Source organism: Lepidochelys olivacea (genome assembly GCF_965140295.1).
Source record: "Lepidochelys olivacea isolate rLepOli2 genome assembly, chromosome: 1".
Taxonomy (NCBI): Eukaryota; Metazoa; Chordata; order Testudines; family Cheloniidae; genus Lepidochelys; species Lepidochelys olivacea.
Window position 1 is genome coordinate 114,898,449 of NC_140411.1, and position 221,964 is coordinate 115,120,412.

At 42.5% G+C, this 221,964-nt stretch overlaps 2 protein-coding genes across 6 annotated transcripts; both read right to left on the bottom strand.

Moving 5' to 3' along the window:
• Positions 1–3,478: 3,478 nt before the first annotated feature.
• RGPD4 (RANBP2 like and GRIP domain containing 4) lies at positions 3,479–68,327 on the bottom strand. Its single transcript, XM_084619031.1, has 29 exons — positions 68,172–68,327; positions 63,166–63,233; positions 62,508–62,619; positions 60,891–61,043; positions 58,218–58,448; positions 57,619–57,764; positions 54,610–54,802; positions 53,789–53,879; positions 52,633–52,842; positions 49,790–49,968; positions 49,532–49,707; positions 48,304–48,427; positions 47,715–47,876; positions 39,064–39,201; positions 38,843–38,989; positions 37,777–37,959; positions 37,612–37,695; positions 31,402–31,540; positions 31,092–31,189; positions 25,836–30,534; positions 16,792–16,956; positions 15,849–15,941; positions 11,146–11,348; positions 9,527–9,770; positions 8,869–8,964; positions 8,465–8,610; positions 6,046–6,319; positions 5,594–5,928; positions 3,479–4,008 (listed from the first exon to the last, which is right to left on the bottom strand). The coding sequence occupies exons 1-29, from the start codon at positions 68,241–68,243 to the stop codon at positions 3,706–3,708; spliced, it is 9,264 nt and encodes a 3,087-aa protein (XP_084475157.1). The 5' UTR covers positions 68,244–68,327; the 3' UTR covers positions 3,479–3,705.
• Positions 68,328–73,078: 4,751 nt separating this feature from the next.
• Positions 73,079–213,354, bottom strand: LIMS1 (LIM zinc finger domain containing 1). 5 transcript variants are annotated; one of them, XM_084617541.1, is made up of 10 exons: positions 139,362–139,520; positions 112,937–113,096; positions 103,022–103,088; positions 96,393–96,513; positions 94,152–94,301; positions 91,311–91,461; positions 88,703–88,795; positions 87,280–87,328; positions 83,384–83,459; positions 73,079–74,090 (listed from the first exon to the last, which is right to left on the bottom strand). In XM_084617541.1, exons 1-10 carry the CDS (start codon positions 139,466–139,468, stop codon positions 73,976–73,978), a joined length of 1,089 nt encoding a protein of 362 aa, XP_084473667.1. In that variant the 5' UTR covers positions 139,469–139,520; the 3' UTR covers positions 73,079–73,975. The 5 variants fall into 5 exon arrangements, with proteins under 5 accessions (XP_084473667.1, XP_084473670.1, XP_084473671.1 ...); XM_084617544.1 differs by lacking the exon at positions 139,362–139,520 and adding an exon at positions 203,865–203,886 and having other exon boundaries at positions 73,098–74,090; XM_084617545.1 differs by lacking the exon at positions 139,362–139,520 and adding an exon at positions 166,884–166,916 and having other exon boundaries at positions 73,098–74,090.
• Between the last annotated feature and the right edge of the window lie 8,610 nt (positions 213,355–221,964).

The following is a 221,964-nucleotide window of genomic DNA, read 5'->3' on the forward strand; positions in this document are numbered from 1 at the left end:
GTAATAACTTGTTTAAATAAAGAATGCTACTTATATCAAGCCAATGCTGACCTTGAAGATGTACATAATATACATAACCTTCTCATTGTCCTTGCATTACCAGGCTTAATGCTTCAAAGCTGGGCATAGTGGCCAGTTCAGCTTTGAGCCTGTTAATAAGGAATTCCTCAAAACATACAGAAGTCTTCAAATAGATGGCTTGTAGTAGATTCCTGAATTGCTTGTTACCATGCCCCACTTGTCATGCTTGACTGCAACCACTATGTAGAATGCAGGATCAGGCTAAAGCTTGCAGAAAACTAAACTTTAACTGAGTTTGAGAAAGACTAACTGAATAAATGCAAATTAGGACATTCTCCAGCCAAACTGAGCGCAAAAAGGTTTATGGATGGTTAGAGTGCCATTGATACGTTTTTCAGTTCCAGTCTGCTCCACTCTAACTAAACCAAAGATAAGCAAAAAAGGACAATACAAATCAGGGGTTGAAGGAACATAGCGTTAGCTAAAGTATTTTCAATTCTTTTACAGGGCTAGCCCTAGCCCCACTGAGATCAGAAATATGCTAGCAAAAATTGTGTTTAAAAGATGGTTGCTGGCAGTAGGGTTACAGCATAGTTTCCTTGACTAGTACAAACGGGATTTTTTTTTTTTTTGCCTGCAGAGACATACTATAACAGACCTTCAGCAGATTGGTTTGGTACTCTGCAAAGCTGAAGTGAGTGGCATACGTACAGCCAATTAGAGTATAGCTTTGTTTTTATTCCATTAACCAGAAAAAGCCACCACCTCCTGATCAGATTTTATTAATTTTTGTAAATTGAAATCCAAGGCAAGATGTGTAGTTTCAGCAGTTTCCTCATACTATTTTATATAAAACTAAATCTACTGATAAGTTATAACCCATGCTCATGACTCCTGTTGCTCATATAGTTATTTCATAAATGTGTATACTTTGAATGTTTGGCCAGACCACTTTATTTAAGCTCTCAAGTTTTAAGTGACAATACCATGGAAGCCATACCCTTCTTAGTTTACTTTTAACCATCACAAAGCAAGATTGAGACATCAAACATTTGTGCAACAGCCCCACAACTTGATTTGTATGGTAAAAGTGGTGATTTTACCAAACTGACATTTTAGAACTAAAAAGGCTTTGCAATAGTGACAAAATTTGCTTTTCAGATATTTATTATCTACTTAGTTCACAGCAAGTTTCATGATTAAAATATTAATTATATACAGAAGGAGCAATTGCATGGGGGTAAGACAAGGAATGAAAGGTTTAGGAAAATGGCCTTTAGTCAGCTAGGAGATGTCTACATAGAAATTAAAAACCTGCAGCTGGCCTGTAGCAACTGAGTCGGGCTCATTGGGCTGTTTTATTGCTGTGTAGACATTTGGGCTTGGGCTGCAGTCACAGCTGAGATCCTCCTACCTTGCAGGTCCTAGAGCTTGGCTCCAGCAGGAGTCAATGTCTACACTGCAATTAAACAGCCCCACAGCCTATGCACCATGAGCCCGAGTCAGTAAGCCTGGTCCATCTGCCAGTTTTTATTGCAGTTTATTGGCTGCATTCTGATGCCAGATGGTTGGTTGAGGAAGATTGGCTAGGGCTGATAACTAAACAAGTTTTGTTGGTTGCAGGGTACTTGTAATACTTCTCTTGGTGTAAGCGTATGTCCAGTAGTCGAGAGTGGGCAGAGTTTAATCAAACTGGGGCACTGTGTTCCAACTGAGCAGCAGAGAAGGAGCCCTGAACAACGCCCTGTTTGCACACTGGTTCTCGATGTGGACCCTACCAGTTTGTTCAGACGAGTGTTTCTGCTCTCCCTTTTGAGCTACTTTAGTGAAATGGTATTTGTATGGTATTTCTAGATCAGTAGTTCTCAACCTTTATGGGATCAGGACCCATTTGTAAATGTTTATGACCTCTCATGAACCAGTATAGGCTGGAGATACTGGGATAGTTTTGGTCAGGTCTGGCCTGGCCCTTACCCCGCAGTGCCAGGTCCTGTGCTGTGGGGCTGGCTGGGCTTAGCTGTCAGCTCTGGGCATTGCAACCTCCTATGTTCCAGCACTGCTCTGGTTTGGCCCCCCCGCAACTGGAACAAATTTGTGAGAGTGAAGTTGTGACCTGGTTCATGGGGTTGCAGTGCCACTTGCACAAATTTGGCCTACACAGACTCCTGTCATCGTGATGGCTGGGCCAAACCTGAGTGGTTCTGGGATCCTGGACCAGGGAGGCAAGCCCAGTCAGCCCTATGGGACAGAAGCAACAGGAGCTGCCATGTGATCCTTTGAAAAGTTCTGGCGACCCAATTTTCAGTCCCATTCCACATATTGAGAAACCCTGATCTAGGGTGACCCTTAGATATCCTGGCTTTGAATTGTGTGCCGACCACTGATCACGGAAAATGATATCTGCAGTGTTGTAATTATGCTGGTCCCAGGATATCAGAGAGAGAAGGTAGATGAGTTAATACCTTTTCTTAGACCAACTTCTGTTGGTGGGAGACAAGCTTTCAAGCTCGTCTCTCACCAACAGAAGTTGGTCCAGTGAAAGATTGCCTCTCTCACCTTACCATTCAAAATACTGTTAAGCTTAAGTTGGATCTGAACATAATATTGCTATTTATAAGACATGCTTTAAATTCACAGAATTCTATTTAATATAGTGAAAAATCTTTTCCTTGGTATACATGTAGTTACTCAGTTCTGAGTTCTGAATTTAGCAGACATTTACCACAGCTGAAAAAACAGGATATCATAAAAAGCAACGAAAAACTTTAAATAGTATTTGGACCAAAAAGGTCACTCAGTAACATCAGATGCAAAAATACAGTATAGTTATTTTTCCTTTAAGATCCAGAGTTTTTACCAGATTTTTCCCCCACCCGATAAGCTTTACAAGTTCTTTATTTACTCAAATTGCCCTTACAAGTATTTTTGCAATCAGTCTCCCATATACAAAGCAGTGATACAAGCAGCTGGTCTCAAAGCATATTAATTTATACCACAGGAAGATCACAAGTTCTCAGTCAGATTTTGACAGGAACTTAAGATAATGTACAGGCAATAGTTCAGTAACTTCAAGGTACAGGTACCCAAATGCTGTTTCACAGACAAACCACCAGGTAGAACACACACGTTTTCTTATCTTTCTTAGGAAAGATAACTTCCGCCTAGAGAAAGAGATGGTAACTTATATTTGAAGCTGGATGCTTTTAAGAAGGGTAAGGAGAATGAATTGCCACTCTGCTTTTTATTTTTCTGTGCATCAGTGGGAATAAGAAGAAATAGTTCTCACATAGAACTACTTTAGTTTGGAAGCATGATGGCTAATTCTGCATTCAAAATCCTAATACATCAGAGTAGCAAATCAAAATAACTGAAAATAGATTATGCATGTGGTATTCCTTGTACAAACCAAAGTGAAGAAAAGAATTGCTTTAACAAGACTAGAATTTAATTTTAAATTTTTCACATTTAAAACAAATATCAGGATAACATATGCCAGTGTTTGAACTTTTATTTCACAACATGCAAAGTCAATTAACTCATTAAAAAAAGTACTCTATAAGTTGTAATTTTACATTTATACATCAGAAATGTCAATATTAAAAAAGCTGAACATAATTAGTCTACAACAGCCCAACTTTGATTTATGCTGTTAGTGCACATATCTGTAGAATCACTACTTAGACATTATATTTGCCCACAGTCTGTGATAACAATTCTGTTCACCAACCCTTTGGGAGAAGCAAAAGATTCAATTTTTTTCACAACATCCATGCCATCCTTCACAAACCCAAATACCACATGTTTAAAGTCCAAGTGTTCTGCTTTTTTAAGTGTGATAAAAAACTGAGAATTATTGGTGTCCCGGCCACGATTTGCCATCGACAGTAATCCAGGACCAGTGTGTTTCACTTCAAAGTTCTCGTCTTCAAATGCATCTCCATAAATGGACCGGCCACCTGTTCCATCCTGCCTAGTGATATCTCCTCCCTGAAAATATTAATCATTTATAGAATTAACTCATTACTAGCCCACAAATATCTACCAAGTAGAAAACTTGCTTTATGTTTTCCTCTAAGAATAACTGAATTAGAAAAATATTAAGAGCTCAGATGTCTGGATATTGACAAAAGACGACAGAATGGTCTCTCATTTTTAGTTTTAGCCGTACATGTGATCATCATAACAAGCAAACAGAAAACTGATAATATTAAGCGCTCATGGCAAGGATAAAGATTTCATATGTGCTAATTTATGGCCTAACTGTGAAAGGTACAGAGTCCTCTACTCTGAGAATTACTGGTGTCCTTTTTGTTTTCTAGTTGAATCTACTCAAATTTGAGGTCACTGTACAAAATTGGGCAAGTAAGAAGTTCTTTGGGCTTGTCACAGGGACATCCAGGAAAATTAATCCCAATTAACTAGAGGTGTGAATTTGAAGTTAATTAACCCCATTAAATCCCTGTGTGGACATTGATTTTGAAATTCAAGAGGACTTAGTTTAAAGACAAATTAAAGGCTACTTCAATTCTGAATGAGGGTGTTCATGCTAGGGTTTAATACGATTTAACTAATCCACTTCAAATTCAAAACTTTAGTCAATTTGGATTAATTTTCCTGGATGTCTATGTAGACAAACCCTCTATATGTTGGTCATGTGTTCTTAACAAGCAAAGACAAATGAAAATATTAAAATATTAATAGTCCACAGCTATACTAGGGACAGCGTGCGGGTATTAACAAGCAAACGGGTCATTACTAACATTATGGAGCATACCAGTTGAGATCACCACATACAGAAGTAAATTCAAAGTGAAACAAATTCAAATAAAAATCAGTGTAAAGAATGGAATTAACAAGTACACATTAAAGCCAAGTATATGGAGACTTTCAAGTATGCTTATTAAATTGGGAAATGGGAGCGCCATACTCCAATGCATTAGGATCGGATGACAACTTGAATTCTTTGACTATGAGGTGCATACAAAGGTAGCCTCTTTCCCCACCAGTTTAGGTTCTCCGTCTGAGAACTGAAATAGCTGTACTAATACCAACCACCACATGGGCTGGGCACCCAGATAAAAAACAGTACTCATTAGTATACTGTCACTGTTTGCCAAAGATTGAGTCTGCAGAAGTTGGTGCATCTAGTCTGCACAGATGAGAAAAGTGTGCAAATCAGTCTGAGAAAAGTGAAATTATCCATGGCATGTGGCAACTGCCTTGATGCACCTGGCCTGGAGAATCTTTATTACTGGTGACACACGGAGTCAGAAAGAGCAGAGCCTGACTTTTAGATGCAGGTTATATTTGAAGACCTAGTATTTAGAAAAAAATTACTTGTAAATGAGCAAATTTGATATGGAAATCATTGAGCTACAGAAAGAGGAATCCTACAACTTTTTAAAATAAAACCACTTTTCAGACAAGTAGTACACTCAAACTAGGGAGTAAAAGCCTGTCCAGTGAATCAAAATCTTTGGTAAACTCCTCATTCCACATAACAAATGGTCTTAGCTCTAAGAAATGAAAATAGGTTTTATTCTAAGAAAAAAAATCTTCAACTTGTACTTACCTGACACACAAAGTCAGGAACTATTCTGTGAAATATAGAGTTCTTGAATCCAAATCCTCTTTCCCCTGTGCATAGGGCCCTGAAATTTTCAGCAGTTCGAGGAACAATATTTGAAAATAGTTCCATGGTTATGTGTCCTAAAGGTTCATCATCAGCAGAAACCTCAAAATACACTACAGGGTTGGTTTCCTTTGACAGTTCTGCTGCCAGGGATACATGTGCTCTCTGAAGTTCTGACAAATTTTGTTGGCATTCTTCAAATCTCCTCTTGAAGGAATCAGCCATTTCTTGGCTTTTAAATCGAACTGCAAGTTGTTCTACTTTTGCTTCGCCATCTGAAATTAAATTCCCAAACAGATTATCATAGCCTATTGAACATCAGTTACAGTTTTATTTGTCATATACATGAAGAAAAAAGTTTAGGCGTTTTCAAGCAATCTTCTCAAACTCACCAGCATAATCTGTGGCAGTCCATACTAGAGCATTGTTTGATGTATTCAGGGGCTTTAAATTCATTATTTTTGTGATTACATGATTTGCACACACTTTGAGAACTTGGTCCCTTCTCATTAAAATTCTGTAATATTTCTTCTGTGTATGGAATAGAATTTTTATCTCTCCAACTCCTCGCTCTTTCCACTGATTGACTTCTCTATCCCATCGATAGAGTTTTGCCCTCTCTTTGAAGAGAATTTCTTCATCCTCTTCTCCAGATTTCACCTCCACCTAGAAAGCAGCAAAAACAGCATATTCATGCAGTTCCTAGACAGTCACGGTCACCAGGAATCTACTCATGCATCAGAGAGAATGGGTGATAGCTTTTTATTATCCTGATTTTACACCCTTCTCCCCCCTTTTAAAAAACTTCCTCCAAAACATACTTTCTATTTGAAGTTCTGCATAGGCAGGTCTGTAGCCAGAAGAGATATATTCCGGACTTTCTGGTGAGATGAACAAGCTGTTTCAGATAGGGTGTTGAAAAGTTAGGTTTATTTCACAGGTTAGAGAGTTGACTTTTTATAAAGTCATCTCTCAAATACTGCTTGGCCTAGAAAATTTAAATTTGCTCTAAGAGTCCTTGACATGTTCTGGGGCATAGTTTCTGGCACAGAAGTTCTTTTCTACAGGTTTGTACACCTGAATCCTTTGGCAGAGGTCCCAGCCAAACGTATAAGCTTTGCTGGGATACAAGTGTGCTGGAGGAGTTTGCATTATTTTTTTACACAGCATTACATAGCGCTGTGTGTTACTTTTAGTAGTGTGCTATACTCTCTGCAGACAAGGGAATGTTCTCAAAGAACTTGCTTTCTATAACTAGACCACATAAACAAGTAGAAGGTGCAGGATTAGATATGTGCATGAAGGATATGTATTTGCTTTGTTTGGCTGTGCATTTTTCCAGTTTTTGGTCTCTTTACAAAAGTTAAAACTACAGTTGTTAGAGTTCTCTTTTGGAGCAAATGAAAGCTTGAGAAGATCAGGCATTACAAACAAGTGAGCCGGTGAATGGAGGAAAGGTTGTTTGTGGAAGGACATATTGAAAAAAAAAAAGGAAGGGGGAGTGGAAAGGGCAAGGGAGATTAAAAGGAGACAAGGGGAAAGATGAGTGAGCTGTGCAGGATCTTAGAGCAATGTTACCATTGACACTGTTACACCACATTTATAATTAAAGCAAAATCAAGTTTGTCTTTAGAAAAGATTTTAAATAGAACCCAAAAAGACACCTCATTAACATTTCTAATACGGTTTAAACATCACCAGTTACCAGACTGCATTCACTGTATATTAAGAAATTGGTGTTAGGATAATCTGAATAACTGAGTTACATAAAGCTTCCTCCACTGTTCTACCCACCTTCCGCTGTAGGCCTACCACCTCCTACCAGCTCTTGAACATCTTTCTTTTGCCTACTTTGCTGTTTATCTTCAGATTAATTTAGCTCTGATTGTGCTCTTAATTCCTTACCATAGAATATCAGGGTTGGAAGGGACCTCAGGAGGTATCTAGTCCAACCCCCTGCTCAAAGCAGGACCAATCCCCAATTTTTGCCCCAGATCCCTAAATGGCCCCCTCAAGGATTGAACTCATGACCCTAGGTTTAGCAGGCGAATGCTCAAACCACTGTGCTATCCCTCCCCACATTATTGCTCAGTGGTCCTGGCAAGTTTTCACCCAGGTTTGGAGGGGAGAGCCCAGAATATATGGTGTGGTATAACAGTTTTATTATTAGCAAGAGTTTGGGATGGCCACATCACTAATAAGTGGTAAAGCCGTGAGTGAGTTCTACAGGTCAAAGCAGCGCTCTAACAAGTGTATTCCAATCATTTATTTTGAATACACCACATATTTCACAGAATAATCTTTAACCACCTGAGCTCTTAGAAGTGTTACTGGTAGTATTGTGCATTTTTGCACACAAACTCAGGCTCCCTTGTATAAGTCAAGCTGTACAGGCTTCAAAGTAGTTAAAGTAATTTCAGAAGCTTTAAAAATATATGCCTAAGGTCGCTTTTCCATACAATGTTGCAATTTTAACAGGGTTATTAGAATCATGGTGTTCCATCCTGTTGGAAACCAGGGAGACTCCCTAAAAATGTTTAGTCCTGATAGTATCTAATACCGCATAGCTTATTTTTAACTCTGGTGGAGAACTGATTTTTTGTCCATCCGGGGCCTCAGGAAAGCAAAAATTATTATTTTTTTTTTAGAAACAGCAGATTTTGGCATCCAAGTTGAATGAAATGCAAAGCCTGCTAAAGTGGGGATAATTTAGAGTTATAGAATACTTTCAGTTTTACTAATCCAATGTGTTAGTTTCATGGACATGCTTGTTTAACAGAGTCTCTAAACTATGACCAAAAACCATCTTACCTCTGGTAAGGACACTATAGGTTCGAAGTGGATATCATCACTATGTACAACTTCTTCATCGCTACCATCTTCATCTTCATCTCCTTTACTGGCTGGCTGTACTCCAAATACAGCTGCTCCTGTATTTTCCCATTTGAAGTTTTTATCTAGTTATGAAAAGAGTTTAAAGTTTCAGACATCTTTCCAGATGCTCCAATATACACACATGTGTATTATACACAAAGTTTCTTAATTTTCATAAACTATACCATTTCTAGAAAAAGACATTTAGTTTACATGTATTCTGTCACTTACAATTTAGTACCTTATGAACTAGTAGAGATTCAATGCACATAAAAACTTGGCATAAAGTTACATCAAAAGTAATTCCAATGTGAGTTTATCAACAGAAGTTTGTATCTGACCTTTAGAACCAAAAGCAAAATCCCCAGAATTTGAAGCCAGATCTGCAAATGACAAGCCGGAAGTAGTGTCAAATCCAAATGCGATTGTTCTGCTTCCTATCACAATGAGAGAGAAAGGTGTAAGAGAAAGGAGCATGGCAAGGATGACTTTCCCCACTGCATACGCATAACTTTATAACTGTACATAACACCAAGATCCAGAAAGTGGCTAATACAGCTATAAATCCAGGGATTACAACAAATTTATATCGCCTCCTCTTTTTCACATGAATGCCAATGTATAGAGACACTCCAAAGTGATTAGTGGCTCCCTAAACATTTATCCAAATAAAAGAAAAATATATTGGTTCTTTTGGGCCCCCCATAGAACAATTTACTTGACAAATTACCACCCTTTCTTTGCAAAACTGCAGAGCCTCAATTACTACTAACTTTGCCACACCCCCTAATTTGTACACAATGGACAATGAATCAATATTTAATAGCAGCATGCAGTAGTGTGGTCTCATAATAGTAGAATCATCTTTGATGCACATGTTCAATTTTCATTTATTCCAATGATTACAAGTAGCTCAGCAGAATAGTACCACTCTAAATCAATCTTGGTTACACACACTTCTACAGAGAAATGTGACTTTAAGCCCGAAAAGTACATTACCTTGGTTTGTGGACTTTGTTAAATTTGGATCGTTTTCTTTTTTAGTTGACAAATCAACAGGTTTGTCATCGGTTCCTGACAAAGTCTGTGATGTGAGGGGGGATTGCGTGGTTGAGTCTGGTTCTTCACATTTAGTAGTTGATGGAACAGATACTTCAGCCTCACTGGTTAATGGAACAGATACTTCAGCCTCACTGGTACAGGCTAAATCAGTTGAACTGGTAACGTCATTTCCCAGAAACTCCTAAGAAGAAAATATCTGTTTCCAATAAATGCTTTAAAAGAGCCAAGTACTCAGAACATTTAGAAAACACCTGCTTAAATTCTTTCGAAAGCTGCCAGAGCAGCAGCATTAGATAATGAATTCTCCCCGCCCCCACCCTCGAACAGGAACACTGCAGAAAGGTGGGAGTGTTGGAAAACTATATAAAAGCTAGTACACTGATTTTCAAAGCTAAAGAACCTTTAGCTCCTACTGACTTCAATGGGGTTTGTGGGTAATCAACATCTTTGGAAAAAAAATAAGGCCATAAATGCTCATGGAATTAGAAGGAAGAGGGGCAAGGAACACAGATTGCAACCCAACATCTCTGTTGCTTACAAAATGTTTTTTTTTTTCCCCCAAGTGGAAGTTTTTGGGATCCAGGGCCCTTCCTTTGGCACTGTAACAAATATACCAAGTAACAATATTAATAAAAATTAACAGCCAAGGTGCTTGAACAAGCAGGCTAACAGGTTACAGACTTCTAAAGATTTCAGAAGGAATTTTTTGTTAATGTAATGAACTTAACACTTAAATCATTTAACACTACTGATTAACTTGGCAAAGTGTCCTTATGTTCACATTCTTCTTAAAATAATACTGTTAGATCATTTACTTTTTCTGAATCTTTGAAATTAGTTCTTGCACACTCAAAAGGTATGAAGTGCTTAGGATTTGACCTTATTGGGGACGGAGAATGGGGAAAAAAAGAATAGTCTGGACAGAAGACGGAACATAAGGCTAGGAGATACAAGGTCCAAGTTTTAGTTCCAGGTTTGCCAGAGACTTGCTTCATAGCCAGGGACAAATCAAACAGTTCTTCCTGTGAAATCCTCAGTTCTATAAAATGTCAACCACACTAAGTTTACAGGGAGTTTGAGGATTAGTGATTTTAAAGGACTTTGAAAATATGAAGTGCTAGAGTGCTTAGAAATCCCAGATATATATTAAACACATCTCATTGTTCACAAATAAATATTTTTATTCTGCAATTTAAGCTTTTAAAAAATGGTCTCTACAAACAGCTTCAAATAATTTGCTATTTGCTTAAAAAAAATATCTCAAGGGAAATCGGAGGATACTAACACACTGGGACTGAAATCAAAAGGAAATGTTTCATAAATGGTCAAGGTTTCAGATGGCTCTATGACAGATTCCATTGGCACCCTACTGATATTATTCCAATACAGGGGAAACTATTTTGCTCTTACTTCTTGGCATACACCAGACATTTGATTTAAAAAAAGCTAAAATTACTTCAATAAATGTACAGGGTATTCATGATGCTGTTTCAGTGTTAAGAGTTAGTGCCACCAAAATGAATTAGAAAAGTCATGCTTTGAGTTTTAGTTCCTACTTTGGCTTCTTGAACTTTTTTAAGTTCTGTCTGAAAGTCTTCCAGATTGTCATTGTCCTCATCAGTATCACTGCCAACACCACAGAAAAATGTAGAAGGAAGCTTTAGAGTCTCTGCTTTAGCCTTTTCTTCAGGAGTTGGTTTCTTTTCCCAAACAATAACACACTCACTCTCATTCTCTGGTTCAATTTCTCCCATGATATCTAGAGAGACAGCACATCAGAAGTTACTGAAATGTAGCAAACAGAGCAGAGTTCTGAAGCAAAGTTTCTAGGACACAGATTATGAGTAATCAGTCAATTCCTACTTTAGGTAACCCAAGAAGGAGGTTTGGATAAATAATTTAACTTCTATGCTAACTTTTACAAATTACACGTTAGATTTTCTTGCTTTATTTAACTCTACTAACTTGATCCAAATGGAAATAATACTCCACTGATTTTAGAGCCCTCCATTGGTGGTAAAAGCTTTTCATTTAATTGGAAACTAAAAGGTGGTAAATTTGCAATTACTTTGCCAGCGGCCAATTTGAGTAGTTTGGCTCAGGAAGAACCTTCACAAAAAGGCTTGTCTGATATACCTTCTCTTCCTAATGCCCAAACCCCTTCCACCTCCTACCGCAAGAAAAACCCATATACCTAGATGTTATAATGGGTTTTAAAAACAAGTTTCCAATTATACTGCCAGAACCAAGTAGTAGGCAGGGCAAAATAAATCCAAACAAGACGTGTGCCAATTGGATGCTAAAGTTTTCTAAAAAAAATGACATTTCCTGCCCTTACTTTTGGTACCACTAACTTTTAGATCATTAATTTACACACTTATTTGTGCCTACAGATGAAGTCTATTCATAACTTTGGAACCAAAGCTAATAACCTCAAGGCTATGATTTCTCTATTCTGACTGAATCCCTCAAAGTTCGGTTGTAAAAATTCAGTGGAGAGATGAAAACCTTGAGATGGGAAGGGACATGGTATGTCCTGTCAGCTTGTTCTGATGTAGCTGAGATGGATGCTAGTGTGTGCCTCAGGTCCTTTGTAAGATCCATTAGTCCATTATTTAGTGCATGGGGGACCTGCAGGGTGTGGAAGGGTGCAAGATGTCCAGGAGTTTGTGGTGTGGTTTCTCCTTTTACTGCTTTATGTGGTATGTCCTGGATCTTCTTTGCCATGGACCTAATGATATCTTAGAACACTTTGAAGTCATCTACCAAGACAGGCAAAGGGGATTCACTGCCTCATCAAGGGAGGATGAGATCATCACACCAGGGACCAGTTCTTCTGCAGATAGCTGATACTCTTCCTCACTTTTCTCCTTTTGCCTCTCCTGTAACTGAGTCTGCACTATCTGGCTTTGCTAAGATGCCCTACAGCAGTGGTTCTCAAACTTTTGTACTGGTGACCCCTTTCAAATAGCAAGCATTTTGAGTGCGACCCCTGCTTATAAATTAAAAACACTTTTTAATATATTTAACACCATTATAAATGCTGGATGCAAAGCAGAGTTTGGGGTGGAGGCTGACAGCTCCTGACCTCCCAGGTAATAACCTCGTGACCCGCTGAGGGGTCCTGATCCCCAGTTTGAGAACCCCTGCCCTACAGTCTCTCTTTGGGTAAGGGGATTTAGCCCTGAAGACAATGGAGGATGTAGGCCTTCTAAAGTATAGCTGCACAGCCCAGGGTGTCAAGTAGGGTCATGGCTAGAAGGGATAGGAGTATTGAGATGGGGGACACATGGCGATGAGGGGGAAAGTTCCAGGAGGGGTATTCCATGTGAGTCCCAAGTACCTTCCTGTTACCTCTCATGGTATTTTGTCTAGAATCCCTATCCAAGGAGAAGGTGGAAGTGTGTGTGATGAGTTGCTGTTGTGTCTACATCATGACAAAAAGGAATACACTTCCTCTAATGGAGGGCTCATTCTATCCAGAGTGCCCTGCCTTTGGGGGGGGGGGGAAGAGGTGGGTACTGGGGATACCTCTTTAATCTGATGTACCGGTAACTCTGGAGATGTGCTTGGATATCACCATCCTCAAGGAGAGGCAACTTGGTACCAGGCCCACAGATCAATCACTTGGTAGTACAGTGATTGCTTTGGGTATTAACTTAGCTGGTACTGAGGAAAATCGTTCTGAGGTGCCTATCAGAAGTGGTAGGAACAAGTCTTCAGGAACTGAGGCATTGGGTACTGAGATACCTGGTGCTGAGAGAAATGCAGTCCACAGACTTAGTGGATAAAAACGGCTCTCCTGGAAATTGTTATGGAGGCACATGAAGAGGGCTTGTCAGGTTTTTGGCCTGTAGGAAGTTGAGTTCAAAATGTCAAAAGTTTGGTGGCTCTTGTGTATTAGCTTACTAGGCATCAGAGAAGGTAACCTGTGCCTTGTTCCTCGCTGGAGCAGCACTCCTTTCTGCTCATCAGTGATGTCAATGCCGGAAGCCTCTTAGATGAGGCCAAAGAGCTAGGGGTGGAATCTTGGCTCACTGGAAATCGAGAGGGACAGACTAGACGGATAGTTCCCAACCTTTTAAGGCTCAGGACCCATCTGTAAACCTTGATGGCCTGTCAAGACCCACAGGGGTCAATCGGGGAGTGGGAGGACGTGCAGGATGCTTGGAGCTAAGATTCCAGATGCTCCAGCCAGATACGGACAGGTGGGGAACCCCTCCGCACCAGCAGCTGGGGGAGGGGAAGTGAGCTGAGACATCCTCCAAAAATACACAGCTATGCCATGAGACAGAAAGTAAAGTTTGGAGGGGATTGTGGGCCTGGAGACGAGGTGGGGAGATTAGGGAACCAGGGGGTTTAGTGAGGAAGGAGATGGGGATTTAGGGGGGAGGCTGGGGGAGAGATAGCAAACCAATAGATCCCAAAATACTACAACCCTTTGGGGGCAGAGGGTAAATGGGATTTGGAATCCCGGGGGCAAAATGAGGAGTCTGGGGTACAGAATGGCCTAGAGGTACAGTGGGAAAACATCTGGGGACCAGGATGAATGGTATGATGGGGAGTACCTGGTTGTAGGATTGATGTCAGGGAGCGGGATACTTAGAGAACATGACACCAACCCACTACATCCTCCTGGCTCCTGTCCTGCGGGGGAGGCTGGGCTTGCCTCCCACCGAGGGCGTAATACTTGGTGATGGTTGCAGCTCAGCAGACCAAATTTGTGAGGGTTGTTATTGCAACGTGATGCATTGGGTTACTGCGTCACTCACTTAAATTTTGCCCAGTCGGCCCTCCATTGTTATGGTGGAAGGGTGGCTGGGTCAAACTTGAGCAGCACTATGACTCAGTGCATTGTTGCAGCACCTAGAATGGTGAGCTGAGCCCAGCCAGCATCGTGGCCCTTCGACGTATTCTGGCAACCCAATTTTGGGTCATGACCCACAGGTTGAGAAACTCTGGACTAGATGACTGTGGGTCTAGTGCCCTCTGTTATATTGTCCTCGCTGTGTCCAAGAAAGCTTGCATTGAATTCTCAAGGAAGAAGAGCTTCAGATGGTCTTCTCTAGCTTTCTGAGTGCACCTGGAGAATGAGCGACCACTCAGGAATATGTCCTTCTCCTAGTCTGAGTAGACATCAGAAGTGGCCATCCTCAACAGGTGTCACACCTTCACAAGAAGAACGGGTCTTGAATTTCAAATTTAGCTTCTGCCATGGTGCTAGGCCCCTGTATAGGGGAGGAAGAGGTGTCTATTGTAACAAACTTAAGTGAAAATTATTTTGGGGGGCTTTTCTGCCAGTGGACAGATACTAATGAACCCAAAACCAACTAATTAGGTAACACTAGCACAGCGTGCAGAAAAGGTTGCCACTGCAGGGGTTCCATCCCACTGCCACAGATGTTAAAGAACGGACAGTGAGTTGGGCCTGCTTCAACCTTTATGTCCTCAGGTGGAGCTGGGATAGGGAAAGAAGACACCTAGGGCACAGGTGCAGCCCAAATACACACTGCTGGCCACACACACTAAGAATGGAATAAATGTGGACAGTCACTGGAAGACTAGGGAGAATTTACTTAGCTCACCTTCCTTACTTTATAACCCTAAGGATGAAAATACTAGTGCTGAGATTGCAAAGTTTAAAATCTATTCAGAGAAGTTACTGAGATTTACAGGAAGAAACTTCTGCTGGTTTCTGATAGTATGGTTAAGACAACCTGGATGAAAGAATGCTCCACCAGTTTTACAGTGTTTAGTTCTAAAGCCTCTAGGGCTTCATGTTCATTTTTATTACATTCCAGAGAAATCATTATGGAATTTGGAGTATGTCAGCATATTCCATCCTGCCATCAATTTAGTAAATACAACGTAGATCCTGACAAGGAGCTATTCCTGTGTACAAGTTTGCCTAAATATACATATACATATCAATTACATACCATAATGTGCATAAAAAGTTCAATACCAGGATAATTAAAGAAACTGCTAGAACTTGTCCCCAATTTTAGGTTGCTCTCCTAGACTTTGTATCTTAAATTATTTTTGGATGTGAAGTGCATGTTGTATATATATCTATCACCCTCCACAAAGGCGCAGCACTGATGGAATACAAGGTATGACAGATTTTAAGATTTGATTACTCTAAATATTTAGTCATGAAAAAGCAGTGTTAAGAAGTTTTAAGTTAAGCAGCAGTTTAGAGTTATACTTTCAAATCAGAGGGTGTAGCTGAAAATTCTGTTTTAAAGTTTTTATTTACCTTGCACAGGATCTTTTGATGTTTTATGCTCTTTGGGATCATCAGGATATAGCTTTCCATTAAGTTTCTTAACAGCCATTTCATAGTCTTCATCTTAAAGAAACAGAATTGAGAAGAGCCAGTGATTTCACAACACACCCCCTCTGGGAACCACCCATTCTAGTTACCCTATTCAGACTTGCAAGTCACTCAGGTTAGGGAATCATGAGCTGCGTATTCACATTAGCTTCTAATTTTTAAGAAAGGAACAGCCAAACAGGAAAAATTTAATCTAAATATTTCTTGTTGTGGTTGTGTATGTATTTGTTGATGTAGTTAAATGTTGAAACACTCCTTCAATATAGACAGTTCTGATTTTGGGGCAAATTCAGTCTTCTGTTTCATGCTGCCCAAAATAATATAATATTAAGTAGTTTCACAGCAGGATTAAGAGATAAACAAGGAAAAATTTACACATAAGCGGTAGTTAATTAGCAAACCCCTTCTGTTACTTTTCCATACCATTTTTAAAAGTTTTGGGATACAAAAGATGTGTTCATAATTTCATGTTTTCCCAGAATTGCGTCCCAAATAGGGAGGTAAGAAAGAAGAGCAGAACACATTTCATTTGTGGTTCCATTAGTCTACCCAACCAATTGAGCTTCAGCCAGATAGTGGCCATTCTTGGTGCTTCTGGAGTCAGACCCCTGAGATGCTGAACATACTCCACTGAATCCCCTTTTATCGTTCCAAGAACTAGCTTAATTGTTATAAGCCATATACGGCTGAGTTGAGCTACGCTACAGTAATATGAAGATCTCATTACACAATCTCTGGCCACAAGAGACTGGAACACTGTCTCTTCTGAATAGGGATAATGCTTCCTCAGAGCACAAGAGACCCCTACCACACTACTGTTGCTCCAGTTAACCCAGAGTGGATGAACAAATTTCCAGCTCCTTACCATCATCCTCTTCACTTAAGTAGCCAGGCTTATTCTTGTAGCAGAAGAATGTTGAAGGTAGTTTAAGAGAGTCAGCAAGAGCTCTTTGTCCAGGGGTAGGTGTTAGCTCATAAACAATGAGTACATCAGAGGGAAGTTCTGCATCAGTTTCCTTTTTCCTCTCAACTGTTACAAAAACCAAAAAGATTAACAGGACCAAAATGAAGATGCTTGAGAACAAATCTGAAAATAACCTCTACAGCTAAAGTCATTCTGAAGACAAAATTAGACAAAACATGTAAGCTGCAAATATATATAGACACAAGAAACTAAGCATCAAAATTATGACAGAACACTAAGAGAAAGGGATTTAGTATGAAGAAACGTGTCCTTCCAACATCAACACACAGTAGTACATACTTTAGGTGTCACACCATGCTTTTCACTAGGCATAAAGCTAGAGCTGTCAACTTTCTAACAGCAAAAAACCAAACATCTTTGCACCACCACCCGCCCATTCTGCAAGGCCCCACCCCCGCTCACTTTATCTCCCCTCCCTTGCTCTCCCCCACCAGCTCATTTTCACTGGGCTGGGGTGCAGGATGGGGTGAGGGGTTTGGTTGGGGGTGCAGGCTCTGGGATGCAGGAGGGGGCTCCAGACTGCAGGTGTGGGAGGAGGTATAGGCTCTGGGCTGCAGGTGTGAGCTTTGGGTCTGGATGTAGAGTTTGGAGTTCAGGATGGGGCTCCAGGCTGGGCCCGAAGGGTTTGGAGTGCATAAGGGGCTCAGGGCTGGGAGGGAGTAAAGGCTCTAGCTGGGGGTGCAGGCTCTGGGCTGGGTGGTTCGGAGTGCAGGAGGCGGCTCCGGACTGGGGTTGAGGTGTGGTAGGGGATGCAGGCTCCAGGAGAGAGTTTAGGTGTGGGAGAGGGCTCAGAGCTGAGGCAGACAGTTGGGGTGCGGGCTCCGGGAGGGAGTTTGGATGCGGGAGGGGGCTCAGGGCTGGGGTGCAGGAGGGAGCTCAGGGCACTTAACTTGGATGGCTCCCCAGAAGCTCCCACTGACTCCTAGATGGAGGCATGGCTAGGCCAATGGGAGCTGCGGGGACAGTGCGCGGAGCCCACCGTGGCTGCCCCATGCTTAGGTGCCCAACATGCCGGCAGCCGCACAGAGCTGGGTAGGGAGTCTGCCTGTGCTGCCAACCAGACTTAACAGCCCTGTCTGCAGTGCTGACCAGAGCCGCCAAGGTCCCTTTTCGAGCGGGCGTTCCAGCTGAAAATCAGACACCTGGCAACCCTACATAAAGCATGCTTCAGTCTTCATGGTCCTTACTTCTGTTTATTTTCATCACACAACTGAAGTTAGACCCAACTGCTGCATGCATTTTAATTTTTAAATTTAGAAAGCTATTTAAATAGTAAAGTGAAGGTACTTTTGGCATACTGAGTACTATGAATTTGAGCAATGGAGCATAATTTTATTAAAATCCACTTTTAAAGATGCAATGTAGAGAGAACTAAACTGCATGCCAAGTTTTATTATCTACTATTCTCTTACACTTTTGCAAGTGTAGCTTTAGCCCCCCCATTCCTTGTTCCGAGACCCCCCGGTCCCTACTCACCCCCAGGACCCCACGCCCTACTCAACCCCCCCCGCTCCCTGTCCCCCGACTACTCCAACCCCTATCCACACCCCCCGACCCGACAGGCACTCACCAGCAGCGGTGGGAAGCAGAGCAACACGGCCCCAGCCTGCTCCACTCCGCCAGCTGCCAGCCACATTGCTCCGCTTCTCGCTGCCAGTGAGTGTGGGGAGGTTGGGGAAAGGATGCCCCCCATACTCACCGGCAGCGGGAAGCAGAGCGCCATGGCTGGGAGCTGGCGGAGTGGAGTGGGCGGGGGCCAGGCTGCTCCGCTTCCTGCTGCCAGTGAGTGCGGGGAGGTTGGGGAAAGGACACCCTTTGCACTCACTGGCGGTGGGAAGTGGAGCGACGCAGCCTGAGCCATCTCCGCTTTCCTTGCCTCGGCCCCAGCCATGTCGCTGTGTGCGTGCGCGTGTGTTGGGGAAAGGTCCCGCACTCACCTGCGGCGGGACGTGGAGCGACACGGCCTGACTTGGCCCCAGCCATGTTGGGGTGAGAGAGAGTGTGAGAGAGAGAGAGAGAAAGGTCCTGCACTCACCTGTGGTGGGAAGTGGAGCACCGTGGCTGGGAGCTGGCGGAGTGGAGTGGGCTGAGGCTGGGCTGCTCCGCTTCCACCGCTGTGGGTGAGTGCGGGGGGATCCCTTCCTCTAAGCCCCCTCCCCTGAGCAACATAGCGGGGTCTGGGTCGAGGGAAGCGGAGCGGGCTGCTCCCAGCCCCCCGCTGATCCCATGGGCCACTCTGGGACTGCAGGGCTCCCTACAGCTCCTGCCTCCCAGAACCTGGGGGGTGGGAGCCCCGATCGCCCCCGAGACCCTCTGCCCCATATCCAACCCTTCGGGCCCGGCCCAGCACCCTTAACACACTGCTCAGAGCAGCGTGTCAGCTTTACAGTGTTGTATGCAAACCCGCGTTATATCGGGTCGGGTGGTGTATATTGGGATAGAGGTGTATATCCTTTCAGGCTTTTAGATGTTACAGAGATGACATCTCAATCCTTAACTGCAACAGTCACTGCTCATCACTGAAACTTGGGCACCCCCGGAATTACTCTGTCTGTCCAGATCTTACTCTACTTCCACTATAGTATTAGCACTAGTTTAACACAACTTCCAAAGAGCAGTGCAGATGAAACCTAAAGAGTAGCTGCTGCTAGACAAAGTTTCCATGTGCTTTATGTGTTCTAAAAAAGGAGAACAGCTTGCATAGCACATCTTTTGAAGATTCCCTCCCTCAAAAGAGTAACTAGTTCAAGAACTGATCAAGGCTGGGTTTAAAACCACAGCAGTTAAGAGATCCAAGTACCAGAAACATCCTACTTTTTAGTCCATGCTCCAACTACTCAAATAGAGATACACCAAGTTTCCTACTTGACATGAAAGTTTACTCTGAGCAAGCCCACCTCAGGATGCTTCAGCACAAGCGCTCATCAGTCATATCTGGTTAAAAACATGGTTTGTTGTAGGGTTATAGTGAGATTAACTCTCAAAAGAGAACGAAGAATTTGGTACATATAACCTTAGAGGTGTGTCGTCAAGAACAAAGCTGAGGAAGAGTAGGAAAGCTCATGCTGCTACTGGCCATGCAACACCCATTCTATGGCTAGCTATAGGATTTTAGTTCCAGTGTTGCCAATCCAGCATCTTTCATAAGCACCAAGCTTCCAGTAAACCTTCATTAAATCCAACATGCAGAAAACATACATTACTTCCATGCAATAAAGCAAGTAATGAAATAAGTTCAAGGTACACAGTAGTGTACTAAAAAGTACACTAAAAAGTCTATTCAGATTAAGCAAGATTGTGGCCAAAATCATCCAAGGAGTCCAATATTTGCTTGGCATCATTGCAACATCCTAGTATTCCAACTCCCACTTCACAAAATGCATAGTTCAGAAGACAAAGTTACAAAACACGTATTGCAGACAACTGACAAAATTTAGCCAGATGTGGTTGTTTAGAAGAGTCAGTTTGTCCTTGTTTCATGTTTTGCTATTAACATTCCAAAATCTGATTTTCCCATTATATGAATGGACATAGCTGAGCTATTTAAAACAGCTATGAGAAATTTTATATGCCACAGTTTAACTACCACAAAACCAAAATTAGATTCTGAAGCCTGAGCAGATACAAGGAAAATAATTATGATCCATCAATAGTGTTCATTTTATAACATTAGAAAAGAGGCATTCATCCAAAGCAGCTCTCTACTGCTGTCCTAGCATTTTGCTTTTCTTTTAACTTACTGATGTCAAGAATAGGTAGAACTAAATATTGGAGTCTGGACTGCTAGTGTTTGATAGCTATGAACTGATTTTTTTAATGATATTGAAGATTTTGTAGACCTAAAGATTAATTGAGTTCTCTGTAAATACTTTGATATCATAAATAGCTCAGTGGTTTGAGCATTGGCCTGCTAAACCCAGGGTTGTGAGTTCAATCCTTGAGGGGGCCGTTTAGGGATCTGGAGCAAAAATTGGGGATTGGTCCTGCTTCAAGCAGGGGGTTGGACTAGATGACCTCCTGAGGTCCCTTCCGACCCTAACCTTCTATGAATCTAGGACACATTACTGAAAGACTCAGAGGCTGGTTTCTGGATGGCTTATATTAACAAACATCTTTGCTTCGCTCTAAGGGTGATCATTTTGGCAGAGGGGTTAGAACTACTATGTTCTGTTAATAGTTAATTTTTTCTAGAGAGTTGCCTTTTTCCAAGGCTGGAAGGAAAGAGCTTGAGTTTCTACCTTGATTCTAAAAAGGAATATCACCATCAGTAATCCTTGACTACATTTTTAATGGGTTGAATTTGAAAGGCAGATTTCAGGCATGTCCTCTATTAATTCTCTCCCCCTCACATCAGATCAGTACATCTGAAGGCTCAGCTGTAGTCAAATGAGGATTTTGATATTTTTTCATATCAATTTTTTAAAAAGAATAAAATTCACACCATATTTCCAAGGTCTGTAATGCAGAAGAACCTATTGAACTAGATCTTGTAGAGTGTTATAGTCTCTACCTGTGGAAGTTAAGAACAGTTTGAAACTTTCAAAAAAAATATATGGATTCTTTGTGTTTTCCATGTAACAATTCACCTTAATGGAGCATCACAAAAGTAAATTTTGAGGTAGAAGCTTCATTTTAAGATCAGGGAATATTTTGTGCAACTTAATCCAGTGAATGTGAGATCAGAAAGTGTTTACTATTTTAGTTTTTCCTCTTTTACAAACTAATCATATCAAGTTATGGGTACTCACCATTTTAAAATATCAACTGCACTATATATTCATCACTTTTTCCTCTGTAAAGGAAGACGACTAAGGGCATAGCTACATTTGAAGATGTAGAGCGCTTTGAGTTAAACCAACCTTCGGAGAGTGCAATTGGGGAAGTGCTGCAGTCTGTCCACACTGATAGCTGCAAGTGCACTGGAGTGGCCACATTAGCAGCTCTTGCAATGCCACAGAGAGCAGTGCACTGTGGTAGCTATCCCAGCATGCAAGTGGCTATAATGTGCTTTTCAAATGGGGGCGGGGGGTGGAGTAGAGTGTGACAGGGAGTGTGTTGTGTGTATGGGGTGGGGGAGAGACGGTTTTTGGGGGGCTGAGAGCATGCCAGCATGCTATCTTTTAAGTTCAGACAGCAGCAGACCCCCCCCCACTCTCTCACACAGCATTCCACACTAATGGCTTACTTTGTCCAGGAGCAGACAAGCATGCCAGCTGTCAGAAACAGAGCTTTGAAAGGGCATATCTGCATTCCTAAAGCGACTTCAAAACAATGAAAAGAGTGGCCACCTGATTTAAGAGGATTATGGGACGTTTATGGAGGCCGATCAAAGTGCAGTAATGCAACACCTCGTTCACACTGACACTGCAGCGTTTCAGCTGAGACACACCAAGCGTTATGCTTCTGGTGGAGGTGGATTACCAGGAGCGCTCCAGCTACAGAATCCAGGCACTCTACGTGCCTTGCCAGCGTGGATGGGTCATGAGTTAGGGCGCCTGGGGCTGCTTTAATGCGCTCTAACTTGCAAGTGTCAAGCCCTAAGATAACAAAGAACAAATTTAGCCGGGGGAAAAGAATCAAGAATATTTACTTTACCTCACAAACAACAAATGAGACTAACTGAAGGTTTTAAATTTAGAATCTGATTAAATTTAGAAGTAGCAATATTGTTCTTTTAATAAATAAAGAGTTAGTATTGATGGAAGCATGTAATATACCTTTTCAGATTATAATGATGGAAAACACTTTTTGGATGCTATAGGAACTAATAGTGTTAGAACAGTGAGAAGCATTTGTTTTAAGGAGACAACATTTGACCAAGTTTTACTTAATCAAGGTAGAACTGCCAGTATTTAGGTTATACCATGCATCTGTTGTAAGATCTGGTTATACATATTTAGTACTGAGGACTGTTGCAGCACTCAAGTATAAGATATTCTCGGTGTATCTTTGTATTTTTTTAAAAAAACTTTGGACAATGTATACAGCTTATCTATAGTTATATTATTTTAAAGGAAAAAAATAAAGATTCCAAAAGTTCTCACCAACCTGGTTTATTCAGCAAGTAGTCAGCCACACAACAAAAGTCTATTTTTTAAAAGAAGTTAGGTGCAGAGCAACTCCTTACGCAGCCACACACTGGGTGAGTAGAGAGCACTGGACTCCCAGCCTCAGAATGTGACTTAACTATGAAAAGGGCCAGAAGTAAACAACTAGGCGACCAGTGAGTGAACTTTTGAACACTTCCAGTGGCAAACAGGTGGATTCAATTCAGACACTAGCTGGAAAAACTCAAGAGTTCAGGAGATCTGACTCTGCCTCCTATTTCACAGATGCTTATTTTTAAGGATATACAGTTCTTACTGGCTAGACACTGGGAATGGAACTGAGCCAGTTTGGAACCCTCTTCATGAGGAATTTCAACATCATCCTGAGCATACTCCGTGAAATTTCTCATACATCTTCTCATCTTCCTAGGGAAGATTTTAGCAAGCAGATCTGGAGTTCCTATGGTAAATTTGAAGCAATACAAAAGCCAAAAGTCTATGAAGTAGAGCACTCCAAGACCACCACTTGTGTGAATTAAAAAAAACCTAAACTAACAGAGGGTAGGGAGACATTCTTTTGCTATGACAGGTACAAAGTCAAAAACACACTAATTCTAACTACTGCTCTTCAGCATGCATATTAAATTTGTGTAAATTTTCATACCATTATATAGCCAACTGCTTTGCCACAACTGGGCAATTGTCAGTACCAGCTAAAGAGTGATTTCATCACACATTCAGTGCAGTGTGTAAATACCTTTACTATCGGGTTGGAAGGAAGGTGTGCTGGTCCAAAAGGCCATTGGATTAGATTTAAAAAGACTAAAATTAAATCCTAGAAAATAAATTATGTGGGTTTAAGTGTTTATTTGGATTTTTAGAGGGGCACAAACATATCTAAGTTCTTAAGTGTATATCTCCAGTATCTAGAGATCACAATCAGCTAATGAATATTTGCATTGCCTGCTGTACCTGTTTATCAATTACTCAATAGATGTAAACAAGCAGCAGCTATCAAGTTTTTCCTACCAGGATACTTTACTACATAGATCAGCATACTTGTCATAATTCTGAAATCCACTTTTAGTCCAAAATTCTGCATTGTCCATTTTTTACTGCAATTTAGTCAAAGTATTTCTATTTAACAAATTGATTTGACTGCTCTTCCCCTCCAGCCCCCAACTTTTAAATGCCAATACAATCATATGCTTCATATAATATTTTGGGCCCTACCAAATTCATGGCCATGAAAAATGAATCACGGACCATGAAATCTGGTCTTGTGTGCTTTTACTCCACGCTATACAGATTTCACAGGGGAGACCAGTTTTTCTCAAATTGGGGGTCCTGACCCAAAAGGGAGTTTCAGGGAGATCACAAGGTTATTTTAGGGGGGTCATGGTATTGCCACCCTTACTTCTGTGCTGCCTTCAGAACTGGGCAGCCAGCAGCGGCATAGAAGTAAGGGTGGCAATACCATACCATGCCTCCCTCACTTCTGTTCTACTGCTGACGACGGATCTGCCTTCAGAGCTGGGCTCCTGACCAGCAGCCACTGCTCTCCAGTTGCCCACCTCTGAAGGCAGCACTGTTGCCAGCAGTAGCTAGGGTAGCAGTACCGCAACCCCCCCCCCGCCAACAACAACCTTGCAACCACCCCACAACTCCTGTTTGGGTCAGGATCCCTACAATTAGAACATTGCAATTTCAGATTTAAATAGCTGAAATCATGAAATTTATTATTTTTAAAATCTGATGACTGTGAAATTGACCAAAATGGACCATGAATTTGATAGGGTCCTAATACATTAAACATTACTAGCTATATAATGCAATGAAATATTCAGTTTCTACTGTAAAGTTGTAGATGGCTATTTAAAGGTGAAGCCCAAGAGTTTGCCCAGCAGAAGATACAAATAAATCAAAGTTATATAATTTATTCTGTCTGCTAAGACAACAGAGCAATACCAGGATTTGTGCAGCCTCTTCAAACCAGACCTCTGAAGTGAGTGGCTGTGGGCTGCACTTTGATCACAAGAGACTGGAGTCAAATTTCATATACCATACAATTGTCTTCAAGCAGGATATTTCCCTGACAAATATTTCACTCTGCTGCTGAAAAATTTAGGAATCAGATAAGAAAAAACAGTAAGACGAAAAATCTAGTTTACACCATTCTACTAATACCACCTAATCAAAATACATCAGCAGCACTCAAGTTCTTATATTATGGCAGGTTTCAGCTAAACCACTGTGCCTCTCCATAAAGAAATGGAAGCCAAAGTTTTCAAACATCATTGTCTAAAGACAGGTCCCTGCATCTGTATTTAAGTACCAAAATAAATGCCATAATTTCAGAAGTGATGACAGAACAAGGAGTAATAGTCTCAAGTTGCAGTGGGGGAGGTTTAGGTTGGATCCTGATATTCTGTGATTCTAAGTGCTGACAAGACTACCTACTTAGGTACAAGTCCAACTTATGGATTCCGGTTCCAAACTTTAGGCAACTACATTTGAAAATTTTGGCCCGAGTGCATAGGTAATTACTAGCTCGTCTGAATTCCTAGATATGAGCAGAGTTATGCTGACCTAGCACAATAGTTCAGACATCCCCTGCCCCCTCACCATGCACAAAAAGAACAATTGTAAGTGAAGGACAAAACCATAAGATTAAGCTAAAGAGGTATTTGCAAGAAACATGAAGTTTGCATTCAACTACTGAAGAGAACACTTTACTCTTATTCCAGGGACACAATTTACAGTATTTTCATTGCAACAAAAAGCCACTAACTGCTTTCCATGACAAATTTTTCAATAATCTTCTCAAAGTAAAACTTCTTCTTAGTATAAATAGTTGCCAATTCGGGCAACGCTTACCTTTTTCTAGTGTTTTAAATGTGTAATTAGAGGATCCTGCTGCTGATGTAACCAAGTAATTTTCTCCCTGGCTGTCTGTAGGCTTCTGATTGGGAGTGTAGCTTTCCTGAGGCTCAGTTACTGTGAGCTGTAGTTCTCTTTGCATTATGTTTTGAGACACTGAACTATCCTCTTCACTTTTACTTTTTGAAGGAGAGTTAAAGCTGAAACCGAATAGAGATCCTGTAGCTGAAGTATTTCCAAATGTGAATGGCTTTGATTTTTCACTACTGAAAATGCTTTTGACAGATTCTGAACCGAATACAAACTTTGGAGGAGAAACCACTGTTTTTGTTGGTGTTTCAGAAGTGCTTGACATCTCTGAAACCTCTACAGTCACATCAGAGGTATCACCATCCTGGTTCAGATCAGTTCTCTCCCTGGTGGTCTCCTCCAGTACAGCTACAGCAATTCTGCCACATGGAGACTCTCTTGGTGTACTGGCACGTGAAGAGAGAGGTGTAATCAAGGTGTCTTTTTCTTGGGCATGTTTTGCTTCATCAAAAATTTGCTTAAATGACTCTGCAACATCTTGTAGTTTAAATCGCACAGCTAAGAGCTCTACTTTTCTTTCCCCATCTGCAAAGTCACATGCAGTCCATACCCAGGCTCTTTCAGTTCCTTTCATCTGTTGCATGTTCATGTCTGGTGTTATTCTATGATTGGCACAGAGTTTTAATACCTGGTCTCGTCTCATTACAATACGAACTTGTTTGTTGTCATAATTCTGCAAGATCTTTATATCCCCAATACCTCTTTCTTTCCATTGATTGGCATCTTTATCATATCTGTAGAGTTTAGCTCTATGACTGAAGACAACTTGCTCATTTTCTTCACCACTTGCCACTTCTACAAGGTCAGGTAAAGGTACCACAGGTTCAAAGTACTGTCCATCTCTTTCTTCTTCCTGAGTAAGATCAGACTCTTCATCTGTTCCTACAGACAACCTGCTCTGATTCTGTTTGGCAGGAGACTTGGACGGGCTCAAGGCAGATTTGAAACTAAAATTAAATCCTGTTGTAGATTCCCCAAATCTAAATAGGTTTTTTCTCACAGGGCTACTTGCCAGAGGTGAGGCATACACAGAGCTACTTACACTATCATCCAATGCTTCTTCACGTAAATCATAGTTATCCCACTCCAGAGTAGGCCCAGTGCTTTCAGCATGTGGCTTTATAATTAAATCAGAAGTACTACAGGCTGAAGCTGAGTTTTTATTCTCTTCTTCTGTCAATTTAGTTTTATCATCTGTCAAGAAGGTTTTGAGATCTTTCAACCCACTCTTCATTTCTTCTGCTTTCTGTATGAGTTGAGCTGTTCTACCAGTATCCACAAGTTTATGTGGGGTCTGCAGTGGAATATCCAACAGCAGCCTCTGACACTCTTCAAACTTCTGTTTGAATTCCTCAGCCTGCTCTGTCGTCTTGAATTTAGCTGCCAGCTGCTCCAATTTTGCATCTCCATCAGAAAAGTCACTGGCTAGCCACATCCATGCTTTGTCTGAACCAGACAGAGATTTCAAGTTCATGGTAGTTGTTATCCAGTGGTTTGCACATACTTTCAGTACCTGTTCACGTCGCATTAGCATTCTTAGTTTGCCATTAACTTCATTTTTAAGAATTTTCAAGTTGCCAACACCACGTTCTTTCCACTGACTTGTTTCTGGATCAAACCTAAATAGTTTTATTCTTTGTGAATAGAGCACGGTCTCATCCTCTTCCCCTGTCACTAATTCCACTTTTTCAGGCATCTGGACTACAGGTTCAAAATGGATATCATCATTGTCCTCTGTCTTATATGCATCATCCTCCTTCTCAAGATCAACAGAAGTATTAGCCTTGTGAGCCATTTTAGAACTCTGTGAGGAAAATAACTTTTCACCTGCACCTGAAAAACCCTTGAAGTTTGGATCTTTTACACCAAACTGACATTCTTCTCCAGAAGTAGTTTTTGCAAGGTCAGCAAAAGTGAAAGTGCTGCTATTCTGGCCAAATACTAAATCACTGTTCTGTTTGTTTGAGACATTATGAGACTGGATACCAGTTACACCCTTTGAGGGAGTCTCCTTTTTCTCTTTTTCATCACCACTGTTTAAGAAGCCATTGGTACTTTCTTTGGGTGGCTCATCCTTTCTTGTGATATTTTTACTAGGCTCTTGTATGCCAAATTTAAATCCACCTGTGGGCACAGGCATTGAAAAGCTAAATCCTTCTTTTCCAGATTTAACTTCAGTATCAGAAGGAATCTGAAAGTTGAAGGAAGAAGGTGCTTTTCCTTGTTCTGCATGGCCAAATTTAAAACCTTTTTCAGAAAGGTCACACTTAAAACCTGTTCCCAGTTGTCCTCCAGCAGGTTCAGAGAATTTGCTTTTAAGGGCAAATGTAAGAGTTGATGGGGCATCAGCAACAGGCTTATTACTTGGATTTGGTGCTTGACAAGCTGCGCAGGTTACTGAAGAGCCTTCATTTCGTACCAAGCAAACATTGCAATCCCATTGCCCTTCCTTTCTAGCGAAGAGTCCCTCAAATCCACTTTTCTGGGGTTTACTTGCATCAGCGGCAGGACCAACTCCAGGAGTAGGCGATGCTTGAATAGTAGATGTAGACACATCAGGCTGATTTGGTGAATTGGGATTCTGACAAGCAACACAATTTACAGCTCTTGCTTCATTTCTGACTAGGCACACACTGCAATCCCACTGACCTTCTTTTTTAGAGAATGCAGCTCCAAAATCATTGTGTGTAGTCTTTGGAACATCTCCTTGGCCACTTTTAAATGAAGCTTGCTGACCAAATACTGGCATGTTAGTTCTATTTGGATTCTGGCAGGCAACACATTTAGATGTAGTGGGCTCGTTTCTTACGAAGCAAACATTGCAATCCCAGTGACCTTTTTTAGCAAAAACTGACCCAAATTTATCGTGTGTGGTATCAGTGTTGGGTTTGAAAGCTGCAGAAGTTTCAGGTAATGGTACAACATGCATTTCCTTGTTTCTTGGATTCGGACTTTGGCACGCTGAGCAGTTCTTATCAGTAGCTTCATTTCGAACCAGATGCACATTACAAGCCCACTGATCTTCCTTCAACATAAACTGTTCCCCAAATCCACTAGTAGTACATGTGGATGGGATTTCCCTACCAAAAGAAAAGGATATTGGTGTAGATGTAGCTGATGTAACTGTAAAACTGCTTTTGCCATCAGGTCCCTTTACAGAACTGCTTGTATTTTGGATTGGAGCCTGGCAAGCACTACAATGGGAAGTAGTTAAACTGTTTTTCACTGAGCAGACATTACACTGCCATGTCTCCTCTTTCTTAAACTGAAATCCAAAATTCAGGGTTCCAGGAGTAGTTTTGCAAGGCTCCTTGCTATTCTGATTTGCTATTTCTCTTGTAATCCCAACACTCTGAATGGCTGGTGTACCAACATTTGATCCCGAGGTTCTCAAAATATTCTGCACCTCTTCAAACTTATGCTTGAAAAGCATTGCTTCCTCTGGTGTTTTGAATCTAATGGCAAGCTGCTCAGGTTTTGGAAACTCATCTGCATAATCTAAAGCATGCCATACAAATGATTTGTCTGAACCTGCGTTTAGTTGCAGTTTCATATCTGTATTTATATAGTGATTTGCACAGATTTTCAATATTTGCTCCCGCCTCATGAGCAGCCGAATCTTCCCAGATATTTTATGCCTTAGTATTTTCACATTTCCAATGCCCCTTTCTTTCCATTCTTTAGATTCTGTGTCAAAACGGAACAGCTTTGCTCTGTTGCAAAAGAATTCCTCTTCATCTTCCTCACCTGTCTTTACTTCAACCTTGTCAGGGAGTGGCACTACAGGCTCAAAGTGTGGACCATCATCATCATCAGCAGCACCATGGATGCTTCCTCCCTCAGTTTCATGACTTCTATTGGCCAGATCTGAACTTGGGGTTCCAAACACTGGTTTTCCAGGATCTTGGAAATTGAATATGTCACCCTTGCCAAAACCTGAAGTTTTAGGTTGGTTTTGTCCCATATTTTCTGTAAATGAAATGCCTGAAATATTTTTGTTACCAAAACTGAAGGCATTTCTTTGGCCAGTTGTATGATCATGAACTGTTCTTTGCCCCATGTATCGATCATCTTGTAAAGGTTTATCCGATGTCAGAAGACCCAAGAGGCTTTCACTGCTATTAAAAGCTGCACTGGGGGGCTGGCCTACAATCTGAGGTGATGAAAATGTAAAGTCTCCATCATTAGATTTGAAATTAGAGTTAAATTTAAAAGTGGTTGGTTGAGTTGATTGTGCAGGTGTTGTGAAAGAGGATTTTGTTCCTTCTGCTGGTACAGGCTGCCCAAAGGTTGATTTCCCAAATTCTATCACCTTTGATTCTGCAGACTTTGGAATCAGAGGACCAACTGAAGGTTTTGTGAAATAGCCTGGCTCAGGCAATGGTGGATTTGTGCTTGCTTGTGGAACACTGTAATTATAATACTCATCACCACCACGTGGAGACAGAAGTCCAGTAGCAGGAGAATCAAAACGCAAAGAAGCACCATACATTTCTTGGGAAAATATGCAGGCAGAGGTGTTCTGTAGTGGTGGTGTATGCATTGGCTGTTGATAAGCATATATATGTTGTTGAGGTGTAAGCCTGTTCATGCCATAGACTGGAGCCTAAAAAAAGAAAGATTATTATTTTCTATTTGTACTATGGTAGTGCCTGTACAAACCTAAGGCAATCCCTGCCCTGAAAAGTTTGTTGATGTTTTTGTTTTTATCTTTAAAATGTATAGACCTTAATATTAAGTGAAGCAGAACAGTTACAAAGATTTGCTTTTTATAGAAACACCTAGCTGCTTGAGAAGATACTGCTTGTTTATTCTCTATTCCTTCCTAGTACTCCCAAAACTTCTTCCCATCCTACAGAGAAATGGATCTTAGGTATTGTCAAAGATTTTCTCAGTAGAAGATATCATAGTGAGCATATATACTTCAAATACGAATGCAAGAGATTGCTCTTGACGGTTCACCCCCTCCCGCACCACGAGAATTTGAGAGGACTCACTCAGTAGGTCATCCACATTTGGGCATTGAGCATAACCCACATAAGTGTGAATATCACACAAAGTTATCCCTAAAAGTCTTCATTGGAAGAATCAGTTTCACATATAGAAATTGAAAATTGATAAAGACTGTAGTTCAAAGCAGTAAATTAACAGATCTCTCCTCACCTTTGTTGGTGTTACATTGGTAGCAGCTGTTCTGAGAAGATACTGAGAGTTATATGCAGGCGACTGACTGTAGTAGACTGATGGGCCAGTGGTAGCAACTAAAAGAGAAACACAAGAGTGTAATTCTATTTTGCCATTACCCAAAAGAGAACCATCTTCAAAAGGTAATACTTTTCAACAGAAAGGTATTTTTAAGCTCATTTGCAGTGTTTAAACCTTAAATGCCTAATTTATAGCAATTTTAGAGGCTGACCAAGGTCTTCTGAAAAACAAGATACAGTAACTAATTAAACTCTCAACACCAGTTTACCTGTTAGTGGAGCTCCATGAAAGTTTTGTGTTCCCTGATAGCCATCTGACATTGTATCTGTGCCATAGCCTTCAGCAGGCCACCGATGAGATGACAAGTTTGAGTTGGAATTATTGAGTTTCATTTCATGCATCTCATTCTATCAGGAGACAGTATTTATATAGTTTACATTCAAATTAAAAAGACAGGTATAGTTGAACATTAAAACAGATGTTTATTTTGAGGTTAATACTATCTATGCAAAGCCTTAAAAATTCTCAGTTTTACTTTGGTGTTTACCAAACGCTGACTTTTACCCTTGACACCCAAGCCTCAGTTTGGAAGGAAGAGATTACTATAGCTGTTTTTGTTTATCATATACAGCAATTTACACTGAAGAGGTTTCTTTGTATGAATTAACAGTCTACTACTAAGCCAGTACACAAAACCAAATACATAGGTAAAAAAAAAAGTCAAGTACTAGCAAAAAATGAATTGAATACACTCCAAGTGCCATATTCAACATTATATAAATATCTAAATCTTCCAGTCACAGGAAGAAACACATTAGTAGACTAAAAAGAACAGTTCTGAAACAAGAACAGCTAGAGACAAATCTTTTGTCTAAAGTCATCCTTAGAGAGGAGCCAAAGGATGAACTTTTACTTGGATATCTGCCCTTGCCCTTGATTTTTTTTTAGCAAATCTTGGTAGAGGATGCTCAGGTACACTGAAATATTTTTAAGTTATATACTAGCTGAGTTAATTATTTTTAATCTTGAAGTGATGCAAAGACAGGGAGCCAATAATATGCTCTCCAACACAGAAAATTTACTAATATTGCAGAATAACTTCTATTTGCCTTATAGTAACGATGTTGTCATCCATGTGGCTCCCACTTTAGCCAAACAATGACTAACACTGCCCTACCAAATCTGGCATCTGTTCTTGCAGTTAGGCCAAGGACAATGTTTAATGAAAGTAAAGAAAGTACTCTATATAGCTGCCTGGCAAGTTTCAGATTTGGGAATGTTCCAGAAGTGTGCAAAGGACTAGACCCTGTGCTTTAGTCCAGTGGAATGTATTTTAATATTTGGAGGAACAGGTTTATTATATACACACTACATAATCATTTGACATTCTCTGGGACCACTAGAAACACCAGAGATTGCAATAAAAAGAGTCTGAAAGACTCTCCTATTATAACAAAAGCCCTTTAAAAGGGAGCTTCTTTCTAGGAGGAGGAATGGTGTTTTGGTGAGAAAAACAGGTTAAATGACAGACTGATTCAAACCAAAGTCTAACACTACACAGGGAATAAGTTTGGTATAGGGTCTCAATACCACCTTACCCCCATGGAATGTTTTGTAAAGAGGGTCAGCCATGAGAGCATGTAGTTTGCTGGCCCCTCTGGCAGATTAAAAACAGCTTGAGCGAAAGGAAGTGTGAAGAGCATTCAGGAAAAGGCCAAAAGGAGAGCTCGCAAGGATCATAAGGACAATGTTGAGATCCCATGTCAGAGGTAATCCCTTTAGAAATCTGGATACCATGGGGTCAAAAAAAACCTGAATGGACAGATGCCCTGTGGAAGCTGCTTTAAGGTGGATTTTCATGGAATCAAGAGTCCAGACACAGAATATAGCTGAATATTTTCAATATGGGGGCTCACCGATGGTGTATGCTTGTTTGCAATTTGCATGGCTACAATAAAAGATGCATCTAAGGCTTTCTGAGGAATAATTTTTTTTACAAATGACTTTTCTGACACTAATTCTTGTTTCTGAAAGAAAAAAAATTGTTGCTCGTTTATGAATTCTCAGTCTTTGGTTTCTAAATGTCTGTAGTTTCCCTGGTCTCAGGCTTTAATCTATGAAGACCAGAAAACTAATAATATGCTATGGACTTTCCACACTAGCATCAAGACATAAAAATTCAAGCACTGTAAGTATTATATCTACTTTCCTCCTTTTACATTTAACTTTATTAAAATAATCTTCTTCAATCAAACGTTTTCTACATGTAAGGTTAACACATCGCAAAAATTGTTCCACTATAAAGGTAAGAGGCATCTGTCTCTCCCTCAGAGTCCCTTCCTTCCCCTACCTGCTGCTGCTGCCGCTGCCAGCACTGAGATCCTCTCTCTTTGCCCTTCACTCCAGCAGGGTGCTTTCAGCCAAGACTCTTCCTGCTGAATTCTTACCTCAGTAGGAAGTCTCTCTGCTGAAGGCCCCTTCCAAGAGCAGAGGGCATAAAGAAGCTCCCAACCCCAGCAGCAATAGCAGCTTAAGACAGACTCACAGATAAAGTGCAGGTGGTTTTTAAGCCTAGATTAAATACCCTCAGTTTAAAAAAAAACCACACCAAAAAAAAACCCCCACACAATTAAAGAACAGGCATATTGATTTTTCCCCAAAAACACTTGTGGCTCCCCCATGAACCCTTTGTGGCTCCCCAAAGGAGCCATGGCTCACTGTTTGGGAAGCATTGCTCTATGGCTGCTATGCAAAGTAGATAAACTAGCTCTTCCTTTGGCTGATTTTTATGAGAAGGGTCCCTGAAGAGAGACAGGGAAGGGGGACTGAAATTGGATGGAATAGCCCTGGGCAATCAACTTGCAGAACTTTTTTCTGTTTTCACAGTCCACGCCTGATGGAAGCAAGCAAGCCAACATCCAAAAGGTGGGACTTAGGCAAGGCTTTTGAGTGGTCTAAGAGTGTGGCTCTCGAATCTATCATCAAACCTGTTGCTTGGAAGTACGTGCAGACTGACCAACAGCCAAAGCAGTAGTCTCAGCTGTTTCCTCAGCAGGGACTCAAGACTACTACTGAAGGTAGACAGGTGTCTGCCTGGACTGCCCTTACATCTAAAGGGCTTACAATTTTGGGCTGATGTATAGATGCCCAGAAAACAAATTATGGCCCTAGAAGCTTTCGAGAGCATACAGTCAGTTGTCCATGCTAATGCAAAGTAATTCTGTGCCCTCAAATACTTTGCAATATTCTCAGCATGCCAGAGGCTTGCAGCCATGAAGCCCTGCGTGTGGTTACAGCAATAGGCATGGCTTTAGTCATCATGTCTGATACATCCATGGTGGTCTGTTGCAATGTTTTAGCTACTAGTTGACCTTCAACAATGATGCTTTTCAACTCTTCTCGGCAGTCTTGTGGAAGTTTAGCTATAAAGGGTGATAGCCTCTCCCAAGCAACACCATTATACTTTGCAAATAAAGCCTGATAATCAGCAATTCCAAGCTCCAGTGAGATCGATAAATAGCCCTTTCTTCCAAATAAGTCTAGTTTTTTTTAAGGGTTTTTATCTTTTGGGGTGCTCTTAGTGGACCACAGAAACCATGAAGAAACCTGGTGTCGGATGTGGGTGTGCATTAAAGAAAAACTGCTGGGGTACCCCTAAGGGAGGTTGATATTTCTTTCCCGCTCTCTTAGCCACAAAAGGCAGCATAACTGGCGTCAGCCACCGTGTCTTGGCTGGATTCAATATGCCTTCATTAACTGGCAGAGTTATCATAGCTGGAGCAGATAAGTGCAGAATATCAAAAAGCTTGTGAGTTTCTCCTTCTATCTCAAGAGTCTGAGCAATGCGGGAAAGTTGCTTCCAAAATGCTTTGAAGTCATCAGCAGCTGGTAGAGGAGCTGGATAGACGGTCTCCCCAGGAGGAGGATGACTAGTCCCTGGGAGACTAAGGGTGCTGCTGGCAATAGTGCCTGTTCCTCCTCTGCCAGCTGCTCTTGTTTTTTCCCCCTCTCTGCAGACCAGGGGGAAGGAAAAAATAATGATGGTCTGGCAATAGACGAAGAAGGGGTTCCAGACTCCTTATGCTTCCTTAAATGATAGGAGTAAGATTAGATCCTGAATGTGGTCCGCAGCATGCTCCGTAGCACCAAGGTGGAGCATTACATGAGGTAAGGCCAGTTCTGATAGGGCTGAACAGGCAACTGCCATGTTTGAAGTGGATATGCTGGAGTTCTAAAGTGAGTCTCTGGTCTATAAAGAGCGTCTTCTGACCTGTGTGAGAGAAAATGTGGCTCCCAACTGGATAGAGAACAGGTGTGTCCCAATGATGGGATAAACAGACCTTGAGAGGCAGAGCCAAACCTCAAGGTGCCCCTAGTACCAAGAGGTCAGAAATATATGCCAGTGACATGGTTACCTCCTTTAACATAAAATCAGCAGTTACTGGCAGGGCTTACAATGACAGTACTGGTACTGATGTTGATGCCGGCATCAATGTTTTTGCCAGTGTCTGATGATTACTGCTATTTTCAGTCAGTGAAACAGAATGTGGCTTGTACTACTTTGGTGCTGAGTCAGACTGAGCTGGCATCACTTGCCTCTGTTATGGGATTAGTGTTTTGTTCCCTGAAAAGTGAAGTGTTAGCCTCTCCTTATGGGAAGGAAGGGACCAGTGCTGGGAATCATGACCTGACCACCCTTACCATGGTGAGGAGGTATCAGTTTTTGGAGCAGAGGTGATAGTTGGTACTGAGGTGGTCTGATGCCAGATCTTTGTCTGATGGTGCCGAGAATTATTTGCTGGTACGGACTATAGGTGTTGCATAGTGGACGGCAAAGTTCTTTGGTGACACATAGCAGGGCATGGACCAGTTTTTAAAATCTCTTCTTGCTTCCCTCAGATTGTTCGAGGAAGCATAGATCCTGATAAGCATCCCTGGACTTCCTTGTTGTTGTTCAGAATTACTGACAGAGCAGCAATCTGGCGCAAGACTCTCACAGAGGCAAAAACAGACAGGTTGTGACCATCAGTGAGTGGAATTAAACTGTCATAGGATGACAGTTTAAAGCTCGAGGGCTTTCAATCATTTTTCTGTGGATAGAGGTGCTGTACACCACGGGAGAAGTTAAATGGGCGGGGGGGTGGGGGAGTAGTGGAGGGAAAAAACAGGGAGGAAATTGTTTTGATACAACCAAAATAAAAATAAATTACTGACTAATATTTTGAGTGGGATTAACCCTAACGTAGTACGAGTAGGTTCCACTAAGCGGTAGTGGGCGAACACTGCTAGTTTTGTCTCATTGCCATGGGCAGTAAGAGGTAACAGGATGGTTACAGCCACTCTGCCTGCCTTCGGGTGGTGGCCATGAGGACATCCCTGGGGCAGCCCAATGGACACCACTATTCAAAGGACTACAATATTGCATGTGTACTTAGACTCAAGTGAGATCACATGGATACACAGTCAAATATAGTATTTTACTTATTAAAAGATTCTAGCTCTTTCCAAATCATTACCAATAGATTCTACTCAAAGATGCAGACCTTAAAAATTTTTAAAAAATTAAATAAAAGGTTGTGCTTTCAAATTTAAACATATCAGCCTTGGCAAAGGGATAATGAAAGTTTAGCAACCTAGACCCAAAAGCTTCCTTATGATAATAATGAAAACTAAATATTTTACACACAAACAACTGCTTGCCTGGCAAGTATAATTTTACAAGGCTAACATAGGAAACGGAAAATTATTCTTATTCATTCCCTATCAGGCCAGCAGCAGTGCAGTTAGGAAAATTATTAAAATATGGAGAAAGGTCAGTGATAATTTAATCACCATTAACAACAAAAATGAATTTTTTCAGACAACAAAAATGAATTTCTTGTTTTACTTCTGGACTTTCATAACTTTACTGCTTAAGTGCAATATCAAATAAACTGATTAAAGAACCAATCTGACAGAGAATAGGTTGAACAATTTAAACCCATTTTTAGATGTCAGTACTAGTGACCCCATTCAATGTTAAGTACGTTTGAAACTAATACCTTACATAGTGCTTCTGTCCTGCCTCTACAACCATTCAGCAAAAGCCATCTTTTTCTTATAATTTTTGGCTTGAGAGGTGTGAAAAGAGAAGTCTTATTATAGAAACTACAAGAGTCTTCTCCTAATCAACAGAATTCACATGCTCAGTGTATGGTCCCACAGAAGGATACCCTTATCTGCTTATGCACTAATTTCATAGATTCTGAAATTAAATTTCTATACAGTGACACTTGCACCCATACTCTTCAAATTATGCAGAGATTTAATCACTTTAATTCCATTGATATAACTGGAAATCTCATCACACACTGGAAGTTTAACTTAAATTAACAGTTTGAGCTTTATAATCTAATGTTAACTTTAGTACCAATACAGTGTTAAAAATACTCATCACTACATATTTGTTGATACATTAACTCAATTAGTATTTACCTACCTTAATGGCTTCTACTTGCTGACAGATCATCTGAAGTAAAGATTTCTGATCCTCTGCCCAACGAGGGGGAGTTTTGGGAGAGAACTGAAAGAACAATAATTGAATCTTATCACATTAATTAAAAACAATACATTTCAGAAGAATTGTGTGTGTTATTTGATATACCTTGTAGCTTTTACTTGGTGATAAAGAAAATTTTGTTGGTGATGGAGTGGAATGTTTAAATTCTGAATCTACAGTTCGGGATAGGCCATTCTTGAAACCAGGACTTCCTTCTTCACCATAATCCCCAAGTTCTTGAATTACTGTTTCCAGCATCTCCTTAACAGATTCTATTGACACTGGTAACTGGGAGAGAATTGCAGTGCACAAAGAGGTTTAGGGATATATTCTCTTTTTGAGTTCAAGTGCAATTGGAGTAATAAAGCACTATTAGCAAATAGAATTTCATGTAAAAATACCACATTTCAAGATGACTATTCCTCTAGCTGAACAAATAGATTCCAAACAATATTTTTACTAATGCAAAACCTGAACTTTTTAGCTTTTAATATACTAATCTTTCTCGTCAGTTTCCCACGACTTTTGACATTGTCAACTACTACTGTTTACATGACATATTATGACTTATTGTCTCTTCCAAAACTCAATGCCCACTCTGCATGTACATCACTATACATAGGACAAAAATATGAAATGATATAATTCTGCATGAACTTCAGTAGTAAGACTCGTCTAACCAGAAGTAGTATATAAAATGTGTCTTCCTGATTCATCAGCCCCACTTGAGTATTTGTAAGCAATGACTGATTAGGATTAAGTCAAAGATATAGAGTTAAATGCAGTCAAATATTTAATCTCCATTCTAACCTTGGCCTAATATTTGTCCAAAAATAAAAGTTCCTTTTATTTTCGTTCAATTTCAGAATCTTGACTACAGTATTGATTCACAATTTTTTTTAAATAAAGCTTTTTAAAAAATGTGCATAACAAAATATTTCCAAAATAGAAAAGAACTGCTGCCACCTGCATTTTAGGAACAAACTACACAGAGTCCTTTTAAATGCATAGCTCATTCTTGAACACTGAATTTGATTTGTAAAGCAAAACACTTCACTGAAGAAAGTGTTAATGCCCTATCAAATTTTGAAAGGATAATTTAAAAGATGAGATTTCCTGCTGACGCAAAGGATTCCATCAGTAAAACTACAAAGCAAACCAAATTACATACCTTCTCAATTACTGAAGTGTCTGTAAAACTTTCATCAATGATCTTTAATAGATAGTCTCTGCTCTTTTGCAGGTGACTTTTGCACTCTTCTTGTTCTTGTGGTGAGAGTGCATCATTCTCAATCTCTTCAGCCTTTCTCTGGAAAATCTAGCCAACAAAGTAGTGATTTTTACCATGCAGTATTAAGAACATAAAAATTAAAATAAAAGAGTTACACTTACTAGTGCAAGATTCCAATATGAAACAACGTTTTTAATAGCTTCAAGTGCTAGCAAAGCATCCTCAGTTTTTCCGTCAACTGCATCCAACATAGCAAATGCTATATATGCCTCCTCTTCATATCCTGCAACCTGAGAAACCTACAAAGAGAAGTTTTGTCAAAAATTTAAAGTAAATATTACATCCTCTAGGCAACTGCTTGATACAAAAGTACATTTAACCTCACGCTCTTGGAAGTGCTTTAAAAAAAGCATTCCCATTGGAAGTTTATTTCCCCCTACTTTAAAAGCTCAGATGCCAATGTGTCCTTTTTGTATTTTTGAGAGCAATTTGATAATCACAGTAATATTTCTAAACACATTTATTGCTGCTCAGGGAATACAAGAACAAAAAACATTTGAGTCACATGAAATTAGCCTGAAAAAAAGTTCAGAATAGACATCCAATGGAATCGTCCCCACTGTGTAACATTTTGAAAAGATGTTATCAACTTTAAAAACACCTGAACTTTTAAGCTGTCTATTGGACTGTTAACATTTAAGATTACTGAAACTGAAAGAAAAATTGTTTACTTTGTGCAGCTGACAGCAATTTGAGTACTCAGTTTCTGTATGAATTTGGGGATAAAAATTATAGGGGGAGCTGTTAGCACCACCTATAACTGTGGGGAATGTCAGGAAACTATAAGATCCTGTTTTCAGTTGCTTATAAATTTTGCCAAACTAATTGTTGAGGCTGAAATTTTACATGCTGTGTGCCTGCCTGCCTCAGGTGGAATTTTTTGGAAAATTTTTCAACAAAAATGGTCTAGCCATTTCCAAGAACAAGGTTAGGAAACATACATTGTTTTGCCCATGATAAAGAATTCCTTACAACTTTTTCATCCAACAGTTTGAATATCCTGTATCAGTATAACAGTATCCTCCATACTTTTGAGCAGGAACTTGAAATTTGGCAGAGGGCTGGCCTGTGTATCAGAGATGTGCTTTTTTAAGATACCGGTGAAAAACTGCCCGAATTTGGCCAATTTACAAGCCATTAAAAACAGTAGTTTGAATGTGCTCAATGGAGACTTGCTGCAACTTTGCTGCAGCATTTCTTGACAATTCCACCTGTACTGAACAAGCTGAGGTCCAGTGCCACACGAGCTAAGCAGAATTTACCTTGCAGTTTGCCTTTTTAAAAGCTTGGAAATTACGCACACACCCCCCTCCACTACATTAAAAGAACATTAAGGTTGCAAATTTAGGCACTCAATTCAGGAAATGCCTTTGCAACCTCAGTTCAGCCCCCCCAAGCATATGAATTATGACACAGTCTTTATTTACATGACCACATAATATTTTTTTCCACACAACCCCTTCCTTGTTCTGTGCTCAGGATGAACACTTCACAATGAATGAGCAGCTATTCCATATTGGTTTTTCCGTATACTTCTTTACTAGACATTACTCAAACTCTGCACTTAATATGGAATTATTTCTTTATGGGCTTTTCCATACCTATCATAGTATGAGAGTGCTTTACAAACACTAAAGAATTTATTTTCACAACATCCCAGTGATGAAGGGGCTTTATCCCTATTTTACAGATGGGGAAATAAGAGAAATTGAAGTCAAGAGTCCATTAACTTTAGGTGTCTAACCTGAGATGCCTAGAGCATCTCTGGCATATCTTAACTTTTGAATTTTCAACTTTGCAATCTAAATAATGTACCTTAAACGTAGTTTGTATGTAATTTTTTATATACATAGAAAATTCACTAATGACAAGGGGACTAAGGGACGAGTAGTACCTGAAACCAACTTTAACTTTGAAAGACTAGATTTCAAGCTGATGTCCCTTTAAAATGAAGCCTAAAGTTCAGGCTTAAACAGCTTTACAGCACTCCCTTTCTGTCAGACTTCACATACCTTCATGTTTTCAGAGGTGGATATTGTATGTTGGTCAGACACCACTTAATATTTCTCAATTTTTGACTTTCACTATTATGTGGCTAACATGGCCCACAGCAGAGTAAACTTAAGTTTAGGTGCAGTATTGTTTGTTCATATGATGGAACTCAGTCATTACAGCATTTCAGATTCTGCATGTCTCTGCTTAACTATATATGAAGCATACAGAAATGAGAAGCATTGTGATCCAGAATTGGTACAGAGTTAAAAAGCAACTAGAGTAGTAGCCAAGAGATCTGTACTTTATTTCCAGCTCCGTAAGTGATGAGACTACATGCTTCAGTCTCCTTATCTGTAAAATAGGGAAAAAAGCGTTTATCTACCTTTAGCAAGGTGGTGTGGCTTCCCTCAGAGAATGACGGGGAGGGACTACAACATGCTCCCTGGTGGGCTGAACCAGAAGAGCCATGTCTGTTCCGCCGGAAGTGAAAGGGTGGGATAGGAAAGGGAAGTACCTGCAGCTTAGTTGTGGTGGAGCCACCACAAGAGACAGACGCATCCCGCCAGCTGCTGGAGCCTGCAGAGGAGCTGCCTCCTGAGGACTGGCTGGATCTCCCCGGGGCTGCCGGCAGACCGAGACGCTGGGGAGCTGCTGGGGTTGACGCCTGCAGACTGGCCAGAGCTCCCCAAGATGACAGATGCAAGTACATCCGAGGGGGAAAGTAGGAAGCAGCCCAGAGAAACCAGGCAACAGTCTGGTTGGGAGCTGGCCTGATACAGAGTCACTGTGTTGTGGGCAGATCCCCGCTGACCCAGTGGCAGACCACTCCGCCACTATCAGGGTCCTGGGCTGGGACGTGGTAGAGTTGGGCAGGCCTGCGTCCCCCCTGCCACCCCATCCCTGGGGTGGCAGTACTCTCCCTCCTCATGCCAGGAGGCCTGCGCATCTCACACAACCCCACCTGAGCCCCATAGCCTCTCTTGATGCTCACCCCCACCTGAGCCCCATAGCCTCTCTTGATGCTCACCACCCTGGGACTCAGACTGCTTAGCTGCTCTGCCCTGATTGCAGACCAGAGATTACCCATTGCTTTGCTCCCCAGCCCTGACTGGGCCTGCGGCTCAAAGACTGCTGTACTGTTCTGCCCAGCTGGAGGATTGGAGCACTAGGTGAATCTAATTCCCCTCTTTGAGCACCTTTACAGGTACGCGACAGTGAGGAGGCATGGCCTCCATCAGAGACTGACAGAGAGATGGCCACGCAGCATACACTACCTTTGTAAAACACTGAATTCTGTGGATGAAGCGCATTAAGTTGTATTACTACACATGCTACACGTTTTGAAAAAATTTCAAATAAAATGACAAATATCTTGTTCTAACACCAAGAGAAAAGCAACTTTTGCTATACCACACACCTGTGTGCGCCATTATACTGAGATCAAGTACAGAGTAGTTGTCTGGCCAGTTTACAAGACATATCCTTCTGCTCATTTTTCCCCGATGTGTTGAAATGCCACCTAACTTAATTATGAATATGAAGTTCTATAAGTAGTAAGTCACGAAAAACAACAAGTTTGTACATACTCAATTGAATTTTGTATCTTTGTGTTAGTCCTCTATTCTCATCTGCTTTTTTTTGGTAGGTGTTCTATGAAAATGTGCATTCACACAAAGCAGTTTAATTCTTACTCAGTCAAAACCCTTCCTCCAAAAGTGTTCTCAATTCCAGCGGTTTCCAACCAAGATGTCATCACATTCTATATCATTTGTTACTTCAATATCTAACTACTTACCCAGGGCCCTGAACTGTACTGCATGAGACCCTAAACAACTATATCACACAAAAAAGTCTTCAATTTAATATGCAAATACAAACATCTTCACTGTGTTAGTCCCTTCAACTTTACCAGTCTCTCCAGAAAAAGCTAAGCAAAATCCAGAATAGTGGCGAAAAAAAGTCTGAACAGTCTCATTTTCTACTCTACCAGATCTCAAACTAGCCGGGTAGTCAGAACAGATTTTTATGTTTAACATCAGCATTGGCAACTAAGATAGAGAAAAATAGGGCTGGAAGACACTCTGAGAGGTCTTGCTGAGGCAGGACCAAGTAAACTTTAACCAGTTCTTAAAAACCTCCAATGATGGTGATTCCACAATCTCCCTTGGAAGCCTACTAGAAAGTTTTCCCTAATATTTAACCTTAATCTTCCTTGCTGTAGATTAAACTCATTACGACTTGTCTTACCTTCAACAGACATGGAGAACAATTGATCAGTCCTCTTTTAACAGCCCTTAATATATGTGAAGACTTAGGTTCCCATTTGCTCCCTGGTCTTTTTTTCTTTATACTACACATACCCAGCTTGCTTTGTTTGTTTTAAACCTATCCTCACAGCTCAGATTTTCTAAATCTTTGTAATTTTTGTTGCTGTCCTCTGGACTCTCTCCAATTTGTCCATGACCCTTCCTAAAGCATGGCGCTCAGAACTGGACACAGTATTCCAGTTGAGGCCTCACTGGTGCCACACAGAGCAGGACAATTACCTCCCATATCTTATGTACACTACTGTTAATACATCCCAGAACAATATTAGCTTTTTATGCAACTATATCACATTGCTGGCCCATATTAAATTTGTGACCCACTATAACCTCCAGCTTCCTTCCAACAGTAATACTGCCCAGTTATTCTCAATTTTGTATTTGGGCATTTCATTTTTCCTTTTTAAGTGAAGTACTTTGCACTTATCTTTATTGAATTTCATCTTGTTGAATTCAGACCAATTCTCCACTTTGTCCAAGACCTTTCAAATTCTGATCCTGTCCTTCAATGTGCTAGCAACCTCTCCCAGCTTGGTGTCATTTGCAAGTTTTATAAGCGTACTCTTCCACTCCATTAACCAAATCATTAATGAAACTAGTGACTAGTGTCAGAACCAGGACAGACCCCTGAGATCCCACTAGACACACCCTCTTAGTTTGTCAGTGAATCATTGATACCATTCTGGAGTAGCCTTTCAACCAGTTGTGCACTCACCTTATACTAATTTAATCTAAACCACCTTTCCCTAGTTTGCTTATGAAAATGTCACATGGGATGGTGTCAGAAACCTTACAAAAAAAAATCAAGATATATCATATCTACTGCTTCCCTGCTATCCACTAGACCAGTAACGCTATCAAAGTAGTTATGTTGGTTTGGGAGGATTTGTTCTTGCCAAACCCATGCTGGGTATTTCTTATTGTCCTATCATCATCTAGGGGATTGCAAACTGATTGTTTAAGAATTTGTTCCAGAATCTTTCCAGGTACTGAAGTTTGGCTAATTGGTCTATAATTCCCTGGGTCCTCTTTATTCTCCCTTTTAAAGATAGGTACTAGATTTGCCCTTCTCCAGTCCTTAGGGACCTCACCTGTCCTCCATGAGTTCTCAACGATAATTACTACCTGTTCCAAGATTGCTTCAGCTTGTTTCTTAAGTACCCTACGATGAATTTCATTAGGCTCTTATGATTTGAATACACTTAACTTACCTAAATATTCTTTAACCTGTTTTTTCCTGTTCTGGAATATGTTCCTTCCCCCTTGTTAATATTAATTGTGTCAATTAACTGGTTACAATTAACATTTTTAGTGAAGACTGAAGCAAAGAACGCTTTAAACATTTCAGCTCTCTTGATGTCATCCCTTATTACCCCTGCATCACAGCTAAGTGGCAGACCTACACTTTCCTTCATCTTTCTTTCGCTCCTAATTCATTTATAGAACCTCTTATTGCCTTATGTCTCTTGCAAAGTGTAACTCACTTGTGCCTTGGCCTGATTTTTTCGCCTACATTTTTTTGAGCTCATCCTTTGATTTGTACATGTTCCCATGTTTCTGTAGGATTAGTTTTTGATTTTCAGGTCATTAAAAAGCTCCTGATGAGATCATGTTGGCCTATTACTATTCTTCTTATCTTTCTTTCCCAGAAAAAAAAAGTCAGATGCTTTCTAGTTCCTTCCCTAATCTCCATAAGGAAAAATTCTTATATACTTGGTGCGCACACACAAAAAAAAAAGATCCAAAAGTATGCTTCATGTGCCCCAAACAGACTCATCCATATTTTTATAAATATTTTGTATTTTTGTAAATACAATATACTTAACTAATCCTTGACACTCATGTAGACAATTTTGAATAAAAATAAGCCTTTATCCCAGAATCACTGTTGACTGCACAGATGTTGGGCACATCTTAAACTGAATCAAAAGGGTTTTCCTCCCACACCTAGGTTCTATTCAGGTTCTCATATCATGGCATCTACACCTGACTGTAAGAGAGTCAATGCCCTAAACTGTTTTAAGGCAATAGTTTAACCTCTGGCAAACTGACTTCACATCTCAGAGTTTTACTAGCAGAGAATTTGGCCCAAGTGTTGAATTGCTGACACTTGTAATTGATGCAACTAGGTTCACATGAAGTTACATGCTGTAGAAAGGGGAGAATCAAGACTATTCCTTGCAAAGAGTTGGCTGAACTCTGTATGCCACAAAATTCAAGCAACAATGTATCTAAGAGCCTTATCTCATCCAACACAATACAGTACAGAAATGGAAGACAAGAAAATAAGGAAGAAAGAAGGAAAAAGCCTACTAATACAGTTATATGGAACAAAATCTAGAGTAATGAGAAATAATAAACATGGGCAAACAGTGAGGATTCAGCACTCATATTACAATGATGGGCAGTACATTCTTAAAGTACATCTATCTACTACTTTTTCCTAAAGCTTAAAGGTCTCTAATAAGAACAGTGATGTAATCATTTCTTTTTACAAAGCCTTTGGAAGACTAAGTAGACTGCTGTAAGCTCTGGGCTTTTCAGTAGAAAAACAGATTTAAACTAGAATCCAAACAAAAACAAAAGAAGTCATGGATTATATAGATTATACCTTATGCATAGGGCCCTACCAAATTCATGGTCCATTTTGGTCTATTTCATGGTCATAGGATTTTCAAAATCATAAATTTCATGATTTCAGTTATTTAAGTCTTGACATTTCACAGTGTTGTAACTGTAGGGGTCCTGACCCAAAAAGAGGGTCGCCAGGTTATTGTAGGGAAGGCTACGGTACTGCTACTCTTATTTCTGCACTGCTGTTGGCGGAGGTGCCACCTTCACAGCTGGGAGCCCGATCAACAGCTGCCGATCTTTGGCCACCCAGCTCTGAAGGCAGGGAAGAAGTAAGGCTGGTAATACTACAACCCCCTAATATAACCTCGTGATGCCTCCCTCCCTGCAACTCCCTTTTGGGTCAGGACCCCCAATTTGAGAAATGCTGGTCTCCCTGATGAAATCTGTAGAGTATAGGGTAGAAACACACAAAAAAAATCAGATTTCGTGGTCCAGGATGAGTTTTTCATGGCCGTGAATTTGGTAGGGCCCTACTCATGCAACACATAGGATCAAATTATTTTACTTATCACAACAGAGGACAGAGTATAAAGGCACAAAAATCCAATTTTTCAAAAATAAAGAAAGGAAGGTACTACTCTAATAGCAGAGTTTATGTACGCAAGACAATGAGCAACAGCTTGACATCAGAAGTCCAAGCTTAAACCAAGCGTTAGGAAGAATTTCTGGCAAGGTTATTAAAGCTGCTAAGAAATTAGGGCAGTAACTGAGCCACTAAAATGTACAAAACCATACCAGAAATCAGAACTCTGCACTTATTTGAAGCACTAGAGTAAAGCTGGGTCAAGTTTTTCAATCAAAACTTTTTTTTAGCTGAAAAATGCAGATTCAAGTTGAGGGAAACATTTTATGAATGTGTGTCTATTTCAGCTAATTGTTTCAGTCAAAAAACAGTTTTGGAAGTGGGGGAGGTAATATCTTTTATTGGACCAAGTTCTGTTGCTGAGAGAGACAAGCTTTGGAGCTTACACAGTTCTTGAAGAACTCTGGGTGAACTCGAAAGCTTGTGTCTCTCACCAACAGAACTTGGTCCAATAAAAGACATTATCTCACCCACCCTCTCTAATATCCTGGGACCAAACTGGCTTCAGCTACACTGCATAGTTTTGGAAGTGTCAAGCTAGAGTCACAAAACCCCTTTTACTCAACAGCACAGGGGTTAGGGTACTCACCTGGGATGTGGGAGACCCAGATCCCTGTTGGAGCTGTTATACTTAGTATAAATCAATATTCACTAAGCCAGAGCCACACTGAGAAGGACTCTATGCCCTAATGGTTAGGGCACTCACCAAAGAGGGAGAGCACCAGGGTTCCAATCCCTATACTGGGGAGAAAAGGAGTACTTGTGGCACCTTAGAGACTAACATTTATTCGAGCATAAGTTTTCGTGAGCTACAGCTCACTTCACCTACTCTGTACTCTGGGGAGGTGATTCAAATCTGACTCTCCCACATCCCAGGTGAGTACCCTAACCATTAGGCTACTGGGTAAATGTGGCCACCAGTACTACTTCCTCTGGAGTTTTGTGAATCTAGCCTAAAATTTCATTTGCTTTTATTTAAAAAAGTTAATAGTGCCCAAAATCAAAACAAAACATTTTGGCTGATCCAAAATGAAGTCTCTTCCAACTTTAGTTTACAAAAAATTGTGTTTCAGATGGACACAAAACAAGATTTGAGAACTGCCAGTGAATCAACTCTCCCCCTCTCAAAACAACAATTATTTACACAGCTCTATAACAGAGTAGGTTTCAGGTTGCTTCCAGCCCCTCAATCTAATCCAGCTAGTTATGTTAGTACCTGAATATCTGAACTATGGAAGTGTTTGAACAAAGGATCAATAGGTTCAGGAACACTTTTCTTCTTTTTGATTATTTCCAGCATAGGCAAAACTTTTTTCCAATAATAAACACTTCGTCCAATGTATTCCCTTTGGTCATAGAAAGAGTTTAGACTACTGCCCTGTGAAGGAAGCAGAATAGAAGTGTGTTTATTTTAAGGAATCATTAGATATTATTCAAACTGTTAACTTGCTTCAACTACAGACAGTCTTCAAAAGCTCTAGTATTGCCTTAGGCACCTCTGACTCCTCAGGTGAGCCTCATCCAGTCTCTGTACAAGCCTACATAATGCAAGCAACACATGCAGCTAGAAAAAAAGTGAGATATCAAAAGAAGGGTACCAAATGACTATTGGGAAAAGAAATGCAAAAAGTTATTTTGTTTGGCATAACATGATCAAGTGAACATTTACTACATTTTCAGTTTATTTCTACTAACTGCTAAATTGTGCCAAGAATGATAAAAATATTTTACAACACTGCAAACAGAAATACGTAAGTAAGTTATAAAGTTATAATAAACGTAAAAGTATTTTTTGCCAAACTTACTGTTTTATGAAGACATTTTGCCCAGCGAACAATTAGGGCAGGTTGAAGTCCGTGTTTCCCCAGCGCTCTCAGAGTGTTTATTTCATGCTGGACTAGAAGCCTTAATTTTGCTGCTGTTCCTGGTCTGAAAAGTAACGAAGACACATTGCCTAATTAGCCTGCTCTGTTTTATGGGAAATTTTTGCTTGTCAATCCATTATAATAATGCAGAGAAGTTATTAGTATTATGCAGATTATTGGTTTTAGTCCCTTTTTTGCCTCCCATTTGCCATATCTCTACAGAACTACACTGATCACTGTGTGTACCCCACACAGGCCCTGAAGGATTTAGATAGGCTTGTGAGGCCAATTAACATACTGGCAGCACCTGAGAAAGCCAGGTATAATTGATAATGAAGCCCTACAGGAGAGGGACTGAGTGGTAATTATAAAGCCAGTAAGTTTGCAGCAGAAAAGGGCTGCAGGGAAAGAGTCTGCAAGCACTGTCTGGGGAACAGAAGATTTAGGAAGCAGCCCAGGAAGGAGTCTGAGGGAGTAGACCTTGGCTGCCAGCTACAGGGTCTGTAGGCTGGAACCCAGAGTAGAGGATGGGCCTGGGTTTCCCGACCAGCCACCGAGGAAGGTGAAGTGAAACCTCCTGAGGTAAGTGGTGTAAGAACAACAGAGCCCAGCAACAGATGGAAGATCTGCTATAAGGTAACTGGACTCTTACACAGGAAGGGGCAGACTAAAATGTAACCTGGTTGAAGGGCCAAGTTGCAGGAAGAGAGACCACTGAAGTGACAATAGGCAGGGGTCACCTCAGGGAGTCAGCTGCTATGTCACGCCCAGCCACAAGGAGATGCTCCTGCACTGAGTGAATTCCTTTACATACACCAATCCATTTCTAAAGGTATGTTGCCATTGCAACTACAGCTGTGATTGTAGCACAGGTAGGTATACTGTAGTAGCTTTAATCACATGTAACAACAATAGTGAAGAGGTGGTGGCATGGACTTGTATTTGAGCTAGCTGACACTTTCACTTGAAGTATAGAGATACCACAGAAGTCTCTTTCAAAACTCTCAAATTTTTACAATCAAAATTTGAGTGTCTAAGATTGAAGGTGTTGAAATAAAGTACATGCCACAAGAATCTACAATCACCTGATTAACAGTGCTAAGATTCTCATGCTGGAAGTGACTTAGATTTAGTAAAAATGTAAAAAAAAACCAAAAAACCCACTTACATTGTTTTTTTGTGAATAAGGTTATAAACAGCATCCCACCAGGATCTCTGCCTTTCACTACAGAGCTGTTTGCTCACTGGTAGTGGTAAAAATTGAGGTTGATGTGAACTGTAGTGAGTATTAAATGTCTCTTGTAATTGTAAGTGGCTAGTAAATATCACTCCAAGAAGAAATACCTGTTTTCATAAAATAAATACATGTTATACTGTGCAAATCTCCATAGCATAGTAAATTTCAGTGCTTAAACGGTTTCCTTACTTCGAGGTCCAATATACAGATTGTTTCAGGAGCATTGGTCTCAAGTCTTGATGTTTCCTGGGGCAAGTGAAAAAGTTGTTTTAACCACTTGCGTATTGCAGGTAAGACTGACATGGAGTTCCACTGTAAACCAAGCCACGTAAGGTGCTGGAGACAACCATTGTGCACCCTAATTGCGCCTAAACAGAAACAAATGATTGTTTACTTCTAAGATCTGTATCAGCAGCATCTATGCAAACAGTAAACTGATCAAAGCTGCATCTTATTCCATTTAAAAAATTCTTAAGTCATGAAATGTTTAAAAAATGATAATCCAGCCAAACATTTTGGTTTCCTGCCTTTGAATCTACTTCTCTTTCTATGACTAAAAAAAATATCAATTGTTTAGGCCCCCAAGTCCATTCCTCAGAAGCAAAGAGATCCCATATGCTATCCCTGGAGGATAATTTTATTTTAAATATAAAGATGCCATCACCATCTTATGTATGCAGTATTGTTGTAGCCATGTCGGTCCCAAATTATTAGAGAGACAAGGTAAGTGAAGTAATATTTTATTGGACCAACTTCTGTTAGTGAGACACACAAGCTTTCGAGCTCACATGGAGCTCTTCTTCAGATCTGGGAAATGTATTCAGAGCATTACAGCTAAATACAAGGTGGAACAGATTGCTTAGCATAAGTAGTTAACATATTTGCAGGGACCATTAAGGTAAAGTGGCCAATTAATATCCCTCCAGTCACAGGGGAGAAAGAAAGGAGGGGGACGCTGCTGCAAGTTGTTCGTGGGTTACAGGATGGGTGAATGCTTTTCATAAAGCAATCACTATATCTGACCCATCAATCCCCATCTGCAAAGGAAACACGCACAACACTTTCAAAAGACGAGACTGGGAGTGTAAATTCATAACTTTGTAGACACTAAAAACAGACAGAACAGACACGCTCACTTTATTACAGAAATCTATAACCCACTAACAACCCCCCAGGCTGCTCCCCCACACCCTGTGACTGGAGGGGAGTTAACAGGCCATTTCACCTTGAAAGGGGTTAACAATATGTTCCACCTTGTATTTAGTGTGACACTGTGGGTAAGTCTGCACTGCAATTAAACACAAGTGACTGGCCTGTGCCACCTCACTTGGGCTTGCGGGGCTCAGGCTGCAAAGCTGTTTCACTGCAGTGTAGATTCCCAGGCATGGGCTGGAACCTGGGCTCTAGGATCCTGCAAGGTGGAAGGATCCCAGAGCTTGGGCTCCAGCCTAAACCTGAAAGTCTGCACTGAAGTGAAACAGCACCTTAGCCTGAGCCCCACAAGCCCGAGTCATGTCATGGGTTTTTAATGGCAGCATAGACATTCACTCAGAGTACATTTCTCAGACCTGAAGCAGAGCTCTAAGTAAGCTCGAAAGCTCGTCTCTCACCAACAGAAGTTGGTCCAATAAAATATATTATCTTACCCACCTCGGCTCACTAATCAGCATCTTAAACGTTTTTGTCTATGTTTGCATTTCTAAGCACTCAAATAATTACCTGTGCTTTGAGGTAAGTAAGTTTGGGAGAGGGGGACCATGAGCAGGTGACAGAGCATGAAAACTCTAAACTTCACTGCAAATGAAGTCTTATTACCTCCATGATTTTGCTGTAAAAGTTCTGATATTATAGAATTAGATAGCGTTTCAGACATCACCTCAGGCATCATAAGTGTACATGCTGCATCAGCCTTAACAATAGTCACTTGGCAGTATCCCAACATTTATTTCATTTTAGCCACCCCTCATTCCCAATCTCCACTTTTTTCACTGTATAAAATGTATGTAGAAAGAGCAAGTTTGTTTATTTTAGCTATCAGGTGAATAATGTATGTTTATACTGGGGCAAATAAGTTTATAATTTAAGACCAACAGCTGCAAGCTTTCTTGAACATTACACATTTCATAAATAGACAAAATGTGAGCTAGTTGGAAGCTTCCAAAGCAGTTTAATCAAGGGTCTGAATTGTTTAAAAAAAATTAAGATAGTGCTTGAACACAGACAGGTATAAAGGATTTACCTAAAACACCAAGTTTTCTGAAGCTGGACAGACTCCACAAGCAGAAGTGTTAGTTTGTAGCTAACAGTGCTATCTTAACTGTACGTTTTTAATTTAGAAGCGTACAATTAAAAAGATATCCATTTAGGTCAGCTTCTTATTTCTTCAGTTCCCTTTTTGAAACAAGATTTGTGTAAGTACTTATTCTCCCAGAATATAGCTGCTTGACCAACTCTCCAAAGTAACTACCATTTCAAACTGACCACCCAGCCAGGACAGGCCAGTAAGTCTGCACAACGCACTGTTAAGATGAAAGTAGGGATGCTAGAGAACTGTATTTAGAACTGCAAACTCACTGGCCTAAGAAATACCTTTCCTCTAGGTCTAGGTGTCATCTCTGTAATACTGCATACATTTCCATCATCAGAAGCTCCTGAGTTAGCAGTCCTTTATTTTAACAAAGGGGTTGCTAATAGATTATCCTCTTCAAAGAGTTATGGCTCTTGAATGAACTTCCTCTTTTTTTTGTCTCACAGCCAGGTTTAATGATCTTCTACAGATACTCCAAGGCTAATATATTTCCCCTCAGGCATTTCTGAGAGAAATGGGTTACTTGCCTGAGGCATCTGTTTTCATATTTGATAAAGTCTATGTTATAACCATGTTGTAGATTGACAAAGTTGCTATTTGTATAAAGGCCATTTCTCCTTGGTTGCAGTCTGTATTATTTGCAGGATTTTTCTTCAAATCAGAAGAAACATAACACTAAGATATAGAAAGTAAGTGTAAAGTGTTCTTAAGTGATGCTTCTTACCAATATCATATCTGGCTAGATCCACATGGTTTGGTCCCTGTATACAGACACTTCTGATATTATCAGTGCTAATGAAAGTTCTCTCTCTAGGAGCTCCATTCTCAAAGAGTGCATCACATAAAGTAGATTGCCCACTTTCATTTGCAAAAGACTCCACAATCTCTTTATAGAAGTCTTGCTTGCCATGGCTTAAGTTTAGCAGCATGTGACCTGTAAAGTAAAACATATTCACGCAGAATTATTTTAAATATGAGTAGTGCAGTGAATTAAGATTGTTTAGTAGCAAGCATGTCTCATCAGGTCATTAATCCAACATGTCAAAGATTAAAGATTATGGGTGAAATCCAGGCCCCAATGAAGTCCATGGAAAAACTCCAGACATCAACTGGGCCAGGATTTTACCCCACATGTTTTCAAGTCTTTTTCATGCCACCCTTTGTGAGGCAGTCAGACCAAAGAATTCTTAAATTCAATCATCTAAACACGAAGATATGGAAGTCTTTGTAGTACTAGTATAACAAATAGGAAAGCCAGGATTCTTGGTATTCCGGGGACCCTGGAATTACCTTCAATATGAATAGCCATGGCTTAAGTAGAATGGTCCCTTGCAGAGCAAGGAAATTTCTGAAAAGCACCTCATCCTGAAGTCCTTTAACCACAATGCATTCCCACAGCACAATCCCTAGCCTAGAATTTACAACTTAGGTTAATGACAAAGAAAAAGGTGGCTCAGAAACAATGGATGGTGTGATGGGGAAGAAAGACATGGTAATAACAACAGGAGCAGGGCATAACCGTTAGTGTCTGTAGGGGCTATGGCAGAAACGATTTTAAGGAGACTGAGGTAGCGACTTCAAAAGTTTTATATCTATTCAAAAATGTGAAAGTTTTTGTATTTTAAGAATGTTGAAACAGTTCAAAAATGAGTGCAGTGCACTGCTAAGTTAAGAAGAAGATATGGGAACTTAAGTGTGTCATGATCAGACTCACTTTTTATACAAACCTACTTGAAGCTTTGAACATTTTTCATGAATTTAAACAGCAAAATGTTTATGTATAAATTTCAAATCACTAAAAAATCCATTTCTTGTATATACCATTTGGAAAAGAACATATTAGTTTTGTTTTAAACAGTTGCAATTAATATTCTTGTTACCAGACTGGCTCTGTCGATCACAGGCTAACATTTCCAGTATATCTTGTCCAGCTTGATCTGCCTTTATTAGTTTTGTCTTTGGTCTAGGGACCTGGTGGGAATTACATGAGAGTCAGGAACCAAGAAGTTACTGCTTCAAAAGTTAAACTCCCCTCTAGCTTTTTGTTAGTAAAATAGAAAATCCAAAATTTATGTTTATTGGACATGAAGGAAGTTTAATATCATCATGACAAGCTACTATTTTTCAGTTACCAGACACCTCCTTCCGGCCCCCCCAAAAGTTCTTCTTAATTAGCATTTATGTATGTATTTTTGCTAGACATCTCTGGGAAGTGTAAATTAATAGCAAAATTAAGCTGGCATGAATACAGACTATTCCCAGATTACAGGGGCCAAGGTGGAAGGAGATATTTTGATTTAATAAAGTGAAGGATTGAGGCCCAAATTCTCTGCTGTGTCCACAACACGCTGGGTGTGGGGCACACAAAAGGATCTGTGCCTCCTCAATGCTGGGGCCAATTTTACACTGGCAGGTACATGGTGTAGTTGTGTGGTCTCAGAGCAAAAGGTGATACATCTGAGGGGATAAAAATGCTAACCAGTTAGAGCCTGATTACTTCTGATGAGAGCAAGAGACAACACATGCACTCACCTACCCCAGATTTTCTACAACAAACTGAAAGGTGGTAAAATATTCTTCAACAGCTGTAAGACATGTACTTAGAAAGTGCTGCTCATCTGAGAAGAACTACAGTTCAAAATAAAATAAAAATGAGTTCTACATCAACTAATGCATAATACAAAAACTGAAAACAGCTTACTTGAAAAGCTATAAGGTAACACAAAGCTGCCAGTTCAGATACAGCTCTCCATTGCTTCTCACTGTGCTGGGCCATTTTCAACAAGAGAGTTCCAGCATACAAGTAAAAGTGACCTCTCATTTCCAGGAATGTAACAGACAGCTCATCATTCCCATTCACATATGGTTTCACAGACTGAAGAGCATGATCAAAACTATAGTACAAACAAAAAGTAATTAAAACTAGACAATTTGTATACTAGTGGTTTCAGACTTATTGTTTTGTCAGTAATATTATTTAACTAGTAGGTTTGCATGATAGTGAATCAAATGGCTTGATGCATCAGAATCTCAAGTTTTCAAAGCTCTGAAATTTTTTTTTTTAACTACTCCCATGAGCGAATCTTTTGCTTGGATATCTTGTCCCCCAACTCTTGAAACCACTTTTTTTAGCAAGGACACCCCCCCCCATCCCTTAAGTCAGTTCTCCCACTGGCATCGCCTCAAAAATAAAAAGGAATTCTTTGAGACATGACTGCACCTCGTAAGCTGGTGCTGAGATGGGGAGAGAAGAGTGAATCATTTGGGGCAAAATTAAGAATGAAACAAACAGTAAGTGGTGGTAAAAGGGACATGCAGAAGGTGATTGGAACTAAGTGAGCATATGATCTGAATTAACCAAAGCCAGGAAAAATCTGATTAGACTTTTAAATGTAGGAGGAGGTTCTGCAGGAACTTGAGTAGCAGCTACAGTCTGGTACCTGAAGCACATATTGCACAAACTCCATTCCCGGGAGGTTTCCCAAATGCTAATTAGAGCAAATCATTCTTTAAGTGATCCAACAAGATCATAGCCCATCTTGGAAAGGTTTCAGATGTATTCATTCAAGCCCCATGGGATAAGAAGGCAGAAAAAAACAAAACCCCAACAAACCAAATGGGTCTACAGATAATACTGCCAAGAAATACTATTAGATGAGAGGCTATGTAGTAACAGATAGTATCACAGCAGCAAAAAGCACAGGACACTATGTATTTCTCAGCTGGCTACCTATTCAACTGCTAACCAACTCAAACCTGTTTTGCTTCAGAAAGTTAGAGGAGATAAAGCAGTCCAAATGATATGGCCTACCCCTTGTCAAGCAATATTTTCCAATCTTACAGTTTGTGTGTCCTAGCAGGCACTAAGTAATCAACTACACACTTGTCTTAAAGTCACTTCCTTTAATTTTTTTTTTTTTATATAAACTACTGTACAGGTAATAAAGAAGCTAAGGAAAAAGATGACTGAGTATGGGCACACACAGTTCTCACCCAAGCAGAAATACTTGACTATTCACAAGTTACATAAGCCTAATTATTTTCCAAAAAAGTCTCCGGCTAGAGTGTCCTTACCCATTTACTGAATAATTACAGATAAAAATTTGCGGGGTTGGAGTTAAATTTTTCAGATGTCTGAGCCAAAAGCATGAGACATTTCAGACCAAAGCGAAAATTTGTTCGAGAAGTCTAGTTAACAGATCACAGGAGTTTGGAAGGAAAGTGTCATCTCAACGCTGATTGCAATTTTGCTACTGGGATACTGTATGAGTTGAGACGTTCAAATACTTCACTGTGTGAATATTTGTAAGTGCAATTTAGTTCAAAAGAACTTTTACACCAAACACTGAGACAAGACTGTATGCAAGCTGATAAGTGCTTCTTGTCTTGTCTTTTTTGATGATGAAATCTCCTCTTATGCTTAGGGCCCTACCAAATTCAGGGTTCACTTTGGTCAATTTCATAGCCACAGGGTCTTAATTGGTCAATTTCATGATTTCAGATGTAAACATCTGAAATTTCATGGTGTTGCAACTGTGGGGGTTCCGATCCAAGAGAGGACTGGTGGAGGGTGGGGGCCAAGCCAAGTTGCAGGGGGGTTGCAGGATTGCCATATTCACTTCTGTGCTGCCTTCAGAGCCCAGCTCTGAAGGTAGCAGCTGCGGAGTTTCCTGAAGCTGGAGGAGGCTCCTGGAGGTGGAGGTAGGTCCAATCTTCGCAGTGCTGCTGGGAGTGCCCCAATCAGGGGCTCCTAGCTGCTAGTCAGGGCCAGTGGTGGATTAACACATGGGGCATGTGCCCAGTAGCCCCGGACAATATGAAAAATGGGTGCCCCAGCCCTGGCAGGAGCCACAGGGTGTGGAGGGGCAGCCTGGGCAGGAGGTGCAGAGGCTGGAGCTGTGGGGGATGGCAGTCTCGAGCCCCGGCAGGACTGGGGAGGGATGGGGGAGGGAGGGGAACAGCAGCCCAGAGCCACAGCAGGAGCGCAGAATCTAACTCTGCTGCAGCGCAGAATCTAACTCTGGGGCTGCTGCAGCGCAGAATCTAACTCTGGGGCTGCTGCAGCGCAGAATCTAACTCTGGGGCTGCTGCAGCGCAGAATCTAACTCTGGGGCTGCTGCAGCGCAGAAGTGAGGGTGGGTACAACCTCTTCAGTTCCACCTGTGGAGGTGGGTCTGATCTCCCTCTGATAACAGCCATGCAGGGGAAAGACAAGTCCTGGCTGATTTCAGGGAGATCAGATTTCACAGGGAAGGGCCTATTTCACGGTCTGTGACACGTTTTTCCATGGCCATGAAATTGGTAGGCCCTACCTATGTTGCTTGAGCAATATTAAGACACACTTTGGTTACTGTACAGTCATGAAGTATTCTTTCTTACTAGATAAGAGACAAGCCAGGGACCATATATAAGCTTATGGGAAAAATATTGCTCTGGGTCTTCAAGCCTAGACTAAAGTGAAGAGATAGGCATCAGTTCCAGCCCAGCAGTCAGCAGACTGAAGACAGATGCACAGCACCAGTCAGAATAGCATAGGACAGAAGTACCAGCCTCAGCGATTACTATGGAGTTTTTTTTAAAGTCAGTCATTTCCCTCAACCACCTGTACACTGAAAAAAAGGTCTGTTTGATGCTCCATAGCACAGAATGACACCTCTTCATAAGAGATTACCCAAAGTCTTTTACAGTAGGAATGTGATGAAGACAGTACCTTGCAAGTGATTCTCTGCTTTCTTGAACATCTCTAGTAGAAAGTGTCATCACCACAAGGTTGGAGTAGGCCAGCAGCAGATCTCTGTTGGTGTTTCTCCAATTACTTTTTTCAGACTCGGAGTCCTGTGCAGATTCCAAATATTCCTACAAAAGATTTACCAGAGACATAATTTAGTCACCTTTCTTGGAGGTGGCAATAGTACCACCCCTAGAGCACATTTGTTACATTCACAGAATATTCCAGTTTGCAAGGTGGGATCTTAACATCCAGTTCTCCCACATATTTTCCAGCAACAAAGCCTCTCCACCAAAGATTGAAGTGCTACGCCAACTCTGTTCAAGAGACACACCAAACAGTCTTAGGGATATTACATTTGATCTTAATGTAATAAAGCAAGGAGAGTAAACTGAAATTCCTTTTGCTTTGGTGGACTTTAGTTTAAAAAAAAAAAAAAAAAAAGAGAACTCTTCCATAGGCCCCGTGTTGTCCCCTAGTCCCCCACTACTTGTAGGATAGATACTAGTTCCACAAAAGAACCAGCCTAATATAGAAAACACAAGAGATTTTCCCAAAACCACAGTATGGATTTAACAAACCTTAAGTGTCTGTACAACACACGAACACCACTGCAAGCTTGATCGCATAGTAATCTTCTTTTCTGCCTCTCGACAGTGAGCCACAGCATCCTTCAATCTTTTATTTGAACGGTAGAGCTCTACTAGCCTGATATTTACATAGACATCATCTGGTCTTGCATAGAGTTCTGACTGTATCAGATCAAAAAGCTGATTCCATCCATCTTCACCTTTACAATCCAATAACTGTTCCTATTAAAAACAAAGGCAGTGCGTTTTTAGCATCTCATTTTCCATTTAAATTTTTTTTTAAATCACTGACCACATGACAGGACAGTTTCCTTTATCATTCCCTACTCTTAGCTACCTGATTATGCATAGACCAAGTGGTTGAGAGTATGTCAGGTTTTAAGACATTTATATATGAAATGAGAGTTTGTATAATTTGCTAAGACTTAATAGCATTATTTGAGATTTTTTTAAAACTATTTTTTAAATATTCCTTTATTGAAGTAAGTGCACAAGGAGTCTCAGAGAACCCTGTCAGATCTAATAGGATTTTGGTTTTACAGAATATTATTTTCATTATATTCCTATTCTATACCATTGTATCTAGTCAAAAATTCATTTTTGTTAAAGCAGAGTTAACTTTTAAAAAAGACAGACGATTTGAACTACATTATTGCTGGCATACATTAAAAAACTAATGCATTCATACACAAGTCAGACCACAGATGCTTAGTTACCTGAAAAGATCAAACTTCATTACTCCCATTCATAAGAATGGGAGTGAAGATACAGACCCCATGTTGGGAAGAAAAATGCAGCAACAAAAAGTTATTTAAAAAGCAAATATTTATCCAAGTGTTTATTCAAGAGTACAGAAAGTAGGCAACTAGCCAAATGCCATCAAAAAAGCTGCTACATTTCTGCACACTAATCCCTCAGATAGGAAAAGCTACACAAGAAAGTGTCTGTGATGGACTTCTGACATTTAAGTGAAAACAATATTTTTATAGATCTATAATCAATACAGAGTTAGGGATTCTAACAAATTGAGATGTCCACAACTGTTCCCAGAAAACACAAAAACAAATAAGCAAAGTGAGAGAGTTGCTGAGGTTGAGCCTGGTACTTGCTAGGTAGTCAGCCATAAAACCAGATCAAAAAATATATCACTAGACAAAGAAACCAGTAACAGTTTAAAGGTCTGCTACTTTGCTACTTGTCAGAACTAGAAGTGCTGTCATGGACCAGGAAGTTCTCCCTACATCAAGTTCTGAAGGAACTCAAATATGAAGTTTCAGAACTAACTATGGTATGTAACCTATCATTTAAATCAACTTCTGTACCAGACGACTGGAAAATAGCTAATATGATGCCTATTTTTAAAAAAGGCTCCAGAGGCGATCCCAACAATTACAGGCTAATAAGCCTAAATTCAATACCAGGCAAACAAACTATAGTGAAGAACAGAATTATCATACACATAAGTGTACATGAAGTACATACTTCATATGTTGGGGAAGAGTCAACATGGCTTTTATAAAGAGAAATCATGCCTCACCAATCTATTAGAATTCTTTGAGGGGTTCAACATACATATGGATAAAAGCAATCCAGTGGATATAGTGTACTTAAACTTTCAGAAAGCCTTTGACAAGGTTCTTCACCAAAGGCTCTTAAGCAAGGTAAGCAGTCATTGGATGAGGGAAGGTCCGCTCATGAATCAGTAACTAGTTAAAAGATAGGAAACGAAGGGTAGGAATACAAAGTCCGTTTTCAGAATAGACCAGTGGTTCCCAAACTGGGGTTTTCAGAATGTTACAGGGGGTGCGCCAGAAAAATTTCACTAATGGCACCCAGAGGACCCTGGGCATTGGAGGCAGCAGGTGGGACCCGGTTGCAGGGCAGACAGCCCAAGCCCCAGGGAGAGTGAGGCAGGGCAGTTGGGGCTGGCAGCCAGAGCCCTGCCCCCGTGAGCAGGGGAGCCGGCCGCCCAAACCTCAGCGCTCCGCTCGGGACCTGCAGTCCGAATTCAGTGGAGCTCAGTTGACTGGGGCGGTCAACGGGGTCCAGCAGCAGGAACCCCATGGAGTGCGGAGGAAATTTAAACTTAAATCCCTGGAAATATTCATTTTTAGGAGGGGGCTCACAAGATTTCACAATTTAGTGAAAGGGCTTTGCAGGCTGTTAAAGTTTGGGAACCACTGGAATAGAGGTAAATAGTGGTGTCCGCCAGGCGTCTGTACTGCAACCAGTGCTGTTTAACATTCATAAATGAACTGGAAAAAGCGATAAAGTGAGGTGGCAAAATTTGCAGACGATACAAAATTACTCAAGATACTTAAATCCAGAGCGGACTGCAAAGAGTTACAAAGGGATCTCACTAAGCTGGGTGACTAGGCAACAAAATGGCAGATGAAATTCAATGTTGATACATGTAAAGTAATACATATTGGAAAATATAACCCCAACTGTCCATACAAAATGATGGGATCTAAGTTAGCTGTTACCATTCGAGAAAGATCTTGGAGTCATTGCAGGTAGTTCTTTGAAAACATCTGCTCAACATGCGGCAGCAGTCAGAAAAGCTAACAGTATGTTAGGAATCAGCAGCAAAGCGATAGCTTAAAATAACTGCATGCATGTTAGAACTTTGTAATTATAGCACACCTCAAAATTTCAGTTTACCTTCAGTCTGTAAACAGCAGGGCTTCCAGGGAAGAGTTTAGAAGCTCTCTCAACCCAGTATTTTGTTCTTCCATCTGTAACATCATTGTCACACAATAATTCCGCAATCTTCAGTACAAGATCTTTTTGTGTTGGGTTCAACTCCACTGAACGCTAATATTTCATCACCACCACAAAAAAACCAAACAGCTGTTATTTTTGTAGTTAGTATGAATTATGAAGAATTTCAGCATATAACTAGATAAACAGAACAAAAAACTACTCAGAAACACTCATCAGTACGTACTTTTACAGTTTTAAGTGTGCAACGAAAGCAGCTTCAAAAATCTGTTATAGTACTACACTTCGCAAGATGTATTGGACATGTTTTTAATAAGCTTATTTTTCGAAAAGTTATTAGGTGAAGAAACACATACTGGTAGTTTTACACCTTTATATGCTTATGGAATAAGTCAGATCAATGAGTTTTGGTCCTGATTCTGTAACGCAGTACTGTAATGCAGTTTACTAGCAATTGGAATACACACCATAAAGTTATAGGGATCCCTGTTAGGAAATCCCAGGGCAATCTTATTTTGCCTTATTTTGAAAAGTATTCTACCAGCCTAAACTCCCTATTAATCAATTTTCAGTGTGGGAAGAAGTTAATGGTCAGGTTTCTTAAAGATCAGCTCTAGGACTGATACAGTATACAGTTACTTCTGTTTGAATTTTCTTTACACTTATCTTAGATATTGCATCAATAGTGAATTTCCTCTATTTCTTTCCATGTTTTTAATTTGTGCATTTGACAGTACTGACCATAGTCAATTTTGTTTTCCCACGGCTAGCAGGTTAGTTTCCTTCTTTGGTTTTGCTGGTCTTTAACACAGCACCAGGGAAGAGAATACACATTTTGAGAGTGAGAAAGAGGAAAATATAACAAGAATCACAAAAACCTGTCACACAAACTCAGTGCTGCAAGAAAATGAGCTAAAGGTCTTATTACAATTCATTAAAGGGTTAGATATTTTTATGAATATACAGTTAGATAGGATAAAGTTCATAAGGACTAAATCCTCATGCTTTAGAACATAAGCCAGTCAATCACCCAAGATTAGAAGTAAAAATTCCCCCATAGGCATGTTATTTCTTAACTGTTCATTTGAGGGAGGGTAAGGGGAGACGAAGTGGGTATTCACCCATGAAAGCTTATGCTCCAATATGTCTGTTAGTCTATAAGGTGCCACAGGACACTCTGCCGCTTTTACAGATCCAGACTAACAGGGCTACCCCTCTGACACTTGGTAAGGGGAGAGTTATACCGGTCCCTGAAGCAATAGCCATTGTCCAGATCCAGATCAATCACTGGTATGATTCGTGACTATTTTTACAATGCACGTTAGGTGAACTAATGTAAGACCCAAACCTGCTTTTCTACAGATATGCCAGAATGTTTACCAATTAGTAGAAGAATTTTTTTCCCCAGAGTTAACTTAACATGTGCGGAGGTCCACAGGTTATAAAACTGAGTCTTTCTAGTAACTTAAGCTAGGAAAGAGAAATAAGTGACACTAAACCCTTCTGGGATTCGTCCATAATTCAAGAATCACCTGATTTCATCATTTTACTTCTTACCTTATAGCAACCCACAGCTTTTTCTATGTTATCTTCAGCTTCATAGAGCTGGCCCAGAAATTTGTGTGCCTTGGGATCTCTCTCTTGTACATTAAGGTAAGTAGATATGTATCTGTAAGAAAGCAGTTACCATATCCCTATGTAAGGAATAATTCTGAAACAAAACCTGAAACAGACAGTTAAACAACGTAAATAGTTCACTGGTGCTCTGGACTCTGAGGGTGAAGAGCAAGCAGTGTGTTTAGTTCCAGGTATCTGTTCTGGGGTCTCAAAAAAAATTAACCAACATTATTCTGATATGAGCCATCATTACCTGTTTGCCAGAAAATGTGTGTGTCTAATAAGGGAGACTTGTGATAGCGAATCACTTAGAAACAGTAACTTACGGAAACTAAAATATAAAGTTCTGCTATGCTGTTTGAATGACAGCTGTCTAAATAAAGAACACTTTTCAGTCCCTCATTTCCAATTTTCCTTCAGGTTTCCCCATTAGTGATTCAATGGATTTGTATCAAATAAGTGCTATCAGCACTGTCTGAAAATAACAGTTTTGATCATTCAGTATTAGGCATCAGAAATTGCTTTGTAACAATACCAGTATCCATTTAATTTCTATAGCAGTAAAGCTCTTTGGAAGACAGAACAACATATACTTTACCTTTTAGCAAGTTCATACTCTTTCGCTTCATAATAGAGTTTAGCAAAAAAGAATCCTTTCATTGATTTCTGGAGGGGAAAAACATTAATGATAAATAAGCTTAAAATATTTAATGTCTATATTTTTGACCCAAAATGGTTTAGACAAAGTTCCCAGTTAACATATACTATATTAAGTGATTAAACTTCAGACACATCAGTTATCAACCCTAGTCCAGTTTTTCATTTTGGTCTGTAATATTCTCCCCCATAACATCTTTGTAGAGAAAGACCTAATACCATACTGATGGTGTACATTTGGGAAATTACGGCTACCCAGTGAACCAGAGAAATTCATTCCTTGGTTGTAATAGGAGCACTTCTGACAGGCAGCTAACAAAAACAGTGAATGGGAGACAAGATGGGGTAATTTTGGTCACAATACAATACGCTTACTGCTGGAAAAGCTTGTTACACATCCATCCACCAGTAGGGAGATGATTAATTTCTTAAATTATACACTGCAACAAGTCTGTCATCAAACACTGATATTTAACTAGGACACAGGAATCCCATAGTATTCCCAAACTACACTACTCTTGATTACTCCCTGATAGTTCTCCCCGAAGGGAAAATTTCTGCTTGTGTCACAAAGATATAGTTGTGGCCTGATATTAATACAGATGTTCTGCAAGGGAAGGGAGAAGCAGCCAAAAGTACTTTCTCTCCATTCTACCACCCACTGTATCTCTAACAGTAGAAGATCATCCTTGTGCCTCAAGAAAAGTACTTGTGGCACCTTAGAGACTAACCAATTTATTTGAGCATAAGCTTTCGGGAGCTACAGTTCACTTCATCAGATGCATAAAGTGGAAAATACAGTGAGGATGTTTTTATACACACAGACCATGAAAAAAAGTGAGGATGTTTTTATACACACAGACCATGAAAAAATGGGTGTTTATCACTACAAAAGGTTTTCTCTCCCTCCACCCCACTCTCCTGCTGGTAATAGCATATCTAAAGTGATCACTCTCCTTACAATGTGTATGATAATCAAGGTGGGCCATTTCCAGCACAAATCCAGGGTTTAACAAGAACGTCTGAGGAACGGGGGGGGGGGGGAGAGAGGAGGAATAAACAAGGGGAAGTAACCTATTTCCCCTTGTTTATTCCCCCCCCCCGCCATTCCTCAGACATTCTTGTTAAACATTCTTGTTAAAGTTTGTGTGTGTGTTTTTTGGAGGGGGGTGAGAACCTGGATTTGTGCAGGAAATGGCCCACCTTGATTATCATGCACGAAGTGAGCTGTAGCTCAGGAAAGCTCATGCTCAAATAAATTGGTTAGTCTCTAAGGTGCCACAAGTACTCCTTTTCTTTTTGCGAATACAGACTAACACGGCTACTACTCTGAAACTTGTGCCTCAGTTGCTCCTGTACAGAACTGCTGGAGCAGGAACATGAGTGAAACTGACTAACTCCTGTCATGGCTGCTGTGGAGCAGAGAAACAGGCACTTCTTGAGAAAAGAAAGAAGAAAACGGAGATGAAGAGTAACAAAAAGGAGGGGAGACGAGAAAACGCAGTGAGGCTGTATCTTTTTATTTAATGGCAGAGCATCAGCTTGTGACTATCGAGATCCTTTCTCCCTGGACCAACAGAGGTGACATACACATGCAGATACTACAAACTCAGGCATGAAGGGGAAGGAACGAACACTTTATTTATTTCTCTAGCAACTCATTCTGGTTAAGTGGAAGACCAACACTGACAGGATAATGAAAAATCCAACTCCAGATCTTCTAGGTGAGAGCGAGTATCACTTCAAAACAGAGTTGTTGGTGAATGAACAAGATTAAAAGGTAAAATGGAAGTCTCTGAAAAGTCTCAAAGAAAAAAGGTAAAATCAGAAGAGGTGAAAGATGCAGAGAACCAAGGAGGAAATAAAGGACACCAGTGAAAGCATTCCAAAAAGAAGTGGGTAAAGAATGACAAAATAAATGAACTGCTAATTAAACACTAAGTTTTGATTTTTGTATTTTTTGCTACAAACTTAATTTCACTTGAAACTGTAGCAAAAAGAAACTAAGCAAACATGCAACCCTTTTTATCTGTATGACGCTGTAGGAGAATGGTTCAGAACATACAGCCAGAAGCAGCTGATGGAGCCAAAGTCACAGTGAAAATCCACGATAGATCCCAATCTCTGTTTAAAAGGATATTTAGTGCAAAAGTTTATCCCCTCTTTGGGATTTGGGACTTAAAGACAAAATAAATCCCAAGGCAAACTTGTAAACTTCTTGGAGCACAGACCAAAAAATCTCTGCGCTCAAACGATAAAGTGCCCACAGAGTATGGAAACAACTGATAATTGCTCGTTTTTCCCTCAACAATTAATTCAGCCAACAGTAATTTCTACTCCTCTATCAAGGAAGACAGAAGTACAAATAAACATTTTAGATATAATGAAGTTTTGGACTTTTACATGCAAATTGGGTCCAGCCATCAGCTACTAGCAAGCCTCTAACATGGCACCAACTGGAAAGGGCCAAGTACTTCTCCTTCCTACTCCTTTCAAAAACATATCCATCAATGCTAACAAAACCAAGCTAAGATCCTATCATATTTCTACTGGAAGTCCACTTAACTTATTTCTGAAATACTGGCATCAGCTCAGGAATCTTTACATTTTCTCAAATGTTTTAATAGCACCTGTTCATAAAAGGATTGTATTGTGTATCCCTTCCCATATTCACAATTGGGAAACATCCTTGTGTCAGCTACAGCAATTGCTTATTAGTGAGTGTGACACTAGAAAGATTCAATGTATTTTTAGTTTTCTTTAATGCAATTCAGGACCTGGAAACAAAGAGAGCCAAAAATCACATGACCAACCAGATCTCTGCAAGCCACCAGCAAATGCTCTGAGGAACACTGGTGGTCCACAAACCACAGGTCCAGAACCACTGTATTAACAGCAAATGAAGACAACCCAAATAATTATCTATAAAGCATGTAGGAACAAGGTATTATTGGACACCGAGTGCTTCTCTGGAAAGTGGATGAACTATTGAGGCAGAATTAAGAATGGTAAGAATTTCTTGGTTTGTTTGTATCATTAAGTTCTCAACCACAGTTAAAAGAAAAAAGAAAAAAATACAACCTTAATCACATTTAAGATCCAGGACAAACATAAAATGACCCATTACATTCTAAGCAATTCCAATCCCTCAACTTTCTCAAATCACTCATTAGATATTAAATTTCTCTGTTTCAGCACAAAGATTATTTATTTTTGAACAAAAGCATGCATTTTAATTTTTTTACTCTTTAATAAGACATGCTTAGTTTTTAATCTTCTCCATAAATACTATATTATTGGACAAATGTGTTTGATAAGTTTGAAATGGTCTGGTGAGCCACATTTCTTTACAATTTCAAGGGATAGTTCATTTCAGTCCCTTCTTAATTTTACAATACAGGACAAAGGAAGAATGAGAAGTACCTATTTTCCATTGTTTACTTTGTGTACTTACTATACAATCAGCTACACCATTACCCATATAAAGTCAGCATTCCCTGTTTGCGTGGGTCTTTCGCACAGTGAACAGGAGCAAACATTAAAAAAAGTGTGATGTAACAACAAATATCTGTTAGGTGTAACTTTTAAATTGAATAATTTGTTGACATGGTCTCTGTTGTAAAAGGCATCTGAATCCTATGACTTCCACAATCAACAAAATCTCTGCATGCGTATTTCAATGAGATAGTAACAATACTGTGTGCACAAAGCCTGCCTAAAAAGATTATACATTAAACACACTGATGTGCCTACAAAGCAGTACATAACACTGTTAAATTTCCTGCCACTACAATATAGAGCATTTACTAATAGGACTAAAACTACAGAATAAGTGTTAACAGTCAGGTTTTAAGCATTAGATTGATCTCTGGCTTTTCAGAATTAAATGCCTATGTTAAACTATATCTGTGTGACCACTGGTGATCTGGAGAGCATCTTCTGGGGTCTGCAGAGAGATAACTGGTGACGCAGAACTAGCTATAATTTTCATTTCTAAAGTGCATTACCAGATAAGAATGTAATGCATTTTCAGCTAATTCCATGTAAACAATTGTGATCGTTGCAATGGGGTTGTTACAAGCCCATGAACAAGCAGGGAGCTAGGTCAGCCACTTTTTATTAAAATGTGATCCACGTTTTGTGAAAAAAAGTTTGAGCCCATGAATTACTGCCCTACAGATTAATAACTCTGAAAGCTAAATTGCACGGTTTTTTTTTTTTAGAGCAATACCAGTGTTTCAGACAAATCAAATCTGCAGCATCGCATTAGCGACTTAAATCCTTTCCTTAGCAGAAGCAGCAGGGCGAGCTTCCCTGCACGATCCCATCGCTCTCCCCCAACTCAACCGCGGACGGACAGACGAAGGGCTGAAGGAAAAGCGCCCACAGCCCAGAAGATGGCTCAGACCCGTCTCGGTTAGACTCCGGGGACCCGGCTGCTACACTCTCCTCCCAGCCTTGGCTACAGCCCCACCCCCACCGCCAGGGCAGGGGCCCGGCCTTGCAACCGGCCCGCAGAGCGGGGGGCCCCGCCCACACCGAAATGAGGCCAGGCCAACGACGTTGGAAGCCGGGCTCCTGTCAGACACGGGCCCGGGACTCGCTGACCCTCCCGCCTCCCTGTCGCGGGCGGGGGCCCACCCCGTGGGGCCCCGCCGGTGCCGGATCGGGGCAGCCGCCCTCCCCCAGCCGCCCCTCGCGGGCGCCAAGTCCCTTCACCCCACCGCCACCGGGCGCCAGCGGCAGCCCGCGCCCCGCGGCGACCCCGGCACCCGCTCCCCGCCGACTGACTCGCCCCGCTCCCCGGCCCTCGCTCTTGGGGAACAAGCCGCCGCCGCCGCCGCCGCCCCGCAGTCACCCGGGCGGGGACCGACCGACCGACCCCCTCCCCGCCGCGGGCCCGGCTCCGCTAGCGGAGCTCGCCGGGGACACCGGCGGGCCGCTCACCTCTTTGGGGGAGGGGGCCGCGGCCTGCACGGAGGCGATGTACCGCTCCACCTCGGCCTTGCTGCGCCTCATGGTGGTGGCGCGCGCAGAGCCGCTCGCTGAGCGAAACGCGAAACGCCGCCGCGAGCCCCCCAGCTCACGAGCCGCACTCGCGCTGCGCCCACGGGCGTGAGAGTGGGGAGGGGGACGCTCGCGTGCGTAACGCGGCGCGCTACGTCTGTGTGCGTCGTCACCGCTTGCGGAAGCAGAAATGACGTATATCGGCTGGGCCGCCCCTCTCCTGTCCTGAACCTGGCCCTGGCCCTGGCCCTTCGCCTCTCTCCGCGCTCGCGGCGGCGCGTTCCTTGGCCAGTTTCACAGTCCCCGGGAGCCAATCGCAGCGAGCGTTTGGGGTGGGAGGCGGCGGGGGGAGAGGGTGCGCGTGCCCGGAACCCACGTGTACAGCTGCCAACCGCGCTTGCTGCTGGACAGTGTCAGGGAGAAGGGGGTGGGGGAGGGGAAGGCCAAGGCCTGTCACCTCTGGCTGGCCTGGTAATAGTGTAAACCGGGGAGGGGGGTCGGGCTGGTGCGAAGAGGCGGGCGATCAGTTGTTGTCCGTGGCCACTGGCGGCAGGACAAGACGTGAAGGGGACTCAGTCTGCAGCCAGGGAGGTTTAGGTTAGATCTGAAGATAAAACTTTTTTTTAACTTTGAGGGAAGTTGAATTGTGCAACAGGCGTGGGAGGGCGGTCCTGGAGTCCCTGCCGGGGGGGGGGGGGGTGTGTGTGGCCAGGTTGGACAAGCACCTGTCAGGGGTGGCCTAGGCTAACTCAGTCTTGCCTCAGCGTTAAGGGGCTGGACTTACGTCCCCTAAAGCCAGTGGTGAGCTGGAGCCGGTTCCGGTTGTTAAATTTAGAAGCCCTTTTAGAGCCGGTTGTCCCTCACGGGACCTGCCGGGGGCGACAACCGGTTCTAAAAGGGCTTCTAAATTTAACAGCCGGCCAAAAGTGGTGCCTTAGGTGCTGACTCCATGGGTGCTCCAGCTCTGGAGCACCCAAGGGGAAAATTTGGTGGGTGCAGAGCACCCACCGGCAGCTCCCCGCCCCACCCCCGGCCCCAGCTCACCTCCGCTCCGTCTCCTCCCCTGAACGCGCCGCCCCGCTCTGCTTCTCTGCCCCCCCCACCCCCAGGTTTCCCGTGAATCAGCTGTTCGCGCAGGAAACCTGGGAGGGCTGAGAAGCAGGCGGCGGCTTCGCACTCAGGCCCAGGAAGGTGGAGGCGGAGCAGAGGTGAGCGGGGTCGGGGGGGGGGCGCGACGAGGGCCGCTCGCGCTGCAGGAGGTAACCCAGGGAGAGGGAGGGGAACTGCTCCCCGCCCCAGCTCGCCTTCGCCTCTCTGGGCCTGAGTGTGAAGCTGCCGCCTGCTTCTTAGCCCTCCCGGGCTTCCCGCGTGAACAGCTGTTTCGCGGGAAGTCGGGGGAGGGGGCGAAGCAGAGCGGGGCGGCGCGTTCAGGGGAGGAGGCAGAGTGGAGGTGAGCTGAGGCCAGGCAGGGAGCTGCCAGTGGTGCACCCACCAAATTTTCCCCGTGGGTGCTTCAACCCCGGAGCACCCAGGGAGTCGGTGCCTAAGGCGCCACTTTTGATGTGATCGGTGGGGGGAGCAGTCACTGCCCCTGCTCCCCCCCTAGCTACACTCCCCCACCCCTAGGAGCCAGAGGGACCTGCTGGTACTGGATGCTTCCTGGGAGCCGCCACAGGTAAACGCTGCTGGGACTCCTCACCACCCAGCAGGTCCCTCTGGCTCTTAGGGGCGGGGCACGGTGGGCACCCACTGCGGTGGCCCACAAGACCCTCCTGCCCGGTTCTGGGGGCAGTCAGGGGACGGGATGGATGGGGCAGGGGGTCCGGGGGAGGGAGGCGTCAAGGAACGAGGAGGGTTGGATGGGGCAGGAGTCTCTGGGGGTGGGGGCGGTCTACGACCCCCTCATGGGGTGAGGAGGGAACCAGTTGTTAAGATTTTGGCAGCTCATCACTGCCTAAAGCCCTGCATTTCTACGATACAAAAGGGATGATGAGAGGCTGGTAGGACTCATGGGAACTCTGTGTCACAGGACCGTGTTTCGTGCATCAGATCAGTATGCCCAGTAGAGATTTATTTCTGTGACGTCATTTGTTTTCAACTGTGGCCATCGTCATCTTCAGTTAATATTCTTCTGAGATTCGAATTTATACATCATAGGATTAATCCTCAGACCAAGCCTATGATTGACTACCTGGAGCCATTATGATGTATTTATCATGAGTCCAAGCTACTTCTATAACTGTATAACTGTTTCCTTCAGCTCTCTCTCTGTACAGCACCCCGACCAGCAAAATTATCCAGGAAGAAATAGGAGTCCATTTCCTTCTTCCTTAAAGCCAGTATTAATACATGATCCCATAAGACAATGGTTCTCAATCAGGGATATATGTCTTCCTAGGGTACACAGGGTCTTCCAGCTGGTACATCAACTCATCTGGATATTTTCCTAGTTTTACAACAGGCTACATAAAAAGCACTAGCAAAGTCAGTACAAACACATTTCATGGTAAAATGAGAAAGTAAGCAATTTTTCAGTAATATTGTGCTGTGACACGTTTGTATTTTTATGTCTGTAAGAAAGTACTTTTCAAGTGAGATGAAACTTGTGGGTACAGAAGACAAATCTGACTCCTGAAAGCGGTACAGTAGTCTGGAAAGGTTGAGAGCCACTGCTGTAAGAGACCCTAGGAGCATATGTCAGATCAAATAATAATCAAAATTTGGGGTGGGGGGATACAACCTACCATCTATATGTAAAGCAGGTGAATTGTAACTGGGAATATGAAAATAAGCCTCCTTTAGGAACTTGTTTAGATGTTTCAGATGGAGCCCTGTTTGTTCCTGGTCCTCGAAATAGGATGAGGAACAACAGTTGATGTGGAATTGGTTGTAGTGCTCTGAAGTACATGATTAGAGCTCTACCACATTCAGGGCCATGAAAAATTCGTCACGGACCGTGAAATCTGTATTGTAGAGGGTAAAATCGCACAAAAGACCAGATTTCACGGGGGAAACAAACATTTCTCAAATTGAGCGTCCTTACCCAAAAGGGATTTGCATGGGGGTCACAGGATTATTTTAGGTGGAGTCACGGTCTTGCCACCCTTACTTCTGTGCTGCCTTCAGAACTGGGTGGCCAGAGAATGGCGGCTGTTAGCCGAGCGTCCAGGTCTGAAGGCAGTGCCCCGCCAGCAGCAGCACAGAAGTACGGATGGCGTGGTATGGTATAGCCACCCTTTCTTCAGTGCTGCTGCCTTCAGAACTGGGCAGCCGGAGAGTGGTGGCTGCTGACTGAGGGCCCAGCTCTGCAGGCAGCAGCCCAGAAGTAAGGGTGGCAATACCCTACCATGACATCCTCTTAGAGCCTCTTACTCCACCTTTTCATGTTCTCTGTATGTATGTATGTATCTTATCTTCTTACTATATGTTCCATTCTATGCATCTGATGAAATGGGCTGTAGCCCATGAAAGCTTATGGTCAAATAAATGTTAGTCTCTAAGGTGCCACAAGTACTCCTGGTTTTTTAGGACTAAATGGGAGGTCAGGATATGCCACTGACTTTGTACATGTATTATAACATTTACACAGTACCTTTACCACACAGTGATATCCTCAGTGATTCCCAGGTCTTTTTCCTGAGTTGTTACAGTTAACTTAGAACTCAATAAGTGTATGGATTTAACTTACTTTTCAATGTCTATTGCCTTGCATTTGTCATCAGTGAATTTCATATGGGATCATGCTAGCCATTCACTAGCTTTGTTTGGGCCCTCTGAAGTTCCTTGGTCTTTTCTAGTTTTGATTATAATTTGTAAGGAAGATAAATGTATTCTGCATAATTGTTAAATGTCAAACGTGACCTGTGTGCTAATGTGAAAATGTGTGGTGACTGACTGTGTTGGATGGGGGTTGGGTGACATTCAGGTGTAAATTTCAAAACTAGGCTATTTTAAATTATTTTGGCTAAGAAAAGTTAGCAAGTATTTTATTTGGAACATTTCCTAGACGATTCAACTATCCACTGAACGGTATCTGAAATTTAAAAGCTAAATTAATTTATTAAAGTGGGAAATAGAGGGACTGTAGTTCTGCTTTAAGGGAAAAGTACAGTAAGGGAAATACAGCCTTAACTATGGAGTCAGTTTCGGTGTGTAGCACTAGTAAGGCAAAGAGAACATATACGGGGTCTCTCACCTCCACAACCAAACATTCCTTTAAGAAAAAGTCAGACAAGTTATATTCTATAACCTTTATTAATCACACTGGGAAGCTTACCATTTAAACCAACTAAGGGATATTTTTTCTTGAAGATATGAAATGAGACTTTAGTTGGTAGAGTATAATCCTATACAATCTGTTTAGATTGCTATAGTAAAGGAAAAAAAGGTTTATTAATTTTGTTAAACAAGTTTGCCAAACTACTGCACCTTTATAGAGGAAGGGAAAAAACCCTAGATTCTTTATGATTACAAATGAATAGCATAAGACTTAGAAGTATGTTATAGGGAATTCTGATCAGTTTGGACCCAGTTCTTCAAGACTGACACAAAAGTTGAAGGTGCTCAGCACCTTCCAGGATAGACTGTTTATACAGACACTCACTGGTGTAAAAGTAACATTCAGAGATGAGCGAGAATTATTTCATGTACTATTAAAAAAAATTAATTGAGTCTAGAAGCAAAATAATGTATTTTTTAAAATTCAGGTGTTTTCAAATTCGTAAAAACAAAACGAACAAACTTCATACATTCTATAGAGCTGAAGTAGTTAAAGCATATTATCTCTTATAATACCTGGTATATGTTTTCTGCATAAAAATATAAAATAAAAATAAAACTGTATATATATTTAATGCATCAGTGTTTTTGAATACTGTTGTAAAAGATACAGAAGAATAAGGCACAAAATGTAAGTAAAATACAAAAACACTCATGAATGTTACTGGATTATTTTGAACGGAACATAGCAAAATTCAGGTAGCTCTGAATATGCATATTTCTTGCAACAGGAATAAGTTTTCTATATTTTCATTACAACTTTTAAGTCTGATATACAAAGATTAATTATGTAAGATTTATCTATTAAAGGCACTACACTTTTGCAGTGGTTGCACTTAGAAGTTTGACTTTCTTCAGATACATTTAAAATAAGGCTTCATAATGACTACATGGATCTGAATCTAAAAACAAATAGTTCCATAAAAAGTGATGCTACAGTCACTTCATGACTTACAAATGTGCTTAATTCTATGCACAAGTATTACCATTAACTTCAACGGCACTATTTGTGTACAGAAAGCTAGGCTCATCTGTTAAGTCACTGCAGGATATGCACAAGCAGATCTTATGTCTGCACAGAATCCCACTGAAATCTGGGTACAAGGCAGATCCAACTGCAGTACCAGAGACGTAAGAGTTTAACATGAATTTGTATCCGCAATTTACTATGCAAGTACAATCTACATATCAACAAATATGTATAAATGTAAATGTCAAATACAGAATTGAAGATATATTTTGTTTTTGCTAGTTATGAGGTTTATATAAAATGTAGAGGGTTTTTAGATGCATTTTTGCGGGCGATAAGAGGAAAGTACTTTAGTATGAAGGTAGTCATGCATCAAGGAAACTCATTTTCTTTGCGTACATATTGCTGATTGCAAGCCTCAAAGAAAAATAAAATAAAAGTCAAGTAATATCTGTAATTTTTTCTCATTTTTGCACAGGAGGATTAGAAGGAGGCTTTACTTCCTCCCTAAAGTTTCAGCTAGTTTCTTCAGTCTTTTTTTCAACTCCAGAGGAAACTTCTCATAACATTTCTTGCAGACAGGCTTCATATCAAATTCAACAAATTTGTTCCTACAAATGATAAAAAAGGAAAAATATCTTTTGTGAAAGAGATTTCAAAGAGTACTTGCAGCATGTCATATTGACATAGTACAGGCAGCAAAATAATGCTTTTTCAGTATTTTTGCTCAATATATACATGGAGTTAAGATTATAAATGACATAGCAAGACAACAAATATAGATGTATACTTGAATCTATTTTTTATGTTACATATAATTATACTTGTTATTAGCACTGCCCAGCTTTGTCACTGGGTGCCAACTTTCAAGAGGGGAAACCCAAATTCAGGAGAGACTTTTGATATGTGTTTATTTATTTTTTAGCCCTGGCAGGTTAAGTACAAGTGAATTTGCTAACGGTGACAGATTTGAGTTTTGAAAAATTGAGATGGCCAATCCTTGCACATATAATCAATATTTATGTGAAAGAGACCTGAAAGTAAATAGCTGAAGTGAAAGAAACAGCTGTACAGGAAAACAAATAGAGAACTTTTGGCTACTGAGGAAAATTGTTTTATGCAATACTGTGTGTTGTGCAACCACTGAATTGTAAACCTAACAGTAAAGATACACGCTATATTTTCAGAAGTCTGTGGACACCCAGCCTTAAGGACCTACAGATATCTGATGTGGGTATAGGCAAGAACTGTTAGGCAGAAGATGCTATGAATTTCCATACTGGATCAGAGCAGTGGCCATATATAAGTATCCTGTCTCTGACAGTTGCGAGTACTAGCTGCTGCAGAGGAAAACGGAAGAATTCCTGCAGAAGGCAGTTATGAGCCAGTTTGCCCATGAGACAGGAAGTGCCACTATATCAACAAAACAATAAAACTAACTGCTATCAAATGCACAATAAACAAACTGGAAAAACAGAAAAATAAAATGCTATTTAATTTCTTTCAATTGTAGTAATCTCTCGAGTTACTTAAAACAATACATACTAAATTTTCAGCTGGAAAAGTAATTTTCAAGTTGACTGTGTCTGATATTTTAACAAGTCTTTTCAATATTTAAACAGTAAAACTCTTCTGTTTATCAATACATATTGGACATGATTTTCTGATCTCCCATGGGATTCCAGGAGCTGTTAATTTCAATGTCACTTTGCAGCAATATGATGGATTGTAACAGGAGACTCAGTCCAATGTGAATTATAAACTTTATTTTAAAAAATCAAAAACCTTCTCATTTTAGAGAACTTTTGGAGAACTCCAAAAAACAAAATATAAACTCTGTATGAACTGTGAAAAACAAGTCAATTACTATTCAGAGGGCATCTTGACAGAGTTAGCAAAAACCAGTTACCACCTTTTTGTAACAGTTGTTCTTCGAGGTGTGTTGCTCATGTCCATTCCATTGTAGGTGTGCACCCGCACATGTGCGCAGCCGTCGTAAACTTTTGCCGTAGCGGGTACCCACAGGGCCGGCTTTGGCACCCTCATGGTGCAGTATATCAGGTGCCGCTGGCCCTGAGCCCTCTCGGTTCCTTCTTGTCGAAAACTCCGAAAGAGGATCAGGAGACGGGTAATAGAATGGACATGAGCAACACATCTCGAAGAACAACAGTTACAAAACGATGGATAATCGTTTTTTTCTTTATCGAGTGCTTGTTCATGTTGATTCCATTGTAGGAGACTTACAAGCAGAATCCCAGGAGTTGGGCTTGAAGTTCAGAGACTTGCAGATTGTGGTACTGTCGAAACTAGCATCAGCCTGAGCCTGCTGGATCAGCGCATAGTGCAAGGCAAAAGCGTGGATGTACAACCAGATGCGGCATGGCAAATTTCTTGGATCAGCACCTGATTGAGGAAGGCCGCCGCCAAGGTCTGTGCTTTAGCGAAGTGGGCCGTCACAATTGGTGGTGGGGGCATCTTCGCCAGCTCACAGCAGTAGCGGATACAAGCCATGATCCAGGACGAGATCCTCTGGGTGGATACTGCACAACCCTTCACTTGGTCCGTGACAGCAACAAACAGCTGCGGAGACTTACGGATTAGCTTCATTCTCTCTATGTAGAAGGCCAGAGCTCCCCTAACGTCCAAGGTGTGCAGCCTGCATTCCTCATCCCTTGCATGAGGCTTCGGGCAAAGGACCGGAAGATATATGTCCTGACTTGCGTGGAACTGGGAGTCGACCTTGGGCAGAAAGGCCAGGTGTGGACGCAGATGGACCTTGTCCTTATAGAAGATCGTATATGGCAGTGGTTCTCAAACTTTTGTATTGGTGACCCCTTTCACATAGCAAGCCTCTGAGTGCGACCCCCCCCCTTATAAATTAAAAACACATTTTTATGTATTTAACACCATTATAAATGCTGGAGGAAAAGTGGGGGTTAGGTTGGAGGCTGACAGCTCACGACTCCTCAGGTAATAACCTCATGACCCCCTGAGGGGTCCCGACCCCCAGTTAGAGAACCCCTGGTATATGGGGACTCGGACGTGAGTGCCATGATCTCAGACACCCTACAGGCTGAAGTTATAGTGACCAACAAGGAGACATTCCAGGATAAAAGCAGAAGGAAGCAGGAAGCCAGGGGCTCAAAGGCAGGCACTGTGAGCCTGGAAAGCACAAGGTTCGGGTCCCAAGAAGGGACCGGGTCGCGGACATGCGGATAAAGGCAATCCAGACCTTTCAGAAACTGTGCTGTCATGGGATGTGTGAAGACCGACCTGCCTTGAAACGGAGAGTGGAAAGTTGAAATAGCCACCAGGTGCACCTTGATCAAGGACAGCGACAGGTTCTGGAGCTTTAGGTGTAGTAAATAGTCCAGGACATCCTGCAGGATATGGCAATCTGTGGCCCAACACAGGAACCGCTTCCATTTTGATACATAGGTAGTCGTAGTGGGGGGCTTCCTGCTGCCCAGCAAGACCTGATGGACACTGGCAGAACACGGCCGCTCCTCCCTGCAGAAACCAGGCTGTTGGGTGCAGTGCCGCCAGGTTTGGGTGCAGCAGACTGCCATGGTTCTGGGACAGTAGGTCCGGCCGAAGAGGCAGCTGTAATTGGGTGGCCACCGAAAGGCTCAGGAACATGGCAAACCAGTGCTGCCGAGGTCACACCGAGGCTATGAGGATGACTGAAGCTTTGTCTCACTTCACCTTGAGCAGGACCTTGTGGATCAGTGGCACCGGCAGGAAGGCGTACATAAGTGCTCCCGACCATGGGATCAGAAAGGCGTCTCACAGGGAGCCCCTGTCCCTGCTATGCAGAGAACAGAACATGTGGCACTTCCTGTTCTGTCTGGACATGAACAGGTCCACCTGGGGAGTCCCCACCTTCAGAAGACTAGGCTGTCCACCTCCGAGTAGAACGACCATTCGTGGTGAGACAAGAAGGTCCTGCTGAGGCAATCCACCAGGATGTTCTTGGTACTGGGCAGGTGGGTGGCCACCAAATGAACGTCCTGCCACACACAAAAGTCCCAAAGGCTCAGCACTTCCTAACAGAGGGCCATAGACCTGGCAGGAAAGCCTAACATGCCAGGTGAACCGCTCTGAGTTCCCTGAAATTGATATGAAAGGCTAGGTCATGTTGCAGCCAATGGCCCCCCAGCCCAGGTCTGAGGCGTCTGAAACCAAGGTGAGCAAGGGTGATGGGGTTGCAAAAGGGTCTGCCCGCAGCACCAACCTGGGATCCCGCCACCAGTCGAGCAGTGAGAGGACACGACTCAGCACCAGGACCACTCAGTCCAGGGGGTGCCTACTGGGAATGTAGACTGAGGCCAGTAACATTTGTGGGGGCCTCAGATGAAGCCAGGCATGGCTTACCATGTACTTGCATGTGGCCCATCAGTTGCAGGCACATGTGGGTTATAGTGAGCGGTTGGCTCTGTATGTGAGCGATCAGGTCTGACATGGTTTGAAAATGCACTTCCGGCAGGAATGCCCTGGCCCGCCTTGAGTTGAGAACTGCACAGATGAACTCTATGAGTTGAACTGGTGCTAACATGGATTATTCTGTTTATTAGGAGACCCATATCGTTGCAGGTGGAGCGCACCAGATCGAGCCTCCTCTGGACCTCCTCCGAAGGCCTGCCCTTGATAAGCCATTATCAAGATATGGGAAGATCTGAACCCCTCGACACCTCAGTTAAGCTGCCACCGACGCCATGCATTACGTGAACACCCTGGGGGCCGAGGACAGGTCAAAGGGCAGCGCCGTAAACTGGAAGTGGCGCCCTGCCACTATAAAGTGCAGGAAATGTCTGTGTCCCAGGAAAATAGAGATATGAAAATAAGTGTCTTTTAAGTCGAGAGCGGTGTACCAGACCCCTGGATCCAGAGAAGGGATGATGGAAGCCAGGGATACCACGTGGAACTTCAACTTCAACAGAGACTTGTTGAGGCCCCGCAGGTCCAAAATGGATCTGAGCCTCCCATTTGCCTGCAGGATTAGGATGCAGCGGGAGTAGAATCCTGTTCCTTGCATATCCCGAGGAACTTCCTCCACAACCCCCAAGTGTAGGAGGTTCTCAACCTCCTGAACGAGGAGCTGCTTGTGAGAAGGGTCCCTGAAGAGGGATAGGGAAGTGCGGGGGAGGGGGCGGAACGAGGGGTGGCCAAAAATTGCAGTGTGTAGCCCCGAGCCACTATGTCCAGGACCCAATGGTCCAAGGTAACCCATGACCAGGCCAAGTGGTCAGAGAAAAGGTGGTCAAGGAAGGGGCAGGAAGAATCCAGGCAGTTGGCTGGTGTGTCGCTCCCGAGCGCACCCTCAAAATGAGCTCTTCTGGCCCCCCTGGTGTTTTGCCAGGCCAGGCTGTGCAGGAGATTGGGACGATGAAGGGCGGCAGCGGTTGAACACAGTGTCTCTTTTCCTTGTAGGCCCCTGCCGAGGTTGCCACTGCCTAGGAGGTGAGGGAGGCCGGAACAGCTGCCTAGACAACTGAAACATGGGCATTCCCAGGGAGCAGAGGGTCACCTTTGTGTCCTGTAGGACAGGTCATGCAGACGCACATCCCTTTGATCAGAAACCGGGCCGACACCGTCAAACGGAAGGTCCTGGATTGAGGCCTGCATCTCTTGGGACAGGCCGGAGGTCTGGAGCCAGGAGCTGCGCCGCATGACCACCACGGAGGCAACCACTAGGGCAGCTGAATCGGTGGTATCCCAGGCCATCTGGCAAGAGGACTGAGCAGCCACGGTCCCTTCCTCGACCAGGATGGAGAATTTCTGGGCTGCTTCCAGGGACATGGAGTCCTTGAACTTGAGGAGAGAGCCCCACAAGTTAAAACTGTAGCAGCCCAAGAGGGCCTAGTGATTTGCCACCCGAAACTGGAGCCTAGCCATAGAAAAAATCTTTTGGCCAAATAAGACTAGTCTTTTCGCCTCTTTATTCTTAGGGGTTGAACTGGTGGGCCCGTGTTTGTCCTGCTCATTGGCTGCCAACACGACCAACGAACCTGGTGGCAGATGAGTATATAAGTACTCGAACCCCTTTGCAGGAATGAAGTACTTCTTTTCCATCCTTTTCGAGGTGGGCGGGATGGAGAACGGGGTCTGCCAGATGGCCTTGGCAATATTCACCCCTTTGTGAATTGGGAGCGTGACCCGGGTTGGGGCGGCCGCAGAGAGCACGTTAAAAAGCATATTCATCTGCTCCTCAATCTCCTCCACTTTAAGGCCCAAGTTAGCAGCCACCCTGCGGAGCAAAGCCCGATGCTTGTGGAAATTGTCCAGTGGGCTACCTCTAGACAGTGCCGCTACCGCTTCATCCGGGGAGGAGAAAGATGACTGGGTGGCTGGGGGGGCCTCGGTGGCGTCTCCGTCTACGTGGGGAGGGAGGCCTTGGGGTGGGTACTGGCTTCTCATATGAGGTGGTAGCTGGAACGTCCTGCACCGAGCCCGGTGCTGCAAGTGCCAGGAGTGCCGCCTGTGGTCTTTCTGATGCTGCAACTGAGGTCTGGTGGGAGTGGGGCACCGGCATGATAGGAATGCCCCATGTGTTCCAATTCAGCCATTGGGTCGGCCACTGGCTTTCGCGCCAGGTCGGCACCGATGTTGCTGATGCGCCTTCCGGAGCCCACTCACGCTGTCTGGGCGAGGGACTGAATTGCGCCTCTGAGCCTGAAAATTCATCTCCCTCCAGCGACCAGGGTGGGGCTGTGGAGGCTTGAGTCTGACGTCTCATGGTTGCTGCTGGAGACCGGTGCCAGGACCAGTCTGACTGATGCCGGGGGTAGGGGAAGCGACATCGTGTTGGGGAGTGCCCTCAAGGTCTTGGCGATGGTGACTGATAGCGGGATGAGGACTGGTACTGGGGTGATCGACGACACCTGGGTGAATCTCGACGCGACAACGGAGATAGAGAGCACGGTGCCTGTAACTTGTAGTGGCTAGCTGGAGACCTAGGCTGACGTGGAGACCAAGAATGTGGCAGCTTCTGACTCTGTCTTGGCTCTGGAGATCAGCAGCACTCACCTGATTTGTGTGAGGCCTTTCTGGCGATCTTGCCCTCACGGGAAGCCCTAGCTGGGTCCTTTCCACACACAGAGGAGGCACTGTGGACTCTCCCAGTGCCAGGCCCTTGGAGGGGGCCAGTTGTGCCATTTGCTTAGGCCCTTTACCGCTCCCTGGAGTCAGTGGCGGGTCCTTTCTGGGGGAGGAACCCCCCCGTGGCCGAACCCTTCAACGGGTCCGGAGTGGACAGAAGGCACGAACAGGGTTCCTTACCCGGAACCCCTTGGTCGGTCTTGGCCGGTGCTGTGGTCTTAGGTTTTTTCTTTGGCATTGGTGACGGGGATTGGTGCTGGAAGGACCCTGGTGCCAGAAGTGTGCTACGCACCGAAGTGGAAGCACTGGGTGCCAGTTCAGGCTGCACTGGCTCTGAAGCTGGACGCAGGGCAGCCTGCATCAGAAGGGCCCTGAGGCAGATATCATGCTCCTTCTGAGTCCGTGGATGAAAGTTCTGGCAGATATGACAGTGCTTCTTTATATGGGTTTTCCCAAGGCACTGTAAACAGCTCGTGAGGGTCACTGACAGGCACAGGCCTGTTACAGGATGAGCAGGGCTTGAAACCTGGAGATTGGGGCATGCTCTCCGGGGGCCAAGTTTCCGCTGGGACACTATCTAACTAAACACTTAATGGGGACTTAACGACTAACTAACAACGCTTAAAACTATTTACAGAGAAGCACAAGGCTAAACAGATGAAGAAAACTGCTGATCACTTGCGAAGCAAGGGTCAGAGGTGCTCCGATTAACCACCATGGGCAGTAAGAAGGAGCTGAGAAGGCGCAGGGCCGGCAGCGCCTGATATACTGCACCATGAGTCGGCACTCCAGAGGGCGGCACAGCCAGCCCTACGGGTACCGCTAAGGCAAAAGTTTCCAACGGCTGCACACAAGGGCGTGCGCACACCTACAATAGAATGGACATTAGCAAGCACTCAAAGAAGAATATGTGGATTCACATAGTCCCATCTCTGCTACTGAATTATGGTTATATGTCTAATTGAGTGCTGTTATGATACAGTAATTTAAAAATGCAGTAAAATGTTAATGTTAGCGAAAAAGTCTCAAAACAAAAAAATGTACTCAGCATGCAATATTGTTTTCAGGGACTGACATTTTATATTAGCTTAAAAACCATTTTGTAGACTGTTAAAATGGAAGCACAAGGCATTGACTAAAAGTGGAATTTCAAAACTATCAGGTTTCCAAAACTAGCTTCTAAATCTGCATCCACAAGTTTTCTAAACATAATCCTGCATTTGAGCATGCAGATAGGCAGGTGGACAGCTAACTATTCAGCCTGCATGCACACAAATGCCTACTGGCATATGTAATTAACTATATGCACAAAATTTATGCAATTTGGGAAGCTGGAATGAAATCATAGCTACACAGTGGTCTAAAACAGTCTGTTCAGCAAGGTGAGAATTTTTCTTCAAGAAGTCCAAAATTTATGAATTTTGCGATTTAAGAAACCTTTCAAGCTCAATTTCTGAGCACAATGGCCTAAACTTAACATATTAAAATGTAGTGTTCAAAATTTCAAATCACAGATATGTGTAAATTAATAGTTGTTCTGTCTTTGATTATCACAAACACATGCAGAAAACTAAAAGAAAAATACAGGTCCTAAACACTGACCAAAGAAGAAAAGAGCAGAGATTGTGATAGGAGGAAAAGAAAAGTTTACAAACAGATTGGCTTTTTCTTTTTCAGCTTGTCTTTATCCTTTGCTTCTCGCTCCCGTTTGGCAAGTCGACGTTTAAATTCTTCTGGCATTTTCTCATAACAGTGTTTGCAGACAGGTTTTAGATCAATTTCAACAAACTTATCCCTTTAGATAAGACACAGAGGAAAACAGTGGAAAGAACAGGAAAAGGTTTAAGAGTAAGTCATAGCTGAAAGAAGAATTGAACACAAAGAAAAAATAGATTTTAAAGTAGTAAATGGAGCAACAGGAACAAACACATATATCATTTACAAGAAGTTGTCTATAAATGTTCTATACCAGGGGTCTCAAGCTCAATTTACCTTAGGGCCAGTCTTCAGATCCTCCCAGCAGGCCAATAATGTCACTCATGCCGCCCAGAACCCGCCCCCCCTCCCAAAAAAAAACTCTGCCCCCCACCTGCCTAAGGCTCTGGGAGGGAGTTTGGGTGGGGGAGGAGGTCTGGGGTAGGGGATTGGGGTGAAGGCTCTGGGAGGGAGTTTGGGTGTAGAAGGGGTGAGAGATTGGGCTCTGAGAGGGAGTTTGGGTGGGAGAGAGGGTCTGGGGTACAGGCTCTGGGATAGAGTTTGGGTGCTAGGTGCAGGCTCTGGGCTGACGCAGGGGGTGGGGGTGCAGCTCTGGGCGGGGATCGGGAGGTGCAGCACTTACCTGGGGCTCCAAGGCGGAGCGGGCTGGGGGGCCTCCACGCTCTGCTGCCCCCAGGCACCACCCCCGCAGCTTCTCACTGGCCGCAGGGGCGCTTGGGGTGGGGGCAGCGCACAGAGGCACAGCCCCGCCCCATCCCGGGGCCGCAGGGAGGGGCTGGCAGACTCCGCTCAGCTCTGCTGCACTGCCGGGGCCCCGGGCCATTGTAAATCGCCTGGGGAGGGGGAGCGCCTGGGGGCGGCAGGTGGGGCCAAGGGAGAGACCCGGCCCCAAAACTGCTGGAGCCCCGCAGGCCACATTGGGGAGGTTTGCAGGTCGCAGATGACCTGCGGGCCATGAGTTTGAGACCCTTGTTCTATACCATTACAGTTAAACTATGACTATAACAGCTGTGCTTGAAAGGTGACTATTGATCTGTTCTGAAGAGATCATAACTGTTTTCCATCTTCTTAAACTATCTGAAAAACTTACTTGAGTGTTAACTTAGTGTTGCAAGTGGAACAAGCGAAACAGTTCACACACCATGCCTTATTCAGAGCAGAGACAACTAGGGGGAGGGGGAAAAAGACAATATTAGCAGTTCAGTAAACAAAGGCATTTGTTAAAAACTTCTGAAATTCACACATTCATAAGACATACAGCAAAAGGTGATTATTTTTAAACTTGTTTCTCAACTAGGGATAAAATTATGGACCATAATAAGGAAAATGAAGTGAGGGCAAGGAGAGAGACATACACATATACTGTGTAGGAGGCATAGATGCCTCTAAATTACTTCAGTGTTTATGCTGATGCTTAACTTTTAGCTATGCTCTTTGTTTTGTGATAGCTCTGCTCTGGAAGAGCTCCATTTTGATCTCGAATCAAAATTGCCTTTCTTTCCCCCTTTGTTTATGTTAATCTCTACTTCCTCTTCCTTATTATCTCTTTCGATTCTGCTTCCTTTACATAGGCTTGCTGAGAATTAAGAAATGACACCTCCTAAAGCATGCTTTATTAGGAAAAAGAACAAAATGAAACTTAGAGAAATGAAACTTAGAGCCTTTGTTAGCAAGGAATGATTCATGGGAGAAGAAGTTTCTGGGACTTTTGCAGATGTGATAGAGATGAGTGAAGTATTGTGAGGGAAGTCCTTGAAGTTCCTGGGCATTTGCCAGCAAACTGGTCAAGCATAGTTCCAACCCAGGGGTTGGGAAACTTTTTGGCCCGAGGGCCACATCTGGGTATGGAAATTGTATCGTGGAACATGAATGCTCACGAAATTGGGAGTTGGGGTGTGGGAGGGGGTGAGGGCTCTGGCTGGGCGTGCGGGCTCTTGGGTGGAGCCAGAAATGAGGAGTTCAGGGTGCAGAATGGGGCTCTGGGCTGGGGCAGAGGGTGGCGGGGTGGGGAGAGAGGGCAGGGCTCTGGCTGGGTGTGCAGACTCTGGGGTGTAGGAGGGTGGGAGCGAGGGGTTTGGGGGACAGTAGGGGGATCAGGGCTGGGGCAGGGGGTTGGGGCGCTGGAGCGGGTCAGGGATGCAGGCTCTGGGTGGCATTTACCTCAAGCAGCTCCCAGAAGCAGCGGCATGTCCCCCTCTGGCTCCTACATGGAGGTGTGGCCAAGGAGCTCTACGCACGCCCCGTCTGCAGGCACTGCCCCTGCAGCTCCCATTGGCTGCGGTGGCAGCGCTTGAGGCGGAGGCAGCATGCAGAGCCCGCTACCCGGCAGGAGCTCAAGGGCCAGATTAAAACATCTGAAGGGCAGGATGCGTCCCCCAGGCCATAGTTTGCCCACCCCTGTTCTAACCAGTTTTGACAAAAGTGGATACCTAAAACTCAGTGACGTCAGATATGTAGGCCTGTTTATTGTAAGATATAAAAGAGGGAAGGGACTAGGTGGGGCCACATGCTAGTGCCTGCTTGTTTAGCTGAAGCCAGCCAGTATGGGTTTGAGCATTCTGGGCCTAATCCTGTTGTAGGCCTGATAGCTGTTATATGGGTACATGTTAGGTTTACTAAACGAAGTTTAGCTAACTGATACTTAGATAACCATATAAAAGCCAATTTAGTCTTTGGATTAATAAAGAAATCTTTGGCTGAATTCTGGTGTTGGTCCATTTGAATATTCAAATGAAGATCCCAACACCTTCTACCTCTTCCCTGGCCAAAAAATGGTCTATTTCCTCTTCTTAGTTCAGATCAACAGGTGCTGCTCCACTATAAAAATGCACCCAAGGTTGTCTACTAGGGTTGCCAACTGTCTAATCACAAAAACTCAAATACCCTTGCCCCGCCCCTTCCCGCTCACTCCATTCCTCCCTATTTCCTGCGCTTGCTATCCACCACCTTCACTCACTTTCACTGGCCTCGAGCAAAGGGTTGGTGTGCGGGCTCTGGGCTGGGGCAGAGGGGTTTGGAGTGTGGGAGGGGGCTCCAGGCTGAGCCTGGAGCAAGGGGTTGGGGTGCAGAAGGGGATGTGGGGTGCAGGCTCTGGGAGGGAGTCTGGGTGCTGGAGAAGGCTCAGGGCTGGGCCAGGAGATTGGGGTGTAGGAGGAGGTGAGGGGTGCAGGTTCTGGCCGGCGGCACAGCAGGGCTAAGGCAGACTCTGTGCCTGCCCTGGCCCCGCGCCGCTCCCGGAAGCAGCCAGCACATCTTCTGCAGCCCCAGAGGGTGGGGAGGGGGGCAGAGGGCTCCACGTGCTGCCTGCGCCAGCAAACGCCACCCTCGCATCTCCCATTGGCCACAGTTCCCCGCCAATGGGAGCTGCGGAACCAGTGCTGGGGGGGGGCAGCACGCAGAGCCCCCCTTCCCCACCCTGCCCCCCAGGAACATGATGGCCACTGTCAGGAGCGACACAGGGCCAGGGCAGGCAGGCAGGGCTGCGCCACCGGACTTTTAGAGCCAAAATCTCCCAGTTTGGCTGCAGTAGCCTCCGGGACATAGCGCCTGATACCGGGAGGGTTGGCAACCCAATTGCCTACTATGAATGAAACTGATTATTGTCAGACAGCTCTAGTCATGTTCAATTATAGTAGCTGTCACCGTTGGGCAAGCACTTCTGGATGCTAGTTGTCCAATAAGTGTCATTTTGGAGAAAGGTACTCTGCTGTTTGTCAGAGGTAACCTAATCAGATAGATAATTGATGTATTGCTCCATAGATGATCCCTCTGAGGCAGACAACCATATAGATCCTGCTATAGTTAACTGGCTGCCTGGCATGTTCATCCCTCCCTCTTTGGTAGAATAATAGAATAAATTTAAAACAATGATTAAAAATTACCCCTAGGGCAATGAAATGACACACTACAATTTGCTCAGTTTAGCAACCAGAACATACAGTATGAGGCAGCAAGATTACATAGTGTACATATGAAACATGTACCTAGTTATCATACAAGGCTGAAGTTACCTGTTTCACCAGATTTTTATTTGTTTTTGGAGGATTTTAATGAAGGTGAGCAGAATATTTCCTTCAAGAAGACTCCTAAATTGTAGTTTTATAGGTAAAGTGGAGACTTGAAACTATATGGAAATCACACCATCTGAATCTGGAGCTCATCCTTTAGTGTCATGATTATAATCCATGATGTCCTTTTAAAGTGTCTGGGCCTTATCCCATTTGATTACTGGTTTTGGTTTAGCTGGTGCTATTACTGGTACATGGTATTGGTTCAGCTAGGTGTTGTTGTAAGGTAGGTATTAATTTAATATGAGGCAATACAAAACTATCTGCTTTCTCTACCATCCTGTCCCAGTTGGTTGTCAACAGCCACACTCCAGGTTAATGGGCTTCTGGATTGTCTTTATAGACACAATTGTTTTGCTGAATGCTAATCCTTTGGCAGCGTTTGTGACAGCATCACTTCTACAGACTTAAGGCCAGATTTTATTTTTTTTTAATAAAATATGTAGGTACCTAAAGATGCAGATAGCAACCTAGTGGGATTTCAAAGCTCCTAGGTGCCTAATTTCCATTAAAATCATGGAAATTAGGTGCCTATGAGTTTTTGAAAATCCCACTAGGCACCTATCTGCCTCTTTAGGCACCTAAATACCTTTAAAAATCAGGCCCTTAGGCCCTAATTCTGTAATGAGGTGCATGCATGTAGATTATTGTACCTGCATCAAGGTCTATTAAAGTCAGTGGGGCTCCACACATGTAAAGGAAGCTGCCTGTGTAAAACTCACTAAAGGATTGGGGCCTTACCGTTTTACTCTCTTATTTCACTCACAGAAACTCTGAAGAATTTATAAAAAGGCATTATGGGAATCAGCATTTCTAAAGGGATTCAACACTAGTCTTCCCTTTCCTTGGTACCTCTTTTAGTAAGTGATTCCTACTGAAGTGACGTGACAAAAAAAAATGCAATTTAAGAAATGCTTACCATCTCCTTCAATCACACGATTACAGTGGAAACAAACATCACCAAACAGCTGTAGATAGGGGGAAAATATGAATTTTTAACTTTAAAAACTTACCCTGGGTAGAATTTTAGAAACAAAATAATTGCAACTCCGCATATGGACATAGCAACTTTTCTGACAAACTCCGTAAGATTAAAGGAATGCCTATTGTCAAATTACTTAATTCTTTTTTTCCCTAAAGTCACCTATCCATTCCCATTACAAATAAGACCCTTCATTATTAAACATGAAAAATAATGTTTAATTTATGTTTTCTTCTCTACTAATTATGTTTTGTTTCCTTTTTGCATTTCTTTCATCTTGGAAAATTAAGCTAGACAGTTTCACTTTTGTATATCACTTGTTTCTAGTCAATTTGAACTTTCAGGTTCTCCTGCATGACTAGAACAATGCCTTGCTGTTTCTGTTGCTTAGTTTCAATTTTTATGTACACACCCATCCACCCTCCCACTCTACTTTTGGCCCAAATTTTATGTAACATCTGTAGTGTTATGGCATTTCTTATTTACAGCTATACTATCAACATTTCAAACATCAAACCTTCAAAACTGAATAATCAGGAATCTGTAATTAATACATGCCATAGAACTATGGAGCTTATTACCCATTTTTTAAGTGCCAAAAGGTGTGTGCATGTGACACTTTGCAGTTCGCTCATGTTTAAAATAGTTGCAACAAGTTTATTTTAACAGTTAACAGAATACACTCACAAAAAATCTTTTGTATGTTTAAACTACGCTCCTTGCTGTGGTATCTAAGTGACTATAAAAAAGGGGTCTGTAGGGGAAAGGAACATTGACTATAATCCATGTATGAAAATGAAAATAGTCACTAGGTGGTGTTCTCTGACAAATGCATTTGGTATTTGCAGTCTTAGATGGAGAAAAAGTGAGTCAAGCTGGGTTACACAGCATATCTTCATGTAGAGTCATATCATCGTGCGGTACCAGCTGTAAGGAAAGCCACTCTATTAACTAAGGCCTAGTGTTAAACCCTAGACACTGAGTGACAAATTTTCCTTAGATTCTTGGAAAAGTTGGGTGTCATTAGCAGCACTGAACAGGTGCACTGACCTTGCAGATATTACAAAGTTCACAGGCAACAGTCCTACAGTCATTAGTAATTATGGATTTGAATGCCGAGTATATACTGAATGTTTTGTTAAGTCTTTAATAGTTTTGTTTTTAAATACTTGAACCATTTGCAGAAATATGTTAAAACGTTTAAGGAATTACAATACTACGGACACTACTTTTCAAGACACAGATGGTTGTCAGAAGGCAAAACTAGTCCCTTCGTGTTAATATTTTTCTCTCCTACAGATATAAGTGAGTTGATGAATCATGAATTTATTAATGGCTAAGATACAAAATTCAACCTTACCTGATTGTAATGGGTTTCACAATATGCCAAGCCCTTCCTCTCATAGTGACGATGACCAAGAAATGGCTTTTCACACTTTGCACAAACAAAATGCTGCAAAGAAAATGATATAAATTATCTCTGGATTGGTTGAGTTAATGGCATTTCTTTGGAAACAGATACTCAGGACTGAGCATTATCGAAGGACAGTCTGCTCGTAATGCCTTCTTTAAAATTAGAAACACTTTTATTACTTGTAGATTTAAAACATTAAAAAAAACAAAATATTGCTCATTTTAAAGTCTTAAATTTTAAAGAAAATACACTGAAGAAAAAAATAAACTGAAGAAAAGATTTTGGATTCATTATTAGTTGATAAACTGCATTGATATCATGGAAAATTTAAACTAACTTAAAGAAACTTTATTGCTACGCTTACTGTTTGGCAATCACAATAACCTGGTCAATGGTGGTGTGTTTTTTATTTATTTATTTATTTTAAGATATCTGAGGAGGAAGGATGATCTTGTGATTAAGGGAGCGGGAGTAAGCAGATTTGGGTTCCATTTATGACCCTGCCCCTTTGGAGTCACTTAATTTCTTTTTGCCTCAATTCTCCCATCCATAAGATGGGCATAATACTCACCAGAATGTGGTGTAAGGATAAATTTATTGATTGAGATTTTCAAAGCAAGTTTAAAGGATTTAGCTACATATATTCCATTAAATTTCATGAAAGATTCATGGCTAAATCTCCTGCACTTCTTTGAAATGCTCAACAATTGTTTGTGAAATGCTTTAAGATGTTCAAATAGAAGGTGTCATAGATGGCAAAGTAGTATTATTGAACTCTGTAACAGAATCATAGAAATGTAGGACTGGAAAGGACCTTAATAGGTCATCTGGTCTAGCCCCTTGCACTGAGACAGGACTAATTAGCTTTAGACCATCCCTAACAGGTGTTTGTCTAATCTGTTCTTAAAAACCTTCAATGATAGAGATTCCACAACCTCCCTAGGTAATTTGCTTCAGTGCTTAACTACTCTTACTTCGGAAGATTTTCCTAATGTCTAAACCAATGGTCTTCAACCCTTTTTCATTTGCGGACCCCTACCACAGAAGTCTTAGACTGAAAACTGACTGAACAGAATTCAAATATAAATGTTGCATGTGCTGGGCACAGCATTTGACACAGCGTGAGAAAAGGGTTTGCCGCACTGTGGGCTTCTATGGTAATGACAATACTTCTGGGTTTTGACCTGTAGGTGGGGGTATTCACCTATTTTTGATTGATCAGAAAAACTGAATGCTTTTTCTGGGATCTAAAACTTTATAGTTATCTTTCACTGTCCCTTTAGACCAGGGGTTCTCAAACTGGGGGTCGTGATCCCTCAGGGGGTCGCGAGGTTATTACGTGGAGGTCACGAGCTGTCAGCCTCCATCCCCAAATTCCACTTCGCCTCCAGCATTTATAATAGTGTTAAATATAAAAAAAGGTTTTTAATTTATAAGGGGTGGGTCGCACTCAGAGGTTTGCTGACTGAAAAATTTATCTCCCCCTCTCCCCCTGTACAGCAACCTTTTATGTACTTGAAGACTTAACATGTGCCTCTCAGTCTTCTCTTCTCCAAACAACAACCCAATTGTTTCAACCTTTCCTCATAGGTCATAGTTTCTAGATCTTTAATTGATTTTGTTGTTCTCCTCTGGACTTTCCCTAATTTGTCCACATCTTTCCTGAAGTGTGGTTTCCTGAAGTTTCCAGAACTGTACCCAGTACTTCTACTGAGGCCTTATCAGTAGAGTGAAATAATTATTTCTCATGTCTTGCTTACAACATTCTTGCTAATACATCCCAGAATGCTGTTTGCTTTTTTGCAGCAGTATTACATTGTTGACTCATATTTAGTTTATGATCGACTATAAACCCCAGATACTTTTCTGCAGTACTCCTTTGTAGGAAGTCATTTCCCATTTTGTAGTTGTACAATTAATTATTCCTTCCTATGTGCAGCACTTTGCATTTGTCATTACTGAATTTAATCTTATTTATTTCAAACCAACTCTCCAGTTTGTAATGAATAGTATTTATGCAAAATATTACTACATTTCTGTATAATACTTTGCACTTCTATAGCGCTTTCCAAGGATCTCAAAGCACCTTTTTGAACAGTGAACTTAACTTGATACACAACCTGGAAAGTAGGCAATGTCAATATTTAATCTCTCTGTGTCTGCATCTCCATCTGTAAAATGGGGATAATAATTTGCCCAAGACCACACAGGAAATTTGTGGCAGCTAAACCATACCTTCGTGACAGTGTTCTCGTGTATATAGACACTTAAAAAGTTTCTGTTGATCAACTTAAAAAGTTGTTGATTAAAGAGATATTTTGAGTTCTACAACTATTTCTCATCTGAAATATAGGGAATCACTCTCAAAATGCAGAATTTTTCAAAATGAAATAAACTGTGTGTGTGATTACAACTGAAGACATGCTCTACAACTTACTTTACCAACCATTTCTGTAGAATTTTCTAATCCTTTCGATTGAAACTGACCCATAAAATTCCAGACCTAGTATATTCATGCCAATATTTATAAAATATAATACACTCTGACATTTACCTCCACATGCCACTGTTTCCCCATAGCATTCACCACTCGTCCTTCAATTGGTCTCCTACATGCTCCACAGATGGGGACACCCATTTTATCATGGCATGGTAAACAATATAATTCTCCCTTCAACTCACGAGCATCAGCAGTAAGTTCCTTCCTGTTCAAAAATTAATGAATCAAACATGATCACAAAGAATCTGAGAATACAGAGAACAATTTTAGTTAATGCGTGGTTTTGAAGGCATGACTTTATTTTTATGAATTTATTTCAAAAGTTTTATTTACACTCCATTATGGGATTTGGACACTAGTGTTCAAAATAGCCTGGTTCATTGGATTTTATCTTGAAGATTGAATGTTTGGCTGGATGTGTGATAAGTATTATGCATTAAGTTTTTTACTTTCTCTAAATATCTGATTTATAAGAGTTTCATCATTTTCTTACATGCCATCTACAGTGAACATTTGCAAGATCTAGGGCTTGTCTTCACTATGGTCTAAATCGGTGCAGCTGCGATTGATGCAGCAGCATTGATTTAGTGGGTCTGGTGAAGACGTGGATAAACTGATGGGAGAGCGCCTCCCGCCGACATACCGTGGTGTAGACACCACTGTAAATCAATCTAAGCTACCTCGATTTCAGCTACATAATTTACCTAACTTAACTAGCGTAACTTAGATTGACTTCCCTCGTTAGTGTAGACAAGGTCCTAGATACACTGGGCTAACTTCTGTTCTCAGTGACACTGGTGTAATCCACTACAGTCATCTGATTTCCTGTGGATTAACATCAGTGTAATTGAGCCTGGAATTTAGTGCTCTAGGCCAAGTCAATCATGCATGCCTTTACAGGGTTTAGGGATAAAGAAAAATATGCACCTATATGTGACAGTCATGTATATTCTTACTATCTCAGAATCTCTGTACGCTTCTTTGTTTTAACCACTAAATTGGATGATAAATCTGAATAATGATGTTATTAAGAACAGTAAAAATGACATTGTCAGAATTAAGCTTTAAAACGGACTACAGGTTGAACCTCTTTAGTCCGGGACCCTCAGGTCCTGAACCAGAGAATTTGCCGAACCACGGAAGGTCAATATTTTAGCGAGCGGGTCTCTTTTTATTTTTTATCTCAGGGAGGCGAATAAATGCAACAATGCTTGCAACACTGCCTAGACAAGGCTTACCAGCTCTCTTCATAACAAAGTGTTAGTATTGTTACACAATTTACAAACAATGTTACAAAATCATGCCGGACCATGGATGTTGCCGGACCAGAGAGTGCCAGACTAGAGAGATTCAAACTGTATAATCAGTGATGGTCTCATTTGGTTGCTCTTGATTTAGGATTACAGATTCTTTTTAAACTGATCTTTGCTGTGGCACTAAATATCTAAAGTGAAAACTTCCCTACCACCAAATTACTGGATGGTCAGCTACAAACTAGTGCGCCTGTGTTATCTCCCATAATACCTCCAATCCAGCATCTCTGTGCAGGACATGGAAAACTGGGGGAAAATCTGTGTTTACCCACAATATCCATGCAAGCTTTAGTCCCTCCAGGGGATGGAAAATTGCCTTTTCCAGCTGCTGCAGAGGCCACTTCGAAAATCCACAGATTCTCCGAGGAGCTATTTGAAGCAGAAACACTCTCTCCTCAGAATTGCCCCAAGAGCTATAGGGGTTCTGCTGTATAGTGTCAACACAGCTGCCATCACAGCCTGTAAAAATTGGGGAAGTGGTTCAGCCCTGAAGACAAGGACCAGCTGCCACAGCTGAAGACACATTGTTTCAAAGAAAGAATAGGGAAGAATTTACAATTTGCTTTTAAAAACTAGAGGAGGCAGAGGAATAAGTTAAGCAGCAAAAGAGGGAAGCAAGTGGGGGAGGTGAAGGGGCTGCACTTTTTATTTTTTTTAAACAAGTGAAGAAAAATAGAAAATTCACTTAGATTTCTTAGTTTATAATTAAGATTACTGCTAAATAGCAGTTCATTCAGCCTACGGTTTTGGGCATTTTGACTTTTTAATTCCTTCAGACCACAATGCTTATAATCTTAAATCCTAGTCAATATTATGTGCCATACATACATGAGTGTCTGTAAATCAGATCACTGATAAATCTGATACCATTTCAAGTGAACCAGAACACTGTTCCAGTGGTTTATTACCCTCACTGTTACAAATGGTTTGATTATTTTAAAGGATTGCATGAGGTGAGGTTCTGTCCAGTCTCACATCTTCTATCACCATTTCAGACTCAATCTCTTTCCAACATGAAATTCTCATCTTTCCTCTTAATTCCTCTCCACTTCATCCTCTATCTCTTTTGTCACTTGTAACTGGATTATCCTCCAAGGAATGCAACTTTAGTGTCATCTTCAGCTCCTCTCTCCTGTTCTCCCCTGCATCCAGTCTCTCAGTAAATCTGGTCACTTCTGTTTCTTGTAGTATTACCAAAATCTGTCCTTTCCTCACTACTGAAACCCTCATCTGTGCCCAGAGATAGAATTGGAAATACACACAATGTTACTACAACCTCTCCCAAGATACCATCTTGTTCTCCAGAACCTCAGCTTTCATTAAAGCTTGTCTGAGAGAGCACTGAACCCCAGATTTCTGTAATCTAGGAGCCTCTACTGTTTGAGCTAAAGGATCAAGTCCATGAGTCCAGAGGTAATGGCAGACTCAAACTTCCGTACATGGTCTAGCTACTAGAGGGGACAAAGAATCACACTCTGATAATGTGGATTACATCAATACAGCTGACTTTAGATTTAAACAGACAAAACAAATGAAAATCAACATTTTCTTAAGGTTTTTTTCTTCTATAAAATACTATTACCCGCAATTGGCACAGTTGAAATGATCAGGATGATAGGGATCATTCTTGAATATGAGCGGTTGTTCATCAATAATGGCATGGCACTTCTGGCAGATGTATTTTCCCAGACCCCTGGCCTTCTCCCGGTTGTGACAAGGACGGCAAAGATGCCTAAAAACAGAGAAAAAACAGTGACAGTAATAAATACTGTCAAGGTTCCTTCCCCACTCTGAACTCTAGGGGACAGATGTGGGGACCTGCATGAAAACCTCCTGAGCTTACTTTTACCAGCTTAGGTTCCCCAAGGTACAAACTATTTTACCTTTTGCCCTTGGACTTTCACTGCCACCACCAAACGTCTAACACCGGTTAGTGGGAACGAGTCCATTTGGAAACATCTTTCCCCCCAAAATCCTCCCCAATCTTACACCCCTTTCCTGGGGAAGGTTTGATAAAAATCCTCACCAATTTGCATAGGTGACCACACACCCAAACCCTTGGATCTTAAGAACAATGAAAAAAGCATTCAGTTTCTTAAAAGAAGAATTTTAATTGAAGAAAAAGTAAAAAGAATCACCTCTGTAAAATCAGGATGGTAAATACCTTACAGGGTAATTAGATTCAAAACACAGAGAATCCCTCTAGGCAAAACCTTAAGTTACAAAAAGACACAAAAACAGGAATATCCATTCCATTCAGCACAGCTTATACTCTCAGCCATTTAAAGAAATCAAACTCTAACGCATATTTAGCTAGATTACTTACTAAGTTCTAAGACTCCATTCCTGTTCTGTCCCCAGCAAAAGCATCACACAGACAGAGAGAGAGGCTTTGTTTCTCCCTCCCCCCAGCTTTTGAAATTATCTTGTCTCCTCATTGGTCATTTTGGTCAGGTGCCAGCGAGGTTATCCTAGCTTCTTAATCCTTTACAGGTGAAAGGGTTTTTCCTCTGGCCAGGAGGGATTTTAAAGGTGTTTACCCTTCCCTTTATATTTATGACAAATACTTTTTGGAATCTTACTACACAATAAAACACAAACAAAAATCTATTAGGATCTCAATTCAATCTGTTATTTGAATAAATCATATAAACAGTACCCTTATGAGAAACCCAAGCTCAAGAGAGGGGAAAAAATAGTCAGTTTACTTCCATCCAGCCCAGAGGCTCATTCTTCTGTTCTCTTGCATTTAATGTACATGTAAAAGTAAAAAAGGAATTAGAATTTGCTAAAGATTTTTGTTGCCAAGTGTTTTACTCTGTGAATCACGGAAGTTTAGATGGGAAGCTATATGCTCACTTAGGCTCTGATTCTACACTTATGTACGAATGTCACTTTTACCATTTGAAGTCACATGCTTAAAGTTAAGCATGTTTCTGTTTGCGAGATAGTGGCCCAGGACATTTACTCACATTGAAAAATATCTTACTCTAGGAATAGTCCCACTGAATTTAAGGGGACTACTCCAGGAGTAAGGTGCTGCTAATAAGTCAGAGTAAGGGTATCACAATGTGGCCCACAATGGCCTTGAAAGAGCTTGCAAAGAAGAGCAACATTTTTATGTATGAACCAAACTACTGCTTTTTCCAGGCTCCCTAATATAAAATCATCTCAGTCAGGTAAAATTCACACACAAAAAAGCATTAAAACAGAAAATAAAAAGCACTGACTTGTAGCAATGCACTTTATTCTGGAGAGGTGCCATCAGAATTCCAAAGTGGTGCAAGGTAGGTGTGTACACTTTTATCTAAATTTTTAGTATCTCAGCACCACTGGTTGTGACGCATAAGTTGCTGGAATCACACCAGAAAAAATCTGACATCATGTAAAAGAATTAATGGGGTACATTTATCTATCTCTGGTACACTACTTTGAAAATGTTCTCCCCTATTATATCTCAAAGTACCACTGGCACTCAGTGACGTAAGGTAACAGATATACCCAGAAGGTGACCTTGATGGAAAGTCTGAAGGTGTAGTGGAACATTCTTTAAATGTTTTTGTAAGTATTAAAAAAAAAATCAATATTTAATATTTACATTTCATTTTTGAGCTGTGTTCTCTGCAGATCAGACTTGCTTGAACCCCTGCCCCATAAGGGCACCTTACACGTAAACAGAGATACTTTAGTTACTCCTTTAACTGTGTTTTATTAAAGAGGTTACATCATGTCAGCTGAAGATTTTTAGAAGCCTTAATAAACTGTAAACCCCATCATCACTTCATTTTGCTTACGACCAATACAGAAGGGGGTGAAGATCTACCTGCCAGCGTTCTTGACAAATCCAATATCTGCCAGTACTTGTTGGCAGATGTCACAGCAGAAGCATTCTGGATGCCAGCTATTATTCATAGCTTTAATAACACGACCGATAATGAACTCACCTGTAGGTAAATAAAATATCTGGATGTTAAAAAATAAAACAAAAGTTGTTCTAAATACCAAAGTGCTTTAAGTAACACTGTATCAGACAAAGTAAAAAAAAACAAAAACTCCCAGCTTGCGGGTTCAGGTATATGGCTCCAAGGGCTCTGGTTCTCAACCTTATTCTTGGCTAAAAATCCAAAGCAAATTCCCTTACTCTGTGTGTATATAAAGTCTGCTGCAGTTTCCACGGTATGCATCCGATGAAGTGAGCTGTAGCTCACGAAAGCTCATGCTCAAATAAATTGGTTAGTCTCTAAGGTGCCACAAGTACTCCTTTTCTTCTTACTAACAAAGCACTTCCCCTTCTAGCTAACACTTCATTTACCCACCCTTCTTCATACACTTCATTTTCTGTATATCTGAGTTTTTCTTTTTCCATCCCTCACCTTTTTCAGTCATCTGATCTCTTATGCTGTTTTGGTATTCATGCAGTTCTTTATTCTGCATAACTTTTTCCTAATTACTTTCTCCTTTCTTCTCTGAGTAAACCAGCAGATTAGCAGGATTTTTGTTTTTATTTATACTCCAGTAGTTCCCAAAAGGCTCTAGGCACTTTACAAATGCAAAGAAAGACTCAGTCCCGGCTCTGAAGAGCATACCATCTACTGAAGGATGAGCGAATGGGATACAACACAGATCATGTGATGATAGATGCACTTCTTGCTGGCCAAGCAAAATGAGGCCTCACACTCAACTTGATGTCATTTCTCTATTGGTCTGTCTAACATGGTAACTTTTGAAGACCACGTCTAATTTTACTGACACTCAGAAAAACTGGAAAAAAAAGTTACTTATATTTAGTAACTGGAGGTTCTTCTGAGTGCTGATTCCTATGTGTATTCCACTGTGGGTGATTGACAAGAAGTACTCAAATAGGAGGGTGAGAGGTTGTAGATGGCAGAGCCGAACAAAGGATTGCTGTTCCAAAAGATGCATCAGCAGAGGTGCCACGGCACAGCGTCTAATAAATGTGTGGACTGAGTGCCATGTAGCTGCCTTACAATTATCAAGTAGAGGCACTCCTATTGAAAAGAAGCCATAGATGTTGCTTGCGTTCTTGCGGAATGAGCTCTTACCCTATGAGGAGGGGGAAGATTTGCTCTGATATCAGTTGTCTACATGCAGGCCAACATCCATTTTGAGATTCTTTGAGAGAATATAACCTGACCCTTGGCCCTGTCCATTATGGTGACAAATAGTCCAGAGGATTTCCTGATTGTTTTCAGGTTATGAAAGGCTAAGGCTTTCCAAACACTGAGGGAATGGAGCCTCCTTTCTTCTGAGGATGTGTGAAGTTTTGGGACAAATGCAGGTAAGCGGATAGGCTAGTTCAGGTGAAACTCAGACTGGGGGTGAATTTAGGGTACAAATGTAATGGAAGCTTGTCCTTATGCAATATAGTGTAAGGAGGATCTGCCATCAATGCCCCAAGCTCACCAAACCACCTGGCTGAGGTGATGGCTACCAGGAATGTGACCTTCATGGATAGGAGAGACATGAAGCAAGAAGCTAATGTTTCAAATGGAAGCTTAGTGAGCACTGAGAAAACAAGGTTCAAGTCCCACTGAGGAATAGACTTTTTGATAGGCCGAAAGGTTCTGATTAGACCTTTCCAGAATTTGCTAGTCGGAGAGTGCGCAAAGATCGAGTAGCCCCGTGAAGGCAGATGGTTGCCAAATGAACCCATGAGGAACTTACAATCTTGTTGTCTGCATAGAAAGAATAGAGTCCAGAATGAGAGGAATATCTGTGGATTCTAGAGAAATACATCTTTGATACGCCCAGATGGCTTGGTTAGGTAATATTTTCTAGTGGAATCCTTCCTACTATTAGAAAGGACATTCTGAACAGCTTCAGAACACAATTGCTCTAAGCAGGATGCCCATCCACAAACCAAGCTCTGGGAGGAAGCAGATGTGGGTTGGGATGCCTGATTTTGCCATTCCTCTGAGTCAGAAGATTGGGAAACATAGGAATAATGATCAGTACCCAAAAACAACATGCGTAGGAGGTTCAGGAATCAAAACTTCTGGGTTAGTTGGGGGCGACAAGAATAACTCATGCATTGTCCTGTCAAATCGTGTGCAAATCTTGAGGCAGGAGCGGTAGTGGCGGGAGGACATAGTTCAGATGGTCTGACCATGGAAGGAGTAAAGCATTGCCTTGTGAGTGGTGACCAAAGGCTCTTTTGGAGCAGTATACGTAGCATTTCCTCTTTGTTTGGGAGGTAAATAGGTCCCTGGTGGAGGTCCCCCCACAGAGCGAAAATATTGTTCATCACAGAGTTGTGTAGCTCCCACTTGTGATCGACTTGCAAAGTGTCTGCTGAGACACACGTTCTGGTTCCTTCAGAGGCAGACTGCTGACAGGGTAATCCGACTGCTGATGCACCAGTTCCACAGACTGACCATTTCTGCACACTTAGGGGCAGATCTCGTGCCTCCGATTGCTGATCTAAAAGACAGTTGTGATATTGTCGGCATGGTGAAACTGAATGAACGGGAGAAAGGTTTTGCAAGCCTGTCAAACCGCTCATAGCTCTAGAACACTGATGTGAATTGAATGTGATTCTTGAGATGTCCAGGTGTCTTGTGCTGTACGGTTGTCCATGTAAGCTCCCCAACTCAACAGAAATGTGTCGGCAATCATCACCCTTTCTGGTATGAAGGCGAGGAAAGGAACACCGACACAAACCTGATGGGGATTTTTCCACCATGACAGGAACAATATCACTTTGGTGGTAACAGTCACTAGGTGCTCGTGCGCTGTAGGTTTGGTAAGTACAAAGTCAGAAGCCACGCTTGTAGGCAACAAGGTGAGTCTTGCAAAAGGCATAACATATGCATGAGGCCATATGGCCTCAGAGAGAAAGACAGATCTTGACAGGCACCCTGGGCTTGGTTATGAACTGGTCCATGATAACATTCATAGCCTGAAACCTGTCTCTTGGAAAGTAAGCCCCTGCATGATTAAACTTAAGGATGCCCCAATGAAGTCCAAAGTTTAGGGATAAGAACACATTTTTTGGCATTTATGCTAATCCCCAGAGAGGAGAGGAGTTGTAGCAACTGTCACCTGGCCTCTTGGCGTGATCTCTTGACAAGGAGCCATTCATCGAGGTAGGGAAGATGGTGAAATCACAGCATCTGATATAGACTGCTTTGACAGAGAACACCTTGGTAAAGACCCTGGGGAAGGTAGCAATGCTGAAAGGGAGTACTCTGTAGTGAAAGTGAGTGGCGGTGACTATGAATCTGAGAAAGCACTGATGAGTGGGGCATGGTGGATGTCCATGTAAAAGTAGGCATCCTTCATGTTAAGAGCTGTAAACCACTTGTCTTTTTCCAGAGATTGAACTACCATGCCAACATGATCATGCAAAACCTGAGTGTGCAAATAAAGCGGTTGAGATGGTGGTGGTCAAGACTAGATCTCCAACTGCCTTTCTTTCTGGAAACTGGGAAATACGTCAAGTAAAAAACACTTATTTGGTACTGAAGAGCAACCCGCTTTATTGCTCTTTGCTGTAAGAGATTCCACTTCTCGTCTGAGAATGTTCTCATAAAAGTGGTCTCCGAGAGTGAGGAGGGAAAGGGGGTTTTGGAGGAGGTATAGGTACAAACTCTATTATACAGCCAGAATGGATAATGCTGACCATCATTTCTTCATTGTTATTGCACTCCAGGTGTTGAAAAGGAGTACTAGTGACCCCCAAGGAGTGTGCTGGCAGTCAGGACATGTTGGACTTAGTGGTTTATAGCTCCCGTCAAAAATAACGTTTCGCTGAGGGCTGGGATTGGAATGAGGAATCTGCTGCAGAAGAAGCAGGTCTTTTGAACTCGCTGACTATTAGGGGTTGCTCATAAGGTCTCAGGTGGAAGAACTGTTGAGCCATCAGTCTATCTACAGTCTACCTGTATCATTGAAGGTGGAATATTCTCTTCAGGGTAGGTGCATATATGCCCAGGGAGCAGAGGATGGCCCTGGAGTCCTTTAAAGTGTGTAAGGACTTATCCATCTTCTGATTAAACAGATGAGTCTCACTGAAGGGAAGATCCTCAGTGGTGTACTGGACTTCCCTGGGATGCGCTAAAGTATGAAGCCATGACTCCCTGTGCATCAAAATTCTCTGAGTTCTGGATGCATGGAGTGCATGCGTACCCACAGTGGAATACAGACAGGGACCAGCACTTGAAGAAGAAGCCTGAGTTGCACACAAATGCCCATATGGTGCTCCAGGCAGAGAAGCATTGTGAGATCATAGGTAACTCAACCAGTCATTATTCGCTCCGTCCATTGCATTTTCATATGTCAATCCAGGGCTTAAATTCAGCTGGAGCCATCCAGTGGGGCGCTCCAGTAAATATTTTGAAACCTGCAGAAGCCCTGGTGTGAGCAGAGCCCCAAACCTCAGCGCGCACCGCGGGGCAGAAGCCCCATGCCCCAGCGCCTTCTGTGAGGCTGAAGTTCAAGGCTCCAGGAAATACTGGGGGGAATTTAAGCCCTGCTTCAATCCCATTGGTGAAATGAATCAGCAAATGGAACTGCTGGTCAGGACTGAGGTGCTTTGCCAGACTACTGGGGGTGTGAAGGTTTAGGACTGGAAGATTGGGGGCTCCTTCAGATCAGGAGCTATATTGGTTGAGTAGGAGTGAGACTCGAGAGTTGCACTGTAGCTCCATCCACACTGTGCCTAGCTCAGGCAAGATCATTTACCTTTGCCCAGTCACAAGTGTTTTAGTTCATCTAAACAGTATCCATTTGGTATTGCAGGCAGAGAGATTTGTCAAGGGGAGAGATGACCAAGAAGGCAGCAGAATTAGGGTGGGGGGACGGCACACCAGGAGCTTGTGGGGAGAATGGAGGAATGCATTGAGCCCCTCATCTGTGCAATGTGGTTGGCCTACAGAAAGAACGAACTCCGTCATCCGTCTAGTTAGTCATACATTTGTGTTTGTTTGTTTGTTATACACACTAAATTCCCCTTCCCACATCTTCCCTCCACCATTCAACCCCCTCTGCCCACAGCAATCCCTAGCTTTAGATATAGTGTCCATAAGCCCCTCTCTGCCAGCATTCAACCTCTTCCCTTCATACAAATAAGCAGTTCACACATAAGATAAATAAGTAGCTTCCTGTAGATGTCAAGAAAACAGTGAGGCTTCAGGAGAGATTTAAATGAGGGGAGGGTAGTGACTTTTCAGACCAGCTCAGGAAAGGCATTCCATGCACAGGACAGTGTTGAAGAAAGCTGAGAAACGATTATGGGAGGAGCAGGCAATAAGGGTGTGATTGTCATTCCATATTCTTTATGAAAATACGCTTTTGATATAAATATGACATAACTGAGATATACTTTATGCAAGATGGCTCACGTGAGGTATCATTGGAAAGGTTATGATTTACTATTTATACGATTATCCTATTTATATGCATGTATCATTTCTGTATCTGAAATTAGGAATATTGACTATGTATCTGTATTTCAAATGTGCTACTTTGGGGGATGCCCACTGCCAACACTTCAGATACAACAATGGAAAAGCCAGACAGGGCGGATGGCCCATCAACAAGGACAATGGACTGTAAAAAAAAGCTTAATCTTCCTGTGAACCTGTGGGTCAGCCTGTGAAGAATGGCTACAAGGGCCCCACAGAGTCAGGTGGTCTTGTCACATGATACTAAAACATTACTTGGGACTTCTTTTAACTTTCCACTGTAAGGAAAGGGGGGTCCAACTAGGACACAAAGGACTCCCGCCTTATGCAAATACTATTTAAGGGTGGGGAGTGAGGTAACCCAGGTCATCAGTTCTCCCCTGCTACCCAACCCAAGATGACTGCTGGAAACAACGAAGACTGAACTGGAGGAAAGAACTGAACCCTGCTGGAAGGGCGTTTGGCCTGTGAAGAAGATTATTAGAACCACATTTAGGGTGAGAACATACATGTAACCAGTTTCTTTAGTGTAGTAAGCTTAGTTTGTGTGCTCTGTTTTATTTTCTTAGTAATCTGCCTTGTTCTGTCTCCTACCTCCTTAACTACTTAAAATACACCTTTTATAGTTAATAACTTTATTTCTGGTTTATAATATAACCCAGATTATATGATTTCTAACTGGGAGAATGAGAAGTTGTGTATACCCTCCTCCACACTGGAGGGAAGAGGCTAATTTCTTATAATTTTGGTTTTGTACTCCAAGGGAGGGTGGACATCTGGGTGCTGTGGCAAGCTCCTTAAGCTGAGCCTTCCCAGAACGGATCTCTGGCTCTCTGTGCAGCGGGGTGTGGCCCTGCCTGTGTGCTTGGCTGGAAAACGCTGGGGAGCCTATCCCAGCAATGTGAGGTAAAGGGAACTCAGGCTGGCAGAATAGTCTGACTCCGTGTGCTTGGTGTAATCACAAGGATTCCATTCTTTTCCAAGGTTATATGTTGAACTTACATTAAATGATCAGTATAAAACTTACCACACTGATGACAGCAAGGGGCAAAAAGCATCTGAAAATCATGTTCACAATACTTCCTTCCTTCAAACTGAAAATGGGAAACAAACTGGAAATTAGAGGAATAAAAAGTGTACTTCACATTTCACATCAATAATATACATACCATCACAATACTATATCATTCCCAGATGCAATTAAACTGTAAAAGATGACTTGGCTATAACAAAAATGAGACATACAGAAACAGTTTTTTGTGGTAGACAAACTGATCAACCCCTTGCATACTAAATCTATCTACCTTACGTTAACATTAAGCATGCAATATATTATTTGTTACAGTATTAACTCTGCTTTTAAAAAACTGAGAGTCTAAAGCTTTTGCTCTTTGTTATCATTTACAGTTTGTCAGACAATATTTAAGTCAGACAGGATACACAAAATCTGATGCAACATACAGTGCTACTGGCAGGAATTAACCTTTGAATTACTGGATCAACTTATAAACGCCTTTCCTACTAGGAAGCATTTTCTCTGAACCCCTCTGATCTCCTCTGCACTCTGCACTTCCTGAAAGAATGGTGCTACATATTGGAGGAAATAAGTGCAGGAGAATGTTCATGTCAAAAATCTCTGCAATTTACTGCGCAACACAACTTTCCAGCTCAGTAGTATAACGTACAGAAAAATGTAGGAAGAGAACTTCCATTCAATTAATCTGAAAAACTGATGAGGCTAAGGAAGTTCATACCTGATCTCTTTCTCAACAAAGTTCTAGATTTGGAGCTTCAAACTGGCCTGTTACAGAGTTTGAGGCTAGACACATGGCTTGAATTTAGATCTGAACTTTCTCAAAGTCCAGGGTGGTTCAGACGTGATTTTCTGGTTCAGGCTCGTCTTCACAGAAACAGACGGGAAATGATTTCAAGGAAGTGAAGGTAGTGCTGTAGAACAACTACTATAATAATATATAGGCAAACATGGCTTGGAATGAAGGGGAGAAACTGCTCATGTATGGGTGCCTTCAGGCACCTCATAACCCAGGGGACGACAATCTGCGGCTCCAGAGCCGCAGGAAGCTCTTTGGCTGCCCCCTTGCGGGCAGCTGTTTTTTGAGGGGGTGCAAGGTGCAAACTCTGGCTGGGAGGCACTTACCACAGGCAGCTCCTGGCCAGCAGCGCAGCACGGCTCTGGCCCCACGCCTCTCCCAGAAGCAGCTGTCTCCTGGCAAGTCTCTGCGTGCCCTTTGGCGGGAGGGGGCCAGCAGGTCTCCATGCGCTGTCCATGCCCACAAGCACCGCCCCCGCCCAGCAGCGTATTAATGACAAGGCCTAGGCCTAGGGCGGCAAATTTATAATAGCAGCCAGAGGCTACTTCCCTCAGCGCCAGTTTGCGCCCTCTGCCCCCGCCCCAACTCCACCCCTTCCCCACCCCCATTCCCCACCCCCTCCCTGCCCCTATTGGTCTGCTTCCCCAAATCCCTGCCCCGGCCCCGCCTCCTCTCCTGAGCGCGCCACATTCCCGCCTCTTCCCCGCTCCTTCGCAAAGCTGTTTCGCGCACAAGCACTGACAGGGAGCGGGGAGAAGCAGGACCCGGCAGCGCGCTTAGGGAAGGAGGCGGAGGCGGAGTGGAGGTGAGCTGGGACAGCAATTATTTCAGGGCCTAGGGGCAGCAAAATCTTTAATCCGCCACTGCCCCCACCAATGGGAGCTGTGAGGACAGTGCTGGGGGCAGAGGCAGTATGCACAGCTGCCTCCCTTGAACCAGGGGCACGCAGAAACGTGCCAGCCGCTTCCGGGAGCAGCGTGGGGCCAGAGCCCTGCTTCACCGCTAGATGGGAGCCACCTGTGGTAAGCACCTCCCAGCCACAGCCTGCACCTCGCACCCCCTCCCGCACCCCAACCCGCTGACCCAGCACAGAACCACCTCCTGTACCCAAGCTTCCTCCCAGACCCCACAACCCACTTCTGCACCTCAATCCCTTACCCCAGCCCAGAGCCCCCTCCTGTTTATATTCAAATCAAATGGCAGAAGTCGCATTAGAAGTATTGGTGAGTGGTGATAATTTTAATATACTCAATTATTATTAGTTGATAAATTCTAACTCTACAAGGAGCTTTGCGTGTGATGCGGGTCTCGAAATATTTTGGTCAAAGACAAAAACAAAAAATGGCTCTTCTTCTTTGAAAGGTTGCCGATCCCATCGTAACCAGATGCAAATGCTAACTATGTTAAAACTAGACATCTCATTATGTTTACTATAAAATGTTCGGTATTTTACAAATTGAGACAACCATTAAAATGGAGTCAATAGGAAGCATTTTCAACTGGAAACTAAAAAACAAAACAAACAGTGAATATTAAGCATAAATTAGGAATAGTATAACATTTACACATTAGCTCCTGTATATTACTCTATTATGATTCTCTAAGGATCAGAGAATTTTTATCTTTATGAACCATTATACAGCAGGGTGAGTCACACTGAACTGTCTAGCAGGGTGGCGATTTTATGATGCAGACTGCTCTCCACTATCAACTTGAGATCCCAAGCTTAGTTCTCATGCTGAACGTCACTGCGGGCACTAGAAATGAAAAGCCAGTGTTCTACAGTGAGTCATCCAACCTGTCTGATGTTAGCACAAATCAAATATGCCAAACACTCAGTAACGTCATACAGCATAATGCTATAAAACAGATTATGTATAAGAGTTGGAAAGGATCTGGACATGAACATATAAGAGTATGAAATCTGAATGCTTCCTGTTTTGTGTTATTGAGTGATACAATGGAGCTCTATCTATACATGTTAACTCTGTTTGGGGATCATTGCCACTGCACGCAAATCTACATACGCCCAACCTGAAGCAAATACTCACCAGCAACCACACACCAAAAACACTAACCCAGGAACCTATCCTTGCAACAAAGCCCGTTGCCAACTGTGCCCACATATCTATTCAGGGGACATCATAGGGCCCAATTACATCAGCCACACTATCAGAGGCTCGTTCACCTGCACATCTACCAATGTAATATATGTCATCATGTGCCAGCAATGCCCCTCTGCCACGTACACTGGCCAAACTGGACAGTCTCTACGTAAAAGAATAAATGGACACAAATCAGACGTCAAGAATTATAACATTCAAAAACCAGTTGGAGAACACTTCAATCTCTCTGGTCACTCGATTACAGACCTAAAAGTCACAATATTACAACAAAAAAACTTCAAAAACTGACTCCAACGAGAGACTGCTGAAAAAAGTAGAGGAGACTCTTCTTCCCCATCTCTTTTGGTTTTTGTAATCTTACTTGTTAGTTTGTCACTTTAGTAGGTACAAAGTTTTCTGATTCTCAGAAATGTGATTTTCAAGTTGACATAGTGCCTTTAGCTGTGATCCTACATTTCTGTCCACCTGGCGAGGAATGCAGGACTCCTAGACCCGTAGGGAATTCCAGACTGTTACAGGCCTGGTGTAAAGCATGACTTGGATGGTGGCCATCTTAATAAAAAGTGTAAGCACTTTTGCAACCCTGCTTTCAGGAAATATTACTCTACAGACAACCTTAGATCTTTCAAATATACTGCAAACTTGACAAATCATTATCGATCAAGCAGTTTGTGCTCCAGAAAGATCCCAGGAGAAAGTATGTTTCCAGAATCACTGCAAGTGATCTGGTTCATACACAAGAAGGGGACACAAAAGTAATTTATTCCTGTCTCTCTCTATTTGGGAAACTGTGTTCTCCCTCAGATATAGAAACACCTAAAAAGAGCATTTGGTAGAAAAATGTCTGCAGAGATACTCTCTGCTGGTAGTAGTAGTAGGAATTCGTATGGTTTATTTTTAAGTTGGACCAATTAGCACGTATTTGTATCCCTATAACAGATGCTTTGACAAGAGCAAAATAAAGCTGACAGGCATTCATGGACCACCACCCAGGACTGGAAAATTATTCTTTAGAGCTCCTGAGATCAAACAAGACACTGGGAGGTTCTATTGAGCTCAGGCCTGAAGGAACTCTCATGTTCAGTCTATCCTCCTGCTAATTGGAAGTGAAAGCTAGATGCACAAGGGAACTCGAGTGCACAGAACTGTTCTGTGTAGCATAACGAAGCTCAATGGCTCTGTCATACACAGAACACCAGAGTGCATCAAACCATAGTAAACATTATAGGGCCTCTATTTCTTCACACTAGTGGGGTGAGTCTATAATGAGGTTGAGGGCCCATTCCTTAAAAGGCTCAAAGTGAGCAACACACTTGAACTATATAAAAAGAGGTAGCCTGCTGTTAACCAGAAATATCCCGTTAACTCCTAAGTTTCTGACTTGTAACAAAAGGAATATTTCATTTGCAGAAAAAGTAAAAATAAACTGAATAATGAAGCAGCTGGTAACATACAATTAAGTGCAGCACTGTAGTGCACTATCAGAAATCCACAAAATAAATGCATATTTACCCACCTTTTCTGATCCTGCATCCAGCATTCAATAATATAAACTGTACAACTCAGGATTTATTGTGAAGATGGCAGTTTAACAAGATGCACAACAGATGCTGCTTAGTTTACTAAGATTTTAATTTTTTTATTTTGTTTTGCTTTATTTTTAACATGTAAGTTGATTAGAGAATTCGTATTGCATAGGGTTAATTTAATGGCTATTTTATATATATATATTTAAAATTGAGGGTGTTCAGTTATATATAATTTTAAATCTAGATGGACTCCAAAAATCTGTCATACTTGTTTCTAATAACAGGAACACAGAAATATAGGAATTGCCAAATTACGAGACTGGATCAGAACAGTGGTCAACTTAGTACAGTATTCTGTCATCAACAGGGACCAGTACCAGATAGTTCAGAACAAGGTTCAAGAAACCCTGCAGTAGTTAGTTATGGTGTAAGGTGCCCCAGGGAAAGTTTACTCCTATTCCCCAACAGTAGAGGTTATATTATGCCCTACAACATGTTAAGGGTTTATATCCCTTCCGAAATTCCTCAGGGTATTTCTTTTACCGTATAATTACTATTATAACTTGGATATTCTTACTATCCATAAATGTCTAATCCTTTTTGGACTCCTTCTCAACTTCTGGCCTCAAGGAGATTGCAGTGAGTTCCACAAGCTAGTTTTGCATTGTGTGAAAATATAATTCCCTTTACAAGATTTGAATTTGTCTTTCAATTTCAATTAATGTCTCACAGTATCAGACAGGGTGAACAGAAGTTCCCAATCTATCTTCTCTGTACCAGTCATTGTCTTCTACACATTTATCAGGTCCTCTCTCATTCCTCTCAGCTAGGATTTTCAAAGGAGCCTAGGAAAGTTAAACACTGAAATCCCACTGAAGTTCTAGCTCCTGGGGCTCTTCTGAAAATCCTAGCACATCTCTCTGATAAACATGCCAGTCTTTTCAATATCTTTACGTATGAGAGCTTATCCATGCCTCGGATCAATCTCAGCACCCATGCCTGAACTCCCTCTATTTTTGTTTTATCCTTATCCGATCCAATCTGCGCATAGTATTCCAGATGAGGGCATACCATTGGTTTATACACTGGCATTATTTTACTCTCCAGTTAGTCTCCATTCCATATGTATCTTAACATTTTGTTTGCTTTTTAACCCCTGTGGCTGCACAGTGAGTGGAGGTCTTCCTGGAGCTGGCTGCGGTAATGTTCTGCTCTTTTTCCTGTTAATACAGAATGCACTTAGGTATATGACTAGATGAAATTAGTTCATGAATTATGAAAAAAATCTTTGGTATAAAGCTTGGTTAAAATATGGGTGTTTAAATACATATTAGATAAAAATGTGATGGTTAGTGTACCTATTTTATAAAATTTAAGAGTTGTGGTAAGGGCACTTAAATGTAGTTGTGAACTAGCAGGCAAAGCAGCTACTTCTCTCAGGAGAAACCTTGCTATATCGCAATTAAAGAGGAAGACAGCAGAGTCTTCTTCGTGGCTTCTGCTAAAGATTTTACTCCTCCATTAAGTGCAGAATTGGGTCCTCGGATTGAAACCATATTGTACAAACACTGCAAATAGTACTCACACAAGTAATCAATGTACCAACATTATCTGCATTCCACATCGCTACTCTACCTGATTTAAATAAGACTACTTGTATGTTGCACCTGTGTGGAAATGTTTTAAGGATTGGGCCGTAATCTACTAATTTAGGGAGTGCCACATTATCAGCCACAAAACTCTGAAACAGCTAACTTAATCAGCACTCATTCCTGAAGCATTTCCCATAGTCTGACTTGATTCTACCTTGCAAAACTCCACACACACGGTAAACAAATTTTGGGGGGGGGAACAAGCAAGTAAAATATTGATTTCATTAAAATATTGTAAATTGAGGTTAGTAGAATTTGTGCCTCCACTGGTAAATTTTCGTAACAATTTTGCAAGCATGTCTCAAATGCAAAATGTGTTCATAGTGAAGGAAGAATGAGTAACTTGCACCAAGTTACCTTGATATTGCTCACATGTCAGTTACTCAGTTCCATACCCTTGCATGACAATTGCTTTTAAATGTTCTACAAGTGTTGGCTGCAGATTTTTTTAAAATGCCCGAAGAGCAATAATTGTTGCCTCAAAGAAGGCAATAACGTCCAAACACAAAGACCAAGACTTTTTTTCCCCTTTAAATATGTGCCCCAGTTAGGCTCCGAACTATGTGAATCAAATTTTCAAAAATGAAACTGATGGGTGCTTTGAAAAATTGGGCCACTTACTTACGAACCTCAATAAGGATTTAGGGCTCTGATCCTGTTCCCATTGAAATCAACGGCAATGGTAACCTTGAGTTCAGTGATGCAAGATAATGCCGTATGTGCCTAACTTAAGCACCCATTCTTTGAAGTCTCATCCCCAATATTTTAATAATACTTTGTCCTTCTACAGCACATTCTTCCAAAGTTTCACAGACAAGTTCATCATCACATGCCCTTCCTAGCTAAGAATTATCCTCATTTTACAGGTTTCAGAGTAGTAGCCGTGTTAGTCTGTATCCGCAAAAAGAAAAGGAGTACTTGTGGCACCTTAGAGACTAACAAATTTATTAGAGCATACGCTTTTGTGAGCTACAGCTCACTTCATCAGATGCATTCAGTGGAGAATACAGTAGGAAGATACATATACACACAGAGAACATGAAACAATGGGTGTTACAAACAGTGTGTATGGTAACACTGTGGGGGAGGGGGGGCGCAGAGGGCTCTGCGTGTTTCCCTCACCTGTGGGTACCTCCCCTGAAGCTCCCACTGGCCACACTAACCCGTTCCTGGCCAATGGGAGCTTTGGGGAAGGTACCCACAGGCAAGAGCAGCGTGCAGAGCTCTCTGCCCCCACCCCCCACCTCCACCCCTCGGGGCCCCAGGGACGTGGTGTGGCCGCTTCCCGGAGCGGTGCCACAGGGGTGGCAATCCCACAGGTCGGATCCAAAGCCCCGAGGGGCCGGATCCGGCCCGCAGGCCGTAGTTTGCCCACCCCTGGACTAGATGATCACAGTTGTCCCTTCTGGCCTTAGAATCCATGAATAAACCACATCCATTGGCTCCTGTGTTTCTTCCAGCTTGGCCAGACAATCTGTGCTTTCACACCAGAGACAAGAATGTTAAGGGAGACATTAAATAGATAATGGGGGAGGGGAGAGGCATTTGCTTCATTCTTGATGCAAAGAGCCTAGATACATCCAAACAACACAGGGGCACTTGCTTATGCTCTTTGAGACTATTCACATATGGCTGTGTGTGAGCACTAAAGGGATTTTAACCTTTTTGGGTTAGGTGTGAACATAGGCTGAGTTGTGATTTAAGCCCTTTTTTCTACTGTGCCACTAAAATGATACCCAAGAACTGCTCCAACATCTGAGGATTTGCAGAATTCCTGCAGGATTGGATCCTCAAGCCAGCCAAAGAATAACAAATTCTCAGCAAGCTCACAGCAATCAGCTTGCCCCAGTCTCCTCTCCTACCAGCCAGTATGCTGCACGCACTCCTTCCAGATACCTTCTGGCAACTACTACAGTATGCCCCAGATATAGATCTCATCCTGATCAAGTCCCAGTTAATGGCTTCTACCCAATTGCCTCTTCAAACCTGTTCTCCTTCCCTTCTCCCAGTAGCCTTGCCTCACTCTGTTATTTATTTCTCTGTGCTTGACTGTCTCTTTCCCATCCACTTCTCCACCTCTGCCCAGGCTTGCCCTTCCCTACCTCTGCTTTTGCAGCCCTATAGTTCTCAGTACTCTTTTCCCCCTCACAACCAGGCATCCTCCTGCTTCCGGATGCTTTTCCCCTCCTTACCTAGCAGTTTGTGCTGCTCTGAAACCAAGCTCCTGCTCCCACTACTCCACTCAATAGCCCAGCTCACCTCCAGTTGTATCTCCTTCACTCTTGAATTAGAAATAGAACCAGTGAAAATAAAGATGCAAGAGATGCGTTTGGTGGAAAGTCCAAAGATTCTGACTGTACAGGAAAACAGGAAGGGCCAGGGGACGTGGCAAGTGTTAACTGAAATAATAATATTGCTTCTTTTCACACTGCATCATGTCAGAAGCACCTTAGAAGTGCTAGACAATGTGAATAGGTTAGTAAGAGCTGGTTTATTCCATTCTGAGATTGTAATGTGACATAAATCTTTCCATGCTGCTGCTCTAGGTATTTTATGTGATTACACGGGATTGTAAGCATTTGGGCAGTGACCCTACCTTTATCCATTTTGTAAAGTGCCCCATACATTTAAAGTGGTGAATAAAGGGTTATTATATATAAACTAAGACATAAAATAACCATTAAATAGAAGTATCTATAATGGACCAGTATTTAACGGCTGTGATTGGGCTAGGATTGCCTCGTGGCAAAAGCACGGGACTGGGATGAAGGAAATCTGAGTTCTAGTCCCATTGTGGCCACAGACTTCCTGTGTGGCCATGGAAAGTCACTTAGAATAGGATTTTCAGAAATGCACAAGAGAGTTAGGCACTTTGAAAAATCCTTCTCAAACTTTCTAAGCCTCCATTCCTCATCTGTCAAATACCGTATGGACAATACTTGCCTATCTCCCAGGCGTTAGCCTGTCCTACACAAATCACTCAATATTTTCTAGACTGGTCAAAAGCTCTTTCTAAGGTCACTTTGTACTAGGTGAAAATAGCCCACCCACAGCCTGAATCCCCATGAAAGAGAAAAGAGGTTGGGAAAATTGGATTAAAATTAAAATATACATTTGACCTGAGAGAACATACATTTTAGAAAAATATGCTAAAGCGCCCTTAAATTCAATGTTTAACGATTGATTTAGAATATCCCCAGATTGCTATGCCAAGGAACTGCATAACAAAAGTGATACAAGTTCTGACAGTATAATACAATGGAATGAGCAAAGCATTAACTCAGAATTGTTTTAGTTTTATTAGTTTAAAATGCTAAACCTTATTAGAAATGGTCCTGAAGTAGTATACCTGATCCAAATCCCATCATACTCTTGGTACATTCAAATCTGAATCTGAACAGCACGTCATGGGCTCATCTCTAATAGAAACACTCTGGGTGAAATCCTGGCCATAATGAAGTCAATAGGATCAGGATTTTACTCTCTACATTACATTTCATTTTAGTAGCTGTGTTTTCTGCGTGCTTCCAGTACAACGTACATAATGTGTCTTTATAGGCAAAACTCCTCCACTCCCACATTATGTACGTGTCATAGAAATGTCCCATAATGTGTCTTTAAAGGCAAAACTAGAAATGTCTCTACTTCTTTCTGCCTCTGCTGGATATTTCTTTTCAAAGAATGCTCCTACCATTCTGTGATAATATTTTATAAACAAATGAACTATCAGTATTTATCATTTGTACATTATAGAAAATAAAAGCCAAGAAACTCATGGGAGAAAAACATTTTAAACACCTTACCTCATAAAAGAGCCCTTCAGGGAACTGCTGAAAGCACTGGGCACACACAAAACACTGTTCATGGTACAGTTCACCATTGCTGTTAACAATCTTCTCAGCAGGTGCAAAGCCCCCTTTGCAGCGCTCACATATGGCATTTGCAAGAGCATTTGCCATATTACTGTAACAAAAAACAAACCAAAAAGAGATTGTTGATCTTTTCTAAAATGAGGGGATAAAGAAAAAGGAAACACTCAGTTCCACTGATTTGATTTCATTTGTCTTTTGAAAAGCCAACTGTCCCGATCAAACTTCCACTGAAGTCATAGAAATCTTTCCACTGACTATAATGGGAGTTGCAGCAGTCCCTTAATGGAGGAAAAAGTTGTGAGATGTTTCAATTCTTTTTCTCAAAGCAGCACCCTATTCTAAGAAATTTTGGTCAAAAATGTATGTTCAGGCTTGTATGAGGGGAAAAAAATAGGTTATATTTTCATTCAATCAACCACTACAAGAAAGAAAATGGAAATAAACAAATTACAATGATTATGGAAGACAAGAGCCAATTTCATCAGTAATTAAAGATGTTTCCCTATCTGAGATCAAAGCAAGAATATTGTTCTGAAAGTGAATATCAATTCAAAATATCTGAGGCATCAATAAAAAGGATAGAACATATTTAACATAACTGCTATGGCAGAAATAATCAAGAGGTAAGGAATGGTACATGGTAAAAAGTGTTCTTTAGATTTATCCATTTTGAAAAATGACTTGAAGCTACATGGAATTTGAATAAGAGATTAGGAAAACTTCCAAATAATGCTTGGGTGTGCTTCTTAAAGGCATGTAGTAATAACATTATAATACAACATTTGCAAATATCAGAGGGACTAAACTCTAACTTTTAAGGACAAATCCTCATCTGCAATAAATCAACACAGCTCCTTTGCAATCAAATGAGGAACTCCTCTAAAATTTCAAATTCCATGCTTGATTTTTCACACTGCAAGAGGCTTTCTTGCTTAAATCTAAATTCTCAAAACTTAAGTCTTTGAGACTAAGTTTTGTACTAAATACTTATCTGTAAAATGGAGAATGCACAGGACAACTCTTAATTTTCATAATATCTGACAAATGTTAATAAAACATGTTCTAGAGTGTATACAAGAACAATTTCAGGTATTCTAATTTGTTGGTAATCTGATTTGATCCAAACAATCAGAAATTTAGAAAACAATCTCTATTTTATTCTTCAAAAATAAACATTTTATTGTTCAGAAAAAAAATCATGCTCTATCTATAAATATAAAAGGCTCAATCCCACACAAGGTGCTGAGTGCCCGTGACTCCCATTAATTTCCCATTAATAGGAGTTGGAGGATGCTCAGCACTTTGTGCAGAATCAATCTGATACAAAGTACTAGCAAGTATACATTTGATTAAATAGTTGAAAGCTGCTCTATTCCTTATCCTGTTGTACCACACAAAAGGCTAACCCCTGGTTAAAGAAAGACTTGACTAGTTATTATTAATGGGCTGCTTTTTTCTATTCTACAGCACTTTACAGAAAAAGGGGTCTTCCAGAGAGATACCTGCATGAACAAAATCCCTGACAAAGAGTATTAAACCAAGAACATTTTATCCCACAGGGGTTTCAGTCAAACATATACAAAAATAAATGCTTGGAGCGAACAGCTGTGTTTAAGCTGCATATCTAACTGCCTTTCTCCACAATCTATTTCCATCAAAACCATTGTGCTTTATGGAAGAGAACTGAATCGCTTAATTTGTCATACCCAATAACAGAATAAACTGGATTTGACGCGAATATTGATCACAATATAAACTGTGACCTTTCTTTAGAGCTCAACAGCTCTTGAATACTAAGCATGATAAAAGAAGACTACAGCTTAGAATTCAACTTTCAGCATTTGTCAGATATGAAATAATCTAGGCAACAGCATAAAATGAAGAAACTTGGAAAATTACAGCTTCAAGCAAAACAAAGCCTTATAACCCTCCTTTCTCCCAAAAAATGCACAAATATTTCTTCACTTTCCTTTGAGAAATATGTATTCCTATAGCACTACTGATGAATGTAGAATGGTTTTCTATTGTTACCAATGGGACAGTATACATTTCCCCCATAACTTACAGAACCTAAAATCAGAAGTCTCACAGAGCACATAGTCTATTTTACAAATCCAATCTAATACGTGTAATTGAAATAAAACTTACTGAAATTAAAGTATGGTTTTGTTTACAGCAACTGTTGCAAGTTTTAGTAGAGATCAAAACTAGAAATATATCATAGGAATAGTAAGGTTTACATTAGAGAGTGGTTCAAACACATTCTACATGAAATTTCACTGAAAAAAAACCAACTTCAGATTTTAAAATGATTTTACCACAGTAACATCCCAACCTGAAAAAGTGAACTTACAATCTTGCATAAAAGTCACAAAATTCTTTGTATACTTTTATGTCACTGTGCCTACGTTGTAATTTTGACACTGCTTTCTCGCCTTCATTTCCATTGGTATTATGGACATCATGAATACCCCTGTGTGGAACTTCTTCATTCTCTGGAATCATATAGGAGTGAGCTCTGTTTTGGAATTCCATATTTTCCATAATTGGAAATCCAATTAATTTAATTCTTATTTAAAAAAAAAATCAACTGCTACAGTGCAGAGAAGCTGCAGACAATAAAGTTGTGAGAAACAATATGCGGGACTTCCCCTTGTTCCCAGCAAAGTGATTTACTTCCACAGTTTCACATCAGTTAGCCAGGCTTGCCGAGCTCTCTGCTAGAGTTTCAAGTTAAAAGTTCACCAGCAGAGGAGTTACAATGACATGCTGTGATTTGCTAAGATCCACTGGAACGCATTCCATTACAAGATGGTAAATCAAACTTGGGAAGTACGTACAGTCTTCACTATCTATTGCTGATAATAAGAATTCCATTCAGACATAGAAGAGCTATTTTATGATAAGCATACATGACTCAACATATTCACTGTCAAACTCATCAACAGTTACTATTTATTGGGGAAAATGATTCCAATAATACTGTATCATGAACACACCAAGAAAAGTATTCTATATCATTAGATACAGATTGCTTTAAAGTTCTGTTAGACTAGATTGTAAAATTAGTCTTTTACAATGTGTGCGCCTTATGTATCTTCTCAGTCAAATGTGCTGAGTTTACTGATAAACATTTTTCTTTCTGCCAGCATTGCAGAGAAGATATAGCTATAAGTGGATCGGTTATTTTCCATTTTGTCTCACACATCATTAGCTGAACTGCCAAATAAGTTCTAGTTGCTGATGTAAGAAGCAGAAACAAATAATCTTGATTTTCAGTTACCAAGTTGTGTTTACAGAACTGCACTGACAGATAAATCCCATATAGATCCGAAAGCTGAATGAATTTAATATGGCTATTAGGGAAGGGAGCAGGGGAAGCAGATTATAAGGATGTCAATCATCCTATCATCACAATGTGAAGCTCAAATGTGGCGGCAGCGTGATGAGAGGAGGCAGGATTCAATGCTGAGGCTGCTGGAGGACCAAACCAGTATGCTCCAGTGTATGGTTGAGCTGCAGCAAAGGCAGCTGGAGCACAGACTGCCACTACAGCCCCTGTGTAACCAACCGCCCTCCTCCCCAAGTTCCATAGCCTCCACACCCAGACGCCCAAGAACGCGGTGGGGGGGCCACCGGCCAACCAGCCACTCCACCACAGAGGATTGCCCAAAAAAAAGAAGGCTGGCATTCAATAAATTTTAAAGTTGTAAACTTTTAAAGTGCTGTGTGGCATTTTCCTTCCCTCCTCCACCACCCCTCCTGGGCTACCTTGGTAGTCACCCCCCTATTTGTGTGATGAATGAATAAAGAATGCATGAATGTGAAGCAACAATGACTTTATTGCCTCTGCAAGCAATGATTAAAGGGAGGAGAGGAGGGTGGTTAGCTTGCAGGGAAGTAGAGTGAACCAAGGGGCGGGGGGTTTCATCAAGGAGAAACAAAGAGAACTTTCACACCGTAGCCTGGCCAGTCATGAAACTTGTTTTCAAAGCTTCTCTGATGCGTACTGCACCCTCCTGTGCTCTTCTAACCGCCCTGGTGTCTGGCTGCGCGTAACCAGCAGCTAGGCGATTTGCCTCAGCCTCCCACCCCGCCATAAACATCTCCCCCTTACTCTCACAGATATTGTGGAGCGCACAGCAAGCAGTAATAACAGTGGGAATATTGGTTTTGCTGAGGTCTAAGCGAGTCAGTAAACTGCGCCAGCGCGCCTTTAAACGTCCAAATGCACATTCTACCACCATTCTGCACTTGCTCAGCCTGTAGTTGAACAGCTCCTGACTACTGTCCAGGCTGCCTGTGTACGGCTTCATGAGCTATGGCATTAAGGGGTAGGCTGGGTCCCCAAGGATACATATAGGCATTTCAACATCCCCAACAGTTATTTTCTGGTCTGGGAATAAAGTCCCTTCCTGCAGCTTTTGAAACAGACCAGAGTTCCTGAAGATGCGAGCGTCATGCACCTTTCCCGGCCATCCCACGTTGATGTTGGTGAAACGTCCCTTGTGATCCACCAGGGCTTGCAGCACTATTGAAAAGTACCCCTTGCAGTTTATGTACTCGCCAGCATGGTGCTCTGGTGCCAAGATAGGGATATGGGTTCTGTCTATGGCCCCACCACAGTTAGGGAATCCCATTGCAGCAAAGCCATCCACTATAACCTGCACATTTCCCAGGGTCACTACCCTTGATATCAGCAGATCTTTGATTGCGTGGGCTACTTGCATCACAGCAGCCCCCACAGTAGATTTGCCCACTCCAAACTGATTCCCAACTGACTGGTAGCTGTCTGGCGTTGCAAGCTTCCACAGGGCTATCGCCACTCACTTCTCAACTGTGAGGGCTGCTCTCATCTTGGTATTCATGCGCTTCAGGGCAGGGGAAAACAAGTCACGAAGTTCCATGAAAGTGCCCTTACACATGCGAAAGTTTCGCAGCCACTGGGAATCGTCCCAGACCTGCAACACTATGTGGTCCCACCAGTCTGTGCTTGTTTCCCGAGCCCAGAATCGGCGTTCCACAGCATGAACCTGCCCCATTAGCACCATGATGCATGCATTGGCAGGGCCCATGCTTTCAGAGAAATCTGTGTCCATGTCCTGATCACTCACGTGACCGCGCTGACATCGCCTCCTTGCCCGGTATAGCTCTGCCAGATTCTGGTGCTGCACATACTGCTGGATAATGCGTGTGGTGTTTAATGTGCTCTTAATTGCCAAAGTGAGCTGAGCGGCCTCCATGCTTGCCTTGGTATGGCGTCCACACAGAAAAAAGGCACGGAACAATTGTCTGCCGTAGCTCTGACAGAGGGAGGGGCGACTGATGACACGGCTTACAGGGTTGGCTTCAGGGAGCTAAAATCAACAAAGGGGGTGGCTTTACATCAAGGAGCATTTCAGGCAGGACTTCACAGAGGGTTCCAATAAGAAATGGTGCACCTAAGTTATTGTTCTTATTGGAACAAGGAGGTTAGTCTGGCCTCTGATTGATACATGGCTAGATTTACCTCACTGCACCTTCTCTGTGAGTGACTGCAGTGTGACCTAGAGGAATGAGTCCCCTAGACGGGGGAGGGGGGAGAAGCAAATGAGTACAAAACAAATCTGGTCTATTTCTTGTTTTGATCCACTCCATCTATCTTTTACATCTTTGGCTGGCAGCAGACGGTGCAGAAGGACTGCATGCCATGCACATCTCATGGCTGCTCGACAGAAGATGGTGCAGTATGACTGCTATCCATCCTCATCTCTTGCCTGCCCGGCAGAAGATGGTACAGTACGACTGCTAGCAATCCGTATCGCCTGCCTGCTCACCATAAGACAGTTCAATAGGACTGACTGCAGGACTAAAGAGAATGACCTGGTCAAGTCACTCCAAATTTAGTCCCTGCGCCCATGTCTGCCCAGGCACTCCTGGCCGACGCGGCCAGGAGCACCTCGGACATGATGATGACGGCTACCAGTCATATTGCACCGTCTGCTGCCAGAAGGCAATGGGTTCCTGCTACTGTGTAGCAATGCAGTACCGCGTCTGCCAGCACCCAGGAGACATACGGTGACGGTTACCTCAGCGGGCTCCATGCTTGCTGTGGTATGGCGTCTGCACAGGTAACTCAGGAAAAAAGGCGCAAAACGACTGTCTGCCCTTGCTTTCACGTAGGGAGGGAGGGAATGGGGGCCTGACGATATGTACCCAGAACCACGCGCAACAATGTTTTAGTCCCATCAGGCATTGGGATCTCAACCCAGAATTCCAATGGGCAGCGGAGACTGCGGGATCTGTGGGATAGCTACCCACAGTGCAACGCTCCGGAAGTCGACGTTGCCTCGGAACTGTGGAAGCACTCTGCCGAGTTAATGCACTTAATGCACTTAGAGCATTTTCTGTGGGGACACACACACTCGAATATATAAAACCGATTTCTAAAAATCCAACTTCTATAAATTCAACCTTATTCCGGAGTGTAGACATACCCCTAGTAGCAACTGTTTCCAAAAATGAATAGTAAACCATATGTATTTTGCCTTTGCTGCAAGAGGGTTTTGGTATCCAAAGAATTTGCTTGTTAGAGGGAAGTCTGAGAAAGTGAGGAAGGAGAATAGGGAGAAGGAAGTGCGAAAAAATATACAGTTTAGGAACAGCAAGCAACACAGGGGTCTTACAAAAACCCCTGACAAAAATCAAGGGAATTCCATTCAATTCTTTCACTTTTAATAAACGCCAATGTCTTTGAAAAGAAAAAGAAGAATCCATTCCAAAGGGCCTGTCTGCATGACAATTTTTAAACAAATTGGAAAGTATTTTCTGGCATGGCTGGCTCTAAACAGGAGTTGAATCCACATACAATATGATTAAAGAGTCTGTCACCCTTGGCAGAGACCTAGGCTAGTACACTATACCTATTTCAGCAGGTCACACTATTTTGTGCTGCGAGGCAGGACACAGTGGCCAGGTGTATGTAACTGGTTTTGCCAGCTCTCCCTCCTCCAATCTCTCTGCACAGTAGGACACTGTTGAGCACACTGCCCCATGTACTGTTTTGTATCACTTTATGTGCATGTCCTTTGGGTACTCTAGTCACATGCTGAGGCATTACAGAATAGGTGCCCAGATTTGCACAGAACACTCTCTTAGCACATGGTTAGGTAGCATGGGAGGTTCAGATGCACAAACATGGCTGTGGTGTCAGAGAAAATACTGTGCGGACACAAACTGAATCATGTCACTTGTACCCAGTTAAGCTGACTGCGCCTCTAACCAATCACAAAAATCACACTGAAAAATATATTGTGGGCAGGGCTGTTGTCCCACCACCTTAAACTTTGTTTACTGATATTTGACAAGCAAACATTTTTTCCTCCCTTTTTTCACTGTAATTTTGAAGTAGAATATGTGGCATGCGTATGAGAGGAGATAAAAGTTGTAATTGTTTCTTTGGAGCTGTTGTGATATAAAAGGATACTTTAAAAAAACACGTTTTAGAGTCATGGTACCCTTGTTCAACGAACAGTGCTGCTATCACAGTAACATCCATGTGTTCAGTCTCCCTCCTGATACTTGGGCTCAGTGCTACTATCACTGGCTGTGTCCAGACTAGAATACGACGTACCCGCTGACTAGGAATGCTGCGTCTGCCACAGTGGAAGTTCTAGCAAAGACAGGGCTGAGGCTGTAGCACTATGGTCTCATGCCCTTGGTCAGAGGATAGATTCAGAACATGATGCTGGAAAAATTGGGAGCCCTGACTACCTAGCACTTGCACTGCTCCTGCGGAATCTCCATCACTGGAGATCTTTAACAGCAGGTTAGACAAACACCTGTCAGGGATGGTCTATCTAGATAATACTAGTTCTGCTGTGAGTGCAGGGGACTGGACAAGATGACCTCTCGAGGTCCCTTCCAATCCTACGATTCTACTGCTGCACCAATGATGAACAGGCACTGTAGGTATAGCAGCGGAGATGTAGCCACTGTGATGTTCCTTCTCCTCTTCCACATTAGCTCTATTGAAAATGCAGGATCAAAACAAATACAGTACTATAGTAATATTGCAACAGTAGTTTACATAGAGAGGTGGTCTGGTTCTCACTTGGGGCTCTTTTCTTAGTTTAAGGTTTATTTTTTAGATTGGAGGAGTTAAAGAGCATAAATGCAACCTCCTTTAAAAAATGCTCCCTTAAAACCTTAAAACAAAAACCTGTTTGAATTTGAAACCCCCACTCTACCCTAGTATCGCTAGTCTTTTATTAATCTTGCCCCTCCCATATAACCAGGAGCGCTCTTCTCAAGGTGGAATAGTCATGTGACTTCCCAATGACACCTTAGTTGACCCAAAAAAGGTCAGTGTAAACTCAAAAATAGATACATATGTCCAGTGTTTGTGCAGGTAGTTAGCTAGTGCAGCACCTTCTGTTTAAATGATTTAAATGTTCCTCCAATTCAGAGAAATGTACTTAGGAGTTTTAATAGATGTATTAATTACTATTCTGTAAACACACAAGAATTCTATTGTATTCTAGATGCTTTTACAGTTCCTGTCCTCTTCATTCAATAACAGAGTGCTGTTTTGGCATTTAAAAACTGACCGCTGACGGTTGTCAAAGCTCTAGCCCCATAGCTGCAGTCTAATCATGTCAACTAAGGAGTTCAAGAGGAGCACTAAGTCAACATGCCAAAAATCCTAATGAAACTATAAAGTTACCACACGTTTGATGACCAATTTTTGAGTCTTAATATCTCAGTAAGTCATTATTTTGAAAGCAGCAAAACAGAAAAATGAGGAGCAGTTGTGGATTAATCATTTGCCAGAACAGTTTATAAACTAGTTTTTGTGTTTTAAAAGGCCTCAAATCATCTTAAACGGGCAAAACCTCTTGGGCTAGATTCTGTTCTTACATGTACCAGTGTCACTCCATTTCACTGGAACTCCCCTGTACATCTATGCTCTCATTTCCCTGCTCCCCCTCTTGATATCTAAACTTTTCCCAACCATTTTACTTGTTTCCTTCATCCCTTTCCCCAATCTTACTTTGTGACTTCTAATTTGCTCCTCACAGCACCCAAAACAATCTCCCTCTCCTCTTCCACCCAAGCCTCCTCTTCTTGCAAATCCTTCTTTAAAAACACCACTTCCTAAGGGGAGGGCGGGGGGGAGCCAACGGAATTATCTCCTCCTGTCTTCTCATTATTAATCATCTCTTTACCCATTCTCTTCTGTTGTCCTGTGCATTCTTATTTGTCTTTTCTTGTTTAGATAGATAGCAGTGCCAAGCAACCCCTAGGTTACTCTCAGGAGGCTGCCATAAATTGAGGACCCCAGGGGCTCCTCTAAGTCATGCTGTGGCCCTTTTCAGCTCCTGCAGCAGTCTAGAATCCCAGGAGAGCAAAGGTGGCTCCTCGCCTTCTGTGCTGTGCCAAGAGGCGCAGTACAGAATTTCAGCCTGCCTCTTCTTATCTGTGGGCGTAAAACACTGCGCAAACTTCTGATGCCACAGAAACGTTTTGTAACAATAATGAAAGTGCACCCTGAGTTGCATATCAAAAGTTTGCATGGCACATTAGCCATGTGGCTCCTGTTGTCCTCATTAGGAGTGGTACAGCAAGTGCTACAAAAAATTGTGTTTCCCTCCAGATCTGTGGAGTCCACAAAGGCTGTTTTAATCTTGTTGGCTGGTTTTAGGACCAGATTCCTTAAAGTGACATGACTATAAATGTTAAATAAATACAAGGAGCCTGATTCTGAACTTCTATCAGTTTACACTGCTACGAGTCTGAAGTAACATTGGTTACAATGGAAAGAGACTGATATAACTAAGGACAGGTTTCAGAGTATCAGCCGTGTTAGTCTGTATTCGCAAAAAGAAAAGGAGTACTTGTGGCACTGTAGAGACTAACCAATTTATTTGAGTATAAGCTTTCGTGAGCTACAGCTCACTTCATCGGATGCATATAACTTAACAGAAGTTCTGAAGAGTTCTGTTAAGTTATATGCATCCGATGAAGTGAGCTGTAGCTCACGAAAGCTTATGCTCAAATAAATTGGTTAGTCTCTAAGGTGCCACAAGTACTCCTTTTCTTTTTGTGATATAATTAAGAATCTTACTTGGGAATTTCGCCCTCCAAGAGATTTTGACCATTTACAAGGATTTTTGTGCTTTTAAAACACAAACGTTAGGCAAGGGATTAATCCACAACAGATGAGGCACCTGCATGAGACAGGACCCCAATCGAGGGATTCTAAGATGAACCTTCTGAAAAATCAGATTCATAATGAGGATGCAGATATAACCACAACTGTAATGTCACATAAGGTGATGATACCATGTACACTGTTTTAATTAACAGAAGCTATAACATGTTTGCTACTAAGTTAACACTTCAGTACATGAAGAATTATTTAAAACTGTCTTTTGGTGCTTAGATCCCAAAACTCTCTCGAGTGCTTTGTCTAGTATTAAAACTAGGCTGAATATTTTGGGTATCTGTCTTAGATCAAAGGGCGGAGGGGACTTTTATAGAGAAAGTTCAGCAAGACTTGCTGCCCGTAGAACATTTTATTTCATTCCACAAATAGATGTGCAGAACAGTCAGAGCTCCAAACTAGGTGCTTGGCAACAACAGCTGCCATTGGTGACTTAATTGCATTACAGTGAAATAATGTTGTCTGCTTCATCTGAAAGGCTGCTGTGTCACTGCTGACCTCTTGAAAGTAAAGCTGCTACATTTCTTGTGCAAGGTCAAGTTATTGCAGAGCAGGATAAAAACTCACAGCACAATCCTCCTCCACCACAACCGTGACACACAAAAGGATGATTTTAAATAAATTAATCAGCAGCCTTTGTGCAAGGTTACACAACAGCAGGCTTTGTGCAATGGAACACTCACAAATATACATCCGATATAGCTCACGAAAGCTTATGCTCAAATAAATTTGTTAGTCTCTAAGGTGCCACAAGTACTCCTTTTCTTTTTGCAAATACAGACTAACATGGCTGCTTCTCTGAAACCAACAAATATACAGTCACTAGTTGGAAAAAAGTCATTCAATTTCCTCTGGTTATAAAATAGACATGGCTTTCCAGGACCCTGCATAAAATTCTACACTGCCTTTTTTTAAAGTGCTGAATTGGCTCCTCCTCATCATCATTACATATAAAATTTAATATGGTCTTAAGTGACCAAAAGATTAGTTTTTGTAATTGTTGGGCAAGTGTTCCCTAAATCAAATGGTTCTTACAAATTAATTTGAATAAAGGAGTAATATTCTTTTTCTGGTTTTTTAATTGTAAATTATGGATGGGATTTTCAAAAGTCCTCAACACTGGCCTAAATCTGCTCCCATTTAAGATAATGAGAAAATACCATTGACTTCAAATTAGGTCAAATTTGAGTGTTTCTGAAAACTGTAGTGATGTTTTCACACAGAATTATCTACAGGGCAGAAGACAGACAGCCTTTATCACATAATTTGGTATAAACTTATGCCAGTGTAAACAAATGTGCTTGATATCTGCTACTACAGAGAATTCATTTTCCATTTCCTTACTGGAAGTGAATAGTATAGGAATCTGATAAGAGGCTTCTTCCCAGAAGGATCTTTATAGATCATAATAATCAGTGAAAGTAATCTTAAAATAGAATTTCTGGGAGAGAAAAGAGATATTTCAACAATACTTTTTTTAAAAGATGTTTCAGAAAGTGTTGTATTTTCTTTTGCTGATGAAAAAAGTTTTCTGGCAAATCCCTGCTTTGTGTGAAATATATAGAACATGGGTATTTTTTCTCTTTACACCCTTCTTTAAGTTACCTTTGATTACATTCTTTTTCCTCCCACCACTGTCCCCCATCCAGCGATCCCTGAATACCTTTAGGCCAGCACTCAAAAAATATACCACAACATATCAGAAGTATTTTAACACCTTTGCAGTGAGACATTGCATGACATAGCTTATCCATAAAACAGGCACTCTACACTTACTTGGCTGTGTTGCAAGAACTCACGCTATATTCAACTCTTGCATGTTAGTAAATTTTTAAGCAGTTATCTATATACTAGTGCTTTTTATAGAAAAACATTAGAATCCATTTAGAATTTAATTTTACAGTGTGAACTATAAAAAGTGTCAGGTACTGGCTCCCAATGCTAGACATATACGTATTGACTCAGAGAAGCGAGGTCCTACAGTTGACTGGATAGCATTTTCCCTTTGCGTGTCTGTCTGTTTGTAACAATGTTAGAACACCGCATCTGATCAAAACCAAAATTTCAGGAAATGCTCAAGGCAATAATAGGCAGACCCCTATTGATTTTGGGTAAAAGTGGAAAACTGGAAGCAGGAAACAGGGGTAAGTCTACACTACAATTAAAAACCCAAGGCTGGCCAGTGTCAGCTGATTTGGGCTCACAGGCTCGGGCTAAGGAGTGGGCAAACACTTTTTGGCCCAAGGGCCACATCTGAATGTGGAAATTCTATGGCAGGCCATGAATGCTCATGAAATTGGGGGTTGGGGTGCGGGAGGGATTGCGGGCTCTGGCTGGGGCTAGAAATGAGGAGTTCAGGGTGCGGGAGGGGGCTCTGGGTAGGGGGTGGGGGTGTGGGTAGGGGACGGTGATGGCTCTGGCTGGGGGTGCAGGCTCTGGGGTGCAGGAGGGTGGGAGAGAGGGGTTTTGGGGGTGGGAAGGGGATCAGGGCTGGGGCACTGGAGGGAGTCAGGGGTGCAGGCTCTGGGCGGCACTTACCTCAAGCAGCTCCTGGAAGTGGGCATGTCCTCCCTCCAGCTCCTACATGGAGGTGAAACCAGGCAGCTCTGCGTGCTGCCTCATCCTCAGGTTCTGCCCCTGCAGGTTGCTGGCCAATGGGAGCTGCAGGGGAGGGAGGCACTTGAGGTGGGGGCAGTGTGCGGAGCCCCCTGGTTGCCCCTCCATGTAGGAGCTGGAGAAAGAACATGCTGCTGCTTCTGGGAGCCGTAGGAAGCCATGGCACATGTGGAGTGGGGCAAGCCCGGAGCCTGCTCCCTGGCAGGAGCTCAAGGGCCAGATTAAAACGTCTGAAGGGCCGGATGTGGGGCCCCCAGGCCATAGTTTGCCAACCCCTGGGCTCGAGCCTGGGCTCTAAGAGCCTGCAAGGTGAGTCCCAGAACTGAGGCTGCAGCCCGAGCCCGAGCATCTACACCACAATTAAACAGCCCCATAGCCTGACTCAGCTGACACAGGCCAGCTGTGGGTGTCTAACTGCAGTGTAGACATATCCATAGAGCTCCCTGTATCTAATTAGCAGACCCAGAAGCTTCAACCAGGCCTGTAAAGGTATGTTTACACAGCAAATAAAAACGTGCGGCTAGCTGCCAGCCAACTCAGGCTCCTGGGGCTCAGATTGTAGGGCTGTTTCACAGCTGTGTAGACGTCCAGGCTTGGGCTGGAGCTGCCCAAGCTCCCACCTCGCTGGGTCCTAGAGCCTGGACTCCAGCCCGAGCCCAGACTCCAGCCGAAGCCCCACAAACCCAAGTTAGCTGACATGGATCAGCCGTGGGTGTCTAGTTGGGTGTAGACATACCTTAATTGTCTGTAGATTAAAGAACTGGTTGATGGCAGCTATTAACACTTTCCAACCCAATTCCTCCAATCTCAGTTCTGCCCATCCTCCCAAGAAGAGCTCTGTGTAGCTCAAAAGCTCGAATGCCTATTCTCTCCCTGATCAACAGAAGCTGCTCCAATAAAAGATATTACCTCACCTAGCTTGTCTCTCTAATATCCTGGAATTGACACAGCTACAACTACATTGCACCACATCCTCCCAAGAGTTTAACATGTTGACACCATGAATGACTTATCTCCCTGACAGAAAGAAAAGCAGTAAGAATTGGAGGGCATGGGGGAAAGTGGGCACACACAGAGCACCTAGCATGGGGGGGAGAATGAGAGCCTCAAATGAGAAGAGTGGAGAAGTTGGGGGGCACGCAGGCCCTGGCATGATGGAAGGGGTGAGAGGATTGCAGTGAGTCCCCAAAACAGAGTGGGATGGGAGTATGCCACACAGGAAACTTGTGCGGAGAATGGACGAATGCAAGGAGCCCCTCATGTGTGCAATGAGCTCAGCCTGCAGAAGCTACAAAGCATTTGATCCCACCAGTAAATAATATTTTGATCATAATTTCTCATAACTACAAATACAAATCTGCAATACTGATCTTTATATTTTCTATGAAACTTCATGTCCTAGTGAAATTTGGTAATGCTGGGTTACAGTACTTCCTTTTGAAATAGCAGTTTCCTTTTCCAATACCAGGTATTTAATTCATATAATCTGTCATTACATATTGTCACAGATGCTGTTCCAAACAAAAAGCTTGTCAATTTAAAGGAGAAATTATATTAAATGTTAGTCCTGTATTAGCCATCTTCTTACAGTAGCTACAACTAATGTTTTTATAAGCTGAATGCCATGACCTGAAGTGCTCATCCAGTAGCTATAATTAATATCTTGACTAAACCGAACACCCCGCCTTCCCTGAAAGCCTTCTTGTATGTCCATCTAGTTCCTTATATGGCTGGGATAATTGTCAACACCAGACTTTCTGGCTCTAAACTACATTCTTATTATAGCAACGACTCCATTGGAGACTCCACACTGGAGGATTGACCTTCAGCTAAGGTGGTGGAGGAGAGTGTTTATTTCTTTACTAAGTCACATGTCAGTCTTATGTAGATCTCTTCTTAAGTAAACAAAGATATTAGCATTGTGAGGAGAATCTACTTTATTTCACCTTCACCTTACTGTAAGCTTTTCTTTTCTAAAATATTCTATGAAGTGAGCTGTAGCTCACGAAAGCTTATGCTCAAATAAATTGGTTAGTCTCTAAGGTGCCACAAGTCCTCCTTTTCTTTTTGTGAATACAGACTAACACGGCTGCTACTCTGAAATCTATAACTTCTGTTAGTGACTTTAGAAGTCTGTTAAGTTTTTAGTTGTTAGAACTAAACAAGCTGTGTCAGGGAGAGAAGGAAGATGAGCTTGATGAAGAAAGCAGATCTATTGACACAACACTGTTTTCTCCTCCCATAAAGATTAAGTAACATCCGTTATTCACTTCGGTTTTAAGTATTGCATTTTATTTCTCAAATGTTCATCACTGCATTATCAAGTTCCAATACCAGAAAGGAGAAAACGGAAAATAGCTAAACAACTTGTATTTAGCTTCCCCCTTAAATATTCTGGTTATCATGTTCTAACAGCCAGCAACAAAGTAAGTATTAATTGGAACTATAATTGGACCATGAGACAAATGTGAATAATATGCTAGCAAAAAAAGCTACAACAAAATGTCTGTTTCCATAGAGTTTAAGATCCAAACAGACCATTACGATCATCTAGTCTGATCTTTTCCATAACACAGGCCAAAACCCCTCACTTTATACTGCGTATTTAGGGCTTACTCCCTCAGAAACAAGTATGGTGAATTTCAGTACCACCAACTGTAAAATAAGAAATGCCAATCACTTTCTAAACCCAGGGCTATGGGTTTGTGGTTGTTTTTTCTAGACTTTCCTAAAGTGACAGACACCAGGGTATGTCCCAGTTGTCTAATGTTAAATGAGTAGAGTATGACTGAACAATTGAAATACATACTCGAGAACAATAGGGACAGATTGGGTGAGGAAAGATGAGGAAGGAAAGATAAAGAAAGTGGTTACAATTTGAGAGTTAGTTTAAATAAAGAATTCAGTTTAATCCTAATGACTGCTTTGCATATTTTAGTCAAAATTCATCACAATCAACATGGCAATTTACTTAGCTATCCCAAGGCGACAGTGCAAGCATTTGGTATATTAAAAAGCAAATTTAGTCCAGCATAACGTGCACACACTTCTTTGTGAATTGAATGTATGCTGTTAGAGGTTAGTACAGAACCCACTAAAAAACTGATTTTGCTACTGGTTTAATAATCAAAGTCTTCAAAAGGAGAAACGTACATAAACATTTCTCATTGAAAAGGCCTAAATAAAATAAGTCAACAGCAGGAACATATATTGTTTACTAGAACAAAAGCAAATAGACCAGCTCAGGTAATTTGATTCTTATCCACAGCATGGATGATAACAGTTTTCAATAGCTGCTTAGGCCAGGGAACATGGAGTAACCAGATTTACTAAACAAACTTTCTGCCAAGGACATTATCAATCATTAAGAGTGTGACATGCACAAGTTTAATATACAGAAATACAAAATTAAATTTCACACTTTCTTCACCTTCATTCATTCAGTTTTTGGTACAAAAGCCTTTTGAATCTTTTATAAAAGCATAGTTAGAAAAAAACAGGGGGAGGGACAATTGTAGCAGTGTTAGATATAGATGGAAAAAGCAGAACAGTTTAACAACCTGGAGATTTAAGGTATAGCAAGGGGCATGCAACAAACCTCTAAGGAATGCACACTTTAAAAAAAAAAGTTAAAAGTGGTTTATTTTAGAAACAAATTGCCAATACAGACCTTTTTGTTACAGTGTGCAAAACTCTTCAGTTTAGAGGTTTATGATAATTTTTATTTTACGTATTCATTTTATTTTACAACTTCTGTCTGTATGAGTTCACAGCCCGTGGTTTTTGCTTTGTATGCCAAGTTCCTCCCGAAACAAAAACCTCAGCCAAAATTACCAAGCTTTGCCTAGCTGATACCTAAAAGCAGAAACAGGAACAGGCTTGCAGAAAGAATTGCAAACCTTTTGACAAACGTGGGCAGTTTCCCCTCATTAATAAACCCCAAAACATTATGAAAAGTTCATGGAGCTTTTCTAATGAAATTATTGGTTCACCCTGTGACCAGCAAGTATTTTAAAGAAAAATCTAAGTGCTACTAAGTTGACAGCTCTGAATATAAAAAACAAGGAATTTGAATTCCTAAGTCCCACAACTCATGAACTCTTATGGAAGAGACCAAGTGGGCCCGGTTTTGTTCAATATCTTCCTTAATGATCTGGAGGATGGTGTGGATTGCACCCTCAGCAAGTTTGCGGATAATACTAAACTGGGAGGAGTGGTAGATACGCTGGAGGGTAGGGATAGGATATAGAGGGACCTAGACAAATTGGAGGATTGGGCCAAAAGAAATCTGATGAGGTTCAACAAGGACAAGTGCAGAGTCCTGCACTTATGACGGAAGAATCCAATGCACCGCTACAGACTAGGGACCGAATGGCTAGGCAGCAGTTCTGCAGAGAAGGACCTAGGGGTGACAGTGGACGAGAAGCTGGATATGAGTCAACAGTATGCCCTTGTTGCCAAGAAGGCCAATGGCATTTTGGGGTGTATAAGTAGGGGCATTGCCAGCAGATCGAGGGACGTGATCGTTCCCCTCTATTCGACATTGGTGAGGCCTCATCTGGAGTACTGTGTCCAGTTTTGGGCCCCACACTACAAGAAGGATGGATGTGGAGAAATTGGAGAGAGTCCAGCGAAGGGCAACAAAAATGATTAGGGGTCTGGAACACATGACTTATGAGGAGAGGCTGAGGGAACTGAGATTGTTTAGTCTACGGAAGAGAAGAATGAGGGGGGATTTGATAGCTGCTTTTAACTACCTGAAAGGTAGATACAAAGAGGATGGATCTAGACTAGTCTCAGTGATAGCAGATGACAGGACAAGGAGTAATAGTCTCAAGTTGCAGTGGGGGAGATTTAGGTTGGATATTAGGAAAAACTTTTTCACTAGGAGGGTGGTGAAACACTGGAATGCGTTACCTAGGGAGGTGGTGGAATCCCCTTCCTTAGAAGTTTTTAAGGTCAGGCTTGAAAAAGCCCTGGCTGGGATGATTTAGTTGGGGATTGGTCCTGCTCTGGGCAGGGGTTTGGACTAGATGACCTCCAGAGGTCCCTTCCAACTCTGATATTCTATGATTCTATGAAATGAAGGGGCCTCATAAAACCACGTGCACTAAGACATCAGATGGCATGCATGACCATTCAGAGTTTTATTTATGTTTGGGATGTACACTAAAATCACCACAATCTGGCATCTCCCCACTCAGTTCATGGTACTCAAGAGAACACTGCATGGGCTAGATTCATATTTTAAAACACAACTTATTAATTACTGGGACAGAAAAAACATGAACCCAGACCTCCTTTACTATCTAAAAGACTGGGGTTCATGGTTCTTTCCTGTCTGTGAATCAGTGGGTTTTAACCAAGACTAAGTTTTGTCTCTGCTACAGAGTATTCCTGTGTGGAAATTAATCATTTCATGGCACATACTGTATTAAAAATCTAGTTTAAAATACTCTTACATACATGAAAAATGAAAAGGTATTACATTAAATGTTATTTATAGAATGCTTTGATCCAGGTGTTATTTAATTGTTAGACACACTAAGTCTGCATATCAAAAACAGGTTTTAAAATAAGATCTATTTATGAAATGTAACCAACTAGCATTGAAAGAAAGAATTCTCACTCCTCTATTTGTCGATACCTGCTATAACCATTGTATTTACCACCATTTTATAAAACCACCAGACACAAAATTTTATTGTTGGATCATTACAGTAATTTAAGAGGAATGATTGCTCAATTTTCACCTACATAAGTACCATTTATCACCACCTAGTCATTTGGACTCAAGGGATATTGTCTGATGGTGATTAAATCTAAACAAATTGTTTAGGAATGATTATGCAACATAAAAAAGCAGGAGAGTGAGGACAAGAGAGGTTGTGCTCATCATGAGTTACTTTTCATTGCTTAGGGTTAAAGTAAGTGTGCATATATGCTGTGTGCCTCTAACCCTTTGGAAGTGTCAGACTCTCTGGAAGTTGCCATAAGAAGTGTCAATATTTCCTCTAACGGTGAGCATACATTGATGAACCCTCTCTTCACTTAAAACCTCAAACAGTCCAAGGATCAAAAATGTTTTTGATTCAGGGCAAAAGTTTTCTGGTCCAAAATACAGATTGCTCTGGCAGTATTTCTAGCCCTAGCAGTGTACAAAATGTGGACTTTAAACTTATATACTGTGTAAAACCTCAATATCTGTACTTCTGCTTTGCTACTGATTACTGTTGACACTGCTGTTGAGCCTATGCTGATATTTGCACCTTAAAGATGCTACTGGGGACCCTGTGGAGATGAAGGAACAATGTATAAATATTAACTTTCTTTTAAGTTTTGTGAGACTATTGTGCAATGTTACACATTAAAATTCAACAGCCAAAGTTTAGGAATTCTGCAAATTAACCTTGCTTCTTCTGCCTTCCCTCTGCTCTAAATATCCTGCAGAGTTCAGAAGTTTGGCAGGGTCCCTTGTTCCTCATTTCACTCTTCCCAGTCAGCTCCTCACTGTTTCTCCTATGAGCACTAGTTGGCGTTCACCAGGCGAATACAAAACTGATCTAGTAGTTTTCAACTGTCATTGTCTCTCAATACAGAGAAAACTTTATAAGATATCTTCTGTGACAAGAGAATAGAGTGGCAAACTACTTGAATAACTGATGAAAACTAAATGAAGAAAGCTAGTACCTATTTGTTGTCATTATTGAAATTTACGAACTATCAGCCAGTCCACAAGTTCTTAAAATTTTAACTGGATTTACTTAGTAGGGACCTAAAAGAGTTAGGAAGACACTTAGTTCAATTATTTTTTCAAGTGCAATCATTAAACACTAACTGAACAATTGTTTTAATCAATTTTCTTCCAGTTTTTCCAAAATATTCTACTGAATTGTGAAAATAAATCATACGATTTTTTCAGGCCAAACATTGCTAAACAAAGTTAGGAAGGTCAGTGTGGAGGAGGGGATGTAAAAATATGTATAAAGCTGCTGTTGAATGGATCCCAATGATTAGTCACAGATGTATGCTTACTATTTCCTTAGCATCCTGTTTTCTGGAGACAGCAGGGGAGAAAAAGTTCACCAGATAGCTAGAATTTTTGTAAGATCACTTTAAAAAGTATTTCACAACACAGTACAAAAAAATCTCTAAGAAGGTGGTTTTGAAAATTTTTTCACTCTATCATTTTCTAATTAAATACGAATTTAAATTATTCACATAGATGAGGTGCTGAGAGCAGCACGAAGAAAAAATAACAATATTTTATTTTAACATTGTTACAGGTAGCAAAGAGCCTCAAAATACAAAGATTAGCAGGTGTACACTGAACTTTCACTTAATATATCATGACGCCTGTGGTATAGTGATGACTTTCCCTCCCAATGTAGAGTATTCTGGTGTTATCTTGTTTCAAATTCAGGTGAACTATAAAAGTAAAATGGGGATGTGAGCAATTTATGAGAATACAAAGAAATTCAAATAGGAGCCACGGAACACAGCTTAAACATGATGAATGTAATATCAGTCATTACAATGCAGTGCTCAAAACACATTGCTGCAGGTGGGAGTACTTTAAGTTTTCAAGTAAAAATATTTGTGATAGTTTATATTCATTCTGTCTTAAATTAATTTCTGTGGAAAGGGCTAGTAAATCCACTCACCTAGGGTAAGTGGGAAGCTTGACCTGGGAAGTGAAGGGACCCACACAACATGAACCCGTGCAGAATCCAAGCTTTCATTGTCAAAAAAAAAACAAGTGTTTAGCCCTGTTGTGAAAGTGTTACAAAGATGAACTGTGTGTATATTGACGGGCATTGACATCTCCCCAGATCCGGAGACAAACAGATCTCATAATTTTGCTAAGCAGCAGCATAGTGAAATTAACAAGACTCCTGTCAGTTTACTTAAGATATTCAGAACTTCGCAGAGATCAGTGAGACTACTAGGAATCATGTCACTTTCACACTGCTGCTGATGGGTTGGAAAGCTAGAAGCAGAAATAGAAAACATGGGAGTTATTCACCTAGGGCTTGATTCAGTGCAAAATAGCTTAACTCCCACTGACTCCAATTGTGCAGGATCGGGCCTTTGACCAAAAAACCAAGTGCTGTGGAGAGGTAGTGAATGAGAGAGAAAGAAACTCTCTGGCTTGCACTTATAGAACTCTGCACCAACAAAGCATTTTAAAACAATTAACTACCACTAATCTGTAACCCCTGGAGCTGGGGAAACTGAGGCACTGAGCGCTTAAGTGTCTCATCCAACATCATACAGACTGTGGCAGATACAGAAACTGAACACACATTTTCCAATTCACAGTTCTGCATGTTAGACAAGAAGAAAAGGGGTCTAGCAGGTAAAGTCTGAAATATTTTCAGATAGTAACTTAATGAAGAGACAGCACCATTCACTAAGAGCTATTAAGAGGATTCTACTGCAGACTGAGAATGACAAATTTTAAAATTTAATTGTTAAACCCATATCATTTCCCTACAACACTCCCTGTGGTAGGTGGGAAAAAATGCTTCTGGGCGGATTCATTGGAAATTGCACAGCAGAATTATAAACCTCTGAAAGACAATGATGGAAATGGACTATACCAGCACTAATGGGTACAGCTTCAAAAGCTAAAGATCTGTTTCCTGTTATGGACCCTCAAAGCCAGCAGTGGATGATCTCTCTCAAAGTTATGTTAACACAGGAAATTACTCTATTTTCCTACTGTATTTTGCATATCTTTAAGGGATTTTGTTTTAGGGAAAGTCAATGGTATTTTCTTACTTTGTAACCATTTAGGAATTTAAACCTACATACACATTCAGAATATATTGTTCAACGGTGTAATGCAGCATTACAATGTCCTAATTATTCATTATTTGTATTTTAATGCTTCAGATTAAGTCACATTACACTTCATTTCAAATTAAAAGCGAAAAAAAAATTCAGCAGCAAATCTCTATTTAAAGCTCTTTGGCTTTCAATATTGATGCTTCTGCAGCAGTCTGTGAAGACTGTGCCAGGAAAGTGTGATTTCCAGAAGACGAGGATTAAAACAGATATCTGGTTTTGCAGAATATATGGAATTATACATACAGCTGAGTTCAAGACAGAAGTTATTATCGTTCGGGGGTTCTCATACTTTGTGTTCCCGTGGTGCTACTCAGTTTTAACATTGATCCATAAAGTAAATTAAATCCAAACTGGGCTCAAGTCCAAGCTCCCACTGTGACCACTAAAGCATTCTATAACAGTCCCTCTCTCAGGAAAATACCAACAGTTAAGACTAGAAAGAACCTTTGCTGCACCCACTCACCCAACACACCAGCTACATGCAGAATCTGAGGGAAGAATATATGCTTAGTAGCTGCATTCTATCAAGATGATGTTCTTCACTCCACCTAACAGCAAATAATTGGGCCGTAAGAGAGCAAATGAGTGTGTGGGGGGGAGGGGTATTAAATTCATTCCCTTACCAAGGACAGTGAATGTGGTAGCTGTGCTATTCCCTATACAAACACATATGATTACCCTGTCCTTGCTCCCCAAAAAATAACAATCTGGGAAGACAAGTAGCAAAAGAAGGGGCCAGAGAGGGACACTATAAGAGAGAGAGGCAACAAAGTGCTGGAAAAAGGAGAACTGGTAGAAGACATTTACCTGGGCTTCATCTAAGGCAGGGGCGGGCAAACTACGGTCCGCGGGCTGGATCCTGCCCCTCAGGGCTTTGGATCCGGCCACCGGCATTGCCCCCTGTGGTGCCGTAGGCCCCGCGCCACTCTCAGAAGCGGCTGGCTCCATGTCCCTGCGGCCTGGCAGGGGGCTCCGTGCTTTGCCCTTGCCTCCAGGCACCACCCCCTGCATCTCCCATTGGCCGGGGATGGGGAACTGCGACCAATGGGAGCTTCAGGGGAGGTACCTGGACGAGCGGCAAGGGCAGCGCACGGAGCCCTATGCCGCCCTCCCCCAGGGGCCACACAGGGACGTGGTGCCGGCTGCTTCCTCCCACTGCAGTGAGTCTCAGAGCCTGGGTCAAATGATTCAAGCTCACGCTATGGGGATAAAAATAGCAGTATACATGTTCCTGCTCAGGTGGAAGCTTAGGCTCTCAGACCCAACCCCCTTGCCAGGTTTTAGAGCCCAGGCTCCGGCTCAAGTGGGAAGGTCTACACTGCTATCTTTAGTCTCATAGCACAAGCCCTGCGAGCCTGAGTCGGTTGACCCGGCTCTGAGACTCGCTGCCGCGGTGGTTTTTTTGGGCGTGTGGGCGAGTCCTAAGAAAACTAAATAGTCATACACAAATTTTGGTGTTGGATTAGAAAACAAAGAGCAGGGATGAATGGCCAGTTTCTAACATGGCAAAAGGTTTACAGTGAATTGCCCCAAGTACTGGTACTATTTAACATTTAATTAAATAACTATGTAAAAGAGGGGATAGCTATGACTACGAAAAATTAATGAAGTGGAGAACTTCAGAGGGATGTTACATAGCTATACAATAGGGAAACATAATGATGGCATATTCAATTTAGTGTACACAAGTAATGCACATTGCAAGGAACATTTTGTCCTATTCATGCATATTGACAGAGTCTAACGTAAATGTAACCACTAAGGACAGACACCAAGGTGTAACTGTGGAGAGCTCAATGAAAACAGAGAATGTTCTGCAGTGTTCCATTTAATATTCATGAAAATTAAGGGCTTCCTCCTCCTGAGTCCTCATTCTTCTTATCTCGTAGTTAAGTCATAATCCTATATTTATAACATTGCAATATTTTGCCATAGAAAATATTGCAAGATCACAAATAAGGCAGCATGGCAACTACAGGATGAAATAAGAAAATGGGTTAGGAAGGAGCAAAATCTAGTTTAAGCAGAAATAACTTCAACAATTAGCAAATATGATAAGAACAATTATGAAAAGAGTAAAAGAACTGAATTTACGTTATAATTTTCCATCTATTAAATTTTTTTTTAAACATAATCAAGTCTCCTCTTAGACATTAACCTTCAAGGCACTTTACAACTCTGGCCCCTCCTTAATGATCCACTTTTGACTTAGGTTGCCTACTGTTTACCTGCTTGCCCTTTTGCCCCATGAACATCTTTAGACTTTCTTCCATTCCACCTCTTACGCTTGGAATGCCTTCCATTAAATTAATCATAAGGCTACTTACTGATCTCTCCTCCTTCAAATTATTTCTCAGGACCCACTTCTGCCTCACATGTTGCTTATCTTCATAAATTGTAAGCTACTGAGGGCAGGAATCATATGCACCTTTATGCTTGTGTAGCATCCCACACAATCCAAATCAGGGCTGCTACAAGCTACCAAGATATCCACGTTAAGCAAGAATAATGATACTACTACAGCTACAAAGTATGGCTCTCGTTTATTGCTTCCAACAGATCTATCTGCAAGTTCTGTTTGTGAAAGCAGATTCTGATCCCACAATAGGACTTAAGACACATTATTTAAAACTAGTAAAAAGAGACAAAAAGTAGATAAAGGGCATTGAATATATTAAAAACAATACATACAAAGGAAAGGAAATGTTGAGTGGAGAATGAACCTCTGAACATACCCCATTTGACTGAGCTTAATTACTAAATGATTTTTCAGTCTGTACATGTTATTAACTGAGGGCTGGTCCACACTAGGAAGTTAAATCGGCATGGCCACATCTCTCAGGGGTGTGAAAAAGCCACACCCAGGAGAGATGTAGCTATACCAACCTAAACCACTAGGCTGATGAAAGAACTCTTCCACTGTCCTAGCTATCACCTCTTGGGGAAGTGGATTACCTATGCCAGTGGGAAAACCCCTCCTGTTGGCATAGGTAGTGTCTACACTGAAGTGCAACTGTGGTGCAACGACAGCACGGCAACTGTATTGCTGTAATGTTTCAAGTGTAGACAAGCGCTCAGTCTTTCCGTTCGTTTTTGTGAACATAAAATATTACAGTAAAGAACATTCAACTGGTAACGAGGAAAACAAGGACATTTGCCATTAAGAATGACAAGTGATATAAGACACGCTCTCCAACATTAATGCACAACAGAGTGCTTAAAGGAGCAGATAAAGAGGTATCCACAATGGGTATAGGTTTTTTAAAAAAAATGTCATCTTTTCATTCCACTTAAATTCTTTGCTGCTAATGGTTTGTTAAAACATTAACACTCTGTTAATGACTTTGGATTGGAATATGTGTGTGTTATATATTATACAGATACATAAATACCCTCAAAAATCTACATAGGCAGAGATTTTTGAATAGAATCTAAGTATACATAGCAGGTCCATAAATTAACCGGTTCATTATATGACTTTGGTAAATCTGATTGTTCTTCATTATCATGACAATTAAAAATAATCTGTCAATTATTCTAATATTTAGTAAAAAAAATTAAGATGAAATTAAGTTCTTAATCTTGACACAAAGGGGCATCTTAAAAATGTAAACTGCCATTCTTCTGAAATCAAGTAACACAAATAACAAAACCGCAATTAAAGAAGTAAACTTCTCTGAAAAGTTTCAGCACAAAGTGAATTCTGAAGGCTTGAAAAAGCAGAGGTTAAAAGAAAAAAAGGATGGCGTTATAACCCCCATATAAAAACAGGAGCACAAAATTGTATGAAGCATTCAAATTATGGAGTTGAAACACTCAAATCAATACACAGTTTAAAAATAAAAGCAAAGTAAAAGTAATTAGGGGATAGGAAGTACTTCCTCTCCACTGATGCTTTTGTCAGCATTTACACAAGAATCCGTTACTGAATAAAATGAAATGTGAACAGACTATTTCCCTATCTAGGAGATGAAAAGTTAGCATTTTCACTGGTCTGAATCTGCATTACTGAGGCTACAAACTATTATTCCAAATATAGACCACTGAAAATCTCATGTAACATTTTAAAAGGAACGTCATATCGGGAAAATAACCTTAGTCATTAAATGGCTTTCAGATTTTTGGTCACCCTTCCTTCATAAGGTCATGTCAAGTGGTTCTACTGCATTCTTTTGTCTAAAGCCATTTCACAAAGAATCCCTATGAAAAGAAGCATGATCCAACAAGCTGCACTAGACCATCTTAAACAAAGAAAAGCCCTACAGAATGACACCAAGAAGATACCAGAGAAACCGGGCAACTTTCCTTGGTTTCAATTAGAGTGCTTTGGTGATTAACACTGAATTTTAACCTAAACTGCAACAACATGTATGAGGAAGTTATTTACTAGTAAATTACCAGCTGTCAAAAGTATACTAGAAAGTTATAGACTGCATTTGCCAAACGTAGGAAACGATTCATGCCTTTGCCAAAAACTACACTATGGTGCAAACACAGGACATCTGCTTCTGATTAGTCCCTCCTAGATTTATTCTGGTATTTTGGGGCTACTTTTAAACTACACGTCTTACAATAACATTATTAGAACCTCGGTTTGTATTTAGTTTGCTGTAATCATTTAAACAAACGCCTGTTTACTAAAAAGGCACCCTGAGCCTTTGTTAACCATTAATTTGCACTCACCTTAGCTTCTCTTCATGTAACCCATGAAGTCCCAAACTATCAGGGCGATCCCGTCTCCTCCTGTACAGACCAGAATATGATAACTCTTTCAGCTGTAATGCAGTCATATTTCTCTACCCACAGGGGTTTTTTAAAGTTTCTGTTGAGTAGTGCAGCTGCCAAGATGCCTGGAGAGAATATGCTCAGCAGTGGGTCTGTACACCTGCACTCGTCAGAGTTACAAATCTCTCAGCACAGGCAGCTGCTGTACTGCTTCCTGTTTCTCATAGGTACACACCCTTCAGAAGGGCACTACATTTCCCTGATCACACCTAAGGGATGACTGTGGCAAGCCTACCAGGTTCCATGAAAGTTTGTTGGAAATAAAGCTTAAGTGTCCAGTTATCATGAACAAATTTACAATTTATTATGCAAGCTATTCAGTTGTCCTTATGCCTCTTGGAATTAGCTAAAAATCTCATGAGCAATGATCTCTTCCGTATTATTTATAACAAAAGGAGACCCATTAGCACTATAAAATCCAAACTTACTCAAACATGTAAACAAACCAAAAAATTGGAGGTTAATCCAACAAACTGAGCAGCAAGAGGACCTACAAGAACTTCCACATCCAGCATTCAAACAATCTCTTACAAACCTAAGTGATTAATGCTACCAATACAAAAACACTTTTCCTCCAAAACCCTAAAAATGTAAACAATATTCATCAATGCTTTTCTGCTCTTAACTATCAAAAGGACTGTCACTCTGGCATTTGTCTATTTTTCAATGGTGCAAGGCCCTATGGAGGCTATAAAACATGAATGATAAAGTTAAAAGTTTCCTGTAACACAGGAAATCATGGTTTTCCAAGCTGCATGTCTCATTCGAACTGGTAATGAAAACTATAAACTTGAATTTTAAAATAGGTTTAAATAGACCTGAATGTTTTTTCAAAAATTGATTTTAATCTTGGCACATGTAAATAGACTGTAATCCAAGTTTTTTTCTAGGGAGAAATTATACGTGAACCTAATTCAGTTTTTATTTTGTTAAATGTAACTTTGATAACCTCATTGACTACTTGCAAGAAACTCGTAAGACACTCTTTGACCTAGACAGGAAACACATGTCTATGTGGTATAAATTATATATTCAACTATCAGCGTGTTTGATTTGTAGTGGAACACACACAAAGGTTAATTTCAAATTCCTACAATAATGAAATGTGCAAAGAATGCAAATGTTGGTTTTAAATATGTAGTATTGGATCTGTAGCTTCATACTAGTGAATTCTGTCAAGTTTATTAAACAAGCATGGGAGTTTTATACAAGAATATTCTAGGAACAATTCAGTATAGAATGCCATCTGGAGGATTTTTAAGAAGGGCATTATACGATAGACCTAAACAAACTTTAACATTTTCTTAGCAACCACACCACATACACTTTAGTATATCCTGTAAGACTGAAAAAATCATGTATAAAACAAAAATATACATATTTGATTTTAAAGGACTGTACTGATTTACAGGTAGAAAAAGGCTGCACATCTCCACTCACCTGGAAACCACACCTGGAAAAATAAGAAAAGGAAAACAGTTTGTGGTATTTGCCTAAACATGCTGCATTCCAGTTTCAAGTGGAATACTCAAGTAAACCCCCACTGCACAGCAGGATAAATTTAAACAGAATTAAGCAACACCTCCCTAAAGTCAGACATTAGTAGTTTCTAATGACTAGTTAATGCTCTTACAAATACCTGTTAAATATGGTGATGACTGATACACATAGAAGAAAGAAAAGGAGGACTTGTGGCACCTTAGACAGGAACAAATTTATTTGAGCACATGGCCACTGAATGCATCCGATGAAGTGAGCTGTAGCTCACGAAAGCTTATGCTCAAATAAATTTGTTCGTCTCTAAGGTGCCACATGTACTCCTTTTCTTTTTACATAGAAGAGTAGTTTTTATAAACCATCACCAGCTTCTTATAGCCCTTTAATTATTAAAGGACATCATCAGTATATGTCCAAACAACTAATTTCTAACAACTACAATGTACAAAGTGAATCTACGGATAGATATTATGCTATATAAAAACCTGTTTTGAATTAATAGCAGTAAACTGAGCTACGGTAGTGACTGGAGAAGTAATTAACAGGATTTTTTTCAAAATACAGTAGTATCTGTTCAATTGAACCTTGCATTTTTCTTTTAAATGAGTGGCTCAAAATCTCATGGAGAAAATGGCATGATCTTCTCAGCTGCAAATGGATTCTGTTTAATTATGAAGAAAGACTGCTCCAAAGCACATAATGTCAACTCATGGTTGTTTGCATAATGACTGCGGAGCAGTATGAGCTTGCCAGGCAACAACTCAAGCCACAATGTTACGTGCCCACATCTGCCCCAAAGTGAAGTGGTTCCAAGACCAAATCGGTCATAGGACAGCATGCATAACAATTTACAGCATAATATAACAGATCCACACAAGAACTTTGGAGAGATCATTCTTTTAATAAAGAGCTGCTTGGCACCTATCCATCCTCAAAGATACTTGTCTACACTTAAAGATACTTGTCTCCTACAGCCGAGCCGCTGTAGTGCTTTGCTGATGGGAGGAATTCTCCCATCGTTGTAGATAATCCACTGTTGGAATTATTAATAATATTTGAAATTATTAAGAACATAAGAATGGCCACACTGGGTCAGAGCAAAGGTCCATCTAGCCGAGTATCCTGTCTTCCGACAGTGGCCAATGCCAGGTGCCCCAAAGGGAATGAACAGGTAATCATCAAGTGATCCATCCCCTGTCGCCCATTCCCAGCTTCTGGCAAACAGAAGCTAGGGACATCATCACTGCCCATCCTGGCTAATAGCCAATTAATATTAATATGGGAAATCACCAAACACCAATTTAACCATACATTCCTTTATTAAATCCAGCGGCCAAATGGTATTTATACAATTGCTCTAAACATGCCTAAAAAGCCTAACTAATAAGCAATTTATTACACCCAAACAGTAACAAAACATTTAACAGCATTTGATCAAGATACTTACAAACAGGCTAAACCCAGGCATGCTTACACCCAGGTTGGTTGGCTTCAGTGGGGCCAGTCAGGTATTAGCAATGAACCCTTTAAGAGTTTACTTTTTATACCCTTTAACAAACAAGTGATGTCACTGCCATTTATTGACTTCAGCTAAAAAACAGTTGGAGACAGTTCACCCTTATTTCCAGTCTTAATCCAGCTAAGATTTACAACCTCCTTTCTCCCCAAGGCCTTTCCTCCTCTCCTTGCTGTCCAACAGTTTTCCTGTTGCACCTGAGTTCACACAGGCTTTAACGCTGGCGTGTGAGTTGGGGAAGGGCTAAGTTGGCTCATTTCAAGACAGATTCTTTGTGTGATTTCAAACCATCTGCAGTCAGCCCTATTGGTCAGAGGCCTTCTTTTTAGAAACTTCCCCTTATTTCATTAGTTCTTCTTTGCACCAGACATCCTCCCTACTTCATTTCTTTTGACATTATAACATTATTTCCAAGGCCTTCCTTCTACTTGCTAGTCAAGGCCTTTCTTCACAACAGACACATATTTCCTTAACCAAACAAACTCACTTCAGTTCTTTCCTTTTATACTAATCCTACATGCACCTCCCTGGTAGACAGGTTGATGGAAGAATTCTTCCATCGATCTAACACTGTCTACACCTGGGATTTAGGTTGCCTTAACTACGCTGCTCAGGGATATGGATTTTTCACACCCCTGACCGACTTAGTTAAACCAATCTAATTTTCTAGTGTAAACTGGGCCCAGGATACTTGTTGTTTGGTATGGTTCTTGAAGTGACTTCCCCCCCCTTCAAATTGTTTACTGGCTTCTTTTAGCAGCTGAACTTGGGGAGGATCTAAGCCAGGGGTCGGCAACTTTCGGCACATGGCTCATCAGAGTAATTTACTGGTGGGCCGCAAGACATTTTGTTTACGCTGACCGTCTGCAGGCATGGCTCCCCACAGCTCCCAGTGGCCACGGTTTGCCGTTCCTGGCCAATGAGAGCTGCGGGAAGCAGCGCAGGCCGCAGGGATGTGCTGGCTGCTGCTTTCTGCAGATCCCATTGACCGGGAACAGAGAACCGTGGCCACTGGGAGCTGCGGGGGGGCCGTGTCTGCGGATGGTCAATGTAAACGAAATGTCTTGCGGCCCGCCAGCGGATTACCTTGATGAGCCACGTGTTGAAGGTTGCCAACTCCTGATCTAAGCTGATCTGATTTGAATGGGAAAAGACCTTTCATTAACAAGTATATTTGGGGACGTGCCAAAAACTTTCTAAACAGAAATCTGAAACAGATTTCTTCCTTTTCTCATAACACCTGGTTTAAGATCATATAAAAGCTGGGTGGTTCAATCTGAAATTTGCTCATCATACCACTGGACCTGTGCTATGTACAATCCAAAAACTGAAACACTGTAGATAACATGTGGAACAGTACTTTGCAGGGGGCGCTACAGGAAATGCAGACATTCCTCTCCTCAGTTGCGCAGATGTTTCCAAGCATTCCTCTAGTTCTGTAGGAGACTTAATACGCTCACTTAGTACCACCCAGCCCCATTTTAATTTCTAGACTCCATATTAGTCTCCATTTCTAGTCTCATAGTCTCTTTATTCTTTTCTAAATAGGTTACCATTCCCTTTGCACTGGATTGGGCTACTTAGGTTTTTCACATTCCCTGAGAATTTTTCAGGATCAGCCAACAGCCACTGTTGCTTGTCTTGACAGGTTTCAGAGTAGCAGCCGTGTTAGTCTGTATCCGCAAAAAGAAAAGGAGGACTCATGGCACCTTAGAGACTAACAAATTTATTTGAGCATAAGCTTTCGTGAGCTACAGCTCACTTCATCGGATGCATGTATTTTCCACTGAATGCATCCGATGAAGTGAGCTGTAGCTCACAAAAGCTTATGCTCAAATAAATTGGCTGAAGGAGGAGTCTAAATTCTAAGGGATTAAAGGTAGGTTAAATACTAATGGTAACAAGACAAGCAACAAGAAAAGGAGGACTTGTGGCACCTTAGAGACTAACCAATTTATTTGAGCATAAGCTTTTGTGAGCTACAGCTCACTTCATCGGATGCATTCAGTGGAAAATACATGCATCCGATGAAGTGAGCTGTAGCTCACGAAAGCTTATGCTCAAATAAATTTGTTAGTCTCTAAGGTGCCACAAGTCCTCCTTTTCTTATTGCTTGTCTTGTTACCATTAGTATTTAACCTACCTTTAATCCCTTAGAATTTAGACTCCTCCTTCAGCCTTCAATGCATTTCTCCCTAACCACAAAAAGTAATAACCGGTGGTACTACAGCTGGACTGACCATCAGAACAGTCTTAATATTGTCAACATATATCAGATCAAAATATTCAACTGAGCCCTTACCAACAGAAAACCGAACCCTGACGATTCAGAAAAGAGAACCTAGGCAGTCTTTTATTTAGTCCCAAATTAAAATCTGTTGCAACTATACTACAAGATATGAAGACCATATTAGACAACTCATGAGCTAAAAGTTCAGCACATGATTAAGTATTTGCAGGATCGGTGTCCTGTCTCAACTAATGCTGTGAACGTGCCTGTAATCTTTCTATATATTTTCAAGATATAGGTTGTTTCTAGAAAAACGGGATAAGAAACACTTTCAGTACGCTTAAAGTATGCAGTAAGTGAAGCTAAAAGAGCTGAAATTTAACTCAGGTTGAGAGTTAGGAATGCTAAAAATCCTAAATATTTGTAGATTTAAAGTTTTCCATGAGTTCTAATTTATGGTGAATAAGCATGTCATCTTTCATAAGAGCTACAGCTAAAGCTTTGGTGCTACCATTCTGCACAAAGAAAACGCTTAATCTTATCATTCACACTATTTTTTTCTTCTACTCATGAAGCACATTTAAATAACATCATAAATTTAGAGCAAACAGTCTATTCTAGATTGAAACATGTTATATTTAAGTTTGAAGGTTATTTTTTACTGCAGAGAAAACCATCCTCAATGAAACATTAAGAGTGGAATGTGTTGAAGAATCATAGAATAGCAGGGTTGGAAGGGACCTCAGGAGGTCATCTAGTCCAACCCCCTGCTCAAAGCAGGACCAATCCCCACTTTTTGCCCCAGATCCCTAAATGGCCCCCTCAAGAACTGAACTCACAACCCTGGGTTTAGCAGGCCAATGCTCAAACCACTGAGCTATCCCTCCCCCCAAATAAAGGATTGAACTCACAACCCTGGGTTTAGCAGGCCAATGCTCAAACCACTGAGCTCAGAATCACATTACTACCCTTTATCATTCAACTGCTTCTCAAGGAGATAAAGCTAAAGGTGATCATGGAGGGAACAAAGGAGAAATAATATTGCAGTCATGATCAGTGAATGGAGAGAAATGCATCCAAAATTTACCCTCTCTTCCCTTTCAGACCCTTCTTTAAAGAGGGGGATTGGGGGGCAGGGAGACAGAAGGCTTTCCTTAAAGCCAAGGAAATTAGGAGATTAAAGCCAATTAATCTCTCTCAAAAAAAGAGAAGCACTTATCTAGAAAACGGTAATCATGGTACCAGGTTCTGAAAGAACAAGAAGAGAAATCTCTACAACTGAACAATCAAGAAAAGGGAAAGATACAACTCCCCTCCCAAATATATATAGAGAGTGTCCTCTGGACATTAGGTGGTAAGGAGCTAATAAAAAGGACTCTCAGCTAGTTCCCTGCTACAGCAGTGGCTGGAGACTGGAGTTCCCTTAAGGTCCCCCACATATTAAGGGATCAGGGCCTGATGGAAATGGCCCCCAAATGGTTTCCTGACATGTCCACCTGTAAAAGAGTATTTACAGGGGATAAACTCCTAGGGTGAGATCCCAATCCTACTGAAACTCAATAGCAAAACTCACATTGATTTCAATAGGGTCAAGGTTACATACCCGCACACACACACAAATTTAAGGACAGTTACTTATTTTGCCAAGTCAAGTATTCAAGCTAGAAAATGCCATATTTATGGTTGCCGGTGTAACCTAAATTCTGCTGCCTTCAGTTGGTTCATTGAACAAGGCAGGGTTTTGTGGAAAACACACTGTGATCATGTAATTAAACACTGCATCATAAATCATATCCACAAAGGATGGAATTAAGGTTGCACAGGGCCAGTGTAAATTTGGTGTTGCCTAACTTTCAAGAGCTTGATCTTGCAATCTAACTAACTTTAACACTTTTTAAAATTTCGTTTCCTAGCATATTTTTTAAAAAGGAAAATAGTAAAGAGGAAGAGATGAGCTCTTCAAAGACACAGGCCAGGCCAGATCATCCATCCCCTCCCACTCCTCTGCGGCTGAAAGCAGATCCCATCCCTTCCCTTCCGTGCTGAAAGGCTGCTGCTGGCCACATTCTGGTGTGAACCCTAACAGAAATCTGGGGGCAGGGGGAATGTGATCCTGCATGTCTCCCTGTGTGTTGCCTCGGGAAGAGTGGTACTAGGTACCAGTACCAGGAGAGGCAGGTCCACCCCAGAGACTCAGCCAGGCATGGAGGGTGAAGCGCACCTGGCAAGAGGGTCGGGTCGGTCAGTCCCCGCAACCCCCGTGTGAGAGAGGTGTACGGGAATGTGTGTGTATGTGTCACCTCTCCCTGTGTATGTGTGGAAGGGGGGTGGGGGCCATCACCCTTCCCTGTGTGAACCCGAAAGCCTTAAAGATAAGAAGGTAAATAAAAAGAATCCAATTAAACAGTATTTTTTTTTTTAACGGGGGCTCAATCAACTTGATGTTAATTTGAATGTTTGTACTGCATAGTTCTGACTGATTGCCATTGAACTCGCTTGAATACAAGTAATTTTACCAGATGTCCTGTATTCAGCATAGGGAAATATAGTCACCCTACATATTAATATACTTACCATGGGCTTTACAGCATCTCCCCCTACTGGCCAAGTATCACCTTGGTTCTCCTTCACCATTTCTTACTACACACGAGTTGAATAAAGTTCAACTTATATGTTTACAATTCAGAAGATGCTGAAATTCACCCTCGTCTCCCATGCAAAGGCAGAGCTTGTGAGAATATCATTTGCTTTCAGGATGTAGATGGGGACAGAAAACAGAGAATCAGGGAAGGGTAAACCAGTGGTAAACATGCAGGGTGGGGCCATGACTAAATGGTCACAATGGTAGTCAGTCAATGAAAAATGCCTAGTAGATGGACAAAATCTGTGTGATAAGTGGAAAAGCGCCACATGCCATGGAATTAGTCAGCTTTATCCTGCCATTTATAATGAGACTTCTTATGAGGGTAATTTGCCCAGCAAACCAAGATTAGAAAGTCATTGTAGGTGCCAGTTATGCAGAGTGGCCTCTATTACCCTGACCAGGATTTTAATTACAAGTATTATAGCATTTGCTGTAAATATTCTGTCAAACTCCAGCCACACATCCCTGAGCAGGGCAAGTACTAGCAATATTGGAAAGGGCTCATCAAACAAGAATTCTTTGAATTTGAATAATACAATATTTCCCTTGGGGAGTTTTAGAATGTGCCTATTCTCTCCTAGTGATCACTGGTTTTATGTTTTGTTTTTACTGTTATATCCCATTGTTCCTGGTTTGTTTGTGTAAGGAGGTCCGCCCTCTCCCTTTTCTTTGTTATGTCTCTCTTTTTGAGCAGCCAATTCAAGACCCGGTCACTATATTTTTGCGTTTTTTGGTTGTACGTGTCTTGGTAACCTTTGGATATTTTAACACACACTGTTTATTCCCAATAAAAAGACCCTTGCACTTGGAAGGTACTGTACCACCTTTTACTTTTTTGGCTCCTCAGAAACACATTTTGTCACCCTAGTTCACATTAGGGTCTCTTTCAGTTGCTCAACTTTTACACTGTTGACGCTTCTGATTTTATTTCACTAATCCCCCAGCCTCTTGGGGTACTGTTACTATGGTAAAAACAAGTAGAAAAAGAAGAGACCTGAAGAAGAACTCTGTGTAAGCTCAAAAACTTCAAAAACTTGTCTCTTTCCCCAGCAGAAGTTGGTCCAATAAAACATATTACTTCAGCCACCTGGTATCTAGAAAAAGAAAAACCTTTTAGGCCTCCTTTAATCCATAAATCAAAGAAAAAGAAAAAAGGGAAATAGGCCTAATTACTTTTTTCCTTTCCAGATCATCTTTTAAAAGTATCAGAGTGGTAGCCGTGTTAAACTGTATCAGCAAAAACAACACGGAATCCTTGTGGCACCTTAGAGACTAACAAATTTATTTGGGCATAAGCTTTTATGGGCTGATGAATTGGGTTTTAGCCCACGAAAGCTTATGCCCAAATAAATTTGTTAGTCTCTAAGGTGCCACAAGTACTCCTCATTGTTGTTGTTGTTTTAAAGTATGAAATTTATAGTTTAAGGAGTCTTGAATTTGGAAAAGCCAGTGTACTGTCTATTGAAGATTATGCTCAGCGTACATGCTTATGTAGTTTATATATGCACGCAGTACATTCTTTTTATTTTGCAATGTGTTAATTTTCATTCACTCAACATTTTTTAATTTGTTTTTTAAATTCAAACTTAACAAAAGCGGTAATACTAATTGAAAACAACATGTATACCAAACTTGAAGTTTTAGAAATGAGCTATCGCAAAAGAAACAAAACTTAACTTTTGTCTTGGAGTATGATTATGCTCTTTTTCTGCAATAACTGGATAATTAACAAACAAAAAACCCCAGGTTTTTATGCAACTATGTAAAAGAAGTCACCTTAGGGCAAAGAACAAACATAAAAATATGATCAAAATTCTTCATGAGATGACATTTTTTAAGCACCTGAAAAATAGATTACTAAAAACAATGGAACAGAATGGCCATCTCAATGGTTAAAAAAAAAAAACCACCCTTTTCTAAAGATTCATCTGCACTAGGAAAATGACCCATTTTGAACAAGGACGGTCAGCAACTGGCTCTCAATTCATGTTGAAATGCTTCTACAACAAGTGGGACAAAACAAAACCCTTGTCGGCCCCACAGAATGATTCCAGGTCTCAGTTATGCTTTCTGTAATGGTTCTAAAAATGCCCCTTTTCCCCCTATCCCCAACCTACACTAGCAGTTACACCATTCTTAATACCAGTTAAGAAGGAATCATTGTCAGTAACAGGTCATTTTCCTTGGTGTATGTGAATCCTTAGTTCCACAAAACAGAACAAAGACAAAATATTTCTCCTAAAAACACTTGCACAGAATAGAACCTACAAGAACACAGGGACCATTACATCAATTTTAAGATGACTGAAAATGGAATAAATGACAAAATTCAAAGCTATATGATCTGTGCCATTAGATTTTAACCACAGTAAAAGCCAGCAAGCTGACATTAATTTTTCAATTCCAAAAGCCCCATAGCAATGTTTATGTTAGTTCCCATATATGGTTGTTGTTTATAAGAAACATTTAAACTGACCATAAGACAATCTATCTGTATAAGGCATCAGGTTTGTAGCCTTGAAGAGAATTTAACGCATAAGGATACGGAAGCCAAAGCCAGCCCCTGAAGGATCAAAGCATGAAGAAGCTGGTACTTACAGTGTGTAGATTTGCCAACAGAAGAATTGCACAAGTAATCATTCCCATATATAGCTTTACCCTGAACACTCAGCATTTGCATATTTCTCTCGTGGTTATTACTGGTGGTAGTGATAAAAAACAAATGTGACTTAGCAAACCACTTCCTACTTTTGGCCATTAAAGCATCTCACACAGCAAACCAATAGAGGGAATTCACTAAACTCCACACTCCAGCTCCTGCCATGGCAAACCACAACCCTAAGGCCATCAGGGCAGAGCAGAAAGAAAAAACTTGCCACCTCAGAAAAGCAGACTAAATTCAAGTGCTCTCCCAATATTTTAAAACAACGGAAGCAAAAAGGCCTGCTCTTGGAAGGGGAATTACACAATAGAGGGAGAAGATGAAGGGCAGAAAAATAGATGGTAAGCGTTGTGTGTGTGTCATCCAAACACTATACACTTAAATATATACATTTATTTTAATCACAATTACATGCCATGAAAGACCAACAGCTTTAGTTACCATATCTAGTAAACAACAATAAGCAGGCACCCCACCTTTGTCAGCTAACAGGCCCAGAGCTTCCCCTCCTTACCCATGTGCTGGAGCTAGGGGGCACCTTTACACTGTTCTCCTGGCTGTTGACAAAGGAAGGAACCTTTACCTTACCTTAATGGAGGGAGTCAGCTTCACTTTTCTGCCCCATCTCCTAGAAAACTGCCCCTTTTGCTGGCAAACCCACCCCCCTTGCTGGCAGCCTCATCAGAGGCAAAGGATACAGAGGGTACAGAGACTAAACTACCTTCCAATTCTCCGGCAGGAAGGAAGGGCATTGGCAGCACATCATGGGGGATCTGGCACAAAAAGGGGTTGTGCTGCACCTGTTCTATGGACAAACAGGACACTAAATTTGCCTTTTAAAAAGATGTCTGAAAATGAGGCATGTGACTTCAAAGGGATTGAGTTGTTCTCTATTAACAAGCAAATGAACTAATATTCTCTCTCAGGATTCAGAATATTTGCTTACCTTTAGTATGCAATCAAAGTAGCGCAGCTCTCCTTAGCAGCGTTAGAGCAGTGTACTTTTAGATTACGTCTACTTTGCCCACCTCTTGTGGCAGCGTGTAGGGTACGTGTAGCTACATGCTGTATTGCAAAGCAGCCTGCATCCACACTGCAGCATGGAGCTACCCAGGTCAGTGAAAGGCTCTGACATGGGGGAGAAGCAGTGGGGAAAAGTTTGGAACTTGCCAGAGCCTTTCCCCACAGTAGGGAAAGACTCCAGCAGCAGGAAGGCAGAATACACTACATGCTAAAAACAGCCGTGTAGATGGAGAGGCATGGCACGGGCAGGAAGAGAGCCGTGTAGAGTACATACCACAGGGTTCAGGTGTGTCTTTAACTCTACTCATGTGACTCTAAGGGGCTCAGGGGTGCAGGCTCTGGGTGGTGCTTACCTCAAGCAGCTCCTGGAAGCAGCTGCATGTCCCTCTCCAGCTCCTACTCGGAGGCACAGCCAAGTGGTTCTGCGTGTTACCCCGTCCGCAAACACTGCCCCCGCAGCTCCCATTGCCCGCAGTTCCCAGCCACCGGGAGCTGCAGGGGCAGCGCTTGGGGTGGGGGCAGTGTGCGGAGCTCCTGGCTGCCATTACATCAGTGGTTCCCAAACTTTAATAACCCGTGAACCCCTTTCACTAAAATGTCAAATCTCACAAACCCCTCCTAAAAATGTATATTTCCAGGGATTTTCTCCCTTACCTGAGCATAAATTATAAAAGCAGTGATCTTTAAAATATAAAATGTGTTTTTATGACATGCTTATTACACACTATTGATTATTATTCATAATTACAATATTAATTTTATTACATTATGAAAATGGCAACACTCTTCCAAGATCTCACTTTTGTAGCTTGTATCACTTTGATTAAGCCTGTTATAAGACAAGGCTCCTACATTTCATCAAGGAGTATCAGATATAAAACAGCACGAAGGATGTAACCAACTCAAATAAAGAGTTCCTCCTACACAAGCATTCAGGTCTTCAGCAGTCCAGGCAAACACTGCACGTCACAACAAAGCTTAAACTTGTTCTTCATAAAAATTTTAAAAACAACACTAGCAGCCTAAGCAGCAAAGAGTCCTGTGGCACCTTGTAGACTAACAGACGTACTGGAGCATAAGCTTTCATGGGTGAATACCCACTTCGTCAGATGCATGTAGTGGAAATTCCCAGAGGCAGGTATAAATATGCAAGCAAGAATCAGGCTAGAGATAACGAGGTTAGTTCAATCAGGGAGGATGAGGCCCTCATCTAGCAGTTGAGGTGTGAAAACAAAGGGAGTAGAAACTGCTTCTGTAGTTGGCTAGCCATTCACAGTCTTTGTTTAATCCTGAGCTGATGGTGTCAAATTTGCAAATGAACTGAAGCGCAGCAGTTTCTCTTTGAAGTCTGGTCCTGAAGTTTTTTTGCTGCAGGATGGCTACCTTTAAATCTGCCATTGTGTGTCCAGGGAGATTGAAGTGTTCTCCTACAGGTTTTTGTATATTGCCATTCCTAATATCTGATCTGTGTCCATTTATCCTTTTACATAGGGACTGTCCAGCTGGCCGATGTACATAGCAGAGGGGCACTGCTGGCACATGATGGCCTACATTACATTGGTGGACGTGCAGCTGAATGAACCGGTGACGGTGTGGCTGATCTGGTTAGGTCCTGTGATGGTGTCGCTGGTGTAGAAATATGGGCAGAGCTGGCATCGAAGTTTGTTGCATGGATTGGTTCCTGAGTTAGAGTTACTAAGGTGCGGTGTGTAGTGGCTGGTGAGAATATGCTTCAGGTTGGCGGGCTGTCTGTGGGCAAGGACTGGCCTGCCTCCCAAGGCCTATGAAAGTGAAGGATCGTTGTCCAGGATGGATTGTAGATCACTGATGATGCGTTGGAGAGGTTTTAGCTGATGACTGTATGTGATGGCCAGTGGAGTTCTGTTGGTTTCTTTCTTGGGCTTGTCTCGCAGCAGGAGGCTTCTGGGTACACGTCTGGCTCTGTTGATCAGTTTCCTTATTTCCTCGTGTGGGTATCATAGTTTTGAGAATGCTTGGTGAAGATCTTGTAGGTGTTGGTCTCTGTCTGAGGGGTTGGAGCAAATGCAGTTGTACCTCAGCGCTTGGCTGTAGACAATGGATCGTGTGGTGTCTCTGGGATGGAAGCTGGAGGCATGAAGGTAGGCATAGCGGTCGGTGGGTTTTCAGTATAAGGTGGTGTTAACGTGATCGTCACTTATTTGCACCATGGTGTCTAGGAAGTGGACCTCCCATGTAGATTGGTCCAGGCTGAGGTTGATGGTGGGGTGGAAGCTGTTGAAATCGTGGTGGAATTCGTCCAGGATTTCCTTCCCATGGGTCCAGATGATAATGATGTCATCAATGTAGCGTAGGTAGAGAAGGGACGTGAGTGGACGAGAGCTGAGGAAGCATTGTTCCAGGTCAGCCATAAAAATGTTGGCATATTGTGGGGCCATGCAGGTGCCCATAGTGGTGCCACTGGTCTGGAGGTATATATTGTCACCAAATTTGAAATAATTGTGCGTGAGGATAACGTCACAGAGCTCAGCAACCAGTTGTGCTGTGGCATCATCAGGGATACTGTTCCCGAAAGCTTCTATTCCATCTGTGTGTGGGATGTTTGTGTAGGGAGCCTCTACATCCATGGTGGCTAGGATGGTGTTTTCTGGAAGATCACCAATGCATTGTAGTTTGCTCAGGAAATCAGTGGTTTCACGGAGATAGCTGGGAGTGCAGTGGCATAGGGCCTGAGTAGAGAGACCACATATCCAGACAGTCTTTCAGTGAGAGTGCCAATGCCCGAGATGATGGGGCATCCAGGATTTCTGGGTTTGTGGATCTTGGGTAGTAGATAGAATAACCCCGGTTGGGGCTCTAAGGGTATGTTGATTTGATTCTGTGTTAGTGTAGGGAGTGTCCTAAGTAGATGGTGCAATTTCTTAGTGTATTCCTCAGTGGGATCTGAGGTAAGTGGCCTGTAGAATTTGGTATTGGAGAGTTGTCTGGCAGCCTCCTTTTGGTAGTCAGACCTGTTCATGATGATAACAGCACCTCCTTTATCAGCCTCTTTGATTATAATGTCAGGGTTGTTTCTGAAGCTGTGGATGGCATTGTGTTCTGCACAACTTAGGTTATGAGGCAAGCAATGTTGTTTTTCCACAATTTCTGCCTGTGCACATTGGCAGAAGCATTCTATGTATAGGTGAAGACTGTCATTTCGACCCTCAGGAGGAGTTCATGTGGAGTTCTTCTTGTGCTGTTGGTGGGAGGGTATTTGTGTATCAGTGTGCTGTTCAGTGTTACCCTGAAAATATTCTTTGAGTCGGAGACAGCATAAGTAGGCTTCCAGATCACCACAGAACTGTATCATGTTTGTGGGGGTGGCGGGGCAAAAAGAGAGTCCCCGAGAAAGACAGACTCTTCTGCCGGGCTGAGTGTGTAGCTGGATAGACTGACGATATTGCTGGGTGAGTTAGGGGTACCACTGTTGTGGCCCCATGTGGCAGGTAGAATTTTAGACAGCTTACAGTCCTTTTTCCTTTGTAGAGAGGTGAAGTGTGTAATGTAGATCTCCTGTCTTATTTTAGTAAAGTCCGTTTGCATGGAAGGTTGGTTATTTATGAGAGCCACCAGGTTGGAGAGCTCTTTTTTGATGTTTTCCTGTTTGCTGTATAGGATGCTGATCAGGTGGTTCCTCAGTTTCTTTGATAGTGTATGGCATAATCTCTCACTGTGGTCTGTGAATATGTAGATAGCAATGGATTTTTCACCTTCAGTCCATTTGGTATGATACCCATCCATTTGCATTTGGAAAGGAAGATGATATCAGTCTGTACTTGCGCAAGTTTCTTCATGAGGTTGATAGATTTCCACTCCATATGGCTAAATGCAGTGCCTTCCTTGCACGGTGTCAAGTATCAGAGGGGTAGCCGTGTTAGTCTGGATCTGTAAAAGCGGCAAAGAGTCCTGTTGCACCTTATAGACTAACAGACGTATTGGAGCATAAGCTTTCGTGGGTGAATACCCACTTCGTCAGATGCATGTAGTGGAAATTCCCAGAGGCAGATATAAATATGCAAGCAAGAATCAGGCTAGGAATAACGAGGTTAGTTCAATCAGGGAGGATGAGGCCCTCTTCTTGCAGCTGAGGTGTATACACCAAGGCAGGAGAAACTGCTTTTTATAGCTGGCCTATTTAATTTTAAAAACAGAAAAAAATATCCACCTCCCTTTCCATTTCTTATAAGGAGTCTTGACGTTTAAATCTCCTCAGTGTCCCTGGGACTCAGGGCAGCCCTAGGAACGGTTCTGACCGCCATTAGGGAATTTTTTCCCGAGAACCCCCTGTAACATTTCGTGAATCCCCAGGGGTTCACAAACCCCAGTTTGGGAATGACTTGCCCTATGTGTAGGAGCCGGAGGGGGGACATGCTGGGTGCTTCCCAGGAGCCATGCGGCGCGGAGGCTAGTAGGGAGCCTGTCTTAGCCTGCTGCCAACTGGACAGTCAGTGGCTCAGTCAGCAGTGCTGACCGGAGCCACCAGGATCCCTTTTCGACCAGGTGTACTGGTTGAAAGCCAGTCTGTCTGTCTCTTTCTCTCTCTCACGCACACACACATGTGCACACGCACACAATATATGTTTTAAAGTCTGTCATCAGCCAAAGAGAAAAACAGGTTTCTTCCAGACAGGAAATAAGATGTGTATCTCTCTTGAAATATAAAGAAAGCATTGTAAGCCCAATCAGTGGAAGCCCATTAGCATACTCAGTCAACAAAGAAGGAACACATGGGAGAATGAACCACAGGGAATGTCCCTGTCTCTAGGGAGAGACAATGAACTTTGGGGCATATTAGGAAAGGCAAGAAGATACTAGGGATGTAAATAGAATTTGAAAAAAGTAAACATTTAAACTATTAAAATTGTACTGGTTAAACGTTTAACCATTAGAGTCTGCTGCTGCCCTGCTCCCCCGGGGTCCCAGCTGCCGCCAGTCACCCAGGGCTCTGCTCTCGCCCCATGCAGAGCCATGGGCATGGGGCCGGCAGCCGGGACCCTGGGAGCAGGGACAGCAGTGAGCGGAGTCCCCAGCGTCAGGGGCTGGCAACCAGGACCCCGGGGGAGGTGGGGCCTGAATCCAGGAGGCAGGGTGGCAGCCGGAACCAGTGGCATGGGGCCGGCAGCAGAGTTTAAATGTTAACCTGAATACCTTACCGATAAGATTGAGGCTTTTCGGTTAACATTCTACATCCCTAGAAGATGCCCTTTTATCCTGCACCTGTGGAAGAAAAAGAGCTGGGCGATAACATTCATGAAAACAGGATCCCAACTTGGTTGGAAGCACTATAAAGGACATTTGGATGAGAGAGACTTCCTTAGGCAGGTTAGTCTGTTAAATTTAATCTCGAGAAAGCCTGTTATGATTTTGTTTTATATGTAACCCTTCTGTTTCCATTATCCTTTCTCATGATCTCTTAAATCTTAATCTTTGAAAATAAATTTATGATTGTTTTCATTATAAATATAACTCGCTGTTGTGGTGTTCTGCAAGAACAAATCTTGGATTGAATCATTCAAGTTGGTGTGTACGCTGTTCCCTTGGGGACAGCAAAGCTAGTATAACTGTGAGCATTCAGTGAAGAAGGGGTTGGACACGAGAGGGAAATGCTTCAAAGAGACTTGGGGTGCACCTATTGTTAACCTGCAAGGCAAAGTAAGGGCTCAAATAGCCCAGCAGCGTGTAGAGTACAGATGCTGTAAGCCCAGCTAGCACGGGTATAAACAGCAGTGTAGACCATGAAGCACTTCTTAGGCAAATAAAGACATGTCAGGACCTTAGGGTATGTACCCTACAACAGTGCTTCTCAAACTATCCGATGTGGTGGACCAGCAATTTTTTTCCCAATGTGCCAGGGACCGGTACCATATTTGCGCCATATTATTATCATATTCACATAGGCATGTAGCACATCAGATCAGAAAAACTAACATTCTTCACTGTATTACTTGGAATGGGAGTGTGGCATACTCACGGAGATGTTCCCATTTAAATACATTGAAGACTGACTGAAAGGCTGTGCGTCTGTGCGGATAGTATAAAATTACTATTATTCGTTTACAATCCAAGAAAATATTATTTGAACATTCATAGTAATATTAATTCATATTGGAAACAATATAATGAATATAATAAAAGTTGGCAGGCATTTTTTAGGGGGCTTATCCGCTCCCACCCGACAACCTGCTGCAGTGTCTTTTTCCTCCACCAGCTCCGCTGATCAGTGTAGATGCTGTCAAATGTCACGGAGGAACAACACCAACAATAATAATTAATCTTCCTCTCCCCAAACCTGCGCTAAACTGTCTTCCAGCATCAAGGGGCTACTTTTTTTTTTTTTTTGGAGTGGGGTGGAGGGGTGAAGAAAGGAGAGGGGGTGGCAGCCAAGCCCAGGAAATTGCCAGAGATTAATGAGTCTTCTCCTTATTAGGGTGTCCGTGGGCTTTGTCTGCTCAGAGCTGGGTGGGGGGCAGCGTGAATGGATGGCACAATGTGCAGGAAACACACATATCATTACACACACTGCAGCTAGGGCAGCGCCTCTCCCTCTCTGCGGCATAAGGGTGGGGGGGGGCGACCTGGCCAATGGCAGCGGCCGAGTCGCTGGCAGCTGTTGCTGTGGCGGCCGGGGTCAAGCCAGCATGAGCCCGGGCAGGGTGCAGGGAGTGGAGCCAGCGCGAGCAGAACATGCTGCCTCGGATCCCAGGCACCGTGGACTGTCAGCCGATGGCTTGTGGACCCACCACTTTGAGTAGCACTGCCCTACATGGCTCTTTACACACCAAAGCAGTGCCTATTTTCAGCAGTGTAGTGTCACACTGTCTTCCTGCTGCTGGAGCCTGTTGCTGCCACATGTATATGGCCCTACCAAATTCACAGTGCATTTTGATGAATTTCACAGTCATAGGATTTTTAAAAACATAAATTTCATGGTTTCAGATATTTAAATCTGAAATTTCACGGCGTGGTAACTGTAGGGTCCTGATGCAAAAGGGCATAGAGGGGAAGTTGCAAGGTTATTGTAGGGGGGGTTGCAGTATTGCCACCCTTACTTCTGCATTGCTGCTGCTGGTGACCCATATAAGAAGGGGCTGCTGAGCAACGCGAGAGGACAGAGGAGTCACTCCCTGGAGTTCGAGGGAGGAGGACTGGTCGCTTAGAGGGCTGGAACACCATGGACAGAGCAGTGCTGGGCAGGGTCAGCAGAGTATGAGAACGCTCCAGGCTGATGGCTTCTATACTGAGGCCCTGATAGAAGGGCAGAGGAGACGCTGGGGAAGGGGCCCAGGGAAGGAGACGGTGGAGTTGGAGGAGGGGCAGTACGTGGCTGCCAGTTATAGGGTCCGTGGGTGGGGGCCCGGACTACCAGGTGGACCTGGGCTGCCCCCACTGGTCACTGAGGGAAGTGGCCAGTACGTGGACTGCAGTCTGCCACTGAGACAATGGCTAGAACTGTTAGGATATAGATATTCAGGCCTGTCTGCAAAGGCCTATACTTTAAGAATTTAGGTGTATTCTTATCACTTAGCTAGTTACAGAGGTATCAAAATCACTGTCTGTCTGTGTAAGGGCCTTCTCTTACTGTGACTGTCTGAGGCCCTGTTCTTAGGCTGAGGCTTTTGGCTAAGCAGCAGAGGCAGCCATAAGCTGGAAAGCATACAGTCACGTCCTCACCAGTCAGATTGAAATAAGGTGCTACTGGTCTGTGAGGAATACAATCCTGTCCTAATAATGCCTATCAACACCAGATAAAGATGGTTAAAGAAAACATAGTGTGATAGCATCCTGTCTGTCAAGAACTCACTTATCAATAGCTGGGGTGTGAAATCCTCGTTTCTACGTTGTTTTATTACTGTAGTCTCCACTTCCCTGTTGTTTGTCTGTATAATCTCTGTCTGGTTCTCTAATGGTTTCTGTCAGCTGTAGAATTAATTTTTTGGGGTGTAAACCAATTAAGGTGGTGGGATATAATTGGTTAGATAATCATGTTACAATATGTTAGGATTGGTTAGTTAAATTTCAGTAAAATGATTGGTTGAAGTATAGCTAAACAGAACTCAAGATTTACTATATAGTCTGCAGGCAATCAGAAAATAAGGGAGGGGAATGGGAACAGGGAATTGGGGTGCGAGAATTGGAATCATGTTTTGCAAAGGGGGGGCAATGGGAACAGGGACACAGGCAAGGCTCTGTGGCATCAGAGCTGGGAAGGGGGACACTAAGGAAGGAAATTAGAATCATTCCTTGCTGGAAGTTCACCCCAATAAACATTGAATTGTTTGCACCTTCGGACTTTGGGTATTGTTGCTCTCTGTTCATGCGAGAAGGACCAGGGAAGTGAGCAGGTGAAGGAATGCCACTGAGGCAAGTGGTTGGACTGAGGACTGTCGGTCTCCCCGGAAGAGGGGAAAGAACCAAGTGGGGCACAGCGTTAGGGCTGTGTCCAGAAGAGGATGACGCGATCCGGGGAGCGACACAGGATCCTGGACGCGGAGACAGGAGACACCACCTGAGGAGAACGCACTACCAACCCCAAGCTAATTCCCAGGATGGCCAAAAGGAGGCGCCGCAGGGGTGAGTCAAACTCCGTGACACCCTACAATAACTTTGCAACCCCCTTTTGGGTCGGGACCCCCAGTTGGAGACACGCTGGTCTCCCCCCCGTGAAATCTGTATAGTTTAGGATAAAAATACACTAAAGAACAGATTTTATGACAGAGACAAGATTTCACGGTCTATGACGCGTTTTTCACACCTGTGAATATGGTAGGGCCCTGCACACGTAGCTGTACACTGTAGTGTGGATGCAGCCTGCTTTTCACTGTGGTGTGTAGCTACATGTACCCTATGCACAGCCACAAATGCAGACAAGGCCTTACTTTTGGGAATGGCTACAATTAGCAGAACAGGGTGAAAGGCTCTTAGGGATACTGGGCCAAATTCTTCCCTGACTTCCACGAGGTTGCACAGGGTGTAAATCAAGGCAGAATCTGGTTCCCAGCTCAGATTTTAATGGTAACAGTATAGCTAAAGTCCATGCAACTCTGCAAACATCCCCAACAATACATTTCATTGGAAGCCTTTAAAAACAAGATTTTTATCTGTGGCTTTGCCAAAGAAATGAGGAAGCAGATACAGTTTTCACATTGCACAGCATCTGTGCATAAGTTGCTTGCCTCTTTTTAAACAGAGATTTATTCTTTTTCCTTGCAGAAATATCTGTGCCCCTTGAAATATTTTTAAAAGGCATATTCTCTTAGGCTATGTCTACACTACAGACCTTACAGCAGCACAGCTTCACCACTTCAGCTACGCTGCTGTAAATTCTCCCATGTAGCCGCTGTATGCTGGCAGGAGAGAGCTCTGTCACCAGCATAATTAAACCACCCTCAGCAAGCAGCAGTAGTTATGTCGGCAGGAGAGCAACTCTTTGTTGACATAGCGTTGTCCACACCAGCACTTTTGTCGGTGAAACTTATGCCAGTCAGGGGGATGTTTCTTTTTCACACCCCTGACCAACAAAAGTTTTGTCAACAAAACTGCTAGTGTAGACAAAGTCTTAGTTGTGAATATTTAACTCCCATTAATGTTAATTAACTACTCCAAAGAAATGAGGTAGTAACGATTCTGTAGAGTTCCTTTTTAAAGGAATCAGGAAGCTTTTTTTAAAAAAAAAATCTGATAGTGCTTTGAAAATACTGAGTAACACACCAGTTTGCAATCCTACATTAGAATTTCCTAATTGTTTTAAAGCCTTTTATAAATACTTATTAGAACATAACTAGCTTGATCAATTAAAAAAAAAAGTTTAAAGGTCAGATTTTTTTTCCGGAACACTTTTAATGACAACTGTGAATTTTCAAAGGTACCTTGTGAGTAATCTATTTATGGAAAAATGACTAGCAATCCGCCTCTCTACTTTATTAGAGATGAAATAACTTCCTTTTAGGAAAGCTTTCTTTCTGCTAGGGAAAGAACACCTACAAAGTTAATGAACATGGTATTTATATGACCTGTGATGGAGGGGGGGGAGCTCCCTTTTATGGACACCCAGCAAACCAGTTAGCTATAAAAGCCATCTTGGTAGCTGTTCTCTACTTGCTTTACCTGTAAAGAGTTAAAAAGTCTGCTGCATGCATAGGTAAAAGGAAGGGAGTGGGCACCTGGCCAAAAGAGCCAATGGGAAGGCTAGAACTTTTTAAAATTGAAACAAGACTCCCCTTTTGTCGGTCTGTGTTGTTCTCCCGGAGAGAGGGGACAGAGCAGAAACAGGGCTGGAGCTATCCTGTATAAAGCTGTGGGCCAGGTATGAAAAATCATACCTAGAGACTACTCATTGAAACCCCAGATATGTAAGTAGATCAGGAAATGTCTAGGACAAGCGTGGCCAAACTGAGCCTGAGAAGGAGCCAGAATTTACCAATGTACATTGCCAAAGAGCCACAGTAATAGTCAGCAGCCTCACATCAGCTCCCCCGCCCCCAGCACCTCCTGCTCACCCAATCACCCTTCCCCCTCCCTCCCTGCACCTCCCAATCAGCTGTTCCCTGGCGTACAGGAGCCTCCTCCCCAGAGCCTCCTGTACGCCAGGGAGCAGCTGATTGGGAGGTGCAGGGAGGAGTGAGGGCGTAGCAGGCTCAGGGGAGGGGGCGGGAAGGGGTGCAGTGGGGACAGGGCCTGTGGCAGAACCAGGGGTTGAGCAGTGAGCACCCCCCAGCACATTGGAAAGTTGGCGCCTGTAGCTCCGGCCCTGGAGTCGATGCCTATCTAAGGAGCCGCATATTAACGTCTGAAGAGCCGCATGTGGCTCCGGAGCCACAAGTTGGTCACCCCTGGGCTAGGAAGACGCAATTAGGTTTATCTCTTTTATTTCTTTATGGCTTGTGGACTCCTCTGTGCTAACCCTAGGTGCTTTTGTTTTGCTTGTAACCTTTAAGCTGGACCTCAAGAGAGCTACCTTGATGCTTAATCCTTGTAATTGTTTTTTTAAAATCTAGCAAAAAGCCTAAGTTCCAAATATATTTTCTTTCTTTTTTGTTTTTAATAAAATTTACCCTTTTTTAAGAACAGGATTGGATTTGTATGTCCTAAGAGGTTTGTGCATATGTTGTTTAATTAGCTGGTGGCAACAGCTGATTTCCTCCTTTTCTTTCTCAGCTCTTCCCCGGAAGGGGGGGTGAAAGGGCTTAAGGGTACCCCAAATGCGCCTTCCTGGGTTCAGGGAGGGTTTTTTAATTTGTGTGGTGGCAGCATCTACCCATCCAAGGTCAGAGAGACGCTGTAACCTTGGGAGTTTAATACAAGCCTGGAGTGGCCAGTATTAATTTTCAGAATCCGTGTGGGCCCCCACCTTCTGATCTCAAAGTGCCAGAGTGGGGAATCAGCCTTGACAGGACCAAATTTAGATCAGCCAAAACAGTCAGACTTTAATGAGACACTGCCAAAGAGTGACATTCAGCTCTGTGCAGAGGACCAGTCCAGGGCCTACAGCAACACTTCCATCCCATTCAGCACTGTTTTGAGGCACAGGCCTTGGGCTTGCCCCCTGCGCAGAGTTGAATTTCACCCTGAAATATCTCAAAAGGCACTGCTAGGCTGACATTTAACAAACAAACCTATTAAGCAATAACAGAAATGTTGTATTTATAGGATCTGTGATACTCACTCTGAGTAAGGGATTCAGTAAAGCCTATTACACAACTCTGTGTACCTCAAGGGCTTCCTTACAAAAAGATTTGCAGTATAAAATGCATACCCCATTCTTCATATCTATATCTTGATTACTTTAATCACACATTCCACTGCTTAATATTAACACACTTTTACTTTAGATACTTGACATATTTTGCTCTCTCCTCCCCAGTCTCGCCACATCACATACAGGACTGTTTCCTCAGTATCTCTGTTTCTGACTTCATGCCACTTTAATTCACATATCAGTGTCACTTTATTATGGACAAGTTAACCATATAGTTATCTTTACAAGCTGCTGCTTCCGGGACTGCACAATACTTCCTCATATGAACTTTTTATCTCTTGCCTGTAGCTATGCTTTAATTCTATCTAAGCTTGTGTACTAGTCACATGAAGTTTACCCAACTGACAAAGCATGTTATAGATTTACTTCTCAAAAGGATCATGACTACACCCAAGTAAGAAGTGCTTTTTCTGATCATGGAGAAAGCAAATTCCTATAATCAAGACATAGGTTAAAAGACAAAAGAGGCATTTAAAATTTTGATGTGTTTAAATTTCACATATAAGCAGCACTTGAGTGGTTTCAACATATATAGAAAGTCAAATAGTTTGTTGATTCATGGGGACAGTAACAGTTTTGTCACTTCAAGGAAAACGCAGATAAATTGCCATTAAAAAGGAACTAAGACACCAAACATTAGCCTTTAAATTAGTCCCATTTGAAGAAACTTAGACCCACTTCTTAGTTATATAGAATTTCACTCAGGCAAACCAATGTAATTTCATTTGGCAGATTTGTCTGCATCAACACCTTCTCCAGAGATTTGTGCCAAAACTAAAACCACTGAGAAATGCAACAAAGGGGATACACACACACACACACTAAATCCCTTCACCCTGAGGCCTTGTGCATTGCTATCCCTTCCTCACTGAGCCCTCTCCATTTCTCTTTACCTCATCCCACTCCCAACATCAGGACTGGGGATGCGCTAGGCTTCCCACAAGAAAATAGAAGTATCTTCCCAAGAAGGTGTCGCATGCTAGGTCTTCCACAGAGTGGCTGTGCTCACTGTCAAATACAGGAACAAATACTGAATGTGATTTTTCTTTTTCTACCTCCAACCTGTTACTCTTTATCTTATAGTCTGACTACCTGAATAACAACATCCATTTCCATGAGTAATGCAGACTAGGGTTGGGATTTTCAAAGATATCTAAGGGAGGCAGATGCCAAATTCCTATTGAAAATACCAGCCTGGGTATAGTTCATATATTGTATATTATCATTTAATAATTTTAGCAGCTCTCCTTTTTATTAATATTATTAGGGTGTTCAGAATAGAAGAACATAATTTCCTAGCTCAAGCATTACCAAGACTGGGTAAAGAACTATCATCTATTACAAAGAGAAACCCTGGTAAAAGCACACTAAATTGGCATGCCTCTTTTCTTAACTCATCGGTGTCCATTTATATACTGTCTCTGCCGGTCTGCCTACCCCTGCTAGTTCTCAGTATGAACTAGGAGAAGTGGGCCCGTCATTTTGTGTAAGAGACGCAATCTTCTAGAATGTTTCCTAGAGCCAGAACTCCTAGCCTCGCTAATTCCTCCACCGCCACTTATTCCCAAACCAACATTTACTTTGTGAGCTAGCCAATCCTTTAGGTGATGAATGCCTTAGGATTGGTCTAAGTCCTAAGGAGCAAAGCAGAGAAAACTGTTTAGTAGCATTGCTAGCACAGAATGGCTGCCATGTTCCTCCCAAGAAGAAAATGCATTTCTATGACAGGCGAAGTGATATATTATAACTTTCTGTAAAGTATTTTGGTATGCTTTGCTATGAAAGATGTTAAGATTACCTGCCCACCATCACTCTGATTAATACTCCATGAGACTTGGGCTCCTAAGTGCAGTTACTTTTGAAAACCAGACTTAGGCACTTGCAGAATTTTATCCATCATCATTTCAGAACCTTTTGATCCTAGTCATCTGCAGTCTTTTCTCATTCATCGGAATCAGAATAGCATCTCCGCTAAGCCCTTCAGTTTTTTTGATTAGAAAACTGACTGAACAAATTTCAGGAAGCCACTTGAATTTAGTTTTGTGTTTCTCAGCAAATACAGGTTATTTAAAGTCCACAATGAGTAACAAATCATGAAGAAATCCCACTGTCAGAGTCTCATTTTGTTGCCAGAGTCTGTAGTAGATCCCAACCATAATTTGCCTCCCTTGATTTGTATCTTTTAAAAAAATTAAGCAAACTCTAACTTTCATCCTTTCCTTCAGCATCTGTACACATCAGCTTGTGTAAATCAAAGAACATGAGATGTAATGTGTTAAGGGCACCTTAAACCCGTCATTCGTACTTTCCAGAGCTCTGTTCAGTCTAGTTTTAAAATCTGAAGTGATGGAGCTGCCACCATTTTCCGGGGAAGACGGAAGCACAGCTTAACTGGTATCTTCTTGTCTGTTTTCTTCCCAGTTTTCAGATGAAATTCTTCTTATCCCAATTATATTTCTACTAGCCTATTATATCCCCTAGTGCTACCTTAAATAAGTATTCCTCCTTCTTTGCACCAGCACTCTCAAAATACTTGCAATTCGTTGAGATATCCATCACTTCTACTGAGGCAAGTTTTACACACAGTTTTTAAAATTACTCTTGTCAACACAATTACAACAATTCTCAATCCTCTGGTCTGAAATCTCTCCAACAGGTTACCTTATCTCTGGCCTGTAGGTACTCAAAACTCAATTATCTAACAGTGATCTCACAAAAGAGAGAGAGAGAGAGACTATAACTTCCCTCATCCATGCCAATAATGATGCACACAGAGAAAAACTGGAAGTATACAAGCCCTTGAGAATTCTCTCTGCTCGCCGCTAAGTACTCAGAATTCCTTATTCTTTACAAAAATTCCTCTTCACACCCAACTTCCTTATGAAAGAAGCTGTACCTCACGACAGATTGTACCTCCTCCTTCACTGGGTATTGCAAAGCCCTCCTCACAAGCCTGGCCTAGCAACATTTTGTGTTTCAGCATGCTAGCAGGAATCTTTTTGTCCAGCAGATGGAACCAGATATCTATCAGATTTGAAAATAAAAATGCCCTCTCACCTCCTATAGTACATGAAAACAGAAGTTTAAATATTTTCCATTTGCAAATTTTAACTTGGGCTGGATTGTCAAAACAACTGTCTGCATTCCCTGAGATGATATAGTTAATAGAAAATACCAATTTAAATAACTATTTGTTCTACTCAATTTCTAGCTACTCTTTTCACACATATAAACAAGCTTGCCCCTAATTATTCCCAAAGTTCCATTACCACACATACACACCTCCCTGACCCCTTTGAAAATCCATTTCCATCCTTGTTCTTTAGCTATCAGTCATATTCAAGATTTTGTACAAATTCCTCTCTTCAATCCCACTGCAACACTGTTCTTTCCTTTTATAAAACCAACTCATATTCACTGCTCGCTTGGCAAGCGGCAGAGAATTCTAAAGAAAGATGTAGCTCCTTTTCTTTCTCTACCAACACAGGAAAATTAAGCTCAAAGTTTGCCTAGGGAGGTGACCTTTCAGTTTTTAATTTAACTCTGCATGGCTGTTAACCCATCCTGGAACATCTGGTCAAGCCAACTGCCACCCCGTGTCAAACCTCCCATTCCTGAGTAAGCTCTCAGAGAAGTTAGCCAAAGGCACACTTCAAGCTCACCAGATTTAAAGAATATTCTAGACTGAGAACAATTTCGATTCGGGTCAGGACATGGAACACACAGAATCATTTTAGTGGCACTGACGGACAATCTCCTCATATCAATGGATAGAGGACAGTCATCCATTCTCATCCTCCTGAACTAGGATTAGGGAGGTAATAGTCACTCTTATGTGATATTGCAACATTTAACACTGTTGACCACGAGAGAGAGGCCCTTGCTGCAGGGATGTATCCATTGAGTAATGCTAGGAAACTGCACCTCCACAACTAAATAAATTTTAATTGACTCAATCCTGTAGCTAGGTGTGTGTGTCTATATAGGGTTGGGGTTTGTCTGGGTTTTTTTAAGAGACATCAAAACCCCTTATTAGCCATTTACCTAGTTCTTTATCAGTTAAACTGCTTACCTTTTGATCCATTCTGTTGGTTACTTTGTTCCTGTCACACCAGTGGCTTTGCCAGGACTACCTCAGTAAGGAAAAATGCAAGCATAGTGAATATTTGTCTCAACAACAGTACTACTATATTTACTATACTTTCTGCCTGGCAAATCTTCATCCTTTTTAGGCTTCAGAAACTTCATCTTCCAGATTAGTTAACTCAAGCTTGGGAATAGGCTTGAAAATTCTTTAATTAGCAAGCGCCAATGATGGTTAACTTGCAAGTTACAACTACCCACTTATTACTGTACTCAGGGTTTTTTGAAAAGGGGGGGAAGGGAAAGACATATGTGGAAAGTGAAGCACAAAGCTTAAGGCCCAGATCTGTAAACGTATTTAGGGGTTGCTGAGCTCAGTGTTGCAATGCCTGACTGATTTAGGAGCCTAAATCTCCTTCCCATAAGTGAGTTAGACACTTGGAGATTTATGCTCCTAAGTGCTTAAATCACTTTGAGCCTAAATCAGTCAGGCATTGCAATGCTGAGCATAGTAATACATAAATTCCTTTAAAAATCTTATTCAAGGTTACACAGTGACTCAGTGTCAGAGCCAAGAAATAAACCCAAACCACCTGACTTGCTGTACTATGCTATAGTCTCTACTGTGTGCACTCCACATTTGTGGCATGAACATTACCCAGGATAACTTTACAGTTCACCATGAATTCATGTAATAGAAGAAGTCATTCTTTTACACACCAGAAGTGGTGGGAATGAGACTCACATGCTGCATTAGACAATTATGCTGATCTCAAAAGAAGGACGCCACAATTTCTAAATCCCCAACTTGCTGGAGGCATGAGAAACTGTTTGTCTTGAAACTCAAATTTCAGTTGTTCATATGTTTTATGGTGTTTCCACTTGGGTAAACTGCAACAGCAAAATAAAAACTGAATTAAGCTCATAAGTGCACACTCAATGCCTCCACTAATCAGAATGTGGCATACAAAATGAAGGTATAATAATGTCATAGAATAGGAAAAAGTAAATGTGCTTCCATGGAAACTTTTCTTCAATTAGTAAGTTCCACAAGTCTGTTACAATGGATACTTCAGCCTGCTCCATCTTGGAGGCAGAACCCATCAGTTTCTGGCTGCAGGGGAATGCCCTATACTCCCTGAAGTTCCCTCCAATTAAGACAACTTCCCTACACAAAAATAATTCAGTTCTGCTTTCCTAAATTACTGATTGATTATACTCTGAGGAAAGTGCACTGTAATTTCTCCCAATGCAGAGCATGGGAAACACCCCATAATGAAGAAAACCCAAATCTTTGGATGTCAATTTCCATCTCTATTCTGAATGATCTCTTTTTAGCCAGGGTGGGCCAGGTCTTATTCCTCAAAGAAAGGATATTGTCAGGTAAGCGTGGATACATTTTCCTATTTGTAATTGTGCTAAGGTCCACAGATCCATGACAATGGGATTTTCACAGCAGTGTGCCTCCTGGGCTGGAAAAAGGATCATCCTTTAAATATGGTTTCAGAGTAGCAGCCATGTTAGTCTGTATACGCAAAAAGAACAGGAGTACTTGTGGCACCTTAGAGACTAAATTTGTTATTCTCTAAGGTGCCACAAGTACTCCTGTTCCTTTAAATATGGACATTCAAAACATGATATATTTTATATGCTCCATCTTCCCCAGGCAGTAAGGCATACAGAAAGCTTCTGCCAAAAACAAAAACAAAAGACACTGGCGAAACACTGTATGACCAACAAGCAGAATTCCTTGACAATGCTGCCATCTAGCAGATCTCAGTACAGAAGAAATGATTTCTCTGTCCTGATAGTGTCAGTGCTCCTTACGTCTGGACTTTGATGCTTAACAGAAGGAGGAATGCCACTTGTGAGGACTATTTGTCAAAGAACAATACTAGGTGGTCTCATAAGAGAACTCCCACCTTCAAAATCTCTTCGAACTGAAGATGGTAGCTATCGAAAGGTCTACTTTAAATCTATAAGCACACCACCACCTCCTGTAAGGGTTCACTCTAGGCTATTTTTCTAAGGAGGTTCCCAGGTCTTGCTCTATGACCCTGTTGGGCTGGAAAAAGGGTTGCTTCCCTCAGGAAAGTCAAATCCCAACATGAAATATTAAGTGTGCTTAAAATTATGCATGTGCTTAAGTGTTTTGCTGAATGGGAATAGATCACAGAACTGGTGCATAAGAATGTACACAAAAAGGAATTAACCCCTCTTCCCTTCCCTCTCCATATCTGCCATAAAATGTGAGCACTTCAATGGCTGGACTGCTTCAAGAGTTCTGTGATCGACTCCTAGGTTATCAAGTCCCAGACAAAAAGCAATATTTACTGGAAAATATTTTCACTGAAAGGCTTGTTTTCAACTACAGTTACAAGACAGAATGAATTCTATGTACATGGTAGCAGCACTGAAGGAGGAAAAAACAAGTTGTTACACATCAAGCTGGGATAGATGAGCTCAGTAAGAGAGTTTAATTGTTTGGAGGGAAAAAATGCAGTGAGTCATACTTGAAGTGTCTTGTTAGAGATTTTATCAAGAATTCCTACTACAGGATCCAGAAGCACTTTAAAGGGTTTGGAAAGAGAAGTATGTAACTTACCTCTCTAAGTTACCTACAAAAATAAGTATTTTTGAGTTTGGGGCCTCATTCAAACTATACGGTATTAAGTTTCTGAGTTTATATAATTCTTGCAATTCAGTATGAAAAATGCCTTGAAGTTTTTGCACTCTAAGCAATATATATCTGCGTTTAACCATCAAACATTTATAGGCTGGTGGAACTTAGTCTAATCTTCATCTCTCCCACTGCTCTCTGCTGTTGCCCTCAGAGAAGTGATCTTGTGACATCAAAGATAAATCCCCTTCCCTATTAATTCCATCTCTACTCCCTCTTCTCCTCACCCTCCTCTTCTCCTAAAGTGAAGTGCTGAGATTGTCCTCCTCCCCCAAAGCACTGAACACCTACTACTGTATACCAATCTTTCCCCTGTAATATTTTCTTTTAAAGCATGGCTACCATAGCAGCATGTAGCTGGTAAGACTAACAACTTGGAAAAGCATGAAACTCTCTCTGGACAGGACAAAATAGTCCCTGAATAATACCCTCTCCCTGACCCTCTCCACACACACACACACACACACAAAAGGGAAAAACCCTTTCTGACCCGCAAATGTTTGTAGGAATACAATATAAACGAGGGGTTGTGAGCTGAACATCTCAAATGGCAAAAGTAGAGAGATGACTAGTCAGCAGTGGAGACTGGAAAAGTACTGTTTTTTATTAATATTAATTATTGCTATGGTCTTCTATGTCATCTTACTTGCACAACTCTCTGATATACTGCCTACCAGAAAACCCTATTGAAGTGTAGTGCCAATCTACAAGAGGGCAGGTAAGTTGTGTGTTGGTTTTTATAAAGTGGGGGGGTCGCATTTTGTTTTGTTTAAAAAATTTTGTTACGTCACAGAGGGAAAAGAAAAAAAATCACTTTCCAAAGCCCTCTCACATACTAGGAAAAACCCCCACCTGCCTGATGTTCTTTCCACCCTGATAATAGCTATACTAACATAGTATGGTGCATGCTGGAAGGACACTGCAGAGCAGAGCAACCAGGACTTTGGAAATGAAACCCTTTTTGTGGCTTCGCTTCCACAGTCACTCATCTGCTGAGAGCATGAACACCCATTCTATTGGAGGAAGCCAATATGCAACTTTAAGTTTACTTTTATTGTCTTTAAAGATTTGTTGATCAAATCTTAAGCAACTGACTGGAGACTGAAGTAACCATGGTTGATTGCCTCCTTATGTCTTTTGGCTGCCTCTAATTTTTTTAAATGAAAACAATTGAATAGGGAACAAAAATGTACTGATCTAAAAAACATGCTTTTAGAAGCAGTTCCCACATTATGTATCTTATCACTGATGATTCTTAGTCACTGAACAACAAATAAGGATGAATTAATTTGGTGCCAATGTCAGTGCCATACTTTATGCCAGGGGTTCTCAACTTTTTTCTTTCTGAGGCCCCCACAATATGCTATGAAAACTCCACAGCCCAACTATGCCACAACAACTTTTTTTCTGCATATAAAAGCCAGGGCTAGCACTAGGGGGTAGCAAGCAGGGCAACTGCCTGAGGGCCCTGTGCCACACGGGCCCCATGAAGCCAAGTTGCTCAGGCTTTGGCTTCAGCCTCGGATGATGGAGCTCAGGATCACAGGCATCAGCCCCATGCAGTGGGGCTTCAGCTTTCTGCCCCGGGCCTCAGTGAGTCTAATGTCAGTGCTGCTTAGCAGCCACCCTGAAACCTGCTCACAGCCCCACAGAGGGCCCCAGACCTCTGGTTGAGAACTGCTGTTTTATGCAATTCCACTATATTTTTAAATATATTGTAGCTCTAGACCAAATTGCAGTAAGAACTCAATTCTGATTCCACGAATCTTGGGCAGAGAAAGACAGAAAAAAAGCAAAATTCTCCAGATGGTTAACCCTCTTTACATTTATCTATCATTTTTAGCACATTAGAAATTAGGGACAACAATTTAAGCTTATTTTTCAATTTGTTTGAATAACAGATACTAGTTTTTGGTATCTTTTAGTTACTGAATAAAGATACAAACTCACAGACCTCACCACCCTAGGGCATTAATGAATTATTTCATCATAATTTGAGAAAGTGAAGAGATTTTCTTCCATTAGAAAAGTAGAAATTCTAGAGCAATGGTCACCAACCGGTCAACCACAATCGACCGTTCAATCCTTGAGGATCTCCCAGTCGATCACGATCTCTGGCAGTGCAGTGTGGCTGCCGCTATGGCAGACTCCCTGCCTTCCCTGGCCCCACGCCATTCTTGGAAGCGGCCAGCACAGCCCTGCAACCCCAGTGGGGGACAGGGATCTCCCTCCGCACATTGCCCCTCTGCGAGAAACCCCCCCACCTCAGCTCCCATTGGCCAGGAGAGCTGCAGGGGCAGTGCTTGCAAAGAGGGGCAGTAATTGCTGGCCAGGAGTCTAGAGGGTTGTTGGGTGTGCCAGCAATTACTTCCCTCTCCCTCAGCTCCTCTGTTACCCCTGACTCCCCGAGCCTTTGCACTGCTTCTGAGGGGAGTGAGAAATATATTTTTGTACTGTAGTTTAAATGAATTATTACTCAAAGTTCTGTATTAATATGCATAGTAAGGAATCTGTTTGTCAAAAAACATTTCCTGAATCTTTTTGGTCTGTATTGTTTCAGACATACTTGCTGACAGGTATTTTGAAATAAATCACCAAGATAATTGAAACTGGTGTGATTTTTGTAGTGTTATTTTGACAAATAAAATTTGCAGAATTTTATAATATTGTGCACATAATTTTTATTTTTTTGGTGCAGAATGCCCCCAGAAGTAATTCCATAATCTTCGCATTCTTATTAGAAACCAACTAACAATTAAACTGGGCTACTCACCAATGTTCCCTCTAAATTTTTACACCCATGTGCGGAATGAATTTTGTTACATGCACCAATATGGAGGTGATGTAGGGCGGGGCTCAGGGGTTTGGAGTGTGGGAGGGGGCTCAGGACTGGGGTACGAGGAGGTGAGGGCTCTGGTTGGGGGTGTGGGCTCTAGGATGGGGCCAGGGATAGAATCATAGAATCATAGAATATCAGGGTTGGAAGGGACCTTAGGAGGTCATCTAGTCCAACCCCCTGCTCAAAGCAGGACCAATCCCCAACTAAATCATCCCAGCCAGGGCTTTATCAAGCCTGACCGTAAAAACTTCAAAGGAAGGAGATTCCACCACCTCCCTAGGTAACGCATTCCAGTGCTTCACCACCCCTCTAGTGAAAAGTTTTTCCCTAAACCTCCCCCACTGCAACTTGAGACCATTAGTCCTTGTTCTGTCATCTGCTGCCACTGAGAACAGTCTAGATCCATCCTCTTTGGAACCCCCTTTCAGGTAGTTGAACGGAGCTATCAAATCCCCCATCATTCTCTTCCGCAGACTAAACAATCCCAGTTCCCTCAGCCTCTCCTCATAAGTCATATGTTCCAGTCCCCTCATCATTTTTGTTGCCCTCCGCTGGACGTTTTCCAATTTTGTCACATCCTTCTTGTAGTGTGGGGCCCAAAACTGGACATAGTACTCCAGATGAGGCCTCACCAAAGTCGAATAGAGGGGAACAATCATGTCCCTCGATCTGCTGGCAATGTCCCTACTTATACATCCCAAAATGCCATTGACCTTCTTGGCAACAAGGGCACACTGTTGACTCCTATCCAGCTTCTCATCTGCTGTAACCCCTAGGTCCTTTTCCGCAGAACTGCTGCCTAGCCATTTGGTGAGGGGTTTGAGGTTCAGGAGGGGGCTTACGGCTGGGGCAGAAGGTTGGGTGCAGGGCGTGAGGGCTCCGGTTGCGGGTGCAGGCTCTGGGGTGGGGCTGGGGATGAGTGGTTTGGGGTACATGCTGCCCTGGGAGGGAGGACTCTCCCCAGCTGCAGGAGCTCCGAGACTGGGGCCGGGGCAGAGGTGCCTCTCCCCGGCTGCGGCAGCTCCAAGGCTGAGGGTGGGGCTCAGGCCAGGGGAGAGGCGCCTCTCCCCGCCTGCACAGCCCTTGATAGCTTGCTGAGCAGCCACGCAGCTCAGAGGCAACTTAGCTGCTCAGTATTGTCAACATGGGGCTAATGCTACTAATCTAAAGGAACTATCACCATAGTATCTGAGTGCCTTAACAATCTGTGAGATAGGAAAGTACTATTATCCACATATTACAGATGGAGAACAGAGGTATGGGGAGGTTAAATGATGTGCCCAAGATCACACAGGAAATCTGTCGAAGTAGAGAACTGAACCCATATCTCCCAAATTTTGACTACTGCCCTAACCACTGGACCATCGTTCCACAGAAGCATGTTTTCTGGATTAAAAGTAAGATAGCAAGACTATCAGGTTTAAAAGAAGCTTTGCTGAAGAGGAAAAGAAGGATTTAAAAAACTAAAACCTCCATGGGATCTCAAAGCCCTCAGAAAACCACTGTTTATTTGTAGACTAACTTCACCTCAACTTGGACCTTATTTTTCTGACCTTCCATCATACATCCTATGTTTTTATGACACAAAGATTCTCACCTTGGCTGCAGTACAAAGACAACGTGATGCTTAGCAGTTATAGCATGCTTCTTAATTAGTTAATGTTAGTACAGATCTATATAAGATAATAAGGACACTGCAGTCACCTGCCAGGTTTTCCTACAACAGCAGGGTGCTCGGCTTTCTTTCAAGCAGCTAGACCCTGCCTAAACAAGTCCGTGGAGTCCAGGAGAGGAGATTTGCCTCTGGAGTGTGTAAGAATTTTTTTTAAGCAAAAGAACACAAATGCTTTTCCAAAGAGAAAAAATAAGAACCACCGAAAGAATCAAGAAGAGTTTCTGACCCCAAGGAAAAGAAATGCAGAATTTTGATTGTGTAAATGTATGTTTGGTGTATGAGTCAATTACCCTCAAAGGCTTGCATTTGTTGTTCTCCTACTCCGACCCCACCCTTTCTTGCCTTTCAAAATCAAACCTGATGGCCTTTTTTATGGAAGTTAGCCCAGTCTTAGTTATTCACTCCCTTGGGCTACACTATTTCATCCATAAGCACATCCTTTCCCTCTCAAGTTTCTATACATGAAACCTAGAACCAGAAAATACAGATTTTACGTGTGTGTGTGTGTGTGTGAGAGAGAGAGAGAGAGAGAGAGAGAGAGAGAATGCATTTTAACTAATTACAAGGAAGAGACCGGCTACACAACATTCACATCTTTTAGTCAGATTAATTTTGCTAGCCAATTCCTTCTCTTGCAGAAGCAATATCCAGTTGAATAACCTGTGGTGTTTTTTTCATTAGATGTTATCTGCAAGCAGGGGCAAGGTTCTATTTGAAAGAGCTGAGATTAGGAGAATCACAATTAGGCAGAGAGTGGAAAGTGAAAATGCATTTTCATATTTATTGTCACTTAGACAACAAATGACAGTGTGACAGAAACAGGATGTTCTTTGGCATTTAGAGGGAGACTAGCAGTCTGCTTTCATTCAGGAGGCTAGCTTTCTGTTGATTAAAGAGAATTATAGAAAAATTATGAAGCAGATCAGAATTTAAAATTGAAGCAGAGTCATGGGAACCCACATTATTACACACTCCAATTCTCTCTATTTTTTTGATATTCTCTTGTGTAATTCTCCAATAGGGAAAGATCATGACTATGCTGCTCCTCTACAAGGTGCTTTTCTAGGGGCCCAGTGAAGCTTAGGGTATGTCTACACTACGAAATTAGGTCGAATTTATAGAAGTCGTTTTTTTTGAAATCGGTTTTATATATTCGAGTGTGTGTGTCCCCACAGAAAATGCTCTAAGTGCATTAAGTGCATTAACTCGGCGGAGCGCTTCCACAGTACCGAGGCAAGCGTCGACTTCCAGAGCGTTGCACTGTGGGTAGCTATCCCACAGTTCCCACAGTCTCCGCTGCCCATTGGAATTCTGGGTTGATATCCCAATGCCTGATGGGGCTAAAACATTGTCGCGGGTGGTTCTGGGTACATATCGTCAGGACCCCGTTCCCACCCTCCCTCCCCCCGTGAAAGCAAGGGCAGACAATCATTTCGCGCCTTTTTTGTCTGATGCCAGCCAAAGATGTAAAGGATAGATGGAGTGGGTCAGAACAAGAAATAGACCAGATTTGTTTTGTACTCATTTTCCTCCTCCCCTGTCTAGATCACACTGCAGTCAGTCACAGAGAAGGCGCAGCGAGGTTAATCTAGCCATGTATCAATCAGAGACCAGGCTAACCTCCTTGTTCCAATAACAACGATAACTTTGGTGCACCATTTCTTATTGGAACCCTCCATGCAGTCCTGCCTGAAATACTCCTTGATGTACAGGCACACCCTTTGTTGATTTTAGCTCCCTGAAGCCAACCCTGTAAGCCGTGTCGTCAGTCGCCCCTCCCTCCGTCAGAGCAACGGCAGACAATCATTCCGCGCCTTTTTTCTGTGCGGACGCCATACCAAGGCAAGCATGGAGGCCGCTGAGCTCATTTTGGCAATTAGGAGCACATCAACCACCACACGCATTATCCAGCAGTATATGCAGCACCAGAACATGGCAACGCGATACCGGGCGAGGAGGCGACGTCAGCGCGGTCCCGTGAGGGATCAGGACATGGACACAGATTTCTCTGAAAGCATGGGCCCTGCCAATGCATGCATCATGGTGCTAATGGGGCAGGTTCATGCTGTGGAACGCCGATTCTGGGCTCGGGAAACAAGCACAGACTGGTGGGACCGCATAGTGTTGCAGGTCTGGGACGATTCCCAGTGGCTGCGAAACTTTCGCATGCGTAAGGGCACTTTCATGGAACTTTGTGACTTGCTTTCCCCTGCCCTGAAGCGCATGAATACCAGGATGAGAGCAGCCCTCACAGTTGAGAAGCGAGTGGCGATAGCCCTGTGGAAGCTTGCAACGCCAGACAGCTACCGGTCAGTTGGGAATGAATTTGGAGTGGGCAAATCTACTGTGGGGGCTGCTGTGATGCAAGTAGCTCACGCAATCAAAGATCTGCTGATATCAAGGGTAGTGACCCTGGGAAATGTGCAGGTCATAGTGGATGGCTTTGCTGCAATGGGATTCCCTAACTGTGGTGGGGCTATAGACGGAACCCATATCCCTATCTTGGCACCAGAGCACCAAGCCGGCGAGTACATAAACCGCAAGGGGTACTTTTCGATAGTGCTGCAAGCTCTGGTGGATCACAAGGGACGTTTCACCAACATCAACGTGGGATGGCCGGGAAAGGTGCATGATGCTCGCATCTTCAAGAACTCTGGTCTGTTTCAAAAGCTGCAGGAAGGGACTTTCTTCCCAGACCAGAAAATAACTGTTGGGGATGTTGAAATGCCTATATGTATCCTTGGGGACCCAGCCTACCCCTTAATGCCATGGCTCATGAAGCCGTACACAGGCAGCCTGGACAGTGGTCAGGAGCTGTTCAACTACAGACTGAGCAAGTGCAGAATGGTGGTAGAATGTGCATTTGGACGTTTAAAGGCGCGCTGGCGCAGTTTACTGACTCGCTTAGACCTCAGCAAAACCAATATTCCCACTGTTATTACTGCTTGCTGTGTGCTCCACAATATCTGTGAGGGTAAGGGGGAGACGTTTATGGCGGGGTGGGAGGTTGAGGCAAATCGCCTAGCTGCTGGTTACGCGCAGCCAGACACCAGGGTGGTTAGAAGAGCACAGGAGGGCGTGGTACGCATCAGAGAAGCTTTGAAAACCAGTTTCATGACTGGCCAGGCTATAGTGTGAAAGTTCTGTTTGTTTCTCCTTGATGAAACCCCCCGCCCCTTGGTTCACTCTACTTCCCTGTAAGCTAACCACCCTCCCCTCCTCCCTTTAATCACCGCTTGCAGAGGCAATAAAGTCATTGCTGCTTCACAGTCATGCATTCGTTATTCATTCATCACACAAATAGGGAGATGACTACCAAGGTATCCCAGGAGGGGTGGTGGAGGAGGGAAGGAAAATGCCACACAGCACTTTAAGCACAGCACTTCAAAAGTTTACAACTTTAAAATTTATTGAATGACAGCCTTCTTTTTTTTGGGCAATCCTCTGTTGTGGAGTGGCTGGTTGGCCGGAGGCCCCCCCACCGCGTTCTTGGGCGTCTGGGTGTGGAGGCTATGGAACTTGGGGAGGAGGGCGGTTGGTTACAGAGGGGCAGCAGTGGCAGTCTGTGCTCCAGCTGCCTTTGCTGCAGCTCAACCATACACTGGAGCATTCTGGTTTGGTCCTGCAGCAGCCGCAGCATTGAATCCTGCCTCCTCTCATCACGCTGCCGCCACATTTGAGCTTCAGCCCTGTCTTCAGCCCGCCACTTACTCTCTTCAGCCCTCCACCTCTCCTCCCGGTCATTTTGTGCTTTCCTGCACTCTGACATTATTTGCCTCCACGCATTCGTCTGTGCTCTGTCAGTGTGGGAGGACAGCATGAGCTCGGAGAACATTTCATCGCGAGTGCGTTTTTTTTTCTTTCTAAGGTTCACTAGCCTCTGGGAAGGAGAAGATCCTGTGATCATTGAAACACATGCAGCTGGTGGAGAAAAAAAAAGGGACAGCGGTATTTAAAAAGACACATTTTATAAAACAGTGGCTACACTCTTTCAGGGTAAACCTTGCTGTTAACATTACATACATAGCACATGTGCTTTCGTTACAAGGTCGCATTTTGCCTCCTCCCACCGCGTGACTACCCCCTCAACCTTCCCCCCTCCCTGTGGCTAACAGCGGGGAACATTTCTGTTCAGCCACAGGCAAACAGCCCAGCAGGAATGGGCTATACTGAGTGTCCCTGAAGAAAAGCACCCTATTTCAACCAGGTGACCATGAATTATATCTCACTCTCCTGAGGATAACACAGAGAGAGAAAGAACGGATTTTGGTTGAATGCCAGCAAACATACACTGCAATGCTTTGTTCTACAGTGATTCCAGAGTATGTGTTACTGGCCTGGAGTGATAAAGTGTCCTACCATGAAGGACGAAATAAGGCTGCCCTCCCCAGAAACCTTTTGCAAAGGCTTTAGGACTACATCTAGGAGAACCGCAAATGCCAGGGCAAAGTAATCCTTTCACATGCTTGCTTTTAAACCATGTATAGCATTTTAAAAGGTACACTCACCAGAGGTCCCTTCTCCGCCTGCTGGGTCCAGGAGGCAGCCTTGGGTGGGTTCGGGGGGGTACTGGCTCCAGGTCTAGGGTGAGAAACAGTTCCTGGCTGTCGGGAAAACCGGTTTCTCCGCTTGCTTGCTGTGAGCTATCTACAACCTCCTCCTCCTCCTCATCTTCTTCGTCCCCAAAACCTGCTTCCGTATTGCCTCCATCTCCATTGAAGGAGTCAAACAACACGGCTGGGGTAGTGGTGGCTGAACCCCCTAAAATGGCATGCAGCTCATCATAGAAGCGGCATGTTTGGGGCTCTGACCCAGAGCGGCTGTTCGCCTCTCTGGTTTTCTAGTAGGCTTGCCTCAGCTCCTTCAGTTTCACGCGGCACTGCTTCGGGTCCCTGTTATGGCCTCTGTCCTTCATGCCCTGGGAGATTTTCACAAAGGTTTTGGCATTTTGAAAACTGGAACGGAGTTCTGATAGCACGGATTCCTCTCCCCAAACAGCGATCAGATCCCGTTCGGTCCATGCTGGAGCTCTTTTGCGATTCTGGGACTCCATCATGGTCACCTGTGCTGATGAGCTCTGCATGGTCACCTGCAGCTTGCCACGCTGGCCAAACAGGAAATGAGATTCAAAAGTTCGCGGTTCTTTTCCTGTCTACCTGGCCAGTGCATCTGAGTTGAGAGTGCTGTCCAGAGCGGTCACAATGGAGCACTCTGGGATAGCTCCCGGAGGCCAATACCATCGAATTGTGTCCACAGTACCCCAAATTCGAGCTGGGAACGTCGATTTAGGCGCTAATCCACTTGTCAGGGGTGGAGTAAGGAAATCGATTTTAAGAGCCCTTTAAGTCGAAATAAAGGGCTTCACTGTGTGGACGGGTGCAGGTTTAAATCGATTTAACGTTGCTAAATTCGACCTAAAGTCCTAGTGTAGACCAGGGCTTAGAGTGAAACAGAGGAGACTCATGTCAGGTTTTACTTGGCTGCTGCTCTTGATAACGCTACTGGACTAGTGTTATTTGCATGATTCACAACACAGATCTGACATAAATGGAAAAGGACAAACAAAAGGTAGGGAGAAGAGATAGAGGGCTCATCTAAACAAGAACCTTCCACTGGTTTAACTTAAGGTGTGATTTTAAATCAATTTAGTTAAAACAGTGCAAACCCCTGTTTTGGTTTAAACCAGGCTTATTTGTGTTATTTAAGTCAATTAGGAACAGACTTAACCTAAATCAAAATTAGCCACTCTTGCTGAAACAAGAATGACCATAGAAGGGCTTACACCAGTTTCATTAAATTGGTTTAAAAGATGTTTTAAGTTAAACCAGTGCAACATTTGTACATAGACAAGGCCAGAGAGCACAAGGGTGGAGGGGAATGGGGGGAGGGGGGAATGATTGGGAGGGAGCAGAAAGAGAACACAGAATGCAAGTGTGGGATGAGATGCTCACAGAAGAGGCCAGGCCATTCCAATGATCTAGTTGCTTTATATTTTAGCTCACGATTTGTGCCAACCAGTGCTGGAAGTACAGTAGGTGTGAGGCGGCCCATGCAACCTCTGGGAAGGGTGTGTGTTGTGTAGCTGTCTGGCAACCATCATCAACAAATCCTGGCAACAGCCACAGCCAACCTTCTCAACCAAGAATCTGTAGCCTTTGACTAAGAGTGGGTGAAGGCAGTGGGTGAAGGAAAATGACTTCAAAAAGCAAAGAAAAGATAGTGTTGAGAAAAGACAAAGAATATGGCAAAATTGGATTTATCTGTTGGGAAAGTTGCACTGGTTTAACTTAAGGTTTGATTTTAAACCAATTTAGTTAAAAATCTTTATGTTTAAAAGAAGCCTTTTCAGTTTATCTGCAACCAGTTCCTAATCAATTTAAATTAAACTGAAATAAACCTGGTTTAAATGGAATTAAGAGTGGCCACACAGTCTTTTGCATTGGTTTAACATCACACCTTAAGTTAAACTGATGCAACTTTCTTGTATAGACAAGTCCTCAGAAAGGCCAAAGGAGGAGGAGGAGAAACCAAGTATAGTTTTGGAATTAAAGTAAAAAATCTGAGAAATACTACACCTATTTATATATGGATAGTATTTTACATATCCAATTTATCACAGCAGGTAAACATGTATTCACTTTGATGCTGTGCCCTCTGACACAATACTTGACAGCTAAAACACCAAGGGCTAAATTCAGAACTACTGTAGTTTGTGAAGGCTTTTGTGGTATGCCATCTCTTCTCCCTCTATGAACAGACATGTTCCATGTACTACCTACCTATATGTCTAATCACAAGAAAAATAATAAAACCAAGTAGTTATGTAGCATTTCACATATTCAAAGTGGTGTATGAATATTAACTAACTAATCCTAACCACCATGAGCCTGGTAAGCAAGCTTTATACACATTTTATTGATGGGAAAACTAAGACAAATATTGAAGAGCCATATTAGACCACTGAATTTCCTGACTTCCAATTCTATGCTTATATTCCATATCATATAGCCCACCAATAACTTGTGATTATTAGTATTATTATTATTCTTTTTAACCATAAAAGGAAGACACATAGTAACCATTACACACAGAAGGAAAAGTGGTCGAGCCTGGATTAACTTCAGGTCTTAGAATTTATCCTTTCTGGAATACTGCACCTATTGTCACCACAGGTTTGCCAAAAAATAGGAACATCTTCAAAATAATTAACAGTGCATTAATATGAACATAGGAAATATTAGAAAATCCCAAAATCACATACTTGCCACATGACATAAAAACATAAGAAGTTCTGAATTAAGCATTCAACAAAAACAAGGAAGTTACTTCCAAAACTTACTCTGTCATGTCCAAGTATTGCAAATCTCCAAGAATGGAGCAGTATTTTGGATACAGCACACAATGGAAATAATTTAGAAGAGTCTAAGTCCCAGATCTACATTTCTTTATTTGACTGTCATCTTCTGATCAGGACAATATCAACAACATATATTTATGTTAAGGGATAGCTTAGTGGGTTGGGAGGGATAGCTTAGTGGGTTTAGCACTGGCCTGCTAAACCCAGGGTTTTGAGTTCAATCCTTGACGGGGCCATTCTGTGTGACAGTTGTTTTAAAAATTTTGGGGGGAGGGATAGCTCAGTGGTTTGAGCATTGGCCTGCTAAACCCAGGGTTGTGAGTTCAACTTGAGGGGGCCATTTAGGGATTTGGGGCAAAAAATGGGGATTGGTCCTGCTTTGAGCAGGGGGTTGGACTAGATGACCTCCTAAGGTCCCTTCCAATCCTGATATTCTATGATTCTATGATCTCATGTGTATGCTCACGTGTTTCCTTTTCCTAACATTTACCAAGGGCATAAGATTATTTATTTTTAAAAAGTGTCACTCTGTTTGTCCAGCAGACACTTTTTCAAACAGTAGCTGTGATATAATTTTAAAAAATACCGAAAAAGGCACCAGCCCAAAGTAAAGACTAAGTGCAGGCAAAATGTTTTTTTAAACAAAAGTTGGACATTTTTCCATAATGTTATGACAAAGCCAAAAGCTTTTGCATATGTAATCACACATGGGAAAGTAGTTTAACTTCTCTCATCTCAATTTTAGACAAGAGATGCAGAGAAAATTAACAAAAAACAGAACAGATCAAGAGACAGAGTTTTAACATGGAAGTAAATGTCTTTACAGGAGTTCCCAGGAGAGGAGTGCTCAATGGTGGGCTCTCAAAAGCCCCTTGTATTCAAAAGCACTAATTATGTTAGTGCAGCTAATGCAAGTACCACAGTGGTCAGCATTAGAATGGTCAGAAGACAGCCCACTGAAGTCAGTGAGTGGAGTTTTAGATGCATAAGGAAGTCAGAACTGGGCTCCTAAACCTCAGGTTTAATCCAGATCTGTTTATTCCTGGAATCAATACAAGAGATACACTTTTTAAACACAGATTTAATTATCCAATACCCCTTTACACTGATTAGAAAAAAGTACAGTAATTCCTAAACCAGAGGTTCTCACTTGCTGTACCTCCATTTCAAATGTGACTTTAAGAATTCAAAATTACATTCCACTCTAACATGCTGTAAACAGATCAACAAAAAGTTTCTTTAACAGCTGGGATCTCCATATCCTGACATTCAACCTACAGGCCTAACAAGAAATCAGCAAAATGCTTGAAACCTTTGGCTTTTACTACCAGGTGTCACTAACAATGAAAGAGCAATTAGACACTGGGACTGAAAGAGAAAAGTGGGAAGAAAAGTTGAGGGGGGAAAAAGGAAAATCTTCTGCTTCGACTTGGTCAAATCACCTTCCCCTCTCAGCTGTGCAATTTGTACCATCTCAGCTCTTGTGATGTTGTCATATTATTAGTTTACCAGTCAAATAAAATCCTTCCAACCTAGACAGGATCTGAATTTCTAATGCAAAAAATCTACAAAAAACTGCTTCAGAAACCATCATTAAAAATCATAAAGAAGGCACAAGGGTTTCCAGCTGAACTATTTTTAATTGTGAAGAGCCACACTAATATACATATTTGAACCCCTCTGTCTCTAAGGTGCCACAAGTACTCCTTTTCTTTTTGCGAATACAGACTAACACGGCTGTTACTCTGAAATCTGATAGCTGTGTCACCATTATGCATTATGTTTGCTTAGATTAAGAACAATAGCAATATTTTTTAAAAATCTTGATTAATGAATATATGGACTGCAGCCTTGACTTTAAACAAAGCCTAATAGTGTATACCTACCCCGAGGAGACATTATACAACATAACTGACTTGGAAGAAAATTGCATGCATATAATTTCATTGCAGCATCAGTTATTTCTGAATGAAGGTGGCTAAAGAGATCTTTACAATCAGGTCACGATTATTATATTGTTTAGATTGCTGTAGCGCTCACCATGTGCTAGGCACTTTCCCAAACACAGAGAAAGACCAGTCCATGCTCCAAACAACCTGTAACTAAGCGGGGGGGGGGGGGGGTGTGAAAGATTGGGGAAACGGATACAACCTACTAACAAACTCTTCCCAGGGCTATTGCTTTAAAACTTGATTTGCCCACTGTCTCACCATTCATGACCATGCCAGCAAACAACTCAGAAAACTAAACTTTGATAAGTCTCTCCCCATCCACACATGAACGGAGCCTACTCCTGACTCTGTCACAGACTTGCTGTTTGATCTTGGGCAAGTCACTTAAGGCTACATTCACAAAGGGACTTAAGCAGCGTGACACTGAGTGTCTTGGTGCCAACTTTTTGGTGCCTAGAAAATCACAGGAACAATACTGAGATCCACAAAGCCAAGTTAGGCACTAAGTAAGAAAATAAGATGGGATTCTGGAGAATGGGATTCACAAAAGCCAGCACAGTAGGCCAGGAGCCACTTAAGAAAGTTAACTGGAGACGCTGATGAGAGGGATGTGCTAAGCCCTGCCCCTTTCACAGAGATAGGTACAAAAGCCCAGGCTGTAGGGAGGTGGCTAGATCTCTGCTACTGATCCACAGCCAGGAATCCCTCTCTGATGTTGCACTCCATATGCTTTGTGAAAATATGCTTATAAATGTGTAACTGGAATATGCTTTACGCAAAGGGTCTCTTGTAAGGTATCATTACAAAGTTTATAATCTATTGTGTTCATCCTATTTGTTTTCATGTATTATTTCTGTGTCTGGACTTAGAAGAATAAGATATAAACATGTATTACTAATGTAAACATATTAAGTAGAAGCCATAAAGGGTGCTTTAGAATCAATTGGTTGTAAATGGCTCTGTTTACTTGTAAGCCTTTCTGCATATGTGGGTGCCAGCCAGTGAGTATTGAAGTCTCACAGGACATGTGAACACGTCACCTGGTACTGAAATCCATCTTAAACCTGGTGCTTCTCCATTTAGAAGGAAGGGTGGGAATCCAGAGAGACAACAATTCCCGCCTTGTGCCAAAGATATAAAAGGGGGTGGAACAGAACAAAGGGGGCTGCCAGTCATGAGAAATCCCCCTAGTTACTACCTGAGCTGGAACTAACAAGGACTGTACTGGAGAAAGGATTGGGCCCAGATTAGGAAGCAGTCTAATCTGTGAAAGAAGCTTATTGGAACATCTGACGGTGAGATTTATCTGTATTCAGTTTCTTAATGTATTAGGCTTAACTTGTGTGTTTTGTTTTATTTTGCTTGGTAACTTACTTTGTTCTGTCTGTTATTACTTGAAACCACTTAAATCCTACTTTTTATACTTAATAAAATCACTTTTGTTTATTAATTAGCCCTGAGTAAGTGATTAATACCTGGAGGAGCAAATAGCTATGCATATCTCTCTATCAGTGTTAGAGGGGGCAGACAATTTATGAGTTTACCCTATCTAAGCTTTATACAGAGTAAAATCAATTTATTTGGGGTTTGGATCCTACTGGGTGTCTGGGTGCTGGAGACAGGTAACCTGCTGAGTGGTTTTCAGTTAAAGCCTGCAGCTTTGGGGGCACGGTTCAGACCTGGATCTGTGTTGCAGCAGAATGGAGCGTCTGGCTCAACAAGGCAGGGTTCTGAAGTCCCAAGCCATCAGGGAAAATGGGCTCAGAGGTAATTTCAGCACATCAGGTGACAGCCCCAAGGGGTCTCTGTGACTGAACCCATCACACCCTCTTCTGGAGTGAGGGAGCTTAGACACCTGAGGTGTTTCCTGTGAGAATGACTTAGGCAGGCACCTGCCTCCACACAAAATGGAGGGCAGAGAAGGAAGGAGTGGGAGACCTAGGTTCAATTCCCCCATCCCAACCCCCTGCTTGAGAGGGAGAAAGGAACTGAAGAAAGGTCTCCCAACTCTTAGAGTGCTCTGAGCTCTGGGGTATTCTGGTGTGGTGCTCCCTCAGTCTCTTCAGTTGAGTCTTTTCCACTGTGTATACACACTTACAGAGAGAGAAAGTGAGAATAACTGTAGCCCAGTGATTCAGGAACCCACCTGGGAGATCAGGATCCAGTCCCCCTGCTCCAACTCATAGGCACCAACTCTGTGGGTGCTCCAAGGCTGCTTAGCACCCACCGGCAGCTAGCACCTCCCGCCTGCTGGCACCCCTCTGATCAACTCCTCCCTCCCCTTCTCGCCTGCTGTGATCAGTTGTTCCGGCAACACACAGGAAGTGCTGGGGAGGGGAGAGGAGTGGGACAAGGGGGAGCACTCAAGGGAGGCAGGGTGGGTCTGGGTCAGGTGGGGTCAGGGCCTGGGGTGGGGTTGGGTGGGGGGTCGAGCACCCCCAGGGCCCGGAGGATGCTGGCACCTGTGCTCCAATTACTCTTTCATTACTATTTTGGAAAGACATTAACTCAACCCTTATTACCAGGGTAGACTTTCAAAATGACCTGCAAAGGAGAAAAAAACCTGGGGCTTGTGCCCTTCTTTCTGATTAATAATGATTGTATCTGAAGCAGGTTTTTGTGGCTTTTTGTATTAACAATTCAGATCCTGTCTAGACTGGAAGGCTCTAATTTGACTGGAAAACTAGTACTATTACAACCTCACAGGAGCTGAGACAGTACAAGCTGCACAGCTGAGAGGGGAAGGTATTTTTTCCTCTCAACTGTTAAAACTTTCAAGGCCCATCTACACACAGTGTTGCAACAAACGTGTTTACATCCGTACAACTTGTTCCTGTAAATTTAAAAATGTAGGCTAAACACACATAAAATTAACATCGTCAGTCGTATCTGTACAACTGTGTTTGTAGGCCTTATCTTTCTCCAGGATTAATTAACATTTTGGATAAAGGAAACTTCGACATTAAACATTTAAGACATTCACCTCTTCAACTAAGCTGTCAAGAGTTCATAGCAAACATCCCCAAGGCATTCCAGGGGAGAGCAAATTCCTCACCTTTCTAAAGAAGAAACAAACAAACAAAACAAGCAGGGGAAAACATTCATAAAAACCAGATTCACCATTCAGGCCTGTATACATCATCATGAAGAATTAAAAACAAAGACCTTTGCAAGTTATTTTTTAAAATGACTTTGCCATGCTTCCCTATGCCTCTCCACCCCACCTGGTCTCTGCCACATGTGTATCAGTAAATTCACTGGTAGAGGTTTATTAGTCATTAAAATTCTGTCCTTAATTATCTGCCCTGGTTATCTGAATCACTATGAGCACTGGGATACAAGTATTTCAATTTTAATTTTGGGGGCAATTTTATCTAATAAATTATCTCGCAGGAAATGTACTCCTAACCTGCTAGAAAGAACTTGAGCAGCGTTGGTCTATATTTCCATTAAGTTCCCAAACTCACATTCCAGAATACATTCACTACAGATTTACCCCAGGTGTTGGCTGCCCCATCCTCCTTCAATCTACACAAAAAAAGCCTCTAACTCAGGCCTGAGGGTACATTAAGCCAGGGTAGCTGGCACAGCCAAAGGTATAGGCTTGAGCTCAGATTTCACTTCAACCTGGACTGGCAACCCACCTACACTGCAGTCAGGATGCAGGCTAATCAAGCCCAGGTGCTATTACTCCTCCTATGCTATCCCACAAGTTTTCCTGAGTTATATTTCTTGTCTATCTCCTCCTTTAAATCACGTACACCGACCCAGCATTTTAACCTCACATTTGCTTGTTCCGTTCCTGTTGTGCTTCCACTGCATTCGAACAGAGACACCACCAAAGAAATCCTCCTATCATGCTGCCAGTTGGCCAAAAACTAATGCCAGTCTTCTGGTAAAGCTGTGGTGTGAGGTCAGTAAGACCCATCATTTTGGGGAGCATGCCCCAAATGACAATTTTATGAGTGGTGGACACAAGGAAACGCAGAGGCAGAAAAGTCATCTGAGGGCGCCACGAATCACTTGATGGTTTGTCATGATGGAATTCAGCCTGCATTCTCGTTAGAAGCCCTTGCTGCTAAATGCTGTTCACTTTCTCCTTCAGAGCTGTCCGCATTAATAATGAATAGCTCCATTTGGAAGTTATTTACATAAAGTACTATTCTTGTATCATTATTGCCAGACAGCAGCTCCATGCTAGGCGAGAGAGAAAGATGGGGGAGAACATCCTGCGAATGACTTCAGAGAGCAGCCCAGTTTAATGCACCACGAAGAACCATGGGATAGCCTGCCAGAAACCCATCCCAGCATATATGAGCTAGTTCAGCAGCACTGCAGCTGCATGGGTCTGACACGGATAGGACTGTGCAGTAGGGATGCTTGGTGAGACAAGTCCAGGCTAACTCTGCAGTGAAGATGTACCCTCAAAGGTGCGACTGAGAAAGGGGCTCTACAGAATGAACTCAACTAAGGAGCAAGCAGTAGCATTCTGGTCCGCTTACTGCAAATGATCCGCAGTTAGGTTGTTTAAAACCAATGAGTGAACAAAAGCTGCTTGATTTCAAATACTATTTTATGCTTTTTTTTCCTCATATATATTTCTATTTTAAGGCCACTAGTTAACAGTGTGGCCTGTATACTAGAGCCTATATTTTCAAAAGGAAAAATAGCAAAGAGTCATTTTTTAGAGATGTGCCTGTTAAAACATACATTTTTGTTTGTTAGTGTTGGATCACATTAAAGAAGTTCTGTATTAAAATCACAAATGAGTTTGATTCCCCATAGTTTAAATTCCAGGGTATTACTAATTAAGAGGTCTCTTGGGTTTTGGTACTGTTTCTCTCCCTCTATGGGTGAAATTTGCAAGCTGCTAATTGTGTTAGTACACTCTAAGACAGAGTCTGCTCTCAAAGCAATTCTTTGTAACAACAACTACTCACACAGAAAGAGACTCCAAGCAATACTCTGTAACAATAGAAACAGCACCCAGAGACCCCCCCGCCCGTTTGTTGTATTCATCTCGCTTTGTTAACAATTGTGATTAAAATAGAGATAGAGGATTTATGTGGATGGATGCTTTGTGTGGATAATAACTGAATGATCAGGGAGGTGCCAGCCTAAGAATCCAGTGTCCATCGGCTGAAGAAGGCGTCAAGTGGAAATAACCAGAGGACCCCGGAGGGCAGACTGGAATCCACCCAACAGCCTCAAGAATGGGAGAACCAAAGAACAAGATAACATCTGGCAGCACGGAGCCATCAGGAATGTGACATCTGCTGATTGATTCAGCAACAGTATGATGAAGCAATTCCCATAGACTGGCACAGGAAGAAATTCCTATAAAAATGGACTCTAGAAAATGAGAACTTTGGGGTCTGATTCTGCAAACCAACTTCCAGGAGCATCAGATGAGCATCTGACAAGGCCCTGCTCTCTCCTCATGTCCAGGCCACCTGGCCAGTGGCTTGGCATGAGCAACTCTAAAGCTGGTAACTATGATAACAACCTTGCAGAACCTGTGTGTGTGTATCAATGAACGTGTGAATAAATATGAAATTGAATAGAATGTTATAGTTATAACTAACTGCTTACTATGATTCTTTCTGTATTCACAGTAAATGTGGCATTTTGCCTTTTCCCCTTGAATAAGCTCCTGCTGGTTTTTATTTTATTGGTATAACATTTGCACAGATAGCGCAAAAATGGCTGGACAGACTTGAGCCATTAGAGAATATTTGCTCTTTTAGGGAATAGAATAAACCGTGATAAGCTTCCCTTCAATTCTGTAAGAAAAAGCTGTACCTTTATACATAAAAAATTGATTAAGGGCAGAAAATATACAACAGATCATGAAATTCCAATCTTAATTCATGCATATGTTGTACTCTTTTTGCTACAAAGTACAACTTATATTTTGAACTTCCTAGATTTCATTTAGTGTGTGTCACAAATTTATCATTATTTAAACATGGGTAGAAGGACTTTGTATTTCAGTTTGAAGAAGATACCATGAAATTGCCTAGCAGAGGGAGTTTTGAGTTCAGAAAACACAGCTACAGTTTCTAGATAACAATTGACTAGAAGCAGTTTTCGACACCTATTTCAGCCCAAAATTATAGTGCCACAAAGCTTGTTACAGTGATGGGACAATCCATCCTGCCAACTAGCAGCCATAATTTTCAACCATTAAAATAATTATGCTAGCAACAGCAATTTACTTTAAAAATCTCTGCATGTTTCAAAAATTGTAACATTGTTTTAGAAAGATCGGTTTCCTTATTATAGAACGAAAAATTATGCAAAGATTGTGACAGAGGCTCTTTGGCAAATGGTCCTCTATTTTTTGCAAGTGACTCATCTCAGACTTGACAAACTCACTACACCAAACATGTCTTGCAGGTTATCTGCCCATAAAGGGTAGCATGTAAGAAATCTACAGAAAGGTCGTAATTTGTCAAGATTCCTAATCATTGCAAGAGGTATGTATGGGTTATATTTAAGGAATAATGTAATTACATTGAAAATATGCTTGGTGGATATGGAGTAAAAGTAGGCCAACAGGGAATAACGTCTCAGCGCTTGTCTACACATCCATCCATGCAGCTGTAGCGCTTAGCGAAGATGCGATCTATGCTGATAGGAGAACTTCTCCCATTGGCACATAGGTACTCCACTTCCTCCAGAGGTGGTAGCTGTATCAACGGGAGAAGTCCTTCCATTGACATAGTGCTGTTTACATCAGGAGTTCAGTCAGTATAACTGAATCGCTCAGGGGTGTGGAATTTCCGCACCTCTGAGCAATGTAGTTATAGCAGTATGACAAGTCTGTAGTGTGACCAAGCCTTAGTGATGGCCAATTCAAACAGGAGGGAGTTTTCAGCACACTCTGGTTAGCTGGTGATGTAATGCAAGGCTCAGTGGTCTACTATGCTCCATCCCTAAACTTTAAATTAACTTTAAAACTATCAGAAACAACTGAAACCATGTGGAGGTAAAAAAGGAACATTACAACAGACTGTCACCCTGCCTATGAATAAAGACAAATCACTGTTTCAGTATATCAAAGGCTGGGGAAAGACAGTTTCTTTTTAATGAGAAGACATCTTGAGGAGCGAGTGTTCTCATGAAAATTGGATCCTGGTTCCTGTGAAGCCAGCCAGCTCTGCAACAGACTGACCTTTGAAGGGGGATAAGTGGAAAAACATACTTTATTAGACAGGAAAGGTAGCTACTGATAAGTGTAGACCCAAGGTCGCATTTTATAATTTTGGTTTATGTTGTAACCATTCGTTTCCATCACTCTTTTTTCTTTCTACTAGAATCTCTCCCCTTTCTTAATTAAACCTTCTTTTATTTTATTACCAGTGCTGTGTGTTATACAGGAGAGGTGGTTTAAGGTAAAACTGGTAAACTGGGAAACACTGTATGGTAATGATAAAAATACTGATTTCTTCAATGCACTTTTGTAACTGAGATTCAATTACACCAGAGTCATAAGGAACTGAAATTATTTCCTTTTATATTGGATTGACTACAGAGTCTTTTTAAAATGCAAACATCAAATCCTTAACCAGCATTAACCAACAGGGGTGTAATTAATAACTTTAATACATAGCAACTTTCTTCTTCAATATGTTTTATAAACTAAGGCCCTAGTCGAGTGATCAGATCTATGCAGACCGACCCTCAAATCAGTGCAAAGAGTTTTGTGATTACAATGGGGCTCTGCCTGAACAAAATGTTTGTCTGTATAGCTCTGAAGGCAAGATTGGGGCTTAGGGTACATCGCCAATGTGTTTTAAAACCCATGGCAGCAAGTCTCAGAGCCCAGGTCTACAGACTCAGACTCTTCCTAGGATGCTAAAAGCAGCAGTGTAGATGTTGCGGCTCAGGCTGGAGTTCAGGTTCTGAAGCTCAGGGAGGCGGGTGTGCTTCAGAGCCTGAGCTCCAGCCCAAGCTGCAATGCCTACATAGCTATATTTAGCGCCATAGTGCAAACCCAAGTCTGTAGCGTAGACTATTTAATGTATATGTACCCTAAGAGGCATGGTCCTGCAGATACTATTTAGTGTAGTGCTCATCGCTGACACTCACTGACTATTTTTCACAACTGTCAGCTATGATACAGATGTTCCTAAACTCCCAGATCATGTGCTCGAGCCACTTACTTAGGCACAAATACCCTGTTAGTGGAGTTAATGTTTCATTTTCTGACTTGGCAATACTCAAAGTATGCCTTTTTTCATTTGTTTTACACTAAGATTGTGAAACTCTGAACTTTGTTTATGCTCCATGTGTTAGTCACTAGAAGTATTTTACAGTTCATTTTTGTTGTCTAATTGCAAATGCATTCACTATATATTCTCCAGCACTGCATACTTCAATTAAATGCTATCAGACTGACGAGCCAACATTTGTGCTACAATGTGGGACATCTAACTAATTTTGAAACTTGACATCCTGACTCCAAATGTGAAACTTTCTCCTTTGTGCCTGGACCTAGGGAGCAAAATGGTGTAATCTAGTTGGTGATTTCATGGGAGTTGGACTCTTAATAAGAAGAGCAAAGAGCAAAACTAATAACTGTTAAAAATGACACACTATGGACAAGATCCAGCCTTGATTTCATTTGGCTGACTTCAGTGAAGTTACCCTGAGGTGAATTTGATCCAGTACATTTCACTTTTTTATTAAATTGAGCAGTTTAGACTAAAGAATATCTTCATACTTTCAACTAACAAGAAATCACTCACAACATTACAATAATGTTCTTCACATTTGTTTAGGGATATTTTAAAACAACAAACCATTCTTTGCAGTAATTACCGAAGCTGTTTCTACTTTGGCACATGGCTAACAAGGATGTGAACGGACAACAAGACATATTATAGTACTAGGAAGTGCTTAGTTTTGTAAATTACAGCTGGTACTTAAAGAATTATAGTATATAACCCCATGAATACGCAACTCTCTTCAAGACTGCTATAACCTGCTGACTAGAAAAGATGAAAGAAACTCTTACCCCAGAAAGCTAGGATACAATCCAAGTATTTCATGGCTAATACGTTCCACATCAGAAGCATAATTTACAGTGGTTCTCAAACTGTGGGTTGGGACCCCAAAGCCTGAGGCCTTCAGCCCTGGGTGGCAAGTCTCAGGTTACAGGCCTCCTGCCTGGGGCTGAAGCCACTGGACTTCGACTTTGCCCCGAACCCCACCCCACCACCCAGGGCAGCAGGAGTTGGGGCAGGCTCAGGCTTCGGTCTCCCTTCCTGGGGTCATGTAGTAATTTTTGTTGTCAGAAGGGGGTCATGGTGCAATGAAGTCTGAGAATCCCTAGAATGCATTAGACTTGGAGCCACACATGGAAAACTCAATCTGAAGGCTCTCAAGAGTTTTCATCCCCACACGGAACACAGTTATTTTGCCTTCTATGCCAGAGACCCACGTTCAGTCTCTAACGAGAGGTAGGATGGCCTACTGGTTAGGGTCCATTTATTCTTTTACGTAGAGACTGTCTGGTTTGGCCAATGTACATAGCAGAGGGGCATTGCTGGCACATGATGGCATATATCATATTGGTAGATGTGCAGGTGAACGAGCCTCTGATAGTGTGGCTGATGTGATTAGGCCCTATGATGGTGTCTCCTGAATAGATATGTGGACACAGTTGGCAACGGGCTTTGTTGCAAGGATAGGTTCCTGGGTTAGTGTTTTTGTTGTATGGCGTGTGGTTGCTGGTGAGTATTTACGTAAAAGAATAAATGGACACAAATCAGATGTCAAGAATTATTACATTCAAAAACCAGTCAGAGAACACTTCAATCTCTCTGGTCACTCGATTACAGACCTAAAGGTCGCAATATTACAACAAAAAAACTTTAAAAACTGACTCCAACGATAGACTGCTGAATTGTAATTAATTTGCAAACTGGACACCATTAAATTAGGCTTGAATAAAGACTGGGAATGGATGTGTCATTACACAAAGTAAAACTATTTCCCCATGTTCCACCCCCCCCACCCCCAACTGTTCCTCACACGTTCTTGTCAACTGCTGGAAATGGCCCATCTTTATTATCACTACAAAAGGCTTTTTGTTTTTTTTCCTTTCTCCTCCTGCTGGTAATAGCTTATCTTAACTGATCACTTTTGTTATAGTGTGTATGGTAACATCCATTGTTTCATGTTCTCTGTGTATATATATCTTCCTACTGTATTCTCCACTGCATGCATCCGATGAAGTGGGTTTTAGCCCACGAAAGCTTATGCTCAAATAAATTTGTTAGTCTCTAAGGTGCCACAAGTACTCCTGAAAGATTTTTGAATGGCAGTTTTGACATTATCCCATTCAATCTACTTTTAACATAATTATAATATTGGCTGTATCTTGTGATAGAAATAAACTGCATATACTTGTAAATATACAATAATTTTTTAAAAGTCTGAGTTCAATCACGTTTTCAGGAATGTTTACAGCTGAAAATGTGTCTCTATCTACATATTCTCTGGAGTATTTAAAAGTAGCACAGGAACTCATCATGAATATACTCACTTGACAGATTACTCCAGCTCCCATGAAGTCTACTGCAAACACCCGTTACAATATCCTTTGCTACAATACTGTCTACAATGTCTCTGAAATTCAGCATTTCACAAGAGCAAGAGACACAGCACAAATGTATTTTCATAGAATGTAGTAACCCACCACCCAGTTTTTCCTTATGTGGTTTAACTTTCACAGGAATATTACCATCAATAATGCACCATACACAATGCCACAAAAATAAATAATATGCTAATATGAACAGCATTTGATTCCTCAATGTAATGCAAAAATCTGAAGCCACTGAATGAAGATATATACCATCAACATTTCCCACCAGACACATACTCATTAAAGTTCCAATAACAACAATAAACTAACATATATTTAAACATACATTGACGTGTTTCTGTTTTCTGTGCCCCTTGTAATTATAAGCCATTTAGGATTATGATAAATGAGGCTCTCCTCCCCTTGGATCCTGCAACGAAGTCATAAAGCTGAATTTGTTAAAATTAGGTCTGTGGCAACAGAGTGATGAAGTCCATACAGGAGTAACTTCACTGCAAGACCAGGCAGAAGGAGAAGCTGGAATGGGATGGAGAAAGATCTTATTCAAACATATCTTTAACAAAGCAAGCAAAATATACAAACAAATCTCTAGGTTGACAAAAATGCTTTGTGTGTAGGTGTTCTTATTTCAAATTCACCGCAGCGCAAAAGCACACTTTTGTGTACAACTCTGCTCTTGTTGTAACCTGGGTCTTTTCAGATATCTTAAGGAAGACCTCTCTCCCACCAGAAACTATACGCTTATTCCACATACTTCCTCTATAAAAAAAAGTTAAGAAACTTATAGCTTTAATCTGTCAGGTTTCATACCTTGCATACTCCTAAATATGCAGCTATTTATACATGTTCTCCTGCAACAGGATATTTACCAAAATTATAGATTTTGTAAGCAGCGGCCACTTTGCACAATCAGTTCTGAACTTGCAAAAAGGCAAATCATTCCATACAGTATGCATAATAATCAATTGGTCTCACTCAGCTCAGGGGTGCCCAAAGTTTGTCCATTAGTTTATAACAGCTATCCCCACACCCAAGATGCCTTGAAAAGCACACACATATGGCAGCTGAATTCCACTACAGTCTCAACCACAGCAAGAACAATACCTCCACTCTCCCACCTGCTATTACTATCTGTCAATTAACAATATTGTTCCATTTTGCACTAGGGATGTAAAACGTTAACCAGTTAACTGATAAGCATCAGTCTTACCGGGAATATATTCGGTTAACATTTAAATGCCTAATGTGCACATTAAAAATGCCGCAGCAACAGTATTTCATAGTGTATGTGGAACTAGGTTCCGCATTGTTAGGAGTCAGGACCACTGCTATGGAACTGACATCGTAGGTGTGGGAACTAGGGGTGCTGCAGCACGTTTTACACAAACAGGGGGCCCCGGCCGCAGGGCCGGCAGCTGGGACCCGCGTAAAATGTGGGGGTGTTGCAGCACCCCCTGCACCCATAGTTCCCACTCCTATGTTGTGAACTCGTTAACGCTTAAATGTTTAACCGATACAATTTTAATAGCTTAAATGGTTACTTTTGTAAAGCACTATTTACATCCCTATTTTGCACCAGTGTTTTTCTGTCTGTCAGTGTCTCAGACCTCAGGCTATCACCTGCCTCATGGTAGAATCAGGTGATTCTCCCACTCTCAGACAGGGCCTTGGACTGCAGTCCCCTGTGTATCAACCATGACTACCTCTGCAGGACTGAGTTATCTTCAGTGCTTGCAGTTCTGTTCTCTCTAGGGGGAAAGGACAGCAGTATCCAGTAGCCACATGGCCCTTTTAAAGCAAAGTATAATTAAATTAGAGATTTCAGAGAAAACAGACCTGAAAAAGACAGCAGTCCATACATATGCCATCCTCCACACAGCCTGTGTGTGTGTGTGTGAGTGTGTGAGCCAGTCCTCCTGATAGCCCAGGATGACTGACCTCCCCTCCTCTCCTGAGAAGGGTTTTTAACTGTTTAGTGTTCTTTTCATCTCTTCCTTCCCAGCACTGGCTGAACAGCTGTGTCACTATGACCTGGGGCCTGGAAGTATGCCATTGTCTTGTAATTGCCCCCAATGTTTGCTGAGAGTTGCTTATCTATAACTATTGTGTTTTTCTTACCGCCCTTATTAAACTAGAGCAATCACATTCATACAGGAAAGTCTTATAGCCCAACATACAATAACTTCTCCTCCCTGGCCAGGTCACATGTAGTGTTCACAAAATTATTACATCTCCTCAAAGTTCTCAGATTATTACACAGCAGCTTCCCATCCACAGCACCAACCATGAACACCATCCCCAGTGCCCCCAGCCATTCCCCCACTGTTTTAGGAAGCAGCCCCTGGAACTCCTGGAATTGGGAAGGAGGCACGCGGGGGGGTTGGGGTGGGGGAGACACGACACAGCCCACCCATCATTCAGGCTTGTGTGCACAGTGCTTAAAAACTTACAGTTCTAATATGAAAAAACACTAAAATGACCCTAGATCCAACGTTTAAATAAACAGAAGCTGCCCACTGTGCCAGATCTACTTAGGACCCACCTCCCTACTTAATTTTTTTTAAAGACAGTCAATGTTTATTTAAGAGATATCAGTCAACGATGAAAAGTAGGAATTCCATGGACAAATTTCAGCCAGCACCCAAATTCAAAGATTTCCTATTAAAAACTAATAAAGAGAAACCGAACATTCTACACCCAAAATTCAAAGAACATAAAAAATCTAACCCTGTGTACCATTTTACCAGAAACAAAAAGGAACTTACGCCACAATTTAAGCCCATTTTAGAACACAGCTCGAACGGTGGAGCTGTTATCAGGCACTTCTATAATGCTCAAATACGCACCATTTAAACATGCGTTAATGACACACCAAATTTCTGTTCTGAGACTACAGAAAGCACGGTCACTTTGGGCCAGTTTACACTGGCAACGCCAAAGCGCTGCTGCGTCAGCGCTTTAACGTGCCTCATGTGGTTCTGGCACAGCGCCAGGAGCTCTAAAAAAAACCACCTCCGTGAGGAGCGCGGCTCCCGACACGGGGGGTGTGGCTCCCAGTGCTGGTGCACTGTCTACTCTGGCGCTTTACAGCCCTGAAACTTGCTGTGCTCAGGGGGGTGTTTTTTTACACCCCGAGCAAGAAAGTTGCAGCGCTGTAAAGTGCCAGTGAAGACAAGACCTTTGCTTCAAAACATTTTGTCACTGCACAGGCTATCATCATTTTTCTGGTATCATTTGTCTCCCAATGTTCTCCAGCTGATGAAAAAAATGAACTAACTGTGGTGTGTAACAGGTGTCAGAGTTAACTAAGACCAGCTGCACAATCTCTTCATGGAGAGTCTTTTACAGCCAATTAAAAATTGCACAGTATTTTCAAGGTGTTTCAAACCTTTGGGTAGCAGTGGAGCTCAATTGGAGGATTACTTTTCTGACTATATGCAGAAAACACATTATTGGCAATGCGAGTTATGCACACAGAGTGAGGGCAGAATACATCCACAAAGGAACTCCAAATGAGAAACAGTGTTGCCAACTTTTGAGGTTTTGCCATGATAAGCGTTACAATATTTGGTGTTTTTCCTGCCCAGCTGCTGGAATAAATGGACTGTATGAGAATCTCAGCTTTCAGTTTAAAAAGGGAGTTACTAGCCTACGTGGCTGTGGAAAAAGACATGAAAACTTGACATGAATACACTGTAAGGGCTCCAAAACAAGGAGGCAAATAAAAAGAATCCAAAGTGTATTTTAAAAAATAATCCTGTTATTTTTAAACCAAACTCACAATTGCCTTGGTGTTGGCAATATTGGAAAGCAACTCCCTACGTCTCCCAGGTTTTCAGCGTTCTTGCCAGACAGCAAAAATATCTGATTTAAAAACAGCAGAAACTTCGAAAACATAGTGAAGTTAGTTTACCTTGCTGCACTCTTAAGTCTAGGAAGATGAGAAATGCTACACCAGATCAGATCAATGGTACATTGAATAATCTGGTGCCTGGTCACTGAAAGAGCTTCAGAGAAAAGAACAAGAAACTCCATTAACAGACGATGATGATAATCTCTCTACAGTAAAAGTTGCTGCTTAATCTAAGGCTTGTTTTATGCCTTAAATTTTAAAGGTTATATGCCACATATATATAGTGTCAGTTGTCTGATTCTTCAATCTCTAGATTTTGTATGTAATATACTACTGCTTTTAACAAAACATAACAGATCAGAGCCTTCTTTTGATTTGGCCTTTCATCAGAACTTGTCATGGTGGACAGGCCCTAAAGATGAACCACTTCCTCCATTTAGAAAATCCCTGTTTTTAACTTTGACAATATTAGCAGTATTTAATAAATCCTGGTATGGACAAGAATAATGCAGGCTGCATTACAGTGGGTGGGGAGTCTTAAAATTATAATTTGGAACAGAACAAAAATGCAGAGGAATCAGAATTTCCAGAATGACACACACAGCATAAAACCACAACAGAAAACACTAAAAAGCTTGCTGTAAGTGCTTTGACATTAATATTTTACTACAACTTGAAAAAAAAGAATTTGTTAACCATGCAAGCTATACAGAGTATGTTGTGTGCCTTTAAATGAGAAAAAAAGAATCTGGAGGTTTCAATATGATTTAATTCCAGTACTATATACAGCTTCTGATTTACGGAGGCCCTAACCACTGCATGCACAACAGTCACTAATGCTATAAAAGCCCAGAAGTCTGCAGCTTTATCATCCACTCTAACAATCAGAATAAAAGTTAAAAAGGAGTGAGTCTAGGCTGACTTTTCAAACTTATTAAAATTCTCTGGATATAGATCCATTTTCTTTGCTCAATATTTTACTTGTATGTTTGCCTGTAAATATCAGTATGAGAAAAACTTTTTTGAACTGGGCACTATAAGCACAAGGTAAATTGACTGAAAAATCATATTTTCATTAAGCAGTTGTGAAATGCTAGCTTGCAATTTACTGCCACAGTCCCAGCAGAAACTCCTACTCTGTCAATAACAGTACACCAGGATGACTATTTTTAATTTTACATAAGCAGAAGAACACCTTTGTCAAAAAACTGTACAAAATCAGTTACCTAGCTCTTTCTATAGACACACGACTTAGCTCTCCATCTGAAGTGCAGGCATAAAATTCAAGTTTCTTTTGATCCAGATTATAATACAAGTACATTTTTTAAAAAAAACAACAAAACCCACTACTTTGATTTGTGACCATGACAAGCAAGAAATGGTCACTATTAGGCCTAGAATGAAAATCACGACACAGTACTGTTGCGGTTACCAAGCAAACAGCACCTCTGACCCCTCCTTGTGCAGTCTCTTGGCATAGAATCCTGTGACTCTCCCACTCTTAAAGTGAGCCCTGGGTTGCAGTCCCCTGTGTATCAACCACAATTTACTCCAACAAGTCTGACTTATATCCATACCCTACAAGTCTGTTCCCTCCAGGATAATGTCAGTGGTAATCAGTGACTAAACATCTTCCTTAAAGCACAGTATCATTTATTTAGAACATTTCAGAAAAAATAGATCTTAAAAGCAATCAAACACCTGGTAAACAGGCATGCATGTAGGTTGCCTAACCATCTTCCATATGGAGACCCTGGAAGGACTAATTCCCTATAGACACTTTGTTACAGCCTTGCTGTCAGCCTGTCAGAGTTCACTAACACTCTCTAGGCAACTTATGGAAACTCCCTCTCCACACATACACTTTCCCAAGGAATCAATACAGTTTAACTGTATATAGCCCTTTGATCTAGCAACTCCCCACTCTGGCAAAACACAGCTTACAACAGGAGACAGGGTCTTTGAAGCCTGCTCCATTGTTTTTCCAAGCGTATACCTAGATTTTTTTTCTGGAAAGTCACTGTGTCTCTTCCCTGTTTGTTCTTCTCACTGCCCCTATCAAGTTAGATCAAATATTTTCATATAGGAAATTCTGATAACCCTCCACAATTAGACAAAAACTTTTCCTCACTGACCAGGTCACTTACAATATTCATCTCATTTTCATAGATTGGTATGTGGCAGCTCCACAACCCTCACACAGTTACTGATGCCAGAAAGACATCCTCTCAAAATGCTACTGTAGCAGACAAGGGTTTCTTCTTTTCAATATTCTACTTTTAAGGGGAGAAAGCCACAAAGAAGGGGACTGGCCAGTTCAGGTGATCAGTCACTTCTGGTTACTAGTTCATAGTCAAAACATGTTAGTAGTGACTATGGGTAGGTCTTCACTGTCTTTAAAGGGGCTGTGTAGTCGCGGCAACAGCACTGGGAAAGAGCTCTCCCAGCGCTGTAAGAAAACTACCTCCACAAGGGAAGCAGCTCCCAGTGCTGGTGCACTGTCTACACTGCCTCTTTACAACACTGAAACTTGCAGCGTTCAGGGGGGTGTTTTTTCACACCTCTGAGCGAGACACTTGCAGTGCTGCAAAGTGGCAGTGCAGACAAGGCCTAAGTGCCAGATTCAGACCCTCTCCTGCAGTCACAGGAGGGATTCACTCCAAGGAAGGGCAGGCCTGGCAGTTTCTACCAGTGAAGAACTGCTAGAATTGCAGTCAGTGCACCACAGGAGCCCTGCTAGCAGAAGCTGCCATGGGGATGTACTAAATCAGCACATCCCCTGGCCACACCACCTTTTTGCCCAACACCATCCACTTCTTGTGCCGCACCAGCTACCCATACATCCGACACACTTTGTTTGTTTTAGGCTGCAGAAACATCCTCCCAGATGACTTATGAGCTGCCAAGAATTGCACGGACTTCTACAGGAGCGTTTTATCTAGTTCATTTCAACAAGTTTCTGCAAGTGCGGACTCCAAGCTGAGTTTGCCTCAAAATTCATTACTGCTCTCTGGATGTTTGGCAACCTAGTTGATGGTCTCAGTTCATCTCCCAATGAACGTGTCAGAGCAGCATTTAGTGGCTGTCTCAGCAGAAAAGATGCCAAGGACTTAACTGTTCTATGACCTGAAGAGGCAGTCTCTCCACATCAGAGCTCAGGCACATTGGCGTGCACTGCTGCTGTCTGCGCTTGTATCTATTTTGTGGACAAAGAGAGAACCTCCATTTCAAGTACTGTCAGTCTGGTATCTTTCAGAAACAATCACTGGCAGGAATGCTCTTGTACCCATTAAATTAAAATGTTATTTTTGTTCGTTATAAATAAAAGTTAACACTAGTGAAGTCAAACAACTGAGCCAAATTACCTCTTTGTTTTCTTAGAGACAAGGTTTGGTAATCAATAGCTGAGAACCAAGTAGTAGGATTGGAAGAAGAACAAAAAAAAAAAAAAAAAAAGACGGGATAGCCTTTAGTTGGTTTACAGTTTGCAAGTGAGATGTTTTAAATATTTCCAACATCCATTAAATTGCCAGCATTCTAGGTCTCCAACAATCTGGGGATTACATACCGTATTCGTTATTTTGTCTGCCACAGAAAGATTGTGACATATTAGCATAAGACTTACAAATTTATTTAATTTGGAAGATATGTTTCCAAGAAACATTTACAGTGGGTGAAGCTTTAAAATGTTGTGTAATTAGTGAAATAGTTCATTATTCTTTATTAGTTTTTCATACCCCTCCACATTAATTCTTACCCAATGCATGACTCTACACTAATTGCAAAATCTACACAGAAAATCATAGGCCCATAACATGAACCTCCACCTGGGGTTGTTTAATTATTGTCTTGTCTTATTAAAACTATAAGCTCCTTGGGGCAGAGATAAATATCTGTTACATACAGCATTGACACATTCCCATGCTCAACAAATAATGACCATTTTCTTTGACATTTACTGTTTGTCAAACAGCCATGCTCCTTTTTCTTGTGTGAATTAAGTCATAAAGTAGGGTTGAGCATTTGACCGGTCCAAAAATAACTGGTCAACTGACCAGTCAAATAATATCAAATAAAATGTCAAAAATGGTCAAATATTTTAAAACACTAATTTATTAGAACAACAACAACAAAAGGCTTAGCTAGATATTTGTACCTAATTATAAAGAACAAGTTACATAACTGAGTTATTTTAACTCAGAAAAATGCAGAAAAGAAAAGAAAAGAAAAGAAAAGAAAAGAAAAGAAAAGAAAAGAAAAGAAAAGAAAAGAAAAGAAAAGAAAAGAAAAGAAAAAGAAAAGAAAAAGAAAAGAAAAAGAATAATGCATTCAAAAAAGTTGGTTACTGCCTAACAAAGAGCATTCTTGCTGGAATATGTGACAATGTCCGACTCTGGTCAAATAATAGGCGGTCAGTTGATCAGTTTGCCAAGCCTAGTCATAACATTAAATTCCTTATATCAGAGGCAAGGTACATCTATGCTGTTACACTAGTTATTTTAGGTCCTCACTACAATTCTAGATACCATGGTACAAAGAAGCTGCATGGTGAAAGACAAAAGTCGATTTAAAAATTAAATGCTCAAGCAAAGGGAGAAGGAATTAAAATGACAAAGCACACTTTTTTTTTTTGGTAGAAAGTTCACCTCAGTGTGGACACCCAGCTCACCATACAAAGGTATTTAAATAGTTAAAAATGTCACATTTTACATCTGCAGGGCTCAAATGATAAACAGTTCTTCTATGCTCTCCTTTCACATGTTTACTAGTTTTATTTTAGTAAGAACTAACTGTGTTCTCTCAATTTCTGCTCTGCATCATTACATGTGTCTGTCATAGGCAGCTTCAGTCACAATTGTGAAGATGTACACAAAAGGATAGAAACACTTTTGAACAGTGATTTGATTTAAATCACTAGTCAGGAAGACTCTATTTAATCATGGATTTCTACATAAAAGTGCATTCTTGTTGGTTGTTATAAACTTAATATATATTCTTCACAGGTAGAGGAACTTAATTAAAATATTCCCAAACTGGGTCTCTTATGGCTTACTGCCATTATAGGTTTTCTCTTCTAGTGAGAGAATGGTATGGTGTATCTCAAATCAATGAAGACTAGACTCAGAAAAGACCTCAAGACTACTGGAATATACTGCTCAAACAGTTCCACTTTTGTTTCTACTGCCTGTCCCTCCCTTCTCACACTTATCTCCACAGTTCTTCTCCTTGGCCAGATCTATTCAACCCCCAACAATCTTCTATTCATTGAACTTTTTAAAGCTTTGCACTTTTAGAGAGAGGTAAGGGATTGACTCTGTGTACTCAAATTTGCAGAGGGACAATAGGGTTGAGGTCTCTTATTTCTCACCTCTATATATTATTTATTTTTAAACATTTTTGCTGTTAACAAGCATGTTATCTCGGGAGACACAAATCCACAGTTTGAGAACTGCAAAACTAAATATCCCTGATGGTATCTTCTAGACTGAGCACTGAGTCCGATCGGGTATATAGAAAGAGTAACCTAAATAATCTATATAGAAGCCTGTGGAACCCCATAAGATTGGGTCCCAGATCCATGAACTACTGGAACTCATTTACAAAACTTTTCTTAAACATTACATGAATATATTGTCTCATACTATAGAAAAAATGGTTACTTACCTTCTCGTAACTTGTTCTTTGAGATGTGTTGTTCACGTCCATTCCACATTAAGTTGTGCATGTCACGTGCACGAGCGTCAGAAACTTTTTCCCTTAGCGGCGCCCGTTGGGACCCCTGAGTGGCACCACTGCGCCATGCATATATACCCCGCCGCCTGACACCCTCCAGTTCCTTCTTGCCAGCGACTCCGACAAGAGGGGTAGGAGGGCGGATGGTGGAATGGACGTGGACACAACTCGAAGAACAACAGTTACAAGAAGGTAAGTAACCGTTTTTTCTTCTTCGAGTGCTTATTCACGTCCATTCCACATTAGGTGAATCACAAGCTTACCTCTGGAGGAGGGTAGGAGTCACGGAACAACTGACTGGAGTACCGCTCTGCCAACTGCCACATCCTCTCTGGCCTGCTGGTTGACCGCATAGTGGGTCGTGAAGGTGTGCACTGAGGACCAGGTGGCTGCTATGCAGATCTCCTGGATCGGGACCTGTGCCAGGAAAGCAGTGAAAGTCGCTTGCGCCCTGGTCAAGTGGGCCGTGACCGCTGGGGCCGGAACAACTGAGAGGTCATAGCACGTCCGGATGCAGCTTGTAATCCAAGACGAGATCCACTGCACCGACACTGGGAGGCCTTTCATCCTCTCAGCTACGGCCACGAACAGCTGCGCAGATTTACGAAAGGGTTTGGTGCGCTCCAAATAGAACCACCAGCGCTCGACGGACATCCAGGGTGTGTAGGCTGCGGTAACTCGGGTCCGAATGGGGTTTTGGAAAAAATACCGGCACACAAATGTCCTGCCCGAAATGGAATTGCAAGACCACCTTAGGGAGGAACTTGCGGTGCAGTCGGAGCTGCACCTTATCCTTGTGAAACACCATATACAGTGGCTCAGAGGTGAGAGCCCTCAGCTCGGACACCCTTCTGGCCGAGGTAATGGCCACCAGAAATGCCACCTTCCAGGAAGGGTGGAGGAGGGAGCAGGTAGCGAGGGGCTCAAATGGGGGTCCCATGAGTTTAGAGAGGAGGGACTGGGGGGCGTGAGTACGGAAACATCCTCTCCAATCCTTTAAGGAACCATCCCACCACTGGGTGGGAAAACACCAAGCCCCCTGAAAACCCTGGATGGAAGGCGGAGATGGCCGCCAGGTATACTCTAAGTGAGGACGGGGCCAGCCCCTGCTGTTTGAGGTGCAGGAGGTACTCGAGAATGGCTTGCACCGGGGCTCACACCAACAGGAGAACCTTTTCCACTTGGCCATAGAGGTAGCCCTAGTAGAGGGTTTCCTACTGCCAAGCAGAATCTGCTGCACAGGAAGGGAACACTGGCTCTCCAAGGCGTTTAGCCACAGAGCTTCCACGCTGTCAGGTGTAGTGACTGCAGGTCGGGGTGGAGAAGCCTGCCACCGTCCTGTGTGATGTGGTCCCGGTGTAGGAGCAGGACTACCAGGGCCTCCACTGACAGCTCTAGAAGTGTTGTGTACCAGTACTGGCGGGGCCATGCTGGGGCAATGAGGACCACCGCCGCCCTGTCCTTGCGTACCTGAGCAGGACCTTGTGTACCAAGGGGAGCAGGGGAAACACATACATCAAGCCCCCTCCCCAAGGGATCGCAAACGCGTCTGCGACTGAGCCCGGGCTGTGGCCCTGGAACGAGCAGAACTGCAGGCACTGGACGTTGTCCCTGGTGGCAAACAGGTCTACCCGGGGAAACCCCCACCTGAGGAAGAGGGAAAGCACGATGTCCGCTCTGAGCATCCACTCGTACATGCGATACGACCTGCTGAGGTAGTCCGCCAGCTCGTTTTGCACCCCTGGGAGATATGACACCTCAAAGAGAATGGCATGGGCTACAGAAAAGCCCCAGAGGAGGAGAGCCTCGTGACAGAGTGGCGAGGAACGGGCCCCACCCTGCTTGTTTATATAAAACATGGCAGTAGTGTTGTCTGTCAGAACTGTCATGCTGTGACCACTCAGAGTGGTGTGAAAGGTCTGGCAGGCTAGACGAACTGCCCTGAGCTCCTTCACATTCATATGGAGCGACCGCTCTGCTGCGGACCACAAGCCCTGAGTCCTGAGGTCCCCTAGGTGAGCCCCCCCACCCCTGGTCTGACGCATCCATCACCAGCGTCAGGTCCAGCTGTGGGGCGGCAAAGGGGATGCCTTCGCAAACTACAGCCTGGGGCTGCCACCACAGCAGGGAGTCCAGCACGTCCCTTGGGGCTGTCACTACCAAGTCCAGGGGGTCCTTGCCTGGGAGGTACACCCGAGCGAGCCATGCCTGCAGAGTCCTGAGTCTCAGTCTGGCATGCCTGACCACGTGTGCATGCTACCATGTGGCCCAGCAGCCGCAGGAAGCACCTGGCCATTATTGTTGGAAACTGGCACAGGGAGGCAACCGCTTGCTGGATAGCTCGGAAGCAGGATACTGGAAGGCTTGCCCTGGCCTGCACCGCGTCCAGGACCGCCCCTATGAATTCCACTCTCTGCATGGGCACGAGAGTGGACTTGGGGACACTAACCAGGAGCCCCAGCTCGCGGAACAATCTCAGGGCCACCTCCACATGTCCCCGCACTTCCGCTTCGGATCGACCCGCCAAGAGCCAGTTGTCGAGATATGGGTAAACCCAGACCCTCTGCCTCCGTAAGAAGGCCGCCACGCATTTCGTGAACGCCCATGGGGCCGCGGCTAGACTGAACGGGAGAACTGCAAACTAGTAACATTCTTGGCCCACAGTGAAGTGTAGGAACCGCCGATGAGCTGGGTGGATGGCGATATGAAAGTACGTGTCCTTCATGTCGAGGGCAGCATACCAATCCCCCGGATCCAGGTAAGGGATGATGCTGCCCAGAGAGACCATATGGAACAGGGCCTTGACCAGGAACTTGTTGAGCCCTCGCGAGTCTAAAATGGGATGAAGGCCACTTTTTGGCCTTGGGAATGAGGAAGTACCAGGAGTAGAAACCTTTCCCCCTTAGGCCATGCGCCCCCCCCCCCCGCCTCCAGCAGCGAGCGAACCTCCTTCTCTCGGAGATGATGCTCGTGAGAGGGGTCCCTGAAGAGGGACGGAGAAGGGGGGTGGGAGGGAAGAGAATTGCAGTGAGTACCCGTTCCATACGCTATATAAGACCCAACGGTCCAACGTAATGCTGGACCACGCACGGGAGAAACGGGCCAGGCAGTTCAGGAAACGAGGGGATGGATCCGGTGACTGATCTGGTACGCTGTCCTCGAGCACACCTTCAAAAGCCTGGCTTAGTGCCTGGCTGGGATTTGTGCTGACCCTGGTTCTGGCCCAGCGCATTATTGTTGTTGTTATTGTGCCGTTGCCTGTTATCCCTGCCTCGCCTATGGTACGGCTCATGCCTATGATGAGGCTGGTACTGGCGCTGAGGGGGAGGCTGCAGCTTAAAGGGCTTCCTCTGTGTCACTGGGGTGTGCATACCCAGCGACTTAAGTGTAACCCTCGAGTCCTTGAGGCTATGCAGCCTCCCATCTGTCTGGTCCGACAAGAGCCCAGACCCTTCAAAGGGGAGGTCCTGAAGTGTACTCTGGACCTCAGGCGGCAGGCCTGACTCCTGCAGCCACGCCGAGTGCCTCATGACCACCCCCGAAGCGATTGTTCTGGCCGTCGCGTCTGCTGAATCCAGGGAGGCCTGGAGAGAGGTCTTGCCCTCGTCCACCAGGGATGTAAACTCCTGTTGGGAACCTTGCGGGAGGTTGTCCTTAAACTTCCCCACCGCTGCCCAGGAGTTAAAATTATGCCTGTTGAGAACGGCCTGCTGGTTCGCAATCCTCAACTGAGCAAACCCCTGACAAGTACACCTTTCTGCCAAAAAGGTCCAGGCGTTTTGCCTCCTGGCCCTTAGGTGCCAGGGCCTGTTGTCCATGGCGCTCCCTTTCGTTCACCGCCAGGACCACCAGAGAGCATGGACTTGGGTGGCAAAACAAGAATTCGTAGCCCTTTGACGGGGCAAAGTACTTGTGCTTCACACCCTTGGCTGTTGGAGTGCTGGAGACCGGGGTCTGCCATGTAGTCTTATAATTCAATTGGATGGTCTTAATGAGTGGGAGCGCTATTCTAGATGGACCTTCGGGACTCAAAATGTCCACCATGGGGTCCTCCTGCTCAACCATCTCCTCAGCCTGCTACCCCAAGTTCTGGGCGACCCTACACAGTAGCTCCTGGTGAGATCTGTGGTCTATGGGTGGAGGGCTGGACACCGCTGTTCCCGCCACCACCTCATCCGGGGACGACGAGGAGGTTAGCAGCTGCTTGGCCTCCTCTGGCTGGTCCTCCTGCTCCCCTTCTCCCGCTGACCTCTCCAGTTTACACTGGGGGGATGCTGGAGCCCTGGATACTGTAGCTTCTGGCGCCGTCGGGCATCAGTGCGGGGACCGGGACCACTGCACTGAGTAGCTTGCCTCCAAGCACCTAATCACTTAAGTGTCCACAACAAAGGTATGCTAACTAACTGATAACAGCTATGTATAAGAGAAAGGCTAAGGGACTGCTCTCATACAAGAGAGAGAGGTTGTTCCAACGCCGTCACTAATGGTAAGAAGGAACTGGAGGGGGTCGGGCGGCAGGGGTATATATACACGGCACAGTGGTGCCACTCAGGGGGCTCTGCTGGCCCGACTGGAGCCGCTGAGGGAAAAAGCTTCCGATGCTCGTGCACACGAAGCGCGCACAACTAATGTGGAATGGACATGAACAAGCACTCGAAGAAGAATTAGAATTTATAATCCCTATTCCAGGATGAGATATCTTTGAGCTATAATGTATCTTAATTAAAACTATCTTTAGATAGGTTTTTTCCTCAAAAAGCATTTTATCAAAAAAATCTGATTTAAAATTACGAAATCCAATTTTTTTTTATTTTTTTTTTTACAAAAAATCATTGATTTTTATCCACCCTGCTTTTGAATCACTCAAAATGTTTACATAAAATATTATTCTGCTTACATCAGCTGTTTAGACTGGGTTAGCATTTAAATACATGAAAGAACTTAAGGAAAAATACAATGCCTTAAAAAATAACCACCAAAACCAAAATCCCTGTATGAAGAGCTTTAATAATAAATAAAATGAAACATATAGCCTTATTATCCCTTCCTCCAGATGAGCAGAGTGGACAAGAACCTGGTGCATCTGGGTCAGGGAGTGCAAAAGCATCAAATGCTACCTTCTTGCCTTCATTCTGTCATAAGAACATAAGAATGGCCATTCTGGGTCAGACCAAAGGTCCATCCAGTCCAGTATCCTGTCTACCGATAGTGGCCAACACCTGGTGCCCCAGAGGGAGTGAACCTAACAGGTAATGATCAAGTGATCTCTCTCCTGCCATCCAGCTCCACCCTCTGACAAACAGAGGCTAGAGACACCATTCCTTACCCATCCTGGCTAATAGCCATTAATGGACTTAACTAGATAAATTCATTGAGGTTCTCTTTTAAACCCTGTTATAGTCCTAGCCTTCACAACCTCCTCAGGCAAGGAGTTCCACGGGTTGACTGTGAGCTGTGTGAAGAACTTCCTTTTATTTGTTTTAAACCTGCTGCCCACTAATTTCATTTGCTGGCCCCTAGTTTTTATATTATGGGAACAAGTAAATTTTTCCTTATTCACTTTCTCCACACCACTCATGATTTTATAGACCTCTATCATATCCCCCCTTAGTCTCCTCTTTTCCAAGCTGAAAAGTCCTAGCCTCTTTAATCTCTCCTCATATGGGACTCGTTCCAAACCCTGAATCATTTTAGTTGCCTTTTTCTGTACCTTTTCTAATGACGTATATCTTTTCTGTGATGAAGGGACCACATCTGTACGCAGTATTCAAGATGTGGGCGTACCATGGATTTATAGAAGGTCAATAAGATATTCTCAATCTTATTCTCTATCCCCTTTTTAATGATTCCTAACATCTCGTTTGCTTTTTTGACTGCCGCTGCACACTGCGTGGACGTCTTCAGAGAACTATCCACGATGACTCCAAGATCTTTCTCCTCATTAGTTGTAGCTAAATTAGCTCCCATCATATCGTATGTACAGTTGGGGTTATTTTTTCCAATGTGCATTACTTTAAATCCACATTAAATTTCATTTGCCATTTTGTTGCCCAATCACTTAGTTTTGTGAGATCTTTTTGAAGTTCTTCAGTCTGCTTTGGTCTTAACTATCTTGAGCAGTTTAGTATCATCTGCAAACTTTGCCACTGTTTACCCCTTTCTCCAGATCATTTATGAGTAAGTTGAATAGGATTGGTCCTAGGACTGACCCTTGGGGAACACCACTAGTTACCTCTCTCCATTCTGAAAATTTACCATTTATTCCTACCCTTGGTTCCCTGTCTTTTAATCAGTTCTCAAACCACGGAAGGATCTTCCCTCTTATCCCATGACAATTTACGTAAGAGCCTTTGGTGAGGAACCTTGTCAAAGGCTTTCTGGAAATCTAAGTACACTATGTCCATTGGATCCCCCTTGTCCACGTTTGTTGATCCCCCCAAAGAACTCTAATAGATTAGTAAAACATGATCTCTCTTTATAGAAACCATGTTGACTTTTGCGCAACAATTTATGTTCGTCTAGGTGTCTGACAATTTTATTCTTTACTATTGTTTCAACTAATTTGTCTGGTACTGACATTAGACTTACCAGTCTTTAATTGCCAGGATCACCTCTGGAACCCTTTTTAAATATTGGCGTTGCATTAGCTATCTTCCAGTCACTGGGTACAGAAGCTGATTTAAAGGACAGGTTACAAACCATAGTTAATAGTTCTGCAATTTCACATTTGAGTTGTTTCAGAACTCTTGGGTGAATGCCATCTGGTCCCGGTGACTAGTTATTGTTAAGTTTCTCAATTAATTCCAAAACCTCCTCTAGTGACACTTCAATCTGTGACAATTCCTCAGATCTGTCACCTACAAAAGGATGGCTCAGGTTTGGGAATCTCCCGAACATCCTCAGTCATGAAGACAAGCAAAGAATTCTTTTAGTTTCTCTGCAATGACTTGATCGTCTTTAAGTGCTCCTTTTGTATCTCGATTGTCCAGGGGCCCCACTGGTTGTTTAGCAGGCTTCCTGCTTCTGATGTATTTAAAAAACATTTTGTTATTACCTTTTGAGTTTTTCACTAGCTGTTCTTCAAACTCCTTTCTGGCTTTTCTTATTACGTTTTTACATCTAATTTTGCAGTGTTTATGCTCCTTTCTACTTACCTCACTAGGATTTGACTTCCACTTTTTAAAAGATGCCTTTTTATCTCTCACTGCTTCTTTTACATGGTTGTTAAGTCATGGTGGCTCTTTTTTAGTTCTTTTACTGTGTTTTTTAATTTGGGGTATATATTTAAGTTGAGCCTCTATTATGGTGTCTTTGAAAAGCGTCCATGCAGCTTGCACGGATTTCACTCTAGTCACTGTACCTTTTAAATTCTGTTTAACTAACCTCCTCATTTTTGCATTTGTCCTTTCAAGCCAGATGGAGGCGTCATGCTAGATTTGGTCATTAGGGAGTTGGAGGAGACTGGGCTTGGGGAAAAGCCACCTTAGTGCATTTACTCACCTTTCCCCTCCCTCCCAACCATCCAATATTCCCATGCAGTCTAAATTTCTCCACCACCATTAATCTAAACTAGCCTGATGGTGGTTTCCAGGAGCAGCTGCTCTAGGAGAGTCCATGGCAAAATGAATTTTGCAGAAGTCATGCTGTTCAAGAGTGTGAGGCTGGGAGCCAGTACTGATACACAGGACCTCTGGATCTCAGGGGCCAAACCCTCTGCTTCTTCCACAAGGAAGGGCTTGTTTCACTGCAGTGTTAACTCAAGGTGCAATTTGAGTGTTACCCCTAACTAAGCTCGTGTCTACGCACAAAAATGTATAGCTTGAGTTCAGTTGTCCTTTAAACTTGAGATGACCAGCCTGTCAGGAGCATTGATGCTGCCAACGATTGAGCTAATAATGCAGCGGGGATGCAGCTACAGGCTAGAAACTCGAGTTAGCATAACTCATCAGCTGCTAACCCAGTTGCCCTGTGCAGCTTCAACGCTGCTCCGCAGGATAGCTGCTCTCATTTGAGGTAGGCTAACTCAAACAGAGTAAGGTTATGTGCACCCTATGGACTTCTGCTGGCACAGCTACGTCCGCCAGGGAGGTGCAAATCCCTGACCAACATAGCTGGGCTGGCCCAAGTCCCTAGTGCAGGCGCAGTGGCTTTTGCCACTTGTGCGGGCATGGCTTTAGTTTAGTATATGGGTACAAAACATAGCTGATATTGCTGCATCCAGGATGCTTTACCAGTATAATATGCCAGTATTTCTGGGCTGGTGAAGCATTTCTGGAGCAGACATAGGAGTTGCAATGGAGACAAGTCCTTGGTGTACGATGGGCGGGGGGGGGGGAAATGGGGGCTGGATACCACCCACACTCACTGCCCCAACACAATCATTCCTAGAAAACTCTACAAGTACAAGCTGGAAGGAAATTTCTGCTAGCCCCTGCTGAGCGCAGGGTCACTGTGAAAGCATGAAGGAGAATGCAGGTTCTGTTACCTCCGAGCGGGAGCCTGGGCGGGGCTACTGACACAAAAACTAACCCCCGCCTGGGTCTGGCTGCGAGAGCCCACAGGCTTTGCAAGGCGCAGATCACACCCTGCAGCAGGGGGAACACCGCGAGCCGGTCCCACGCTGCATCTGGGAATCTGAGTCACACCCCACCCCCGCCTAAAAACCTTCCAACCCGGGCCCAGCCTTACAGGGGTGCAGAAGCAGCGCCCGGTGTTCAACCGCCGGCGCTTTGTCGCTCCCACTTGACTAACAAGCCCCCAGAAGCAGCCACCGGGGTGGTCACCCCACTGGTCTGCCTAATAACCCAGGTCTCTGCAGTCCGCCCAGACCCAGCGACTGCCTGCCCTGCTCCGCTCCGCTCCGCCCGCGGTGCGTGGCCCCCGCCGGCCAGACCCGGCTGCGGGACCGCTGCTCTCCCCCGTGCACGCGCGCGCACCCCAGCCTGGCCGCTGCCGGCGGCGGAGCGCATCCCCAGGACTTGGGGTACCACTGCAGCACCTCCCGGGGATCCGGGGTCTCTGCCCCGCTGCCGCACGCAGGGAGGCTGCGGGGAAGTTGGGGGGCTGGCTCCCGCTCAGCGCCCCGACCGCTCACGCAAGCCCCGGGAGGACAGGGGAGGCCGGGGAGCGAGCGCCGCAGAGCCCCCGGCGCAGCCCGGCCCGGAAGGGATGAATGGGGCCGGGTGGGCTGGCGCTGCTGACGGGCTCTTACCTGTTGGTCATTCCCGCCGCGACCCCCAACATCCCGGCAGCCGCCTCCCGCCAGGCAACTTCGCGCCGCAGCGAGGAGGAGCAGGAAGGCGCAGAGGGGGGCTCGGACAGGCAGCAATGGCGCTCCCCGGCCCGCTGCCTGCAGCGCTGCTGCTCCGCCGCCAGGGAAGGGAGCGCACCCGGTGCCCGCCCCCTCCCACTTTCCCCGCCCGCTGGCCGGCCGATGGGCCACGCTGCGCCGCTGCCGGGCTTGCTGCTGGCCGGGGCGCTCTCCGCCGTAGGCAGCGCGGGGGTGCTGCAGGCCAGGGCGGCTGCTGCTGTCCCTTGGGTACGTGGTCACACGCGCGGCGCCGGCCGGCTGCCGCCTCCCTGGCCCGGGCGAGGGGCGCGCACGCTGCGGGGCTGGCCCGGCCCCGGGGCTTTAGGCGCGCTCGCTAGTGGCGGCAGCCCGCAGCGGCCCATGGGGCTAGGCGCTGGGCGAAGGCGAGACAGAGATGGGCCCTCTCCCGCGGCGCTGAGCCAGCCCTCACTTTGGCGGGCCTCGGGGGCTGGGGCAAAGCGGCGTTTGCCGCCCTCCTTCCTCTCTCTCTCCCTCCCTCCCTGCCCGCCCGCGGGAGCCTTCCGGCTTGACTGAGGCGGGTCTGAGGCTGAGCTGGCAGCGCCGAGCTCAAGGGGAGTTTTGCCTCTGCTGTAGGAGCAGCCACCTTAGTCTGGGGTAGGGTTGGTCTTTGCTTGAGCGCTTCTTCCTTTTCCAAACTTTTAAATGGTCTGGGTGAGGGGCGGAACAGAAGAGAGAATGAGACTGGAAGATGAGGGGAGAAAGCCATCATGTTCCCTACTCTGGCCTATGACCTAGTTTCCACTGAAATCGTCTCCTGAGGTCTGTTTTTAAAAGCCCCACTAGGCTGATATTCAGTTAATAAAATGTTCTCACTGAATTTAAGAGCATAGTTGAATCAAGGTTCATTGGTTACAGTTTATTTTCCTGACTCATGAGTGTTTTTTCCAAGAGACAGTGATGGCCTGCGGCTTCCACAGGATGTTAAGTACAGAGGCTGCCCTTACCCGAAGCCCAGTCAAAAATGACTAGACCCTTTCCCCTCATTTAGAAGGACCACAGGTTTTTTTCTACTCAAAGAAACAAATTCCCTGTAAAGTTTAAGACCCACATCTGGAATGCCAATATGAATTCTTTCAAAGGAAATTTAGTCAATGCACAATCATGTAATTCGATTATCCACATATTTCGTGTGCCTGGAGAGAAACACAACCAGAGGAAATGGTCTCATTAAGAAAGCCAAGAGGAGTCAAATGAAGTAGACATTAGACCAGCCATTCTCCACTCACGGACCAACTACTACACAGCTGTGGCCCAATTGTGTGCGAAAGGCCACCGGGTTGCACAGGGTCCAGGTTCCCAGTTGCATGGTAGCCCAGTGCAGCGGGGTGGGGGTTGCCGGCCAGCCCCGTGTGGTGGAGGTCCGGGGCTGCTGCCTGGCCTTTCAGAGTCCAGGTTCCCAGCTGCCTAGCTGCCCAGCACGGGAGGGTTGGGGTCGCTGGCCAGCCTGGCCCCACAGATTCTGGGATCCCTGCTGCCTAGCCCCCCACCCGGGGCTCTGCTCCTGGCCCCCTCTGTGGAAAGGTCTGTGGGCAGGAGGCACTGGGCATAAGGATCTGGGGGGAGGGCAGCAGTGCATGACCCAGGTAACACCTTGGGGGCTGCATATGCTGCCCACAGTGATGAATAGGTTGAGAACTACTATGTTAGACAAGGCCAAGGACTATTTTCTCAGAACTGTACATTGCCATCAAAACAACATTTCATTCAAATTCTTTCCATTATATGTTCTATACTGAATTTATGCAGCTATGAAACTCAGTAACTTACACTGGCAGATCTGTTCTCTCTCTTTCCCCCAGGTAAGAGTGACTCAACACTTGCTTATTCGTTAGGTGCCTACCTCAACACTTTCTACTCTACCAGTGCCAGATTCTATTTTAACAGCCCTATTTTCAAATCCAGCTGTGCTATTTACCAGTCCTCTTGAAGGGGAAGGTAATGCCAGTGCCAAACTAAGATTTCTTTATTTACAAATGAGACTCCTCTGTCATCAAAATAGCCAACAATATGAGCAAAACAAAGAAGCAAAAACACTAGGGCATCACTAGGGCAGAGAAAATATGGACAGTGTATAAGGCCTTATTATCGACACAGTCAGTATCCTGGTCAAGAATTCAACAGAAAAACAAAGCCTTTCTAATATTTCTTAAAAGCAGCATGGCTTTTTAAAGAGAAGGTGGGGCTGTTCTCACACTACATGTTGGAAAGTATTCAAAATGAATAAAGAACAATCTGTAGCTAGTTTTTCCAATAGGAAAATTCTTCAAAAGAGGAAAAGACGGTAACCATGAGATCAGAGGTAAAATTCTGTTATTGATTAAAATCTGATTCAGTGATAGGAAGCAAAATAGGAATGCATAGCCAATAAATCAATACAGACAAAGGCCAGATCAAACTGCTGCATAGGTAGTCACCAAAGGCCAGCAATCTATTGATTGTATGGTTTGAGTTTGGAAAACTGGTCATTTTCCAGTTGGCCAGGGAACAAGTACCTGAGAACAATTACTGACAGAGTTGGATAGCAGCATATCCCTAAATCTGTGTTAATAATGATGCTCTATATATTTATACATACAAAAGCCACAATATTAAAAAGGATGTCAAGGTTGCAAAGTCAAGTGTACAAAAAATTGGTAAATGGAAGATTTAAGGTAGCCTGTGCAACTTCAGTTCAGCCCCCTTATGCGTTTGCATTAATTACATGATCCCACACTTCACCCCTCATCTCCCCCCCCATATCTTCAAAACCTTTTACACTTCACCTGGAAATCAACTGATATCTGTGGTTACTGGTGTGCACTGGTAGTCATGTGCTTTCTAAAGGAAACAACATTTAATAAACTGGCAGATGTATTCTGCACTACATGCAGTTTTTGAACGACGTTAGTACAGCCCCATATAAAGCATAATGCACTAGTAATGTAATGTTAAAGTGATGAAGGCACTGGTAATCATGGAGATGACTGTGTCCCAACAGCTGTATAAATTTAGCTCAAATATAAGAAAGCACTTTTTGCAAATGCTGCTACATGAAAATCTGGAAGTTGATGGTTTCCAAAACCTGCCCCTCCCTAGGGTGGTGGTTAGACCATCTCAGTCCAGGGTATTGATTTAATCTCCGTTGTCTTTTTTCTGGTGTGGTAGTATGCAATATCATAGAGTCTCAGCCAATATTCCACTACAATATGTGTATTCTAATTAAGCTGTGAAATTCACTGTCTCAGGATATTTGAGGAAAATAGTTTAGTAAGATGCAAAAAATGATTAAATATTTAACCCATTTGGGTGCTATATACATTTAGGCTTTGACTATTTCCTTCTAATGCAGTATTCACTCATTTCAGCCACTATGTACATAACATACTTATATGGCCCCATTAGTATTTGAGGTCTCACAATCTTTAATGTACCCATCTTCACAACACCACTGTGACGTAGGGAAGAGCTACTAGCCCCATTTTACAAGTGAGGAAACAGACTAAGTGACTTGCTCAAGATCACACAGAATGTCTGTGACAAAGCATGAAACATAGGGCTCCCAAGTCCTAGTTAGCACTCTAACCCCACTTGACAAATCCTTCCTCCTTTCGCTTTTGGCACCTCCATGCTAGACAATGACAAATAAGCTTTAGTTAGGCCTATGCTTTTGGCCTCGTATACAAACATCTTTCTCTCAAAATCTCCCACTATTGGTGAAGTGGCAGTGCAACACCGCTAGGGTTAGCAATGGTGGCAATTACGTAGGCTGGTCACTTGCTTGGAGCAGGCCTGGCTGACCTGAAGTGCTGGCACTAGTGAGAAAACTATTATTGCAGTGCTGGCAGGAGAGTTACAGTAACAATTGGCTGTAGATACAGCTATAAAACCAAGCTGGTGAAAAGTACAGTTATCTGCCTTCTGATGAGTAAATTTCTGTGAGCTTTCAACACCTGAGCTAATGTCTGATTTGGTTTCTTTGTTATTTTCAGGATTAATTCAATTTGATGGGGAAAATCTACATAGGGCATGCCTACCCTCAAAGCACCCCCTGCTGGCTGAGTGTGGCACTGCTGGCGTTCTCGGCCTCAGTTCCCTCCTCCACAGTGGGTCCTCTCAGCCTCCCCCACACAGCCTGGAGTTGGTATCATAGCTTAGCTATATGGCCAAGTCAATAACAAAAACCTGACCCCTTCCATGATAACAAAAGTCCATACAAACCAATAGTACTTTTATTCTACTTGGACTTTCAGCCCTCCTTGTGGGCCTCCTTATAAGTGGCTCTAACAGCCCTGACTCCCAAGCTACTGCCCTGGAATCCCCTCACAGTCCCAGCGCCTCTGTGCTACCTTTCAGTCTCTCTGGCTCTGAGACAGAGCACTGACACTCAGGCTGCTTCCCTGGAGTTCCCTGCTTCTCCCACAGCCTACTTCAGTAGCTCAGCTTGCTCCCTGTGGTTCCTCTCCAGCTCCATCTACTTCAACTGGGTCTTGATGCTCAGCTTCCAAATCTTCAACTCTCTCTCCTTACTCCCGGGGCCCCTAGCTGCCCCTTTGCTTGTCTTTCTACCCAAAATTCAAGTTCTTCACAAGACCGAGCCTTTTAATATGTCCTTTTAATATGTCCACTTAAAAAACCTACACCTGGGGACTTGCCCTCTCTCCTCTTCAAGGGTCAGACCCTCCTTCTGTGCCCCACCTTTCCACCAACAGCACACCAGAGCATTTCTTCCTGACCAGTATTGGGGTACTTCCTGCACTGCAGCTTTTGTCAGTCCTCCAAAATCTACCAGAGGATTGCCAGCATCTACCTTTGCTGCACCGCTAGCAGGGGTAGCATGTCTTCCACTCTTTTCCCCTTTGTTAGGAGGGGTACACCAGCCTGGGAAGGTGGATGTTCCTCAGCCAAAGAAGGCATCTATACTTCTGTCCCCTAATTCCTCCTTGATTAGAGGGGTGGGATCTCATGATTCTACTTCTTCTACCACATTGTCATATGCATGTCTGCCCCTTAGCACACCCTGCTGGCTGAGCATGGCACTGCAGGTGCTCTCCACCTCAGTTTCCTCCTCCATAGTGGGTCCCCTTAGCCTTCCCCATACAGGTAGGAGTTGGTGCCATACCTTAGCCTTCCGGCCAAGTCAATAACTAGAACTTCACCTGATCTGGGATAACAAGAGTCCTTTTCTGCAACTGCAGAAAACCAAAAGCACATCCACCCTACTTTGGGCTCCTCTTTGGCCTTCCTTCTAGCTTCCCTTTACATCCCTCTAATTTGAGATAGAGGCCTGACCATCCAAGCTGCTCCCCTGGAGTCCTTCCAGACCCTACTTCAAGGCCTTCCACAGGTACCCAACTTGCTGCTCCCTGCAATTCCTTCCCCAAACTGAGCTTCTCGGCCTTTTTATGGGCCCTGGTACTTAACAGGCTGTCACCTGACTCTAATTAGTCCTGTCCCTTAGACTGGCAGGCAGCTAATTATGGCACAAGTGGGGGGACTGAACAGTGCTGGCTAACCCCATGGTGCCTGGCTCTTAAGGGGCAGGCCACCCTGTTACAAAAGCACTGAATAAGTTGGGATCCAGTTATCTGACAAACACATATCCCCTTATACTCTCTACTGTCTTAACTGGCACAGTGAAGCTCTTGCTGTCAGTTCCTAGGCTAAAAGTCCCCAGGGGTGCACAGAAGGGCTTTCTTAGTTGAGGGTTCCAGCCATTGGAAGTTGCTGCCCTTGAGAGATTGCCAGTGTCTAAACTTGGCAACCTTCAGGGCACATTGTTAGACTGTAGTATTTAACTTTTGCTTCTTCTCAGAACATTATGAAACTGCAGATGCTATTTGTATTTATGCTTTGTTATTGATTTTGAGTGCCTGTTAGCACAGCAGTTACATGCTGACTTGCAGATGATATTGCATGGAGTATATTAAGATAAAAAGGGTTTATTTTATACTCTAAGGCGTAAAGTTAAATACGCAGTAGGATGAAGTACTAGTACTGCAGCATTAGGTACATTTTATTTGTGTGTATGTTACATAGCATTTTAAAGCTCTCAGCATGGGTAATTTTTGGATACAGGATATCCAACTAAAAATTCCTCATAAAACTTCTAATGAATCAGCAGTTTACACATGGGTTGGGCTGTCCGTTTTATTATTTACATTCAGTACCAATAATCTTTCATAATTCATTTGTAGAAACAAATGGATCTATTCAGTCCAACCACTGTTTCTGGTGTACTTAATTTTTACAAAGCCATTTGTCAAGAACAAAGGTTTATTTTCCTCTACAGCTTAAAAATAGGGCATGATTACATTCAGTATATTGACAGACTTATGTTACTGATCAGTTTGACTTCCTCTTTGGTTCAATTCCAAGTTTCCATCGGATCCTGCCTAATGTATTGAATTTCAGTTTTTTTGGAAAGCAAAAAGGAATAGTGCAGCAAGATCATACAGTTCAGTACATTAGTCTCCAGTTCTGAAAAACTAGTATATTAAATCAAAAATCCAGCATTTACCAACAGAAATAGCAGTTCTGTGACTAGGTCAGTAATTGGATGTGTATTTATATTGTTTCCAGCTGTGATAGCAAAAATCTGAAACAACAGTGAAACAAGTACTTTTAACATTGGATTAGTGACTTTTAGCATCTTTTTGTTATCTGAGCATGTACTCATTTATGTAGAATACAGTCAACTTCCTGAATTCTAATGTGAAAGTTTATTGCGCCAGTGATATTGTTTTGAAAATATAGGGCATGTATTTTAAGTGCGAATTCATTAAGACACACAAATATATTTTTTAAAAGTACATAAAATTTAGTACATACTGTACTTACAAATCTTTCTGAAACTGCTCCCATTTCTCCCAGCAGAGCACTCATGTACTCCACCCATCATAAAATAACCACTTCCCTCAACCATCCCAAATTCCTAACCCTCCAAACAGAATAGATGAGCTTCACAGAGTACTGTAAGGTCACCAATCCAGGCTCTGTTGAACCAAACTGGGTAGGGATTTCCAATGTAGGATTCACCTCAGAAAGTTGCTAGCTTGAGTGGAACTAGTCAGAAATTTTTCAATTGAATGTTTTTCCATTGGAAAATGCTGATCAATCAATAGAAACCAGACAAGTTTCCAAGGAAAACCTGTCTGGTTTCCTCCCAGTTTGCCCACTACAGAGCCAGTGCTCTCAGGGCTTCTAGGTTACCTCCCAGAGGGCAGGAGCTAGGCAAACCTGGCTCAAGCTTGGGCAGCTAGGCTGCTGGTTTCTTGGTAGCCTGCCACATGGGCAGCTGGAACACCAGACAGTTCTGGGAAGCTTGTCAATTTAATTCTGAAAAAAAGTCAAATAGAAATTTTGGGGAAATTCTGAAATTGCCTGGTTTTGGTCTGATGCTTCTCTCTTCCCCCACATTTCAAAATTTCCCATGGAACAGAAATTCCAGGTTCTTACCAGCTATAAGCTTGCACCCCTACTTATTACAACAGGAGCAGTATCATAATGGCAAAGAAGCAGTCTGTCAGATATGCCCACTCCATTCCAAAACATTTAGGGTTAAGGTAAAAAAAGATCCTACACTCCACCCAGAAGCTATTACCATTTAAATACACGAGTCTTTGGGACCCTTAATTGCAAGTTTTTCATATCAGTACATTTTCACCTGAGACGTTTTACTAATACATTTAAATACTTCTTATATGACTTGAAATAAGCAGAGGACAGTTTAACTAATGTCTGGATTTTAAGATTATCTCCAATACTGAAGGGTTGGAAAGCTGTAGTATCAGAAGATATTATGTATCTTTTTTCTTGGTCTGACTTAAAAACAAGAATTGTAATTTACTTACCAGAATAGAGACCTTCACTGGAAGAGCACTTGGCCAAGGCTCAGGGGGCATCATAACAGTTTGGATGGTGGGGCCAAACACTGTTTGCAATGAGGTAGATAGGATAGTGTTTAATAGTTTTACTTAAATACCTTACCTTTACTTGGTTTCTAGCCTAGTGTAGAGAAAGCATATATCAATGAAAATGTTTGTCAGCTGTGGATATAAGGTCTAACAAGTTCTAAAAACAAACAATCAGACCACCACTGCTATCATGGGAGGCCTTCAAAGTAACTAAACTACTATATCTGGGATAAAAAGAAAAGGAGTACTTGTGGCACCTTAGAGACTAACCAATTTATTAGAGCATAAGCAATTGGTTAGTCTCTAAGGTGCCACAAGTACTCCTTTTCTTTTTGCGAATACAGACTAACACGGCTGTTACTCTGAAATATATCTGGGATATTAAATGCTGAAAATCAAAATTATACTTTTAGCTATGTAAATTGCTGGTGGTTTGGACAATGCAAAGGCTAAAGGAGATTGGCAATAAAACTGCATATTTTTTATTTGGTGGGGGTGAAAGAGAGGACTATACGTTCTATGAATTTTGTTTTCTAGTACCTTGTCCATTCCAAAGTGCAAGGTGGGTGTAAACAGCAGCATATCAGAAACCTCCACTTAAAATGGTTGCATTTTTACACTCATTCTTGTACACAGGTGTGAAAGAGTATGGCAAGGTACAAGGCAATGGAGAATCATATTTATTCTAGTCCATTATGCTACTAAAGTTAGCCATGATTTTGCATCTTTTCATTTAGGGAAAAATCTGTGTTACCATAATGCAAGTATCTTTATGTTTAATCTTAAAACACACAAAACATAAACTTGGTCTGCACTTGAAAGTTATTTTGGAATAGTTACCTCAGTCAGGGTGTGAAAAACCACACTGCTGACTGACACTGCTATGCTGACATAGCCCTAACTGCAGGCACAGCTATGCTGACAGAAGAATGCTTACTTCGGAGATGTGGTATTCCTACCCAGATGGAAAAACCCCTTTCTGTCAGTGCAGACTGGGGTTATGCCAGCATAGCCATGCTAGTATAGTCTTTCATGCAGGTATAGCTTCATTCTTTCCTAGATTTTCAAGAGCTTGGGCGTGGGCTTCCAGAAGAAATGAGAATTGATTTAGAAGCAAACCCTGATACTCAGATTCAGAAT

Coding starts and splice junctions, on each gene's coding strand:
- RGPD4 (XM_084619031.1), bottom strand. CDS start 68,243: ATGAGGCGCAGCAAGGCCGAGGTGGAGCGGTACATCGCCTCCGTGCAG. Junction 47,877..48,303: donor CAAAATGTCTTCATAAAACA/GTAAGTTTGGCA, acceptor CTTCCTTCACAG/GGCAGTAGTCTAAACTCTTT. Junction 31,541..37,611: donor AGCAAGTAGAAGCCATTAAG/GTAGGTAAATAC, acceptor GTCTCCTGATAG/AATGAGATGCATGAAATGAA.
- LIMS1 (XM_084617541.1), bottom strand. CDS start 139,468: ATGACTGCATTACAGCTGAAAGAGTTATCATATTCTGGTCTGTACAGG. Junction 94,302..96,392: donor TTTGTCAAGAACGCTGGCAG/GTAGATCTTCAC, acceptor CTCTGTTTTTAG/GCATCTTTGCCGTCCTTGTC. Junction 91,462..94,151: donor TTCAACTGTGCCAATTGCGG/GTAATAGTATTT, acceptor ATTTTTGAACAG/GAAGGAACTTACTGCTGATG.